This window comes from Vanellus vanellus (assembly GCF_965231255.1).
Source record: "Vanellus vanellus genome assembly, chromosome: Z".
In the NCBI taxonomy this organism is placed as follows: Eukaryota; Metazoa; Chordata; class Aves; order Charadriiformes; family Charadriidae; genus Vanellus; species Vanellus vanellus.
In genome coordinates this window covers 79,410,953-79,699,310 of record NC_138908.1, presented here as the reverse complement: position 1 = coordinate 79,699,310, position 288,358 = coordinate 79,410,953, and the positions used below count along the sequence as shown (strand labels likewise).

Below are 288,358 nucleotides of genomic sequence, written 5' to 3'. Positions count from 1 at the left end.
TTTTTTAGGATCCCAAGGTGATTTGCTCGCAAATGGATGCACTTGTTGACACACACTAGATGTGCACATTTAGTCAGTATGAAGCACACTGCAACAGGACCAGTTACAAAAGTAGAAGTCAAAGCTTACAGGCAAGCTACGTTCTCTATAGACATGATATAAGCAATTATCCAGCTGCATCCCACTCAGCTTTGATATTTGGTAGCTGCATACACATTAGTAAAGTAAACATACCTGGCCATTTCCCCTAGCTCTGGGGCTAGCTGGAACAGAATGGCCCACACCCAAACTGTTAAATTCTCTTACTTTCCAGAACATCATAACCACATCCAAGCTAACTACTGAAAACAGCCTCTGTGCTAATACTTAGACTTTTTCCAGGGATTGATTGGAGTCAGGCACAACCCAAAACTGTGTCAAGGTCCTTTCTAAAAATCCATTGGTATATACGATTGGTTTCCAGTTTCTCTGAACTTCCCTGGCACAGTTTAATTTTACTGTTATAGATGTAGCTGAGGGGTCTTGGACAGGAGTATTAGCAGTCCAGAGGTGATTTTAAAAAGAACTGGCTTTCACTACACCCTGTATTCAAAGACGTGAGGTAACTAGGCAGCAAATTTCATGTTGAAGCTCAAATAAAACATTTCCAAGGGAGCTTCCAGCAGTATTTAAAGACTGAATCAGCTCAGGTGAAATCAGGAGGTGTTTAGTTTATTTCTTTGCTGAGATCAAATCATTGGGCCTTGTTGACTGATAGATTATTTAACTAGTCAAATGTAAACTGGGAACATTACCAGGTGCTTACTGGCTAATAAGCGATTGCAAAAGCAGATCCATTGCCATTGAATAATACACCAGCTCATTACTCACCATACATAACTCTCCAGTTTTCTGTCTAGAGATTGATGACTGCTGTGAGGCTTGAGCAACACTTTTGCACACGTCTTTAGAGCTGCAGTGTTGGTACCTCCTCATCCAGGTGGTTGGTAGGAAAACTGCGTGGACAGCCAGTTACTTGGAGCCTCAGCTTCAAGGGGGGAGGCTGAAGAGGAATGCCTGTTTATTCCATGGCCTCTATCTTAAAAACACAACTGCCACACTCAGTTAACCTGTTGTATCGCTTTGAGGCTAAGACTATAGGTTTTATGACCTCTCATAAACTTATGTTATTAGCGAAGGGCAGGCAGGACAGTTTTAATGCAAGAGCGAGAAGGTATACTTGCACATATGCGCATGTGTGTGCGTGTCTTTTTCAAATACGAGCCACTTTGTGTCATCTGTGAGACTTGTTTTCGAGAAGGAACTAGACCAGGGAGGAGGTGCTGTTGACTGCATTCACAGCATAGCCCAGGGCTGTAAGCCATGCCTGGTGCTGTTGTCAGGAGCAGGTGTATACCTGGCAGCAAACGTTCAGCATTAGCTTTTTGAAGGGCTCTCAAACTGTCTCTTCATTTCAGCCTGTCTGTTGAGACACTAGGTTCCTAGGGTTGATTTGTGCTGCCAGAGCTTTGCAGGAGTGGGAAGACAGATGGCTTTGTCTGGAGTGCAGACTGGCCCAGGCTAGTCGTACCCAGGGTTTGTGCTCAGAAATGTTGTTGGCACAAAGGGACATTTCTGGCAAAGGTAGCAGAGGCAATTCTTATACAGTGTGATGGCCCCCTGCCTCACTAATATCACAGACCCATGGTCACTCCAGCTAAAGTCATATACGGTCTGGGCAAATGAGGCCTTTTCCTGGAGTTAACATTAAAAAAGAGAAAAAAGAAAAAAGGAAAAAGAAAAAAAAAATTAAAAAAAAAAAAAAGAAAAAAGAAAAAAAAAGAAAAGAAAGACAATAAACCCACACCAAAACCCCTCCCCAAAGCTGAATACATTAGATGCATTGCATCCTGCATGGTTCTGACCTATCTTGGCTCTACTGATTCCCAGAGAGCAAGTCTTCCATTGAGACAAAGAATGCCATTTAGGTGGCCTGTAAATACAATATTCAGTCACTATAGGTGCTCCTACTGCTGGATGCGCTGCATGCCTGATTGGATGATTTACTGGCAAGGTATGAAACTACTTATGGAAACCATGTTAGGAAAGCACTAGTGTTCATCTTTCTCAACTGCAGAGTCAACAGAAAGTCTGCAGTAATTGCTAGTTAATAAAGCTCTTCATATGGCTTAAGTGGCCAACAATCAAACTATTCATGCCAATGAATACCATAATGGAGGACTTATTAAATTCACATTTTACTTATATTGCTATCATAAGGAAGCAGCAATAAGTATATCAGGTTCCCTTCTTTGTGAATGTTGGAAAGAAAAGGAAAGGTTATGCTGGTGAGTTGAGGAGGAAGATTTACCCAAGTCATGATGGAGGGAAAAAAAGCAAGACAGAGTGCTTTGAGACAGTGCATCACATCCACTGAGACCCAGCTCAAGGGACCCAAATCTCGTGTGTGGATCCCTCTGCTTCGCATAATCTTGTGTCCAAACTGGCACACAGACCAGGCACTGTGTCCTGGGACACTGATCTGTAACAACCCCTCCTTCCCTTCGTCCCTCATTGGCAACCATCATCTCCTCACTCGCCTGCCTGCCTGCCCACCCTCCTACCTGCTTACTCCTTCCCTTCCACTGCCCTCACCCCCTTCCCCATGTTCATTCTCAGTGGTCGTTGCATGTACGTGCTGTGGCCCGCTTCAGCTCATTAAGCCCCCTGCCTTGCCTCATGTTTTGACAGGTTTTGTGAGTTTTGACAATCCTGCCAGTGCCCAAGCTGCTATCCAGGCTATGAATGGCTTCCAGATTGGCATGAAGAGGCTGAAGGTGCAGCTGAAGAGGCCAAAGGATGCTAATCGTCCCTACTGAGGAGTTGTGGGAACCACTGGATACAAAGCACTAGCACAGGTAACTGCATGGGGAGGGGGGTGTCAGTTGTGGTTGTAGCCTCTCTTTGTGTTGTAGACCCTCAAAAAGATTCAGCTCTGTGACTTTCTAGCTTCTGCATTTTTCACTTAGGCCTCTGGCTAGAGCCACACCACACAGATATGTACCCACACATAAACCAGGAACTGTTTGTGTGTGCGTCTCTTTAGAAAAAGAGGTGGAAGGATGCTTAATGAGGGATGAGCCAAGTTCCCCACCCCAGGGGCATCCTGCATCTCTAGAAAGTCTTTCTGGTCACTAGAGGAGAGCCAACAGCTGTCCTGATTCCCCTTGCTCAGCCAAAGAGAATATTTCTAGTGGCTGAAGAAAATCTGTAATTAAGAGATGGGACCAGGCTGCAGTTTAATCCCGGATGACTGGACTGGGACAGTGTCTGTCTCAATAGGTCTGTGTTGCAAACGTTTCAAAGCATTCTTCATCCTTCATGCAGTATAGTCTGTATCCAGTTTCATCACAGCGTAATAACTTTATGTAAATATGTCTCCCTGACAACTAAATAACCCCTGATTTCTTTCTTCCCAAGCCAAAGAAATGAATAGAAGGATCCATGCTCACTTCTTGTTCAGTTACTGTTAACTTCTATGTGTAGATAAAACCCAACCAAAGCCAAGGAAGCTTTGCTTGAGTGACAAATCTGAACAAGGGTCTCATTGTTAGACTTACATACTTTATGGTGTTGGAGAGGAGCCAGCCTGGTGCTCCAAGGGAACTTCTCGTACATGTAACGGTGTCAAAAGTATCAAGAAGCAGCTTGTTTTGTTGGAAACCCAGCCTATCACCAGTAACAAAAATGGAGATATTTCCAAAAATGGAAATATTTTCCACCACTGGCTGGCTTTTCCATTAGATAATTCTTTGAGAAACAGAAATATAAGACTGTATGTGTTTGTTAGAGAGAGGAAGTCTCCCTGTGTTAAAACTGTTCCACATCGGAGATTCCCCTGCAAACCCAGCACTCAGGGTGGCCCTAAGCTGCAATAAACAGTTTGCACTCCTGAGTTAGTGACAGAGAGACGGGTTAGGTGACCTTTCTAGGCTGTTATAGCTGTAATATCCAAGTTTCAGTGATTTTGATTCAGGCCCTTTTTGACCCTTCTAAGGTACAGGCAGGAAATCCCTATCTTCAACCTTCCCAAAAAACTATGAAGTGTTCTAATTTTTTACTGGTATCTCTAATATCTTTGAAAAACTGGTCTTCAGAGCAGTATCATTTCCATTGAGAATTAAGGAATGGGATCACAACATCTTTGAAAAAGGTGCTGCACTGAAGACAACATAAAGCTGGTTAAGAAACCTTTCAATAAATGTATTAGGTTCACGTGCAAGGTTCAGCCTCCATAGGTTAGACTCTCCTTTATATGTGACTATATGAAGATAACTGTCAACGCATTTTTCCTCTTCAAAAATGTCTTTTCTTTTCCTTGCTTATGACAAGGCCTCTTGGAAGTTTGAAGCCAAAATATGTTTCCATATCCAAATGCTTTTTGCTTCATCACACTGGCTTTTTACAGCAGGTTTTGCTGGGGGAGAGCGGGAGATGCATGCATGCAATTTTGTTAAAGCAGGGACTGTCTTTGTCAGGGAGATTTTCAATAACACCTGCAAAGGGATCACGGAACACCACTGTCTCCTTAGTTTGGCACCAAGCAATAGCTTTATATCGTAGCGTGGCTGTGATGACTGAGGATATACTTGTTTCTTACAGTCATATAAAAAAGTGCAGGGCTGTAGACACCTGTATTGTTAAAGATTGACTGGTATGAGTCTATGGTGTTTTCATTATCATGGATCATTATGAAGTGCTCTGCCTCTACCTTTTCACGATCAGGCCGATGCTGAGGTCTCAGCTTGTTTCCTATAAAAAGAATACTCAATGGTAGGACTAAGATTTGTTGTTTGGGTGTTTGTTTGTTTTTTTTTCCCAGTAAATGATGTAACATGAAATCAGCTGATAAAATGGCAATAAAATTCCATATCTCTCTTTTAGAGCATTTTTTTCTTTCTGCAAAGCAGAACAGTCTTGAATTGTTACCTCTAAAGTCCTTTAGCCTCCCTGCCTTTTCCTTTTATTTTAATGCTCTGCTGCCCAGCAAAATCAGTTCAGTTGTTACCACCAGATCACTTCCATCTTCTGTTTATAGGAGCCTTTATTAGAGGTACAGACAGTCCCTATCAAAATGGAGTAAATGCAGCTCAGAAGTCCTTATTCTCTTGTAGACCCCCACCTTGGTGAGCCCATTGAAGGAGCTGAAGATGTGCCTGTCTTGTAGTAGGAGAGAGTTAGCCACGAAAACGTTTTGTGTGTGTTTTTTTGCACCTAACAAAAGGGATTGGCCAAGTGTATGTGGCCCCATGAGGACACTGAAGGAGCATATCTCAGGGAAGGATCTGATTTAGCACAGGGACTATCGTGCCAGGTTAGACTGGAGAGGACACTTAGTGACAGCAAGTATAACCAGAAGCTCAGAAGGGCTTAGATCCAGCTCTTTCTTCAGTTCATCTGCTTTCCAGTGCTTGAAAGCATCCATACCAGCACCCTAGAAGCAGACAGAAGAATTTTAGTCATGATGGCAACAATTCAGCTTCCCACCAGGGTTGTGTGATAGCAGTCAGCACAGGGCTAAGCTCTCAGCAATAAGCCTTACTTAGGGATAGGTCAGTTGTTCTTGGCTCAGCACGGTGTTATTATACCCCCATGGCTGGTTTGATGTGCAACTTCCAGCCAGCCTCCAAAATACCACTGGAATTCTCTGACTTGCCCACTCAGTAGACAGTGTCATTACTGCTACAAGAAGCTTCCTAAAAACACTAGGACGGAAGCCAGCTAGGCCCATGGGTACAGCACAGACAGCTATTGCAAAGCTTGAGAGCAGGCAGCTCCCTTAACTGGCAGAAATGCAATAACTTCTGTATGTTTTTATCTAGTTTTACTTTGGTCGCAGCTCTTCAGGATCCTTAATTCCAACTTGAAGCATGTGCATAACCATATTGACATGAGGGCAATTACTCATGTGCTTCAAGAGGATGCTCAAGAAACTTTTTAATTGAGATTTTTCTAAGGAAGCGCTTTGTTTTATTGAACTCCTTTCCAAAAAATAAGAAGCTGCCAACAAAAAACACAAGCAGCACCCAGTTTGATGTAATCCACCAGGGTGTTTTTTCTAACCAACAAAGAAAGATCTTCACTCAATTTTAATTCTAGATGCATTTTTTTTTTTTTTTTTAGCTTATAAATCTCCCTTTTGGGACACAAGCAGTCTAGGCCACGGTGATTTGAAGTCCTTTGTTTTCCTTGCAACTGCTCTAAAGTTGCTATCAAACACTGAGAGGGTCTCTGTGATGTGGCAGATAAGCCCACAAGCTGCTGCAGCAAAGCCCTGAAGAATTCAGATGGCAAAACATTTCCAAAATGGCTGCCTCTGTTCTCTTTTTTCTTTATAATTAAAGAGGTGGTTGTAGGAAAAAAATAAAATAGGAGGGGGGGAGGGAGAAGGCAGAACGAGAAATTAAGAGAGGAGGATCATTTGAGGCAACTCTGCCAAAATCAATATATTCTATTACAAATCCCCCCTCAGGACTAGGAAACAAGGATTTGGAGGCAGTTCGTGTGTCTTTCAGGTAGTAAATGCACAAAATAGTGAAGAAAAAAACACCCTGAAATCCATAGCTCCCTTGGGTGGCCTTTCCTAGGAGTCCTTAAGTACCCTGTGATATGGCAAAATTGCAGGTTCAACCTACAGTGCCTGGGGGTGCGTGTGAGCCCTCTGCATGGCCAGTAACATGGAGGACCACTAGGACAGGCAGAAAGACAAGCTCCTCTCATCCTCCCCATAGGACCAGAAGTGATCGCTGTGATTCCAGCCCTCCACACCAGGTCCCAAAGTCAATTCCCTAGTGCCCCATCCATGCTAAGTCAGTAGCAGCCATGATAGGACGATATTGCCTTGAGAACCCCATAATTCACAGCTCTTCTGGTATTAAGGCAGCACAGAAGGCAGCACAGAAACATCTGATAGACCAACAAAAGACATTGCACAGAAGAACAGTGAAAACCCTATCCATTCCACTTCTATGGCTTCATTTTGGTGACTGATCATTAGCAAAGGGTTGCTTACCACCTCAGATAGGTACTCTGCTGATGAAGATTTATTTAAAGCTAAAGATGAAGAGAAGTTTGGGTGGGACTAACCTGGAGCACTGACTGGCATGACACTGAATGAGGCAAAGTGAGTGTGAGTGAGACAAACTGAGTGAGGCGAAAGTGAAGCAGAAAAGTGGAAAAAAAAAATGGTCAACACCAAGATTTTTTTTTTTCAGCTGCGCTCATAAGAGTAATGGCAAAATGTTCAAAGAATTCATTTTCCAGGCAACCTGCTTCTCCAAAATGCCAAGAGAAATAGCAGAGGCCAAAGTTCAAATACAAAAAAAAAGATGTTCAAGTCCTCCTTCACAGCATCTTGAACATGTGCTGATACGTAGTTTATTGTAGGTGTGAGATGCTTGTTTTTGCAGCTGGCTGGAATAGGTGATTTTTTTTTCCCAGAGGAAATGTCTTTTTTTTTTTTTTTTTTTCCATTGGAATGTGTAGGTTACCAAACTGGAAAACTTTACATTTTCCTGTCTTCTGATAAGAAAAAAACACAAAAAAACCCAAAACACCTCATTTTAAAGTAAGAAGACATTATCAGCCAAAAATAAAACAAACCAGCAAAATTCTAAATGCCCATAAACAAAAAAACATGAATGGAAAATTTCTGGACATCTCTTGTAATTTCAGATCTCTTCAATGCAAAGCCTAATGAAAGTGAATTTTTTACTAAATTTTGCATTGCTTACCCCTCTCCGATAGGCTTGTATTACCTCCAGTGAGAGGTTATTTTGCAGTTGCATTGATTTCACTGTTGTCTATTAAGTTGTTCATCTTGTGATTTGCACTAAATATGCGTTATCAGGATCTAATCCCATTTCTTGTAGTTATGCCTCCTACAATCATGCTAACCAGTTCCTCTTCCTCCTGCACAGATTATTGTCATTTCCCTCCTTTAGTCATCACTTAGATCATTTAGGACTTGCTTACATTATGGAAATTTGCACTAGTATAATTACATCAAAACAGTACTCCAGCACAAGCTTTAATATGAGTGAATAAAGTGAGATCAAAATCAGCACAGCTTCATTTGGGAAAGTCTGTTTAGGTACTGAAAAAACATCAGCTCAGCCAATTTATTTTTTTTTTTTCTTTGGATTACTTTTGCTTTTAATTTCCACTGACAACTGGGACTAAATTAAGCGTCCCTCACTGTGTTTGTAACTGAAACTTTGTGCTGTTGTCCTCGTACATGAAAGAATGGAAGTGAATGTTACTGGGGGAGGCTGAAACAGAACCACTGAATGTATTTGCAAACCTGACAAGGAAACCCTTTTGTTTTCTGGCTGATCATCTTTAACCTTTCTGCCCATTTAAATTACTAATAACTTTATTATGGTAAAATTCTCACGTCTGTTCTATAAACCACAGTTTAGATACCAGAGCATGCAAAATCCCATTTGCTAATTATTGTAGTTATTCTAAGATTGGCACACAATATAATGCACTGATGGAAAACGACAATAATTAATTACTGCATTTACTCCAAAATTACAATCAGTAATTACTGCTCTGAGACTGAATTCCATTCAGCAATATTTGGAACTTGTTCTTCCTCAAAGCAGGGCAGCTTTTCAGGAGTATTGCTGTGTTTGCATCTAAATGAGTCCATGTAGGTCACTAACGGATCCGCACTATTTGTCATGGGAGTGATAGAGCAGCACAATGCAATACTATAACACTTTCCTTCAATTTGGAGCATGAATTCTTCATTAAAACCCATGTCCCCATTTTTTTTTTAATGTTAGATAATGCAATTATTTCAGGATTAAATAACAGATGTGAAAGCAGCCTCCCATTTCTCATCCCACTGTGATGTAGTTGGTCCTGATGCTCTAAAGTAAACTTTGGGAGGCTTGTGAGAACTTTTTCCCAATGACTCAGTCAGAAAAGAGCCTGCTGAGTAGTCCCTACCGTGAAAAGACCAGGATCTTGGTATGGTTGTGCCACCTTTGAAGGATTCCAGCAGCAAAACCCCCCGAAGACCTAGAAATGACTGGAGGGTGGTAGTGTTATATTTACCCACTTGACCAACAAGATTACGATGAGATCTTATATGGACCATGTCATGCAAATGAACTGAGTAAGTCAGATTTATCGCCTTTCTAAGCTAACCAGAGTGAGCTTTGATTGCTTCAGTTAATAGGCAGCTGCAGTAATCTGAAGAGAGTAGTCTTTGAAGGAACTTTTATGTTAGGTTCATCCAGCATGGAGATTTGCTGGGCCAGTGCATGAGGGACTGCAACTTGCAGAAAAACTGCAAAATGTAAGAAGAGGAAAGGGTAGATGTTTTAAGCAGCCATGTTTTGAAATGAGAGCCAAAGAGATGGAATAACACCGGAGACACCCATAGCCAAAAAGATTTTTCCAGCAAACACTGACAGAATTCAATACTCTGTTAAATAAAATAGGTACAAAGAGAGAGGAGAAAGACCACAATTAAATAGGCTTGTGAAAGTCTAAGATGAGGTTTAAAAACAAGGGTGGTCTTTTTCCTATAGGACCTTGAAACAAGTGACAAGTCAGCAAAATCTTTTGATGCTAGGCCACTGGGTAGAGCAGTACCCACTAATGAGCAGACAGAAAAGAAGCATGTTATCAATTTGCAAATGCAAGTACCTGGGGAGAGAGCAAAGGGCAAGTTGTTTGAAACTCAGTGTATGAGACCATAAAGGTCTAGGACTTCTGGCAAGAGATGTTCTTGTTAGACGGCCCTTTGCTTCCTATGCTGGAAGACTGATAGATCTGTGTCTGGTGTGTTTAGTCAAAAGAAAATATCAATGTCATGAACATGCTTTTTTGTCCAGATAAAGACAATATGGACAGTACAGGCCAAAGGCAGGGCAGAACCCTCCGGCCCTAGGGAAAGGGGAATTAGCAGAGAAGGTTAATGCAGGAAACTGGAAACTCCCAAGAAAGTCAAAGTTACAAGTGAGCTCCAACACATGGCTCACAGGACTCAGGTCACTTGCGTAGCATTGATCAGTAGGCTGAAAATTATCTGATCTTTCTGCCACTGACCTTTGAGAGCTACTGCAGAACCATGAATTGAAGCAGTATGGGGTAGTGTTTGGCACTTACGCTGTAGGTATAAAGAAAAGGGAGGCTAAAAAACTCCATGAAATTTACTCTGCAGGGGAAAACTGCTACAGGAGTTGGCAAGAATCTTAATAAGGGGTTGCAGAGTGCTCCATCAATGTGAGCACCTTAAATTGATGTCCTTATGGTTTGGAAGGCATATACAATCAGCTGCACTAGAACACTGTTTCTCATTCCCACAGTTATACCCAGTGATATATCAAATGCAATAATTGCATATTTGAATAATTCATGGGTACGGTAACTTTGGCCAGACACAAGTGAATATCAAAACTCTGGTCTCCGAAGTATTTGATTCTGCTGTAGCAGAGAATTGAAGGTTTACGGTGCAAACCCTTTTTCTCAGGTGTCTTTTGTCCTGCCCTGTGACTGCAGTTAGAGAAAAGACAGCTTTTATTTCAAATGTATCATTTTTCCACTTAGCTGAGCTTCATCCAACCTTTTTGAAATATTGGGTAGAAGGCTGTGCTGGAGGGGAAAGGAGAACAGCAGTCAAGTAATTTCCCAACCAAGAAGCAGTGAATGAAAACTCAATGCTCTACTTGGAAAGGTGCTAACCACAACCACGATCAGGTGAAGTTCTCAGGCAGCGTCAATCACCAGCTCCTCTGAAGTCAGTGAAGTGACACTGATTTATGGCAACCAAGGATTCAGGCCCACTATTATTTAACTCTAAATGTTCTCCTAGAAGAGGGGTTTCAATTATTTACGATTCTAGAGGAAGACACCATATCACCACTCTGGGTGCTCTGGTCTTTTTAGAACAGAGAGACAAGGGAATGAACACGCCTTTAGCCACACACAACCATGTGGTTTATTTTAAAAATCTCTTTCCATAACAATGACTTACAAACAGAAAGAATTCTCTTGCAAGCCTGTAAAAGCCACAGTTGCACACCCAAGTGATCCTCTCCAGAAGGCAGATTTCTCCCATTATTGTGAAAGATAGTCTCTCTCTCCATCTCTTCAGATATCCCCTTTTTCCTGTATAGGACAGGTCCAGCAGCTGATCTGTCTGAAGCACCCATTCAATCCAGAGAAGGGCAACTCTTTAAAATCCTCACAGCAATGAGATGCCTGCCTTTGAGATATCTGGCTATATGAGGCCCGGTCCTTGAAGCCAAGAGACATCTTTGAGTTGATTTGGGCATGCTTTGGACCAGGGCCCTGGTTGTCATGGTACAGTGCAGTAATACAATATCTGTCCTATTAAGCAGGTTGCTCTGAAAGAAAGTAGGTTTTCATTACCTACCTAGGTTTACATTACCTACCTTGATTTCTAAGAATTTGGAAATGATTGGACCATCAAACCCACAGGCTGTGCAGTCAGCTATAAATTTGTCTTTGTTGGATAATATTCACTTTCTTTCTCTGCTCTTGAAGCATTTCTACTTATCAGCAGAAGTTGCATCCCATCTCCTGTGACATATGACAAGTGGATGCTTTCCATGCTCTTTATTTTCCTCTGTGCATTCTCCTTGCATGGCAGACGTTGCTCCACCATGGCAGACCGGTTGCTGGGAAAGAGAGCTGGGCAGGCAGCCCAAAAACTGCTTTAGGAAACTAAGGCTCTTACGTGTCAAATCTTAAGAGATTTGTTGCTTTCAGAGGGGATGTATTTGAGGGTTTTCTGTCTTCTGCTCTTAGCTTACAAGGTCATTATTTGGTACAGATCATACAGACCTTGTTAGAAAAAATCCTATCAGGAATTCCTATAGGTCTTTTTCCTGTTCCACATAAAGACCATTGTAACGCAGTTTAGAGAAAGGTGCACAGATCCTGATCAGGAGTAAAGCAACACCTTTCTCCTAGAGAAGCATTCCTGAACTTAGACCTGGGTGTGGGAATTAACTTCTCAGTAGATGTCTTTGTTGAGGAGCGTACTCAGGGGCTGTTAGTAAAGGCATGTGAACTAGCACCATAGTTGGCTTTGGGGTCTTTTCTTCTTCAGCATAGCCCCACTTTCTGACAATCTGGCATCTGGAACCCACCAGTGATTCCTGGAAGTAACTCTGGTGTGTTGCTTAGGATTAAAATGAAAATCATTTCTGCCTTCAGAAATACTCGAGAATAAGTTGGTGTGAGGATCACAGGAAGCTGGAGAAGTGCTGGGCCTGCCCTTCACCTGGGAAAAAAATAGGCTTTAACGGAGCGATGATGATTTGTGCCAGCTAAAGACTTGTTGTGGGATTTGGCCACTTACTCTCAGGGAGCAGAAATCTTCTGCTTTTTCTCTTCTGATCTTTCAAATTGCCTCTGTAATTTCTCCCCAAGTTATGTGTGCTCAGTGTGTTCTGTCGATGTGAGAAGTGGTAATGTCACTCTGCTAGGAGTTTTATGGTTCACAGAAGGTAGGATTTGTATTGAGACAGACAGATAGATGGATGTCTGGTGCCTGAACACAACGTATTACAGAGATTGACCCAAAATTTTCAAGACTAAAATCCCAAACGATAGACTGAGGGGATCTCTGTCTAGGAGATTTCAGATGGATTTTATCTCTTTGTCATGTCTTTATCTGATTAATACAAGCCCTTAAAAACATATCATCCCTGTCCCTTTGCCCAAATAATTGGAGAAGATCAGAGTAAAGAAGGATCAATAGCAAATAAGTAGCCTACATTTTCTCAGGTGTCAATGTAAAGGAGGCCAGGCATGGCACACTGGGAAGGGAAGAATACACAGCTAGGGGGGTCTGTTTTGCATTCAGATAAGAACCGTTCATCATGACAAAGGAGAAGGTGAATCCCATTGCCCATGCGGCTGGTAAACACAGGAAAGGTAGCAGTGATGTTCATGTCCCACCAACAAGCCAGGCTCCGTGCCGCACTGAGATCTGGGCTCTCTCTGTACATGAGAGGGAAATGGAAAGCAGCAGAACCGCCGACTGAGGGGAGCAGTAGGGACACCACCCTGCCAAGCTGCCTGCAGAGCCGGGAGTTGCCTCCTAATGAACGCGAGCGGCTGGTCACAACTGGAGGCGAGCTGTTCCCCATTTGTTTGTGCTCCTCGGAGTGGCGGGGATCCGCTCTCCATCAGAATAATCCAATTGAACAAAATGATTCATATTAGCAGGCACATCTGTCTGAGGCCAGAGCAGAACCCTGGTGTTAGTTTAATAAATGGCGTTCATTAAACTCAGCTGAAAATATAATCTGGAGAGACTGATGGGGTGAACAGAGCAAAGAATAAGCAAAAGGAGTTAGCAATTATCAGATGTCATTTGTTCTACTGGTACCATGGAATTGGGGCTTGTTTGCTGAAATCTTAATTTCATTTTGCTGAGGCAGAATCCATCAGAGAAGCTTATGCTGCAGCTATGATTCCTGTTTGTCAGACTTTGGTAGGGAACAGAGCATTTTTCTTTTCCCCTTTTGTACCTAACAGAGCAACCGTATGCACTGAAGGAGCACAGAGCCCAACAGAGAGCCCAAGGACAGGAAAGATGGAGGGAGCAGCCTTGCCTTTGCCACAAAAACACTGCTGAGTAAAGTTCCCTGTGCTGTAGTGCAGAGAGCGTGGACAGCACCTTAGTACAGGGACCCTCAACATTTCCAATGCAGCACCAGTTGTAGCTATTCCCAGAACCTCTGCCATTTTCCCTCCATACCAAGGGGGTTTATAAACACTCCTCATTGGGCTTCAGGAGCATTTTACACTCTATAGGTGCCAGTGGAAAGGACTCTACAAAGGCTGGGACCTTCTTGGTGGCCAGGTCAGGGAAACTCCTAGAAGCTGTGCACTGATGGCTGTCCAAGATGGCTCAGCAGCATTTCATGGAGAACAGGGGAGGAGGCAGAGGCAATGAGGAGCTCCAGGCAGCCCACACATTCAGAGCTCAACCCCGATCATCCCAAGCTGCCTCCTTCGGGCACAGCTCACACCCCGCTGCCAGCTCTGCCAGTTGCCTGGCATTAGCATTCCTGTCCATAAGTCTTCACATGAAACGCTGAATCCAGAGGGCCCGCTCTTAGGAGGGAGAGCTGTCTTTCCCATTCCACGTTGAGCAGAGACAAGCTTCTTGGACCTGACTTACAGCAATTTGTGGTCAGCACTTGAAGACTGGCTGGACAAGTTGTTTTTTGCAATTTGCTTTGTTTTGGTTTAGTTTTAAGTTCTCCCCACAGGTATTCAAGTGGTCTTTGGTGTGCTCCAGAGGAAGGCAAGAAAGGCTTTTATATTTATAGACTTGCTTGGGCAGCAAGAAGTCTCAGCCAGTCAGAAAAATCAAAAGAATAATGGAGGAGAAGGGAAACCTTGACCTCATAAGCTTTCAGCGTTGATTAGTTTGTTGGTGTCGGGAACCTTTTCTTGTTCGGGGCAGACTAGCTGTGAAATGATTTTTTTCCCCCTTCTCTTTAATCTGTCTCCTGTATTCCCATGGGGAACAGGGAGCCAGTACCTGCCTTCCTGGAGTTCTGCTTCAGAGGAAGCAACTGAATGGACTTACAAACCAGCAGCAAGGGGCTGGGCTTTTTTTTTTTTTTTTTCTGAGACTCATCTTCTCAATGTGCCCTTTGGCAAGAGGCTGAGCACCTTCAATTTCCCTCAAAATTGTGTAAGAAACTGTTGCAGACATGAGCTGCTCTGGAGATGGTCAGAGGTTGTTCTTGCCCTGGAGAGAGCAGGAAAGGGAGAGAGACTGCAGACATGGGCAGCATCTCTCTGACATTTTCCATGGACTCCACCATCACTAGCAAACTTCATTCACAGCCATGGAAGCGGGTGAGACAGGCACTCAATCCCACCTCTACCCCAGCAACATTCCTCACTCAGGCAAATCCCTAGTCCTTAGGTGCAGGATGAGGCTAACATGGGCCTGTCATTTGTATGAGACTGGTGAGAAATTTGCAGAGTTCATTGCAGCACAGAAAGCCTCATCTGACATCTCACTGATGGCCAGTGTGAAATGAGCTCTCGGGTCTCACCTTGATTCCTTCTAAACACATCTCTATAACATGCCAGCCCTGATTGCTACCCAAGCTGTCAAGTGTGTTTGAGAGCTGAGGACCAGAAGCGGGAAGAGAGCTGAGAACCTGTTGCACCTCTGGGGGTAACCTCTCTAGGCACATTGACCAGAGAAAGCTCTCACTGCTGAAGTCTATTTGTGTCACCTTTCACTATGTCTTTGTCACATCGGTACTAGAAATGTAAAACAAGACAAAACAAAACAGATCTAATTTAGATATACAGAGTACAGTCTTAGAAATAGTAAGTGTAAGTATTAATCCTTTCTGCAGTTCTTTTGAGGTCCTTTGACAAAATTTCAGGACCTCAGATGACTGCAGTATTTTTCTAAATCTCAAAACAAAGAGACCATTAATATTAGCATTAAGGAATGAAATTGCAGGGCTAGAGTATGAGGCTGGAACATCAGACACCCCTCTACAGCTTATGGTCATAACCACACTTCCACTTTCAGCTGCAGCAAGATCAGCTGGTGGCGTTTCCATTTCTAGATGCCCAGGGTGTCCCCCACCACCTCACTTCTGCCAGCTGAACAGCTCATGTGATAGCTTCCTGACATGTTTAAAGTCAGCTAGACCAGCAGTGACCTGCTGCCCCAGCCATTTAAGGTGCACAGGTTGACTCAGAATAAAAGGGTTACAAAGCAAACCTCAGCAGCAGAGCTAAGGGGTACAGCTTCGGGGTTCAGCGCTGAGGGATCAGGGGATGATAGCACTCCCAGCCAGCACAGCTGCAGGCACAAGGAAACAGGCTTCATAAGGACAAGACGTCTGAGGTGACAGTAAACCAAAGACGCAAAGGACTGAGACTGATCAGACTCTGCACTGGATGCAAATGGCATTTGGAGTTTATTTTCCATACTTTTTTCAAAGTACATTGAAGTAATCTGATGAACCAGCCGTCATGGGAATGAAGAAATCAGCACATCGGTTTCCAGTCCTTTCAAAAAAAATTGTTTTGTTTTGGATTTCTTTTTAAATTCTCAAACAAAAAGTTTTGATTATTTTTAAGCAATCATAATGTTTGACTGATCACCTGCATTTTCCACCAAGAAAGGCTTTGAGCAAAAATGTAATCCAGCTCTAAATTAGAACCATATAAATACCTCAGCTATAGCAGTGAAATGAGTCACATACATAAGTCACATACATAAGTGTTTTCAGAATCAAATTCTGAGATACTAAAATTTGCCAAGAGCTGTGAATTTTTCAGACAGAAACTGCTCCAACTGTATGGAGGAATTCTTGTCTTATCTTTCTCAAACTCAGAAAGAGTTATCATCACCCTAGTGGAAGTATCTTGTTTCAGAAACGTTGTACAGAATGTGGCCTCAGGAAAGGGGGGTGGTGTTAACAAAAAATTAATAACATTTAATAATTAATAGAAATATGTAAGCTTATTGAGTCATCCTGGGCTTTAATCAATTTGAAATATTTGGGGCACCAATTTCCACCTTACTGCTCCTCGCTGGAGGTACATTAGAGTTTTAGTGCAATTAAAACGAAGCAGGAAATATTTTTAGCTAATTGCACTGTGCACCTTGAAGGTAATTTGAAGCTGCAGGCAAAAAAATAAAATATCAGAAGGAGTAATTGAGTGTTGCAAGCTGGGAGTATGTGTTCCTGGCTGCATTCTGATTTAGAGGGGTACAGAGGCTCGGTGAGATGCTGAACAGACTTGGCAGAAGAAGAGTGAAGTCTCACCCCTGGGGAACAGTCCCATGATATACCACAAAGAAGCAGACCCACAATGAAAGGCTTCACGTGGGAGATGCTGTAAGGTACAAGTCCTGCCATGTAGGGCAGGAATGCATATGGATGAGCATTTGCTGCACTTTGGAAGTCTTACATGATCATGGAGCACAGGGTGCCCCCACTACCCCAACTGTGGGCAGGCCAGGTAGCTCCAGAGTCCATCCCTGCCTTCTGTCACTGGCACAGGACCAGGCATGGGGGAGTCACCGGGGACATCTGCAAGGGATTTCGGCTGGGAGAAAAGCTGGGGTGTCCTCCTTTCCTGCAGCCCCACACAAACACCACCCCAACAAATCTTTCCTGCTCCCAGTGAGCAGTTACAGATCAAAGTCCTCATCCCCAGCCTGGCAGACAGCTGTGGGCTACTGTGTCTCCTGGCAGGCACTTGAGCCCCAGGTAGGGTGTATCAGGCAACCTACTTGGAGGTCACAGGCAACATAACCTTGCTTGCTGACATGCATGAGCTGGGCTTGATTAGGGGTCTTGAGACCATCCTAGGAGATGCCATTGTCTGGTGGGAAAAAGGAAGGGGGGAAAGGTCATAGCATCTCTATCTAACCCTCAGCAACAAGAACAGGAGAGCGAAGCATCGGGTTTATCAGCATTTTGATAAGCTCTAGTCAATCTACAGAGGGGAAAAAGGCAAACCAGCAGAGACCAGGCACAGAGGCTTGCTCACAGCTTCCCAATTAGACTTGGTTCTCAACCATGTACATTTTTTTAATTAAACTGTTGGTACAATGCTCAGGAGATAGCAAACTCCTTGAGGCCCACTTGTAATAAAGAACCTTTCATTATGTGCAGAAAGGTAGCTACCACACAGCTTAATTTCCTCTCCCACCTAATGTTCACCAGCAGCAAAAGCAGGAGAGAGCCCTCTATATAAGGCAGGACAAAAGATCCTCAGGGCACAGGACCCACTAAGATGGGCAGCAGGTGTAGAAGACGCTACAGGCTTTGCTGGAAAAGTGGCCACATGATGTGTATTTGACCTTTACTATCACTATCGCCCTGCTTTCCAAAATGGCCTGAGTTTATTGCACTGACCTTTGCCTTCAAAGCTCCTGGCTGGTACAGCACAGCTGAGAGAGGAATAGGGACCGATGGCTATGTTTGCATAAGTTCTGGACATTGCTGAGGAGTGCAACCAGGGTTGTGACTGCTCGTTTCTCCCTACCCATTGCTCCCTACCGCAACCCAGGTGCTGGGCAGACCCAAGCTCCTTCCTGCACTAGCCCACCCTGCATCCCCTCTCTGTCCCACCCCAGCCCCGCTCATCCTCTCACCGCACACCCACACATCTCCTTCAGGGTTCCTCCACCGCCCTATGATCCTCATCACACTGTGCCCACCTCTCCTGCCACCACTCAGGGACAGGGCGAGAAAAGACAATGCCGCACAGGGGACCAGTGACATTTTCTGACTGTCTGGGCTGGCTTCTCCAGGAGTGGATGCTCCATTGCGGTGCTTTTTCATCCGCTGCTTGAGACTAATGGCTCTAGAAAAATAGATAAATCAGAGGTGACACAGCTATTGCTGCTTGACATTTTTTCATCAAACTGGCTGAGGGAGGAGGGGGTGACCAAAAAGTGACATTTTGACCAAACTGGATGTTTCCTCAGCAAATTTTCATTCTCGTAGATTAAAAAAGAAATGCCAACAGCACAAAAAACAAAACTGTCTTGATTAAAAATGTTGGCCTTCAAAACACTAAATTCCTGTTAAAAATGGACTGGATTTCAGACTGATTAAAAAAAGACAAAAATTAATCTGTTCCTCTGGCCACCTCCTCCAACCCAGATTTGTTTTGTTTTTCCACTAAAATATTCACAGGAAAGAAAGCCAAAATAATGACAATTTTCCCCTGGAAAATAATTGTCATTTTTCAACCAGCTCTTAATGTAACACAGTTAAATGAGAACAATCCTAGTAACAAGTCTGCACAGCAAGTAAGTCATACGATTATTTGAAAGAAGGGCATTACAATTTAAGAGCTAATTTTTATCGTCACCTTTAATTTATAAATGGAAAAAATGAGGCAGGACCATCAAACATCTTAAAAAAAGAACCACAGAAAACATTAGCATTTGAAATGCTGGACTCCCATCTCCCTGTTAGATCACATTAGCTTCTCTGTCTGTATATGTATAGTTGTCTGTTGATATGTATGTATATATAGTACCTCTGTACGTATACATATGTATGATATGTATGTGTGCATATTCATGTATATAAGGATTCATATAAACTATATCTGCCTCCTTTTTAACCTTCGGATGTTAGAACTGAAGCATCTGACAAAAACATTCTTTTTTTCCTTTTCTTTTATTGTTTTTTATTTCCTAAAAATAACACCCCAGGAGTCCAGGTAAATGCATTGATTTCTAGTGTAAATGATCAGGCTTCATTTAATCCCAGCAAAGTCCCCTTCACTGCACTGCCTTTCCCGCCCTAGGATACTTGGGCTCCTAATCTTGGACTCCCCATGACAGCCTTAGCAAAGGTTGTCACAGAATCACAGAATGGTAGGATTTGGAAGGGACCTTCAGAGATCATCTAGTCCAACCACCTTACCAAAGCAGTTTCACCTAAAGCAGGTTGGACAGGAATGCATCCTGGTGGGTTTTGAATATCTCCAGAGAAGGAAACTCCACAGCCTCTCTGGGCAGCCTGTGCCAGTGCTCTGCCACCCTCAAAGTAAGGAAGTTTTTCCTTACGTTCAGATGGAATTTACTGTGTTCCAGTTTGTGCCTGTTACCCCTTGTCCTGTTGCTGGGCACCACTGAGAAGAGTCTGGCCCCACCCTCTTGACACCCGCCCTTTAGACATTGATAAGCATTGACAAGATCCCCTCTCAGTCTTCTCTTCTCCAGGCTAAACTGACCCAGGTCTCTCAGCCTGTCCTCCTATTCCCTTCATCATCTTTGTAGCCCTCCACTGGACTCTCTCCAGTAGTTCCCTGTCTTTCTTGAACTGTTGAGCCCACAACTGGACACAGGACTCCAGATGTGGCCTCACCAGCACAGAGTAGAGGGGGAGGATGACCTCCCTCGACTGGCTGGCCACGCTGTTTTTAGTGCACCCCAGGTTACCATTGGCCCTCTTGGCCACAAGGGCACATTCCTGGCTCATGACCACCTTGTTATGCACCAGGACTCCCAGGTCCCTCTCTGTTGTGCTGCTTTCCAGCAGATTAACCCCTAACCTGTACTGGTGCATGAGGTTATTCCTCCCCAGGTGCATGACCCTACACTTGCCCTTGTTGAATTTCATTAGATTCATCTCTGCCCAACTCTCTAGCCTGTCCAGGTCTTGCTGTACGGTAGCACAGCCTTCTGGTGTGTCTGCCACTCCTCCCAGTTTTGTGTCATCAGCAGGGATGTCGCAGAGATGGAGCCCATTTTGGAGAACCCTGCCTCCTTCCTCCACCTCCACTGGGAGGTCTGGGCAGGAGTCGGGGAAGGGGACATCTGTGTGGGTTGATAGGAGGGTACGGTGAAGAGGAGGGACGAGGCAGGGGGAAAGCAGACCTATCCAGCATTGGAAGAAAGTTGGTGCATAAAGCAGAGAGAGAAATTGCTATAGAAACAGAGAGGAAGGCAAGGGAGAAAAACACGTGTTGAAATTTTAATAATATTGATCATGCTCAGAGGCAATAGCTGTAAAGATCTGTCACCCATAGAAAAAATATCTCCACTGCCTTGCTATAGGTGGGCTCGGGCACAGGCTCCAGCAGATGGAAGGACAATATCCTGACCGCAGTATTGGATGGGCTTGAAAACACATGTGTGTGTGTAAACAGAGACTAACGTGCATTTCATAAAGGTAAAGGAACCTACATATGCAGTGGGCACATGAGCAATGTTCAGCCATGATCAGAGACTTAGGTGTGAGCACAGGAGGTTGCCACTTTGGTGCTGGAAGAAGTGATGGCCTCTGAGTTTCTTCAGGAATATGTTCCTTGCCTCCAAGGCAGCACAGAAAAGGGGACAGAGAAAATGATCCATGGAGACTATGCTAGGAAGAACCAGGGGGAAGGACACAGTAGAAATGAGGAGGAATGGGAGGCAGTAGATTTATGCAGTGGAGGAAGAACTTCAACCTGATAGCCCACATGATGAAAGCAGTGTTGGGCCAATTCTGTTGTCCCGTGAAGACACGGAGCAATCTTGCACCTGTAGCTGGTTGCATTTGTACATACATATAGTATGAAGGTATCAACAGATACATTCATATCCTGGCATCTGGCACATGCCTTGAGAGGTGTGTGCAAGACGCTGCATAAGCTTAACAGTCCCTAGCCTATAGGGTGACTGTCACAGAGCACAGGAGCCATGTACTTTTAAAGATGATCACCTGCGCTTTCTTAGTTCATAAAGCCTTTGGGAAAGGTCTGTCCTTCTCTTGCTTTCAAAAGTTTGTTGTACAGATGGACACAAATCTTGCTCCACGTAACAGGTCAACATTGTTACAGAAATATTAACTAGCAATCCTTCTCCCATTGAAGCTAGGGCAGTTTGCAGTTAACACCAGCAAAAGACAGGGCAGAATCCTTCCTGCTCTGTGCACAGACCTGGAGTCAGGCCATAACTACCCACCAGGTTGGTGGTGTTAATAGGACCAAAACTGCCTTGGCATCTTCTTCTTGGTCCTCTGGTAAATCTATCCTTGGAAAATGATCCAGGTGGTACATCTTAGTCTGTCCCAGAGCCCCGGGTTTATGGCTGTCAGGTCTCAGCAATGACACAGCCATATGTGGAGCAAAAGAAAAGATGAAAAATTAGAACCAGTTGCAGGGGACATCATTGGTCTTTAGCAGGACCATGTGCATAGAAATTAGGGGTGGTAGGTATGAACAGATGGCCCATTAAATGTATCAGCCATCTTCTGTGGTAACCATTCATGCAGTTACTAATCCAGAAACTGAAAGAAAGCAGCCACACAGAAACTTTCCATAGGTTGCCTACTTAGCCGAAGTGGCTTACTGAGTGGCCCTAGATTTCCTTTCTAGTCTTTGCAGAGTAAAAGAGACACCTTCAAGTCCCATTCATACCACAGCTAAGCAGAATCATTGTTCTCTTTACCTCCATGGACTTTGCAGAGTTTGGGGTAAATGGACTCTAAACTGAATCTCCCACAATGCAGAGCTGATAGCTCCAGTCTGGTCAGAAGCTGCTGTTAAAAGCTTTCCTGTGACAGAGGTGTCAGGTCACCTAGGACTACTGTGCTGACAGCATAGGTTGCAAGCATATGAGTAAAGATACGTTTGCTCTAACTGAAGCTTTGACTGAGATTCATTTACCCTCATGTTATAGACCTGCAGTGTAACTATCTCCTTCACACCTAGTTGCTTGAGGCCTTCATTACAACCACCAGAGAGATATAGGCTCCTTCTGGCCATGGTTCACAGTTTCATCTCAAGCAGTCCTTTAGGACAAGTGAATTGGGACCTACAAGCCCTGTCTATCTCCACTAAAACTGGCCTGGAAGGATTTGCTCATATGGAGGTGTCTGCATCTTGAATCTTATCATTAGGACTTTTAGCCATTATCAATGGCTATTCAATGTTCAAGGAGAACAGCCTCAGATTTCACTTAGATGCTTCAAAGAAGAAATTTGGTTGGAGGAATATTGGCATTTACCAGATGTATTTGGCTATGGTCAGTGCAGCAAGTTCTTGGTCAGTGTTACCTGCAGCAAAGATACTTTGCATAGTCTGTCCTTGTGCACAGACCCTATCTGCTCGGGAAGTATGCTCCTTCTTTATCTTCAAGGCACCACTTCTGAACTAGGCTGTATATACTTGTCTTCATAACCTTAACACTTTTACTCACAAATTTACTTCAGCAATACCCAAAGTTTATACCTGTTCCCAGCAAAGTGAATTGCTTTTCCTAAACCGAAGTTTGGCTGGTGCCCAACCTATCTAACACAGATGCCTAACTTGCCTCTCAATTTCAGGCCACTGATGAAGCAGTCCACATAAGATAGGTATCTAACTCCTCTGCCTAGTCAACAGAGAAAGGCATTTGTCTCTGTATCTCCCCAGAGGAAAAGTTAGTCTGCCCAAGTTTCATACCTGAAAAAGGTGCACTTGAAAGCCTGTTTCATCTAACCCTCTCAATCGACCTAAATATATTCCTGCTTATTACAAACCTTGCCTTAAACTCAGGTGCATCAGCTGTGTGGGCAGGATATGACCCTAGAGACCATCAAAGGGTCTCTCCACTGACTAGGTAGGTGCTGTAGACTCCTCCTTTAGAAGGACAGCTTCATTTGGTGCTTGAAATACGGACCCAAGTTAGGCAGACAGGATGACTACGTGTGACTTTCATGTGAAAGTACATTTTCTACAGATTTTTTTTCTATTTTTAGCCTCAGCAAGTGCTAATCCTTCACCTGTACCTGTATATGTTTGTGTGTGTGTGTGTGTGTGTGTGTGTGTGTGTACACATCACATCCACCGTGTCTGAGGGGGTGTGTGGAGGACAGAAAGGGATGGTAGTATCCACTCCAAAGCCAGTGGTCACTGGCAGAATTACCCGGTCCTTCCTCCTCCACCCACAAGGCAAAATGTTTTTCCCAGTCAAGGTTATGCCCAAGAACCTCTCCTCAGCTTCAGGGTTGCCTGGGGCTAGCATACGAAGGCCCGTGGTGCTGCCACCCCTGACCCTGATGAGCTTGTGCCATCCCATACTCCAGGCCCAGACAGGAGATGTGAGTTGCTGCCACTTCCCAGGAATATAGTGGGATATTACTTCTTCCACCAGGTCTCCCCCATTCCCACTGCCTCCTTGCTTCATTCAGAGGAGCAAAGCCTGTTAGCCATTTTCCTTGTAAAGCCTAACCCATGCTGCTGGCATGGCTGAGGAACGGAAAGTGTGAGGTTTCACTATGACGGTGCTGCCAGCTGTCCTTCCTCCCCCACCTGCTCTTTTTCTTGTGGTATGACATAGCTGGAAAGCCCTGAGGGGTAAAAGGGATGCTAGAGGCCTTTTCCTCTTCCTCATGCACAGCCTGAACCTGTACAGCTGATGTTATTTGTCCTTGGGTACCCAGGGACACAAGTGACAACAGGTCTACCCTGGGCCATCTTGAAAAAGACTGTTTTCTCCCTCTTGGTTTGTGAAATAATTGTAGACCCAGATCTTGCATCTGCCCTCAGGGTACCAGTCTTCACTCAAACTCCAGGAAGATCAGGTTGACAATTCCAGCTCATCAAAGGACGGGGCACTGGGGCTTGATGAGCTGGAATTGTCCAACCTGATCTTCCTGGAGTTTGAGTGAAGACTGGACTGAAAGCCAGATGCAAGATCTGGGGCTTAGTTCAGCTTCATCTCTTGTCAGCTGAGCATAACTGTTCTAGCCAGAAAGCCTGTTTCAGTTGAGGAAAAATATAGAAACAGAAAAAAAAAAAAAAAAAAAGGAAAAGCCAGAAAAAGAATTTTCTCTAGCCAGCACGCATGACTTCAGGATGAGAACTGCCAACAATATTCTTGTGACACCTAAACACAAGGTGAAATTTCAGTCATGTGCAGTGACTTTTCAGAAATAGGCTGGGAGGAGAGATATGAGCCCTGCCAATGGATAGAAAGGCAATACCCAAAGAACAGGGTGCAGAGCTGCTGACTGGGACAAGTGTATCATTTTGTGCAGCCATTTTTCGTGTTTACTGAGGCAAAACTCCCTGGGTCGATAAAGGGACATTTTCCTTTGTAGGAAAGGAACAGGGTGTTTCTGGAGATTGTAGCAACCAGCCCCAGCCGGCTTCTTCTTCACTTCTTCTTCTTCTTTTTCTTTTCTTTCCCTTTTTCTTTTTCCTTTTCTTTTTCCTTTTTTCTTTTCCTTTTTCCTTTTTTCTTCCTTTTTTTCTTTTTCTTGTTTTCTTTTTCTTTTTCTTTTTTCTTTTTTTTTACTTTTTTCTTTTTCTTCTTCTTCTTCTTTTTTTCTTTTTCTTTCTTTTTCTTTTCTTTTTCTTTTTCTTTTTCTTTTCCTTTTTCTTTTTCTTTTCCTTTTTCTTTTTCTTTTCCTTTTCCTTTTTCTTTTTCTTTTTCTTTTTCTTTTTCTTTTCTTTTTCTTTTTCTTTTTCTTTTTCTTTTTTCTTTTTCTTTTTCTTTTTCTTTTTCTTTTTCTTTTTCTTTTTCTTTTTCTTTTTCTTTTTCTTTTTCTTTTTCTTTTTCTTTTTCTTTTTCTTTTTTTTCTTTTTCTTTCTTTTTCTTTTTCTTTTTTATATTTTCATTTTATTATTTTTTTCTTTTTCTTCTTCTTCTTTTCTTTTCCTGTTCCCTTTTCCCTTTCCCTTTCCCTTTCCCTTTCCCTTTCCCTTTCCCTTTCCCTTTCCTTTCCCTTTCCCTTTCCCTTTCCCTTTCCCTTTCCCTTTCCCTTTCCCTTTCCCTTTCCCTTTCCCTTTCCCTTCCCCTTCCCCTTCCCCTTCCCCTTTCCCTTTCCCTTTCTCCTTCCCTTTCCTTTTGCCTTTCCCCTTCTCTTTCACTTTCTTTCTCTCCTTCTCCTTCTCCTTCTCCTTCTCCTTCTCCTTCTCCTTCTCCTTCTCCTTCTCCTTCCCCTTCTTCTCTTTTTTTTTTCCATTATTTTTTAAATTCAGGCCAGAGCCAAATGCAAAGGAATAAATGTCCTTCTTTTAATGATGCTGATTTAGGGACCATCGTATCATCTGAGTCCTCCTACAAGTCTGCTTCCCACGCCATACCAGCATTGCTGTGTTTCGGAGCCCGCCATCCTGTGAACCGCTAATTGGACATGCAGCAACCAGCAGTAGTTGCTTTTCTTTTTTTTTTCTTTTCTTTTTTTTTTTCTTTTTATTTTTATTCTCAGTAGCCAAAGCAGCTCTTGGTCTATTACTCCCCGATGATTTTAAACTTGGGATGTAATTGAATTAGAGCGGTATCTGCTCCGGAGCCCATCTGAGGAAACGGAAAGGCTCCTGGAGGACTTTGGCTAGCCATCCAGCGAAGCCCAGGATGCTGGGGGTGGTGCGGGAAAGGCCGGTGCTAACGAAAGCATTCTGGTTGGCAGCAAATGTATTTATTTTCCAGACTTTGCAAACCAATCTGTGTCTGCGCTCATTCATTCAGTGCATGCTCTCCTCAACAGCCACTGCATAACGTTCTGTTACTGTTCACTGTTGACCGTGTGTCTACATTTAAGTGTGTGTTTTACGTGTGTGTCTCTGGCTAGGCCTCCTCCATCCTTTTTTCTTCCTTTCTTTCTTTTCTTCTTCCTTTCTTTCTTTTCTTTCTGTTCAGTTAGTTTGTTTTGCTTTCCTTCTTGTTTCATTTTCAATAGTTTAATGGCAAATATTTCCATTAGATTATTTTGATTGATGCTGTGTTTGTAACTTTTTTTTAATTATTATTTTTATATATATCTTCTTTCCCCACCTTTCCCTTTTTCCACACTATATATAAATATATATATATATAAAAAAAATCTTTTCTTCTTTTGTCATTCAATCAAATTCCAACAAAACCAACCAAGAGCCAGTCAAATCCACCACAGTCTCGCGCTGAGCTAGGAAAAAAGTTCACGTAATGACATGAAAGTGGAGAATACAGTCCCCCAGGCCGTAAGTTCAAATCAACTCGAAGTTGAAAGTGTGACATGATGGCGTCATGTAACAAGCTAAGAATTGGTTGCATGACATGCCGTCAAGTTTCGTGCAGGTGCCGTGATTGAAGCATTTTTCTTGGATGTTGTATCAGTTGATGATTGGCCAGTCATGATCACATGTGCCTTTTTTGACTTTGTGCTGCCACAATTTTTTGCTGTGCTCATTTTCGTTTCGTTTTTGGTGCTTGCAGTGGTTTCTTTATTTGTCGTTTGATTTCTCGTCAGCGTTTTATGCTTCTTTAGATGTCACATAGAAGGAAAAAAAAAAGATGGATTCCTAATTCTTTAGAAAAAATGGGATTGTTATAACTACAGATAATTTGGAAAAAAAAAAAAGAGAGAAAAAAATGTGTGGTTAATTTTTTTGCACTGAAAATCTTGTGATTTTATTTTTTTCTGGAGAATTGGGGGCCTTTTTCAATTGACACCTTTTTTCACCCTTAGGATATTTCAAATCACTCTCTAAAAATTAAAAACAAAACAAAACAAACAAAAAAAAAACCAAAACAAAAAAAAAACAAAAAGAGTAATGATAGTAACAGTAGTTTGAAAACTATAGCAATCCAAAAAAAAAAAAAAACCAACCCCAAGAAAAGCCTCATTGTATGTCTTTTCAAGAATTCCTAATTCTAAGGTTCCGTATTACAGCAACTCCAGCAAAAATTAATTGCTCGGGGGGAGGGAGGGGTTGTTTTGAGTGGGAAAAAAAACCATCCAGATCAAAAAGCAAAATGCATCTTTTTGTTTACAACTGAAAAAGGGTCCTTGACAAGTGTTTTTTATTTTTTTATTCTATTATTATTATTTTTGGTGTTGTAATTGTTTAGACTGCTGTGTACGGTTTGCTGTTTGTTGAACCAACAGTGTGAAAACCTGCCAGCATGGATTGATATTCCGCATGACACTTTTCCACCAGAGTGGACCTTTTGCAGTTTCTAAGTTTCTTGATGTAATAAATCACCGAGTGTATAAGAAGAACCTGCTTGCTAGAAAGAGATAAGAGCTAATCCTTAATGATTAAGCATCCTACTTAAATGTCAAGCCTAGTCGGATCATGATTACATTTTTTTTAAATAACTTTTTTTATTTAAGAAATGTTAGCTTTACATTTTTTTGCAAAAAGTTTATTCTAACAGTCTTTTTTTATTTAACCTCCTTTAAATTGCCTGTTCAAAGTCCTACTTTCTGACATTCACAAAAGAGTAGTTGTTATTGGCAGCTATGTCCCCACAGAAAGCTCATACACTGTCATAGATGGCACCCCGTTAAAATGTAAAACAATTCTTTCTTGATGCCTTTCACACTACAAAAGCCACCAAGCAAGATTGTGATCTGGCATTGTAAAGTGGCACTTAAAAATAATTAAAATGTGGTTATCTGCACATACATAGTGATACAGATTTACATAGACATGCCCTATTATTATTTTGATTTATTATTATTATTATTACAATTAGGAACAATTGTATTTTTCTCTATCATGATCGTGACTACCTTGCTCACTTTGGGTTTGATCCGGTTCTCACTGAAGTCAAGGGGAATCTTTCTGTTGACGTTGAGTGGGAGCAGAATCAGAGCCAATACCTCCAAAAGCAAAACACCAAACCAGAAGCCCCATCCTGCCCAATTGAAGGGAGAAGAAAATAACCATTACTTTCAACAGGAGCAGGATTGGGCCCAAAAGAACAGGCTTATTTTTAATTCCATTTTCATTTTTTAGGTCTGTTCCCCCCCCATCCCAAATACCCCCACCTTCCCTACTTCCCCCTCCCCTTTTTGATTTAATTTGCAATGATCTTCTTCATTTTTTAGGGCAGCAGCTGAATGGGCCACATTTAGAAAAAAAAAAAAAAAAAAGTATATATATATTAAAAAAAAAACGGGAACTGTTGGATTACACCTATGACATATCAGCAAATATCAATCAAGCTGAAGACTTCAGACTTATTCTCTCTTTGATTGTTTAGACTGTAACATTTCTTCAAGAAAAGTATCACATCTGCTGACTTCGAAGGACATGCGCTTGAAAACAAACAAACACATAAGTAAAATCTGAACAGGAACAAGATCAACCAGGATTTCTGAAGAGACACTGATATCACCACAGCGGCTTTTCTTCAAACAGGAGATGCAAACCTGGATACTGACAAAGGAGTGCCTGTTTGCCACCAAGGATGCGGTTACCATGTGTGACCCATGGTAACAGTCACTGAGCATCTTTATCTGTCATTCCTTAGCTATATAGGGACCAAAGGACAAAACTTTTTACCGCAGACTTGTAGCTGTATGTAAATTATGGAAGTTCTTTCCTTTTCTCTGAGCTGTTCCTAAAACAGTTTTTGAGAGCAATTATAAGAAATATATAAAAATTAAAAAAAAAAATAATAATGCTTAAATGCTTTTAAAACGGCAAGATAATAGTTCTTTGATACTTTGGGAGGTTCTTTGGTTATACATTAATTAGAGTCTATGAAGCTTTCATATGGTTTTCTGTATAATACGTAAGGATCATGCTGTTAAAGCAGGTAAGGGGGATATCTATGAAAAGCAAAAAAGTAAATAAATAAATACATAAATAAATACATAAAAAGGCATAGAGAAGAGAAAGGAAAGATGGTTGATATTAAATGGAAAGCAAAGAAGGTTTGTAAATGCTTCTAACTCTCCCCATTTAAAATCCTAATAGTTGTACAGAATTTAAAAAAAGAAAGTTTAAAATACCTATATAATAGAAAAAATTAGACAACATAAAAAACATAAAAAAATAAAAAAAAATACTACATAGAAGTTAGCGTTAATGCTAAAAACAAAGATGTTGTAGAACTGTAACTTTTGTAGAGTTTAGATTGAGCATTAATTCCTACTCTCTGCCAATTGCTGTTGGATGCTGTTATTTATCAAGGAGAAAAAGGAGAGAAATGGCTATTTTGGCAGCTTTTTTAACTGCAAGCATTCCAGCTATTAAAAAAATAAACAAAACAAAACTCGACTCTGTAGACAATGCAAATGGGAAACAAAACAGCTGTCTTTTTATCAGACGTTAGTTCTAACTTGAACAACAAACACAGCTAAACGCTTCATGTCTTCATGATCTGCTGTCCGCAAAATTCCCATCATCCTATGCTTCAGTAGCTTCCATATTTGCTCTAGAAACCTTCAGGGCAAGTGATTAGCCTAGAACCTTAATCTTAAAAAAAAAAAAAAAAAAAAAAAAAAAAATAAAAAATACCAAAAAAATACAAGTTAAACACAATCTCTTTGAAGAACTTCTGAAACTGTTTACAAGGAATTTTGAAAAAAAAAGGGGGATGTTTAAAAAAATAAAAGATGCTGGCTCAGTTTTTCTGTAAATAAATTTGCATATTTTGTAGGACTTTTAATTGTAATGATAGAGAAAAACAAGGAAAACTATTTAATGAAAGCACGATATTTATCTTTGGTAAATGACTTTAGAGCAGTTAAAAAATAAGACATTGCTTTAAAAAATCTGACTCAGAAAAAAACAATGAATTATTTAAGAACACATATATTTTAAAGTATATCATATTTATTATAATTTATTTTCACAGTCTTAAAACTTGATTTACATCATTCTCACACTCGTTTGCATTGACTGAGCAGAGCAGTGTGATAATTGTTTCTGATTCTTTATTTGGTTTTACTCTGTTTTATTGTTCTTGTTTGTTTTTCTTAGTACTTTTTATCTCTATCTTGAACTTTTTTCCTTTCCCTTTTTTCTAAAAAAGAATTATTTTAATGTTAATTCCCTATTGGGCCTGATCTTGCAGTCCTTACTCTATCAGAACTCCCACTGGGATGTAGCGGGTATTTTGCCTGAGTAAGGACAGCCAGACTGAGCCCACAGCTAGGAAGTACAGATGTGTAATGCAGCTGCAGTTCCATACAACTGCTCTTTCACTCTCAATTCCCTAAAACTCCTTGTAATCTTCTGTAATTATTGAATGACGCTTTCCAGCTTAGCCCTAAATAAAGCACAGTTTAAAAAAAAAAAAAAATGCTGTGTTCTTTACTTCTTGATAGCTTTCCTTAATGTGTTTGCTTTGAGAACAAAATGAATCTATTTCGACTCTTTCATTAATATACATTGTTTGAGTATAAGAACAAATCCCTTTGTTATATAAAACGTAACTCATTGGACTGAATTAATGACACTGTTTCATTTAATGTCTGCTTGATATTCCACTGTGGTTTACCTTAAACCTAGTAGGTTAGAAGATCAAATAATGGTACATACAAATTAGAGTCATTGTAGCTCCCATTTGAAGCCTGTTGTTTGATTTCACACTCATGGTTTTTTCATGCTGATAAGTATAGAGGCCAAAGCTCAGGACATTGCTCCTCTTGCTGCTTTGGGACAACCTCGTGAAATTCAGCAGTCTCCAGAGACGAGGTTCAATTTCTTCCCGAGAATCTCTTACATCTTGTCTTTTGAATGATTATACTTTTCCCTCTGAAATGGCTGTATCAGATCGGCTGAGCTGAGGACAGGGCTGAAATCAGGAGCCTCTCCATTTTCTTCCGGGTTCTTGCAGCCACATCTGCATTGGAACAAGTTGCACCAGCTAAATCCATCCCTAAATGGGGGTAGTGGTGCTCGACCATAATTTGAACTCCACATACAGAAGGAGTTCTATTAGTAGACACTCCTGTTATTACTATTATGAGTTACCAATGTCTGTTCAGAGTTATAGAAACAAACAAAATGTAAATTGGGTGATGAATACAAGGAGGGAACATGGTCAGTATTTTCTTTTCATCTGATAGTAAAGGCAAATACAGAAGAGCACATACATCAATCCCGCCTCTGCCTTTGGCAGAGAAGATGCTCTGTAGAGGGCTGAGTGGGCTAAAGATATAGGAATTGGCCTAAAATGTCACTGAGCTAGAAAATGCGGACTAACTCCAGTAAGAAGAGGTTTCTGCTCCCAAAGCCATTCAGCATCCTGCTCTGAGCTGTGGGGATGAAGAGAACAAACAGAGACACATTCTCTGACCTGACCCAGTTTGAAAATTAAGGGGAGACTGGTGAAGATTATCCTTTGAAGAAGAAAAACCTCACGACAAACAGGGAAGGCTCAATTTCCCACAGTGTCACAGCAAAGATAGCACTAAAAGGTTCTCTCCCCATTTCTCAGACTGACTTCCCCCCTCTCCTTTGTGACCCTCAAACCCCCAAAAGCCCTTCCATACCCCTCTTGAGGTAGATACTATGTGCCTGCAGTGGATTTGGGACTGTGAGGGACATCCTGATGTATCTGCAAGGAGATGGACCTATGGTCTGAATAGGATGAGCTACATCCCTGGGGGATCCAGCTGGGGACACCTCTGGCTGCTGAGGAACAGCTGGGGTCTGTTGGCTGATGATTGTGAGACAAGATTTCGGAGCCTTGTTTCAGGTACCCTGCAATACACAAAGGGTAAAATATCCAATGCTGGAGAGCAACCAGGTCCCAACGGGAGGGCAGAAAACGCAATTAAAGCTGCCTCTATAGCCTAGGTCACTACACCTAAAAATACATGACTTTGCAGAGACACTCTTGGGGTTACTGAATTGGGAAATCCGGGTATGAGGACCAGCAGGGACAACAAACAGGAAGGACTGTGCATGGTCCTCACCTTTCTCCCAGCACTTCCCCATTCATTACACTGCAAGCTCAAGGAGTGGACAAATCTCCAAGTCTAATCACCAAGAAGAAGGGAGGCACCACAGCTCTATCAGCCCACTGGAGGTTCATTTATGTCGGTGTGCTGAGGTAGAAAGCACTGCTGTGACCACACTGCTGCCTGAACTAAGTGATATTTACCGGTCGTACTCAGTTCTCGGGTTATGGTAAAGACATGGACTAAAATAGGAAGGGCTGAAGCACAAATGTGGATACGGCCTTATCGTCGGTTTAAGCACCCTTCTCTGTGCTGTACAAACATACCAGCCCTGGTTTAAGATTTAACTGCTTGTCATACAGAGACTCCATACTTCTTTCCAAAGGAAGTTCACCCCTTTAGACTATATGTGCTGTAAAGCAAAACAAATAAAGCTTTGCAGCATGGGCCTGTTTTGGCATGGGACTGTCTTGCTGGCTCTGTCACGTAGCCAAAGAAAAGGCCCAGTCTGAAGCAATGAAAGCAAAGAGAGAAGCCAAGCCAACCTGAAAGCCTGTAGCTGCCTGCTCACGTGCACCAGGATACAGCAGATCAGGAACACTCTAATAGAGGGGTTCACTGGTTGGTTGACGATGGCTCCTCTCTCTTATTTGTAGCTGCTAAATCACATTGTGTGAAACAAAAAGTTTATTAAAGGCCAAACATGCATCCCTTGCCAAGGTGCCCCTTCGCGCCAGTGTGATTACTGTAAACTGTAATCCCACCCCCATGAAGAGCCAGGGGCAAACTTTGGTACAAGTACAAGGCATGGTTTGCAGTCATTCTTTCTGGAGTCCCTTGGAGACACCTCAACCACTAATCACATTTCTGTGTCTCTAAGAAAGCAGTAAATCCCTTCCTGGAGTCACCTTTCCATATCAGCATTTCCTGACATAGCCACAGAGCCACTCTTCCTTTGCACACACAATTCCTCTCCCCACTTCTACCCCATCCCCACTCCAGGCAGATGTCCATGAGACAACTTTCTTTTTTTAAGAGGTGGTCTGGGCTTTGAATGAGGCTACAGAGCTCTACCTGTTGTTCCTTCATATAACTAACATTGTGATACCATTTGAAAACATCCTTGTGAAGCAAGGTGACGACTTTTGCACCTTGAATATTCCAATTTCCAACAACACATTTCCCCTGGTCCCAAATACACCAGGGCAATGACGGCCCCATAGGTGTAGAGGCATGCAAGGTGTTCATGTTTGTGGTCCCAGGAAGAACTCACACATCACAGGGTTTTGGCAGATGGGGAAACACATATCACCACGTGTTTCAATGCGATATACAACCACTGCCCAAGCAGCTTGCGCAAGCTTGTGCACAGCATCACTGGGAGAATGAAGCTACTGATGCTGCTGCGTAATAAGGTCTTTTATCAAACTTAGTTCGAAACTGCCTGGGTTGTAGTGCCACTCCAGAGGCAGTGAAATAAGAATAGGCCACAGTCTCAGGTTAGCCAGCTGTGGGGTCTGAAAATGCCCCTTGGAATAACACAGCTGTCCTACTTGTTGAGGAAATCAGCCCTTAAAACAGGTTTCAATCCCACAGCTTTCCTCTCACTACAGTAAGCACTCACAATAGGGCAAACACTCCAAAAAACATTTGTAAGGCATCAAATTAGAGCCCTTGTTCTCCATTTATTAAGGGAATGAGATCACACTGGTGTCTCACAGAAGTATAGAATAGTTTAGGTCGGAAGGGACCTTTAAAGATCATCTAGTCCAACCCCTCTGCAGTAAGGAGAGACATCTTCAGCAAAATCAGGTCGCTGAGAGTCCCATTTCTTTGCACACTTGCACTCACCACCAGTATTGTACAACCTTTTGTTAGTGCCTTTCCAGCCTTAAACATTCTCATGCTGCTGCTGAGGAACCTGCATAGCACTATTACTGTCAAACACACAATGGGTTCTGGTGGCAAGAAACACCTTAGTAGCAAACATCCTCTCACCGTAGCATCCATAATCCGTCCTGAATTCTGGGTCTCAATCTGGTAACTTTTGAACTTGGCATGGACTACCTCAAGCGAGCACAGACTGGGGAAGCAGGTTCCTTGCACACATACAGGTAAACATGCCCTTTCCCCATAAGGAGCAGCCTCATGGTGGGACGTGCATTCACATAGGATAGGATAAGCACAGGCTCAGACTCTTCGTCTGTCCAGCTGGAAGCTGGGATTTGTCCCCTGAGACTCCCGTGACACAGAAGAAGTCCCTGGTTATACAATCGTGAAGCAGTCCAGGGGAGGTATTCACAACTCCTCTCGTTGATCTGCCTCGTTTTGTTTAAAAAGCGGGAATAGAAATGGAAACAGGGAGCAAATGACTCCATAACCTCTCCTAGGAGACTCAGGCCACTAACACTGCTCCCATGAATGTGATGTACATTGCACAGCACACAGGACACCTCACCAGGAGAAAGGCACGCAGGTCCCCCCCTTGGTACGCCCCAGTCTGCTGCTCAGGGCACTCTCACGGGGCGTATGCATTGCTGGGCTACAGCTACTGCTTTCAGCTCTCAACAAGAAGAGATACGAACACGCAAGTTCGCAGGCAGCTGGTGAGTGGGTGGGTTAACTCTCCCCAGTGGGGAGCCGCAGCATGACATCCCCAAAATGGGCACTTCTCCTCCTCAAAGAGACAGAGGCCCTAAACTTCTCTTCACCTTTGAGGCAGATCAGATCACATGTTTTACTTTTTTCGTATGAGGCACAGAGGATGCAATAGCCGAATTCAGTGTTGTGAGTCCTGCCAGGCAGCAAAGCACCCACAAATTAGGAATCACGACTGCTATGTGTCCTTTGTGAGTCCCTCCTCCAGAGGGTAAGGGAGACGATTCCACTTCAGTGAGCTACGGAACAGCCTACAAAACTGGAAGAGTTGTCGAAAGGCACATAGTACACAGATCCTCCTACCAACTCCTACAAGAAAAGATTACCTTCTTTCAGCTAGAACAAAGAGCTATTAAGTGAGACAATGGGCCTAGCAGTATTGGTGAACCATCTGTCATCAAGTGTTATACATTAGCAATATCCTTTTTTATGCCAAGCCAACGGAAGCCCCCAGCCACTGTTACAACAGCATATAAGCAGATGAAAAGTGTCAGCCCAATTTTTCCTTGGTTTAACTCCTTCTGCTCGGTCTGTTCTGGTTTTGCTGCTTCTGGAGCAACCCCAGAGCACGCCGGACCACCATAGCCATCAGACTAACACTTTGCACCACATTTCACACAAGTGCACTACAGTTGGCTCTGGGGAGCAGCCTGGTTTGGTGTGAGGGCAGGCAACCAGGAGACTGATGACAAAGGGATACTTGCCCCTCTAGGTCCGGCTCCCCCAACCCCAGGGGACAGCTATCCAGAATATCAGCATCAGCATTCCACAGCCCAAATACCAAAGACAAAGGGGGTCCGAGTCTCTGTGCACCCCCTTCTACTAGCTGATAAGCAGCAAGCAGCCAAGTTTAGGATATGAGAAGAAACGTCAGATTAGACTGAGACACACAGCAACCTGAGAAGAGCAGGCTGGCCCTGTGGGTGATACCAGTTATCAGCCCCATCTGCCCAGCCTGAGCACCCCACTCAGGAGGTGGTTTGGCAGGTGAATGTCAAAAGTCCTGTTCTGGTGGTTGCGTTGCCCAGAGCAGTCCAAGCCAAAACAGGATAAAGAACTAGAGAGCTGCCTGGCTCTGTGCATTAAGCGCTGCAGTTTAAGCAGTTGTCCTATGTCTGGCTTATTTATATCTTTCAGTTTCCAGCCCAAAAGCCTGATCTTAAAGCTTTACTAAGTAAATATTTTCTCTCCTTGACTACCAAGCTTTTGCAGTGCTGGGAGAAAGCTGAGTTTGGGTGAAATACTGGACATTTAAGGTGTTTTATTTTCCTAGATGTAGGGAATCCACGTAGAGTAACATACTTGCCTGGAAGACTTACAGTGCAGATCCTGTTTAATCAGAGACTGGGGAATTTTTCCTTCCATGAAGGGGCTGACACCACCAAATGCTGAATTTTAGGAAGGGTTTTCATCCATCAGATTTAAAGGAGCACTCCCTCCCCACTAACTGCAAATGGTGAAGAAAATTGGGTAGAGGTCTGTGCAGCTGGGGACAGCTGGGGTGAGAGGACAAACTTGGCCTGACTGGACCTTACTTTGCCTCTATATGATATGACTGGTGATAGCTACTTGCCATCCAGCTGGTCAGTAAGCCTTCCTATGTGAAATTTTTTGACGGTCCTGGATCAGAGAGGTCTATATCACTGCTCATTAGCCCCGCTGGTACTTTTGTTGCAGATTTAGCAGAGGAGCCAAGAAAAGGATGAGATCTCACTTCTCAAAGATTATTCCCCCAGGGCTTGCACACACAGATTCACCTTGTCTGCACCACAAGTGATGGACGGGTAGTCATGACCATGCATTACACCTGGCTGAATTAGGAAACACTTCACTTCGGTGAGGATGAAAACCACCAAATCCCAGCTGGGAGGTAGTAACCGAGAGAAGCCAAGTGCAGCGGGAAGTAAAACAGATTAGGCATGGTTTGTACGTACCATTTGAAATAGCCTGAGAGAGTGCACAAACAGTCAGGTTCTGCATACTGAAGGGAGGCGCTGGAGTTTCTGTGCACCTCTTCAGTGAGCTGAGAAGTAGCAACATCCAGCCAAGAGGCTTGAGGTGCTTTAAGACAAAGATACCATAGGTTCACAGAAAACAGGTTTCAGCCTGGCTTCTCTCCCTTGTCCAGAAAATTTATTTCAAAGACAAAGACTAATATACACCCGTTCAATAAAACAAAACTGGAATACGAGCCAGAGTGGCAGTTATTGTTCATTCTCACCTGGCAGGAACAGAAATGATATGGAACAGGGACTTTGAGAACTTCAGCCATTTGACTGCATGACTAAACTGTACAGTGTGACTGATGTGGGGAGTGAGCAGGTGTGACGGTGGCATGGATAATTGTGTGTGCAAAATAGATAACGAAGCTCTTATACGGCCTGCCCTGGTCACTGTGAAGTTGCACCATTTTCATGGTAACTAGAAATGCAAATGAAGAAGGCGCTCTGCTCCTGAAATTTTTTCCAGCGGCTGATCCTTTGTGAAGTTCCTTCTGGGCTTTTGCAAGAGACGTTGTCAAAAGCATTCAGCAATGGCCTCTTTCTGTAGCAAAAAAAAAGTTAATAACACCATTTCCAACTGCTTTCAGCTTATACCTCACAAAAGTCAACAAGAAACTGTAATTTCTTTCCAATGTAAAGGTCATTTAGCATTGGTTACAGGCATTTTAGTGTGTCAAAGACGCCAGAATATCCTGTCCCAACATGCCCATCTTTTACCTAAGAAAAACCATGATTGGTGTGACAAGTTGTAATAGACAAACAGCTATGCTCTGCCATTCTTCTGTGAAAAAACCCTTTAGCCCCTTACTTTATCAGGCCTAAAGTTATTCCTTTGGCAATAAGATCAACTGAAACCTTTGCATTTTTCTTCCAACAGTTAAATTATTTATGAGCTTTGAAAATAATCCCACTTTGTCTTCTAACCCTAGTTTTGCATATATACATGTCTTTTTCTATGTCGACCCCTGTGAATTCTTCGGCTAAAATATGCATTCATTAGAAAAACATTTCAGGGTATTTTTTTCTCTCCTCTTTATCTACTTGTTTGAATATGTTGTAAACTTGATTAATGTTGCCTTCTAATCTCTTTTTTTCTAGAGAGAACACCTGGAGCTCTTTTAACCTGCTTCAAATAAAAAATAAAACTCAAAAGCCAAACAACCCAAGTTGCAATGTCACACCTTCACAATCCTTTCCTTCCCCTGGTCATTCATTGCTCCTCTTCTAAGAGGGTGGGCACATGGGCAAAACTTGTGTCAATGAACCTACAGAGTCATGGGTTTCTTCTAAAGCCCTCTTCCTTATGCTCCCAGTAACCTGCTTAATTTTTAGCCTCTCTCTGACTAGAATAGTTTGGGGAGATTTATGACAGCAATTCTTCTGGTTCTTTTCACAATGTGTTTTCCACTATTCTCATCTATTGCTCTGCCAACATGCATCATTTATTTAATACCAGTCAGTAGCCACATTAAACTCTTTTTTTTTTTTTTTTTTTTTGAGGACATTTCCTCCTGTACCTGGGGAAATTGTGCAGGTAAATAAAGTCTGAGCCAACGTTTTTGGACCTACCTTTTCTGCCTCCATCCAAAGATTTCCACAGGCATCAATCATTGTTGAACTAGGATTCTTCTCATTTTAATTATACTAATAACACCATAATTTCATTCTCGTTAACAGCAATTGAGTTTCAGTCTCTGCAGATGGTGGAGCTGGACAATTACCAAGCCACATGCCATCTTGAGAGGAGTGTATGGACCAGTGCTTAGCTTATGGCAGTGTTACTCATCATCGTTTCTGGGTTGCATCACTTCACTTTACCCATTTGTGAAATGACATATGCCTTTGCCTCATATTAGTTTTGAGGTTTATGAAGGAGGTTTCTAAAAATACAAAAAAGAGTCCATTGCCCAACTAGCTTATTCTTGTTAAAATACTACCTCGCCTGCTTTGATAACTTCAGGCAAAGGTTATAGAGGAAATACGTTATTGATTTAAAGTGTGGCTATGAAGAAGATGGAGGCTCTCTCTTCAAAAGGAGTCACAAGGGGAAGATAAGGGACAACAGCTACAAGTTGCACCAGGAGAGGTTTAATCTCAATATAAGAAAGAATTTATTTACAGTGATAACAATCAGTCAGTGGGACAACCTCCCCAGGAATGTGGTAGTCCCCATCACTGGAGGTTTTCAAGATGCAATCAGACAGGGTGCTAGGTAATTTCATCTAGATTCCCTTTCCTATAAAAGGTGATCAGGTGATCTTTTGAGGTCCCTTCCAACCTAGGATGCTCCATGTTTCTATGATTGCTATAAGTGTGCATATGCTACTACTATGGACATCACCCCTCTGAACTTCCCCAACAGAGCAGGTATAGAACCCAAATCACAGCAATGCTGATGGGAAAGGATGATAGAAGATCACAGAATCACAGAATCACAGAATCACAGAATTATCAGAGTTGGAAGGGACCTCTAGAGATCATCTAGTCCAACTCCCCTGCTAAAGCAGGACTGCCCAGAGCACATTACTCAGGACTGTATCCAGGCGCGTCTTCAAAATCTCCAGGGAAGGGGACTCCACAACCTCCCTGGGCAGCCTGTTCCAGTGCTCTGTCACCTGAACCGTAAAGAACTGTTTCCGTGTATTTGAACGGAACTTCCTGTGTTCTAACTTGTGCCCATTGCCCCTCGTCCTGTTACTTGGAACCATTGAAAAGAGCCTGGCTCCATCCTCCTTCAACCCACCCTTTAGATACTTGTACGCCATAATAAGGTCTCCCCTCAGCCTTCTCTTCTCCAGGCTAAAGAGTCCCAGCTCTCTCAGCCTTTCCTCATAAGGGAGATGCTCCAAGCCCTTAATCATCTTAGTTGCCCTTTGCTGGACTTGCTCCAGCAGTTCCCTGTCCCTCTTGAACTGGGGAGCCCAAAACTGGACACAGTATTCCAGTTGTGGCCTCACCAGTGCAGAGTAGAGGGGGAGAATGACCTCCTTCCACCTACTGGCCACACTCTTCCCTATGCAGCCCAGGATTCCATTGGCCTTTTTGGTGACAAGGGCACATTGCTGGGCCATGGATAATTTACTGTCTACCACAACCCCCAGATCCTTCTCCTCCAAGCTACTTCCCAGCAGGTCCGCCCCTGTTGTTCTCATCCAATCTCCTACTTGGATGTTCTCATACAATCTCCTACTCAAAGTACATCTGTGTTCTGGCCATGCCCCTTGTTATTCTCATGAAATAAAACTATCAAAGGCTATACGCGTAGATTTGCACAACCTCAATTATACCTATGTTGTGAGACAGGCACCCAGTGCAGCCTTTTCCTCACCATTGTCCAACTTTATAGATCCACCAGGGTTTACTGAATCTTCTTTCTGGAGAGGGTATCTTTTCAGAAAAACCAACATGGGTAGGGAGAGTGTCGAGCACAACAGCACAAAAGAATTTACTCAAAGAAGCGCTTGGAAGTACAAAGGGACAAGGAGTTCAGTGCACACTGTGGGACACTACTCTGTCCTGCACAGTAGTTCCAGTTCCACCCAGTGGAGAACAGGTGGTTTCCCACATGCACAGTGGATACCTTATCACTGGCTGCCCTCATCAGGCCAAGTCCAGCCCAACTAACTGTGAATTGAAGCCAGGACATGATGCACACACTGCCCTGATACTAGAACTCATCTTCAAGCTGAGAGAACAGTGACTTGAAAATTGGGCTCTACCTCTTGGCTGATATGCAGAGGAAGCTTGAACTCAGACCTGGCTACAGGTCAAAAATCAGTACAGAGTAGACCAAACTGCACCAATCCTGCAGGAAGGGCTTGACATCGTGACTGCAAGCATGAAGAATGATGTTAAACGGATTCACTGTTTTTTTTATGCTGAGTATGAAGTCTGGTACAGCCGATAGAAATTATGATGGACTATTGCAGCCTTCTGGGCTGGAGAACACATTAAAATCTCTTCAGGAGATTATATTTGACCAGCTTCTTGTGCAACTGTTGCCTCTTCCTACTCCGTTTGACAGCTGACCTCCCTGATACTCTGGTAAGCTGCACAGATGAGGCAAGCATTAAATGGTCTCTGACAGCCCAGAAGAACCAGTGTCTTCCTCTCCCTCTATGCTTAGAACACCCTAAATCAAAAGGCAATGTAGGATCACAGCCAGGCCTATCTCCTCCAGGCATTGAAAGTGTGCAAGGAACTAAAAGGCGCAGTAGTTGGAAGAATAGGGAAGTTTCACTCAGATTTTGTATTGCAGCAGGTCTTCTGCAGAAACCTTTAGGATAGGTTTTAATCCATGATTTTCTTTCATAGTTTCATATATTTTGTAAATGAACCATATGCAATGATAGTGAATAAATGATCTGTTAGTGCTCAAAAGCAGGAAAAGGTATAAGATGAAGAGCAGCACAAAACCAAACATCTTTGTCTCAGGTATAAACCAATGGAATGTGTGTCCACACTTTGGGGTAGGTAATTTGGTGGGAGATAAAATAGAACATGAGAGAGAGTCACCTTATAAGGGCAAAAGGCCTTGCATTTTGCTTGCTGATCAGGATGACACCAGTATTTATGCTGATGGCCAATGAGGGCGTTTCTGACTCCAATTTAATTTCCAGAAAACATTAACGTTACCTCACGGTGTGTTATTTGAATCAGCACACGTCGCCAGAGGTTGAATAAGACAGTTTCTCCACACTTTGCGACAGTACCGACACTTACTAAATTATGCTGTTAAATACTGTAGTATGGCTATAAAATACAATGAAGGCCCATGGAAAGATGCCAGCCCTTTTCTGAGAAAGAGAGAGCACTTTTTGGATCCCTGCCTGTGGCCCGTAATTTTCACTTCCTCCCACTACAGTATGAAGTGACATGAAAGGACTTGTAAAGTCAAGTCCAGGAGACTGGTGGGGATTTGATGGAGTAAAGCTAAAGTTAGATCATCAACGGTAACATTTGACATACTTGGAGAAAGACGGAGGGAGCCAAATTTCCCACACATCTCCCTAGCAGACCTCACTGGGAAAAAAAATGAATTCCGGCTTGCAAAACGTACATTCTTCAGCCCAGATGGGGCCAAAATATTAAAAATACAGAAAACCTTACTGGAGTAAACTGTTGATTCACACAGAGTAAAACTTTCCAGAAAAGTTTCCAACTAGCAAGATATGTCAGTATTTCATGAGAAACAGAGTTCAGTGAAGGAGAAAGATCTGTGGCAGAGGATGGAAGCACAGCTTACAAAAAGTCTGGTTCCTGCTACATACTGCAGCAATTCATGTGGACCCTGATACATGCAAACAACAACAAAGTCCTTTAAGTTCAGCAGGCTCAAAATGAATTATTTTTTTCTTATCAGTAATCACCAAGGAGGTGAAGGATGAAGGAGGACTCAAGAGTGACCGTTCTTCATGGAAAATATTTCAGCAGGAAAGATTTGTCTTTCTCCAGTGGCCATAATCTGACTTGTCACACTGTATGGGTGCCTAAAATGCTTCTTTGCAGGAACACAGACTAGATGATGGTGCCTGACCCGCAAAGTTTAAAATCTGAGGAGCAACAACAACAACAAAACCAACAGATGCCAGCTACTTAGGTCAACAGACAAAAACCCTATGATGGTGCCTGACAAACAACAGACACAATATGCTGCCACCTGTTTGCTACCACATTTCTACAGAGGGTGGTTACTTTATTAGAGGAAGGATGAATCAGAGATACAGAATGATGGGGTGGAGATGAGTGAGCAAAATTCCATGGGACTTGTCTTCCTAGGTCCATACGTTATCTTCTTGTATTTCTAATATTCCTGCACCTATAAGTGCACCTATAAATTTATACACATATCCAGCATATAGTCAATCTCTGGAAATAGAACAGCCACTCATCTTAAAATGTGTGTCCTTAGTGGTCTTGGGTGTAGCCTTCTTGCAGATGTTCAAAACTGGGGAGCAGCAGAATTTTCTTAGTGGCAGTGTTTAAACAGGGGAGATCTTGGACTTACCCTAAATGCCCTATATTCATTTGCTGGGACTGCTGTTAGCTGGAGTTGACTTTTCATTAAACTCTGTCTCTAGAGCAGACCAAGCTTGAGGCATGATTTTCAAATCCATTACAAATTCAGAACACCTCTGGTGGCTGCAGGAACTCTTCACAGGATTCCTAGGGATAACTGTCAGCAAAGCTCAGAGCTACCTTATTCCAGCCAACCTACTTCTTAAAACTTTCCAGTCCAGGCACATGTGGACAGTGATTGCCAGAAGTACTTCTTAGGAAGAGGATTTGAAAGGAGTTATTAAGGTTACTGATACACAGCAGCATGGAGACCTCATGTCCAGCCCCTCCTGCCATTACCATGTAGGAAAATAACGCCAGAAAGTGTTTTGCCTTAGAGCCAGGATCCCTGACACATTCACAGCACATGCACTACCATGCAGGGAAACACCACCATCTTCCAGAGAGTGCAGGCTCTGATGGGTGAACCTGAAACGCAGCAAATGACATTCAGGAAGATGTTATACCATGTCACCCAAAATAAAGGTTATACCAAACAAAACCCCCTACGCCAGCGGTGTAGGAGTCACCTTCCTTCTCTCTCTTTAGCTTTTACCTCATCTCCGCTGCACTCATGGAGCAAAATTCCCAGTACAATTGGTCACAACAGTTCAGCTGGGGAGAGAGATGAGTATCAGGAGAAGAACAATGTATGCAGGAGGATCCCTTTTACATTTGAAAAGACACAGACTGTATTTTCCCCTTTCCCTCAGGCTCTGTCACTTCGACTATAAGTTTTACTTGTAGTTGAAACTCCTACAAGTAGCACTTGGAGAGCAAAGACAGTGAGGGAGAGGTGTGAGAAAGCTGAGCTGCACGCTTGGAGGAGAACAGGGAACTGGGTCACTGGCAGATGAGCGCTGCAGACATTGCTATGGTGTCCTCAGGTCCTGCCATGTGCTCCTGCATCCTCAGCCCCTGCCACGGCCTCTCTTGCTCATCCAATGGTGGTGGAGGAGGGTCCTGCAGTGCTGACCAAGGTGAATCGATGAGATGCCAGACTGCCAGAAACAGGCAGAGCTTTCCTCTCTGCTGCAGGAATGAAGGGTTGGTAATAAACCGCTGGGGATAAATGACAGCACCTTCCATCACTGCTGCTGCCTACTCCATGAGCAGCTGTTGGACCGTGACAGTGAGGGCAGGGAGAGGGATTTAGTGAACAGCTATGGCCGCCCTGACGGCATGCATCAAAAACACTGCCCTACACCAGCCATCTGTAGACAGGACCAGTCTTGGTCCGTGGTTCGTCTGGCTGTAGGATGTCATTTATTTCTCTACCTCACACTTCCCAACTTGACAATTTCCTTTTAGCATGAATCTCTTTCCTCTGCCTTCTTCTCCCCATTGTAAATATATGAGTATGTGTGTTTCTTATTTTTTATGTGATCTCTCATAACTGCCAAAAAAAAATAAATCTCTTGACATAAATCCTTTTGGCTTGGGTTTCCTGACAAATATGTGCTAGTTTTTCTTTATCCCTCACACCTCTCTCCTCTCCACAAACTCTCAGCAAGAGTTTCTGCAAACTCTCAGCTCTCAAGTCCTCTTCATGAAGCACCTCAGGAGAAGTCACTGTGCTGAAGCTAGGGCAGGAGAATGCTTCCTCTCTGCCTGTGGAGAGTTCATAGGGCAGGGAGTTCTCACCTGCAGTGTACTCTGTCTCAGTAGGTGTTTTGGTTTACTCCATTGCATACATCCCTCCAAGCACAACTATGGTGAAAATGGTCCCACTTATCTTCCAGTGCCTACCTCTGAGACTGAGGTCTACACCAGCAACTGGGTCAGCAGATCTCTCTGGTTAATGGACCTAGCTGCCTCATCTGATGGCATGATGATGAAACCTATGGGAAAAAGCTGAACCAAGCCCCAGACCCCAAACCTTCACACCCTCCTTGAGTGCTGCAGCCACAAGGCTGCTCTTTTCTGCTCTTCTTGGCTACAGGCTGAGATGCAATGCTGAACTGTCCACCTGAACTGACTCTTTCTCAGAGGAACTGACACCAAATCGGCCCACATAGTGCAAGTCTGCATCCAAGTGCTTCCCTCTGCGTGCTAGACTTGGTAGTAGGGAGGAGGCAGAGCAAGTACAGCACAGAGAGAACAGAAAGGATGTCCTCGCCCCTGGTATCAAGGGCTTAACAGAATTGCTCAGGGTCCAAGTGGATCCAGTCAACAGTTTTAAGTCCCCTGTTGAAATTCAGACTGAACTTACAGACCTCACTGTCACAGAGGAAGGACGCAGAGGAAGAGTTTTGCTGGGACTCCCCTGTGCCTAAGTTCTGGGCAGTGAATGAAGAAAATGCCTAAATTTCCTGTGTAGTCAATAGAGAGGGACAGGTGTTTTTCAAGGCTTCGCAGAAACTTCTGTTACTTAGGCTGGCAGACAGGATCTAGAAAAAACGCCCTCTCAGATGGCTGGCTAGCAAATGTCAATGCCTCCATGAGGGCAATGTCTTCGCTAGCTACCTAAAATACAAGTGCAAGCCTGGTGCCTTAGCCAGGCAGCCCCGTTAATGCTCAGCTTTTGTATTTTAACCTCACCAGAAGCTCCAGTTACGGTGAAATATATGGGGCAGCAGAGCACAGCAGCAGAGCTAAAGCCTATACATCACGGAGTTAAATATCTGACTGTGGGCTAAAAGTGAATGCATACAGTTTCAGCCCATGTGTTGGCTGAAGTTATGAGCATGCGAGAAAAGGGGATTTATAATGAGAATGGCAATTCAACCTCAATTATAGTGCACCACTGTCTGCACACTATAAACTGGGGGTTTAATAATGAGGCAAGTAGGCTGAAGGAGAGAATTTCATTGTGTCTGTTTCAGAGCCTGGAATTCTCACTAAATTCATCAGATCACTTGAGTTCTCCTGACAACTGTAGCAGTATAACTAATTTTAAAGGGGTTTATTGTACATTAAGACTGCAACAAAAGACACAGGCAGAGAAAACCTCATAGCGAATGAGAACTCCAGATTGAGGACTATAACGTATATGAGATTTGAAAGAAGTAAGTGCTAAAAGATGTAGACAGCAGTTTTTCAGGGTCCTTAACCTTGATGAATAAATGAATAAAATCCCTTAAAAAATTGCACTGTTTCTTTCAAGTGATTTCCAGCATGTTAATGATCAAGAGAAGCTGAGAAAATTGCTGGGAAAGGAGATGACTTTCCTCAATATGCTTTTACCACAGCGACTATGAGACAGACCTGAATTGTAAGCAAATAATGTGCATTGCAAAATATGACAGTGGAAGTGAAGAACAGAGGCTCTTTAGCTGTCCATAATGCATTTGCATACAGGTGTGTTGACTGCAGGGCTTTGTGATGTTGGCAAATCAAAGCTTTAATGGAGACTTGGAGCCTTCCAGTTCTTCCATATGCAGGTACTTAGACAGGGCTCTCCTGTATTGTATTTGCTTACCTTTTGACCCAAAAAGAAAGAAAATAGGACCCAAATTGAAAAAGGGCACAGAGAATACACAGAAGCCTTTATCTCCACTCTAAGCATCCCACCCACCATGTACAACCCCCTACCAGCTAATACTGAATGCCAAAGGGACCTGAATTGCCCACCTCCCTCATTTCTATCAGCAAAGTCTCCTAGGTATTGCTGGAAAAGATAAAGACACTCCAATAGAAAGCACAGCATCTCACCCATAAATGCAGTCCATAAAGGAGGCTTCTCACCACCTTCTGCAAGACAGGAAGGAAATGTTTTGTTGGTGTCCTGTCATGGCCTTGCCCCAGGAGACGCCCAGGACTGGAGGAAGGTGCAGCTGAGACAGGGAGCATCAGGTACTGATGAGCAACTTGGCTGCTAAAAATGTGGGTGCTCCCAGATTAAACAAGCTGTCAAAGGAAATGGCAAATGAGAAAGGGGTGCTGAAGACTCAAATTTTGAAGGTATTATCTCCAGCAATGTTTTCACTTCTCAGTTTTACTGGCTGGCAGCATTTGCAGACAATGTTCTTGTCTCTCCCTGTCTTTGAGCCCCCTCCAGCACCCACATCACCCCCACACCCCTTTTCCCTCCTGGCCCCACCAACCTTTAACTAATAATGTAGCTGATTAGATCTTTCATCATTTTTATTGTTATCCACCCGCAGATTAATAAAACAGCTCTCCGGCTGTTTCTGGCTGACCACATTCCCTAATTTATCATAAAGGCTTCGCCTGGAATGCTTCCATGTGACATGCGAGGAGAGTTGCAGTCCCTCCCAGCCAAGCATATCTGCAAGAGAGCACAGCACAATGGTCCTCAGTGATATAGCCCTTATTCTTACCACACAGAGCAGAAGTTAACGCTCCGCAACCAAGCTGCTAAAGCAAAATTACCAGAGATTGGTACCAGAGGCACGGAGGTGGAAAAATGGGGAGTTAACTCCAGCTCACTGGAGCACACTGCTTCATACCTGTACCATCTCTTAATACAAGGGAATCTGCTTTTAAAGCACTCCAAATTTTCTTTTAAAGACAGTAATTACAAGGGTGACTTAACATGGCCTCAGGGACTATCCTGCAAGAATTGGAAGACTTGATCCCTTAAAAGTCAAGAAGCTGCAGGAATCATAAGACAGGCAATGGATATTTTTTCCCTAACTTTCTTATTATTATTCTTCTCCCCTCCCCACCTCATCTTTCCCCTTCCCTTTCCCATTCTCTTTTCCCTTTTCTTTTCCTTCTCTTCCCTGTCCCTTTCATTCCCTGTTTTCAGGGTACTGATTTAAAGAAAAGCAAAACTCAAATGTCTTGCAGTCCAATGGGCTATTTGAGCCAACAAATTCAAAAACATTCCCCTCAAAATCACATAGAACTCTACTGAACTAATAGTGTCATTCATCTACTTTAAGCACATGACATTCACTCGATGAAGATGAGTTCATCTTTGTGTGGCCAGTGTTACACTGGGGGCAACTGAGACCTCTTCACCATGTTCCAACCAAAAGTAAGAAAAAAGTGTAAAACTTCTGTCAGCTAGACATTTTTGTAGTATTTTTCCTGTTTTAAACTGAATGACATAAACCATTTTCAAAATACCAAGAGAGGAAACAAAACCAAAAGGTAAACAACTTTTTATTAAATAAAAATTGAAAATTTCTACAGAACTGATAATGTTTTATAGAAAGATTCCATTTAATGAAAAAGTCCATTTTCTGCTGAGAAATATTTTCAGGGGATACATTTCAGTCAGGACTGTCAGCTGTTACTTGCCTTTCAATCACTGGCTGATGCCCTAACTCACATCCCCTGTGTTAGATGTTGTGCAAAGACACAATAAGCAATCTTTGGCTTATGGAGCTGGGATCGCATTTTGGGAAGAGGTGAGTGTAACAAGAAATGAGGTGGAGGGGCAATAATGAGATCCCAGGGATACAGCAGCCAACATGTGAGAACAACCCAAGGGTAGAACAGTTTGAAAACAATTAGCCTTGCAGACAGTTATGCCTTGGTTGACTCCATGCAGGTAACCTCAAAGATGTCTGGCACAGTCTTCAGTGGGATCTTAAGAAAACACGGAACTGATAAAGGGTCTGTGACCTTTCAAGGCAGTGCAGTGCCAGTGATGTACAGAAGGACGCGCAATGAAGATGGAGCAGGAACTAAAAGACCCTCGAGCCCTGGTAGCAGTCATTGGATTTGCACAGTGGCCAGAGAGAGGAGATGTGAGCTACCTCCTCCTCCCAGACACACGTCCAGTTGACTTGCAGTGCTCCTGGGTAAAGCCAAGCATCCTTATCCTCTATAACACAAGGCCATGGAGAACTGCCATGATTGCTGGTCTCATTAAGAAAAGGTAAATGTGTGAGCTGAGAACAAGCATTTTCTGCTTGTTCTGACAGCACAGAGCTGTCAGGCCCTTCCAAGGAAAAACATTTTTTCCTAATCCTCCAATATCCAAAATATCGACCTCACTTGGATCAGCTTCTGGTGCAGTTACATATTCCTCCCTTCTTTCTTTCATTTTTCCCTATTCCTGTGTCTCCTTCTCATTTTCATTTTCACCTGAACTTTCCAAAATAAGATTTTCTGTGAAATGAAGAACCAAGACCGATTTCCCATGATGTCATGAACCAAGACAAAGTGTGTGTGTGTGCACACGTGCTCTTTTGTCTTACAGGAATTCTGTGCTTACCATGACAGGCTGAGAGAGCTGGCATTGTTCAGCCTGCAGAAGAGGAGGCTCCGGGGAGACCTTATTGTGGCCTTTCAGTACCTAAAGGGGGCCTACAGGAAAGATGCAGGCAGACTTTTTAGCAGGGCCTGTTGCAAAAGGACAAGGGGTAATGGTTTTAAACTAAAAGAAGGAAGATTTATACGAGATACAGGGAAGAGATTTTTACAATGAGGGTGGTGAAATACTGGGACAGGTTGCCCAGAGAGGTGGTAGATGCCACATCCTGTGAAACGTTCAAGGTCAGGTTGGAGGGGGCTCCAAGCAACCAGGTATAGTTGAAGATGTCCCTGCTCCTTGCAGGTGGGTTGGACCAGATGACCTTTAAAGGTCCCTTCCCACCCAAACTGTTCTATGATTCTATGACCCATCCATCAGCAGGAGGAGACAGAGGAGATCATATTTATGAATATCAGTAGCATCTTAGAGGACACCTTTTCACCATGTAGATGTCTATCTTCACAAAACATGCAGGAGCTTAGTATCTTTCAGATTTCTTTCTCCTCTAGCTACAACTTCTTCAAGGGGGTTAAACATGAAAATGAGAGAGGCACCAAGCAGCAGATGGGCATGTGCAGTGCAATTGCATTAACCCTTCCACTCTTAAGAAGCCAGACCTTGGTGACACACATCCTCTCCTCCATCTGCCTGACAGTCAGTTCATGCATCCTGCCTGGCTGCCTCCACACTTGGGATAACTTATATCCTCCAGCAGCCTCACCTCCTCCTCTCTTCCCCCTTTCCCCTCCAAAAGCCACCTGAAACAGAAAACAGCAGTTAAAAAGATCATCAGGAGATGGTTTCTGGAACAGAGACCTAAGCAACAAGTCCCTCATGAACAAATGATACTCTGCCCAACCAAGACCAAAAGAAACCCTGATAAAGTCAGCCTGCAAGGCACAAAATGCAGTTTCTCTTAGCTTCCCCAGGACAGGGAGGACATGGGTCTAATTTGCAGCTCAGCTCTGCAGTGACAGATGCTGCCTGGAACTGAAGGAGAAATGGTGATGCAGGGCCGTTTCCTTCGAGACGCCGTTCTGTCACCATGGAGGCAGACAACACACTCTCAACAAGTTTATCTGCAAAGTAACATGAAAATTCCTCACAGCAGGAGAGATTTGATGGGACGTGCCTAGCACAGCTTTATAAAAAGGTTTCTTCAAATGCCTCCAAATCCCATGCATCTTTTTCTTGTTTTATCATCCTTTTCAACATCCTTCTCTCTCTCACTTTTTCTTTTTTCTAATGCCTCCACAAGGCACGTTTATCAACATCAAAGCACATTCTCACACAGCTCAGTTTTTTCCTCTGAATTCACTCTTGCAAAGTCCAGACCTACTAGTACTCTCCACACTCAGCAACTTCACCAGCAGCAAAAGTTGCCTCTGTGCATGAAATCCCCTTCAAAGTCTGGGCAGTATTGACGTTCTAACGTAGGGACCTTCTTTACACCTAGGTGGATTCCTCTGAGACAGGACATTTGTTTTTGATACTCCCGCAGACTCTGCTGTGCCTGGGCTGAATTTTGATGACTGTCCCCTCCATGCATTTTTCCCCCTTCCCCAACCAAACCAGAGGTGCACACCAGAGTGTATGTGTAGGCTGCATTCAGGAGGCTCAGCCTAGACAAACAAGTGCTCTAGCTTTGTGCTGTTATCATCAGAGAGATGCCTAAAGATTGGTCCTATGGCCACCACACTGCCCTATAAGCCTGAGCTCAGGTAACCTGCAAGTCCCCTGTGCCATAACGGCAAACAATGGTCAAGTCCTTCCAAACCAGTTTCACGACCAAACACAGCACACCAAACACAGCCTATCCACTCACCAGGGCATGGCTGAGTGTGTGCTGAAGGTGTTGCAACCATGTGTTTCCTTCCCATGTGGTCCTCAGGTTTACTCAGGTGACAATTACTCTAGGAATATGTGTCTGCACAGCTGATGTGAAGGCAAACCCAGATCCAAGGACAAGTCTAAGCCTATAGTCCCATGCCCTCAAGGCTGAGAATCTGTTGTTAAAACTACCATTCCTCTCCCTGATTTCTTCCATTTTAAGGAAGAGCTCTGCTGTGCTCCATCAAGCTGTAGAAGCTTGAGTGTGTTTGCATGACGTAGGTAGAAAGATTTTTGATGCCCAGCACTCATCTGTAACTGTGTTCCAGACAAAACTGCCTCGTACAGGTCTGCTTTCCTAGTGTGTTGGTGTTGTTAAAAACACCAAAGCAAGACCTACAGGGTCTTTTCACTGTTGTTAAAATCCAGACCTGGATCCCAGCTGGGTGGTAAGAGAGCCTTCATCCCCAACACCCTCTCCTCTGTCCTGCTTACAGCACATGACTTGGCTTTACCACTCTAGTGTCTTCATCCCCGGAAAACAGGTTTCTCTTCCTACCATGCTCCCCTCGCAGAGCCTTACAACTCCTCTCCTTGGCACTGGCACTGTTGTGGGGAAAGGCTGGACACAGAAGGAGCCTCGGTGCAGCTCTCTCCACCTTTTTGCAAATTCCAGTTGGCAATTGGCCTTGGGAAGATGGAAAATGAGCTAAAGGATATATATTCACTTCCCTCAGTGTCTAAAGGGTTGTGTGTGTTGGGGTGGCAAAGGGAGGATAGAAGGTGAAAGGGGAGTTGGAACTGTGAAGTTTGAAGGTGAAAAAAGTCTTTATATCTGGATTAGTGGAGTCCTGGGGCCTTCAAAAATAGTTAAAATTCCCTTTTTTGAGTAATGGAGAAGTAGTTTGCATTGATCTTAAGAATTTGCTTATAGTTTTCCCTGGAGTTCAATGTACTGGGGAGTGCAAAGCTGACACAGCTCAAAAGTTTTATGAACCTCAGGTAACAGCGTGAAAGGAAATTTTAATAAATATTACATTTATTTAAATTTAATTTTTTTCCTTGTTAATAATAAAAGCCAACCTTGGTCTTCTGGGCTTTTCTCATATGCCTGCTTAATACAGCAGCTGAATTGTGGAATTATTTATATTTTAACTTTGTTTTCAGTAAATCGTCAATCATTCACCTTTCAAAAGCATTAAATTCAGAGACAAACAGCAGGGGAGAGGGAGCCTGAAAAATAAATATTGACTTTCAGGGTTTGTTTGGGGTTTTTTTAAACACAGGGTTAGAAATAGAAGCTGTTGTGGGCAATGAGTAAAAGCACAGAAAAAGGAAAAGACATTTGCGCCTATAGATTTCTCCCCACCATAGACCTGCAGCTCTATTTCTGCTTCATTTGCAGGAAGCCACAGCAGTACCAATAAGTAGTAGCCCTTGCTGGCTTAAAGAGGCACTTGGCTGAAAATCTGGGGTCTGGTTATCATTGGGTGAACAGTCTTCCGTACAGAGGATGCCTGCAACTAGCGATGGATACTGGTATTGTGTACAATAGCTGAGATCCCAAGGAAAACCCAAACAAAAGAGGCATGACAGAGTCAAGAAATCCATCGGGATTGCCATATAGTGACCCTTATGCTATGCGAAGACTCCAAAGATTTTTCCTGTAAAGTTCATCAGCTCAATCAATGCCTAAAGATACTGATGGACTCTTGCTACTGTTATCTCCTGTCCCTTGGGACAGAAGCACCACAGCCAGCCAGCTGCCCCCTTGGGTGCTCTAGAAGCCTTCTGTAGGGTTCTCGCCTTCCTGTGAATGAAGGCACACCTCCAACCCCCAAGTATCAGCTGCGACATCCACCCTCCACACCAATCTCCTCTGTTATTCCACCCTCTGACCTACCTGAAATCCTAGCCCATGCAGCAAGAGAGACTATCCACAGCCTGTCAGCTACGTGGAGAGCAGGCACGTGTCGTACATCCTGTGTTGTGCTCACGACCACTTCAGGGACCACGCTAGTCAGAGCTAAAGACTACATCAAGAGCCCAGCCTGCAGTCTTGGGCGTCACAGGTCACAGCACCACAGTGAGTCACCGACAAGCTGGGTTCAACTAGAGTTGCACAGTCTTGATTCAAAGATATCAGCAGATGAAATCTCTACCAAGATCTTTGGCAATTTGTTCCCAGAGATAATGATCAACAAAAAAGGTGCCTGGATTCCTGCTCACATCTATTTGCGTTCAGCTTGCAGGCACTGGTTTGCCTTTCTTTCTCTTTTAGTTTAAAGAGTCCTTTTATAGCAGGTGCATACACACAGCAAGCCACCACTTCAGCTTGTTGATGAGCTGAACAAATTACTCTCTTGGAAGCATTTTCTCCAGCCCAGATTTGCGTGGGCTTCTGCATCCTCTTCTATTTCTCATTGTCCCTGACAAAGCACATGTCTCTGAACGAGAGATGGGTTTTTGTTATCTGTGACTTCCACTGCACTAAAATTAGTCCTGTCCTTTCACCATTCTCCTTCAAGGTGGCATTAGTTGGTTCCACCACCATAGTGAGAATACAGGTCCAGATGAAGAACCTTCCTTTAGGACCTCTCAATCTTCCTCAGAGCCATTGTCTTCCAGAGGGACATCCACACACCACTGCACACTGTGGGCCAGCCAGCTGGAAAGCAGCTTTGCAGAGAAGAACCTGAGGGTCCTGGTAGACACCAAGTTTACCACAAGCCACCAACATGCCCTTGTCACAAGCAGGACCAACAGCCTCCTGGGCTGCATTAGGCAGGTCATTGTCAGCAGGTGAAGGGCGGTGATCCTTCTTCCCTACTCAGCACTGGTGACACATTTGGAGTGTTGTGTCCAGTTCTGTGCTCCCCAGTACAAGCCCAGATAGAGTTAAATCTGGCTGGGGTGTCAGGGGCAACAAGAAAGACTTCTATAGGTATATCAGTGACAGAAGGGAGACTAGGGAAATTGTGGGCGCACTCAGGAAGGAAACAGGAGACTTGGTCACCCAGGACATGGACAAAGCTGAAGTACTCAATGACTTTTTTGCCTCAGTCTTCACTGGGAAGGGTTCTAACCACACCGCCCAAGTTGCAGAAGGCAAAGGCAGGGACTGGGAGGATGAGATACTGCCCACTGTAGGAGAAGAACAGGTTTGAGACCAGCTGAGGACCCTGAAGGTGCACAAGTCTACGGTACCTGAATAGATTAATCCACGGGTCCTAAGGAAACTGGCAGATGAAGTTGCCAAGCCACTACCCATCATATTTGAGAAGTCATGGCAGTCTGGAGGAGTTCCTACTGACTGGAAAAGGTGAAACTTAACCCCCATTTTTGAAAAGGGAAGAAAAGACCAGTGGAACTACAGGCTGGTCAGTCTCGCCTCTGTGTCTGGCAAGATCATGGAGCAGATCCTCCTGGAAACTATGCTAATGCACATGGAAAATAAGGAGATGATCAGTGGCAGCCAACATGGCTTCACTAAGGGTAAATCGTGCCTAACAAATTTGGTGGCTTTATATGACAGTGTTACAGCATTGGTGGATAAGGGGAGAGCAACAGGCATCGTCTGCCTGGACTCATGCACAGCATTTGACACTGTCCTGCATGACATCCTGGACTCTAAATTGGAGAGACATGGATTTGATGGCTGCACCACTCAGTTGATAAACAACTGGCTGGACAGTCACACTGAAAGAGTTGCAGACAACTACTCAATGTCCAAGTGGAAACCAATGACAAGTGGTGTTCCTCAGAGGTCAGTAATGGGATCAGTCCTATTTAACAGCTTTGTGGGCAACAGGGATGTTGGGATTGAATGCACCCCCAACACATTTGCTGACGAGACCAAGCTGCGTGGTGTAGTCAACACACTGGAGGGAAGGGATGCCATCCAGAGGGACCTGGACAGGCTTGAGACGTGGGACCGTGCGAACCTCATGAAGTTCAACAAGGGCAAGTGCAGCGTCCTGAATGTGGGTTGGGGCAATCCCAAACACAAATCCAGGCTTGGCGGAGAATGGATTGAGAGCAGCCCTGAGGAGAAGGACTTGGGGGTGTTGGTTGATAAGAAGCTCAACATGAGTCAGCAACACGTGTTCGCAGCCCAGAAAACCGACCACATCCTGGGCCGCATCAAAAGAAGCATGGCCAGCAGGCCGAGGGAGGTGATTCCGCCTATCTATTATGCTCTCGTGAGACGCCACTTGCAGTACTGCGTCCAGCTCTGGAGTCCCCATCATAAGAAGGACATGGACCTGTTGGAGAGGGTCCAGAGGAGGCCACAAAGATTATTAGAGGGCTGGAGTATCTCTTCTATGAAGACAGGTTGAGAGAGTTGGGGTTGTTCATCCTGGAGAAAAGAAGGCTCCAGGGATACCTTATAGCAACTTTCCAGTATCTGAAGGGCACCTACAAGAAAGCGGGAGAAGGGCTTTTTACAAGGGCATGCGGTGATAGGATGAGGGGTAATGGTTTCAAACTGGAAGAGGGTAGATTTAGAATAGATATTAGGAAGAAACAGGGAAGTTGTGGAGGCCCCATCCTTGGAAGTGTTCAAGGCCAGGTTGGATGGGTCTTTGAGCAACCTGGTCTAGTGGGATGTGTCCCTGACCATGGCGGGGGGGTTGGAACTAGATGATCTTTAAGGTCCCTTCCAATCTAAACCTTTCCATGATTCTATGATAACACATATTGGAGCAAATCCAGGAAAGGACCACAAAGACAATGAATGAAGTGGAGCATCTGACATATGAGGAAAGACTGAGAGCTGCAACTGGGCAGTGTGTTGAAGGGAAGGCTCAACAGGATCTTGTCAATATGTATAAATATCTGGTGGGGCAAATAAAGAAGGCAGATCCAGACCGGTCTCAGTAATACCAGTGAAAAGACAAGAAGCACAAACTGAAATACAAGAAATTCCACTTAAATGTTAGAAAAAGTTTTTTACTGTGAGGGTTGCTAAAACACTGCAACAAGTTGCCCAGAGAGGTTGTGGAGTCTCCATCCTTGCAAATATTTGAAACACAACTGGACATGTTCCTGGGCAACCTGCTTTGGTTGACCTTATCCTGAGCAGAATGGGTTAGAGTAGATTATCTCCAGAAATCTCTTCCAACTTCAACTGTTCTGTGATTCTGCTGTTTACCACTCTGTAGCTTCAACCTGTCCTCCTGGTTCCTATTCTGTCTCCCAGTTTGATGCTGTGAAAATGTATACTTTATGTGCCTGGACTGCTGATGGACCCAGAGTCCTTTCCACGCATTCTCAAGCCATATTATGCACTCCTCCAAACTTTAGGTTATCTGTACATTTTAGCCGTCAGTGCTGTTTTTATTTATTTCCAGACTATTGATGGAAACATTAAATTGCATCTAAGCTATGACTGCCTTCTCAGGAACACCATAGAAAAGTGCTCATTAAACAGATTTCCTGCTCATAATTTCTGTACAAGATCTGTCAACTACCCATTGCTTAATCTATTGAATATTAGCACGTTAAAAACCCATAGATTTCCAGTCCATATAGTCTCTATGTCCTTTTTCTATCAATTAACTGCAACAGACATCTAGGAAATGACTGCAAGAGCTGCGACACATCCACCCAACCTCACGTATTCTCCCAGCTGGAGGTTTAGGACTTCTTGTAGCAGTGGTAGCAACCAAAACGCTGTGTCCTATGGCCAGCAGTGGACTTGAATCAGTCTACTTTTTAAACTCTTTGCATGATGAATTCTCTAACAGGGTTGAATGCCCTGAGGAAAACTACTTCTCATCATTTGTTTAAACTTGTGTGATAGTTTCACTGGATATCCTCTCCTCTCTGTGGCATGGGAAGCAGGGAGTCATCTTGCCTTCTTCATGTAATGTCTAGCACTCATGATTTCATAGCCTTCCATTCAGGCCACCTTGCTGAGACTTGTCAATCACCTTGTGATAGACTTGTTCCCAGGGAACACAGTCTGTCCTTCCCACTGGTTCCTCAGAGCTGGCGTTGGACATCCACAGGTAGACAAGCACAGCTTTGTCTTTTGCAGCCAAGACCGCTACCCCACCCCACTGCCTTTCCAGCTCCAGCTGGCCTGAAAACACCTCTCTCTGAGTTGCATACTGTTGGGACAACACATTTCCTTTGGAAGCAGGACAAGGAACCTCCCTGGTTCACAAGGAAACAGGGGCTGGAGCCCTTACAAGCTTCCACTCTTTGCAGAAAATGCATTCTCCTTCCCTGCTGCCCTCCCCAGGCAGGCAGGCAGCGGCTCACCATGCGAGCAAGCAAGCAAAAGGGGAAACAAAAGTTAAACAGAGGTTAAAGGAATAGGAGAAGAAAAACAGATGACCCCCCGGAGTCTGGGGCCGAGTGGCACGAACAGTAGGAGCCCCTGGAAGCCAGCTCATCCATGCGCACTGCCCTTGCTGCCTTCCAGTTCCTAGGAGGGGGTCTAATAAATTTTACAAAAGAGCAAACAGCTGAAAAATGCTCATATTTAAAAATATATTGAGAGAATTTGCATGTTGTTCCCTTTTGTGTGGGGATGGCATTTATATACCCAGCGTTTCAGCAGCACCGCATCTCAGAGCACTTTACATAGCAATTAATTACACACTGGTAGTGGAGTGACTGTCTACAGGCAACCTCATCAGCCATTATCCACTCAGCAACATCCAGCATACAGCTGTGAACATTTGCATTAGCAGAAAGTCGTCTGGGCTGCCATTAGCAGGGTGCGGGAATGTCAGGGAGGATGCTAGGGGTTGGCTTACCCCCTGCTCCTTCCTGAAAAGCCTTTAGCAGCTACCATCACAGCTTTCACAGTCAAGCTTGTGACTCTTTCCTCGTTTCACCCCAGCTTTGGACCAGGGAGATGTCATCAGCTTACAGCACGCTGCAGTCCAGATCCCGCACCATAATTCCATCTCTTCCTACAACACAGGAAACACTCTCCGATGGGAGACTTCTGAAACTGCACATAAAAGTGCAAAAAGCAAATCTGTACAAGAGATAGCTTTATGGTATGAGCTTTGTCCATCATCTGTGCAAGTTTCTGTTTCGTATCCTTGGTGTAGCTAGCCACAGTACAGCCCCTGTGCCCAAGGATTACTTTCAGCACTCCCCAGGTCTCTCCCTAAATCATCCTGGAAAGACACTGCACACCCGAATTACCAGCTTCTGACAATTTCCACAGCCTCAACGCTATTGTGAAGTGCTTCGCTATGCCAGATTATCTCCTGAGTCCCTTTTGCCTCTGCTTTGCCCATGCCATGGCAAAACCATATGTGTGACTGCCATCAGGAGATTAGAGGAAGCCGTTTGGCAATGGGAAGAATCCCAGCAGTTCACTGGCCTTCAGAAGGGAGTGAGGACAAAAGACCGATCAGTAGTACTCACAAAGGACCTGGAGGTATTCTAGCTAGAGCTACAACATAAGCTCCCAGACTACATCTTTACCATCAGAGTGAAGAGTTGCAAAAATGTCCCCGGACATTAGAACTTGGTCTTCTGTATTGTAAGTTGTTAAAGCACTACCTGGCATGTTTTTGGCACAATCTAACTAGCATTCTCCCAAACGATGCCTAGACGCAGCCTGGGAATTAGCACAGACTAGTGCCCATTCTCAGTAGGCAATTTGGATGCAAACCCCCTTTTTTGGGAGGGTGAGAGAATTTAATAGTACAGATGCAGGATATCCTGTGCCAGCTGGCCTCTGCACAAGAAAGCAGACCCAGCTACAGTTAATTTACAGGTATAGATGCAGCCTCAGAGCCCTGGATAACATCCAGCCGATGATTGCATCCTCCTCCTTTCAATTCCATCAACCTGAAATGCAAAATAAAGCCACAATGCTTCTAATCTTTAATTGCTGCTGTGTACGGTTGAAACATTTCTGTCTTTTGATCCTGGATAAGGTGATTGAATTTCTGCAAGTTAAGGAGTGTATGAAGTCTTTGGGGTTCCTTTGAAGGGCCACAGGAGACATGATTGCAGCACAAACCACTTGAGTCTCTTTTCTTTCTATCTTGTGGTTTGTTTGTTTGTTTTTTCATGTGTGCTAAAATATTCAAAACAATACTTCATTTTGCAAGACCATCACATCTTTCTTGCTGAGCCCACCAAGCCAGCTCTGGTCAACAGAAGACGATGGGGAATCAACAATCAGAATCACTATTGTCATTTGGCAGATAACAAATCTTATCCAAGCTGGAGATACAAGAACAATCTACAGACCTGTGTCATGGTAGCACAGATCTCTTTCCAGTTTATGATTCATAAGAACATTAATTGGATGGATGGGAGAACAACTAATGGACTCGTGAGGATAAATATGGTCTTCTTACAAGTGTTGTCTTCAGTGTGCAAACTCAGCTCTCCAGCTTTGGGTTTCCTCTCACCAAAAGCCCAATAAACCAGGGTGCTGGCGGCATGGGACCACTGCCTCAACGCGGAACAGGTCTCCCTGCTCAACCTTCCTGTCTATCCAGTCCACAGCTTGCACTGGCTGTCCAGGACTGCAGGACCTGTGGCACTAAAGGTGAGCAGGCTCAAACTCATCCCAGACCCTTTTGCAAAGAGGAGAAGGGAATCAAAGTTTCAGTGACTGGAGAGGGGGAAAATTCTTCCAAGTAGCTGGTTTACAGAAAAAAAAAACCACAAAGTCTTTGGAAATAGAATGTGGTAATCTCGCTCAGGCATTTCCTTTATCTTGTCTTTGTTGCCAGAGGTAACTTCCTGATTTCTAACCCCTCCTTGAGACGTGCACAGACACATTTTAATGAGCTTTTGGTAGATAGGGTGCTTATCCCACTGTTTAGGGCAGGCTGGATCCCATTTTCTGTGCCGGCCTGCTATTAAGTTCATCTGCCTTTAATTACTCCATGGTTTCCTGTGTGACTTCCCAACTTCTTCCCCAAACCCTAAACTCCTTCAGAACCCTGGCAACCCACAAAAATTGCTAACTGCCATTCAAGGTTTCACTGGTGTGTCACTGTTCAGGGACTTCACTGCAAGCAGTGAAACAAGTCAGGAAAGTGAAAAGGATTTTCTTGAAGAGATGGAGAAAATGGGAACAGTAAAGCTCACAGCTATCTGTCCTCAAATCAGATGTCCACACAGACTTCCCCTGAGCAATCGGTTACCAAGCATGGCTTGGCAGCACTCACCTTGTCTTGAGGGGTCCACTTCCCATGGGCTCCTGAAACAGTTTCTACAGCCGAAGTAACATCTTTCACCTTACCACTATAGAAGATGATATTAGACTCATGTATTTTCCTGCCCAAGCATTTATATGAGAACAACTGTAGGGAAGGGTGGCTGATCCCCTGACCCTTACCTGCTGCTGGTAGCCTGTCCTCATTCTGGAGACAGAGTTAATTTTCACAGGGAGATGGGACAGGACAAATAGACAAAGGGGTTGTTACCATGTGAGGTCGTGCTCAGCGTACAGCTGGGGGATCCCCTTAGTTAAGACCAAAGGATCTACCAATCGAGCTGGCCTTGTGCAATCAAAACTGCCACGTACTGCAGAAGGGCATATAAAGTCCCTGTAGTGCACATGCAGAATATGTTAAGGAAGACCATCTGGGTTAGTCCTGCCTCAGGCAAAGGCGTATCCCTCCACAGGATTGCTTTTGCTGAAGGATCTGGGTGCACTTGGTGGGTGATGCGGAAGGACGGGGAGGTCTGACATGTACCCCATGGGGATTTGATTTTGGGTGAGAATAGCCAATAAATCAAATTGTATGATGTTAAATACTGAACAACCCTGTCACTGTATGTCACCTCTACTACAATTGCTATATGCCATATCAACAGTATTACAGTAAGGATCACCCAAACTAATGACCGATGAACTTTGATGAAACCAAGTAAAGTGCAGCAGTGATGAGACCAGAACTGGCTTCAGCAACCGGCGACCAGCAGCTTCCTTGAGATCGTCTTCAACCTGCAGAGCATGGGTTGGATTGCACCAGATACACCAGACACGAACTCTGGATACAGCATGCAACAGTCCAGTACCACACACCATCTCATCTGCTCAGAGAGGCTGTTCTAATAGACAGTGCCCAAAGTCATGGATTAAACAAACTCAATGGACATTTTAGAGGGAAGGACCATAGACTGAGGGAATGGTATCTGGATAGATGATAGATAGATCAAAGACAGGGTAAAGTAGTGGTGATTAATTGGAAAGTGTAAGATTTGGGCATGACATAGATTGTATAGAATAAGGTGTGTGTAATGTCCTGGTTCCAGCAGGGACAGGGTTAATTTTCACAAGGAGCTAGGACAGGACACAGCTGGGACAGCCAACCCAAATTAGCCAAAGGGAGCGACTGATACCGTGTGATTTGCCTTTTTCCTCCAATTCTCCCCCCATCCCACCATGGGAGGTGGTGGGGAGCAAGTGTGCGGCCGCGTGGTTCTTTGTTGCCGGCTGGGGCTAACCACGGCATAGCCCTTTCCACTGTTGTCTTCCAGATGGAGAAGGAGAGCTGAAGGTGCACTTTCTGTGATGCACGGCCACATACTGAGAAGCAGAGCTGAAAACCACCAGGTAATTTCACAGATTCCACTAGAGACCATTTCAGACAAGTCACTGGGTTTGATAATGCTGATTTACATAGCAGTAAAGCTTCCCCCCGCTGCGGGAATTGACGGGTGGCGTTCTCTGTCCTGCGCGGTGCCAGAGGTCAGGCTGCTGATCAGAACAGTCCCACCTGCCCTGAAAATCTATAAATTCAGATTCGGATGAAATTGGGCAATTTTGGATCTGGATAAGCATTTGTGAATTTAAATGAATAAATAATAATATAATAATAAATCATTCATCTCACTGTCTAGCATGCGAGTCCCCTTGAAGACCTGCAGTTCAGATGCAGCCAAAGTTTGAATACCTCTGCAATTAGAGCCCATGAATTTCAAATAAGGGGGAAGGGAGGGGGAAAAAAACGCAAGAAATGAAGTGTTTTGGGGGAACATTTATCCAAAATGACTTCCCCCTCCCTGCAAGCCATACAAGGACTGGATGCTAACAAACTGCTGGCTCAGGGTAGTGGTGCCAGTGAAAGCTTCCATCTCCCACTGTGTACACTCAAGATGAGCAGAACCCATAAACCCAGCTAGTCCCCGATCTGCCACACCAACAGAAAGCTTGCTGTCTTCACAGGTAGCTTCACTGGGCAAGACTCAAGAGTCCCTGATCCAATCCCAGGCAATGATGTTGGGCAAGTACATTTCCTTTTGGTCAGTAAGTGTCAAAAATAGCTTTGGGCAGTATATATGCTGCTGCAGAAGCTGTAACAAAATTCTCTCCTCACCAGGCTACAGCGATGTTATGCACTGCTCAGATTCAGTCTCTTTCCCATGAGCCAGAGGTAAATTTATGGGCAGTCACCACAAAGGAGAGGAGAGGAGAGGAGACAACAGGCTGGGTGATGCTTATCACAAGCAACCTCCACACCTGATCTCTACCAAGAACTGCCTCTTCATTCCTACCGACGGGCCCTCGCCAGCCACTCGCTGCAGTCCAAACGTGGTTTTATCCTCCTTCTCCTCATCCCCTCGACCCTTATATCCCCTTGAACCATCCCCAAAACAAACCTGTCCTGATTCTCCCTAGTGAGTTTCTGCCCTCCCCAAACCTTTGTATTTTATTTTCTCTCTTGCAGCTTTACCCAGTTTAGCCTCCTCCACTCATTTCATTAACATGCTGTTTACTTCTGCTTGTAGATCATTAGCAACAATATTAAACAACTGGCAATTTGCCCAGGAGGCTGCTATCTCTGGGGTTGATGACTTGTTTTATTTTCCCTCCCTGAGAGAGCAGCAAAAGTGTCAGATATGGGTGGACGTGGAAAGGCCTGAGCCACGAGCAGAGATGAGAGAGGTGGCTTGCTTGCCTTTACTGGTAAATCTCCTGCTCTGGTTTGTCTTTAAACTCCCCAGTCAGGTCCTCCTCTCACAGGCATTCTTCTGATATCTTTATGTGGAATTTTTGTTTGAAATAAGACCGTTCCATGCCTTCAGCCCCTTAAAAATCCCTCGTTTGGAGTCAATGAGTCCATATCTAGGACTGAATTTTAGGTCAATTGCTTTCCAAGCTCCTTGTATCACAATTCCCTCTTGCTCTCCAGCTGAAAGCTGATCCAACAAACTTATTGACTAATTTCAGCCCATCATCTAACTACTGCTGGCTCATGGATTTACCCTCCTCCATGACTCAAACTCTAGAGGTTTTCATATCCTTCCCTCTAAGGAACATTGCAGAGGTGCAGGAAAAGCTTAAGTTCAACTCAGGAACTCAGAAAATATTTTTTGTAACCCAGACCAAGTACGGAATGAACCCAAGGCAATCTGTTGAGCGAGGATGAAGCTCAGACAAGGGTGAGGGGGCTTGGTGCCCTGCAACAGCTCTTCTATTGTGAACATAGCAGAGAACTGGTTGCAAATTTTTATTAGTTATTTATCCCTTTTCTTTCTAATATGCCTTTGGCTTTGGGGTTTTTTTTTGGCCAGGAAAAGCTAGTGGGAAGGAGGGGTGAAGACAAATCGACACATTCAAAAATCTTCCAATATCTGGCAAAAATGTCAACAGAAATGTCACCAGAAAATTCTAATTCAGACATTTTAGCCATCTCTGATCATGGTATTTCCATTGCTGCCACACTGGGCCCTTGGGCCAGTGCACTCTGGCACATCTTGTGTGCCTTGCACGCCTAGACTAAAAATACTTTCCACATAGGACTTGCAGGGACCTGCTGTTGAAACCATTCAGCCCCTGTTATCACTGTAATAACTTCCAATGCTAAGGCTGAACTGTCTTCAGACCATGCTCCTTCTTTGCTCCTTCTCTTTTCAAGATGAGGCCATTGCCAGCCATCACCACAAAAGGGTTGGAAAACTACATCTAGGTTCCTCATTCAACTCCAGACCTGTTTACACCAGCTTGTTTCTGCTCTAGCATTGCCATAAACCTCTTCCCCTCTGCCCACAAGGGCACTTATGGGGAACCACTGGATCCCCTCTTGGCCTCCAGTTAGCTAGGTTAAGCAAGCCAAACTCTTTAGACACTCTCTACCTGAACTAACGTGAGTCTTCTAATAGGCAGCATTTGTACAGCAGAACCTGCCACTAGGAACTGACAAGGTGTATTTGAGTGAAATGTCTCCTTTCCCAATTTTGTGCAGCTTCTTTTAAATGTCCTTGTTCCGCTCAAGTAACTCTCCCCCTGATGCACTGCAATTTCAAACATGCTTGGTAGTGTTTTTCACTCAAAGGCCTTCCATCAAAGGCCGTTCATGTGGGGCACAGACCTTTTTTGCAGTGTTTTTGGCAGTACTGATTTTTCTTCTCCTCCACATTGCTGGCAGCCTTCCCAACACCTTCCTGGCCAAAGGCATCACACTCTATTCCAGATGGGCGTTCCTGTGTCCACCACCCTATGGACAGAGACTGCTATGTCCCAACTTTCAGCAGTTTATGGCTGAACTCTATGACAGATAGGAGTTGAATTTACTCTTCAAGTCGACCCTAGGCACCTAAATGTCCTAATGTGGCCTTTTATCTCTGCTTCCCTATCCACTTGTATTCCTTCAAATTATTCCCAAGCCAAACATCAAGCTGTAATTCCCTGCTTGTCTTTCCAGCCTCCCCAAATCCTTTTGCTTTATTTCCTCTGTCCACACCAGCCCCTCTCGCTCCTCCCAGTTTAGCTTCACCCACTCATTTCATTAACACGCTGTTTACTTCCACTTCTAGATGATTAGCGAAGATATCAAATGACTGGCAACCTGCCCAGAGAGGCCATTACCTTTGGGGTTGATGACTTGTTTTATGTTTCTTCTCTCAGAGCGGTGACAGCAGCAGACATCAGCAGGTCTGGAAGCTCCTGGATGGGTGGGGGGAAGAACTACATGTTCATGTTTTCAGTGCAGTGGTGGGTCGGTGCTCTCACCCCACCACTCTGCAAAGTCATCGTGTGCCCTGGGAAAGACCTAAGCAGTGGCTTCTGAACTGGGGGCAAGCGAACATGAAGAAGAGAGACGGAAGATAGCACTAATGTTTCTCAGGGATCTCTCTGCTCCCCAAAATAGGGGAGAAGAAGGGAGGCAGCTAAACAAAAGCACACAGGACATCCTCTGGTGCTGGCACACAGTGCTCTTAGCACCCATAATAGGTGAGGAGCGATGCAAAACCATGACACTTGTAAAACCAGTAAAACTCTACATTTCCTCCTGGATGCACATAAGGGTGGCAGGCTCCTGCAGGCTGCGAGCGAAACACGTGTTTTAACTCTGGCTGAGCTGAAATTGGTACTTTTGACAAAATAACAACAGGGCACCAATGCCTACCTGAGAACCTAGGAGTTGGGTAAAATCCCTTCACGGAGCCTCTCAGCCTTCACAAGTCCAAATTTCAGCAGAAGCAAGAGCTGTCACGTATATAGTGGAGGGGGTGGTTTTACCAAGCTCCCTGGTGGGTCCTAGGACAAACATGGGAGCAGACGACTTGACTCCTTCCAAGCTGCAACCTGGGATCTCCGCTTCCAGGCTACTTCTTCTCCAGAGAGAAAGACACTTTCCTCTGGAAGGGCTCACCTTCCCAAAGCACTGCCCAGCACAGAAAACCTTCCAGAAGGCAACTTACGGCTGGGAAACTTGTTTTCTGATGGTCACCTCACCTGATTAAGTGGTCTTTGGAGCCTCTCAGCCTGCAAGATTAGTCTGGATTGTCACCAGAGTGTCTCAGACCAGTGATTTTGATCAGCAGCTCTTGAGTACAGCAGTGGTTCCAAGCCAGAGCCCTTCCACACATGAGGAGTCACATTTCCACCAGCCAGGCTGCTTCAGTGCAAGGACGATGCTGGTCATCCTTCCAGAGAAGCACTTTTCTTTGGGGACTTTTAGAAATACAGATCTTACCTGCCTTTATACTCCTTTAAAGAACAAGATGCAAAGCGATCTCTTCCCCAATGAATCAAAATCACTGAATTGAGAAAGGAAATGTACCAGGTGGCTCCCACTCTTTCCCACCTTTAAAAAAAAAAAAAAAAGAAAGAAAAAAAAGAAAGAAAGAAAAAAGGCTTTGAGCTGTTCTTCAAAGGCCGTCTGATTTGCTTTGAATAATATAAAATGATGATGGAGGGAAAAAAGAGAATATTAAACTCAAGGCTGTAAGAGCTCTGTGCTCAGCCTCAGCCACTGAAAAAGATTCGCGTACACTTTTCATAAAATAACTACAATGATCCTTTCTTTTCTCCATAACAGCTGGGGGATCAGTGGCGAGGCAGAGCTGGGTCCAAACATGGCATGAATAACAAAAGCCAGGGTGCTCCTTCCCAGGAGACGCTTCCTCTCCTGCTGACATCCAATTGCCCCACACCTGGCTGTGGGTTTCTCCACCAGCCTCCACAGCATGGACCCTTCCTGAGGCAGAGCTCCCAGAGACGGGAGGCCAGATACAGAGAAGAGGGAAAGGAGACACGCACTGAAAGAAGGGAAAAATGAATGAAAAAGTATTTTCTTCTGAGCTCCCCTGAGAAAATTAGTGCAAAGCAGGAAGGAGCTGATTGCTGTCAAGGCCTGCCAGAGCCCAGATAGCCGGCTGCAGTCCCCAGGCACAAATGTGATAATAGCCAACAAGCTAAAATCATTAACAGTAACGATTGCCTCTGAAAAGACCCCAACACCTAGGAGGAAAAACCAGTGACAGGAGAGGAAGAAAAAAAAATAAATCGGGAAGGGAACAGTTGTAATTCCCTCTTAGCATTTCTGCTCTCTGCTTTCCATAACCTTCTGATCCCAATAAATACTGCCTCACCCAGACACGGCTCAGTCCAGCTTTCTGCAGTCGCCACTCCTGTGAGCATTTCTTCTCCCTGTATTTGATGTTGGGAGAGCAGAGGGAATGAGGGTGAGGGAGGAGATATTCGGTGAAAATAGGTATCGCATTTAGCTGGCTCTTAAGGATGATAACTGATTAAAAAGGGATCTTCTAGTTCTTGGCTGGATGATTCCAGCCCACACGATAAACAGCTGTGTTGTCCCCACACCCCATGGCATCTGACACAGAGGGAGGGGAAAAACTAGTTTCCTCAGAAGATCTCTAGGGTTGCTTTGGAGGCCTTGCAGGTGGTCCTGCACAAGCCCAGATCTGCTTCAAAACTCAGTGTATCTCCCCTTATCAACACTGGGCTCCACCAGCCAGAGAGCAGTAGATGCCATTTACATCAATAATCTTGGATCCAAGCTAGGACAGACAATGTGGATGGGTGCACAACCAGATAGGTATGACGGTCGAATGGCTGGGCTTAGAGTGTCACAGCAAAAGAGTCATGCTCTTCATGGAAGCCAGTGGCAAATAGAGTACTGTAGTGGTCTATTCTGGCACCTGTCCTGCTTCACTTCAGAAATGACTGGGAGGCAGCTGACTTTGCAGAAATCAGACTAGGGGGACCAGTCTGAGCTAAGCTGAGAAAACAAAGGTTCAGGCTGGATATAAGGAAAAACTTCTTCCCCATGAAGATAGCCAAGCATTGGAGAAGGCTGCTTAGACAGCCTAAGCATCTCAGAGACTGTCATCTCTGTCCTTGGAGGTTTACAAGACCCAGCTGGATAAAGCCTTGAGTAACCTGGTCCAAACTCACAGCTGACCCTGATTTTAGCAGAAGGTTGGACTAGACACCACCTGAGGTCCCTCCCAGCCTGAGAGATCTGGATTTGGCTCGGATGCTGATGCCTCTCCTCTCAGGTAGCCCCCTGTGTCATGCAGCCAGCTTCACCACCTTTGCTCAGCCAGGGTATCTCTGCTACTCCAACATCCTGATGTCTCTGGGAATGGCTCTTTCCTACTGAGGAATTCTTCTGTGACAACCAAAATTAAGGAGGCCATAATTAGCTTGAATGATCTTCCTGCTCTGTGTCAAAATGAAACATTCATAGAATAACAGAATGGTTTAGGTTGGAAGGGACCTTAAAGATTATCTAGTTCCAATCCTCCTGCCATGGGCAGGGACACTTTGCACTAGACGAGGTTGCTTAAAGACCCGTCCATTCTGGCCTTGAACGCTTCCAGGGATGGGGCCATTCTCAGACTAGCCCCTCATTTGAATAGTCCCTTTAAATCTTTTGCAATGCATGTACCACTCTATGAAAACTCAAAGAATTTCCTCTTGCTTCTCAACTCCTTACCCTCATCCAGGCCTTCTCTTTTTTCATCCTTCTCTGAAAGAAAACTTTACATGAGCAGCCTTTGGTCAATCATCTGCTTCTATGAGGAAAATAAAACAACATTAGTTTTTAAAAGCAAAACCAGCCGACTTTGGCTTCAGTTTAATTTGTGAGAACATTTATCTGGCACTGAGGCATGGGATTTCATGCTTTATCTTGGTACAGTCCCATGTACCAAGCGGTTGAATCCCATCCAGGGGTCGATGTACCGGGTGATGCGAAAAGAGAAAATTATGAGGCTGCTCCTAAAGCATATGGCCCAGAGCACACTCCACACAAGGCAGCACTAATATTAGGGGGAGGGGAGTACAATTACCCTAAAAATCCCCAGTATAATGCAAGGCTACATTTACTATGTTCTTTTTGGACCCAATTGCCTTTTTGCAAACAACAATTCCCCACAAAGCCATGGCCAACATTCAGGAAAGAGCAATGAAGTGGAGAACCACAAGCTTTTTGCACCAGCCACTGAGCCCATTGCTAAGCTGCTTTGTGCAGAAGTTGTAGAAATCTCATCCAGCGCCGATGCTCACCTTCTTGGGGAGCTGGCGAGGAGGATTGGATTCCCTTCCAAAGATTTCAAGGCTCAGAAAAGCTTTTAGCAAAGCCACACTGAACCTGTTTAGATGCAGTCAGAGATTGTAAAATGGGGAACCCTTCTTCCAAAATGAATTCCTGGCTTTGGATTCACCTGTTGTAAAGAGTGTAATTTTCCAGCTCAGAAAACCCTGTGCTGTTCCTCTACTAAAGGGATGGGAAAGGTCCCCAGTCTCCCTGCCCAGGACCAGCAAAACCATCAATTCCCAGGCTGTTTCCTCCTGCAACTCATTTGCCCTGTAGAGCATCTCCAATTGTCCTTCAACACAAAGTCCCAGGCTCAGTCTTGTGCTAGGAGAACATTGTACCAGCACCCACAAGAACAACCAAGTGAGAAGCAGCGATGACCTGCAGATTTGTCTTAGCTCCTCCATGACCTGCTAAATGACGTGTAGCACAATACATTGGGTGACCTCTGTCCTTAGCACCCCCAGCCCTTCACAGGACTTGTCAGTGCAGCACACCCCACTCAGGGCTTTCAGAGACCCTGCATGCCCTCACAATCCACACGGCTCCCTGGTGGCCTTGGTGCAACCCACCTCAGGTGCCCAAGCTCCCTGAAGGACCACAAAGTCTGGCACAGACCTGCTCTTGGCATTTTCCAGGGGCTGCACAAAGGGCTTGGGGAGCTTTTCCGCATGGCACCCCATCTGGTGTCTTGCACTGGCTTCTTGTCTATAGATCAGAAGACATGTGATTGAATTTTGGGATGGCCTAGTGCTTTGTGGAATCTGTCCTTCCCCATCTGGACTTTACATTGAGACCTTGAAGGCCTGCTGGCAGGTTCATGACATAAGTGGAGCTTGAGCTCCAAGCCACAGGATGTTCCTCAGATGCTCCACAGGCACTCAAACTCATGAATTTAATAGCTTTGTTTGGAAATTAGGAAAATCCTATGTGAATATGCATTGGCACACAGCTTGAAGGAACAGTCTCATGAGCTTCCCCTACTCTGAACCCTTCTGCCCCAGAAAGGCAAGTTGGGCAGTTTTCCTTTTAAAAAGAAGTGCCCGTGGATACTTTACAGATTGTGCCCAAGACATTGAGTCACTCATGTCAGATCCTCAGTTTGAAGGTATCTGATTTCCGTGAGAAAACAAAGGGAGAAATAAAAAGATAAAAGTGAACAGAAAACTTCTTTTATCTTGAAATGGGAACCAAAAGGTGGAGAAATCCCACACCACCAACTCCATTCAGAAATCTTGGCAAGGGTTGAGACAGACTTCACAGCCAAGTAACTGATGGCAGGGATAAGAATAAAAATCTGTCAGAAGTGTAGATAGGGCACACATCACCTTGGTATCTAATTAACTAAATGAGTCTGAGCCTTCACTTAAAAGTAAACTTTTCCCAATATTCAAAAAAGCCGATTAAACTTTAAAAAAAAAAAAAACAAAAAAAAAAACAAACAAACAAGTGATCTCAATAAAGGTGATACGGGACAAAACTTGGTCACAACAGCAAACATTTTGGGGCTATTATCTCCATTTTACCTTCTCTATTGAGATTTTCCTTCTCAGGAAAAGATCTGCAATTTTGATTTTTTAAGAGTATGTCTGGGCATTTGCTCAACCACAGCATTGCTGTGGGTCTGTACAGACCAAGACTGACTGTCTCATTTTATTGTGTGTCGTGCTTCTTACACAACTTCTACCCCCTCACAAAACAGCCGGGAAGGCTGATATCCCTGGTACACACACAGCCAGTCTCTACAGTCTCAGGACTTGTCTACATTAGGTCATTGTCTGAACTAAACAAGGTATAAAGTAAAACGGATTAGTCAAACCACACCAGCAGCTTGTTGGACACCCTCATTTGATGTCAAAGAGCTCTCTCATCTCTTTCAGTTCATTCCCTAAAATGCAAATTAAAGGGGTCTTACTTCAATTTATCTTAATTCTGAGTGCTGAAACAGGGTCCTGATGCAGTTTAATTAATCCCCTTTAAAAGTGAATTTGACTTAATTCTCCCATGGGTCTCAAAGTAGACAAGGGCCCAGGCATCACTACATGGCTTAATATTTAGCATGAGATGAAATACTTTCAAGGTGAGCTACTAAACCCTACCTGAAGATTTCATTTTTCTTATTTCTGGATGTTGGAGGAAATGCTTTAATTCAGAGAGCAATTACAGGCAGCACTGTCATGCTCATGGTTTGATTGTAAGCTTTACGATGAAGCGGAAAGGTCACAGCTTTTGGAGTCAAGTGGTAGGATGATATTCCCACCTGCCCCATAAGTTTACAGCTCCAACAAACATTGGAAAAATGTGCTTTGACCTCAATGTATTAGTATTTTTCTAAATCACACTTTTTTTTTCATACTTGTGGTTGGCAATATAACATAAAACAGCATCTGCAAAACGCTAAGTACTAGTTGAATAGACCAAATGCTTAGGAAGGGAGCCAGAAAAATGTTCATAGCAAAATTTACCAGCCCTTAAATTTAATTACAAATCCAGAACTAAAACTGTGTTCAATGCAAATTTCACTGTGGTGGGTATAGCAGAGATGGGCCTGAGCCAAAAGGTAGCAAAGAAGCAAATCCAGACCTCAGAGATGTGTCTCAAGCTGGGAGCCTGGAGGTTGCTCTGAACTTCACAATTGTGCAACAAGACTGAAAAACCTGGACCTGAGCACCTCTTAGTTTGGAGAACTGTGTCAGACCTGAAGGTCCCCAGCTGAAAAAAACCTATCTTGCTTTCGCATTAAGTGGGGCCGCACTATGAGAAAGTCAGATGAGACTCATCAGCTTTGGCTGCATTTCACATCATCTCTCTGCTTTCCAGAAGAATCAGTTAAATAGCAAAAACTATCCTCTCACCCAAATTCACTATACATCACAACCACTAGTCACGTTGGTGGACACGAGTCTGTACCGTTATATATTGACTCACCTCTAACTTTGATGGGAAAAGTGTTAATTTTTTGTATGCCTGATGGAAGCAAAGAGGCATTCCAGTTTTCCCTGTGTTTGGTCATCAAGGGTGGCCAAAGAGCATTTTCAGAGCCCACCGCAAACCCAGGCACGCTGCTGGCACTCCCCTCCCTCCCACAGGTGCCACCCCCTGCTCCAATGGGGACTGCAAATTTGAAATTCGGCAGCTCCACACGCACAGAGTAGGCAGACAAGTGAGATCTGGCACATATCAACAAATGCACACTGACAAACATTTTTGAACCAGTCCTGGCCAACAAAAATCTGACTTTTCCTGGCTCTTTCTTTTTCCATCTCTCCAATACCTGCCCACCTCCCACCCAGTGGCCAAATCCACAACGCCTTCAGTGACTTTAAGGATTTTTCCATTTATTTCTGCCTCTACCAGATCTCATGGGGGTTTGGCTGCCTAGTATCTCTGTTCAGGGGAATTAAAACAAGAAAATGAAAAATCAGAGGCCGGCCCCTTCGCCCACAGCAGCCGGTGAGCCTCTGCTGTAGATAAACGCCGGTCATGCGTGGTGCTGTTGTGCAGCAATTGTCCAGCAGAATAGATGGTCTTGTAGCTCTGTAAGACTGTCTACAATTATTAAGTGAAATCACTGCCTGTTTTCCGCAGCATTAAAAGTGAGCCGGAGTAAAATATATTTATTCATCACTACTAAACACAGCCTGGACCTTCCTCCAGCTCCCCCTCTCCTGTTTATCCAAGCGGAGACCAGGCCGCACATAGACACCTGTATCCCTAGGACGGGCTTTCCCCTGTCCATGGAGCAGGGGACCCAAAACTGCTGCCCAAACCTCTGTGGTTCATCTCTCAGTAGTGGTGGACTTACACAGACAGGACCGTGGAGGTGCAGTCACAAGGCAGGAGAGGGAGAGACAAGCTGGTGACGGGGCCGCTGGGCAGGCGGGACACATCTACTGGGACTGGCAAGGAGGAGGTGACGCGACTTAAAAAGAGAAGCAAAACTGAGGAAGAACCAGCGAGAGGCTGATGGAGGTACAACCACAGCTTTCCTTGGGCTGAGTATGAGGAGCAAGAGTGGGACTGAGACAACAGCAGAAATGGACACCAGAAAGGGCCCTCAGCGTTGCCCACGGTGGAGGGGACACGGCAGAGAAGCCCAGATCCAGGCACAGCCCGTGAGCCCCGGTGAGCCCTGCAGTGACTCCTGTGTTGTTACCACTCCCTGACACCCTGGAGACCTCCGGCAGAGAAACGAGACCCTGGATTTATCCCCCTTTTCCAATTAGCCTCCTTCCCCCTCCTCCTCTCCCTCCGCCCTGCTGGAATCAATCCTCGTCCTGGCATTTTAAAGGGCAATGTGCACGTTTTATGGCCGTCCCCTATAAAACCATTCTACATGATAACACATCCAGCCCTTTATTAGGGACGTTTGGCAAGTTTATTGGCCAGACATTTTTCTGTGCTGACAGATGAGGTCCTGCCATCACTTTTGCAAGCAGGCGGGGCCCTCTCCCGCCCTCTCCTCCCCTCCCCCGAGCCAGCCTCATGGTGCGGGCAGCCCACCGCCATCCTCAGGGCACTGCCAGCCCTGTCCCCGGGGCAGCTGAGGTCCTCGGGTGTCCTACATCCCACCTGCAGCCAGGCAGGGACATCCCCCCTCACTGGAGAACCACCAGCATCCAGTTACCCTCTGCTGCAGACACATCTACTGAAGACTCATTGACTCTTTAGCGCCAGGGAAACGCTCCTGTCTCTGTGCACGGGTGTCTTCGGGGGCAGATTTTCACATCTCGGCAGGATGGCTCTGCACAACGCCTTATTTCTCTACAGCCAGGCTGCACACTGGGGAGCTGGAATGAAGGCTTTTGGGTATCTCAGAGGGGTAATGGCTCTCATTATATACTAGGGAACAAATTGGCCTGTGCTGTTTTGGTCACTGCTATGCTTTGCCCCACTCAACCATGATCCCAAGATCACCACAAACACGAGACTTTGTTCCTGCAGCACTCGGTGAAGAGGTGAAACAGGCTGGGACATAAGTGCTCAGAAGACGTTTACACGGTCCAGAGGGGCTCTGCTTTCCAAGAAAGCCACAACCACGCTGACGCCGCCGAATTGTCTCAGAGCTCGGACACTGGCGTCACCAAGGCTGTCCCTGTGCCCCGCTCCTCCTCCACCTGCCCATAAGGACCCCCATAAAGCCAGGAGGACATGATGTAGAGCCAGCTACGGGTTTTATCATCTAGCATTCACAGCTGTCCACGTGTGTAGAAGCAAGTAACAGAGCCGGTAGAGGTTTAATGAGGGGTCAAGGATTAACAACGGAGACCGAAATTTATCTGAGTCCTTACCTAGCACCTCCTTGCCACTCTTCGGGGATGCTAGTGGCCACTGAAGCATCTGCTGCCCGCACGCATCGTAGCCAGAATGGATGAGGTCCCTGGGAAAAGGCTGCGGGGGGTGCCCGACATCAGGAAGGGGAGGGTGACCCCAGGCTGGGAAGCAAACCTCTGTCTCAGGTCCCACTCCGGCGAGGCAGCGGTTCGGCAGGCACGCAGGTCACAGCAGATGGTCCGCGTCACCTTTCGGGTGTTCGGATTGCACATCGCAGAGGCAGCTGTAAGTCTACACTGCGATTCCCACCCTGCGGGGAGCTTTCCACCCAGCCACCGTTTTTGCTCGCTGATCCTGACCCGTTGTCTCTGGTTTAACTCTTGGCCGTGCCACCGGCAGCAGAGGTGGGTGCCCCGCACTCGCCAGCCCCCTGCCCGGTGTTGGTTCAACATGGCGCATTCCCAGGCTCTGTTATTCTTAAGTACTGTAAATCACCCACTATTATTCTCCCACTTGATATAGTGAGCTGTGTCATTTTGAAAGGAAATACATAACAGTATATTAAAGAAATCATGGATCTCTTCATTCATGTTTAAAACAAATTTATTACAATGTAAGAAACCCTGAATAGCATGAATTTATTATAATGATTTAAGGCTCCTGGCACTTGAGTTAAAAATGTCTCTCAATAAATAACTTTCCCTTGAAAACACAGCAAATTAATATAGTTTACCATTTCCAAAGTTATATAAATCCAAGAGGCTTAAATCAACAGTATGCTGGATAATAGTACTGTTGCTCAGCCAGAGCCTGGTATCGCAGCTCAGAAGGATGGAAAAAGTAGTGAAAAATGAATGGCTTTTTTTTTGGTCACCTTTCTCTCCCTTCCACCACCCTAGGCTATGTCTGTTCAGTGAAAGTCAGACTAATGCGAAATGGATGAAAGTAGCTGTGGCCTTTGCACGCAGGTATCATTAAAACAGAGCGGCCACTCCGCCATCAGACTCAACAAACGCCGCTCTGATATTTCCCCAAAGTGCCTCTAACGTGCGCGGCCCCGTTGCTTTCGGTAGCGGCGTTTTAATTTGACTGCAAAGCCATGAGTGGAGGTGTCTCCAGCTTGGCTGCCTCCAAGTCTGCCGTGGTCTCTCTTGTCCGGAGCAAACCCGGGGCTCTCTCCTCGGCAGCGCTGGGGACCGTGCGAGGCAGCCGTGATCTTAGTCAAGGTTTTAAATAACCCTCACCGCACGGCTGCTGCATAATTATTCAGACAGGCCAGCACGCCACCTTCCCTCTTCTCAGGGGTCTCCAACTCAGGAGAAAAAAAAAAAAAAAAAAAAAAAAAAAAGAAGAATGAAAGCAATGGCTGCTTGTGTTTGGTAGGATATGTGTTAAAATACATATTTAGTGGATTTGTGCAAAACTATAGGGCAACTCTCAGTATGAAAAAACTATATGCATAAACACCCACCCACACCCCGATCCCCATGGATGAGGCAGCGAGTCGGGACATATCAAGGAGAGGGCCTGCCCGTCCCCCGGGGCTGGACCCCCCCTGCGTAGGGGCAGTAGGAAGGGAAGTCAAACCCCATACGTGGCCGGAGCCATCAGTGGGACCAGCAGGGTTTTGGCTGGCACAGAGCTCGCCCCAAGAGCCGTCTGTGGAGCTCAGCAGCTATCGGGGACAACAGCCTGTGCACATCTGTGCGTACGGGGAAGCAGCACCTGCCTTGCACAGACAAAGGCTCACGCTTGCTCCCTCTGCATGGACCTTCCCACTGGGACAGGTGACCATAAAGGCAGCAAGAAGTGCTCAGCGTCACCGGCTGAACAACCCAGGAGCCCTTCCCAATCAGCCCTGCTCGCAGGAAGGTCTTCAACGGCTTTTTATTTTATGAGGGTCTAATTTTTTTCCCTTTACTGTCAGTGTGTCATTTTTTTCCACAACATGGCTGATGACTCTTTTTTTAAACAAAGTACAGTACCAGTGACATTCTGACAGTGTCAATACAGACAGAGTACACCCACCTGAGCTTTTCAACATGGGAAGTTAGGGTTGTTAAGGGTCAGATTGACAGCCTTAGTAAATTCAAGTCCTCCGTACAGCAGACGACGAGAAGTTATTAGATACAGACAACGCTTTCAGGTCATCCAGTCCATCTCCCACCCCACCTTTTAATTGTCTCTCTCACCCAAGCTATAAATATCTGACTCTTCTCATCTTGTTTCCTCATTATGTCAATTCTAGCAGTCCCTGATCATTTTTATTACTCCTTACTGAAATCCCTCCAATCTGCCAGTAAACTCTGGTAATGAGATCCCTGTGCTGAAGGCACTAGTGCAAATAGAGGGGCACCAGACCCACTGACAAGGAGCCATTTCCTCTGCAATTTGGAGATGTCATTGCCTCCTCACCTGCAGCTCAAAAGTCTTCGTCTGTTTTTGTTGCTATCACATATCTTTGCCTCATGCTTTGCTCACTCTTCCACTTCTGAGGGTTTCTGCTGTCTGGGTCTCCCCCACCCCACCAAGCATTTGTCTTCCAGGTTGTTTCCAAGGTGGCTGAGTTCACAAACGCTGCACCCCCAGGTTCATGCTCCACCCCAAATTGAATCCTGCAATCTTTTTTTTTTTTTTTTTTTTGTTTTTGTCTGCTCGGAATGTCTACTTCACATTTTCTTCCTCCTCAGCTCTTCTAAATTTAGCAGGGTCTCCTGCTTTCACTCACAGGCTTTCTGCTTCCAAGAAACAGAGCAATGAGACCAGGTACCCAGCCCAACACCTCCAGACAAGGCTCCTCCAAGTGTCAAAAGGGAAATACCCTGCAGAGGAGGCCACACTGTCATTCACAGCCGCAGCACCTGTTCTAGTGTAAACCCTTCAAGATGCTTAAATGCTGGAGACAGTTCAAAAATGGCCCCCCCCAAATCATTCAGGGGCTGGAAAACGGCCATTAGGACAAAGGTCATAAAAGACTCCCTCTCATCAAAGAGAAGGCTGAACCGGGAGTTTATCACTGTGTGGGGGGTACTCACTTTCTGACAACAGAAGAACTTTGCAGTCTTGCTTTGGAAGGTACAACTAAAGTCCAGCAGCTGGAAATTAAAGTTAGACAAACTCAACCTCACAATGAGGTGGTTTCGTGGCAGCGAGGATAATTAAACACTGGAAGATTTTGAAAAGGTGATTTTAAAATTTCAATGCAACTTCTTTGCACTCAAGTCTTAACCTGAGAAAGAACCAGATTTTGTGTTTGTGAACTCATCTTGTCATTTTCTTCCTTACCAGGTCTAGCAGAGGAGTTCTCACATTGTCCTTAATGCTCACAACACTCAACACAGTGTTTGTACAACGGCTTTAATGAAATCCACACTTCAAGACTTCAAGGTAGTTGCCAGTAAGCAACCAGGAAAGATAATTTTTCCCAATTTTTCACTTTCTTCCTGTCTGCAGACAGGAAACCAGAAAGAATGAGCTTACACTTTAAGACTGATTATTAAATGCTATGAGTGAATAAAGTGGTCTTTTCACATACTCAGAATGACTCCAAAATTAAGGAAACTAGGAATTTATGGCTCTTATTGCAGCTTGTGGATTGGTTTGTCTCCTGAGACCCTCTGGGCTTCTCTAACCTCGTGTACATCAGGGTCTCACCTGTCAGTGACATCTGAGTTTCTCCAGTTTAGTTTCCCAGTGCCTGAAATCACCCCTTCAAGCCTCAAAATACAAGAAGGTTAAGAGCTTTGGCTTCTGTTAGATGGGAATGACTGGCCAATATGATTGTGCTCTAACAGCTTACAGTTCAGACAAACTGCTGGTGGATATGTCCAGCACTTTCTGCAGTGGGCGCTAATATAAGTCACAGCCCCTCTGAGCAGAACCCAAATGATGCTGCAGAGGGAGACAAGTGGTTTCCCCAGAGCTGGGAATCAAATCCAGTTCCCCCATGTCCCCATCCTCTTGCTGCAGTTGGGACACAGTAGCATCCCCTGTGAACAACTGCAGGAGTGGTCAAGCAGCATCACCGACCAGACCGAGTTGGGTTTCTTGATGTTTTTCAGCTGACTTCTGCTTCCCAACACCTTCCCCAAGGATCATGGTGAAAGCTCATGCCCAAGATGCTCAAGGTAGCCTGTTCTCAGACAGCTACACGGAGCCACAATACTGTAAAACATTTAGTGTCATTGTGAGCAGGTAAACCTTCAAGACATGCAGGGAGTAGCTATGGATCAGGAGAGGCAATTTCCAGAGGAGAGCCACCCAGCCAGAGCAGACTTCTCTGCTTCTGCCAGTTTAAATCACCTCATTCAATATTCTGTGTTGTCTTATGTAGCATGCAGTTATGTAAATTTATAAATCATACACTAATTAGCACACAATTTCATACATTTAGTAACACTGAAAATGGAGGTTTCTAACTAAGCAGGCTGTGCTCCCTCCCCCTCAGATGCTACAAATTCAAACACTGCCTGGAGGTCATATTTCAGAAAATCTCTGCTGCAACTTTTAGTTTAACCCCAGGCTCATGTGCGCTTCAAGGGATATATTTTAGATATCTCAGGCTCAATCTCTCTCAAGCAGAGCTAAGCCCCTTCCTCTCCTTCCTTAACACCAAACCTCAACAGCTCATTGGATCACTGCAAATTTTGTTTTGCTTGTTTCTCCTTATTCAGATTCTTGCTATGTCCAGTCTCACATTCTTCTAAGTCTACACCATCCTTCCTTGCTAGCAATTAAATTCAGTCCATGCCTGGGTTATACCTGGGTTCCACCCTATTACCCTCCTTGTGCTCTGGCCTCCTTGTCCAGCTACTCCAAAGGGGAGCAGTTAAAATTAGGACATTTCCTTCTTTCCCTGATTTACCAGGTATCCTTTGGACAGTAGCTCCCCAAATGCAGGAACACGATTTGGAAAAGGAGTGGGCAGTCATAAGCCTCTTCTGGGAACCAGTGCTTGAAGACATTCTTCCCTCTAGGGTATAAGCACAAAATTTGCCTTCATCAACTTACTGTATTTTAGCAACTCGTCTCTACCTTCTGGCTCAGCTCCACTCAACTTTTGGTACAGTCTGTCATCCTTTGGTACAGTTCTCTGCCTTCCATCCTTGTCCTTTCTTGTCTTTACCTCCATCCTTTCTTCCTTACTCTTTAATTCCCCCTTTTTGCCCCAAAGCATGGTGCTGGCTCTCCCCTTCTCTTCTCTTTTGTATTCTGAGACCTCTCTGCCCCTTCATGCTCCAAAAGAGGTCTTGCTCCTTCTCACTACAAAACCTATGTCCTGGAGAGAAAGAGCAGGCTTAAAATGAGTTCCTCATCTATTTTAGCAAACTGGAGATTCACAATATACGTGACATGATGATGTGGAAACTGGAACATATTTCAGTGAGAGAATAGACACCGAGCTGGACAAAACAAACCAGAAGATAAAGCAAATAAAAAATCTGAAAGATTAAACTAGATAATTTATTAGATTAAGACCTCACATACACATATAAATATATGCTCAAAATGGGATTCAACAGTGAGACTGGAGAGGCTAGAAGTGGAAAGGGTGTGATTGCTACAGGTGCAAGGTGCACAAACACAACAACTACCCAAACACTTGGCAAGTGAGCATGTATGAGCCACTTGGGAAGAACACAAAGTGAAGTCATGGGTGGGACCCTTAGTAAAAGTCATGTTACTCCACAAAGCCGCATGTAAAACACAGGCCAATGTGTAGCTGAAGCATATTAACTGGGAACACTCTGGACAAACAATCTATGGCTGGACTAACTCCCCAGCGGCAGCTTCCTAATATAGGAACTTAAACCTGAAAGGACACTGTCAAGTGATTGCTTTTGCTAGTTTAATTTTTGCATTTCCTCTACTGTTTTAGCAGATGGAAAACAATTCCCCTCCCAGACCCAGCTACTGATTTCGTCCTTTCCTATTTGACAATCATTGATTTTTTTTTCTAAGGCTATAAATGTTTTAATAACTTCAACTTTGTAGTGCCTCATGGCAAAATATCTTTGCTTGCACTGACTGCTAAACACTATTCCTAATGTACTGCTGATAACTAGAGCAAGAGCCAGCATTATAAAAAATGATTTTTCACAGGGTCTACCAAATTGATAGCTTTTGTTTCTTCGTCCACATCTCACAGACAGTTAAAACAGGCAGGTCTTCACCCATCAGACATTTCAACCACCTTAATTCTACAATTCTTGGCTTCATAAATGTATGCCTTCCATGTAGCTCTGACTGATGGATACCACCTTGAGCACAGAGACCACAACCCTGACAATGTCCTTTTAAAAAGAGCTACTACCAAAGTGTAGATTCAAGTCAAAAGTCACCATCAGAATTAAAATTGTTAACGAACAAAATGGATCATAAGGACTCCTAAAGCAGTTAAATAGTGGCACCCACAAGAACCAAAGAACAGAATGCTCTCCTGCAGTGTTCTCGACTGGGTACACAAAGGCACCTTTCAAGAGATATACATGTATTTTTTGCTGTTTCAAAAGGTCAGTTAGCACTTATTAGAAAAGGCAATTAAAGTTTCAGTCAACCTGGAAAAAGAGAAGAGAAGCAATTGGACTGAAATCAGAGAACTGTTTCTTTATAAATGCCAAACCTTAACAAAAAAATCTCCCAACAAAACTGAAACACACCAAAACCCAACTCAAAACCCTAAGATCTATGTGATGGTCTTTTTTTCACGGTTTTTCAGTTTTTCTGCTGCTCCTTGTACATTTTTCTCTTCTTTCCCTCCCTCTTCCTGCCCTCTTAAAGAAGCAGAATACTGAGCCAGCAGAATGAGAAAACTTATCTCCCCACCTGCTATACTTGGCTCAGGGCACAGAATGCATCTTTGGGGCTTTAAGCAGGAACCTGTCCCTTTGCAGGCTCAAGGAGTAAAACAAGAGGGACATTCAACAGCGGATGGACACATTGGAAAGAACTATAATACTTCACTGACAGCAGGACAGACCAAGCAGGGCCTTTCCACAGTAGTCATTTTCTGGTCCAGTAATGCTGCCTCACTCCTTTAAACTCCTGCCAGCAGCTTTTAACATTCAGCTGGGACACAAGAGAAGGATACCACCTAATTTGTGATTAAGACCGGGTGTGAATGAAACAGCTCAGAGTAACCTGAGGTTCATCTTCCCCTTCATTCTCCTTTTGTTCCATTGCTATAAGAGCACGGTGCTGCCAGGGGCATGTGCCAGATATCCTGCACCGATGCTCTCACCAGAGATGCACCGCGGGCATCATTGCCGAGTCTGCTCGCTCCTTGCAGAGCACCAAACGTTGCACAGGAGCAAGCATGCGGGAGGCAGGCAGCAGCAATACCCCAAGGATCAGTACAGCAACTTGCTGCCATTAAGATAAGCAGGGTTGCCTAAGGAGACCGTCAGAAAAGCTGTACTGGCCCACGAAGTGGTGTTTGGGAGCAAATGGCCTAGAACTTGCCTGTACTGGCTCAATTCTACCTTTCCCTCGCTGCAATTTTACTGTGCAAAATGAGTATTTTAGCCTCATATTTCTACGAACACATGCCGGTGGCTACTGTTACAATAAAATATGAACACTGCATTGTGGAGAAAATGACCATTAATCCTGTAATCTGCAGTCATTTTTACCAATTCGGCACATTTCTTTAAATAACCAAGTACATGCAGTAGATGGAAGTGCATTTAAATAAACTGAAATAGATACAGCATGAATAATTAAAGTCGGCAGGGAAATGTGCATTGCAAGCCGCTAGTGGAAATAATTACTGATTTGTCTTATTTACAATGGAGCCTGGATACAGGATCAAAATAGTGCAAGTTAGTGAAAATGTCTTAAGACTGTTCTTATACTGCCACTACTATGTATTTCATTTTGAAAAGTACATCAAATAGGTTTTGGATCACTACAATGTCTGACTGTGTTCTGCTATTTCAGGGTTAGGTTACCCAGCACATAAACTCTGTCAAATAGCACTGATTTAAAGAGGAATATATTTCAAATGGATGCCTAGTACATCAACCTGCAACATAGTCTATTAATGTTATAGACACTGTATAGTTGAGCTTACGATATACTCCCTAAAAACCCAGCATGTTAAATATCAGAATGTTGAAGGAAAAAGTAGATCATAAAATCACTGAAAAAAGTAGTAAAGTGCTTGTACCTTTATAATATGCCAGGTTTTAAACAGACCTGTTTAATTAGAAAATAATCTACTTTGAACGTGGTGGTTCTTGACTGCTAGGCAGCTCTTGCAAACTGCTTTAGAGCTAAAAATCGATAATGAAATATACTTCCGATATGAGGCTGGCAAAACTGTGACTTCAATCTATTAGAAAACGTTGTAGATTAAAAAGAAATTCTATTTTAGAATGATTACTTGGCACATGAAAGGTTTAGGATAAAAAAATGGTTAACGCTTTCTGATTGGTCTATCCCAACAATGTTCTTGCGCCATGATTACTAAAACCAAAATGAAACTGGATGCTAATTAGCTATGTTTTAGAAGAGAGAAGACTAGCAGTTGTCACTCAAATAATTTAAAAAAGGTACTTTAACACAAACAAATCAGCAATAGAAAGGTCCTAACAATTCTATAGAAGGGCTGTAGACCAATGAGGCATGTCAAATGAAGAAAATGTCCTCAAGGAGCCGGCTCTCCTCTAGCTCATCTACTCTGCTTCTGGAGCTGCGAGGGGTCTGGTACCAAGATGACGGCCTGTGGCTCGGACGACGAGGAGTGTGCATTTTGTTCTTGTTGTAAGACTCTCTGCAGAGGTGTCCTGGGGCAGATATCGGACTCATAGCTTCAACCAGGTCAAGAAGACAAGCTTCGTACCTACAGAAACACACCAAGAAAACAGAGCTCCATTAAGTATCACAGTGTCACGCAGGAACTGAAACCAGTCTTCCTGCCTTTGTAATTCAGGCTAGACCTAGGTTTGTCTGACGGGGGCCACCAGCACAGAATGAATTTTGGTGTATGGGTTCCTATGAGGAATACCAACAAAGAGGTAGTGAAAAAGAGGTAAGCAAAGCATGGGTGCTCAGGTTCTTTTAAGCTGTTTCATCAGCTTTTCCATCTGAGGTGTGTAATGTCTTAGTCGCACCCCTGAGACTGAGGACAGGCTTCAGCGATATGACAGCCAAATACACCAAACAAGTACAAGGCAGACCCACACAGGTAATGGTAAAGTGACTTACAGACATGCTGCACTTTTTCGAATAGACCTCTACACTTGATTTAGTTTCCCAGGGATTTGAAAACAGCAGGAGACTTTATTATTATTGCCACAAACTACATGTGCTTCCTGTAAATCTCTATGCACTATACGGTCTGTCTGGTGGAAGCACCGAAGGAATATAATCTAAGCAAGGCAATACAAAATCAACACTTGAGGCACCAAGAGAAAAGGCAAAGGTGCCAAACATTACTCAGGCTGTCCTTTAAGTGTGAGTACAGATGTGGGGGAAGGTTGCAAGCCAACGTTAGCTGGTAAAGAACACTGAATAATGGCAGTTACTTCAGACAGAGATTTCCTATTAATATTCACACAAGACAAGACCTGATCTAAATACCAGCACAGGACTGATCATTACAATATATTTTCTGCTGTCCAATTTTAAATGTCTTAAACAATACCATTTCCACTGCTTCCCCAGGGAGGCCGTTCTCCAGTCTAAGAGATATCACTCAAGAGTTTTACCCAAAAGTCCCCTTTGTTCTATCCTGTCATTAGTACCAACCTGCCTGATGTTCCCAACGCTGAAATAATTCACGTATTCAACGACTTACATGCACAGAACATTATTCACAGCACCCAACCTAAGGTATCAGTGTAGTTGGTTTCCATATGGTTCCTCTCTTGTAAGCAGAAAGAGTTCATCCATAATGTGAGGAAACACCTCAAGATATTTCCTGCTTTGAGAAAAGCCTCTGTTTTTCCTTTCAGTACAGCGGGAGCCTAGAAAGACTAAACAACTAAGTCAGACAGCTGGGGTAGGTTCCTTAACTCAGATGGGATGAAAAATCCTTAAGTACAAATATTCACAACAGTTTATTGATGTGAAAGATTAGCAGTGGCCAATGTATCTCCCAGGGGCAGACTACCACTTGTGCTGTCCAGTAGCATCACGCAGCAGCAGGTAAAAAGACTTCCTTCCCTAAACTAGCAATGCCATGCAAAATATCCTTCATTAGCTCCAGCGGTGAGCGTTAGGTCCCAACCACCATCAGAAAACTGACCGTGACAATGTAACTCGTACTTATGTCTGGGACACAGAAATACTGCCTCTGCTCAAAGGAGTTAACTATGGTACTGATGGGTTAGTACTGATGTTAACAGCAACCACTGGAGATATGCTGTGATTGCTTGGAAAAGTCAGCTCTCATTTCCTTCAATTGCTATTGTTTCTTCCAATCTGATGGTCACCATCATTTATAACACAGTCCAACTTGACATTACTGCCTCACGGGGCTCTCTCCTCTATTTGATTATCTATAGATTGTTTTATTTTCCTTCGGATGTACTAGCTTGCATTTCAACCAATCAGAAACCCATTTTTGCAAATTTCTTTTTCACATTTTAAGCTTGTCTACATGTCTTTCTATTATCCGTCTGTTTAAATCAGCCTTAATAGCCAAAAATGACTCAAACCCCCAAAAAAATAGAGCTTTAGTTTTGTTTCAATTGGACTGCGTAAGTGGCTAACCCTAACCAAGAATTTCAGAAGGACATGAGGGTTTGGGGTTAGAGTGGTCTGGTTTTTGTATTAGCATTCAGAAAGTACCCTCTAAAAACTGAGGCTCCTTAAAGATATCTCCAACGTAAGATGGAATAAGCCACGCTGACAGTGAGAACTAGCACATAGCTATATTAGACTTTTCACGTAGAGAAAGTTTTGGACTAGACTCTATATAGATACACACAGATGCTTTGAACCCCAGAGAAACCCAGTTAACACATACACTGGTTTCATTAGCCATACCTAAAACTTCTTTTTAGATTAATCTAGTCTAGCACACAAATGCTTATCTCCTCTGACTGTAGTGCTATCATAAAATTTCAATTTCTCCAGCAGCCACATTCAATCACAGATTAGGTTGGGGGAAACCAAACCAGTCAGTGCATTTATAGCAAACGTGCAGGCCCTAGATTTCAGCAGTACCTTCGAGTTCATTTCTTCTGCAAGTTTATCTAAGTTTTACAGCATTTCTGCTATCAGGAAGGCTAAATGATTTGGCAGATTACAAGCACAGCAAATAGCAAAGATTATGTAAAAGACCAGGTGTTGTAAATCAGTCTATTTGACACCGCAGTTATATATGCAATAAAGTGAATGAACTCTGCTAACAGAGCGCTATCTGATAAAGAGAATGCTCCTTGCAGGTATTTAGTGTTTAATCCCATGATAATGGTTTGCCCTGGTTTGTCTAGGCAACATCAGACAGCATCTGGCTGGAGGCAAAAGAGTAGACCTAGAATGGTTTGAAGCTCAGAAAGACAATTTTCTCAACATTTATTTGTATCCGAATATTTAAAGAGACACAGTCAGAATGCTCAAATTCTGACATACAACTTTTTCTAAAACCAGGATATGTATTCCTTGCACTATCTGAATAAATGCATAAGTAAAAAACAGGCTTCATTATTACTATTATTATTATTATTATTAATACAACAGTTAATGGCTTCAGAGAAGTCAAAGCTGCAGGATCAGGCACCCAAGAGTCAGAACAGTTCAAACAGGAAACTGATCTGGCAAACTTGGCTTGTGAATACTGAACGCTCTTTTAATGCAAATTAACAACCAAGGGTGCCCTTGCATTGTTCATGCTTCCCAAGGAGAAAAAATTCCCAAATGTTCTGTGGAAGTATCAGCACTGTACATTAAGCCACATACAGAAATTCCTCACGTATAGATGTTCAACCAAGCAACCAAATGTCCCATCAGTGCAAGATGCTTACACACATTTCCTTTGATGGGTTTTGCCCTCTCAACAGAAGGAAAATGAGGTGGACAACTGTCCCTTTAAGGATAGTGATAATTCAGTCTATCTTCACCTTTTTTGGTACATTTGCCAGTGGGCTGGAAAGTCAATGAGCACCTCTGCAACAGACTGGAAAACAATCTCTTTTCTAAGCCTCGTTTTGACACTTCCCCCATGTATATTTTTTCATCTAACTTTTCTAGCTTGAAAGTCTGCATGTTTCATCACGGGAGAAGAAAAATTACAAATTTATAGATTCTACGAGTTTGGATTAGAAGTCTAACTATTTAGACAGCTGGAGTTTGGTGAAAGTAATCTGATCATAAAATCCCCAAAAATTCCATCAGGAGAGGAAACACAATTATTGCACAAGGCATGAGGAAGGCAGGGCCACACGCAAGAGGACAGAGATGACAGCAGAGAGAACAGACCAAGGTAAGCTTTGAAACTCTTCTTTCAATGACAAAATTTGACCTTTGCTTTTAATATAGAAGGTAAAATTTCAAATACAGCTCAGAGAGAAGCATGGAGGTGCCCAAATTATCCAAGAGGTAGGTACCACCAGGATCAAGCCAGAACAGCTGGGCCAGTGCAGAACTGTGACCTGCGTGGCTAAATCCATTCTGGTCAGGCATTGCACAGTACCGGGACAGTATTCCCTTAATCTCCTCTGTACAATTAACACAGGTTGCTGGAAATTTGGCTCCTCAGCCACTAAAGTGCTTTTTGAAATTTTATTAGAAGCTTTCAGCATTGCCTCCTAATTAAATAAATATCTAGCAGAATTTATAAACTTAATGTAAAAGTTTTGTAGTCCATAACTAAAGTAAGAGGGAACATCAAGTATTACAACTCAGAATAGCTCATCTACCATTCATATTTTAAAGAGGAAACCAGCACAAAAATAAACACAGTTTGGCACAGAGACGAATCCTTCCTTCCACAGTATTTCTGTTTCACTGCCTGTACGGCAGGAATATAACTCTCTGAACATATACAGGTGAATCTTACTTTGCACTGTGTTTCCAAACTGAATGGGAAGGAAGGCACTCGCATTTTTGTGACAAACAGGCAAATGTGGCTGTTGCTCCAGTACCCATAAGACCACTTATTCCCAGGATGGTTGCTGAGAAATCACCTGAAACCACTTGGTATTCTGTCTCATAAAAATTACTAGGCAATCGGAGTTCAGACAGTCCCACAATGTACAGTACCTAAAAAATGGTCAGATTATGCAAAAGTGATGCAGAGAACTCATTACTGCACAGGATATTAGAGAAAATGGTGCTCTTGAAGGTATGCACAGAGCATCCTTGCATCAACTGGCTGAACAGTGATGTTTGTTTATTTATTTAGACATTTGGGATATGTCATTGAATTTTTAATGTTTGTCTATTTCCCATTGCTGGTAAAATACATTATATTTCTTACACGCTGTTCAATTTTTAAACTATGCTATTGTATTTTCATATTGCACAGTCCCATTTAACTAATAATATCATTTGTTCCTTCCTGAAAAAACAGCACAACCCCAAACAAGTTTGATATTTGGAGGAACAGGAATTTCCCCATGAGGCAAAATAACTAAACTTATTAGAGTCATAAATACTCTGGCAGTGAGATATATGTATATTTCTTTAAACAAGCAGCGTCAGATATTATTTGATCACAATGTTCAGAGATATCTTTTCATTTACAGTCTCTGAAAATTTATTCTTTAACCGTAAATGTGTACAAAACACACAGAATGTCTCTTCTGCAAGGTGATGGCATTTCAACAAAGCATACTGGCAATACGGATTTGGAGATTAGTAGCTGTATAGGCTTACTTTATTTAACTGTATATACCAGAGGAAATAAAAAGGTTTATTTTTATACTACTGCTTATATTTTCAACATAAAGTTCAAAGTGATTTACTAATGTTACATGAATTGCCTTTGAATTACGGTACAGTATTGTGCCAAAGTACAAAGCCTAATGCTATTTTGTATTCATATAACACCGCCTGCCTCCAAGCACTTTACAAATGCTGAACACAGCTGAACACACATTCAAGGGGCAGGGAACAGACCCATTTTACAGAAAATGAAACCGAGCTTACTGTTATTATAAAGCAAATATCAAATCCCTATTTGACTGGAACTAACAGAGCTAACCAAAGCAGGCAAAAACCAGATACAGATAAGAAGTGGCCTCAGCACCCAAACTATGCCAAACCTGAAGATGCCACACTAGTGATACAACCTGAGGTTATCTGGAAAAACGGTCTGTGATGACTGATCACCCACCCCCAAGTTAACCCAGGCTCTATGGGCGAAGGGCAGAACTCTACCCAAATTAAACAGTCCTAGACACTTTCTGCCATCTTTATTCTTTCATCCACAATCCATCTTGCATCAGGGATGCTAGAGGTATGTCCCTGGCTTGTCCTTCCAACATCCATGTAGCATTCTGCTGTCCACAAATTTGCCTAATTCCTCGTTCAACCTGCTGCTTCCACAATGTCCTGTGACAGCAAGCTCAGGAAGTTCATTGTTATTGAAAGACATACTTTTGTTTATTTGTTTTCATCTGATATCCAGCTAGTGTCATCAAGTGCTTTTTAAGGATTAGCTGCAGCTAGCCTCTCTCATGTGGTGGGATCTGCTGAACAACCACTGCACTTTCAGCTTATCCACCAACCTCACAACTTTGCAAACCCTGGTCATTTTCTTATTCAGTTTTTCTCCATCTAAAGGCATAGCTTTCTGGTCTCTCCTTCTGTGGCAGCTCCTTCATTCCCTTGATCATTTTAATTGTCCTGTGCACCTTTTCTAACTTCCACTATGTTTCTCTTGAGAGGCAGAGACCAAAAGTACACAAAGGAATCAAAATGTGGGTACACCAAGGCTTGTGTATCCACTAGCTTTTAGGAAACTTTTGACTTCACAAATTGTCACCACCTGCTCCAAATTCAGTATCATGTAGGCATGGTGTTGATGACTTTCCCTAGGTAAATTAATGTTTTCTTCACTCATTTTTGATGCCTATTTGGAGTTTCTTGCTATTGACATGGCATTTGACTATCTGAAGGAACTTAGTATCATCCACAAACTTATTAGGTTATCCAGATTTTGCTGTTCACTTCTTGCTCCAGGTCACTAATGAAGAACCAGCCCAGTGGGTTCCTGGGGGACCCCAATGCTTATTATCTGCATTATGAAAAATGATCATTAAGTCCCTTTGCCTGCTATCATTTAATCAGCAGCAAATCCATAAAAGGACTTTTCCTCCAATTCTGCAGAAACTTGATTTCTTTAACAACCTTTGGTGTGGAACCTTGGCAAAAGCCTTTTGAAAATTCAAATGCATTATGTCCACTGGATCCTCTTTGTGTCACCAGACTTCCGAGTTCAGGATCCATACCTCTGAGATGATGTCTCAGATTCTTTCTTCTCTCCCTCCCTGCTGTATAAGTCAGGTTTAAACCAGCACGCTATTTGTCCCAGCAAGCCTGAGATGAACATGCCAGTGAACATTACTGACTGGTTGGATAGGAAATGAAAGCTGAGAAAGAGAAGCTGACTTTGCAGTCATTCCCTGAAAGGCCACAGGTCAGGATAGGGGACCTTGCCTTTCATATGTGAACTGCACCTCCAGTGACCAAAATACACCCTCAGGTGGTATTCCTATGTATTAACTCTCAAGACGCTAAAAAAAAAAAAAAAAAAAAAAGAGGAACACAGAGAAGTGCAACTGTTGAGGCTGAAACATCAAGAGAACGAATAAGATTAAATTGAGAATCAGAGACAAATGGACTGTGCCAGTTAGTCTGAGATTACCGTTTTACTTTCATGCAGGTTGGGACTCAGAGTAGACACCTCACAGTGGGATACAGGGGGAGGAGGCAAATTCAACATGGATATATATATATATATATATATATATGATTTAAACCAACTTCAGGTTGGGACATATTTCTTGCCTGTAATAGGTCTGTATTTTCCAAAGGCATCTCAAAGTTTCTTAATTCTTAAAGAAAAAGATCAGACTGCAGAATATTTCAAAGCAATTAAAAAAAGATCTGAGCCTTTTATTTAAAATACATCACACAATGTAAAACAGAATATATTTACACAATGTCCTCAGCAAAAGCCTCCTGGAGTACTGTAAAACCCACACCCACATAATAGAGAGCTTATGGTATCAGAGACTTTTAGAGAACTCTCCGAGGCGGTATTCACAGAATCATAACCTAGAGTAGGAAAAGACTTATTAGATCATCCAGCCATCTCCCTGCTGACGGAGAACCGCTCCCTACAGTGTGCTTTCTCACATTTGTTGCTAACAATCAGCCTCTCGCTATTCTCCTTGGGAAGTCATTCCACAGCCAAATATATCTCATGCTATCATTACCATTATTACTTATTTATATGCTACAGTATAACCTAAAGGGCCTTGATCAGGATCAGGGGGACTCGCTCTACAACCACTTGTAAGAGTGATCCTCTCTCCAAAGAGAGCACACAGTCTAAATAGATAAGTCAAAGTCCAGGGGGAAAGGTATGACATACAATTAAGGAGATCAGAATAGCACGGGAAGTGCCACAAATGTTCCATGAATTTTCGCTTTGGAGTATGGTAGGAGGAAAAGGTATGTGCCACAAACAAGAACATGTTTCTGATAGTCAGCTAGAGATAAACAAAAAGGATTTTCTTCCTCCCAGCTTCACACAATTATTTATAGCTAAAGATCTGGCCCGGTACTGAGAAATCCATCTCCTCTTTTGGAGCAAATACTTCTCCCTACTACGTTTCTCCCTTCTGCTCCAGTCTCAGTCAACATTTATCCGAGCCACACATATTTTAATCTTCTCTCATAAATCAATACCTCCAGCACAGCAACAGATTTTGCCACTCTCCTCGCACCTTTGACAGTATCTTTCCAGTAAGCGATCACCCAGAAATGAGCACCACATTCCCCTGGTGGGGTTACACAGAAGCAGAGAGGAGATCAGCTCCCTCCAGCAATGCTCCTCTGTGCGGACCCAGATGACAACGGCCTTTTTGCTGCCGCTTCATCGCACCGACGGTCCCTCTCTCATGTGTATGTATTGATACACTGCACTGCAACAGACTACTGTGTGCTGCAAGACCTACACCACCAGTGAACTCAATGTTTCATTTTGTATGGTTACTAGCGATTATCACTGCATCTTGTTGCAAATGGAACCAGAGATTACAGCCTTTGCACAGGAGAATTTGGAGAGAAGCAGCAGAATTGAGAAACAACATTACACCTTTGCTAACCGAAATGAGCTGCGATTGGCAGTGTTATGGGACAACCCTGTCTTCCTGGTGTCATAAACAGTAGGAGAGAGCTAAAGAGGACCCGGCCTTGAAATGGGCTGAGCAGTGCTGGTTTGCCCCTGGCCTTTTGCACACCGAGCACAGCCAGTGCGCTAAAGGACAGCAGACCCAGCAACAGCATCTCAAAAAACTTGTCCCTAAGGCAGGGCTGATACGAGATTTTTCCTCCTCAGTTTCCACCCTGGCTTCACCTGTGATGGCATCCAACTGGCTGTCATTACTGAAATAAGAATTACTGATGCTCTCATTCCTCCCTGTTACACAATTTTCACTCACCCAGTAGTCAGAGACCAACACCTGCGTTCCTCACCTTTCCGCACTCCCATCTCAATGCTCCCAGGCCACAGTTATCCAACATCTTCGCTCCTGGCAACTCAACCTTTTCTATTATTTCATCATCAGACTTTCGCTCAGGCCCTCCTGCCATGTTGCCAACCTGTCAAATACAACTGAAATCGCATCTTCATTGGTTCTGTTTCTTTGTGCTTTTGGTAGCTAAAAAGCAACAGAAACCCCCCCGATTGTTTCTTTTAAGGTATGGCTGCAGGCAGCTGAATTGGCATAACTGAGATTGTAATAATCCTGGATGGGGGAGAGTGAACAAAGACATGAGTGCTGGGAAGTAAAGAAGCCTTTTAAATCAGATCTGCCAGAAAGAGAAGAAAAATTTAGAATGAAGTTTTAGTATAAAAGAAATTACAGAACCATAGAACTGCCATGGAGTTTAACAACCACCTCTGCAATCACTCTGTTTGTATTGTCCTTCTCTCCCCTCCCACACACCCGTTCCTGTCTCATCAAGACTGAAAGCTCTTCAGATCAGCAAATGAACCTCGGTGTTTGTACAGCACCTGGGGCCCTGATTCTGCTGTGATATTACATAATAACTTTGCACTTCAGAGCATGCTAAGCTTTTATTCCCTTTAAGCACTCTGTCATCACAGCATACCTTCAGCAAGATCTTCACCCGTTATTGTTCTGGGCCAAAACTAAGCTGTCATCATCTTTTCTGCCGTACCTCATACCCCTACTTCTGCCTTAACAGCCTCTCTTCTCAATTTTTTGCTCTTACAAGTTTGTCCCCAAGCATCTTTCCCCTCAAAGCGATCTCTAATTCAATGAATCATCTTTAAAACTGTGCTTTTTCTTTTATAACGTACTAAAGCCTCTGACAAAGGGTTGCATATGTAAGTCACAGTACAATTCTGCACCTTGTCTCTGCTATTCTCAGTGTTGCCCCTTAAGTTTGATTTCTTTTCCATGTTTCATCTCTTCTTCCTAGTGTGCTTTTGGCAATGCTGGGACTGTCTTACACCCTGCACTTTGTGGGTACTAAATAAGTACAAAACAATTTTAAGGGGCATGGCTTGGGGGGGGGTGGGGGACCTCAGTACATACAACTTGCAAAGTCCACCACCATTTACATGGATTAGCAATCTGTCTTTTTTCATAAACTCAGTCCAAATTCCCAGCCTGCCAGATAATAAATCAACTTTTTGCTTCAATTCTACAGTCACTGGGAGATCTGCATAGTTTTAGGTCAAGCACTTATAACCATTTTATGATTCCAAATTTTTTTACCTTGTCATTTAGTTACTGAACTGTGAGCTTTCATTGACTTTCTAACCATTGTGGCAAGAAGTGCTACTAGCTGTGCAAGATTTAAAACCTCATTGAGCAGAGGAGCAAAATCGGACTGCGATAGTTTTAAGTATATATTGGGGTGGAATCGTGACCCTATGGAAGCCAATGCCACCAGTTTGCTGGGGCTGGGTTTCTTCCCCGCCTGCTGCAATTTGTTGTGTTGGGCTGAATAAGTATTGCAAGCTCTCTATTTTACACCCTGGAAATGAGATGCCTCAGTGAATGCTTGGAAATTATTTATTTTATCTTTTTGTTTTCTTTCTTTTTCTATCCTGGTGAAATATTTTACATACAGCCAATTGCTGTACCTAAACACCAACTCTTCCCGTGGATCTGCATGATCTTTCCTTTCCTCCTTGTCAGCTTCATTTCTTCTGCTGTGGCATGGAGTGTTTAATAGCAAAATCCAATACTCAAATTCTTCTGTTTCTTAATTATAGCTGCCCTGTCAGCTATATCAGTGAAAGCAAGTTACCATTAGACAATTCAGATACCAGTAAACACCAAACTGTGATAATATAGAGTCCTGTATTACTGTCATTAAGGAAAAAGCTGTTTCAGGAAGCTTTAAAAAATTTAAATAAGCCCAGCACTTCTAAATGGCCAAAAATCTAAAGATATCTTAATTATTCTTCAATATCTTAATCATTCTGTAGAATCATGATCTCGTGTAATGGCTATTTTAAATGAAAGGTTTGCTGCTCTGCATAGTTGCCACTTCCTTCTAATTGTGAATTAAAGCATAATTTAGCGTGGCTCTATGCCAGCATGACTAGAAAAATTTACAGACACCAACTCTGCCTGAAATAGGGGAGAAAAAGTAGTTAGATTTCTTTAAGTAATAGAAAATCACTCACCAAGTTGTACTTTAAAACAAAACACTAGAGCTTTAAGTTGACAAACTGACTTGAATTAAACCACATAAAAAAATGCTTGCACTGTAAATCTTACAGGGCAAAAGTGATGGTAGGTTATCATTCTGTTTATTAGCATGCACTTTGGAGAGTTCAGGGCAAGTATGGATATGCATTCATTCCATTTTATGCTGCACATTACTGAAAACATATTCCCCATAAATAATTCATAAATGCATTGTCTGAAATTTCAGATTCCAAAAATACAACACAGTTTTCAACTTTATGGTTGCTTGGTCTTCAAAACAGAAATAGACAATTGGATGGATGGACTTGGCAAAACTGATAAGAACCCATCAGTCAGAATTACACTCCAGAGGTAAATGCAAACATCTCCAAGCTCCTGATCCCTGGAACAGCAAGGCCATGACGATAGCCCCTGCGCTAGCCATCCCTGGGTAGCAAACAGGGAGAAAAAGAGAAAGGGAAGAAGTAACCAAGTAGTGAGGGGAAAGTGTTCAGTCAGATGCTTGACTTTAAAAAGAACATTTATTAGGAAAAAAATAATGCCTTGCTGTTCTCTATTCATGAGCTGGGTGCACAGCAGGAGAGTTTGGAGAGAAAAGAACTTTATACAGGATGGTGTGGTGGGGAGCTAATAGGTTGAAACTCCTTAGAAATCCAGAGGAATTAAAATTTAAGGTATAGTAACAGTCAAAATACAGAGAATGGACACATTTTGCCTTGCAAAAAGCCCATTTTTCTGCCCAGACTGCAGAACAAACTTGAGCTCTGCTTGTTGCTCTCAACTTTTACTTGGTATCACTTCATTAAGGCTAATGACATAGTAACTGGCATCATCTTTTATGCCAGCTATGCCAGCATAAGAGAGGTGAATAGGACCTTGCAGTTCATCTAAAGTCTAATTTCTTCAGGGAGCAGAGGGACCACAACACCCAACGAAGAACCTGAAGTATGCTTCATAAGCTAGAGCGCTTAAGCTTTATATGCCTTGTGATTCTGTATCTTGCTGACGTTAATGTAGTTTATGCTCAGTTGCTTTTTTCCTTCATAACATAGTCAGAAGCCTCACATCAGATACCAACTGCTTTTCAGCCAGATTTGCACTTACTCTGTTCTACTCACCTCCAAGTGACAGGCACACACAATTTCGGGTACCCTATCTAGTGAAACCCTCGGTGCCCAGCCCTAACAGAACAGCCCACGATCTCCCTATTCGCCAGCTCTTTATTTGAACTCACTCACTTCAATTTACCCGAGAACAAAAATTGCACCTGAGGTCAAATACTTGGCATCCCAACATATTGATTTCTTGGTGCAGACCACACGTGAAGAAACAACCCTACCATAAAATTTGTGTTCTGGTACCCAACTGCTGTAAAACTTTCTGTTCGGCACTCAGTGTGGAAGGGTTGGGACTATCTGCCGCTCCACTCATTTCCAGGTGTGCTGAACTCTCTGGGGTAATCTTTAAATCAGCTGAGATTTCATACATCAAAGATGAGGATACATAATTCAAGAGAAGCCACTGAGATAAAACAGTAGCTGTAAAAAATACAGCGTGTTGGCAGTGCCTGGTTCAGCATGTCAAAGAGAGGCGACTGCTGGCGAGGAGTCGGCACAAGAGCGTGCCACGTGGCGAAGCAGGTAGAGTCACTGTAAGCTTCATAGGGACACAGGCACTGAATAGGCTTGACACTGTGCAAGTACCAAGTTAGAAGGCACCCTACAGAAAAAAACAGCAGTAAAGCACAGAGTACAAAGCGCTCAGGCCTGGTGTCCCTTGGCTGTAGTCAGCACACACTAACAACCTCTTTTAAAAACTTTACACAGGTGATAGGTGCCCCACCGAGATAAATTACCTGCTTTCGGTTGCTGAACAGATGGGCAGGGAAGTGAAATTTTAGTTTGTTCATTCCCAGCAGTAACTAGCAAAGATGATCTCGGGCTCTGCAGGATTACTTTTCGATAACCATACACCTGCGGACAGCTCGCGTTTCTGTCAGAAACTACATAAGGTCATTGATACGCTGCAAAATACGGCACGGCAGTTAACAGCTCAAGAGACTGATGCTAAGTCTCTCATTCTCATACTCTTCTGAATATATTCCAGGCTGAGAGGGGCCAGAAAGTGTACTAAGAGGGACCACAACAGGCAAGAGAAAAGAGAAACGGCCCCACAAGAATCTCACAACATTCAACAATGGGAAACGTGAAGTCCTGCACTTGGGGAGGAATAACCCCAGGTACCACCACATGCCAGGTTTGACTGGCTGGAAAGCAGCTTTGCAGAGAAGGACCTGGACACTCGCTGTCCTGGCAGACAAAAAACAACATAAACCAGGAAAGGCCAGCACTGCCAGCAGGTCTAGGGAGGTGATCCTTCCTCTTGACTCAGCACTGGTGGGATGCAGCTGGAGTGCTGTGTCCAGTGCTGGACTCTCCAGCACAACAGACATGGACACACTTGAGCGAGTCCACTGAAGGGCAACGAAGACAATTAAGGAACTGAAGTATCTGACATGAAAGAAAAATCTGAAAGAGCTAGGATTGTTTGGCATGCAGCAAAGGCAACTCGGGGTGATCTTATCAATGCGTGTAAATACTTGATTAGGGGAGGAAAGAAGATGGGTCAGTCTCTTCTGGGTGGTGCCCAGTGAAGACAAGAGGTAATGGGCACAAACTGAAATACAAGCAATTCCATTCAAGTGGAAGTAAAGAAGTGTTCTTACTATGAAGGTGGTTGAAGACTGGCACAGGTTGCCCAGAGAGGTTGTGGAGTCTCCATCCTTGGAGATATCCAAAATCTGATAGACACAGTCCTGAGTAGCCTGCTCTAAGCAGGAGTTTGGAGCAGATGACCTCCAGAGGTTCCTTCCAACCTCAGCTATTCTGTGACCTCATAGCAGCGTATTTCTCTTCATAAACACATTAAACCTCACAGACGGCGTATGACAAAAGGGCAAGGACTGACTAACAAGGACCAGACTCAGATTTACCCAAACAGTACAGGCATGGTGCAACCAGGGAAGCTTAAAATGCCCATGCCTGCAAACCAGGAAGCCCCATAAATCAATCTAAACATTAGCCAAGGGCTTCTGCCCAGAAAGGTTTGCAACTCACTAAAACTAGATTGGATGTATGGGACACCTGATGACTTATTTAAACAACGGTTTTCCTCCCTTCCCCACATACTTTACCAAATCACTTGCATCTATTCATGTACAAATACATCACAGTGTGGCACACAACCCCACAGACATTTTTTCGTTTTGAATAAGAAGGTCATAAGAACACTTTAAGAAACTTAGTAAAAATACTTTTAGTATCCTCACTTTAAGATTGCAAATATTTTTCTGGCAGAAATCCCCAGCTAACTTTACAGAAAGATCTCTCAAAGGAAACAAAACTCTTACTTAAAAAAAACCCAAAAACCAAAACCAAAAAACCCCCCCACACACTACAAAATGAATGTGACCCAGGGACTTACCCTTCTATGCAGCAACACGAGCAGAGAGCACAGAGACAGTGAAGTCCGCAGGGCGTGAAATTAAAATTTTCACACAGATACAATGAAGTAATGATACAATGTTACAACCTTGGCACAAAAATCTTCTGGTTTGAGTAAAGTCGATGTCATGTGATGTTACGGTTTGTGCACTGCTAGAAATGGTCTGCTGCTAAAAAGTTCATAACAAAACAAAGGAGTGAAAGCAACAAAATTGTACTGATAATTATAATAGGCCTGTACATTCTAGTGATCTACACGTTGCTTAAGATGCTCATCACAGTAGTATCTAGCTGTCACTGCAGGCTGAGTTAAGAAAGTACACTTTTCTTTCATAGCTAGAAATCTAGGAGCTGAGATGCCATTAGGAGATAGGAAAAAGAAGACTGGAAGAGATTTGAACTCGTCAAAGAAGGAGGAGGGAGAGAGGACATATCTCTTATTAGGTCGGTTTGTTGCCTATGAACACGGTGGATATGCATGTTCCAAATTCCAAGCATATGGATAAGAACAGGGATGCACAGAGCAATTAACAGAGTCAAGCAGAAGCTGGGATGAGCAGCAGCTGGAGCACTGTTAAAGTCCTTCTAGGAATTGCTTCACCTGTTACAGTAAAAAGGGAAGGCAGTGCTGGAACAAGGCAGGCTCCTCAGCAAGGGCAAGGTCATTGGAACAAAAGCAGAGCTTGAAAAATTGCCGGCAGATCCACGTACAGGGCACAGACACAATTACAAGAACATGCCACCTCAGATTCAAGACTTGCAAAGTGAGTTACAAACTGCATCCTTTATACCACAAACATACCTACACAGTGTAACACTGAATTAGCAGAAAACCTGCAGAGGCATTTTATTTCTGAGAGTATGAAAAACCCTGCAAACCCATAAATCATAAAGCTGCTTGTACATTATGATGTTTCACAGATACCTGATAGAATGACAGACTGTAAAAAATATATTTATAGGTCTGGACAATGGGGGAGAAAAAGTCTGAATTCAGTACTACTGCTCATCTCAAACCACAGTTTCGTGATCACAGGCACAGAAGTTACATACACGAGTACTATTGGTAACACGTTTCCAGTAGCCCTTGTGGAAATGTAACAGAAAAAGTCACTCAGTGCAAAGGTCATTCCTTACAAGGCATGTTTCTCACCCTGCTGATCCAAGACAGTACACACAGAGAAACATACAGCCAAATGTGACTTAATAAAATCCTCAAGTCTTCAGCTTACTAATTTTTTTAAAATTTTTGTCATTTCATTCCAGTGATTTCATTAGGTTAGACTTCTTCATCTTTATTAAAAAATAATCAGAACTGAAATGTTTCAATAAACCCAATTTCTGTTTTAAGTAGTAAAAGATGATTCAATGCAGATGAAGCAAAAATGGAAGTTAGAAGTACAATAGCATTAGAGGCTTTGAGAATCTCCTTTAAAAGATTTTAAATACATAAATTATATATTAGTACTCTGGAATGTCTTTGTTTTTTACAGAAAAAAGAACTTTAAAAGCCTTTTTTTTTTAACTATGTTCTTCAGCTGTATATCAAAACAAAATCCTTTAAAACTTATGGGTGGGAAGAACCAAAGGAGAAAACCAACACTTATGGCACCTCTATTAAAGCAGAAAGCGCTAACTTTATATGGGGGGGAAGGAGGGGAAGACAGAACATTTTATTTTTTTTTCTTCTTCAATAAAAGGCTTAATTTTCCATTATGTTTTCAAATTACTTCCCTCCCAATACACTCAGACTAAAATAAATATTTTAGCTTACTTAGTCTTTTTTTGCCCCTCCAGGAGGGCCATAAATGAAGTCCACCTCATAGACAATACAAAATGGATCAAAGTATTTGACCCCAAATTACCTGGGAGCTAGAAGCACATTGCACTGAGAAATTTAAATGTTAAATATAATCAGTATCTACAACTAAATAAATAGTGAAAAAACCTCTAAGATACTGTTTTCCTTTAAGATCATTTAAATGTTGAGGAGACAATTTTAGTGTTCTAGTCACAGCCCATCACAAAGTCAAACTTAACAATGTTCAATAACGTGTTTTTGAGGAGGAAATCTGATGTAGGAAGAGAAACAAGTGACACCCACAGTAAAAATTGGTGCACTCTGCTTGAACAAAGATCTGTAACCAGGGACTGCACTAACAACTCCTTGTTTCTCTCAAATCTGTATCAAAAAACTAGAAGGTATGTTACATGATTCAGGGTTCTCCAAAAGTAATGTTGGACAGCCTACAAAACAAAAATATATTTAACAGTTCAATAGTCTTTACACTGAAACACTGCCATGACTTTCCCTACCCAAATGTGGAAGATACCTTGGTTATTTCAGGAAAAAATCAGAGCCTGAATCTTCTGTTATTATGTCCTATTGAACTAATTCCAGACATGTAATATTATGAGGTTGAGATTTATACTCGGATATTGTGTTTCTCCACATGAGAAATGTCTCAACAAGAACATTAAGAAATGAATATGTAGTTATTTAAAAATCATTATTATAATCCATATATTATGGCTGACTTTATCTAAAAAGCTGGCTAAATTAGAGAAAACCACAATGACAATCTTGGAGTACATGGACTTAACACAATAACAGCAAGAAGTCAGGATACGAGCTAACTGGACCTCTGGTCTCTGTCTAAATGTTGCACGCTGTGAATGTGCCATCTCACAGTTCTGTCTGATGGCCACCAGTTTCTCCAGTAGATACGACAATGAAGAATTGTTCCCTATTAATTTTCTGCGTGTCACTTTTGATTTTACGAACTTTTAATAGTATCGTAAACTTAGCCACCTCTTTTCCAAGCTGAAGAGTCCTAGTCTGTTGTGTTGTTCATTCCACAAAATCCCTCTCACGTTTGGGAGCAGTCCAGCTCAGACGCGACAACCAACATCACTGTGTGTAACAACACACATTATGTACTTAAATTCAACATGTCTATGGAGCAAAAATACTCTATAGCAGTCTTTCACTTCAGAAGTGTAAACAATATAAAAATGAGAAAATTTCTTAAAAAGAAATTAATAGGGGCAGTTAAAAGGGTAAAAATATTTGCAAATAGCATACATTTGTCTAGTACTTACACTAGGGCTCCAAAAAAGGACACACAACCTATGGAGAAAGACTGCAGAAAGATTAGTCATACCAGTTAAGTGGAACAGTAAAGGAGACAGTTATGTCCAGTTAGGTCCAAATAAAGAAAATAGCAAACAACAAATGGATAAATCAAGAAAAAAAACCAACAACAACAACAAAAAAACAACAAACAAACCAACAGTAAAAACAAAACCCCCCACCAAAACCAAAACTCACAATAAATCACAGCCAAAGATTAAGGGTCATCCTGCTAAAAGCATAAGGTCTCATAACAAATAACACTTCAAATATATCAAAAGTAGGAAGTTTGAGTATCTGTGAAAGCCAAGAGGAGATAAAGTCAAAAAGGAGTACCTAAGTTTGATAAGGCCACAGCAGAAAAGCTCAATGAGCTGATACATAAGCACTATGCAGGAACTTAGGTAGTTTCTGAAGCCACAGAGGACACAGTGGAATACCTGTCTGAAGTTGAAGTGTCATATAAACACATTACAGAACAAATCAACAGAATGAACAATAATAACTTGCTGGGATCAGTTGGTACTTGCTCAGACTTCTGAAGGAGTTCACGTATGAGATAGCTGAACTATGAACTATAGTGTGCAACTAACTGCCTGAAACCGCCTCAGTTCTGGAACACTGAAAGTTGACAAATGTAGGGGTTTTTTAAAGGGATCTGCAATGATGTAGAAATCTACAAATGAGGAGGTCTGATGTTTAGAACAAGCAGATTGATAAGAATTATAACAAAGAATCAATAAACTTGACCTAGTGGTGAAGAGCCTTTATATTAAGTAGTAATTCATGGGGGGCCCTTTACTAGATTTGTAGAGTTGTTATGCATATGAAAAAAGGAAAATACAGTTTATATAGTCTATCTGAAGTTCCAAAAGCTTTCCAGCAAATCTATCACCAAGGACTTAAAAGTTGCCATAAACTAAGACGAAAGTCCATTAATGGAGAGATAACTGGTTAAAAGACAGGAAGTAAAGAGAAAATATTAGAATTGTCCTGCTACAAAGTGGCCAGGGAGGTCACCAGTGGAGCCTCAGAGAAATCTGTTAGGGCCTGAACTCTTTAATGCATTCAGAAGTGGCCCAGAGTAAGGACAAATAATGAGATGGCATTTGCTGCTTATACTGTGCTATTCACAGTAGTTTAAAAAAAAAAAAAAACAGCTGGATGTCTTCATTGAGGCAGAGAATTAGAATATCATGAAGGAAAAAAAGTAGATATATAACTGGAAATGGGGCAGATAGTATAAAGTGCTGGTTAGTGTCCTTAAATGACAGAGAGGCAAGGATTTCTTTTGTAAGTAGGCAATTCATCAGCTGGAAATAATTGAGAAGACAGAGATGTGTCTGCCTGCTGATACCATCTCCCAATGCACATCATATTTGACCAGCAGAGGTGGGAAGTGACGGCCCTGCTCAGACCTCAGAAACACTGCAGTATCCTGGTCACCTATGTTCAAGCTACGGGGCGTCATCACTTCATCTCACTTCCAAAAAGGATTCTCCAAAGCAGTGACAACTTCCATCCTCCCCAGCTTTTCATCACCACAATTTTTATTAAACACATTACCATATCTCAAGCTCACATTCCACCGAGGAAGATGCTGTACATTCACAATCATAAATACCCACTCCGCCCCCCAGACCATTTGGTACCTACCCCTTTGACTTACAATGCGAGCATTAAAACTGTGTTAATTATCAAGGCACTGACCATGCAGCACGTAGGTTAACCCTGCATTTGCCTCCAATCCATAATCAAAATATGAATGACAAACAACTTATTTTTAGTTCCACACATTCAGTTACAAGAGGGATAAGATGCCAGTGCGCGCTGGGCTTATTTTACAGTCCAGGAGAAGACAGGTATCACCGAAAGGTGATTTAGCTGATCCTAAAATAAGTCATCGATGATAAAAGGAGCTGAGGGTAACTAGCTCGGTTGTCTCAAGATAAGCAAGATGAATTCCACCCTAACTATAGTAGCATCGCAGTTAATCAGCGTTATTACAAGGACCAACCAAGCACAGAGATGCACTGTGCCAGGATCCTGCCCTGGAGAGTTTACAGCCTGAAAAGCCCAGGCAGGTGAAGGAGACAGAAAAAGGGGAATACGTTAACGCATAGGCAATGTGATGGAAGTATGACAGAGACACATTTTGGCAGAATGGCTTTTTAAAGTAAGATGTGACTATTCTGGATGTACACTCAATTCCTCCCACCTCTTAAAACTAAACAAAAAAAAAAAAATCCACAAAAAAAACCCACAAAAACAAAAAACAAGACGCAACTCCTCTGAAGGAGATGAAGCAGAGAAGCAGCTACAGTGCTAGGAAGAGAACCACACAGAATGGTTTCTTAGAGAACCATGACAAAAGGACCAAGACTGGTCTTGATTTGCCAAGCTCTGTAGAAATTGCCATCACAGTAATCAAGAAAAAGCTACAATGCAGAGCATTGAGAGATCAGTGGATGAAGAAAAGAGAGTCAAATCAGTTTTTTTGACAAAGGAGTAAAGCAAAGCACAGATGGAACCTGAAAATACTTTTTAAAAAAATATTTTTTCAGAAAAATATTTTGAGACTAATTTTTCATTGCTGTGAATACAAGTGAAAGCAGAAAATCATACCCAGTGAACTAAAGTTCACAAGATTTAACATGGTATTTCAGAACCTGCAAAAGCACTTGGGGGCAAAAAAATGTAAAAAACCTAATTAAGATAACAATGAAAATGATAATAAGAAGCAGACTTAAAGAGTTAAATCAGCTTCATAATATGATTTGTACTCTATTTTCCTTTGGTTATTATTACTTTCAAACTACAATCAAGTTATTGTCATACCACTGAATGATGGAAACCTTGCCAACTACTTCAAAACTGACACATTTTCTGTTGCACTGAACATTCCCAGAAGACATTTCCCCTCATTTTAATACAAAATCCTGTCAGACCCCAGAGCTGGGAAAAAAAAAAAAAAAAGTGTAAAGGATATGTAGCTGTAATAGACCTCCCCCAACTAGTCAACTTTGGAATAAAAGACGATCAAAAAAGACTCAAAGATCCAGTGCTAGATTAATGCAAATATCTGCCTGTTTGCAAGTGTACTTTTTGATTAAACTGGCATACATCAAGTACAATTAGAAAGGTTATTTATAACTAAGAAATACATAATTCTGCATTTTAATGAGGGTGACAATTACAGCCAACAGTTGCTAATTAACATTAATCCTTTCACACTGCAAGTCAGAATTTCCTGATATGATTTTCATTGTCAGCAATGGACACACCAAAACTGTTATGACAAAGCAGCTATTAGGTTGGCTGCTTTGACACAAATAGGTGTTTCAGTTACACACAGTAAAGAAGCAGAAGCTGATGACGTGTTAAATTTGATAACCTCAGATGTAAATACAGAATGCCATTTCAGAATTTACTTTATGTCTACAACATGAAATATAATCAAGGCTTATCATTTTCATGGCTGAACCCAATTCCAAGTTTCCCAAGAGCCAGGCTTCACAGGTGAAATCTGATTTCAACATAGGCTTGAAAATTCCCATTGTTAAATTTGGTTTTGATCCCAGTCCTGGGTTCACATCTGCTTTTCACCCCTGAGATTTCAAAGCTTTTAGTGGTCGTAACTGAACGGCATAGAAAAGGAGTAGCGTTTGCCCAGCCTGAGCCAGTTTCTGAAGCAAAACTCTGGAGCAAATACTGAAGACAGTCAAGATTATTACTGGTGGATTTGCTACCGTAGCAGAGCCTTATTGCAAATTTTTTTTCTTACGTAGACCATCAAGACAATTTTGGTTCTCAAACCCATTGAATTTTAAATCCTAATCTTCCAAAATTGCTCTAATATATTAGTATTCATTGATTAAAAGTTCCTCTGTAAAATGAACGCCAAGTCTATAATAACAACTGTTGACCTAATTAAAGACTTCTATTTCTGATAGCCACAATCCTCTAAAAGAGAGATGATTCAGATTTGCTATGCATGCCTTTCCAAAAGAGAAGTGATCTCTGTTTTAGCCTCTCAGCCATCATCTTTTCTGACAGAAGCACTAGAAAACTATCCAACAGTCTCCTTTCACAGGGGTCTTTAACAGGAAGAGAGACCTGGTCCAAACACCATCAGAGGCACAAGATCATAATGCAGCCAGTAAATAAAGTCTCTACAGGAGTGCTGAGGTGCTCACCATCTGGGTCAGGCAATTACAGTGGGATCAATGTCATATGTAAGTAAATGAGAAGGCAGAAAAGGAGAATTGTGAGCACTAAGCAAAGAAACCTATAATGCACTTCTTACAAAGCATTGTAAAATTCACATTTATTTTGTAAGTATGAGATAGATGGGTTATTTCTACATACAGAGGTGCCCAACTAAAATCAAGATAAGTGATATTAATGTCCTATGGTCAGTATTATTGAACCTCGAAAGCAATAAACTATGAGTCGATAAATATTACATTTGCAACATAGTTAACATTCTTCTACTGTCTCTGGCACTTATTACACATTGTAACCGCAAGTCTACAATACATTATTCATATTTGGGGTGTCACTGAGTGATGGATTGCTGTAAGAGAGCCTGTCCTTTAAATAAATCAACAAATAAAAATGCAAATGTTAACATTTTCAGCCACAACTTTTTCCATCTTGAATGGGGAATGAAAATTTCACATTAAATCGACAGCCAGCAGAGAGAACAATTAACAACCTACACTGTGAATAAGAGAGATTAATTTGCCAACGTCTGGTTTTATCACTTGCATATGGAACTATATTGGACTTTTTGCGCTGCTGGCTTTCTCTGGGAGTAGGCAAAACTTGCATCTCCTACCACGTTCAGTACCTAACTCACCACCCTACTCAAAAAACACTTTAAATACCTTTAAATGTTCCTAAGTTAGAAATGGAATGGAAACTTTCACCTCCTCGCTCTCCTTTTGAAACTTGAATGGTGTCTGATCCTAAGGGTGGAGGTGGGGGGGGAATGTATTTTTTTGGCAGTGCTTGCTTAGACTCTACAGGAGAAGGAACGACATAGTATTGTCTTAAGAGCAGAACCATATTTAAGCCTCCAACATGCACAGATCTGAAAGGCAACTACTGCGCAAGTAAGGCAAAAGCTTAAATCTCATCACTGTCGTATTTCCTAACACTCAGCATAACAGACCTACTCTAGACTATTCCAGTGTGCATTATTAAGTATACAACTCTGCACATTATATTTTACATCAGATATTAATTTGCTTAAAAGTCCCTGAATACACATTCACCTGAGATGTGCTGGGCAATTGGGTAAATAGTTTCATTTTTAAAACGTCCCTAAACACAAATTTACACAATACAATCTGTTTATAAAAACTCCAACAGGCCACTGCAGTCTAACAGATAGTAATATAGCTCAAATATGGTATTCATATTGCAAGAACTTCTAAATCACTTATTTTAATGGCTACAAGAAACTTCACTCCAAGACAATGCATTCAGCTAGGATTAAAGCTTTGATTTTACTGCAACAAGAAAACACAGGCTTAATGCTGAAATCCCAGGCTATCACTCAATCCCTTAATTTACCTAACTGTTCTTAAATTCACTTCTTAGATGCCCAAAGTGAAAAATGTTATAGGAGAATTATCTGTTTCCATGGTGAGCAGAACAACCTTTGCCTGTGTCTTTTTAAGTGCTTGATTATCTGCAGTGTTATAGGACTTACTGTGCCAAACTCGACACTGCAACTGTTTCTGCGTGGGGAGAGCCTGACAATTGCACCAGGGCTGTAATCAAATTAAATGGTCTTTCAGAAGGCACAATTTACAACATTTTTTTTTTTTACAAAAAAAAAAAAAAAAAGAATATCTTAATACTTTGATTTAGAGCAGTTTCATTTCTGTTCTGCAACACAACACCTGTTTTGCTGAAATCGGTACCTGATTATACCTGAGGTAAGATCTAGTTTATGTAAAAACTTCTTCATTACCAAATGAAAGCAAACAAATGCCACTACCTCCCCTTTCCAGCTCCCTTCCAGCTCACAGCTGAGCACCAGCGTTTTTCTTCTAGGCTAACAGTCATGAAAAAGATGTCCCTGGTCACTAAAAAAGCAATGTTTAAGATCATCAGAGGAACTATGCTTTAGGGGTAAGGAACAAACTTACTCTTCCACATTTGCCCAGCCTCAACCTTGCCTGTGATTTTTTTTTTTTCCTCCAAGGACATCAGTTTTGGTCTAGATAAATAAGCACACGGAGCAGAAAATCTGAGAAGATAATTTCAAGGAGCTCAGGCAGGTGTAGACACTTGGCTTAGGAACACTGGATAACCAAACATGCAACGCTTGGCTGTATTATGAAAAGCAGCGACAGGCATGCATAGAAGCATGATGGGCAAACAAATCCACCATTAGCCCAACTCAGGATGGCAGATAAAGAAATGCCATTTTTCCTTCAAAGATATCACTTAAACCACCTTGTGCACATTCGTTCTGCAAGCCTGGTCCTTCTACAGGTCTAGCACTAAGGCTCTCGAAGCACACATCTTTACCTTCTAGGGACACGTTTCTTGTCCCAGACATCATTCATTCCGAGAGAGAGAAGAAAGTAGGACTGCAGCAATCCCTCCCTCAAGCAGGAGGCAGCTGTAGCACACTGAAACCTCCAGCTGAGCCCTGCCAAGACAGACTATCAAGCCAACGCATCTTCTACCTGCCATGCCTGCTTATCCAGCCAGCCCTCCCCAGAAGCCGCGCGAGCACCCCGATGCCTCGCGCTGGCAGGGAGCTTCTGTCGCTTTCCAACACCTTCTCCCTGGCAGGCTTTCCGCTGCTGCTACTGCCGGGTGCCAGGGTTTGTGCTAGTTAAAGCTGGCACAAACATGAGTTGAATCTAGTCCTATAAATTTAAAAAGTCAGAAGTAATTAGGTTTACACGTACTGCCGAATAAATAAATTTGCTCTTAGGCTAGGGCTTTGTGCTGCAAGTTTCAGGCAAGTGCCAACTGTTGTGGTTAAGCTGTTAAACCCCCACCCCCCTCAAATCACAGATTATAACGAACATGCTGACAAACCCTAACTTTAGTGGCACAAAAGCAGCAATAATTCTCAATATTGATTAATTTAGTTAGTTAAACCTGCAATCTAAGCTTATAACCATTCAGTGATAAATTGAGACTGACCTGCTGCCCAAGCAGGTTTTTTGATGAAGGATAGGAACAGCTTTGGGTCCCCACAGAAATACTTGTCCATTTACCATTTTCAATTAGAGAAGGCCATGAGTAAGGGAAAGCACAACATGGCTGCTTAACCTGGTCAATTATACTTATAGCACCAACAAAGAGAAAGAAAGTGAAGAACCGTGGGAGAGGGCACCCCAGCAACACAGAATTTTTCAAAATTTGGCATCAACTGGTAAAATAAACCTTTAAGGATGACACTGATCACTTTATGTGATATGATTTCTAATAGCATATTTCAACAAATATTTTACTCCCCATTGTGGAGAAGAATGGACCATCAATCCTCTTGAATAACATTCCTTTTTCTGAGCAGTTGTTGTATGATGTGAATAATTACACTTACTCCTCAGTACTTGAATGGAATCTCAGCTTATCACTATTAGACAGTATCAAGCAGTATCTTCACACACTCTTTATCTGATATTACCGGCTTGCAAAAGTAACCCTTGCTTCTAAGAGAAATGCTTATGCAATCTTGTGGTTTCTGCTTGTTTAAACATATAGTTACTTGTGGGAAACAGAGTCCAATCTATCTCAGTTCTTAAATCCTCCTAGAATTATGATCTCTTCCTTCAGAAGAAGAAAAAAAAGTGTTTCCATAGCAAGTAAGTACAAATTTGTCAATATTGATAGTGGTTTTTCACCTATTATATATCGCAAGTTCTCTCAGAAGATAGAAATAAACTGCCAGCTGCTGCCAAGAATACAGGGATGATATCAAGCATACATTTTCCTAGTCCACTGGGCCAAGAGAAGATTAAATCTGACTCAAGCCCTCTCCTTCTCCAAGAAACATTTAACTCTTCTTGTGAACGGTCGTACATTCTTGTCATCCCACTGCACAAAGTCATCTAATGTGTTGTAAAATACAGCAAATTCATACTTCAATCTGCATCTACCTTGTTACTTAACTAGAGATTTTATTATGAGAAAATTTGGGATATCATAGGGAAAAGCAAGGACTGTATACTGTTTTCCTAGGTACTTACTGCTAGAATTGTAATACTGCCTAAAGAAGGCGAGTTGTTTTTAGACTCGTAAGTGTAACAACGATGCTGCTTTCTGTTTCTTCATTGGAGCAGAAGTGATAATGCTCCTTTTCCAGTGCATTTAGTACAGATATATGGTATAATCAGGACTTGCTGACTTAATGTGATTTTGTTGCTTGTCATTAAACATAAAATAACCCTGGTACAAAACATTTTAAAAGAAATGCCATTTGATAAAGTATGGGGGTGCGGGCAAATAACAGGGGGATTAAAATCTTCAAGTGGACTTAAAACCTAACAGGGGTTAACACCATCCATTCAAATTATTTACAAATGTATTTAATGTGTCAGGTCTTGGAACATAAAATGCTTTCTGTTCAAAATCTAAGTAACATTAAAACGTTAGAACTTGGCATATTCCCGCTTTTCTTATTCTAACAAGCAATTTAAGGCTTACTATAAATGTCAAAAGGATATGGCACTTTTTGGTTTATGTTATACAGCTCATGCTAACATGAAATACCATAGAAATTCAGCTACTTCCCTGCATCTAGGAGAATTTGACGGTTGTGTTTGCAGAATCTTAAACCAGAGATTACCTAGCATCTTACCGTGAAGTGTCATGCTGGATTGGTGATGTGGTCGCGGTTGCAGGCTTATTGCTACTGCCTACCAGCACAGGAGATGTGGCTGCATCCTTCCTAGGTCCTGAATTTGTCCCTGTGGAATAAAGTGAAGACAAGCCAGACATCAGGGGCTAGTAAGTTTTGGACAGATGTTTTGTGATTCTGCATCATTATAGAACACTGGGACTAAAGACTGCAACACTTTTGGAGTGCAATATATACAGTGAAATGGCAATCAAAGAACTCAGCAGTTGACAGTACTGTGCACAGCATGCATTACAGGATCACAGAGAATCAAATCTGTAGAATAAGTCACACTCTACAGCCTCCATCTTACTGCCCAAAGTTTGACAGACTTGCACTGTTATCATTTCTTACAGTGGTCCACAGGATTCAGCTTGTTTCACAGATGCAGTTCTCATGACATGCTACAAGGTGCTAGTTTTCCAAGTGTAAATATCACTGTAACAGTATTATGCTTTCAAGAAAATAGAGTTGTTAATCCATTCCTTCTTCCCCCCTCCCAATAACTCTTGAATTACAAAATAGGTTGAAAGGTGAAGTCTCGAGGTCATGTAGTCCAATCCCCCATTCAAAGCAGGGCCAACAAGATCACGGAATTTTCAGAGTTGGAAGGGACCTCTAGAGATCATCTAGTCCAACTCCCCTGCTAAAGCAGGATTGCCCAGAGCACATTACTCAGGACTGCATCCAGGCGCGTCTTCAAAATCTCCAGAGAAGGGGACTCCACAGCCTCCCTGGGCAGCCTGTGCCAGTGCTCTCTCACCTGAACCGTAAAGAAGTTTTTCCGTGTATTTGAACGGAACTTCCTATGTTCTAACTTGTGCCCATTGCCCCTCGTCCTGTCACTGGGAACCATTGAAAAGAGCCTGGCTCCATCCTCCTTCAACCCACCCTTTAGGTACTTGTAAGTATTAATAAGGTCTTCCCTCAGCCTTCTCTTCTCCAGGCTAAAGAGTCCCAGCTCTCTCGGCCTTTCCTCATAAGGGAGATGCTCCAGTCCCTTAATCATCTTAGTTGCTCTTCGCTGGACTCGCTCCAACAGTTCCCTGTCCCTCTTGAACTGGGGAGCCCAAAACTGGACACAGTATTCCAGCTGTGGCCTCACCAGTGCAGAGTAGAGGGGGAGAATGACCTCCCTCGACCTACTGGCCACACTCTTCCCTATGCAGCCCAGGATTCCATTGGCCTTTTTGGCAACAAGGGCACATTGCTGGGCCATGGAAAAATTTACAGCTGTCCAAGGGATTAAGATTATTTAAAATATTGCATTGACTCAAGATGTATACAAATATATACAACATAGTAAACCCACATGTTTTAAGGTGTATTCTAGGGAGGCTAGCAAAAAAAAAAAAAAGGGTACTTATCGCTCTGCAATAAAGCATTGTGTTTCAGTACCATGCAGTGAAAAAAAATCTCACCTAACAAAGAGTTAATTATCAGTGAAAGAACGCTTAGAAATATCATAGGGCTATATGTTGATTGTGTGTCCCTGGTAACTTGATAGTAAGCCAATCTATGATGAGAAGAGTGGGTATGCATGCAGAAGACTAGAAGCTTCTTGCTTAGACTTTTGTCTTTATGATGGAATATGGGATATTTAGAAATCATTTCATCTGATAGTGGAATGAGCCTGCTAGATTTTAAGAAACTAATACTGAAGTAATAAAAACCTGGTAAGCATGGGAGAATACATTCAATTCCTAATATGAGAAAAGGCTGGCACACTGTCAACATACTACATTCACAGCAAAGTAGATGTATTTCTCAGAAAAAGAAAATATATGGACTCAGAAGTGGCCAACACAGCCTCAAGCATGTTGTTCAAAGACTGTTCAAAGACCTAAGTTTCAAAATATTACCAGGGCTAGAAATGGAAAACAAGAAAAGGAACTAAGTAGGAAGATACTGAGGCTGTTAGGCTACACAGACATAAAGCAGGGATAGCAAGAAATCCTGTATAAGTGCCTATATAAACAAAAAAATATTTAAAAATACATCTTGAAAAAGGCGTGCAAGTCAATCGAAGGAAAACACCAAAGACCAAGAAGGTTTATGAATATACAAACAAGATTAAATTAATAGTGATCCTAAAATGGCCAAGCCGCTAATAATTTTAAAATATACTATGAGAAAAAAAAATAAAGAAAAGGAATATTAGCAAGTAGGAGATAATGAAGACCATGTTGATGTATAATACCTGCCTATATAAAGCTGATGAAAAGAAATTATCAGGGAAAAAAAAGGTAAAAATTCTTTAGTCTGAAGGATATATATTTCAGGGCTAAAGGGAATTAGTTAATGAATTTATGAAGTGACTGGTAATTATTTATGAAAAGTCATAGAGAACTGGGGTGATACAAATGACAGCAAATTAATTAGATTTGCAGGTGTTGGAAGTCATTATGAGACTGGAGACCTTGCAGATGATCGAGAGAAGCAAGAAACATGGAAAAAGAATAGACACATCCACCCTTGGAAAAAAAAAAAAAGGCTCAGATATGGTGAGCTAATGTAAATCCTGACACCAATGGAGAGAACCTGGAGTGGCAAACATTATCAAAAACCAAACTAGATTCAAGCTTGCAAGACAAGCTACCCCCAAAGCAATTATAAATATCTTCTAAATGGTAATGTTAAGAATACTATTTTCAATTTGGTTAACTTGGTTTAAGAACGATTCAAAGTAGATTAAAGACTCATTCGTTTGAGAAAATTCAAATAGCCGTATATTTCTGCTTGAGAAACAGACAACTAAAACATGGAGAAAGTGTGGAAATACAGCAGACTACATTTTGAAAGTGTAAACACGAAGAATGAAGAAATACAGTTGAGGCTGGTTCAAGCAGTAACGGGATGAAAGTAAGCAAAGGGAAATCTAGGTTGATAATCATGAAAGAAATCTTTATGAATTGAATAATACTAATACTCATAATACTTAACATTTATATAGTACTTCACATCTTCAAAGTGCTTCACTAATATTAACTAATTGCTCTATTCGATTGTAGGGAAGAGTCTTCCCTCAAGGGAAGAAGTTCTGGATCCTGAATCCCTAAGAAGCTACATTAGAAAATCTACTGAAAAACAAACACTATATAGAAAAATCAGCCCCTGGAAAAGTACAGATTCTATGAGCTAAAATAATTTATCTTCTCTGGCTTTTTCTTTTACACATGGAAAGAAAAGCTAGGCAAACTATATAATATCATGCAGATGGTTCTGTCCCCCAAAGACATACAAAGGGAAAACTAGTTCCTTCTTTGTTTCAATGGAGAGATATTTCAGGAAGGGTGGAAAGAGGAAGAAAACAGAAATGTAGAGAAGTAAAGTTCCCAAAATTGCAAAATGCAAAGGATAGAATCTAGTTTGGTTTCCCAGCCCAAAAGCAGAATTTTCCAGGGCAGAAAGGAAGAGAAACACATTTCTGTACTCCAGTGCTTTTTAACTAGACAAGTTGTTAGATTTTAGTACAAATTGACATAGCTGCTGGTGACACCAATAAAAACAATTTACTGCTGAAAAGATCTAGGAGCTGAGGATTGCTTCGTCTGCTTAAAGTTTTGCTGGTAAAACTAAAAAAGTTTGGCTACGAGACACAAACACCTGCTAAAGCACAGGAATAAAAAATAAGGAGCAAACAGAAATAGGAGACAAAAAAGCAACAGTGAGAGAATAAAAGCTGATTGCCTAAGCTGATCCAGTAAGCTTCTACTCCAAAAAAAAGAGCAGTAGTGCCTCTTTCATTCCACAAGGTGATGGGACCAGGTTAACAATGCTCTTCTCCCCATTACTAAACATCTGCAGGGAGAAAGGAAACGTGGGTTTACTAGGAAATCACCCTTTCAAAACTCACTGCACTTACAGTAAGTGCCCAGTCCCATGCACCGTAAAGCCTTCCACCATTTCAGCATGGGAATAGTTTCCTTATTAATCATTTTACCTTTAAAAAAAAAATAAAAAAATCTAACACGACAAAGGTAGTTGAACAAGAGAACATCAAAATCTGGCACAACTGCCTGTGTTGCTGTGGAGAGACACTATCATGATACACCCACCATTCCCAGTTCAGGGAGATTATACTGTGAGCCCAAAGGCCCACATCTGCACTGGCACTGCTCTAAGGTGTGTTTGGAGAGAGTCTCCATCCTGAAGAATATACAATTTAAATAGACAAGACAGACCAAGGCATGAGGAAAACAAACCTCTGTAGCAACAGGTTAACATCTGACTGAAGAAGTTTTTAGTGGACATGTTTCTGTACACAGTATTTAGCTCTGTGGTTTTCTGACCAAAAGGCCACCTTAAGGCATGTGGCTAAATAACATCATTTCATGCCTTAAGATGTCATTTTGTTGACTTCATTCCCCTTTCCCACATTGCATGGCTTAGCCAGATCTCAGGTAAATGCACTGTAGTAGAGGGTTCAATTCGTATTGACACAACAGGTACTGAGCCCTGTCCGAGACAGAGTGCTGGCTCAGCACTCTGAAGCAGTAAAGCAAACACCGTATTTTCATAAATTTCACCACAGAAAACAATGTTAGCATCCCTCATTTACTTTTGTGAGAGGCTACAAAATTGCTTCCTAATAAAAAAATGAATTCTGAAGCAGAAATCCCAGGACAGCAACAGATGGGAAGATCCAGGAGAAGCAAGGAGAGAGACACCTAGGTCCAGAGCTAACTAGAATTCAGAAACTTGACACTGTACCCTGGTGATAGTCAAAGATGGGAAAAACACTTTGCAAGTACGTGTGTATGCTTGTTAAAGGAGTCCAAACATATAACAGAGGGAAGCCAATTAAAAAGGTACTAAATACAGAAGACTTCAACTTCAGTGATTAGTGCTAGGTAATTTGCCTCGTGATAAACAAGCCATTCAAATCAGTAATAGACCCGAGGTTGTTCCACAGCTTGAAAGCATTTCTCTGAACTTTATCTGGTATCACAGCAAGTGCCAATGTTTATAAGTTAAATTTTGCCATGCAGCTCTACATCTTCAAAGCTAGCAATCCCAGTAAGTGTTTGCGAAAGATAACCACCATCTTCAGACATTATGCTGACCACTACAATCACTGTATCAGCATAGGTGCAGCTCATTTGCTATGTGTAACAGCCAAGTGCAGCTTGTAACTTCTCCTAAGTACTACAAAATGAAATGAATGAACGAAAGAGAGGTCAGGTTGGATTTTTTTCCCCCGAATCTATGGAAAATAAATTACTTTTTGGGGACTATCCCTATCCAAGGAACAAAACCCATCATCCAACTGTGAAAAATCTCAATTTCATCACTACAGTATTGAGAAGGAGGGGGGAGAAGGAAGAGGAAAAGAGAAGAAAAAAATAATGATAGCTGAAAAAAACATAAAAGAACACCATCAGTGAAAATTGCCCCTGAAACTTTGCAGAATTGTAACGGCTTTCTCTTGCTTAAATTGATTGGTGTAGCAATGTTATAAAATGACTATTAGGATTCATTGTGCACAACAGAAAGTGTGAAATGTCAGCAGACTATACAGCAAAAGTAATGGGTCCTGAACCCCTGTTAGTCAAAAATGATTTTGTTTCAAATTAGAAATTGATTTTTTTGGACACAAGCCCTTTACAGGCTTCCAACTTTTGTAGCTGTGCCTTGGAAGAGATTAACCTCAGCCACTGTTTGGGTCCAGGCTGATGATACCCTTTTGAAAGTTTTTTCACAGGGACTGCTTTTTAATGTTGGTACGGTCTTAACCAATAACACAAGTTATTTGTTCCTTTGAGAACTGTACCACATTTCTTCTCATTTTGCCATTTTCTTTATTTTTATGCTGACATATACGGCAAACTGGCTGACAAGTTAAAATAAAAAAAAAAGCTAGCTCATAATTGAACCAAGGATTATGTTCAAGGCTCGGCCAGCGAAACATCCAACCCGCTTTTGTTCCCAACCCTTCCTCTACCTAAGAAAGACAGCTTCTCTGCCCCTTAAGTGGAGGTACTAAGAGCAGGATAGATTCTAGCTCTACAAACATCCCTGCGCAGCAAAATATCAGGTTGTAATGGTGGAGCCATTATTTGGGAAGGAAAAGAAGGTGAAGAAGATTGCATTCCGAGAGCAAGCCCCACTGCACTTATTATCTGCTTGCTGGGAAAGGAAAAAGAATTGTTGAAGTAGCTTTTTGAGATTAAAGGGCTATTTTTTTCCCTTCCATCAGGAAAACCAAGAAGATCACTTTTTATTTACAGGGATTTCTATGTTTTTTATGACTTTAAATGTAGCTACCTTCTCTTGGCTTGTTTTAAGCAAATTGCAATCCTCTCCCATGAATTCCGCATTTTATTGATAATCTCTTGAACATTTATATACAATTTCTAAATGCCATCAGCACACTCATGTCCCTGCAATACAGTATACTACCCCTTACCTTTCCTTGACTTGGTGCCTTCCCTTTTGGTCTGCATCAGAAGGGCTCGCCCATTTTCCATGTTTGCACCAAAACCAACCATTTTCTTCCCTGAACTGCTCCCACCACTGCTCCCTGGTGCTCTGGAGATTTTGTTCACTGGTGTCCTCAGAAAATAATCTTCGTATTTCAACACCGGTACACTGGGAGGAAAGAAAGGTCACACTATTACATGATGCATTCAGCCCTTTAACACTGCACTCAGCCCTCTCACCCAGCTCACCCTCCAGAAGCGTAACCGCCATGCTGCTGGTTGAGCTCTTGCTTTTGCATTTACAATATCTGAGAGCAGAAAGCTTAAGGATCGAAGAGTTACCCACGTACTCCAGCAGGAATCTTCGGTTATCAGCAGCTGGCAGCTCTCTGACAATTATACTTGGGGTTTTGTGGCATTTCACGCATTCCCTAAAGCATTAGGTCCTGGATTTCCTGAGTGGTTAGGACAGGACAAGTGTGAAGATACAGAAGGTACTTCGCCCAGCACAGTGGGGCAAGGTGGGAAGAAACCGTAATTAAAAAAAATGCTTGCTTGGCTAGGATAAAGGGGAAACAGGGAAGAATATGTGAAGACAGAACTGGAGTTGTGGTTTGCAAAAGAGGAGCAGATGATACATTGATTCAAGAAGAAAAGGGATGAGAGGAGACGAGACAAAAAGAGGTGAGATGAATGAACAGAGGTACTTGTAAGCAGGATAGAAAATATATGAGCAAACTGGTGGGAAAGTATCCAGTGCAACAAGTGCAGCAGTTGTGAGTAGAGTTAGAAAAGAGAAAGCTAACCAGAACCAGTATGGTTCAAGATCAACTTCTGCAGAAGATCGCAAACACTGCACAGATTGAGCCAGGATGCAAATTTGGTGATGTGGAGCAAGCATGACTTCAGTCTCTGCAGACACAGGCAATCACAAGACATTTTGGGAAGACAGGAGGATATGGAAAGCCATTTTTCTCTGAGTAAAGACAACCTACTGCTTTCGAATTCTGCTCTCTGGGTAACAGCTACTGCTTTAAATGAGGGTTCTCAACATGTATACGTCATTAGCCACACCACCATTACAAAAAGCAATTAAAAGCATAAAAAAATCTTTGGATTAGCCACATAAAGGAATACAATTCATCCCAAGATTATACTGCTCTACTTGCAAGCACGGGAGTGACACGCAGCTTTCCTAAATTAACAGATTATACAAATCTTTTTCCTGTTTAAGCAGCAGTTTTAAACAGGCAACCCAAAGACTGCCATCAAGTTTGTATTATTTGGGATACACCTTTGCGGAAGTTGATTCACAAGAATCTTTTAGGTGAAAGCTTACGCTACTGAAGTTACTGTACACCTGAGGAAAAAGCAGGTATCTGATGTTCCCAGCAGAAAATGATAGCTAAATTAAAAGTTTCAAATCAATGTGCTCTATAAGCCATTGTTTAATAGGGCCCATTGTGCCTGTTGGACAATTAGTATTACTCCTGTATTATTAATGCAGAACATTATATAATGGCTTATGACCTGTAATAACTGGCTGAAGTGTTGGATAAAACTTCTCTGAATGACCTCCGTTTACTTTAGGTCTTCAAACTGCATGGCCACTAATAATATTGCAAAGCATTATTAAAATTTATGGCAGATTAAATTAGTATCTTATTTGAATTATATGAAATTATGAACCTACTAATTCCTGCAACCCAGAGTACAGCATGAGGTGCATTTGGACCCTAATAACTGTTTAAAGAGGCTTAAAGGTGTAATACTTGACCAGACTTCTCTGATAATACAGGACTTCATATTCCATTTGCCTGTACTTGGATGATTAACAGCATTTAAAAACATTGAGATTGTCATTATTTGGATGCTTTCTGAGTTTTTAAAGTACATTTAATTACAACCTACAGATTTTCTGTGAAGATGGTGACCTTTGGCTTGTAGATGAGCAGGTGATTACTCGACTGGTTCACTGTGATACCTTTTACATGGTGCGGTTACCTCTAGAATCCCGAGTTCTGGTTTAAATAACACTATGGCAGAGGCAATTCAAACAGAAACACGAAGTTACAGAAGTTAATTTATGAGGAAACCACACAAGCAAGTGTATTTGCATTTATAGGTCACTAAACAATTAGAGCCTGGCTCTTTAGTACTTAAGAAAAGAAAGCTCACGCTAAAGTTTTGCACAAGTAAGGATAGAGAGACCAAACTTCAAATGACAAACGTTAATCTGACAGGTATGCAGACTAAGGAGGGAAAGGGATAATGCAGAGATACAAAAATCCAATAATTGACAACGTACCAAAATTAAACAAATAAAACGTAAGGGAAAAAAATAAATCTATTTCAGAACATAGTTACTCATTCACCTATGAAATAATTAGTAAAATGAATGATGTGACTATTGCAACCTGGAAAATCTGAAACTAGCATATGGTCCAAATGGATCAGTTTTGTATAGCTAGAGAGATTAAATGACAAAACAGGTCCTTCTCTAATTTCAAATGCAGCAATCCATTGTATCACTCAAAGGCAGCGTGGTTAGTAGAACTTCCTTCAGGGAACCACGTTATCTGATGAATTTTCATGCTATTCCCTGGAACTACACAACAGAGAGGACTGCCTAAATAAAGACCTTATTAACCTACCTAGCATACATACTAAGGCAGGAGTTGTACAGTAGCGTCACCAGAAAAGAAAGGAGTCTCAGCACTGCTGCCTCCTCATGAATATCGAAGCACATCACCAACAAAGGAAAGCACACCTTGAACGTTTTTTCCATTTTGTTTGAGCCTCATATCGCGATATCCCTGCTGAGCATGAATGGCAAATTTTAAATGTCATTCAGGACCCATTGAATATTGCTAGTATTTGCATTCCTTAAAAAGTAGAAAAACATTAACCTTTTGTTTTATTGAATTAAAATGCCATGGAAATGCTGATGTAGTCTTCAGAGACTGAAATACTTTTACAAAGAAGAATAGCTGTCATTTATTAGACACAAAGAACAATTACTTGATAGGATGCTTTCTGACAAAAAGCAGATTGGTATTCTCATCATAGAAAAGGCATTGTAAAAAAACCCAGCACAGACCTCTGAGACTTGAATAATTTAAAGCTGCATTTGGTGCAATTTGAATTTTTCTTTAGGGAGGCAAAGTTAAATACCTTTAATTTGTTCTAATTATTTCAAATTTGCAAGTTAATTATGGCTGATCATTAAATAACAAAAAGGACTATCGTCTCCATAGAGTTTTACCTCCTACCCTCTGCATTACTTAAGCTAGATTTTAGTATGCATGAATTAACTTTCTAAATAATCACACGGTTTGACTAAATGGCTCAGTAAAATGAGCTCTGATCCTCAGAATAAGCATTAATGGACATTAGAAAGGCTATTGGGACCCATGTTACTTACATTATAAGTATTTTTAATGGGGTCTTATTTACTAATCTTTATGTACTGTTCAAGTTAGGGCACCATATAGATACATTATTCTGCTTTAATAGAGGAAAGTCAGTTCTTCAAGATACTAAAACAAATGTCCATTTAGAGCCATCTAAATTCATTTTTAAATGAATGCAGGAAAACTCTGATAGAATTTAATTTGTTTTAGCTGCTCATCCTGATGAATCAATCCAACATAATGGTAGCCCTGGTCTGCAAATGGAGTTTTACAGATCTATCGAATCGCTAAGCAGCTCAAGCAGCTAAGACTCTAGCCACAGGGTAGCGTTGACTATCAGCGTGTGTACACTCAGGAGGTTTCACCTCTTCCCTCACGCTCATCTGACAGGTTCCCAGTCATTGCTCCCAAATTCCGATGCTCAACTTGCACTGAAGTCTGATCTCTCCATGCATTTTTCAGTGCAGATCAGTGGCATCCAGAGGTCACGACTACATTATAACTAGTCAGAAACCTAAAACGCGCGGCAGTTCATTCCTCCAGTATATGTTCAACAGATGGCTGCCTTAATGGTACCCTACTGCACCCTGTTGAGGCAAGGGCTTGTGAGTTTAACCATTATCCAACTAACAGATTGCCATGGTAGGTAAGCTCCAAAAGCAAACATGTTGGAATGTTATTTTCCTGTTCTGCAATTTCTGTTTTAAAAATAAAATAATTAACAGTTCATGTGTACAATCTGCTGCAATTATATCAGGCCAAGAATGCATAACACTTAATGATGCAAAACTGGTGATAAGAAGACAACACAAGCAATACGTTTTTGTAGCTGGAATCTGTATTGCTATTTCAGATGCAGTTTGACAAACAGGCTGAAAATCAGTGGCCCCTCAACTTTGGCTGGGAAAGTTTTCAGCCAGATCAGTTTCCAGAGTCAGCTCGGTATAAAGCAGCAGTATCACAAGTGCCGGGACAAAGAAGAAGATGTCAATATACCACAGGGTCTTCTTTTCAGCAGGGGTCCAAATTTAGATCCGTTTAAATCAAGTTATCGAACCACATCTTTGAAAACCATCTGTTCCAAAGTGGAACTGTTTGGGAAGTTGGTTGTCTGCATGGCAAATAAAAAAAATATTTGCAGGGAGAAAAGAAGGACTGTAGACTTTGGATGACTGGATCTAAAAAGCAACGACAGTGGTCTCCTGAACAACCACAACTTTTCAGCCCTCTCAAGTGTACTGCGTTATTCTTTGTAAGCCACTACTTACAGAACTACCAAGTGCCTCAGATTTTTTAAGTGTTTTTTTCCCCACGTGTCAGGTAGGGCAGTGTGATTACTCTAATCCACAAGGCAAAGAAGATCAGAAACTGACACAGTAAAGATGCTGGGCCCCTGGACAGCAAGCAGGTCAGCAGAGGTGGAAGAGAACTGGAACCACCTCCCAAACACTTGACTCACTGAAAAAAGGAGACACCTGAAATTAGTGCATATGCCGTGTGTGTCTGCTTAGAGTTAATCATGGGGAAAACCCTGACAACAGAGGTAGAGCTTACAGCCCTCCTTAGCACATCTCCATCTCAACCCAGAGTCCTCTTCTGAGAGGACACATCCCACCCCTTCTTTCCAGCAGAGCTGCGGGGAAACACATTAAGATGAACAACCTAGCAGAGCAGCATATAGGAAAGAGGAGGGAGATTGGTCCACTCAGTTCTGCTTTGTGTCAGGTGTGCAAATCTACAGGATGGCTGAGTAGAGCTGGAAAAGAGGTACAAGTGCTGCAGGCAAGGAGGAGAAGCACAGTGTGAACTTCTGGGCAATCTCTCATCCCTGAACACCATCACCCTTACGTTCCATGACACAAAACCAATCTGCTCATGTCAGCAGATCAACAACCCTAAAAACACATTGTTAAAAATCTAAAGCCAACACGGAGTGCTTGAAAAAAAAAGTAAGCTTAACATTTTCCCCCTCCTTCAAAAAGCAGGAAAAATTTCCTATTCTAATGTGGACCTTGAAGGCCATATTCAAGCCTAGAGTGAGATTTCATGGCCCAATTATGAAACCTGGCATTTTGAGGCTTATGTTAGATGCATCAGCATGTTAATGACACTGCTGGGATCCAGCGCATGTTAATAAGAAACAGATGCTTTCCTTTCTAGAGAGCATGTTCATTTATAGTTTTGAGAATACACTCAGAATAGATTGGAAGGGACCTTGGGAGGTCATCTGGTGCAACGGCCCAGCGATGAGCAGGGACCTCTTCAAGTGGGTGCGGTTGCTGCGAGTGCAGGGCACCCTGACCTGGAATGTTTGCGGGGCCGGGGCACCTCGCAGCTCTGCGGGCACCCCGTTGCGGTGTTTCAGCACCCTCGTGGCAAAAACTGTCAGGCTTGCATCTGGTGGGAATCTCGCCTCTCTTGGTTTAAAGGCGCTACCCCTTGTCCTATCGCTCCAGGCCCTACTGAGAAGTGTGCCCGCTAAGTCTGTCTTAGGAGCCCCCTTGAAGTCCTGCAAGGGCGCACTAAGGCCTGCCCGGAGCCTTCTCTTCTGGGGGCTGAGCAGCGGCGGCTCTCTCAGCCTGTCCGCGTAGGAGAGGCGTTTGGTGCCTCTGAGGATGGTGTTTGTGGCCCTGGTGTGGAGCCACTCCGACAGGTCCATGATCTTTGGGACTCAGTCCACGTCCTTACCCACATATTTTTCTAAGCCAAAGGCAGGAGGGCAGAAACAGGTAGGGGAACATCTCAGCAGCCAGCAAGAGTTCTGGAACTGAAGTATAAATATTATCAAACCTGCTCATAATTAAAGTATTTTTTGTCACGGAAAATAGACAGTGATTACCTACAATCTACATGTGACTATGCACAAAACATACTGCTGGGGAGTAATGCAGAGCTTTCATCTCCTACAGTCCTCTTCAGGTGTCCCCAAATCCAGTAATGGCTGTGGCTGTATGAGGTTTCTCTGCTGTTTTATTTTTCTGTTGAACTGCCTCTCTTGGACCTACTGTGTTTGGTTTACTTTTGGTTTACATCTTGGAGAAGTTATACTGGCCACTAAGCTAAAAACTTTTCCCTATATCAAGCTGTACCAGGGTACAGTAAGCCATAGCACGGCTTCTCTGGACCACTCTTTCAGAGACCAGTTTCTTCCCCATTCCTTCAGTGACTGGTGCTCAGATATTTGATTCCACTAGCGAGAACTGAGGCCAAATATACTCTTAATTAGCAGTGACCTGTTAGATCATACCAGCCATAGGTGAAACTCTGGCCTCATTGAATCAATCAGAATACTGCCTTTATCTTCAATGAAGTCAAGACTTCACTTAATATACACAGTTAGAGGTCCATTTGTAGCAAGTACTAAGCTAAATTCCACCTAAAATTATATTCATGCCTTTCCTTTGAAGTTGTGTCCCCTGCTTTAAGTTAGCTACATTGCAACTCCCCACCAGCACCTTTCCTACATATCTTAGTTTTCCTAATAAACAGCAAAATGAGATCCAATTACTTTTCTCTCTTCTCTTCTGAATCCAAAGAAAATTCCAACACAAAGGGTTTCAGACAGTCATAGAGAAATGGCCACAGAAAACAAACTGGCAAGGCTTTAGCAGGACAAAATGCTGTGATTGTGCGTTTGGCCTTTCTTACAGAGCAGAGCAGAGCAGCTGTCGTTCCAGCAAGCAGTGCTGTCAGCCTTCACAAAAGAAAGTCATGTAAATGTCAAGTCATAGGTATAAAAACAATCCTTCAAAACAGCGTCTGTGTATCTCAAAAGCCTGCCTAGCTGTCACCCGTGAAAGTACCATAAGGAATGATGCAAAAGCCTGTTTAGGACAAACAAAGTTTTTGAACTAAATCCAAACTTCTCCAGTAGATCAAGCTGCATCACTCTCTCCTTCAGAAGGAGAATCGCATCCTCTTCAGCAAAACGAATGCCTGTCTCGGTGCCTTATCCAGAATCACTACTGTTTGGCTGAGAGCCAGCCCCATTCACAAGGTACCCATGGAAATGCCATATGCAAGCTATCTCCTGAACAAACATCTCCCAAATTAGACTGTAATTTGGTTGTGATAAAGGCATAGCAGAACAATGTATCATCCCTTTTCAACTTGGCTCACCCAGAACAAAAAAAATTTACAGTAGACGGGCTGCACTGCAAAACAGGCTGTCGCTAAAACATTGCTGCAGAGATCTGTCTGAGTGTGCAGGTAACCACCTGCTTGGTGCAAGAGTCCTTCTGTTTTCCTTCGCTAAGACTATTGGTACATAAGCATTCTCTCCTCCAAAAGAGTTTCCAGGCAGGCTGATAGGTGTTGATAACAGAAGCTTTCAGTAAATGAGCAGCAATTGCAAAAGCCCTTTTTCTGATCATGGATCACATCATGGAGCTATCGTTTGCTAAAGGTAAGTGACAATACAGCAAAGGACGCAATAAGAGTTGGGAAGTAGGAATTCACAAGGTTTCCAGTGTGCCCTACTAACAAGGCATTTTGAAGAGATGCTTAATTAGAGCAACAGATATTTAAGACTGCACTCTTGTGTGCAGGTAGTATGCGCAGAAAATCAGAGTTTTGGAGGATCCTATAGTGCCTATATGGGGACATAAGGGTTATAAAAGACATAACATCTACAGCTGCTTCTGTTCATTGCCAAAGTTGCACTTGATAGACGCTAGCTTTCAATACTTGGGATACTGGCATTATAAGTTATCATCCCTGGTTTCTAAGTGAAGAAATAAAGGAACATAAAGTTACAAACTTCTCACACTGATGGCAATGAAAATTAATAACCACTAAACTGTGCGTATACATGTACTTCTAAGAGTCCTGAGGTGACCTTCCGGGTCACTGGCAGCTCCCATGATATCAGGGAACATGTTGCAGGGAAAGGCTTTCATAAATGCATCAGGTTCCATAATAAACACAATTAGAGGTTTTATCTTTCCACTTCTTCTGAGGCTGCTGTCCTTGAATCTGATTTATCTAATGATTAGGAAACCATTATCACCGAAACCAACATGGGAGCACTCTTCCAGGACCCGTCTTTTTCCATGAAAATCCCGTGCTCTTATTCTAGTCATCTTTATCCGTATCACATGATGATTGAATCAAGCATTTTGTCATGGTTTCGGCTAAACACAGATTACTATTGTTTTTTAGGGTTATACAGGTCTGTTAGTGTCGAAGTCTTCCAAATCTTGGGACAAGTGAATCTGGAGACTGTAATGCTTTTCTTATTCCAAAAAGCCATCAGAGGCTCAGTGTATTGGCACAGGCTCAGTCCAGGTACAAGGCACAGTTCTAACATGATGCCAACAGGTGTCCTCACACCACACTGGCTCCCCAGACAAATACAAACCTGACAGGGTTTTTGATTCATGTTTTATAGTGATCAAAACCATTGACATGTTAGAATATAGCCATGTCTGCAACTATAAATGTACATGGCATCCTAAATGCTGTCATACGAGGATCTTTTAAAATGGTGTCATATACTATCCCACTTCTGATGCATCTTTACACTTCATCGGCCTTTTTCCCAATGATTAAATCACATCTGCGGGACATGGTCACTCTATGATTAAGGAGTGTATTAATGATTTACTACTACACTAGTACTCATCTATATTGTATTGCTTAGGAAAATGAAAATAGTGTGATTGTTTATTGATCTGCTTTTAAAAAAAATCTTATAGCCCAAGAAGAAGTAAATAGAGAAGTTAGACTTTGGACTTTACTCAGATTAGTGGATTACCATACCCAACAAATGTAGATTTGACAAGGTAGCTCTTGGTAAAGATTTAAAATATCACTTCTTGACACTTCAATTGCCTTTAATCCACTGAAGTTACATATCTCACAGAGCATGTTTGATGGCCAATCACTAAAAAATCAGGTATTTATTGCAAGTGCAATACAGACTTAGACGCCTAACTGATGGCACACAACTCTAAAACCCACGGCCTGGGCCCCATAAAAAACAAGACACTAAAGATTTCCTTTCAGTGCATGGATTTTATGTGACTGTGACAGCACCACCTAATATTGACTCAACCAAGATGTTTACGGAACAGATTTAACGCTTTTTGAACTCTTATATTCAGGAAATAAAGAGAATAATAGAATTGAAACTGGACAGAAACCATGGCCTCGCTAAGAGGCACGTATCAGTGAGATACATATTGGCACGCTCTGATGTCCAGTATCAAGGGAAGGGATGAAGGAAAGAGGTTGTGTGCAGCAGTGCTGTGGGCTCTGCCCGGGCTCTGGGCTGCTGCCTCCCTGCTGCTAGACAGTGAACGTGACAAATACATCATGCACTTCTGTCAGTCCAGATAGAAGTGATTCGTGCCATCTTACAGCTGCCACTATTGATCTGAGGTCTTGGAAGTCCACCTTTGAACAAGTTTGTTTTAACCTGTTTGGAAATGTTCATCCAGAGCTGTTGCCACCAGTGCTGCTCTGGCACGGTGATGTGGGCTTAGAGGCTTGCATTATTTGTGCTGCCGAACCACCTCAGCCCTACTGAGTCTACAGCCAGTATATAAATTCAGCCCATCTCTCAGAGACATAATTTTCTCAAAAAGCAAGCAAGTTGCAGATGGAGATTAAGGAAGCACATAGTTAAAAAGAAGAAAGGATTAAGTACACATTGATCACACAGAAGGGCGTGTGGTTACACAAAGGGCTGAAGCCTGGCACTATTGACAGAAGAATGAAGATACTTGCATATAGTTTTGTTTCAAACTCTTGTGTATGTAAACTTGCCCCCACAAAAGAGCTGATGATTTGTCGCCACATTTAAGTTACAACACCTCTCTCTCTCTCTAGGTCTTTCATGGTATCTTTTGAGTATGATTTAGATTTTAGGTGGACTTACCAGGCAGAGACCACCCTTGTGGTCAGTGGAATGAGATGTATTAATTTGAAACTCATCAAATTACGATTGAGTTAAGGTTGGGGAGGAAAAAAGCACTCAAACTCTGAAAAATCTCTGGGAAAAAAAAAAAGGGGGGTGGGGGGGCTCGAAGAGGTAAGATGTGAAACAGGACAGACGTAGTCAGAACAGAGACAGACAAGACTCACCATGACATGACTCAGTTGTTCCAAAAGCCAGAAAGAATTAGGGAAGGTGGTAGGAGCACATGGCCGAAAGTTCATGCAACACCCAGCAAAACGTTGAGTCCCACATAACTGAGGGAGTAAAGAAGAGAAGGTGGAAGAGAAAATAAAATAAGAAACAGCTTTGCGACTTTCTGCAGAGCCCTACAGACTGATACGGTGGATAACCAGCCTTCGAAGGAGGGTTTCAGAGCAATGCTGACAAGATCTCAATAAGCAGCCAGTATACCCATTTGGAAAACTTATTTTGAAGGAGGAGAATGAATATTGAGCAAAGAAGTGTTTACAGTAGTCACGGTGCGTGTTTTTGCTGCAAAGGAGAAGGAAGCTGCAATAGCTGTCAGCAGCCCAGATGCGTATGGAGGAGAGTGACCCAAAGGTTACAAGCCTGAGTGACGGGGAGGATGTGGTGTTATCAAAATCAGAAGTGAAGAGAGATTCGGAAGAAAAAATAAGGAGTTCTGTTTTGGCCAGATTAGGAATGATCTGAAGGCAAAACAACCAGGATTATGTGTCAGGGAGGCAGTCAGATATGCAAGACTAGACAGAACAGAGCAGAGGGTTTAAGAGTTATTGGCAGAAAGATGATAGCCAAATCCGTGTAACTGGATGTTGTCACCCAGGGACATGGGTACAGAAATCTCCAGGCAAATCAACGAGCGACTAAATCCCTTCCCTGCCACCTCACAGAGGTTCCTACCTTCTTCCAAAAGAAATTATTTAAAATAGTGCTGCAAAAACATGCATAAAAAAACCTGTCTCTCTATAAAATCTAAAGATCATACTGTTTCTAAAATTAGGGCAACCACTAAATGAAAGTTAACCTGAACAATAACTTTAGCTAAACTTCAGGTCACATGCATTTAATATAATGAGATGAAGAATATGAAAAGGCCATTCATAATGGAATTCATCGAGTTAGGAATGCCATGCTTAGCTGCCTTATAACATATAATTAATGATCCTATAAAAATCCAGCAGTACGAACTCTCCCGGCTGCCCGTAGAACTGTTCTTTATGCTGGGTAGGGCAAGCAAGCATCTGCTTCCACAAATACTGCCCTTTGAGAAGCTGAAAAGCTTTTTTTCCCCTGCTCCATCAGGGACCACGCTGCCATTTCCATGACACGCTGAGCTTTGAACCATTACCCAAATCAGACTACAGCATTTGGCAACCCAGTACACATCTGTCATGATAGACTGGTTATTGGTGAAATGTTTGAGAAAAAGTCATTAACTCTTTTCCATTGCTTCTAATACCCCACCTTCCTCTAGATTATTTATAATCCCCACTAAACCCACCCTCTGTTTATAGTCTTTTAACACAACAGAGAAGCGTATACTGTCTGGAGATCTGTCTTGCCTTATACCACTCCCAACCATTTGGTACAACAAAAAGACGTTCTGTCTCCATCAAAAGGCCTGATCCCTCCTGAAGCCCTGATGCTCAGATTCAAGGTTAAAGGATTAAGGCCTGAAGCACTGAGTACCAGAGGAAAGGAAGCCAAATATCAAAAGAAACACAAAAATCAATCCTCTTCACTGCAGGAGCAGTGTGAAGAACAAATCAGCTGGGCTGAATCTAAAATTTTCTCTGCGTGGCTCTCAAAAATTAGCACTGTTATGAACGTAATGGGTAGTTCTGCAAACCCTCAGCACCCATGCAAAGCCACAGAGTTCAGCTCAACACACCAGTACAGTCTGGAAAGTTTTATGTCAGAATAATTCAGTGGCAAATACACAAAGTCCACTTCAGAGAAAGTGAGAGCTGGAGAGCAAGCAAGAGCATGCATGCCGTTATCTTTACACGTAGTCTGTATATCTGCAAGTGGCAGAATCTAATATTTACTAGAGTTTGCCTTTTGCTTCAATTCTCTGTGTGCTGAAGCGCAGCCAAGGTCACAGGAGGGGTGGGGGAGTGGGTTTAGCTTAGTGCAGCTGTAATCATGGCCGGAACAGCAGGGTACAGAGGATTTCTTGCTTAACTTTGTAATACCAATAGCTTTTGTTCTTAGTCCTGCCCCATCAGTTCTGATATAAGCTTTTAAATAGCATGAAAGTTGTGCGGGTGGGTTTGAAATCTTCTAATTTAAAACTACCTTCCAGAACATTTTGTTTTATAAGATTTTTCTTAACTTTTCCAACTGACAAATTTCTGGGACATATGAATATCTAGATTAAACATAATTTTCTGTTTCTCCAAGATTACATATAAAAATAAAAAGTAACAAAATGATTATGTCTGAGAAAGTAATTGACTCCAATTTATAAAAATAGAATTCAGGTTTTCAAAATTTAATTCAGGCAGTAAACTAACAGTGTCTACATTTTCCTGTAAAAGAGGCATCTGCAAATGACTTGCAAAAATGTCTCTCACTGTCTGCAAGCGTTGGCAAGGAACAAACTTCAGGAGATGCATGAATTTTAAATATTTCAACCCAAAGAAAAAAAAAAAATCTCAGCATTTTCAATTCTGATAAATGATATTACAGAAGCATACCCATGCAGAAGACTGGCAGGAAATGCAAGTTTGGTGAAAATACCAAAGCACTCAAGTTTTAGCAAGTCTGTTTTCACTGATCGCCATCCTGTGCTTAGCAGTGTTTCTAACACCAGAGTTCCTGTGCTTTTTGAAGACCTCACCTACAGGTTGCCTCCCTCTGCCCAAGGAAACTACTTACTAAGGTAACTCCGTAGTAGATACTAAAGTACCTTGCACTTACATCTTATACCTCAAGGCTTCCTGTTCAAGGTTACTTTGGACTGTAATGGAAATGATGTCATACTGCTGTGTGCAGCATACATGATCATGAGAACAGAATCAGCATAATTCAGGTAAATGTAAGACAGGCAGCTTCAAAACCCTGTTGCAGTTGAAAGTAAACCTGAAAATTAGATTAGTGAAGCAACCAGGTCAGCAGAAATGAACTCCTTGCTCCCCAGTCTGATAAGAATCACTGCCTGTCTTAACAAAAAAAAAAAACCCGTATGCATAGATAGTATGTAAAAAATTGCCACTCCCCCACTTCTATTCAGCAGTAAGCTTTTAGTAACCACATAGGAACAAAAGCCTTCACCCTGCACAAGAAAACCTACTACCTTTGGAGTCGGCATGTGGCACTAGTGAAGCAAAAATGTGTATCTAACCCCGACTATACTCTGCCGTTACATCACAACAGACTCCAGGCAGCCATCTGTTGAAGGGATGCTGGGCCTATATATAACCAGACAACGCCATGAGAGAAAGAAAAACTCGTATCTGCACCTAATTCAGCATTTGCACTATTGGCAGATCTGCAAGCACTTTTTTTTTGTCAAACAAGTGTTCGCTCCTCAAATATCCTATCTAAAAATGACACAAACTTTACCGTAAAATTATCTGGAACAAGAAAGTAACTTGGGTGTTAAAGGAGCACTAACACGTGGGTAAGCAGCTTCCAGATACACAGATTTTATGGGCCATTTGCAAGCACAGTTGATTTCAGCCCGATTTAATGTGCCAGTCTGCCAAAACAGCAAACAGATGAAAAAATATCCCAGCAAACTGTATTCAATACATTCCTAAAAGTTGGCCAAGTACTATATAGATGCACCTCAAGAGACCAAGGACAACTCATAGACAACTTGAAGCCTGGGAGGTCTTGGACAACCAGCCGGTTATGACACTGGTGAGGGTTTCTCCTCCAGAGGTTCAGGACAAGAGTAACAGGAGGTGACACACGCCAGCATGAACGATAACTGACAAGAAAACTCCAAATAGGAAATAAAATGGGTGCTACCATTGCCACCAGTTTTTAAATATCAGTTCCCTTCCAAAACGGGAGTAATTGGGCCAGCACAAGGTAGGTCAGAGGCGGCAGAGCTGTGTGATTGCATGTGATTTTTATTTATTTTTAAATTAGTTGGAAGGGGGGATTGTGTGAACAAACCTGGATATGCCTGGGACAGCAGGGGGAGCTGCGAGTCTGCGTTCCTCTGCACATCTACTTAATTGCGCTGAATATTTGGACAAAAAGACAGAAGTATGCTTGCACATCACCACAGAAAGATGCCTGCATGTCTAATAAGCCGCAAAAAAATCAAGTTCATAACAAAGCATTAAACAAGGAGCAAGATATGATTGTCACCTTCTCTCACAAGATAATAAAAATAGTTACAACATAAACATAAAAATCTTTTAAAAGACCCCTGACAGCATTCCCTCCTGGAACTATCACCATAGTAATAAGCATTCAAATATGGGGAAAGTACTGGTGAAATCTGTGTTTGATATTTTCAACTAACTAAAAATACCAACTCGAAAAAATACACACGGGTGATATAGAAAGAAGCACACAAACATGAAAAGCCTTCAACAAAATTAAAGGTGGCAAATTCCACCTGCAAATCTTTAATGCTCCAGGAAAGAAATCCTTTAACCAGGTAGCATACATTGAAAGAACACTGCAGATAACTGTAAACCCATCCGATAGCGGCTGTATCCAACAATTCCTATTTATAACATTTTGCACAGGTCACTGTAGAGGTGCAGTGGTAGTACTGTGTGAAATTTGAGGAAAAGATGCATGTTAGAGAGAAGGCAGTAGAAAGCTGTACTGGCAGAGCCATATAGGAAACCTAAGAATCAGAAAAGCAGGGTACCTCGTATGGTAAGATTTAGGCACACAGCAGAACTCTGGAGAGGGGGGCTTGCAAAGTAGCAAACGGTATCTACTCTAGTTGGTGCTATTAAATAGGAATTATTTCCATGACATTCAGATCCAAAGCTAAGATTAAATAAAGGAGAGAAGAGTGGATTGTTTTAAAATTCCTCTCCCAGATGCAGACGTCAGGAGCACACACAAAAGCAGGTGCCGGGTGTATTGATCCTACTGAATACGCATGGAGTGGGTACTTGAGCATGTACCAAGCATCTGCGTCTGGGAGATGGAAAGCGCTTCATAAAAGGCTGTTTCATGCTAAACAAATGCATCAGGTTATGTTTTTATTTTGAATATTTTAAAGCATCTTGCACACTGGGGCAGACTTGAAAAGGAATTATACCAACAACCAGACAACTTGCCATTAATTGTTCAAGTTACTATCTCCATTGCTGAAAATTGGCTGTGGGCTCACTTAGGAGCACTCCAAGCTACTGAAAACCATCCTCAATAAAACCTGCTTTGACTGCTGCACCTTAGAGAACTGGAGATTCTGCATCTGAAGACTCTTCAGGTCCCACGTGCCGGCCCAGCTGCTGGCAGGCAAAGGATGGACACATTTCTTCCCAACAGCTCCTCAACGTACCCAGCAGGGAAGAGACAAATTCAACACTGCAAATTCATAGCGGGACCATCCAAAGAGGCTGCAATGGACAATGCTTACTGACTTTGATAATGAGAAAACCATAACGGCACATTTAGCAGAGAAAAGAAAATAGGCATCCATTAGCAAATTTGGCTATAGTTTGTAGTAGTCCCCAAGATAAGTTTTGCTTTTCACAGACACACTATGACCAAAATCTGTATTAAAAATCAAACTCTGTACTGTATTTGCTCATGGAATCTTTTTACTTTTTCAAGGAGGGAAAAAATTAATCCCTACAGGAGACGACAAGATGCCTTTTAAAGTACATATCTCATTTCTGACTACAATTACCTTTCAATAGCCTGGCACAGCTGCACGGTCCTATTTGCTTTCTGTTTTTCATTAAGGGCTCCTCTATTATTTGTACCCATCCTATAGCATGTACGCCTGGCAGTGATGCATATTCCCTTGCCTACGATTCTTCCCACAGATAGTAGAGAATAAATTGCAATTAGATTTTCGTAATTGTAGATAATTAACTCAAAATGAGCTGTTAATTATAAAAAAAAACTATGTTTTTCAGTTCTTGATTATATTATTTATTTTACTTATAAACTCCAATATCTCACTTCAGCAAGTTTAGTATTTTAAAGGACTTTCACCAGTTCCTTTAAAATACCAGGATATTTTTAAGTTTTACTTATTTGACGACTGAAATCAAGTTTCATGCTGTGAGGTTTGCTAGAGGAGCTCTCATGTATGAACTGAAGTCAGAGAGGTGTGGTTTTCCATTAGGGTTCGGATAACATTTGCTATAACAAGAGTAGGTCAATTAAAAACCAAACAACAACAACAACAAAAACACAGAAAAGGGGCTGTTAAAAAAAAAGTAGTATTCCTAGCAGCTCTTCCTCCTTTCTAAGCTATAGCCACACACTTGCACGTTCTCTCTTGATACTGAAGAAAACAACACTTACATATTCAAATGCATAAAAGAGACAAATGGACTTGTCTTCTGTAGCCTCTTTCAGCCTTACATTAGAGTAAATTATTTAGGGAGCATTCATCTGGTAACCTTTGCAAAACTGAAGGTAGCACATAGGAAGAAAAACTTCCAAGTGTTTTGCTGCCAAACTTTGGAACCAGCTGGCAGGGCAACTTGAGACTGCACGAACACATACTAACTTTGAAAAATTACAGTAAATTAAACCAGAGATTGAAGAGAGGGTGGGGAACCTTTTGAAATCTGGAACTCTCATTTTGTTAACGGCACTGTTTTTTCTCATTTTCCTGCTAGGCTATGCAGATTTTTGCAGGTTTTTGGTAAACTGTTGCCAAGAAGCTCTACAGATGTTCTAGGTTACATTTTTCCTCCAAGGAGCTTAATGCTACTCCATCTTAAACATATCATGACTCTCCATCTTCTTTGCTACAGTGATCAGACTTCGATGACTTCAGTCTGTGTGAAAATGAAACAAAAAAGCATCAGAGTACGAGGATATGCCAGTAACTCACAGCAGCCAAACACCTGGTTAAGCAGTGAAGTATTCCAAGGAAACTAACAACTCCTGTTGTTCTGGAGAAAGAAGTCTTATCCCTTCTTTCAGTGAACAGGGATATAAAAAAAAAAAAATTAAATCAGTATTGCTTAATGCTAAAAAAAATAAGAAAAAATGGAAGTATTGGACCCTTAGTTTATAAATAAATTTACAGTTCTTCCAGTATTCGCACAGTGGAGAGAAAAGCTTATTAAAGTCTTCTCTTGTCACTAAAAAAGAAGCCATTTGAAGGACAGCTACTCATCTTGCCCACCAGACATGGGATACTTTAGTCAAACAAACATCTATAGCTAAAGCATAGAACAAGAAGCTGTTCCTTTTTGAGAGGAGAGAAATCCTATCAAATCCACAGGTTTTATTTGTTGCTTTTTCAATAAGCCTGAATCTTCTTCCAGTGGTAACAGGAAATGTGACAGGGTGGGAGAGAAAGAAAATAGAATAGAGTAGTTTTAAATAGCATGCAAAATTGAGATAAAGAGCTAAATACTGGCTTCACTCCACTTTCAGTTATTTCAGTGGTACTTTGCTCTCATCGCACTGAAGCAGAGGTGCAACACTATTGTTCAAAAAAACAAGTAACTGTCACCAATTGTAAAAGATCATTTCTATCCAAGAGTTAAAGGATAACGTACATTTTACATCAGGTCAAATCAAGACTAAAGAGATGTTCTGATTCTACTTGAAAAACTAACAAGCAGTACCTAGAACAAAGAACAAAAACTAAGATTTTGTGAAAACTCCATTTTGCACTGTGTTAGGTTAGTGTCCTTAAGAAATGACATGCAAAACCCGAGACCTCTACAGGAAGTCAACTCCTCAACCTTGAGTAAAAACAGGTCAGCATAACTGTTGAGTTGACTCAAAATGCAACAGCCAATGAATTTTGCCTTTACTGCAGAAAAAAGCTCTTAATCTGAAACAAACACAGGAACAAATACACTTGGCAGCCAGCAGCACACTGTCAAGAAGATATACCGACGCTGTGAAGTACTTAGAAGTGAAGAGAGAAATTACCTTAGCCCCATGCTGTTGCCGTTCATCATCAGAGCAAGTCCTCCAGGTGCTTCATCAATGGGCACATCTTCTGAAACAGGTATGTGGCCTCTAAACCTGAAAAAGCGGAGTTAGCTGGTTGTGCAGCTGGTCAAATCATCACACCAGGAATTCACCACAAAAAGCTGAGCTGTGTGTCTACAAACAGGGCACTTAATCACGTTAAATGCAGAAGTTTCATGACTGTTTTCACACTTTCAAATACACTTTTGTATTGGAAGGCTCACTTACGTCCAGTGCCTTTGCTTCTAAGGGTTTTCATTGGGAAAAAGATGAGAAAAATTTCAGTTACTGATTTGCAAGGACCTGCTCCCTTAAGAAAATGGACACAGTATCCAATAACAAATATCCCTGTTTGGCTCTGATTACAGCTCCAGCAGCACCAGAGCTCGAAGGCGTCCTGGGTCAGCTGCATAAAATGTAGAATTTGTTTGAGAAGGTTGTGTCTCCTGAAACTGTGGGCCCACAGATGAGGCTCCACTTTTAATATATTACCCCACCGTTTTCCTTCTCTCCAGTGAAGACAGAAAAGTCAACAATAGAGGTACTTCTCCCATTTTATTTGAATAAAATTCCTGTTTCCAGGCTTTACTCATATTTGTGTCTCTGGTGTGGCTGGCACCAGGAGTCACTGAACTGCCCCCTTCCCTTCACACACACCATTAATGACAGCCAAGCAACTATTACACATGGAGAGAAACTGCAAACCGAAAGTACTCTATGCACGGTTGAGGCTAAATAGGGAAATGTGGGAAATTAAAATGCAGTTATGGTGCAGTGTGGCCAAAAAAAGGATCAATTCATACTTTTGCTAAAAGTGCAGCGGAGTTAATAGCCAATAATTACAAATGGTCAGACCTTTTACTTGTCATTGAATGACAATACTTTCAGCAGCTCAGAACGGACATTAACCAGCACTCCACCCATGCCATAAGGACAGACAAAAATAAACACTATCTGGAAATGGGTTTTTGTTGTATTGTTTTTTAAACTGTCATGATGTTAAGAGATGAAATAGGTTAGAGCCTCCTGACAATGAAGCAAAGGGTATTTGAGCTTAGCTAAACAAATTTTTATTGTTTGTAGTATATAAAATTACCCTGTTATCAAGTGCAGAAGTGAATTATATACCCAGAACTGAAACAGAACTGTGATAGCTAAGAGATTTACCTGTAAATATCAAACATTTAATTCTAAAGAGACTGAATATTTTTTTGAGAGAAGCACAGTATGTTTTAGTTGTCTTTCTTAAAGAGAATATGGGAAATGTGCTTTCACCTGCACCTCTGAAAAGAGATAGCAAAAAAACCCGAGTCCTCAGATTCATCATGTATGATTTTCTTTCACAGAATTCCTTTAGGTAACGAGAGCCCTGTAAACCATGAAGGCTTTTTTTAGAAAAAATAATGGCTAAAATAGGCATAATGGCATTAACAAGCACATGATTATAGATATATTTAAGGTTAATTTTTCTCTGGGCTTATGATGGCTCAAATGCTGAAAAGTATCCATTAGAAACAAAAACACCAAAAAACTCATTCTGTATGTCCTTCATATTCTACTTGTTTTTCATTAGAGGTGGGATGATGCATAGAATTAAGGTATTTGATGATTAAGAATCCATCTGTTCCTACTTAATTCTCACCTGAAGTCATAATCCTTTGTTTGTGACCTCAGTCGTTTTCAACACACACAATTGTGATTGCCTGTAAGGCAGGCATTTTTAAAGCCATATAAACACATTATTTTCAATGTAAGCCACAATCCAAGACAACAAACAAAAGACCACCTAAATTACAGTATTCTCTTTCAGAGTTTGAAAAGCAACCAGAGGGCTGGGATTAAGAAGAGAAAGTGATGTATTCCTCCATGGTGGTTATAATACGTGAATTTAGGAAGTGGGTCACGTAATGCAGACTCTCATGGGAAGCAGTTGCCATATTAAAAAAGTATCGAAATAAGCATCCTTGTGAAATCCTCCTACTGCTTCTTCTAAAAGGCTACTACATTTTTCCCTATTGCTTTCCCTTACTAATGATGAAAAACTAGTACTCAACCGAGTTACACTGGCTAATTCAACTTGCTTTAACCCACTCCCTTTTACTGTTCCTCTCCACTCTGGTAACATGATATCAATAAACCACCAGTTTCTCCCTCTTTCCCAGAGATCCCGTTTACATTGCCAGGAAGGCATTACCTCACCTTCTGCAACCAGCTCACAGGGCTTTCAAGCCACATCCCATATTTCTATGGTTGTTGCCTTTCCCTTCTCCTAGCTTTAAGCATGTATTGTGGCTCAGTTTTGGCATTCTCCCTTCTACAAACACCATTGGAAAGAAAATGTCCTTGCTACAGGGGAGCTCACTTCCTTTTCTATATATATATGAAAAGAAAAGGATATATTCCATATATACATAAAGTGATCTCCATCTTTTCTGTAAAACACACTTCTTTCACTCCCTACCTAGGAAGGGACAATGCTTCAAAACTGACCTTTCCATGAAAAGGGGGAATGCTGCATCTATGTCATCCACGCTCACTGCTCTCTTGCCAAATATCTGCATTCCTTCAAGTGCCTCCACTAAGATCCACCTCTCCTTTTCTTCTGCTGCTCCTCTTTTCCTACCTAGTCTTTTAGCTCTGCTTTTCTTGTGCCTTTCTTTCTACCACATACTGTTTCCCTCTGCTGCTTTCTACAGCTGTCATGCTGTTTCCCAACAGTATATGCTGATATACTAAAAAGTCTCCTCTCCTCTAAATCACTGTTAGACTGAATTTGTACCACAGGTCTTGCCTGTCTTATTTTACCAGTTCCATTATCCCACTGCAATTAACTATTGCGCATGTGTTCAACAGAAAATTTAAAAATCTTTTAAAAGTTGTAACTCTCAAAATCACCTGTTGTAATCCATACGGGATTGGTGTAGTTGCTGTTGTTTTAGGAGCAGTTTTGCTTCTTGCTTAGCCAATAAATGCTGGAGTCGTTCCTTTTCAATTTCCAGCTCCATTTTCTGCAGAAGCAGCTTCTGCCTTCTTTCTTCATACAACCTTTTAGCCTGCTCTGTTTCTTTAGGCCCTGAGTCCATACTGTCATTCAGACCAGAAACTCGAGGGCACCTAGGATAATCACAGGTTTTGTGAACTGGCCCAGAGTGTCTCCTAAGTGTCTGGCTGACATGGTGGCTCTCTTGCATGCCCCCTGAGCTCCCTACATGCCTGCAGGCACAACCGTGACTCACTTGCTGGGGGCATGTGTTCTGAAATTCATTTGCTTTCCCGTCCATCTCCTGGGCTGGTTTTACACAGTGAGGGCTCCTCTGCTTGGCTGGAGAAATCATATTGTTACACTTTCTGTGCAAGTCATTTTCTACCGGATACTCCTTCAGACGCTCCTGATGGTTGTAATGGATTTCAGTCCCGTAACCGTGATTATTCCTGCACTGCTGAGACGACGCAACACGGGCTGGGCTTCCAGCCTTTGATGCTCTGCTGTTCTTATAAAAAGTTTGAGGTCGCCCAACAACCAAGTAGGAACCACCTAGCTCCAAAGATGGCTGTTGGCATAAGCTCTTCTTACTGGATACCTGCAATAAGAGAAACAATTTCCTGTGAATTACCAAAATTTATCTTTGCTTATTAATTTCACTTGGTAAATATGTTTTCTCAGAAATAGACTTGCTGCATCATGCTGATGAACATACAGCCAAACCTGAGGAAATGTTTATCAGAAGACAGACCCAAATCTGCTGTCAAATCTACATTTCATTCCATCTACACAAGTATAATAAATGTAAAACTACTGCCTGCAGGATCCTCAGCATAAAATGAGTCGCTTCAGAGTATTGAGTAGTTGTGAGCATCTAGGGTTACATAAAATCAACTTGAAGAGTGGCAAAAAAACATTAAATGTTAATGTTTGAAAATGTTTAATTTTGAATACTGAGCCAAAATATCCATTCAGCCACTATAAATACTCGTTGATTGGCCATTACACAGCAGGAGATTTGATGTAAAACATTTCACCTTGCACTGAATGGGATATTACTTACCGCTGGAAATTTGATGAGAGTTTTTGAAATATCTTTACAGAAACACAGATAAAAACCAACTACTTTCTGTAAAAAATGGTTGTACATCAAAAGCTGTCATTTAAATACAAAACATGTTTAAATTCACCTATAAAAGTAAGTGATTTTTCAATTAAGCTGGGCAAGTGATTATACTCTGATAAAACTCTGAAGAAAGCAAGCAACTGTAATTCACATTTGTCAACCCAGTACAAGCAAATTCTAGTGGTTTTGTTATACTTGTGGATATTATGCAACAGACATCAAAATCCTACTTACATCCTGGAGTATCTTTGCACTGTGGTTCATCTAGGCAGTCAAGCATTTGAGATTTTATGCACATCAGAACAGCAGTGAATCAGGCACTCGCATTTCTGTTGCTAGACCTGTGCATTAACTTCAATAACATACTGAATTTAAACTCCTCCACCCTTTGGGACCTTTCACAAAGATCTAATTTTTTTTTAATTACAGAAGCCAGGTTTGTTAAAGATAACAAAACCACTGCAGTGGAAGTGGTTTTGCAGGGTAATTTAGTATCCACCAATGGAAAGTATTATTTGCGCTCTGGCAACGTTTGCAATAGATAGGCATTGTCCACATAGAGTGGAAGACAGTCAGCAAGCCCCAAAATACTAGTACTTAGGAACTTAGGAATGCAAGCAAGCATCCCGTGATGATTAGAAGAGAGATATAATCCAAATCTATGCAGTGTTTATATGTATAATTTAAATTCCTTTTTATAAATAAACAAAATACCAAATATACTCTGCTGCCCTTCAAGACAACCAATTACAAGTTTTTGTAGACTTCACAGAATGTAAATTAATGTGGATTAGCACCTGAATACTGATATTTTATTATTTCCAGTTTTGTGGATACAAATATATCCTCTCTGCCATGTGATTGAAAGCCAAGGATGTCATGTTTTGCCCCAAAGGGCCCAATGAGTTGGAGGCATTTGCATTAATGTCAGTGCTAAATGTCTGAGGAAAGTCTGGTGCTTGGACTGGGTGAAAAGTGCAGGACATTAAAATATTTTAAAGTCAGAGGGGCTGGCAGGGCAACTGAGCAGAAATGCAACATGCTGCCAAAAAGACAGAGTTTTGTTATTTATTATTTGTAGCATGCCATCCTTGTCTGCAGTATTTTCTAGACAAATAAAGGCTACAAAGCCCTTTTAATCTAAATTAGACAATACATAAAGGGATGACAAGCAACAGCAAGAAATATAATAGAAAAGGGAAAGTAAGAGAATACTGCGTTTACACTCTGTCTCTCATTTCCCACCCCACCTGCTTCTACTAATGAAGCATTTAGGGCACTAACGAAAAAAGCTTTCATGGTGGCCAGTTTCCCAGCCCCTTAAGACAGCAGAAGGTGGCAGACCTGAAGGTATTCTTAGAAAATCCTATCAGAGCTAGCAGCTTAGGGTGGTCTACTGAAAGGATACACCTACCCTTCTGCAGCCCATAAACAGAAGGAAAAAGGAACAAAAAAAGAAGACTCATAAGGTAAAATAACTGAGAATTTATTATTTATTTTAGCAGTTTGTTATATTGACTGAAGAGACAAAAGAATGTTAAGAAATCTAAGCACACGAACAAAGATGGTACAAAATAATCATCAGGAGCAGGTTTAAGAATAAAGGCCCACATCGCAAATTAACTTCATGGCTGAGACTCTATTAAGAGTCCCTGAAGGCCCTAAAAGAGAGGTACCAGTTAGCATTTGTTGACCTTGGCCGCCATTAAATCTGCCCTGATGGTCTCAGAAATGGCATTGACATTTAAAGACTTCATAACAAGGCAGAGAAACTTTAATGTTATTTCACAGTTACAATATGTTTGCAGGGGGAAAAATTCTCATTAATGTCATTGAATGCGAGTGGAGTTTTTTTTATTCCTTTAGAAGAAGGAAGTCATGTTAGGCAGAAGACTGAGCTCAAACATGCTTTTGACAGCTACTCAGTACTTTGCAGGGTCTAACCCCAAAGAAAAATTAATTACTGGGAGTCAGAAGCTAGTCAACAACTATTTTAGCCATTTCTGGTTTTCTGTTAATGCTTTTATTGAAAACTACAGCTGGATAGTAGAGACTGCAGGGAAAATGGACTGACATTTACACTTATGAGGGATCAGATGAGACCAGAGCATGCCATGACAGATTTCTAAGATGCAGGCCAGGTAAAAGGGAAAAGCGAAAAAAAAAAAAAAATTCCAAAGACCCACCTACTACCTTGAGTCCAAAGATGCACAAGCATAAGGGACTGTGTAATTTTACAAGATGAGTTTAAGAAAGATATTGCCTACGGGACACATGGAAACCATGACAGACCATGATGGAACAGCTGTGCTTTCCCCTCCATGGAGCTCTTCCAGGCTTGCTTGACGGTATTTAAAGACAGAACTTCCTTTAACTGAGGCTTAAACAAACAAACTCAGACTGCTCCTTGCAACATATGGAGTTAATAAGACTTGATCAAATGTGAAATTCTTGCATGTAAACAAGGAGATATTAAAAAAAAAAAAAGTTCAAATAATCTTTAGAAGAGTTTAAAGAGGAAGACGTGGGGAGCTCTATGAAATCTTTACTGCAATCCCAGTAATTTTTGCTCAGGGATTCAGAGCAGAGCTTAAACAAACATCCAGTCCTTAAAACTTCCTACAAACAGACAAACAGCACACTAGTTTTATGCACACAGCATTATGATCTCTGCAAATTCTTCTTAATTGCTACTTGTGTGCTCTGCAGTGTTAATTCACAGCATTGGCAGATGAGACACATTTACAGACCAACAGCAGCACACAGGGCTTTGTACTGCAACGGACGAACCACTAACTGATCAGATCTTACAAACTGAACACAGGCAAGGTCCTGACAGATTTCACTGGTAGCTCTGCACGTACAAAACATTTAAAAAGCAGCCCAAAATCATCATGCAAGGTCCTGCACGTGGGTCAGGGCAATCCCAAGCACAAATCCAGGCTGGGTGGAGAATGGATCAAGAGCAGCCCTGAGGAGAGGGACTTGGGGGTGTTGGTTGATGAGAAGCTCAACATGACCTGACAATGTGCCTTCGTAGCCCAGAAAGCCAACTGCATCCTGGGCTGCAACAAAAGAAGCATGGCCAGCAGGATGAGGGAGGTGATTCTGCCCCTCTACTATGCTCTCGTGAGACCCCACCTGGAGTACTGCATTCAGCTCTGGGGCCCCCAATATAAGAAGGACATGGACCTGTTGGAGTGGGTCCAGAGGAGGGCCATGAAGAGGATCAGAGGGCTGAAGCACCTCTCCTATGAAGACAGGCTGAGAGAGTTGGGGTTGTTCAAGCCTGGAGAAGAGAAAGCTCCAGGGAGACCTTCTAGCAGCCTTCCAGAACTTAAAGGGGGCCTACAAGAAAGATGGGGAGGGACTCTTTAGTCCCACTAGTCCTATCACTACACTCTTTAGATATTAGGAAGAATTTATTTCCTGTGAGAGGGTGGTGAGATACTGGAGCAGGTTGCCCAGAGAAGCTGTGGCTGCCCCATCCCTGGAGGTGCTCAAGGCCAGGTTGGATGGGGCTTTGAGCAACCTGGTCTAGTTGAAGGTGTCCCTGCCCATGGCAGGGGGGTTGGAATAAGATGATCTTTAAGGTTTATTCCAACCCAAACCATACTATGGTTCTACGATTACCTTGAGAAGTCTTGCACTCTGAGGACAAAAGCTAGAGTTCCTAGCAAAATACAGTGCTGTTACAGTGAACAGCAAAATTCCTATAGATGTTAACAGTGTTAGAGTTTAACCCATAGCACCTGGGTTTGTAGTTTATAGCTGAAATATATTTGAATACAAAACTAAAGGTCTTCCTATTGTATCTTGAGAACATTTCTCTAACCTGGATTTTCAACTCTGGGGTTTCTTTTGGAGGGGTAGAAACAGATGGAGAAACATGCAGGTTCAGAACTGCTGATCTGAGTGTGGACCCTGGAAGAAGCCAAGAAGAACAAACAGAAGTCACAACCAGAGGAGAAATACAGAGATTTAAAGATACTTAAAGATGAAGGAAAAATTTCTAAATGGACAAATGAGAGGCTACCATACACAGGGAAACGTTAAAGAGTGTCAAGGGCATGTATTAGTGACCTAGCTGATGCGCTCTCTCAGGTATACATCCTAAACCTAGAACTCAGCACTGTGCATTGTTGATGCATGGTTCTCATCTGAATAAATAAAGCTTGCCTTTGGGTTTGCAGGTCTTCCTACAGTACAAGCACTTACTCTTGTCAGGAGAACGAAGACAATATATTATAAATAAGCTCAGGTAGGATATCAGGGCAACAGAAATGCCGTTTTAAGAACAATTATTTCAAATGATAGGACAATTTGAAGTGCATTACTAGTGATTAAGGAGCTATTCCTTCCAGAGTCTGTAAGAATTTATCAAGGAGAATGTAAAAAGGTAAAGATTTTAAAGTAAATTAGTAGGATCTACTGAAGTCTATCAATTTTTTTTTTCTTTAACTCATATAATCCTTTATTAAACCTCTACCATAAGTAACCTAGTATCAGTCATTACAAAGTGCCCACATAATACTTCAGCAACTGTCTCTGTCAGTACCTAAGATAAATACAGTAGATAACTCGGAAGGTAACCTGACCATTTTTCAAGTAAGAAATAAAGCACCATTTTCTGTAGAAATTATGTGTAGCTATGATTGCCATATTCCACTGCATAAAACAAGTGGTCTCAAATCAACGCAACTATATGAATGACAGTCACAAGCCTGTATTTTTCCTGTAAAAAATGTACTGAATTCAATATACTGAACAGGTGTAGCAAAAAAAAAAAAAAAAAAAGGATCACATCACAAAAAGGTGAATCTATAGCTGCTAGCTGACAGCAGAGGAACACCTCCTATGTTTGTGTTGCCTTCATTATTTTTTTTCTCCTCTTTGTTAAGAGGCTTTGAGCTAGGATGCCAGGTGCACAAAAAACCTGCATTCAAAGTGGCATGTGAGCATTTGCTGGCACTCAGCTTTAAGTGTATATTTTGCATTCATAAACATGCCACCCTTCTTCTCCAGCTACACAAATATTGTAGATAATCTCTAACAAATGCTTTCATTTCAGATCAGCAAACTGGTTTCACGTTGGCTGATAAGGCAGTTAATAATACAAGTGCTCCAGGAAAACTGAAGCGAGGCGCCTGTACGTTGAGTCTGGGAAGTCACTGTGAGCAGAATGCCCATTAAGCCCAAACAGTACCTACATATGGCAATGCAATACCTGACCACTAAAATTAAGCAAACATGTTTGCTTTCTGAAACAAAAATGTATCGTTCCTGTTTGCACTATAGAAAAATGCCACTATACTAAACTTGACAGCACCAGGTCTAACTATTAACATTCAATGTGCTGCCAACATTATAAAAATGAAAAACCACAATCTTATGACTTCAATTTTTTACTTCTGCCCTTTATTTTACTGAAGAATCAGTAGTTCAAGACCTAGATAAATATTTCAAAAACTATACTATTTGTGAGCAGAGCAGGTCACTACCATTTCCCAGTGCATTTGGAGTTCATGTGAAATAAGGGCAGAAGAGTGATGAGCTGCATTTTTAACATGGGCATACACAGAATAGTTGTCTAGCTGATAGAGAATGCGTAATGCAACATCTGCACGGTACACCTTGCCAAAGCCCATCCCAAATAAATGTAGTGCATTCTCCCTAGTGCAATTAACTCTCGTACTCTGGCAGGTTTTGCTAGAAGATCATCAAGGTAGATTACCTTCCAGCATATGAACTAAATACTTACAGGTGTTATATCATCAGTTATTACTTACAAACTTCTGCATTTAACAAGACATCCAGGCAAATGAATGATCTAATTTATGAATTATTTATAAGAATTTCACAGCATGCTCCTGGCGTCATCCATGGCCTTTTCCAGGTCATATGACACCAATTAGAGCTGAATTTTAAATTATTCAATAACCTGAACTCTCTTGTCATTTAACATATAGATATCAATGCAGTAAACAAGTTAAGTCTAATGGGCCCTGGAGGTTTGCGTTCCTCCGCCCATCAGCAGCAGACGCTGTATGCTACCACCGGAATAGAAAATAATAGAATGCAGCAGTCAAAAACATTTGCAAGGTTTTAATAAGTTATTTTGGCTCCCTTAGGGATTTTAGTATAACTTACAAGCACTGAATCTAAAGCATATTAAAGTCCTTAGCTATGTGCTTTTAAAACAAAATTAGGACATAGCAAAAGAGCAAGTCTGACACTAACCCTAATTTAGGCCCTTAATTTGAAATGTAGTGGAAATTATGGAGTAAGCAAGATTTACTATGCACAACTCATTACCTTCAGGCTCTCCTACAGTATAGCCAAAAATAGCCCCTCTCCCAACACATATACACCTGTCTGTAAAGATAAGACTACACACAGGGAAATGGAAATGTTAATTTAACAGCTATCAGTTGACAGGCGTACCTCCACTCCTTAGCAGTTGGGTGGAGAAGGGACCTCCACCATTCTTCTGTTCTAACAGGACTGGGGAGATCTGCTCAGGAAACCCATCCAGATTTGGGTATCGGCTTCAAGACATACAATTTCATAGGATAGGGTTAAGGATCTTTGCAGCCCATTCTAAAAAAATGACAGGGAATCTAACCGCCACTGAAGCACAGATGCAATAAAAACCATCTTAAAATCATTGTCTTCCATGATGACGACAAGAAGAACAAGAAGATATAAACAGCAAAGGTAACTGAGATGAACAGCACAATTAGACGCCTGATTCTGTCCCAGTGTAAAGTGTACAAGAAATGCACATCAAGCATGCCCCATCCTGGCTCCGAATCAGTTGCCCTGACATCTCACGAACTTGTGAGCACAGCTTCACAACTGAAGGGAGGCATACAGGCGCCCCTATCTACTGCTGATCTAGCCGAAGATGTCCAAGACACATAGTGGAAAACTTTTGAGATTGGGTGCAGCTCAGTGCAAGCCTAAACTGTGTGTAGCACCGACTGACTTATGTTTATAGCACCTGTGCCTCAACTTTCTGAATGCTGCTACAATAAATCCCAGACCAACTCCCACAGATGGTCTCTTGCAGACCCCTGTCTTGGGGGACTCAGTGACCCCAATCAACCACGCACACGTTTCCTTTGCACTCTCACTGCTTTGCAAGGATAAAAAAAAATTTCCTGAGCTCTATCCAACACCAAGGGGAAGAGATGGAAAGGGAGATGTTCAGTTTATCCTTTCAAACACTAGCAAGTTCTCTAGCTACTATTGTCAAGATGAATGCCAAAAAACCAACGATGTTGAGAAAACATCATGCCAAATAAGCAAAACCACACCTATCCAAAATGTCTAGCCATATTAGGAAGAGTAAGGATTTAGATAAAAGAACGTAACATTGGCTTTTCTGCCCCACAATCTTATAATAGGAGGGGGCTGCAAAAGAGCATTTTTTTTAGTTTAAACTTTTAAAGAAAAATAGCAGAGAGGGGAAAAAAAGACAACTGCCTAATCTCACAGCACACATTTTAAGAACATACAAAAATAGCTGTAAGGGATTTTATTTTGGTTACCAGCCAGATTTAGTTTCATTCCTACACTGGGTGGCATTTGATTATTTCACATTAAGGGTAGTAACATGTTGGATGATAAGAGGGAAGTTCATACTGGTTTTCATTAAAGAGTAATATCCACCATGTATTTGGTCCTTCAAGGTAACTTTTTCAAAGTTATTTTAAAAAGCAAACGGTTTTCTATTTGGAATCACAAGTTTAGCATATCAGGGGCTACACATGTTCCCAGCTACTGCTAGTCTCTTTAGAATTCAATAAACATCTGCTCCAAAGTCATGCTTTCATAGCTCTAGACACAAGACAAAAGGGTAAATATACCGTGACCCTTCTCAAAAGCCCTGATTACTGTGATCAAACAGAAGCCAGATACTTATGTGGATAAGAACGTGGAGAGTTGGATGTGTGAAGATTACCACAGGAGTAGACACTGAATCAGCATTTGCCAACATGCAATTCACCATGACAGCCAATATCACCTTTCCCCTGTATTTACAGTAGGGATAACTGTAGTACTCATTGGCCAGCGATGCATTTTAAGTAACAGCCACTGCTCACTCAGAAAGATTACCAGAAAGTTTTACTTCCCTCAGAAGCTAAGGGTCTTCAGCAGAGTTCCTGTGGTATGGACGTAGGCTTTGAAATACCTTTGCTGCACAAACAAAGAAATGGACAACATCTAAGAATTAAAAGCATGTTGAGAAGTCGGGACGGTATTTTGGGGAAAAACAAGTAGAAAGTTATTTAAATAATACAGAAAACCCACAAAAGCAAAACCAGAAAATATTTTGACTTTAAAAGTGGAAAGGTATGCCCAAGCGAGCATGTTCTGTCAGGAGTGTCCTTGCATTAAGAGCCAGCCGGCATTTAGATTCTGCTAATGATGCCATCTCTGGGAAATAATTCATAAAAAGTAAACAGTAATTTTCATGTGCCTGCCCTTTTGATCTTACATTTGTAGGGAGTATCCTGAGGCTAGCTGTGGGCACCCCTGTGGCTCTGCCTGATTGACCTCTAATCTGCCCCTCAAGTAACGATCATGCCAAGGAATGACAACAAGAGTTGCATGTAAGCAGACATTTCAATGCAATCCCATTAAAGACAGGCTGACTCACTTCATCTTGTCAAAGAAGAAGTTTCACGTAAGAAATAAAAGCTTTCTAGCAAGACTCTTTTATTTTGTAGTGATGCTGTTCTTGAGAACAAAGACTGGAACCAGACTAACGCACCAACATCTGACTGGTACGTAGCTTTGCATTAACTGGCCAAATGCTAGTGCAAGATAGAGCAACAGGCAGCCCCACAATTAATTGTTAAATAGTCTTGGTAGCAGAAAATTAAGAAAATCCTCTAGAAGAATCAAGTCAGAACCATGATATTTGACCTCTCCACATTTCAAGAAAGTATATATACCATTTATCAGAAAGCAGTTGTCTAAAGGCTTAGACGCTGACTGCTCATGGTCTCATCAGCTTTGAGATCACAGCTTGCATGCTTTTACCCCACACTAGCCCAAATAAAACACAAGATGGTATGTATGGGGTAACTTATGTCTCTGTCACTAGGAATGAAGCCAGCAGATAAGAGGGCCAGTCCAGAGCAGATGACATGCTGAAACTTGCCATCATGCCAAGGTGACCGAATTACCTGAAACAACTTCTTTAAATGAGGCAGTGAGGAAACTACAAATTAACCCACTAGACTACGTAGAAATGGGAACACAGACTATTTCTGTTTCACAGTAATACTAAAAAAACATATATACTGCTAATGCACTGAACGGTAAAATGCAACTTATAGATGGATGAACTGGTAGACAGGTAGCACTGGAGTTGCTACCAAGGTGCTTGAAATGCTGAGTCTTCTCTGAATGGTCACAGAACTGCCCCATAGGCAGATATTACAGACATATTATGCTTCCAGTTCCTGCTTCAGTCTTTCCACAGTTACTTCATATACTTCTTTAACAAGACTACTGTCAGATTCTCTTGCATCAGCAAGCACTCCATTTCTTACCAGAAGTCAACATCATAGTCTGCAGTTACACAGGAAGTCCATGAAAGTTCAAATGGCACTCCACAAATGGAGAGGATGTGAACTTATTTGACTAATAACACATCTAGCTGGAAGCTTTGTGCAAAATACAACCCTCGGAGAAGTTCCACCTAAGCAGATTCACAGCATGAATCTCATCGTGTGTTACCTAACCGGACAGTCTCTGCATTGGACAAGAGTCCCCTGAGCAGAGGCAAACTGGAAGGCTCAGGTCCCTCAACATAAAAATTCAAGGTCGTTTTGGCATACAGGCTGTGATTTCAGTGAGAAAGGAAATGTTTTCTAATTGGCAGGCTTGCAGTATCTCAAACAGGTAGATAAATTAACTAATGAAAGATTGCAGGAAAAGATGAATCAAGGAATAGGAGCAGGCATGGAGCAAATAGCAATCTCTCATTCCCTGGGGGTAAGACAGCTGTTTCCTTTTGAAGCTCACCACGAAGATGCTGATTTCACCATACATGAAATGCCACTGAGGATGTCCCAGCAGACCTTCCACCTATGGCTGAGATTCCTTAAGAGCTGAGGTCATTCTGCAGTGGGTTTCGTACTGTTGAAGGTAGCAACAGCTGACAGAGAGAAATGACCTCTGATATATCAAGCTACAAAGGTCAACTTCCTCTTGACCCATAGAAATGATCTTTTACAGTCCTGCTTGACACCATAAAGTATAGCAATGGTATCACAGCTATTATTTGCATAAAATGGTCCTAGATATGGTGTAGAGCAGTTTGACAGCCCATCCTGATGGGTCTCAGCTGCAGAACATTGATATAAAGGCTCTTCTATAGTTACCATAGGCCATTAGGTTGTCTGAATGGACATCCATCACTACCAGCTTGTGTGAAGGAGAACATTAAGTTAAAAGGGCATGACCAAGCATAAATTGAAAGGCCCTCCACTACTCCAGGGCAGCAGTGACCTTGTGAGGCAATCGCCTTCGCTCTGAGACACTGCAGTCTGGACAGACCAGGGAAAACCCACCCACAGGTTTATTAAAGCGAGTTCAGTTCAGAAGAGCTCCCAAGTGTCAGCATTTGCAATGGCCTGAAAGGAAAGCCTTGCACAAAGATGGGCCTTTGTCACAAGCACACAAAAATATGCAAAAGAATTAAATATATGCTTTTAGTCTTAAATTAATAGTTAGCAAAACACTATGCCCTTCTTATAGGCTGAAGGACACGGAGGAACATTTTCCAACTATGAATCCCTGCAGTACAGTCTCTCCAAGTTAGAATGGAGATGTAGACCTTCCTTTCAATAGAGAACCATTACTTTATTGTGCTGTGACAATTTAAGAGCACTGGCTCTATAGCTATGAGCACGCGTTACATACCTCTTCTGTGCTCTTTCCAACCAGTACCCTAAGCGCTGTCCATTTAAAAAAATAAATCTGTTCCCTACATGATAGCAATTAATGTAGCAGATATATGATATCCAAAATTTGACATTAATTATTCTCAAGTAGGGACCCAATTTTAGAAGGGATTTTTTTTTTCCCAAGGAAAACTGTAGAAGTTTGTATTTTTATATTTCACCTTTGCTCTGATTTATCATTCCCCAATTTGTGAAGTCAATCTGTGCAATAAGTCTGCACAAATACAGAAAGCAGAAACAGCCCATAATGCAGAAAGCAGAGAGAGGCTATGATGCCAAAAAGTATGAATTTTTGAAGTTCTGACAAAATTCTAATGCAGAGTGGAAGGTGCCTCTATCTGGGTTCCCAGGCCACTTCTTTGGATAGAGTTAGTTAATAAATGTATTCCGAGTACCAGGCTTAAGCCTTCCTTATTCCATCTGAAAGAGCTGCACTTCAGCATTCCTTCTTAAACTCTGGATTCAACAAAGAATAGTAATGCTTTGAGGCTGAAAATCTCTAAAACCACTCAGTGCCAACTTTAACAGGCGCAGAATTAGGTCAACAGTAAAATTCACTCCTCCAGGAACAGAATTGAACCATGCAGTTGAACACACAAGAAATTCTCACCACCTATTTCCATATCTGTAAAGTACCTTGGGATTTATAAACAGTAAAACAAAATAAATAAAAAAATATTTCCAAATATTGTTGTAGAGCTGAAAGCTCTATCCTACTACAGAAGCAAAAAAGAGATTGAGCCTCCCTCACAGTTACATATTAAATTAATGCATCTTTTCAAGTACCACAAACTTGATGGGAGAGAAGATATGAAGTTGCAAGTATTCAGAAGAACTGAATGGAAAAAAAAAAAAAAAACAAACCAAAAACCAAACAAAAACTAAAAAAGGAAGAAGGGCCAACAGCAAAGAAAAGAAGAAAGCCAAATCACATTGGTTCGGTCAGGTATTTAAAATGGTTTTCTTTAATTAGCGTAACTGTAATACAAATTAAAACTGAATTTCTTGTTCACAATATATTCATTGGAGGGGAGGGGATGCAGCTGGCTATCTCCAGAGCAGTTCAAGCTAAAACAGACTCAGTTCTGCAGGACTGAACAGGAGCCAGTTTCCATCCTTCTCAAAAGACCGAAAAGCAACTTGGCAGCAGAGAGTCTGACTGCAAGCTGCATCTCAGAAATACTTATGAAGCACGACAAACCTGTGACGATTGTGACTGAACTCATTAAAATCACTACAGATTATTTAAAGCCCTCATGCCTGACATTCAGGTTCTTTATTATGCTTTAAATGACTAGGAAAAGAAGCTGTAGACATAGGGCAAAAATGAGGGCTTTAATACTGCACCTGATCGCTGAGTGGCCAGTAAAAGGAGTTTGGTGCCACACAGTATTTTTGGCATGAAACGTTAAACAGGATTGATTGTAGAATTTCGCTTTGTTTGTGAGATCTTTTGCTTTCTGATGACAGAACTGTTGATGATACAAATGCCCAAGCCCAGCTTTCAGTATGGATAATGACCAGAAGCAAAGTAATCAGATCTCTTGGATCAGTGTCTGTTTCATGATACGAGATAAGATTAATAGTTTCATGCTGATTTGCCATTTCCTAGAGTGGTGTTAAATTACAAATTTACAGGGGGGTGGAGGGGAAATGTATACTGTATGAAACTCTTAGAAAAGGGCAAAACGAAAGCACAGTTATCATAAGATAAAACCATAAAACAATCACAGCCCTTGGGGGCCCACAAGCTCTGTGCAGCCCCTCATGTGTCAGATCATCATAGGGTGCCTGGTTATTTTATGATAAGATTATCTAATGTTAATCTCACCACTAGAATTGCCTGCAATAAAAATGTTACCAACTTTCTAATTTTAATTACTGGGTTCCTGAAGATAACTACTTTAATTCTGTTTAAAAAAAAAAAAAAAAAAAAAACAAAAAAACAACACTCCCCATGGTTTCTGTGAAGCTTGGAGTACTTCAAATATCAAACTTGTGGATTGGATGACTTTCAATGTCTTTAATTCTCTGATTAACTCCTCTCTTCCCTCCTATTTTTACCAATTCATCCTGACACAGGACAGTATTCTATGCATATAGGATAACACAATTTCTTCCACTTCATTTCACAAACTACACCAAAAAAATGCCGAATACCGCAAAAGAGACCCATAATTCATCTATAAGTAAGCTTTCCTGAAATAATGCAGAAGGGGAAAAATTATTTCCTAACCCAAAACTGTCAACGTGATGACCTTAGGATTAGCCAGCGGAAGTGGCAACCACCACTGTAACAACTTGAACAGCAGAAGCCTACAAACTGATTCCCTGGATGAGGTTTCTATTAAGGAGTCTCTTTAGAACTCACCATTAACTTACCAAAGAGGTAATCTCAGGTGTTAGTTACATCAGCCGGAGTTATAACACAACTCCCTTCCTTTGCATTCTCATACCTGTAATGCTTTTTTAGCAAATATCTTTCTGCCACTATTCCATGCACAGTAGCAAATGACTGTAGAGCCATACAAGCTCTTTATTGTCGTAGGACTCCAACCGCAGACAAGAAATTTCAAAAGGAGATATCGTGAAAAAAACCTTTAGGGAAACAGTTTTCAAGGGCAGCAGGGGGTGAGGTTCCTCAGGAACAGAAAGCAAGTGCAACATTAAATAGGAGGAAAAAAATCCAAGCAGGAGAACTCGGGGGTTTTCAAGAACCTCCCACTGTATCACAAAGCAGCTTGATCTGGTCCAAAACCACACTCTCACCAGGGACCCAAGTTAACTCACTGATAGTCTGCAGTTTGGGTCTGACTCTGTGCTTTTAATCAAACCTTATTATAATCAAACTAAGGACTTCGCGTTACAATAGAGGGATACAGAACAAGTCTACTACAAGAGCTGTAACATGGTAAAAAACAAGTAACTATGTCCTAATCACACTGTCATTGGATATTATCATATATTGTAATTTTCTGTAGATGAAACTAGAGAATAAGAACAGTTGAAGACAATTTAAAGAATAGATTTGTCACGTTACTCACTAGTACGATACAATTTGCTTATACATCAGTTATTTTATATATGCATACATAATCTATTGCCTACATTTCTCTTGTGCTTTTAGCATAAAAATGGTTAGAGAAAAATCTAGATGTGTATTTCTCCTGAGTTCACCAGTTCCTGCTGTTTGTTTCTCACCTGAAGTCATAATCCTGTCTTTGACATCATAATCATTTGCACAGCCACCAATTGAGATGTCACAAATGGAGGATTATGGCCAGGTGGGGAATAAGCAGCAGGAGCAGATGAACTCTTCAGAAACAAAAATCTTGTTTTCATGCAAATGTCCTTCATAATAGAGAACAAAAGAACAAAGGAAGAAAAACACAATGGAGAGAAAATACTAGAAGCTGGATTGTTTCTAAATACATGATCTCCCTGAAGTTTCCTCTGAGGAGTCAGCTGCTGATTAACAACTGCATAAACCGTTACAAAAATAAAACAAAACTTGACATCTGATGATTGAACCCTCCCCACCGCCACCACCACACATACACACAATTTTCTACTTAACATGAAATCCGCAGAACTAGGAGGCATTTTGAGAGAACTTGTAACCTTTAGAGGTATTTATGCACATTATGCCTGAATATTCCTGGCAGTAGCTAAGCACTGTTATCCTTGTTCTATAGACAAAGACAATGAGGTCAAGGAATACACAGGACCTCCCTGTATTTTAGTCACAATAAGAATTCAAAGCTGAAGTGGCCCAAATTTTGGAGAAACACAAAATCCACAGCTCTGGTTACAGTCCTATGGGGGGCTGTTACAGATAGCTGCTCTTGGTTAACAGTTCCAAAGAGTTAAGAGAATTATGAACAATTTTTATATTTAAAAAAATCATTCATAAATTAATCTGTCTTAAATTGATTCTAGCTATCAATCTGAATGCCAATATGCAGTCACTAAAAAAATAAATAAAAAAAATCAAAACTGCCATCCAGATCCAAAACAACAGAATCTTTATATGTAAAGAGAAATCCAATCAGCTACACTGGTATCACTCACACTGCAATGTTGCTGCAAAAACCATCTACCAGAAATTCTTCTGGTTCCATTTCTAGTCTCTTCTCTTATTCAGCTTTGGGTAAGCAGTGCTAAATTGTAAATTGGTTAAATTGCCATGTTCTTGGCACTGCTACTATACCCATATCAGCAAAAAATCAGTGTTTCTGCAGCAGTCTAATTAATAAATATAAGAAATTCATATTTGGAAAGAGTAAAAAACCGTGCTGCTTCACATGCTTGTGTTCTGCCTCACTATTGCCTGTGACGATGATGAACGTATGCCATTAAATGTGACAGTATAGACAGCCTACAGCTCAAACAATTCCATCATCTGCCTGTGTTCTAGTTCCCATACAGTCTTCTGGACATATCCTATCCAGATCTTGTCCCAGAACAGCAGATGTGGCAGCTCATTTCCTCAGCAGTAAAGCAGGGGAGGAACTTTAGCATAAAAATTATGCCCTCTGTCCTCTTATTTTTTTCCCTTCTCTGATTTATGGTGCTGAAGTATCAGGACTATTTCAAGTTCATTTGAATTGCCCAAATAGCCTCCCTGTAAAAATATGTGCCATCTGACAAAGGAGTTTATTCAGTAGAAAAAACTTCTTGGCTTTGCCAATAATTACCCTGTATTGGGGGAGCAAACCCCCCTTTCCAAATCTGAAATAAATACAGGCATAGTTATAAGCAGCATTCTAGCTTTTAAACACTAACAGGCATGAGAACAGGCTGCTAACACCACATAATAGCCTGGATATCTGTACAACACAATTACACTTGAAAAAAACCCAAGCACTATGTATGACATTATGCCTCCAAGTAAATGAGTTGCAGAATAACTCGAGGCTAACCTAGGATTTTACGCTCGATGGACAAACACCTACATATCCTAACTAGATATTAACCAAACTGTAACTGCTCTCAAGTTGTATTTAGCTTTGACATCTGCTGTTTCCATTTCAGACCTCAAAAAAAGTTTGGCTGCCCAGAACCTTACTAATTTCCCCCCCCATACCAGCCCAGTTTAATAAAAGATATTATGTCTACCTAGAAATCTTGTCCCCCGTTCACTTTTATACCAATGCTGTATTTTTTTAACTAGAAGCCTTATTCATCCACAAAGTGTTTCTAAGCATCTTCTCTAAACCTGTCGCTTTTAGAGTCCAGCTGGTAAAACAATGCTTTGCTCTTGCACAAATTTATGTATTATAGATTAATAAGGCTGAAATTCCATATCCAGAAAGCAGATATGGATATTTATGAATAACCTAAAGAAAATTGCTTTACAGAAAATACATTTATGTTCCTCCCTCCGTTTTTTATAAAGGATGACAGGCAGTTTGTTATGCTTGTAAACACTCTGAACGTGCAAACTGATATTTAACTGTGTTCATGTCTCTTATTGGTGGCAGTTACCACACTCACAAAACTTTTTCTATTCATACCAAAAGCGACAGACATACAAGACCGTGGTCAAGTTAACAGCAGGTTGCAAGCAGTGTCAAAGTCATAGTTTTATCTCACCTGTACTGAAGCTTCTCATATAATGGGAACACACTGATACTGCTAACTTTCATTTCTCTAAAAATTTACAAGTCTGTAATGAAAGCAAAAGTTTTATCACTTTGGAAAGAGCAACATTTTGTTGGTATTAAATCTTTACTTTTAGGTGGAGGGAACACAGGGTGGAATCAATTGTACACTAAATATACATCTAAAACCTGTATTTCCTCAACACCTTTGTAAGGTGAGCAGCACCCGTGCTGAGAATTACACACTGAGAATTCCAAGACACTGCCTCAAGATAACACACGGCAGACATGGATAACGGATACTCCAGGAAAAGGCTGACAGAAAGATGCCAGTTGAAATATTTCAACACCAAGGAGACAGTAAACCTTTAAGAATGAAAAAATGTCCTGTTAGAAACATAAGTGACCAACTACATTTTACTTCGCTGGAGGTAAAAAGAACAGAGTATGCAAAACCATACTTGTGAAACCAAGGACAGAAGGCCAGTCCAACCACACCTGTACGTAGTCTGAAGTAGCAGCGTGTCATTCCTCGAGGCCATCGGCATCTGCTGTTCAAGGGAAAAAGTCTGCTAGGTAACAGTATAACCAATGTGCCTCCCAGCCAAAAATCCTTACTATTATAAAACTGATTGCTAAGCAGAGCTTTAAATAAAGTTTGGAAGCGAAATGCTCTCAAAAGTTAGCCTGTGATTTTTTAAATTAGAGGTCAACTCTATTACCCCTTGATGCTTGACTTCTGAAATTCCTTAAAATATGGCGCTTGCTTCCCATTTTCAGGAACGCACCTCCTGCAGCCAAGCATATGGAGTCAATAAAGGTGTCTCTTCATCTGCCATCCGAAGCTTTATTCTTCTCACTTACAAATTACAACTGGTTTTAGTAATGGCAATCCCTGCACACATTTGAAATGCACTTCTATTTTCTATGTTGCAGAGCTATATGGCTTAGTAAATACATGCAATTTAGGTTCAAAACCATAGCTCCAGGCACTACATATCAAGAATTTTATATTACTGAAAATTAATGCCTTTTTTTGCATATGCTTCAGCAATAAATTAAAAAGCTATGTCTTATATGTATCAATTGGGATTTTCTTAGCCTTCATTTTAAAAAAGAATCATGCATACAGAGTTGAATTTCAGTTTCTTCTCTGGGCTTTTAATAAGAGAGTATGAATTTATTTCAATTAATCAAAAGCAACTAACTAGACTCTAAGAGTCTCGTGTTTTGTACTGAAATTTGTACGTGTACAACTGCATCAATATCAACCTCTGAATTCAATTCTCCAACTGAAAAAAATTGGCACCTGCGTGTACTTTATTCATGGCAGTACCTAAGTAGAATAACCAAAGTAATAGTCAGAATTTCTTTTAGCTCAGAAAACTACAGTCCCCATATCGGAGTTGGGTGGAAAATAAATGAGGTTATAATAATTGCTGGAAGAGAGGCACAAGGGCTAAACAATACTTGGAAGCTGTTCACTCTTGGAGAGCTCTGTTTCATCCCAAAATCTCCATTATCCCATGTACCTGGAATGGAAATACTTCTCTCCTGGCACTGCCTGCTCAAGGCAGCAGGAGACTAAAGAGGTATGCAGGATTTTCTTAGGCCACAGGAAAAGGAAACTTGGAACAGATAACTGGAATTGAGCTTTTCCTTCAAATTTTACCTTTCAGGCCCCTTGACTACCCTTGCCTCACCTCAGCTTGCTATCAGAATTATTCCTCCAGTTACTTTTACCCCGGTGGTGATAAACAGCAAAATAGCATAAAATGGGCAAGTTTTGTCTAAGCTTCAACCACAGAGCCTGTTTAACAGCTAGATTTTAGCACCTGCTTGACAGACTGTACATAGGATCTTATGCAAGTCATTTAATCTCATCTGGTCAATTTTTTTTTATTTTCTTTTTTAGACAAAACTGTGGCTATTACTGAAAGCTTCTTGAAGGTGCATAAGAAATGGGGCAAGAGTTTTGCTCTCTGCTTGCTAACATAACCTCACAGCTTCTGTAGCTTTCTCTTTCCCACCCCAGGCTGATGAGTTACAGAGGTTTGAATGCTGCAGTAAGACATAGCTTAGGGACCCCTGGAAATTAAGGCTACAGCGGAAATGGCCCAACAGATGGCCAAGAAAAGAGCTGTGAAACTGTTGGTTCTTACGCTCCCATCCCCTCAGGCATCACATACAGTGCCCCCCCCAATACAGAAGGGAGAGCCTAGAGCCAATTTAACCTAGCTCGCTAGGATGCCAGGCCAGGACACGGAAGGCTCAAGGACAGAAAGGCTTTATCTTTATCCTGAGAATCAGCAAGCTGTCTCAAAGACCAAATTTGGGAGATACCTTTAATCTTTGCCATACATTAACCATAAAGGTTAATGAATTGGAATGAATTCCAGAATTGGAAACTAAGCTTTTCCTTCTTCAGTAGCTTACTTGCTGCACTCAGAATATGCCTCTGCTCTAAACTCAGATTTAAACCTGGGGACGTTGTGCTTCAGAAAGTAAAACTAATGTGGAAAATTTCAAAAGGAACTTTCAACATGCTATCCAATACAACAGTTTTTGTCTCGCAAGTAGAGACAAAAGAGGTGATTCAATAAGCCAATGGTGAGGGGACTCCAAGTAGCTCATTTTCCTGTGAATTTTAGGAGTTCAACTGCATTATTAGGAATTATATCATGTGATTTCAAGGAATTCCACTTAAAGTGTATTATTTCATAAAAGCTATAAAAATAATTACATAAACGGGAAGAATTTGACAACTAGGACCATCTTCCACTTTATAAGGGCAATGAGTGAGCCAGGCTGACTGCTTATAAAAGAGAGACCTAAAATATTAGTAACATTTTTAGAAAGAAAGTTCAAATTAAAGTTTTTGGTTTGGGTTGTGGGTTTTTTTGGTGGGTTTTGTTTTGTTTTGTTTTTTTAACCTTCAGATTACAAAACACATAGAGAGGTATTTTGCTTGTGTTTTTCCAGCAGTGGAAACTCTCTGTAACTGGAGCAGTGCCAAAACCCTCCATTCCCACAAGACTTGGTCTCAGCAATGGAAGCCTTCCTGCAGTCGTATTTTGAAGGTAACTTTCAAAGTCCTTCATACATTACAGATATACTAAATGCACCAAAATATAATTTTCGCTAAATAAAACTATATTCATCAAATCTTCAACTTATTATCCCACATTCTCTTTTGGAACAGACATGTTAACAGAGCAACATCGTCAATCAAGCCGATAGATTTTGAGTGTATCCACAATGAATCTACCCTGCAATAAATTGGCTTGAGTCATTTAAAAACTCATATCTTAATATTAGAAGAAAAACTATTATTTTGATCTATTCCTCCTCCCCTTAAAGCACCTTGGGCAAGGGCTAAGCATTAAAAAGAAAAATAACCAATAGCTGTGTTACAGCAATCAAACCTAAATAAAAATGACTGATCAATCCAGATGAGAAAATATAAAGGACATCATTCCATATAAAATAGACACAAAGATTTTAACTCAAAAATTTTCAACTATGTCAAATGTGTTGCAGTAATTAAACAAGCAGACAGCGAGCCAAAACAGTAGGTAGTTAGAACACCCACATTTTCCCTCTTTTCAGTCTTTCTTTCTAGATTACCAAAGCATTTAAAATTGTATCCTTTTACAAACACTGTACTATTAGGGTACTTAGCAGGAGTACCATAGGAAATGATGACCCAGACACTGACTGGGATGTGGATTTCTCTGCTGGTGTCTACAACACCACAAGAAGAGAACTCAGGATCCTCACCGCCTTCCTTTCATTAGGCAGGAATTTGCAATTCCTTTTCAGAAACTATTCCCATTACACTTCCTCCTCAACGCATGTTGAGGATGAATGTTGTACTGCATCTCAGACTCCTATCAGCTCATTTTAAAAGCTTTTTTCCCTTCATGAAATGGTTGTGCCTGAAAATGCAGTTGCCATTTAAAAATATCATAATTCACAACAATTTGATCAAATGGCACTGAGCAATTGCTTAGCTCAAATTATAAACAGAGGAGAAGGTTCACCAAGAGACAGTTTCTGCCGGCCATATAAAACACGTCTGGCATTAAAGCAACTTAGCACTTTTGAAAGGCACTGAGGAGATGAGTGCTCTCAGCTTTCGCCAATTTCAAAGAGGCAAGAACGCTCAGCATCAGCAGTATTAGTTGAAGCCCATGTCAAATCACTTTGTCAGAATATGTATTTAAACATGTAAAGTAAGCTACAAATATAACTGAAAACAGCAATGCGCATAGAACAGAATTAAAAGGGTGAGTTTCCTAAGGCAGAGGATCACCTGCAAAGGAATAGTAAATCACCCTTCCAAGGGCTAACCAAGAAGTCCTTCAGAAGAATTCCAAGCCAGTATTCCCTTACACATGAAGGCACACAAACCTGTCTCTAACCCTTCTGATACTGTAAGATCACCCTAAGAAGTTTTCTCAAAGTAACTTTTAGACTATATCTATCATTCTGTTCAAATCAATTCTCTTCAATGCACTGCACTAAGGAAGACTGGCTGAGATGCGGCTGGCATCAATGACAGCACCATGAAAAGTGAAAAATTACCTCTAAAAGGCTTTGAGAAGAAAATGCTCAACACTGTATTTCATATCACTGAGCCTGAAAGAGAGCATGCTGCTTTATAATGCTCTTTCAAAGTCCTACCATTGAAAAAAATTAAGATGTATCAATGATAGACAGTAATTTAACCAGCTCACTGATGTTGTAAAAGACAAACACTTCAGAAAAGAAACATCATAGTATGCACTAACAGGTTAACCCTAAATAATAGGCAACAGTTATACAGGATACTAAAAATGAGTGTAATATGATGAAACAGGAAATAAGGACTATAAAAATGTTGTCTGATAGCAAACAACAAAAAATTCTTCCATGGGAAGCAATGGAAGCCAAATTTCATGTTGTTTAGGCTGGACAAAAAAGTTTAAAAAAATTACCTGGAAGAAGAAAAGTCCTGCAGTGGGAGCAAGGAGGGGAAGATTAAAAGGTTTGGTCACACACATAGATTAAGAATGCAAGGATTAGATGAATTACCAAAAGTAAAACTGGAAATCTGGGAATAGCCCAGAAAATTGGGAGTGGGGACAGTGAAGGAAAAAACGTCTCTAACTTTTCTGATTTTTATATTATTTCTCCAATTCGATGAAAGAAAGCAACCACCTCCAAGTAGAATTAGCAACCGCACACAGAGGAAATAAATATGGATTCGAAGTGGAACATCTAATAAGAAAAGAAAGTCTTTCTCTTCCCTGCAAATGGAGGATGATGACGATTCAAATGAAAAAAAAAAACATAGCAAACAATATTTATAATATATGGTTTCTGCAGGCTACAGAAATCATTGCGAGGTGCTGTATACTGCGGAGTTTTATGACATTTTTTGGCTGAGTTCATGATTAGGAGATTACATAAGCTGTTTATTACTTGCTGCAGCCTATGGAGCGCAAAAAATGAACCGGTCATTTAATTTACACTAAATTTGTACCAGATAGCAGAAAAAAGCAAAGCAACTCACTGAAGACAGAGCAAGCATTAAACTGCTGCGACTGAGAAAACAGCACCATTTTCCAATATTGTGTTGTACAGAGAAAAGAAATAGTTTGATAAAAAACAATCAGTATAAAGAAGCTCTTGAACTCTGCCTGGACCCATGGATTAATGCCTAGCAACAGAAATGTCCGCGTGTGTATTCACACGCACACATGCATAAGCATAACAGTTCTGGATGGACAAGGGAAGAGCTTGAGAACAACATGGACAAAGGGAGGAAAAGAATGGCAATTCAGTTTTCATGTTTCCCCAAAGTCTCAACTAGAACTAATCAAAATGAATTCATCTGAATGTCTGTGATGGCCAAAAATTTAGTCACACACAGTCTGGCTGTCCAAATGAATGGTGAGGAAAGGGCTCACATCAATCAGCTTCATCTAAGAAGATTGGCACAACTTCAATAGGGATTGACAGAGTTCAGTGCCTGCCAGACTGATGAGCCAAGCACCAAGCTGAAAATGTTCTGACTATTCATAATGACATTGCAGTCTAGGGCCTTTGATTAATTAATTCAGGAACTAAAGTTTTCAGTCACTGTACGAAGAATATTTGAGGTAGCTGTCTCTCACCCCTTACAGTATATGAAATCCACATCGCACTGCTCCTCACTCAAGCCTACACTGGTACCATCGCTGGAAAGCCTTTGACTGCTGCTACGCAGAGTCTAACATATACTCCAGTCCCTTCCCTCCCTCAATTCACTTTCCTACAAAATAAATAAAACTATGCAAATGTTCAGTGCCTTGCCTTTGAGAGATTTTGCTAAATGAGCCTTCTTCAAGCCACAAAAGAAACATTTGTCTTAATTGTTACTAATAATGTTATCTTTCAGCGCTCTCCAAAAGTCTCTGACCAGCAGCAGGGCCCTCGCACAGCACTGCTAGAAATGTTGCTAGGTAGCATTACACATGCAGATAATTAACAGCTTAAAAAAAGAAGGTTGATCATTTTATTGCATTATTGTTCAGACAGAAGAAAATTCATTTTCATTAAGATAAGACCTTTCCACTCATTCTCAGCCCTAAATCTGGTTAGAGGAAGGCAAGGTGTCTGTTGTATTAATGTATTCCAATTAAACAAAATTGGGTAACACAAATAGGAAACTTGAACAAGTTGCACTGAAGTTAGGGGGCTGCTGCTACACTTTCTTGGGCATGCAGTCAGTCGCATCGACTGTGTTTAACAGAAAATTTGAAGGATGCAAGACATTATACAGAGGTCAGACTGAAAAAATTCCCTGTTCTAAGCTCTCCCCACCCTAAGTTATCTCACCAATGTTGGCCATGTATTTGAACAGAGTACCCGACACAGACTCAGTCACAAAGCAGTTGCCATTTCTTTCTTCCAGTGTATGTCATGTTTCTGTTTAGTAATACTGTTTCCTGTAGCATGATACTCTACTGCAGCTGCACAGAAAAGCATTTTAAAGGGAAGCAACAAGCTTGACATAAACAGCAGAAGTGAAATCCCAATAAACAGCAGCAAGGAAAAAAACACAATTAAAGTTGGGAGAGGTTATTAAATTACCTTACTTCTCCGGTATTCACTTTGCACCCTGTGTGCATTTATTTTTTGAAATGCCACTTGTTCAAAAATAAAGACTCGCATGCTTCTTGCTGGAACAAAGTCAATCATCAACAAGACTGTGGCCCGTGTAAAAGGAGAAATTTAGCTGGAGTCATAACTGTGTTGCTTTGATATGAAAGTGAAAAGCCATTTCCTTTCTTTTCATGGCCTCTTAAACAGTCTTTTTGCTTTAGAGTAAGTCTCACCTGGGAGAAGACCATTAAGCCCCAAAGCACAGAGGATTCACAATGCAGTGGGATGCAGGGCCCCCCCGCGCCACGCAGAATGAACGCCTAATGGAAATACACCTGGCAACAGAGGATGCAACACACTCACTGCATTCACAAATTACACGGTTCTCAGAATTACAATTTATCTGTAAGGGACACACAAAGACTACAAGGCCTATTATAAACCAAAAGGCATATATATGGGCTTGCGGCTATTCACAGCTTTCAATTTAGATTTAGAAAGTTTCAGTTTCGCTTCTGTTGTGAATAAAATATTCTATATAGAGACTATTTTCTTCTCCTTAACGCTGAGAAGTATGACCTTTAGGACATTCTGACTTAGTTCAAGTGATTTGGCTGCATTTCTCCCTTCCCTCGTTCCTTCCCAATTGAAGGTTAGATAATTCATCTTCATCTGGAAAGCCTAGGGAAGCCTACAGGTAGAAAACAGCATATTAATCTATTACAAAGCAACAACAGGTAAAGACCTACTTATTTCCTCTTAAATACATACTTTCTAAACAAGTGGTCTGCAGTAGGTTCTTGCAGGAAATAAGAGGCTCTGCAATGCCCGTACCTAATTCTGAAAATCAACTTTAAAAAAAAAATAGTAAATCAGAGCAACTGTTACTCCAAAGCAGAAGGACATGCACAAGACACTCAAGAAAACAAAAAGACTGCTAATTTAAACTGAGTTATTGAGATCGAGCAAGTCTGGAGGCAAATGAGACCATCAATGACTGAAGAAAAGTTGTCCCATCAAAAATGTCTATACACAAACATGTATTAGTTTCATTTTGACCATACACAGGGTGACACCTTCTATTAAACTGCTAACAGTTGACATAGAGAGGAGACTGAAAATCTTTACTCCCTTCTTCTGCACTGCTGTCACTGATGTGCACTTCAGCCTCCCTGGCTCTTGGCACAGTCACCTCTACGAAAGCTACAGAGGTATTGCAAATTGACTAACAAGATTAGCAAATCTGCGCTTGACTTGTTCAATAAGGTGTTGATGCATGCAGATATATTTGCTGAAATTACTTCATCCAAGAGGCATAGAATGTCACTGGAGACCCTTCTATTTTCAGTCCCTAATCCCTAAACCTTTCTAACCTGCATATAACAAAAAAAAAGGAGCTGAAAAGGAAGGAGAGGAGATAATGATGCCCGCCGCGAAGGCAGCCGATCAGGCAGTGCCTCCCCCAGCCCCTGCACACACAATCAGCGCCAGCTGTAGGCCAATTAAACCCAGCCGCTCACAGGTGTTCGCAGAAATGATGAACACAAAAGAAATTCGCACTTCAGAACTGCAATATTTAAAAGCTTTGAGGTGGAACCAAGAAAGATAAAAGCCCGAATTAAGTTTATTGCCACCTTGTGCTTCACTCTAATGCAGGTTTTGAACAGGGCCTCCCATTGGTATTAAAAGTTGGATGAACATCTGCATTTAAAATACAGGAAACCAAGCACGTGAAGTGCTTTTAAAATGCCAGTTGCCATAGTAGACAGGGGGCTTTAGTATATGTTCATTTATTATTATAGTTGTATGGCAATATGGTAAAATATATTTGCCAAGTGGGCAATACAAGATCGACTCTAAGTCAACATAATATGCTAGATTGCTTAGATTTTCATAAATATTTTTGATGCTTATTTTCTCTAAACGTAACTCTCATTTCCCAAAATAACAATTTCTTTAATTTTTAATGAGAACAAAACCATGGTAAGATCTTATCATGCTCTCTTACGTTCAGATTAAAAACCACAAGACGGGAGAAAAAGGAAAAGAGAGGCAGCCCTGTGAAAACTCTCCATGTTCTCTTAAGTGGTCAAATGACAGGAACTATCCAGTAAGTGAATTCTTTCCTTCTCTCCACAGAGCAGCAAACCAAGTCTCTGTAAAATGAATTTCTCTTTATGGTCCTATACCAAAAATATGTATACAAATTAACATCCAAATGTCTTTAATTCCCATGATATGTCTATTAAGCAGCAATTCTCCATAAGGCTGTTTAGCTATCCAAACAGCAGCCTAAAATTATTATCTCTATAAGCTTTCCATAACTTATCACTCAGTTCCTATGAAAAGCCATTAATTTTGGCCTCTCTGTATCTTGGTCTCACAGGAAATATTCTGCAAAGGGATGTAATAAAAATGTGATTTCTGCCATCATTTCATTAAAATTCCCTGTTAAATTTCTATCTGAACAGTGTACATAATATAAAAAAACTCAGGGCTCTTATTAATGGTGCTGTTCCTTATGATACAGACTTTAAAAAATAATGAAGACCATTTCTTACTTGTAAGAATATTGTTCATTTTTCATTCCTATTAAAATTTAATCTGGAAGTTGTTTAAAAATGTTTAAGTTTCATTACATTTCAACATCTTAAGAAGGGGAAAGAGCTAGCGAGTTCATGAGCAGGAATGCTGCCACTCATCTGCCCTTCCACAGATATCTCAACAGTAAATCACTCAACCTATCTACGATTCAAGATATCCATTTGCAACGTTTTAATACTTACCCATCTTATGGAAGTGCTGTGAGACAATGTTTTCTGAAGAGCTGAACCTCAAAGGTTAGAGGATGATAGAGAACAGAGGAGCAAATCACCCCCTCTGCTTAACAGTATCTTTGAAGTTTTGGGAGAGGGTTTTTGGAGGTTTTGGTTGGAGTTGGGGATTTTAGTGTGGGGTTTTCTGTTTTGATTTGGGTTGGGGGGGAGGGGGCAGCAGGTATATTTGCAAGATTTAAGCAAGCTGAAATCAATGCAGAAAATTGTGGTCAATACACCATAAAAAACACATTAAAATGCCACTGAGTCTTCAATATGAGAGCATTGTTAGCAACCACCCTACTGAGATGCAAAGCGGAACTGCCTTTCAGAAGCTGGAGACCCAAGTTGTGTAGAAGCATAGCCTGGTTCTCAAATGTGGAAACCAGGCAGCTCCCCCCACATCCTTTCATAGCAACAGCAAGTTACTTCACATTTTAAGAGCTTTTTAGATGGTACTAGTGGTCTCACTTCAAAACGACCTTCTCTCTGCTTCCTTACCCCTAAATTCTCAGTGGTGAGACAAAGGTCCACACACGTACCATGGAGTCCCACCCACTTCGCTGCAAGGGCACATCGTGCAGGGCACATTCCTGAACTCCCTTCAGTAGCGCTCAACACACTGAAGTCAAGAGAATTAGACATTTTGTGGCAACACTGAGTTAAACAAACTGACAGTAACCCACCAAGAAAACTAAAATTAAACTATCAGAACTAGGACATGCCTCGTCTACAAACATTGTGCTTAAGCACTTTCTACAATCAGGTCTTTTATTCAGGGGTCTAATTTTAGACATCTAAGTATAAAAATTCTGGCCCATACGTTTAATGGAAGCGCGCGACTGCCAAGCTGAGAATGTTAAATCTAATTTTAGTTTTTCTTTGCGTACTTGTTTTTTTCATACAATTTCTGCAACTGAATAGAAAAATATCTGTGATATTTTCTGGACCATATTCACAATATTCATTTTAGTCGTTGCATTTTGAGTGGTTATAAAGCCTACTCCAATGAACTGGAGCTTTTTTTTTATTCCCGGTGAGACCAAAATTTCATTCTCTACAATCAAAGTACTTTCTGGTAAATTTTTTTTAGTCCTGAAAATATTTCTATTAAAATTAATGTTAATACATTGCGACCTGCACACATCCTAAATTAGAAACTTAAACTTCCCTGAAAGACTTCCTTTTAGATCTTTTCATGCAATTATCATCCGGCTATTGTGCTACAGGCACATTTTTGAATTTTCTTCCTCACGTAGACGGTTTCATAACAGGGATATATTGATTTAAACTAGTTTCATTACTACTAATGCTCTGCTAAATTTTAAAGACAACGCAATATTGAATAGAATAATGTGTTCTATTAATAAGCATACTATTGAAATGCTGAGCAGATTTATTGCATTTGGATGTTCAAATAAACAAGAAGATCATTTTCTATAAATCATCTCCTGCCTAAAAGATGACTGAAATGGGATTTGATTTTTTTTTAAAAAGTAATACAAACAATGAAAACTAGTTTGAAAAATTAACCAATGGATTTTAATCAAAAAAAGTATTCTCTAATCAGACATGTTTGGGGCTTGTTTAAAGCAGTACTTATTATCAGAGGTACAAAGGACCTTTAAAGGCACTGGTTGTACCAACACTTGGAGGAAACAAGTTTAAAAAGAGATTCAAGCTCTGTTTTGTAAATGAAATAAAGCAGTGATGGCAAAACTTTAAGTCCACGCTGCACAGCACTTGGCTCTTGCACGCATACTTAAGCTGGCTCGGGAACTAGGAGCTAAGTATCCATGTCAGCGCGGTATCTGCTTGAGCCTGCTAATTAAGCTTGCTGAGAAGAACTAATTACTGATGCAGCTCTACTGCTTCTGGGAGCCGAGCTAATACCACCATGCGGTACAACGTATCAGCCCATTTGGAGCAGGCCCAGATACCTGACCAAAGCAGGGCATAAGCATGCCCTTAAGTAAATCATTCCTGATATCAAACAGCAAATAAAGATTCTGTTTCTTCAGCAGTGACCCCCGCATGTGGTCTCCCACAGGCCCCCTCCTCCGTGCCTCATCTGCCACATACGGAAAACACTCTCGCAAGAGTGCCTGAGCGGGGAAGGACTTACTGGAAGACGGGAAAATAAGCACCTTCTGATTGCTAGCGTAACTGCGAACGAGGGTTTGCACACACTGAAATCTTCTTCATTAACTCTGCAACAAAGCATCCTCATTTCCCCAGTTTTTGATTGCCGCAAATATCGTACTAAGTGCTCAGGTTAAAAAAGAATGCTTTAAGCCATTTTCCAGTACAGATTTCAGCTGCTGTAAAACATTCGCTTCCTATCTTACTCTAACAGTTCTCCATAAGAATACTGCTAAAATTACATGGGAATCCAAGCCGAGGGAAAAAAGCAAGATTGTAATCAGAATAGCAAGCCCTGCTAGGGCTAACAACAACCGCTGGTTACTACCGCTAGAAGATAACAGCGAGGCAGGCACAGCGCGCTGCTGTGCGCTCAGCAAGCACATATGGCAATATGCTTCTGTTGTCACCCTGTCTTTCCATCTCTGCTATCATCACTACATATTTTCTTCCCTTTCTCTGCTGCCTGTATCCCAAACTGTAAGCTTTACAGGACAGGAACTGTGTTTTATTTACATGTGCAGCATCTGCCTAAGTGACTCCAAAATTGACAATTGTGGTCCTTCCATTTCCCAGCATCTCTGCAGGGACACAAACTAGAAAATCTCTGAATTTTGTTCCTAGTTTATTACAGCAGTTCACAAACCCTGGCAGTTTGCTCAGTAGTTTGTACATATTTCCAGGCTCAGGACTCTGTCACCTAGAACGGCACCATGCTTAGCAGCAGAACGCCACCGGCACCTTTGCCAGAAGTGCTAGATGTCACTGCCTGACTGCCTACTACAGAGCCTATATGCTCCGTGCAAGCATCAAGCTGTGCTTCTGCAAAATCGCAGCATGGGCCAGAAGTCTCTATCTGCCTTTAATATTCATGCTATACCTGAAAGAATGGAGCTTGGGTTTCTAAGCACTACCACAATACAAACAACTACAATAATTTTTTTACAACCTGCCATTTCTGCTTGCACACGCTGTATGGCCTACAAAAGGTTATGCATATAAAATTGTTAGGTTACGGTTATTATCTTGTTAGAAAAGCATTTTAAGAGTGTTTGAGGAATGAGAGGACTTCTTTTTATTAATATTTCAATAAAACTATGAGTGTGTAGTACTTGCTTCTGATGTAGGAAAAACTCATTTCAACTCAGTAATCCAGCATAACTACATCCTCAAACCCCAACATGCCTCCAAAATATTAAAGACATAAAAATGGGCCATGGTCAAACTCTAATCCGAACTTCGCTACTTCAGCAGAGATCTACCACTGCCTAAACACGCTCTCCAATTACGGCTACGTGGAAATCTCTGCCTGTCAGGTATTAAATCTTTATAATCCCAATACTGATTAAGTGTATTTTAAAATGTTCCTAACAATTATTGCCATTATGGAGGACCTCTCACTGATCTGTGCTGCAAACTTTCTACTGTTCTTCCAATCATTTTACTCCCTAACCACATCCCCTCTACAGTCTACCACAAAAGCATAAAAGCCTTTTTTCTATTAAACACCCTCATCTTCGATGGGTAGCTGAACTTGGCAAACTCATGACACCCACTGTGTAGGAAAGGTGAAGGGCCTAGCAGACAAATCATATGAAGAGCGGTTGAAGGAGCTGGGACTGTTTAGTTTGAGGAGGAGGAGGCTGAGGGGAGACCTCATCACTCTCTACAACTATTTGAAAGGACACTGTAGAGAGGTTGGTGCTGGTCTCTTCTCACAGGTAATTAATGACAGAACAAGAGGGAATGGCTTCAAGCTCCAACAGGGTAGGTTTAGACTGAACATTAGGAAAGAATTTTTCACAGAAAGAGTGGTCGGGCATTGGAATAGACCGTCCAGGGAAGTGGTTGAGTCACCATCCCTGGATGTGTTTAAGAGACATTTAGATGTGGTGTTGGGGGATATGGTGTAGGGGAGAACTTTGTAGAGTAGGGTAGATGGTTGGACTCGATGATCCCAAGGGTCTCTTCCAACCTAGACAATTCTATGATTCTATGAAAGGCATATACTCACCCTTACTTACAAAGTAAACATCAGAGTTTCTTCCAAGTTTGAGAGAAATATCGACTCTGGATCTCCACAAAGCCCTCTTACCAACATTACAAGCACTTATATATAATCTTCATGATGCTTATCAGAGAAGATTACCCTCTCAAGAAACAATAAACTGGATGAGTTCTTCTCCTGTGAGTTTCTACAAAGATACCATTATCATAGTCCACAAGTATCATGAACAGAGCATGGCTACATCATGTCCCTGTTCCTCTGCTTGAACACATCTCCTGTTTCCACTCTTTTGTCTTTTCCTCATTCTGGTCTTATATTCCCATTTTCCCAATTTACTGTTAATCTCCAGATAATGACTTCTGTAACAAACAAGTAAGGAGTGCTCTAGGTAAACATTATGTAAATGTCAAATGTCTTCTGCTTATCTTCAATCATTCTCTATCTATATTGGCTTATTGAGTAAATTATTTGCCAACTACTATTAGCCCTCCTTTCACTTAGGTACTAAAACAAGCTTTAAAAATTAAGTTAATAAAAGAAATGAGGATTAAGCACACCAGGTCTCACTATACTGAGTCTTTAGCAAGTCACCCAAAATTATTCCATGCACTCTTCTTTAAGGAGAACACCCCTCTCAGCCGGCATGCTTCAGGATTACTTCCCCTGTTCCTACCCTCTCTAAACAACTGATTGGAACAATGGTGGAGTGGACCCGACCAGTACTCACTGGTCATTAGCTCACCACCTAGCCAGCACCACTACCTGCTGCTAATATTTTGATTTCCCTGAACAGGCACAATAGGGCACAATCAGTTTGTTGAGATGTGAAAACTCGAGTTCTCACTTGAGGTTCTGGGGCTTATTTCTGACCAAAAAGGAAAACCAGCGTTCAAAAGCAGCAGTCTGCAGTCTGGGGAGACTAACAACCCCGCTGGCATTTAAATGGTTTGCCATTTTGCACAAGCATTTCTTATGGCTATTTTATTTCTCATAAGTAGAAAAAAAATAACTGACTTGATTCACCACTCTTAGTCCAGCACAACTGTGCTTATTTCAATAGAGGGCTTTGGTGCAAAGGAGTAATGCCATTATCAATCATGACAATGCTTTTTTTGTTTTGTTTTGTTTTCATGCACAGAACTCGTAAAGCGTTACAAGCTTTGGCGGGAAGCACTGTTAACCTCACTGCACAAATCGTGAACTTAGGCACAGAACACTGAAGTAATTATCCAGAGGTCACAGAGTGAGTCAGTAGTAGATGTGGGACAAGAAGCCACTTACATTCACTCCCAAATTCTCTAATGGAGCATCCCCCCCTTACTGCAATGAAGTTCTAAGTGTAAATCAATAATTGAGGTCACTGAAAACCTTCTGCATGCAGACTGTAGTGAAGTCACCCTTCTAGGAAAGCACTGACAAAAAGGAAGGTGCTTAATGATTTTTTCAGTGGTCCTTACGTAAGGATGCAGCATTCCAGGAGGGGGAGAGAGGAAAGGATGTTTGCTCAGGAAGCCCTGTAACAGGGCTGCAGTGACAAATCATTACTCCCAGAACACTGCTCAAGGAAATGTAATGCTGCCATTTTCCAAATGCTGGGTTATAAAACCTTTCACACATACAATATTTAAAACCATGAATTACCTTCAAGAATGTATCCAAACATCTAGCAGTATCAAGTCATGCTAACGGTTATCTGTTTATAGGTCAGAAGGGCAGTAAATTATTGCAATGGAAAGTAGTAAAGCCTGCATTGTATCTGGTTGTGCTGCTTAACAGGTGATAGTGAAAAGCAGGTGATGCATGGAAACTTCAAGTTTTTATAGCTTCTGCCTCAATCTGTATTCACTTATATAAAGATGTCACATTTTTAAACATTTAAAAGTCAAATTGTCTGGAGAATAGATTCATATAAAATTTATTTTCAGAAACAGATATTTAGCCTACTCCTATCAGAGTTGATTGCTCTTATGTGTAAGCTTTATTCAACTTTCCACAGGTTTGAAAATACAAAGAATGACATTTCAGATCCCATACTCAAGTGTGTCATTAACCAGAAATTGAAATGGGAACATTTCCACTTTCTCAGAAATACTCAGTTTGTTAGGGTGATAACTGCACTAACTGCTTTTGAGTTTTTGTGAAGCTACTAAATATGACTCTACTTCAACACAGACAAGAAGGAGGAGTCACAATGGCAAAAGAAAAATCCTGAATTGGTGCCTTACCCAGCACAATACGCCTCGAGAATTGAATAGTTTCAAAGCTCTGCCAAAATAGCTATTTGTAAGTGGCTAATGGCAAAAATGTTTTATTCTGTTTATGTCAAAGACATGTTTGTCAGGCGCTGGACAGCCAGACAAATCAGGGTCTAATTAGTTCAGTCAATTCCCTCAGTTTTATTCTTTCAGTCTACACTGAGTTATTAAAGCATCAGAAATAAAACGCTACGGAGACAGCAATAAGGGAAATAAGATGTCAGAACTCTATTAACAATGGCATTTTCAGGAAGCAATGTAAATAGAAAACCAAATTTATGCAAGAAATATATATCAGTAAGTAATACTCAATATAATCATCCTACATTTATCTTTAAAGGAGCTTTCATCTCCAACCGATTAAAAAAAAAAAAATAATAAATGCTTCAACACATCGACATCTTGACTTCTTTGGAACAGTGACCATTATCCAGATTCAGATGCCTACTTAGTACAAGAGTTGGTCCCCAACCCAAATAGTACAGTTGTACAAATAACAGTATGTGAGTAATTATTTATTCCACCCTTGACATTTAGCCAGCTCAGAGAGAGCGTGTGACAGTTAAGCAGTTGCAAGATAAAAAGAACCGGAAAATGCCACATTCAACTGAAATGACAGGAAATATTTAGGTAGACAGAATGTAATAAATTTGGCAGACTTATGGGAATTTAATTGCCTCTTTGTGAAAAGGGATAAATACATGTAAAAACCATAACTGTGAGGACCAGTTTCTGAGAGGAACAGCTTTCTGTTAAGGGTGTCTAAATCTTCATTACTTGAATATGACCATCACAGAGAGGAAATGCTTTCGTCCCACGGCAGTGATGGTCATGCTGGTGGCAGCAGCTCCCAGCTCTGTGCCAGCCTGCATGCAGGCACCAAGAGGACAGAGGCCTCTGGCCCCAGAGGGGCTGTCACACACATCAGCAACTTTCTGATCTTACACTGGCTCACAGTTGCCAGCACAGATAGTGAGATGTTGGCTACTTCAGGCAGCATCTGCCACCCAAATAACTGAACCTCATTTGCTCCCAGAAGGCAGTAACATGTACTTTTATTTTTCTCGCCCCTACCACTGTGAAATAGCTCATCTACCACGATGGCTGACAAGTACCACTTTAGTTCTCACTCAAGTGTCTCAAGTCACCTTGTCTGCCGAACCATGATACAGAACGATTCCTTCACTAATGCAGAGGAAAAAAAATTTGGTTACTTCACCAGCACCTTCACTGGATAAGGTGAGATTTTTCCTGAGCATTGGTTTAAAAAATGTCCAGCTCCCCATTTTACAGTGCTTCTGGCATTTCAAAATATTTCCATAATATCCTTAAACTCTTTCTTACTAGTTTATTGTAACAGAAGTATTTATCTCTTGTTTCAATCTATTAACTTTCTCCTATTAGGAAAAAAAGTTAAAAGGGCATAATGAACATCCCCATTTTTGACAGGTCTGTTTAGCAGCCTGCACCTGGAATATAGTTTAGACTCATGGGTCCAAAAGGTTGAAGACAAATTAAAAGGAATACTTACAGTATTTACTAATATTAACACAAGGGATTAGTTCAGCATGTAAATAGCACTAATGATATGTCTGAAAATCAACAAGCCACACCAAGAAAAACATGACCTTACTTATTGCTTAGGATTGTACACTTTGTGTTTAGTGTTAATCATCTTAGTGATGACGCCATCTAATCATTCATGAAAAAGTAAAAGGAGTATCTTGGTATTTGATAAAATAATGAGGAATTCAGAAAAAATATGCCCAGATTCTTCTAAATTGAATCACCAGCTGGATTTGAGTCACCTTCTGAGATGCCTCGCACTTTCACTCTTGCTTTCTACAGAGGGACCCAAGGGTGACTGAGGGTCCTACCATACATGTCATTACGAAGAAGGAATCAGAAATTAACTTTCTAATATGCTAGTGTTCACTGAGTTACATAGGCTGACTAATAAAGCACTAAAAAAACAAAATCTACAAGTTTTGAAATACTTTTTACAGAGAAAATCTGTAGTCCTCTACATTTATTTCTATAGCTATAAATAAGTATGTTGTTACAATAAAAGTACTTTGGATAAACTATCATAATACCGTTACAATGCTTAAAGAAACAGGTAATAAGAATACATAGGTGTGTGCAGTGTTTCCTTCTTTTGTCTTACTTACATAAGTGCAGACTCTTCATTTCAGATGACATGATCCTTTTTACCTCTGATGAAGAAACACACCCGTGAAATGACTCACATAAGATGTGTATCTGCCTTGTGTCATACAGCATCGGAGGTTTTTTCCTCCCCATGTTGAGTACTTGTTCTTTGTAACCCAGCACAGTCAAAAAGACTACCTTTTTATACAAGAATTAACTTGTGCACAGAGAAATCCCAGAGGAACTGAGCTCTCCTTTCAGTACCTTATAACTAGACCAACAATTCATCTTTGCATTTACACAGCATTTTAAATTCACTAAGCTTACATGCTCCAACAAACAGTGGGCATCATCTCCTATTTAAAGAGCAGGAAACTAAGCCAGAAAGCAATTAAATAACTTGATGGCAAGACAGTAACAGAACAGAATTAGATCCCAATTCATCTGCTTGCCAGCCCTCACCTACTTGGTAAACCACAGCAGCAGTCCCAGAAGCACACTTGTATGCAGAATTCTCAGGGTCAGCACAAGCAATGAAAAATATTAACCAAAACTTCTCGTGTCCCTTTAATGACATTCCCATGGATAAAATGAAAAACAAAGGTCTAAATATTTAAAGACCTTTATGCATGTGTGGCTGAGCTCTAATTTCCTCAAGTAAAAAGGAATTCCTCCAGACATACCACTAGCTCTGGTTTTACCTGAACCTTCAGGATCTATGCAAAAGACCTAAGATAATGTGTCAAAAGGCTGACGCCTGTTGATTAAATACAATGTTCAGGTGAAAAATAAATAAATTAAATTAAAAAAATAAAATTGGCACTTATTTCTGTGTTAAGATTTAGAAAAAGTAGAAAATAATAGTTTCACAGCCAGAGACAGTATTATATTCAAAGCTTGCTTGTCTGTCTACACATGCACATGATGGTTGCACATGCTCCCAGGCACACAGAACAGGAGGATTTTCGCATTAGCAGTGTTGGTCAGATACACAAGCAAGTCCTTCCCACATATAGACATGCACGCTGCTACCTGAGCAGTACTGTGCATCCCAGGTCCTCTGCTCCTCACAGCCTCAAAATCTCCAGGGACTCCGAGGCAGTGTACCCACACCTAATGCAAAAGTTACAGATCGAAATATCTCTTCTGTCTCCATCAACCCCGTGCCTGAATGTACACACTCATCACAAGGGATACTATCGAACACTCCAAAACCACAAATCATGAGGAGTCCCAGAGTGCCTAACTGAATGAGCACTGAAGAATAAGTATCCAAAAAGGAAGAGTTGCGCTAAGAAGCTGTATTTACAGTGCAGTGTTGTGCTTTATGTGATGAATCCGGAAAAGAAGAGGTCTCCACAGCTGTCACTTGAAATCCAGAAGAGTGACCACAGTTGCCCACAGGCTGTTCCACCCGTGCAGTCTCATGAGCTCATTTAATGAGACAAGTTCTCTATTAAAATTTTCAGTCTCATTTTCTGTAACCATGAACATAAATGGTTCTTGACTTGAATGATGTTCTTGATATGACTGTAAAACCTTTGCTGCTAAGGTTTAAAAGTGACATTAGCCTGCAAGAGTGGGTCCTTCACCTAGCGGTAGAAGGCACCAAGGTCCTTACTTCTTTGTGAAAAGTCCTCTGTCTGAACTTTTAAAGCAGAGATATTCATCAGATGTACTGTAAACTGACAATCTTGAACTTAGGTACTGACATTCATGACCAAGGTCCAGAGAGTAAGAGAAGTTTTTGAAGTTACACACCAGAAAACAGAAGACATTTTGAAAATTTTTTGGCCTGCTCCAGCCAACAGGATTGCTTCTGCTTACGGAGGGGGAAATAGATGGAGTAAGATGTAACATGGAATTAAATACATCTATGACAGATTGACTAGAAATGACTATTTCAAGGCAGAGACCAACCTCAAGGTAATCCAGACTTCCAAGACAGGTTAGAGGATATAATTTTCTTTCCCCTACTGTAAATCTTAGGAAGTAGCTCAGCCAGCCTGAGAAACCACATGGTTAGGTTTGGGTACTTTGGTTTCAGATCAACAGTTTTCTAGCGTAGACCAGAAAAACTCACATATCCTTGTTTGTGTTGATGGTACTATGAATCATCATTGGCACATGACAGTCCTGAATGTTTGCATGGTCTGTTTCTACCCCACGTCCCAAGCTCTGAAATCATAAGAGCAAATTTCCAAAATGAAGAAAAGTGTGTATTACCGTACATCTGAAAGTGGGACATTTCGGTCATTTTCTGGCATCTGTCATGAATAGATGCCAACAAAAAAATGTTATGCAATGATATTTAATGCGTTCACTGGATCAGAGACAGGTAACCAGGCTGTTCTAAACCATAATCACATGCAATGTGTATACAGTCTTGTAATAAATGCCATAGATGCACAATCTGTGCTGATGTCACCTCACCAGATATGTTCTGCTTATATAGGGAAATTAGTCCAGCACTCTGAAGAACTTTACAAATTTGTCCTATGGTAAAAAAAATTCCAGAAGGAGAGTCCTTATAAACTTCAAATGGCAAACTGTGCATCAGAAAAACTTTAAGTTCGAACTCTTTGCAGCTCAAAATGAAAAACTCAAGCTAAATCTTATGGTATTCAGAACTAGCTCAGGGAGATATTTCTACAGGCAATCATCCTGGTACAGACAGATAACGAATTCCCACCTTCTTAGCTGAAAGAAAATTACAGCCCTGGCTCTCATGAAAAATCTTTCTGCCATACAAAGACCAACCTATAGTGCCCTGAACTGATAATCACCTGGCTTCCATTAAATAAAGACACTTCTAATTAAACAAACTGAACAACACACAAAAAATGTTTGCTTTGCAGGCAAGAGATGGTAAGCAATTTATCTTTCAATATAATAATCCCTAATATCAGGCTATCTAGAATTTAAAGTGATGAATAAAGGTATTTAGGTTATGAAGTCCTAGATTACTCTACAGCCTCTATTCATTTCAATAGCAAGAAATAGCAACTCTAATTGTTTTCACTTTAAGAAATAAGGGTCCAGTTATTGGACTATTGCTACTGGCCTAGAAGCATTTTCACTTTTTACCAAAACAGGTTCTTACAGGATGATATCTCTCTTTAATAGGGCTGGCGAAGATGTAATACGGAATAGAGCCACAGAAAAAAATCAGGTTGGAACATAACTCTGCTAGTTATCTGGTCCAAGCTTCAAATTACATTAGGTTGCTTGTCCAGTTAGACTTTGAAAGTCTCCAGCACTGGTTTCCAACAAGTCAGGAACTTCAGTAATCTAGATCACAACATACAGGACCTGCCACACTTAGAGGAATCCAAGAAATATATTACCAGGACAGAGTGAATCAAGGAGGCTGGAAGTACACGAGAAGCTCAACTTTTGAAAAAGGCCACAGACAGCAGCAAAGGGCTTATGCATAGGTCAAATGGACTATACAACTAAAAGTGCCAGCATATGGGTAGGCAGGTGGGGTGTTTGCACTCCTAACAGCTGTCAGATAAACAGGTAACTCCACAAAGTGAAGGATAGAACAGGTTTTCTTAGAATCATAGAATAGTTTGGGTTGGAAGGGACCTTTAAAGTTCATCTAGTCCATTCTCCCTTGAGCAGGGACATCTTCAACTAGATCAGATTGCTCAGAGCCCCCTCCAACCTGACCTTGAATGTTTCCAGGGATGGGGCATCTCTACCACCTCTCTGGGCAACCTGCTGCAGTGTTTCACCACCCTCATGGTAAAAAAATTCTTCCTTATATCAGTATCACATCTTTCTCAAGGACTGTAGCTTAATACAAAATCTTTGCCTGCAAGCACAGTCATGTGAAGCCTTGCGTTTGTTGAAGAAGCCTTACTCTCGCTTCAAAAGAGACTGAGAGTATGCTGGTGAGCATTGGTCTCTCCCAAGAGCCACTGTGAGGGTTACACTGAAGAAATTGCAAAATCTGATCTAGGAATTTGTAAAGTGCTTCTCACGGACAGGCAGTCCTGCTATGAATTTCTTAAATTTTCATAAAGATGCAGACATACCATTTCACAAAAGTAACAGTATCATCAGAAGTCTGGAAGGCCAAGAGAATGTTTTGCTGGAAAGGAAGACAGTGTCCAGATTTATACCCCAACAGAAAAATACATACCAGAGACGGGAGTCCACTGAAGGAAAAGATTTCCACTGGAGGGACAGTTTTTAAAGCCAAGTGGATGAAAACCGAAAGAGGCATTTTCAAAGAAAAGAAAAAGAAAATCAAAAGACCCTAAGGAGACTACAGACAAGGCTGATTAAAGACAATAGAACAAAGAGATGGTGAACTGGCATAGATCTCAGTTAAGCAGTGACCTGCTCAAACCTCGCTTAAGCGGTAAGCTGAGAGTGAAGCGCTTATCACCACGAATACAGCATCACTCACAGCATGCAAGTAGACGGGGCTTTTATGCGAGCCAAACGGTTCCACTACAGCACACATTTCCAGGGGACTGAGTGCAGGTGGAGTTCTACTGTGAATGTTAGCAATACATGGATATTTCAATACTGATGTTTCCTTTTTGTTGAAATATTTATGTCCATCTGCATTACTATTTGCTGTTAGCATTTTTTGGAAAAGACAGGTAAATTAACTGTGACAGTAATCTAGAGGTGAAAGGAAAAAACATGATTTTTCTTCATCCTAGTACAAGGTAGTCTATTCCAGACCAACCTAAGGTTGAAATATCATCTCTAATCACTTTGAACACACATGAAGAAGCACCCAAAGCCTGACATTCTCAGTAAAACAGAAAGAATGAGGACAAAAACTTTATCTCCCTTTTACAGATAAGAGAGGCACAGAGAGAGAGATCAGAGGATTTGACAAAAGTAACACAGGTAAGGCAAGGCTATTCCCAATATTTACTCAGGCTAAAACTCTGTCTCTGTATGGCCTTGTAAAATTATTCCAATACCCTTGGGTCTACAGTCAAATTAGTTCTTTATTTATTATACCAGTTCTCGAGTATCTTTCATATGGGCTCTTCCATTGTTCCCGTACAGCTGGGTAAACAGACAAAGTCAATTCTATCACGGATAGCATTCAAAACCCTTTGCATGTGTGGCTTTTTTTTTTTTTTCCTTTAGGCAAGCTAAGAATGTATTTAAAGGTGACCTGTGTTGAAAAAAAAAAAAAAGGAACAGGTAAGTTTGGGGACAATCAGAAAGTAAGGGCTTCTGAAGATTGACTTGTTTCAATATCCTTCTCAGTGGAAAAAAATAATAAATCAAATAACCAATGTTTGAGACTTTAGTATGTAATCACCCTTATTAAGGCAAAAATTGACAATGATATGGACAAGAATTTTAGTCACTGATATTAAAAGAAAACAAGGCTTTATAGTCCTTGCAAGAAAAGGCTTCCTTTGGACTTTACTGGGAAATGACACCATAACTGTGTCAACAATTTTTAAGATGAACAAGTGATTCAAGAGAAGTAGTAACATTAAAAAAAAAGTAAAAATATTATCCTCCCCACAAAACTTAATCTTCTTAAGATTTTACAATCTTCTCAAAGCAGACCACGTCTTTCAGTATGCTTGCGCAGTGCTTTAGTACACAACAGTTCCCTGATCCTGATGAGGGCCTCTGGCATTACTGAAATATAAACACCAGACAGGAGGCAGGCAATGTAATACACAAGAAAGGGGAAGAGCAGATATCCCATTGAAAATAAATTCTTGATATTCCTCTCTGTCTACAGTCCCACCCCATACCTTAGCCATTTCTACACAGCAGGCAAGAAACGAAGCTTAAAACACATACACAACAAGAATCTATGTAAATCAAGGGAATTAGCAGATGTGGTGATAATCTTCCACAAATAAGAAACAGAAGCTGCCAGCTGTATGTGCAAATACAAAGATCAACATTAATAGGCAATGCTGAGAATACAGGTATTATTTTTCTTTTAGGTGAAGTAGCTCAAGAATCCCAGTCCTGCAGAAACTCGGCCACCTGTGCAACCATTGTGACTCAAGTCCTGCCCTACACTGCAGAACATCTACAGATTCATCAGCCATAGACTTGCCAAAGTAAACTGGATTCTTGCCACTGTTTGAGATGGTAGTGAAGCAGTGACTATATAACTGGGTCAGATGTGATTACCTAGAACAAGGGCAACTTTCTTTACATCTTTGTGTAAAGCTTATGAAATGGCAGACTGAACGTTTGAGAGCTGCAGAAAGAACATCCGAAAATAATTTTTGATAGAATAAGTTTAACTACATTTTAATATGGATGATATTTTCTATTAACATCAGCGCAGCAGCCTATTGTTCAGTAGAGCTCTTCACTTCCTTTACACAAGAGCTATCTCTTGGAATCTGCCTGAGTCAACTTTAGTGAGCACTTTAATATTCACTTTACAATTAATGCTTCTTTTTATGGGTTGGTAGAAGGTAAACCAATTTCAGTTCAGCTTCTAGGTATTGAATTTATTATAAAAAGTTATGTACTTAAAACTCCTATAATGAAACCAGAGGCATCATGAGATATTAACCTAGAGTTAACGCTGAGAAGGCCAGTTTGAATAATTCAATTCATGTCACCTTAAGTATCTTTTCAAATGGAATTAACTTTATCTTACAAAAAAGGAAGCTCCATGTTCCAGTTACTGATTATTGACTCCACGACAGTTCTGTCTTAAATCATCTCGCCACCATCTTTCCAGCAATTTTATTTCACTACTACCAGAATGCTTCTTTAAATTTTGAGGGCTGACTTTTGTTATAAAGAAGCAATATTAGGCAAGAGGAAAACGTGATTTCAGAATTATTGCTACCGTTAGGTGATGCTAAAACAGACAGAAATAAAAGTTAAGACCAAAGTAGCTGCATTAGTTCAATATAGCTGCAAGCCAGGGCTGCATTTCGGCCACATGCACACAGCCACTGCAGCCGTTTGCCTTCCATACAACTCCACCTCTTTTTGCAACAATGCCATAGATGTTTGGTAACGCTGCAGTTCTCTTGACCTGTTAATTGTCTCATTCTAACACAAAGCCCAGCACTTAAAGACTGAAAGGAGATGCTTTCAAATACCTGTCTCAGCCCAGGGGAAAGTGACAGCTCATGGTCAGCGTTATTGTACACTAAGAATGAGGGAGCCTGCAAAAAGCAGGTGATGTTAAGATATAGGTATAGCATTAGAAATGAATCAAAACAAACAAGTAGGAAAAAGATGGGAAAATGAACAGAAACAAGAAAGAACAGCTCATAACAGGCAGAACAAAGAAGTGCCTCGGTACAGAGTATAACTATGTTTCTGGACAACACAGGGAAAAAAAAACAACAGAAAGACACCTTACATTGAAGCACAAATGCCCTGGTAACATCAGCAGTCACCTGAAATAGGAAACACTGATTACCTCTCCTAGACAGTTCAAAGAAGTGAAAACTAGGTAGCAAGCTAGTATCTATTGATTTAAAGTCAGACATATCCAGGACTTTCTTAGCCCAGTCAAAAACAAACAATAGGGAAAAGACGCCCAATGATCAGAATTCAAACAAAACTCAGGAAGACTTCCTTTATCCTAGTATTTAAACAGGGTGGCTTTTTTCAAAGTCCAGCTTAAAACAAAAAGAGGGAGAGCATAAAAGCTCCGGCAGGGCAGAGAAAGCTGGCATGGGCAGCACTCAGAGTAGCAGGAAAGTTTTCTGGGCCTGTCTCCCTCCCAGTTTTTACCTCCCCAAAATCCCTCCCTGCTGTGTTCCCCTGCAGCATTCCCCATCGAGGCAGACACCAGAATGCAAGCCCTATGCCTGCCTGAACTACTGTGTTAGGACAACACTCCAAATAGACTAAAAAGAGACCAACTACAACCCTAAGATCTCGCAGTTCAGGTATCAAGCCAAGAGAAAAAAAGACAGTAACAAAAAACATGTGTGAAGGTAACAATATAGCCCAACAAGAAGCAGTCCAGTGACTTTTCTTCAGTTTGGATAGCTATCATATGAAGGAGTGTGTTCGGGAAAGAACCAATACAATGAGACAGTCCAGCAAATCCCCCCACAGTTTCTGAGCTGTGAGGAGAAACACAGCATGAAGTGCTTGTTTGGAAAATAAATAACAATTTATAAAGCCAAATGCATTCAAGATATAAACAGTTCTATGCCTACCAGGACAGCATAGAAAAAGAAAATTGAAGAGGAAGGCTAGAAACATTAGAAATATTTTGCAAGCTATAAGAAAAACAGTTGAAACATGCTTTGAGACGTTTTTAGCTATGCCTACAAAACTCTGCACAGTGCAAGAGGGCTAGGGTAATTTCAGACCTGCTAGGCTGGAGCTGTAGACTAGGTAACCATAAATGAAATGTTAAGGCAAACCTCGATATAATACCTGAATTTGCAGTTGTGGATGAACGTACCTCTAAGTACAGACAAAAGAAATAATGGGATCACAGATAAGCTTCATAGAACTTTGCACATGGAATCAGAAAACAAGTTCAGAGAAGTCTCTGTCTACACATTGACAGTGATTAGGAAGGCAGAAGAACAAGAGGAGATGAAGGTGGACTGCTGCACCATTAGATGCTGATTTGACAGTTAATGGGCTGAAGGTTTCATATTATCTGCATCTATACTTTAGCACTGTAGACGTGATTACACCGGATACCTTTATACTAGGTGCTAACCTAGTACAAGATATGTCTATTTAAAGTTGAAAGGCATAAGGTGGAAGCTTAAGCACCACAAAACCTGAGAGAAGTATTGGCATCATCCCAAACACAGCTGCCACAGGCTACATGGTGGGCTACATGGGCTCCTCCAGACTGCTTTCCACAGAAATCCCCAGCAAATTGAGTAACACAGGCAAGAACATAGGCATCATACATTCTCAGAGCAAAAGGTTCTTCTATTGAACTCAATGCCATCACAAAATGGATGGCAGATAAAGTACGAAAGAAGAGAAATAAAATGTTTATAAAGGCTAAAAACCTGACAAACACCTCAATGTCCAACAACATGTTCTACAAAAAAAAAAACAACACACCAAAAAAACCCTAAAACAAACAAAAAAAAACATTAGCAGGATGAAAAACAATTCTTGAAGATGATGAAGTCAGAGAAGTATTGCTACCTGCTTCCTGAACAGCATTAAAAATGCACCCCTTCCTCCACAGCCTCCTGAGATGAAGGATCTGAGAAGCCAGAATCAGGCCACCTTCTGCATACTCAGTGCTGATGACTTTACGTCTAGCCCTATTATAAGCCTTTAAGACTCCTCCAGTAAAACAAAGAATTAAGGGCTCAACGTATAAAGAAAGGCATAGTCTTAGCTAGGGTAGACTCTGGAGATCTGCAGATGGAAGCTGCTCAAAGAGAACAGCAGGTAAGAACATTAGGTAGAGCACTTGCATAAGCAGTCTTCATTTCCAGGATATAATCCGCTATCAGCGGAAACACAAATCAAGACTATTTAGCTATCACAGTAAACTCTCAAGCAACCTTTTCAAGTCTTTGGGCGCACACATCTGAGAAACATTTTACCACTTAATTTATATAATCAACATTTTCTGGTTTTCAACTGCATATATAATTATAGGTGGCTCAAATCAGATGGGCTGCCTTACAGACTCAAGAAAGCACTTATTGACCAAATACATCATCTGTAATGTCCTTTTCAATCATCAAAAGGGAAAAATTGAAAGGCTGTATCTATAGAGACTGCAATTATTTTGCTGTTTAAGAAACAGGACAGAAGATTATCTTAACTTTTTCCTTAGCAAAGCCATGGGTTCCTACGATTCCTACACCACTACAACATTGTCAATAACTTCACCCATTTTATTGACCCAAAACTTGAGGAGTTTTTTTTGTTTTCTTGCAACCCATGGAAGACTTAATGGGAAGCCAATCACAAGACAGTATTCAACATGGCATAGTGCAACACAACACACTTGAAGTTGCAGTTCTAGTAAAAGAGAAAAGATGTTTCAAAGACACCATTACAAAAAAAAGGAGATGGGAGAAAAAAAGCTTACCTTCTGCTCCTTTTCCTTGGCAGCACTGAGTTCAGAAAGGGAGAGTGATAGTTTCTCCTGCTGCTCAGCAAGGTACTTCTGATAAAGGCTCAAAAGTTCCTGGCATTCTCTGTACTGCTGCTGCAGAGGTGAGACACCAAAAGTTAAGGGAAAAATACTCTTTACCAAATAGTTAAGAGTCAAATACATACCAACTTACTCTGCGTAAATCTGATTTAGATCCATAACAGTTCAATTTAAAAAAAACAGATACTGTGTGTTTGAGTACTGCCTAATGATGATAAATCGGCCTAGCGATGAATGTTCAAGTACAACCTTCTTTCTACTCAGAGAGCGCAAAAAGAAGGATTGCACCAAATTCTTTTATCATTGGGAAAGGGACAGCAGCAGGCGGCAGGTGATGACATTGTTTCAGCTGGAACAATTACAACCCCGTGATTTGTATTCAGGAAAGCCAGACACTACCAGTGCTTATTTATAAATAAATAAATAGCCAGCCAAGTAAGTAAATAGTCCATTTTTAAGCACAGACATGGATTCACCAGCCCACATACCCAAATCCAATCTCTTTTCTCGAGCACCAATGGCTCCAAAACCCACAGCCGCAGATGCAGCGCTGCAGGCCTTTCAGAGACCAGCAATGATTTTTGGACAGTAATCTGGAGAAGCAGCAACTGTGGTGTTTGCAAGGATATTAGCAAGCAACAGTGTCCTGCCTTGCTTGCAGCATTGAAATTCCAACAGGAGATAAATCTGCTCTTCACCTGTCATTGTGTAATTCCCTCCCTTGCTCATGTAGCATGGTAAACCATTTATGCTCCCCTCTCTCCCCCCTCACTTTTAATTATGCATGCAGATGGGATAAGGGCTCGCTGTCCAAAGAGATTACTCTGAATAAATACTTTAATAACAAGTCACCGCAATTAAGGTAGGGAACAAAAACTTCTTCAATCTATAAAATGGTGTTGAGTTACAGATTTCCTTAACATTTTTATGATCTAATCATTGCTTCTGGGCAAATTCATGTTGCAATCATTTTTGCCAATCATGGCTGCATAAATAACTCACTGCTTTGTTATTCCCTGTTATGACCCTGAGTTTTTTCTTTTTTTCTTCTCCTCATTCTTTGGGAGGAGAATGGGGGGGGTTTGCCAGGGTGGGGTTTTTTTGTTGTTTGTCTGTTTTTCTTTCCTTTAAATGAAAGGCTACACAGAGAACAAGTAAAACATTTTAGGAATGAATGGGAGGTTATTAAACCCCAATGTTTAAATCAATCAGGAGAGCTCCTAGAATATCTTTGCTCAGCACCTGGAAATACAGGAGGGTACAAACAATGGTCTAAGCAAGCTAACTGCTTTCCAGAGCCAGCATGCCTGAAGCTTGAGCTGCTTTACATTTCAGTTCATTTCGTCAGAGAGCACCAAAATGCTGAAGTGATTTGTGGTGGTCTCAGGAGTATCTGCCAGCTATGATGTATATAAAAGGAATTTTTTATTCCGGTTGTAACCATAGGCAGTAATGTTTATAGTAGGTGAACATATTAGCCTGGACGCAGGGTGTGAATTTTACTCTAGAAAAAGCCAGTTCATTTATACAGCCTAAGAGTTAAATGTTGGTATTTGAAGACAAATTATAGGGAAATTCATTTAAACCCATGTTATGTGGCAGAATATAAAAACAGACAGTCCTATCTTTATCAATTTTTTACGGCCCTCTTAATTCACTTTGCTTTCAGCTACCCCTTCCCCACAAAACAGATTTTACCCTCTTCTCCCTCCAGCTAGCACACTGCTGGCACAAGGAATGAGTACCCTGAACAGCCTTGGGGCACACAACTGATGGCCAAGCGCCTTCCCTCAACTCTTGCCACGGGGTTAATATCAGTCCTGCTGGAAAACTAGGAAGGATTGCCCTTGCTCCCCTGCTTAGCACATACCTGGTGCAAGTGTACCATAAAAGAGATGCCCAAATTGTGTTTTACAGACTGCAGAGTCCTTGCTGCGCGCATGATGCCACCATCTCCAGTTTGCAGCTGTCAGATTTATTTAAAATACAGCTTAAAACATGACATGTAAAATTAACATTAAGAAAGCATGCAAGCAAATCCTGATTGTCCAAAGGTCAGTTACGTGATTATGAGTGGGAAGGGCAATAGTTAACATGAGTTTGAACGTCAGCTGAGATATCCCTGAAATTCTTCTAAGATTTGGTCAACAATGTGACTGTTAAAACTTCCTGTATTGGAAGATTAAAACCTTGTTCATTCACACAATCACTCTACATTAAGCAAAGTATTTTTACAGCCCCCATAGTCTAAGAGTCCAAAGCCCTGCTTTGCTTACTAAGTAAGTAAACATGAAGCTTCAAACAGGAAAAGAATAAAATGTTCATTTGTTTAAGACACAGGCAGAATAGCTCTAGGTATGATAATTCTCCATAACATGCTGGTACATTTACTGCAGAATATGATCTTAAGAAAGAAAAAAGCCTTGATATTAGATCTTACTATTCTGTTCTATTGAATTTTTTGCTAAAAGCAGCAAGATGATCTCTTTATCCTGTACAAATTAGCCAGGCAATATACAACACTGCCACAAAAATACTGAAGTCATTCAGGTGTAACAAGGGCATACGTGTACTATGGCAATACAGTCTCTAGGCAAATACATAGGTAATGACAAATATTTTCATAATCTCTTTTAAAAAAAAAAAAAAACGTGAAAGGGGTGAAAAAAAACATATAGAACAAGTCCTACAGATTTGCATTCCACAGAAAAAGCAATGTGCCTAAATGCTCACATCAAATATTTCTTCATGTGTTCAGGAGCACAAATATTGGATTTACAAGATCTTAGTTACCTGAGAGAAGTGCTACTTGGCATTTCACTAAACTGCAATTTTATGTCCAAGAAATATGCATTTGAATGTATCTCAGCAATACATTTTATGTAGTTTGTTAGGAAAGTATTAAGGTTGTACATGGGGGAGGAAACAAACAAAAAAAAAAATCAGAAATGTAATGGTTAAGATTTCAACAGCCACATTTACATGTCATACTGCAAATACGATATATTTTATAGAATAAATTAGTTAATTTCATCATTGAATGTAAGACACATTTATGGCTCTTACAAGATACCAGCCTCAGTGGAGACAGAGTTGGCTTTGGGAAGAGGGACTGCTAGCATGCAGTGGTGACATGCTTACAGAGGCCAGGAACAGATTTCCAGGGAGAAGGATGTTAGGCAGGGAACAAAGAGCTTTTTCTTACAGGTGAGGTTTCATGAGAAGGCACAGCCAACCTAATGCTCAACTGCTGCCAAAGACATGTTCCGTCTCACCCCGCAGAGTCCACTGCTTCCATCTGCACCAGCTCTGCAGCTCTCCCAAACCCCTTATGCACTCCGAGGGTTCAGCAAACTGACCCAGAAATGGGTCAGTTAAGCACAAGAGCTGGCATGAAGAAGGGTGAAGGAATCAGCTGGTGGGAGAGTGTGGGTTAGATGAATGGACAATGCGGTGGATCGAACAGTGGCTGGCAGATAGAGCTCAGAGGGTTGTGGTTAGTGGTGCAGAGTCTAGTTGGAGGTCAGTAACAAGTGGTGTCCCTCAGGGGTCAGTACTGGGTCCAGTCCTGTTCAATATATTCATCAATGACCTGGATGAAGAGTGTACCATCAGCAAGTTTGCTGATTACACAGAACTGGGAGGAGTGGCTGACGCGCCGGAAGGCTGTGCCTGCCATCAGTGTGACCTGGACAGGCTGGAGAGTTGGGCAGAGAGAAACCTAATGAAATTCAACAAGGGCAAGTGTAGGGTACTGCACCTGGGGAGGAATAACCCCATGCAGCAGTACAGGTTGGGGGCTGACCTCCTGGACAGCAGCTCTGTGGAAAGGGACCTGGGAGTCCTGGTGGACAACAGGATGACCAGGAGCCAGCAATGTGCCCTGGTGGCCAAGAAGGTGAATGGCATCCTGGGGTGCATCACGAAGAGTGTGGCCAGCAGGTCATGGGAGGTCATCCTTCCCCTCTACTCTGCACTGGTGAGGCCACATCTGGTGTACTGTGTCCAGTTCCGGGCTCCCCAGTTCAAGGACAGGGAACTGCTGGAGAGGGTCCAGCAAAGGGCTACAAAGGTGATTAGGGGATTAGAACATCTCTCTTATGAGGAAAGGCTGAGGCACTTGGGTCTTTTTAGTCTAGAGAAAAGACGACTATGGGGGGATCTCATTAATGCTTATAAATACTTAAAGGGAGGGTGCCAGGGGGATGGGAACAGTCTTTTTTCAGTGGTGCCCAGTGATAGGACAAGAGGTAACGGGCACAAACTTGCATATAGGAAGTTCCATCTTAACATGAGGAACTTCTTTACTTTGAGGGTGGCAGAGCACTGGCACAGGCTGCCCAGAGAGGTTGTGGAGTCTCCTACTCTGGAGACATTCAAAACCCACCTGGACGCCATCCTGTGCAACGTGCTGTAGGTGATCCTGCTTGGGCAGGGGCGTTGGACTGGGTGATCTCCAGAGGACCCTGCCAACCCTGACCATTCGGTGATTCTGTGAGAGGGGTACACCTTTTCCAGCAGTGGCAACCTGTCTGGTAGGGTCCATTCACCTTACAAAGTCTCAACCCTACTCTCTCCAGCTCCATTCCTAAGCCTCAGACTTTTAAGTCTACACCAACTACTTCCAGTTTACTCATTGCTGAAATATTTTTAGCCCTCTCAAGCTGAAGTAGGACAGACAGCTACAGTTCCTTGCTTCCCCAGAATTGGGGTTGGGGGTGGAGGGGTGGGGGGGTGAGAGGGTGGGGTGGGTAGTAGGAAAAAGTTCCAATCTCTGGCATACCCAGTGACCTCCTGTACTGTTCCCAGTACACTGTTTCCACTGTCTCTGACTGTAAGCGAAGCCCATCTTAAAATCTGAAGTGTTTTGGTTTAGAGCATACAGCTATTTCCTAGAAAGCTTTTGAGTTCTACAAATCAGCCTCCACATCCTTCTGTGAGCAACGTTTGCGCTACAGCAGTTCAAACACCCACTGGTCTCTTCACCTAGAGCTGAGGTTTTAAAAATGTTGTCAACGCCAGGCAACTCTGCAAGGACTATTTTCTGAAGTTTTGCCTTTCTCAAATCAATTCTTGTAAGAGGGGAAAAAAAAGGGAAAAAAAAAAAAAAAAAAAGGTAGAGGACTTTTTGTTTAGAGAGAAGTTTTTCTAGCCTATGTTGTTCAAGAAGAATTGTTTGGTTTTACCTTCCTTTATTTTAAAGAAGCAAAAAAATTAAAGCAGTCTCCAATCACATGAACTTGAGGCTGGAAATTTTTTTTCTAGAAACTCCTCAAGTGAGGGGAACACAACTAACAAGATTTTTTTGGCAATCAAAGTAATAACAACAGCCCTGTTGTGTTTTCAGAATGGTTGTGAGAACTCCTCACGTAGTGACTCGTTCCTCAATGGTTTGCCACAAACATTTCTGGGACAGGCATAAGCTCTAGTATTGCCTTTTTAGACACAGAAAAGCTGTGGCACAGGGAGTCTTCAGGCATGTCTATGCACACACATGCAGCCCAGCAGTCCCACACTCCACAAGCCAGCTCCAGTACACAAGTCTCACAGCTATAGGGAAAGTTAGCACAGCTCAGGCACAGCACTGACAGACCAGGTTCATCTTGCACCTGATTAGCTTACAGTGCAAGTTTGCTTGCATTCACCTATGCAGGCAAGCCTTAAGAGACTTCCCAAGCATCAAATAAGATGCCCAGGGATGACTCATTCCTATAGTCCCTGACTGTAGCTCTGACTTGGACCGTCCCTTCTCTCAAGGCTGCATACTCTGATCCATGTCCAGAAGAGAACACAAGAGGTAAATCTCCATCTTCGGCAACAAGATGCTCCAGTCCCATCAGCCCCTATATCCAACGGGTAGATTCTCTAGAGAGTCAGAGCTATTACAGAGATATGCAAAGATGAATAAAGCAAGCAAACGAAGGAAAAAGTCAAACAGGCAGAAGTCGGATTTAAATTTAAATAAGATGGCAATAACTTACACTTTGCGGTAGAGATACAAGAAACCTTCAGGGATATGATTTCAGCACGTGATGAAGAAAGCTTTTTGACATCTGCAATCATGACGTAGTAGACACAAAGCACTTTTTTTAATCCCTGCTTAAGGACATGCATCTAGAAACCTGACTAGTTATCATCATATTGGCAGTTTCAGCAAAGACCAAACTTCTCCACTGCCTCAGGTAGTCCCTTCAACACAAAAGCTGGGAAAAAGATAGACTAAGAAGGAGACAGTGAGGAAGTACCGCTAACACTATGTTGCTGAATCTAGGCTGAACGCTGAAAGAGAGGTCTTCATCTCCAAAGAAAAATCTATTCAGATAAGTTGCAGGCTGACCTGAGCTTGTCTGCCTGCCCTCCAACTAGCTGTGCATAAGGCAGACCTATTGAAAGAGCTGTGCACAGCCACAGTAGCCAGCATCAAGCACTTCATGCCCAGTAAAATTTACCTTGCTCTGATCTTTTTTTTTTAGTTTGGCTGCAACAACACTACTATACCATTTCTACAATGTGGCTGGACTGTGGCTGGCAACTTGAACAATGCTCAAAGCAACCTCACATCTGTTTAATAGACACACCTCTGCATCTATAACTTTGCCACCTTGTACTACTATGGCATCCCACTGCAGTGTTACTCAGTAGCCCAAAAACATCTTAAAATGCTGCTGCCAGAGTGAGAAAGCGTATCACCAACCTCAAGAAAAGGCTAAGAGCCAACATAGCTGGGTGTCCAAATAATACTATACCTGTATCTACAGCTAAGGTTCGGGCTACATTTAAACACTCATAATACAAGAGAACAGAATTTGTAGAGTCTGCAGAGCCCCAAAGGCCCACGACAGCCTCATGGCAAACTCCACTACAAGTGTGCTCAGTTTGAAGCGGGCCCACATTTTTCCATGCATCACCCAAGCATATATTTTTCAGTATTTTAACACATGAGGCAATGAAGTTTATTTTCTACCTTAATATTTTGCATATCAATAACAGCAAGATACCGCGCCTTTTGGGAAAGAAGCAATATGTATGTCATTCTGATTTCCACCTGCAGGCTCTCTTCTTCCTAACCAAAGAAAGGATTAAAATAATGCAGCTTCAACTACTTACATATGAATGTAAGTCATATGAATAAAAATAAACTGCTGATATTAATGAATTAACATCTAAAAGGAACATTTTAAAATATAAACTAAGATATTCTAAGCTCTTTCCTTTAGCATTAAACAATTACTTACTTCATTGGAAGCTGACCCACATTTAATTTTAAAATACAACTTGCGTTTAATACATATACAGTCTTGCGCTTTGACAATGTCGTCTCAGAAAAGCAACAAGAGGACTGTGTTTTGGAAATCAAACTATCCAGGCACAGATCAAAGTCAACCCTAACACGTTTCTTCTGCCTTTAAAATTAAAAGAAATAAAATAAGTGGCTTGAACCTATGTGAATCATTGTTCTGTGAAAGGGTAAAGACTAGTAACTCCTATGAAGGTTTATTATCTAAACTCTGAAGATGCTGCAAAGACTGAAGGTAATAAAATGTTTTATGAACAACTTCACTTCTCTCGTTCTTATATAACTGAGTTTATGTGGACTCCTTGGCACGGTGATGCTAAGAACCTGTAGGGAACTTTCTGCACATCCACTTTTCAATGTATCAAAGAAATCTGGTGCGGGTCCGAACCTTATGAGCCTTCTATTGAAAACACAATTTCTTTCTGCTCCAAAATCCTCAGGAAGCACATTTCTGAAAACACTATAAAGAAGCAAGTCACATACAATAAGATGGAACGATCTCCAATCTAAAGCCCAACAGTTACATTTTAATTTATACTTGAATATTTTAATGTTGTTATCCAGGCAGTAAATTAACTCAAGATACAAGAATAAAACGGGAAGATGCATAGGGAAAAAGGTCACAAGGTCCACAAAAGTTAAGAACTTCACTTCTCTTTGAAGCATCAGCATTATGTTGTTGAATGCCACAGCTCTCATATAAAGGAATTGCTTAATACATTCCCATTCTGTTTGAAGGGAAATTAAATTTACATTCTTTGGGAATATGGTATTGTAATTAGTTCATGACTTGATTACACTTTGAAGAGAGCCAAGACTGCATATGGCGCATACAAATTAGTTAAGTTATGGTTACCTACCTAAAGAAAAGCTACAGATTTAAGAACAAAGTTAGGGACAAAGCCAGGGCAGTCCTTTGGAGCTTACAGGAAGCATATGTAAAACATCAAATTCAAATCTAATCTCTGGACTTACTGATGTCAGGTGGGAGCAGAGATTAAAAAAAATGCAGCTTCCTAAACAATTGAATGAGTTCTTTTCAAAAAATAATCTTTCCATCTCCACCCATAGCACCTGTAGGGCAACTGTTAAAATTGATCATAAAAAAAAAAAAAAAAAAGGCAGTAAAAGCTACAAGATTTCTTACCCTGGTTTGCCTGTATGATTTCTTCCTATTTCTTGTAATTTTTTAAATTTCTTTTACACATAGCCTTAGTTTTATATCATCTACCAAGGTGCTCTGTACCACCCAGATGATGAAATTCCCCAAGTTCACTTTAAAGATACTGAAAACTATTGAAATGCACTAGATAAATACAGTGCATTTAAGTCTGGCCAAACAAAAAGATAGCCAGTATGATTTAAAGACAGCAAAGAAAGCATCTAAACCTAAAACTAATGTCCAACACAGCACAGGAACTCAGAGAAGTTTCTATCATACTTTCAAAATGCAAAAGAAGTTTAGGGTACCGGATTTGATCCTATGTATTGAAAATCCTTTCCACAGGATATGCCAATCAAACTGGACAGCTTATCTACCACGTTCTCTGGTTCAAAGGGGGGTAAGGACAAAAATACCACACACCATCATATGCCAGCAGATGTGCCTGGATCAATAAATGCAAATACCATTTTAGAGCTTGCACTTTCCATTCCAAGTGGAAAACACTTCTCCAGCCTTATCTTCATTAATACAAACAAAAGGATATTTACAAGCAAAGAAAAAAAAGAAAATAAAGGTTTACTCTGCAGCCTGGCTGTGCTAACAACTTTCTTCTAGTGAAAAGTAGGGAAAAATGCCACACAAAAGGCAAGTTATGCCACTACACACACTAGTGAAAACATTCATTTTAATAGTAAAGAACATAAGGGAACTGATAACAGAAAAAATGAGAACCTGTATACACAAAATATAGACCCCACAGATCATCGTAACAGGCTACTGGTCTTGGCATGGGCCACCAATTTTTTACTTTTGGCTTAAGACCTGAGACAACAGGAGATTTTCCTTCACTGGCAAGAAGGACTTTGTTAAGAACACACTCGCTCCTTTCAGGGGAGCTCTGCCAACGTCTATAGTGACTTTCAGCACTTAAACATTTCCTTTGGCATTTGTTCAGACAGCACAGCTACCCAGCCTCTTCCACTGGAAACTGGTAAGGAACTTGTTACTTATGTATTTGTCTATCAGCCAGTAAATGTATGATCCTTTTTTATGGAAAAAGGGAGGCTGGAGATTCACCCATATACAATTTCTGTTGAAAACAGTCCCAGCACCTGAAAACAACACCACACATTTCATCATGTACGACAGAAAATAATCTCGACCTGTGCTGTGTGAGAATATGAAGCCAAAAAAAGGTAATGCACCTATCACCATCCACACACAAAGAGTGCTATTTTTTTCCTTTTACATATTTAGAGTGCAAAATTAAACAAATAAAAGGAACACTGCATAATTTAGCTTTCATTTTCTATCAAATTGCTCATAATTGTAACCATAAAATGATAATATTCTACCATATGTGCATCTGCAAAGCCGACAAAAGCACTGGTCAGCCCCTGCGACAAAAAAAAATGGACCTGTCGCTCCACCTACTGACCTTGCTGGATATTACCACTTGCCTAACAACTTGCACAGAGCACTTGTCAAATTTTGAGGTTAATTTTGTTACAGAGAGGGATCTAATACATCACTTTGAAACATGAAAATCCACCGTGCAATCCTCCTGCCACCGTCCTTCCTCAAATTACACTCCCCTCCATCCACACAGGCAGTCACCGCTTCACATAAACTACCCACCACTGGAAATACTCGCTGCTTTAGTTGCAGGCCTTTGTGAGAATTAAAAAATCTTTCACAGTAGCCTCCTTTACTGTTTACACAAAGGCATTTATCATATCAGTACCACTTGATATTAAAACAGCCATGTTCTTTACTCTAATTTGACAACAGAGCTCCTGGCAGAAGCCCGAGGAGAGATAAGGTGCTTTTAGCCTATATGGGAATTGAGGTATCTGAGAAAGGATGCTCAGCCTGTTATGTTTAGACACAGTAAGAGGAGTTATTTAACAGGATAAATGTGAGCTTGGAGTCAGATGCATGCAGGAAAGGGGATGAAGAGGCAAAAGAGAAATGGAATGTAAAACCTGAACTTAAGGAGAGCAGAGCTACAGCACCTCCATCTCAATTAAAGAACATGCATAGTAAATCAAAAAGGTGTCTGCGTTGCAGGGAATGAGAATGTAAGATCACAAAACATCAACTCCTTTTATAACAAAGCTAATCAGATTTGGTCTCCGGTACTATCAGAATGGGGGTCACCTGAGAATACACAGTGGTGTCTGTCTTGTTGTTTCCTTGCAGGAAACAATCAATCATCACTCTTAATTTTATATACTTGATGTGTCTCACTGAACCTTTTCCTTACAGCCCTCAACTGGGAATAATGCTGATGGAGAAAAGCAGACCCTCCTTCAGCCAAGCTCCCACCGCTCTCAGAACACGAGATTCCTTGCTCAGGTCCATACAGGAAAGGAAACCTGGCTGCTATGGCGAATTCTTTTGTCTGCCACTTCCTCAGGAGGTTGCCTCTCTGCATCAGGCTTGGGTATTTCAACTTTCTTTTTTCACCCTTTTAAACTAGAACATACTCACACAGAAGCACATAGATTTTAATCTGACTATCCGCAAGTGGTGCAAGTGGCGAGATGAAAAATCTGTAAATGTTGCTGGACTGAAATAGAAAAAAAATAAATATCAGCGAGCCAAGAAATCTTGCCCTTCTTATGGAACTGCCTTCAGTGCTATAGCTAGAACAGCACGGTATGTAAAAATCTCAGATCATTCTAGAATTTTTTTTCTTTTAAAACTATTGCTATTTTAACAGTCTTTCTAACCTTGTTAGAACACAATCTGTTTGCACGCTGTTGATGAGAGAAATGCAATGCTCCTTTTCCTAAAAGGCAGCTGAGGTCAAATCAAACTCCATAAAAGCACACTAACACTAATTTTAAAGGAGGTGTCCCCAAACCCAAAAAAGGAAAGTATGCCATGTCAGAGTGCCCCAAAGATTTCCTTTTCCTTCACGTGCTATACACATCTCTAACTAGGTAAGTATTTCAGAATGACATCAAAGGCCTCAGAAAGTTGGTCCATTCTTGTAAAAACTGTCCTTAATCATGCCAAAGTGAAAAGCACTGGTTTGACTGAACTGAAGCCAGTGAAGAAAAGATTTAATAACAGCCTCATTATAAGGTTCATTGTTGTAGGGCTATTTAATATACAAGATTAACACATCTTATCTCCCACTTTGACTGAAACCTATTATCCCCCTCATTAATACATGCACATTTCTACATCATTTACAGCACTAAGGTCCCAAATAGTATTGTCTGAAACAGGGTGTGTTCTGCTGTTCTTCCTGGTGTTAGGCTGTCTTTGCAGTAACAGTACTCAAAATAAGCCTCATAGCTCAAAATGGAAGACATGGCTAGGTAAAGTAAACAGGGTTGTTTAAAATGAGAGAAATTAAAAATAGAAATCATTTTTTGTACTAACACTGCAGGTTTCATTTCTTGACTTCAGTTCCCTCACACCCAGACCAAAATGTGACACATCCACCTATCGTAAGACAGGAGACTTCTACCTTTCCAACCTAATGAATAATAATACTTTCTTCCTGACAATCTGAGATTTAGAAGGCGATAAAGTGAACTACAGCTCCTCAAATTAACAGGCATTTTAAAATTCTTCAGAGCTGGATCATCAGAAAAAAGGAAGCTGTATGATACAAACAGTAAAACCCTGTCCCAGCTTATATACATTTGTGTCATATATACATGTAGATATACCAGGACAGATCAGAGCAATGTACCTTAGTATTATATGAAGGGAAGGGAATCAGATTAAGAAAAATACACATTTTTATGTTCTCAGTAGAGCAAAGGGGCCAGGTTGGCCCTCATTCTTCCACTAACAGGAGAGCTGTTATGAGCCTGATAAATACAGGACTCGGCAAGACAGAAAATTTCTATTGGAAGCATTTCAGGACAGAGAATATGCATTTGTCCAGCAACTGAACAAATAGATTCAGGTGTTTACAAGCTCTCGTGTACTTCTACCAACCAGGTTCCAGACAAGGAACTGGAGAAGATTTTTCACAGAGTTCCCCTAAACTATGGAACTGCTCTCTGCAGAAGGCTGTAAACATTTAAAGTTTACATGGACTCAGCTAGACAAATTGACAACAAAAAAACATAATCTATCCAGTGCTATCAAACACAGCAAAATATTCTGACTGCACTTTTTAATTACAGGTTTCTGGACACTGGGAGACTTTTGGGGACAAGTATTACTATTTGCTTATCCTGTCCTTGTGCTTTGCCACATGCTTGTGGCTGCTGTCAGCATTAAAACACCAAACTTGGGCGTTTGACATGGCACAGACATTTTATGTTCTCATCATGCTACAATTAACAGGTTAAATATTTCAAAACTTGCTAAGTGTACTGAAGACACCTCTTCTCCAACCATCTGAAGAGGATTGTTACCACTCAAATTGTTAGAAAGCATGTTAAGAAAATTCCCTTTCCCTCACACCTGATTTTCTGAAGCTACCCTATGCCAACAAAAAGATTTCCAAATCAAATAATTAATATTTATTGAAGAGGAAGAAAACAAATGATGTGGAATGATTCTACTGGGAATTATTGATAGCGAAGACTTAAATTCCAGGCATCAAACCTACAGATCCTGGGATATTTCTACTATTCTTGGACAGCTTACTCTGGCTGATTAGTTTTGTACTAGAAAAAAATGGTCTTTCCAGGAGAGGCCTATTCCAAGAGTGACACTGACTCATCCACATTTACTTTTGTCCTTTTGGAAGTTTACATGCCTTCATGTAAAAACAAGTGCTATCTCCTACAAGAAAAAAACTTATCTCGTTGCCATATCCTCACATTTATTACCACAAATGAATAGCTGGCATTCTGGATGTCTTCTTGGCTTCTTACATGGAGTTTCTGACATATCCATCTGGATAGGTACAAACCAAGGAAGCCTCATGCACTGGCAGGGAAGGGAGAGAACCTCTTCTCCATAGCTATGACTTTTTTCCCCATTATAGTTCTCTGTGCCTCTTAGGGAAACACTGGTGTGTGTTAGCCTTCAGGATATCAGTGCTGGAGGGCCGTTACTGCAGAAGATGGGAAATCTGAAATCTAAAGTCAGAAATGTTCATCAGAAGAAAAAATAACTAAAAAGAGTTTGCATAAAGACAGTTACTGGCAGCAAGAAAATGATACTTTCAGATATCCTCTTCTCACAAGATTAATATTTGAGTAAGGAAATAGCTCTTTAGTAAGTTCTTTACTTACTGGAATACAGTCACAATCACCATCAGATGCCTCCACGCATACAGCCACTCTCCATGAAAACATAACCAGAAAAATCTGTAATCCAGTGAGTCTGCAGATAATGCAAGGCTCACCATGGATGCTTGGACGAACTTAGTCGAGCCAGGTACTGAAAAGGCCTTCTTGTAAAATGCATTCCCATGATTATAATAAATTTATGTGCCATCAAACCAAAGACACCATACAGAAATGGGGAAGAATATTCAACACTAAAAGATTCTATACAATAGGGGCCTATAAAAATCAGAGAAATTAGGGGTATTTTCCAGACCAACAGGTCATCAAAGTAACCTGCACATCAAGCTATATGGGAAAACCTCTGTCTTGCCAACAAGTAGAGACAGAAAATTACTGTATGTGAACACCTTCCAAGGGGCCTAGACTAGAAGTGACTGGCTTTCAGAAAGAGGACCACAAATAAAAATAAATCAATCAATCCATGGAGCTACTTTCCCTGCAGAAGTTCAAAACACAAGACAGGAAAAACTTCAGTAAACGCTTTAGTGAACGGAATACAAGATCCTACAGGTCTCAAGTGATAATTCTGCCAAGCCCAAGGCACAAAGGCAAGAACATTTAGTGAGGTGTTCTCATTGATAAACATCATGGAGACCATGGAGGGAGTGATAGTCCCCAAAGAATTAACTTTCAAAGTGCAGGACTAATTTAGAAGTCAAGACTGCAGCAGAGCTGCTCAGTATCTCTCCTTAATTTCAACAGATCAAGGAAATACCCATACTTTTTCCATCTCAAATGGAAACTTACTCCTGTGCTAATAGCTAGGAAGCTTCATCATTGCAGTATCTGAATAGGTTACAGGTATCAGTGTCATCATCCTTGTATGCTCACTATACAAGGAAGGTCACACTTCATAAAGGGGAAGGCGAGCTACAGGGAAGGTACATGATTTACCTAACTTCCCAGAAGTCTGCACAGTGCAAGTAAGAGAATTCATGTGTTTTGGACCTCAGAGAGCTTCCACAACAGCTTGCAATGCTATTATTTCAGGACGATTTTCTGGACTGTTGTGCCCTGTACTGGCAATGTAGCTTTGCAGTCAGTCTCCCTACAGTCTGATCTCTAGCTAAACCAGAAAAAAAAAAAGGAACCTGTGCTTTCCTCTTTTTTTGACAGTTTTCACCAGTAAGACATTTCATAAATTCATGCCTTCCCCTTCTAAGGATTAAGGTGAGAGAGAACTGAAGCAAGATAGGGGCAAAAATTAAAGCAGTAACTGTACCATAACACATCTGCCTCTGAAGTGAGAAGGAACAGACAGCACCAAAACATCTTCAGATCTGACAGGTTGCTCTGCTACCAATCTGCACTAACAGGTGAGACATGTCACTCCATGACAAGTATCAGAAACAAAGGAGCTTAATGCAACTGCAAGTGTGTTAAATGATTTCTCTCTATCATGCAACAGGAGACAAGCAGTTCTAACAAAACGTGGAGATTTTTCTCCTCTGAGCTGCAAAGCTTTAAAATTAGCACTTCGTGTGTGCTTGTTCTTTTAATGTCTGCATTTATTAAGGAGCAAAACAACCATGCATCTGAAATGCCAGAGAAATATGGATCCATAAATAATGCCACATTCCTACTGCACCTAATCTAAATATTTATGTAGTAATTTACCAGCAAAAGATGCAAACTATTCTTTAAATGTTACATTGTATTAAAGGTTAACCACATGACATGTTTTATTCTCAGGCTCTGATTTATGTTTAAGACAAGTTTTTATTTTCAGTGGAAGTTCTGGTGCTGAATTGGATGGACAGAGGCAAGGAAGTCTAGTCACCTCTCAAAGATGAACGCTGAAGCTCAGACTTATTCAATATTTTTTCAGTCTTCATAGCCATAGGCCATGCAACTCAGCAGCATACTGATTGAGAGAGGAAGGGCCACCTTCTTCACAACTAGAAAAGCTAAAAACAGATCTATTAGTGAGGCTTGGTTCTCATAGCAAGACTGATGATGCCGAGTTTCACTTAGAAAAGCAGCCTCTACTGAAATCAGCACCAAATCAAAAAGGCTGTGTACACACCCCTCAAAGAAACATTAAACATAACAGCAGAACTGCCGCCAGTAGAAATACATGCCCCCGGATTTCATACGTGCTAGATGTAGCTAGATGTAGCAGTGATGTAATGCTGCTCTGCCCAGTATCTTACACAGAAATTCATGATTCACTCCTCACTCAGTCCTACAAAATCCAGCTTCTTTTTTACTTCATATCCTGCTGCAGTCATCATCTTATATTTATGGTCTTAACTGTTCTTTTTGGTTCCTCCTTCAGCTCTCACCTTCATGCCTTCTGTTCCTAAAACCTTTAATATTAGACATAGTTTCCAACTTATCTTCTATTTTCCCTCTTATACAAGGCTTTCTTTAGAAATATTACTTTGCTGACTTCGTTTCCAATTCTCTTGATCTCTACATGATCTTCCACACTGAATACTTTCTTCATGTCATCGCTTTCCTCAGATGCAAGACCTTTGAAGCTCACTACAGAGTCAGCCATGTAAGAATGGATACAAAGATTTTTTTGTGCTTTGCTTTTTCACTAACCGAGTCCCTTCCATTTACACTACACTGAGTAAGATGCACTCTTGTGTGACTGTTTTGAGCCTAGCAGTCTGCCAGAATTTCCAAGGTTGTAAAATGGAGGAGGGAAAAAAACCACACTTAAACTTAAGTGGTGTTCTAGGAGGTAAATATTTTCTAGTTTGGAGGGCAAGAACAAATTGAGCACTATTGCCGATATTACAACTTCCTACCCTGGAACACTTGTGAGAAGAGAAATTCCCCAGCTCTAAGCACAAGGTATTCACAAATAAACATTACGACCCTTTTAAAATGTACTCAAATAAGCATATAAACAATAGGAATGGTTAGAAAACACTGCTAAACTTCACATTTTCTTTGTGACTTTTAAAGCACATACCTCTAACTTGTCAGTGGCAAAGGCTCACGTTTTCCAGACATAGCTAATCAGACAGAGTAACATGAGATCTATTAACGTTCCCTGCTTCAGGGAGACATGAAGTGCAGACGTATTGATGGAATCTGCATTTTTGGTTCTCATTTGTTCTGCTTGAATAAGCTTACCAATCTGAGGCAACGTTTTCAGACACTGGTATTTTGAACACCATTCGTCCCTGGGACTATCCTTTTTCTCCACCTCACCATATCTAGATCAAAGAAACCTCAGAAAAAAATGTGAGAAGCTGGAAGCATAAACGCTCATTCTTAAGATGCAGTAAAATCTTTCATTTCAATGATATACAGAAGTACTCAGAATGTACTACAGCTGATCAATGCGGAAAAGGGGTATAGAATACTACTGAAAATAGAACTTATTTGTATGCACGCCATACAAATATGTTAAAATACGTAGTTAAATATCTTGTTGGAGTTAAGTAGCTTTCATAGAAGAGAATCATTACAATTATCTGTGGTAATAGCTAATCCTCTCCAATACAGATGTTTACTTCCTCTTCCAAGAGCTACAGCAGGAAACACCCGTTAAAAATATTTGTCTAGCACCAGCCATAGTGTTCCTATTCGTTACCCTTAAGAGTACAACCTGTAACAAAAATAGGTAGTTTTTTTCCTCCCCCCAGCATAACTCAATGTATTTAAAATATTTAGTCAGGCAAATGCCTGCTCTCATATTTTGTTACAACCCTTCTCTGACTACAGTCCAATCTCCTCGGTTTACAACTGGAACACAGAATTAGTCATCTCTAGGAAACAGATAGCATTAGCTTTTCATCACAAAAAGCTCAATTAAAACCCATTTGAGAGAAGCTGAGCCACTACTTTACTGTATTTTTTCCTTCCCCTGCCTCTTGATAGCTAGGCTGAACCTAAGTATCATTAAGCACTGTGAACACTAATATGCACAGCCTATGTACAGACCTATCCACAGCAAGTGCATCTATCAGTTTTGTTGCATGGAGAAAAAAAAAAGGGGGGGGTGGGGGGAAGAAAAAGGCATCGACATACGTACACACAGTTTTTCTCCAATGCCCACACATTTACTTCCTGCCGATTTCTTTTGGAAAATGGTATAGGTGGAACTGTCTATTCAATTTCTTAGATTTCACTGTGCACCTTCTATTTCTTAGAACATGGCAAATACTGTCTCTACACAATATCCCTAGTACTTATAATGCAAAACACTTTATGACACTTCTAGCTCTGGGAGAAGAGAAAATGAAGCATGAAATAAGAAATATACTAGCAGAACAATATTCATTGACACTAGTAAGTCCGTATACTGCTGCACTGGGAAAGTATTAGTATTTGGGGTTTTAGGCTTTTTTTTAATATAAGTTTGCCCAGCTTTTCTGATGTCAATGGTATGTCAGTCCTTGCAGCTTTTCTCATGTAACATGCAACCCAGAAGCCAAATTCATTAAAATCATGCTCAAATCCAGCAGATTTATATGTTCTCATTTAAATGACATGATTTTTTTTGGCTATCTAGAGTATGAAATTCTCCTCACAGTTCTTCATAAATCCCCCACCCTTGCAAAAAGATGATCACATTTTTAGAAGAGTCTGAGCCCAAGCACAGAACTAACAATAATCTTTTCTCTCCTAGCAAGAGTCAAGAACTAGCAATAATATTTTCTTTCCTAGCAAGAGTCAAGATAACAGATTCACAAACAATAAAGCCATAAACGCAGAACAAAACCCATAAAAGAATATCTTGACTGACTAAAGACTGACCTTAGTTGAAAAAGTTTTTAAAAATTATTCTTTGTCTTTTGTAGCCTATACTGAAATTGAAAGAAAATGTAGCAAAAAAATCATATTCTTAAAAGTCCAGTATATACAAGCAATACACAACTGAACCTGTGCTAATTTGGTCAATCTTACACCAATCTTGGATAATATAGTCTTGCACTGGTTTTAATGTACAAATGCTAAAAATCCTGCAGAAACACATACAGGCAATGACAGAACTCTGAAAATGGCTACATCTAACTCTTGGGCAACTACAACTAACAGAAAATGCATTGCAGACACAAAATAAATGCTATCCAGGACAGACTTCTGAACCTCAGTCCCAAACAGGGAGTGATCCAAATCAGCAGGTTACAGCACATCCTGATCTGGCATTTGGCAGGAAAGTTACGGGGGACTCCACGTGCCAGAGAAAATGTATGGAGGCTGGCAGTTCTGCGGCAGGTATCCAAAGCAGAAGCAGATTTACTTATATATCAGGCTATCAAGAGTGGAATGGATCATAGATGGCCACCTAGTGCCCCACACCACAAATTCAAAGTAGTCTGAAAGCCAAATCTTGCTTTCCTTTTGGACTAAAATAATCAGTACAAGCCCCTTCAGAATCCACTTGTACTGCTGCCACCTTCCTAACAGCTCGCAGAAGATATTCCTCCTCTTTTCTTTTTCATGGGAAAACCCTTCCATATATTAGAGGAAGGGACATGACAGATCAGCACGTCACTGGGTGAACCACAGTGAGAAATTTGGCTAGAAGTCATTACAGCTAACTGACAAAGGTTTAAATCTTTTATTACTGATTTGCTTGAATAATACATCAGACTTACACTAATGTAATAGACAACTTGGAATACGCAGCCCTGATTTACCAAGGATTCTCTCATCAGGAATTATTTAAAGTAAAGAAAAAGATACAAAATAAGTGACAAAAAAGCAAAGATAAATGTTACAACATTCATTCCCACCAGGCCCAGTACAATATTGACAGTGTCATACCTACAGCGTTGGGAATTTACACTGTGAAGAAGTAATAAACATTTAAAAAAAACCACAGAATCACAGAATGGTCAGGGTTGGAAGGGACCTCTGGAGATCACCTAGTCCAACCCCCCTGCTTGAGCAGGGTCGCACTCAGTTTATCTCCGTTTTTTTGTTTTCTTTCACTTCAAATCTACCTGGGCTTTCTTTGAAGGGAAAAGCTGATATTTCACAGCTTCTAAACTATTTTCAAAGCCTACTGTTTTGGTCCTGACGTATTTCCAAAGTACAAAAAGGAATTACCCCAACTACCCTTTAAATGCTAAAAAAAAAAAATACATAACTACACAATTTAGGACATAAGAATTTTCTCATACTTTGCAGCAACCTTATTTATAGACTGCCACAAATGGACAACAGTATTTTATTAAGTTTCCGTAAAGCGGGCAGGATTGGATACTACCAGGGGACATAGCAACAACAAAAGACGACTTTTAACATCTAGTGTAGGTAATGCTGCAGAGGTGCATTTTTCATTTTGTTCCCCAAAAAATTATGGGGTCTTACTCATAAGAAGCAGTACTGAAAAAAGGGGCTTAATGCATTCTTTGCATTAAGGATAGCATACATTTGGTACAAGTGTCTTGCATTTCTCACTACATTAATGAAGACATTGACTAACCACCCTAAAATAATCTCATGCCACAAACACTATGGACCGCTCATCACAGCGAGATGCTGACATTTGCTGCGGGGATAGTACTGCTGCACTGAACTTCAGCACATAATCCACCTCTTTTCTAATTTAACTAGAATCTATTCTAGTCCGTTAAGAACTACAATCTTAACACCACAATATATATATTTTTCCCTTGATTGCGCCTACTTGTTCTTTCAAGGGCATTCCCATTAGGAACAAACACTTCTCTATCCTCTCTCCCCCTTAAAGCAGAGTGAAAATAATCATATCAAGGGAAACTTATTACTGTTTCCAAATTGCGTCTGGCTCTCAGCAGGCACACTCTCCAGGCAACAGTTTTGCCACTACATTATGACTAATTTTTTCTTTTTTCCAGATGACATTTTGTACTGTAAGTAGGTAGAGGAAGGACAGATATATGTGATTTGGGATAAAACAGAACCTCCTGAGTCCAGCCAAAAAGCAGTGTCTCCCCTCACTCTGCACCCTCCTGCAAAGAAATTTCATTTTTCACTCTCAGAAAATGATTTCTTAGCATATTGCACCATACACAAACATAGATCCTTTCACAAACTAATTTTTTAACAGAAGGATGAAACCTGTAGTTTGTTCAAATTTGGAGTTCCGGTTACTTTGTATAACAAATAAATAAAAGAAAAAAGGGAAAGGGGGAGAACAAAAGAAAGCCAAAAAGCAATCATTTGATTTCTGGCTACCTGAATAAGAATTGTCTAATGCTGCCATCTGCTGTCTATATAGAAAGGCAATGCAGCTCTGGCTGTTAAAAAAAAAAAACACACAACAGTTTTCAGGAGTATTATCCAGCCTGTTCTTTTCCACAACTAGTATCTCCTGGATCAGCATTTTGAAAAAAACAAACCAAAACCTCTCATGTTCTTTTTCAATTTATATTTATGGCTTTCCACAATCCTTACAAACAGATGTACCATATTGTTTTAAATAAACTGTTTCTACTAAGAAAAAACAAAACAAAACACAACTAAGCCATATTCAACAGAACAAAGTACTTGCATACGTGATTTTTAGGGAGTAGATAAAGAGCAATTTTAAAATTAATTCAAACTAAAGTTACTGAGCCTGCTTCAAGATCAATTAATAAAAATGCCTCAAAGTCACAGGCAATACCGCTGAACAAAGAGAAGCTTATCCAAATACATACCAAGGAATTTAGGTATAATTTATAGCTATTTAAAGAGAACGTATGCGAACACACAAGCCTTACCTACAGTGCCACATGAAATTTAGCAAGATGAAACAACCATTTGAATGAACAGAAAGGGCTTCATAGCTTAACAAATTCTTCTGAATAAAATAAGCAGGGGAAATAGATGCAGCTTTTTGGACAGGACCGAGGGAACCCAAGAACTGTACAGTAAGAACAAAGAGCTGTGTACATCAGAATGGCGTTCAAAAGCGGATCAAAGATAGGTTGGTAGCCAGGTTACAGCCTTTAATCTGTAAATCTAAGAACAGCAACTCTCAACCTACCTATAAGAAAGGTTATACATTGTCATTGTCTCTACTGTTAACCCTGATAGCCCAGCTCCTACGTGGAAGAGCCTTAGCTTAAGGGCAGGTTCAGAGGTACTATTTAGCCACATCACGCTTAACTGAAAGTTACACTATTCTGCATTTCATCAGCCTCCCAACGGAATTTAACTAGCCACATCTGTGTCCTTTCCCACACATACTCTTGTGTTCCTAATCTGAATAACGTATGTGCTCCTCAACACAACTCCCCAGGCACCAGCAGGATCCCCTTCCCCATGCAGAGGTGTTTCTGAAAAGCTAGAGCAATCCTTTGGACTCCACAACTCAGGCACACAACCCTCCCAGATTCACAGCATCCATACCCTTCCTGCTCACGGAAAGGAGAAACAAAAGCCTACAAAGTCTACTTACTGCTTGTTAAAGTTTTAGGAAAATGTACAACAGGCTTGAAATGAAATAAGGACTTAGTTAAAAGACAGCTAAGCAGCATCCCAGGCCTATTCTCTAGATGATGCTTAGATCCAACTTCCCACTTTCTGCACAGTGCCTTTTCATGTCAAATACAACACAGTTGTAAAATAGTTGCTTAAAAATCCCTTTGGCCAACAGAGAGTAACACTTTAGAACAAAAGTCAGAAAAAGAAAGTAGTAAGAATTATACCACAGCTGAAGTATCAAATTAAAAAAAATTACTGATGCAGTCAGTTTTACAGCAGTGGTGCCACAAAATTTGTCAGGAATGACAAAGCTTTGAAGCCACAAAATCCTCTTCGAAGCTTGGCTCCAAGCAACTATCACTTTTAAGTTTCAACCATTCTGTACTGCAATTTTAAGTGAAAGGGCCTGGCAAGCCTGAAGCACTTTGAACAAAAAAATAAATAAAAAATAATAGAAATGGAGATCCTGTGATTTAGCACCAGCTTCAAAAAATACAAATAAAATTACTTATGCCAGGCTTATTTCTTTAACTGTATGGAGGGAAGGACTTTGTAAAGCACACGCAGATTTTTCTAAGTAATTTAAATACTGCAGATATGAAAGGCCATACTGGTGCAATACAGGCCTTTCTAATTCTGATTTCTGTTTCTTATGACTAGCAAGTATAAGTATCATTGAGCAGATTTAGTTATTTCTTCTTCTACTTGTCCAAAAATAGGTTGACCTTGGTCACTAAAATCCTTATTTTGATTAAGTGAAATAGAACACTTTTTCCTTATGAATTCAATGCATCCTTCAATACAACACACAGTCCCTGTTATCCTCATTCTGGCGCCCCTTCGTTTCCAAAAATGTCACAAGTCAGGAGGACAATCAAAATCGAATCGCTTTTCCCGCAGCAGGTCTCCATAGCACATTCAGCTTGCTGTGTTTTCCATTGTTTTAAATCTGTAATGCCCTCTTCAATTTGTAAGTTTTTAATTGGAACCACATGACAAGCAATTGTTCTCCCATTTCTGTAACTCTTGGGGACCCTGTAGCGCTATCTTCTTGTTATTGAGCAGTTTACTCCATAGGGTGTGCCAGCTTGAAGCAACTGTTTTCACCACCTTTTTTTTTTTTGTCACAATCACTAAACCCAGATTTCTACCATCCTATACACTCTTTTACTAGAGAGTCAGACTCAAGTAAACTGTTCACTGCTTGTACCACTCTGCCTAAATATCTCCTGCCTTCGAAATTCAGACACAAAGTGGAAAGATGGTACTTGCTCCAAATTAATTTACACTAGAATGTAAGTTTTGCAGTAAACTCTCCCCCTTGTTTCTCTCCTCATAACAATCATAAAGACAACTGCTGAAGTTTGTATCTTCTCTGAACAAGATTCCCCAACTCTATCCTGAATTAAGTCATCTGAAGATATCCATTACCTTAGTTCGATCTAATGCTCAATCTTGATTGTGTCTGTGTCTCAGCTGTCACTTCTTGGCTTCTCCACCTCTTCCTATCACTTCAGTGCTTTGCTTCTCTACCTTGCTATCCACATCGTTTTCAACCTTTACCCCCAGTGCTCTTTGGACTTGAAAGAGAACCTCCATCTGCTTCCGAAGATGTTCTGCATAGGAATTAACATCAGCTTGCCCTCTGCATTAACGGTTACTCTACAATCTCATCTATTAAGTTGCCATTTTTAATTATCTTGATTTGCAAGATCCTGGGATGGAAAATGTACTTGTAGAACACTATAAATACACAATTAACACAAAAGCAGAAATACAGTTCCAAGCAAGTCACATTTGAACCAGAAAATATAAGGCTGCAGAAGTAAGCACCAGTAGTTTGAATTAAATTTCAGATAAAACAAGGCAGTAGATCAGAGATCTCCAGTGTGCCATGCTCAATATAGCTCACATTGCTACAATAAGCAGCAAGCAGTGCTCTAGCAGAATATTCCAATTGGCTTTCAAAATAAATCTCAAGTAGGGGGTGTAATAATCAAGTTGGTAAACTCAATTTGAACATGAAACGTATTGATTTCTTCTGTGGCTAATCACCATCATGATTCTAAATTATAAAGATCAGAAATTCTCTTCTCCCTCAATGCATACCGTAAATTGCAAACCAACAACAGCCCATAGAGCTGTAATTGCTATCCTGACAGGATAAAAACGCCTACTTGTCCTATTGTTTTTGTCAGTCCATCTCCTCTCTACCCTTTTCCTCTGCTTGTTTATTTTAGCTGTTTGTTCCCCACAAATGTGAACTTCAGGGCTATAAAAAAGAAGAGCCTTTTCCAGATGTTGCCACAGAGCAACAGAAAGGACCACCTTCTCACTCCACAAACAGGATACATCCTTGGATGCCCCAAGAATCTGCTCTTCCCTGCAGTAACGCATTGCACATACTCAGCTTAGTCAATAACCAAGATTAATGACTAATGTGTCCCACATATTCCAGTATTACTTCCTTATAACTTGCACTCCATTTCAACTCATTATCTTCTGCATTCTGTCAAGCACGTCCCTCCTATTTTTTTTTTTTTTTTTAAGCACAGTCATCCCATTTCAAGTTACTCCTAAAATACAGATTTCCCCCAAAAGTCCTGCAACACTTAACTTAGACAGGAAGATAAGCATCACCAGAGGTATTCATTCAAACTTAGAACTAACAAGATCTGTCATAAACATCATTACCCAGTTTGGGGTATTTTGTCACATTTCAGCCCCCAAATTTCACCTCCAGTATCTATTTAAATTCTAAGCCCTTCAGGGTTATTACCAGTCTGAAATGTCTGACAATTGATACCATTAATACATACCTACTATGCAACTTGGATTATTTTCCTCAACTGTATTGTCTGTTGTTTTTTGCAAATCTAATACTACCATATTATTACCTACTTCTACTCTCTTGGTTCTTAAAAGAGGAACTCAGTTTCATAAAGGTAATGTTTCATGGAGGTAACTTTTGTATTATTTGCCATCGAAAGACATGAGTAATCGTAACTAAGTGTGGCTGATAAGACACCCATGAAAGAAAGCCTTACACATCCTTGTTGGGATTACTGCCATTGAAACCTAAACCCTGTCTGAAGACAGTATCTTTGAGTGAAGTAAACACAGGACCCAACTTTGGGGCAGGAAGAATGGCAGAGCTTCATTTTTGCTTCTCTAAAAGATATCATCATCCAAAGCAATAACATTGAAGCTGTTCATCCTGCAAAGAATCTGCCACATTCAGAGATCAGGACACACAATATGGGAAATTAGTCTTCAATAAATAACCAAGATTTGGCTTAAAGTAAGCATGGAATGCAAATGAAAGTATGACAGGCTTGGAGTTTACTAGAAGGTCATGGACTATGACTGTCATCTTTAATCACTAGACAAAGAATGATAAAGATAATTCTCTGGTAAAGAACTGTCTTGAAAATTACAGGAGGAACAAGCGTTAAGAAAATAAGTGAAGGTAGGATATTTAAAAGCCACCTGCAAAAGGAAAGCAAGTTTGGAAAGTATCAAATGTCTTTTTTAAGAGGGATAAGTTACCCTTCAGGTGGTGCTTACTCTCAACATCTACTACAATATAGGTTACATCTTCCTGTATTAACCTCAAAACTAATATTTCAGCATAACTGACTGCTTTAAACAAAACTAAAAAAAAAAGCAGCTCCTTTGAACAGAACATCCTGCCTCTAGCATACAACACAGCATTCTTGTTCAACCAGTGTAGCTGATACTTTTGGGGAAAGAACTGTACTTTTAACCAGGGCAACAGGAGCACTTCCCCCCGCAAGTAATCTCTCATTTCTGGTGCTTTACAGTTTCTACATGAATAACCTACACAGAAAGGCTGAGGGCACAGTGACTGTCTACTCTTCTGCATCTCTCACTGTTCAGAGAATACCCTTTCATCCTCACCATTTTCACTCTATCGATATTCAGGTGTCACTCCCGCTTCCAAAACAAGGCTGGTTGCGACTTTAGCAATTCCAAAGTCTTCAGCAGCTGGATAAAGCTTTGGCATTAAAAAACACAGGGATGCCATTACTTGAAAGGAGTCTGTTGGATGTCATTGTCCCCAGCACTTGTACAGATGAACTGCTAGCAAAAGAATTCAAACATATTTTCATTTGAACTCTAATGCACCTCTAAAAGCTCCAATGCCATGCCAGAAATTTCATCCTCATAGGCTTAAGCAAATGAAAATAGGAATTCGTTTGCATTCTCCATACAAACAAGCTTTAACAACTGGAAGAAAAGGCAGCCCTTTCCTCGTGTTAAGGAAAGAGGAATATTGTTCAGATTACTTTTTATCCTCCAACTGGCTCCTTGCTCACAAGTGCTATGCCAACTTAATCATTCTTAAGTTTTGATATTGTGAAATCCTGCTGAGAATTTGTTTGCAATTTTAAAAGAGAATTCAAATTTTCATGCCTTTCACTGTCCATGTTACACCAAAACCACTATACCTCTCCATCTCCTAAACTGGGACTCTTGCATTTTAGAAGTGCTCCATTAGATCCCTACAATTTAGGTCTTCTGTTAGGACTGGATCTCACCCAAATCTGCCTGCCAATGGTAGCTCCCCTCTGAGAGCTAAGTAAGGAAAAGTGCCCTAGCTTTGTCCACTTGGTCAATTCTCCCACTACATAATTACAGCTCGGACAGAAACCTGTGCACCTCTCACCAACCAAGCAGAGTGGCTCATAAACCCCTCCCTGCTGCTACATAAGTCTTTTCTTTCCTTCCCTTGGCAGAAGAGAAGGAAGCAATGCTTCTTAATCATGGCAAGAATACAAAATTGTATATACACAAAGAAAAATTACAAAAGCATACTCCAAACATTTGGAAGATGGAGGGGCAACTCAATAGAGCAGCCGTAATCATTAGCAACAAGCCAACCATTTTACATAGATAATTTTCCTACAGAGTTAGAAATACCATCTTTCTAAAAGAAAAAAAAAAAAAAAAAAAAAAAAAACACACACACCACCACCACCACACCAACAACAGAAAAACAGCAAGAGAAAACTAGGGTTTTTCTTAATCGATCAAAATTTTAAAGACAATCGTTCCAAGAAAGTCTTTGGACACAGTTTGTATGCAGCTTCATAATACAGACTGCAACCAATCCAACATCCTGGAAAGGAAATTTCAACATACAGGTATTAAGACACTTTCTCTGATGTAAATTCCTACACCTATTCAGAAATGCCACATCGCCAAAGGTGACAGATACCATATTGCACTTACTGCATCTCAGCTGTATAACAAATCAAGTTTGCAATATAAAGTTGTTCAAGAACAAGATAAAATATCAGCATCCACATATCCAAACAGATACTTAGCATGGAAATGGCAAGAGAGACTGCTTCAGTTTTCTCCATTTGATTTTGTAGAAACCCTAAAGCTGTTTAAGGAATTAATGTCCATGTGCAGACAAACAGAAAATGCCTACTAAATGTTCCACAAGGATATTAAGGCCAAGTCTGAAATGAAAATATAGGAAGACAAAAGCAGCAGTAACTTGCAAGAACCATTGTCAGACGGGTTCTTGCAAGTAGCAAAAAGATACAGTTTGACACAAGCAGGTTTAATACAACTAAAGCATCTTTAGAACTTAGGGACTTGAAAAAAATACAGAGAATGGGGAATCTGAAGTTCATTCTTTTTGTAAGCAAAAGGTGGGTTTTCTTGTTTTGTTTGTTTGTTTTTTTCCAGACTACTGCAGGTTGTCCCAACTGGTAATAAAACTCACCTTCCAATGTTTTTAAATGAAGTCCTAGCCTTTTTGACTTCAGTAAAGGCAGTTTTCACCCACAGTCCTAATTGTGCAAGCTCAGAAAATAGACAAAAAACAAAGGAAAACAAGTTCCAGAATACAGATATCTGAGTTTTAAACATAGCTCTGCTACAGCCTTCCTTTAATATGTTGAACAAATTCTTAAATTTCTAGTTCATTTTCTTCATTTTTATAAAGATGAGATGGCAGCAATACATTTTAACTTACAGGATGAGGAAAGAATTATGAGCATTTGCAAACTACGCTGATCTCCTTGAACGAAAAGACCTAGATTGGCACAACACATTATATCAGTCCTTAAAATGAGCTGATTTTAATTGAGCAGCAGCATTATGTAAATTAGTTACAAGAAAGTAGAAATTAGAAGGAAGTGATTCAAATATAGTCAAAAGGTTGAGTAAAGACTGTATATAGGGTTTAGTACAGATACATACCCACTGGCTCCATACGCACATTTTCTGTTTGCACACATAAAATGGAAGTTACTGCATCTCCTAATTATATTTCAAAAGAAGCTGACCATTCAATGAAGTTTCAACTACATTATTTTAATTCAGTAACCCTGTATGTTCTCATAAAGCATGAAACACTTATATAGACACACACGTACATACTGCCATCCTAATTTTATAATCACTGAAGGGAAAAAACACGATGTATACAAATCAAAGTTTCATACTGTTTTTTTCATCAATTGCAAACCACTAAAAAACCCCTGAGATTTCCCATCTCCTCAACAACACTCCCCTTCTTCCTCAAAAAAATTAAGTGTAATTTTGCATTTAACAACACACACAATTTCCTAGTTCATGTAGAGTTCTATACAACATTATTACAACCTGCCTAATTCTTAGAATTACCAAAGTTTCTATACTTGCTATCTAAATTGCATAGTGCTGACAATGTCCAGAAAGTAAAGTTATGCATCAGGTTGTTTTTACGGTTCATACTCTGAAAAAGGCAGAACTTGCATAGGAAAGAACATAAAATGCTAGGTACAGTTTAATATCCATGATTTCATGTTTATGTATGCTTATCCAGATCACAAAAAAAAAAGTGATAGCAAAAAATAAATCAATTTGACCTGCATAACCAGGATATAACTGAGAAAAGGTCTATTTTCAGGATGGTCCCAGGGAAATTATTAAAACTAGTTACAGAAATTAAAGACCTGTGAAGGTGCCCTTCTATGATGACAAGCCCAGAATTATTGCCTAGACAAGCAATAATGACAAGCCTAGAATTATAGTTTTAAAATATAAATTCTTGTATATTCTCAAGCATTTCAGTGAGATACACTAAAGTGGTCTCTTTCAAGACATTCAATACTTTTTCTGTGGCTCTTACAGCAATAATGTAAGGGTTGTCAACTTCACTGAAATACATTAAAGCCTAAGGCAAAATAAATGCAAAAAACTTAATCCGCTGCTAAGGTTCACAATAAGAAAGTAACAAGCAGTGAGGCACGCAAAAATTCAGATGTCAGTACAAACATTACTCCAATCGTGCCACATATTCTCTATGTTTTACAACATATAGTTCACTAAAAACAATAAAATAAATTTAGGTATAACTTAAAAAGGAAACATATAAAAAATATACAATAAACACATGAACACTGCAAACAAAAAAATCCTCCACTGTTAACAGGTGTAAAATTCCTAGAATGGTTTCACTAACAAAACCCCTGACTTGGGGCATTTAGGTTCATGTTACTGCATATTAAACAACCAACTGCTCATGCTCCATCTTGCATCTCTCATTAGCTGTAGTTAACATCTCCGTACTTCATGTATCCTGGCCCAAACTTTCAAATGTTGTCTTAAAGCGAATCGAGCATCTCAACTCCTACGGCCTCTAACAAAAGTCATGGCAACCTGGGAAACTTTAACCACAATTCTTCTGCCACCCTCTACACCTTTATAATCAGGAGATTTGCTGAATTCTTAGATTGGGAACCTGAACTTAAGCAAGGAGATACATGCAGTGAAGCAGTATAAATCAAGGCCTGTACATATGCCATAGCCATAAATTAACACAGCACACTTTCAAAGAGCACAGAAACCTTTTGAAAGCCATTGGAAACGATACAAGTCAAACCTTTGCACTATTCAACAGAATCAGTTGCAAATATGCTTCAGCCTAGTATTTAAGGGCAAACTTAAAATGACAAGTTAAAATATGGCTTTTCTTTTTCCCTAACCAAAGTTTTTAGAAAAACTCCAGCAATTTTAGCTTTTAAGACAGAATATGCGTGCCCATCTTGACATACTCGCTCCCACTTACCAACCTCTACAGTTTGCTCCTTACCCCTGCAAAACCCAAACAACTATTTGTGATCCATAGCAATTCACACTTGGGAATTCATGAGGCTGACTACCTGCCCAGAGAACAGATGTCTTCAAAGAACGATAACATTGTGCTAAGCCCATGACTGTTGGTTTCACCTTACTATCATGAATTGATAATACAATGCAAATAAAGATACACACACACTGCAACCTGACAATATTCGGTTCACACATGCACACAATTGAACAGAAACAGCACAGTTACTAGAACATGAGCTTCTGTCACGAGATTGATGTTATTATTTTAGAAGACAATCCCCAACTTTTATTATACCAGTAGTCTGTAATATGACTTGAAACAGATCCTTATATGCCTATTAACAAGTGAATGGAAGTTTCTTCTATCCCGATTATACTTATTAAAGGATCTCAGTTCTGTTCAAACAAAAGCTTTAGACTGAATTTTTTGCCTAATTAGGAAAAGATAAAGCTACTTTGCTTATGAAGGATAGATTTGCCATTTGGATACATTTTTGTAAGACAGGAATGGAAGCTACAGAAATATAAAATAGTATGAGAACTGCATTACCTTCACATAAAGGGTAGTTTAATAATTCAAGGTTTATTTGGAGGCTTGTTTGCAACTGTAGAAAAGGTCAGACCTTATAAGAATAAGGTATTAAAGTTTGCACATAAAGTCTAAGGTAAAGATAAGTAACAAGGCTTGTTTACCATCCAGTTGCTCAGAGCGTGCAGAGAGTTAAGATTTTTAAATCAATGCAATGATAACAATATGGATTACTGAAAAGATTTTGCATAGAGGTCAGCACACATGCATTAAGAGTTCAACTGGAAATCACAATATCCAATAACACACAGATTGTGTGAGGGAAGTTTTATTGTTTTAAGAGATGTGTGGCTTTGAATTACACTTAGCATCCTTATCTTAGATTTCTCATTGCTCTTCCTTGCGCTTCTTGGATTTAACGTTTTACCAGGCAGACTCCCATGCTTTTGCATTAAACATTTCCCACACTGTTTAGTGGCAGTCAGGTACAACCAATCAGTAAATTTTGACCTGGCCAGTGCTGTTCAGAAAAATTCTTATTACACCAACATGCATCTACTTTGGGCATCCGTAACCAGATTCAGAGAGATAGATATATATATCCAAGAGGATGCAGAGATACGTACATCCTGCTGCTCTGGGACTGGTAGCAAAGTATTCGAACACGTACCTGTGCATCTTCAAACATGTGCACATTTTCAAGTCTAGCTAGGCTCCAACAAACTCTTATGAAAACACTGCCTCAAACAGTGGAAGACTAAAAACAGACTCAGAGTCTGGTATAAGCAGGAACTCAGACATCACTTATTAGTAGCCAACAGAAAACAAAAATATTCCACAGCTGCAGAAAACACAAAAAGCATGTTTCAGGAAAAGCAAACTTTAGGCTCATTCAGAAATGCTTCCACATCATCTACTCTACCTTGGAAGGAAAGCAAACATGGAAATTTCTAAGCCTTAAGGAAGAATTACTTCTGTTCTCTAACCTAAGCTCCACTGATCAAATTCACAGAAGTCTTAGTAGGAGAAATTTAATTTCATTAAACCCTTTTTGCCTCTTGATCTAACAAACAGAAGTGACTGCTTCTGCAAACCCCTACAATCTATCCATATCGTCCTCTCAAGTGTCTTCTGGTAGGAAAGATCATACACTAACAGAAGCGGCCACAGCACTAAACTGCACCTAGGGAGTTCCCCTGCTGGTAGGGTACTTTGACCATTCCCAGTACCTCTGGCTCTCTTTTGGGTCTGAAGCAAGAGCAGAGGACCCTACACGCTGGCTCAGCTAACTGCCAAGCTGCTGACCAGATGCATACAGAACATCGAGCCACCAAGCCCGAGCTTCACGAGGTAAATGCAGTGCAAATACAAAAGGCACCTTTAACTGTGGGGAAGCGTATGGTAGGCATCATCTGTGCAAGCCTCACATTCACCATGAAAGATTTAACTAGTCTGCGCCTACTTTAACCAAGAATCTGCAATTATTTTATGTTATGGCTTCCTTTACTTACTTGCACTTTCATATCAACATGATTTTGTTCTGCGGTTTACACATGATTTATACCCTCAATGTAACTTTGATTCATAGTTTCTAATAACATCAGTCCATTGTCCAAACACTGCAAGGGGATATTAAACAAGTTTAAATGGTCTGGGGAATTTGCCCACCAACATTAAACACAGAATAAGTGGTTACCATAATCTTGTTTTAGATAACTGTTTCAGATAAGCAAAGTATAACTGTAATATGCTTGTTCTGAACTAAAAAAAAAAAAAAAAAAACCAAAAAACTGTAAGACAATATTGCAAAAACTTGCGTTATTAAAACACATAAGAGGTTATAGGTTATTCTAAAGAACTGTTACCCAATTTCAAATTATGTAAGAGCAGAAAAAGAATCACAAATAAAAGTTTTAAGTTTTACAAGTAGCTACTGTCCACAGCTCAATGTGAAACTCTATTGTCTTTGTCAAGACTCTAGCGTGCTTACTAGCTGCGAAATGTCACCCTCAGGAAATTGTTAGTGTTTTGAAAATTCAGGCAGCTGGTAATACATATATACACACATATATATAAAAAAAAATAAAATTAACACCAAGACTAATAGGTACACAAATTGGTTTTGAACCTTTGTTATTAACGGGTACGCTTCGCTGTAGAATAAAGAACGCCTTAAAAATGAAGCGTTGAACAGATGGCTTTTTTAAAGTGCGATTTAAATATGTGGCACATGCACGACATGTGCCTTTCCTTGATTTTCTAAACTCTAATTGTTAAATAAGACTTCTGATGTACTCATAAATGCATGGAATTCAATAATCAGTCAAGTATTTAGACACAAAAGAGAAGTCAGCAGAATTTTATGGATAAACAAAAATCAACTTACCAAAACTAGAATAATCTTCTGTACTAAATACATAGTCAGCACTATGAAAAAAGGTTAGAATAATATAAATGCTTGTGCACATACACAGATATATAAAGGAAATTGTTTCCATTTCACACCTAAAACCATAAATATCTTTTAGAATTGCACTATTTCCTTTATAAAATCTAAACATTAATAAGCAAATTGTTTATGAGAAATCTGTTATTTTTTCCACTTAATAGGGGAACACTACTTTGTCCCAGCAGCCTGATACTTTTTTTTTTTTTTTTAAACCTTCCCTATTGAATATTCAGTTGCCTTTCATCCATCTCCGTATTTTGGGTTTGCCATTCAGTTCTCCTTTTCTTTGCAGTGCTCCTTTATTCCAAGCACTCTCCCCAGCATAGTGTCATCAATATTTTGTGACTATACACTTGTGCACACACTGATTCCAAATACAGCAAGCATACATACTCCATACTTCCACATATATCGTTAGGAGACTTTTAGGACGTTATCATGTCAAACCATATTAAAGTGACATTTTTAAGGCTGACATTCCATTTTCTCTAAGCTTGTTTTGAGCAGACATTTAGTAGAAACCTCACACCATTCAGGATTTTAATCAAGAGAGAAAATTAAGAAAAAGTTAACTCTGCTATCTAGGAAAAAGATCTATTAGGTCTTGTCAGGACTAAAGAAATGTATTCTTCTAAGAATCAATTTAGTCTTTGCAATGCACTTGTAAAATGTCACACGTTCACACACAGAAAGCATTGCAGATACTGTTAAAACTAGTTTCATTAACTCTAAATGCTATTTCAGTCAAGCTGCATTAATGCCAGCTAAGTTAAAGGTTTACTGGCATTGTAGTTCATGCTGATCAAACAGTGTACCCATCACTTTCCCCACACAGTATACTCACAGCCCTTTGAAATCTGCCCAACTTCACTATTTCTGAGAACTCTGCCAGAAATCTGTGGGATGGGTACCCAAACTATAATACCTTACACAAAGCACAAGTGAGGACAGAGCAAACCTGTGAGAGCTTGGAAGGCTTATCAGCAGTGGACACTGCAGAGCTTAATTTGCTGAGTGAGAAACAATTCAAATTCCCAGCCTAGATAAAAGCTTACAGCTATGGCAAAAACACCACACTGGAATGAAAATCTAAACTTCAAATTCAGGTTATCTGGGCAAAGAACTAGAAGCCAGGGTGAAAGGCAGTCTGCACCTTTAGGCATACTGTTCTTTCCCAACAGAGGATGCATCACAATCCTCTGTTGGGAAAGAACAGTATTCCTAAAGGTGTCTTTCAGGTCTGTTTTTCTAATGTATGCTTCTAACATAACACCAACCTTTTGCCAAAACCACTTTTCTACCAGAAAAGGAAAAAAAAACACAACCTGCTGAAACTTAAGAAAATCAAAGAGGAGGATACTTTCATTTTGCATCAGGTGTTCGGTTGCTTGCTGAGACTTTGCATCATCAAATATAGTAATTGTCATGGTTCGCTCATTATAAAAAAAGTCATGATATGGCAGTATCACAGTATCACAGTATGCTAGGGATTGGAAGGGACCTCAAAAGATCATCTAGTCCAATCCCCCTGTCGGAGCAGGAACACCTAGATGAGGTTGCACAGGAAGGCGTCCAGGCGAGTTTTGAATGTCTCCAGAGAAGGAGACTCCACAACCTCCCTGGGCAGCCTGTTCCAGTGCTCTGTCACCCTCACTGAGAAGAAGTTTCTTCTCAAATTTAAGTGGAACCTCTTGTGTTCCAGCTTGAATCCATTACCCCTTGTCCTATCATTGGTTGCTGCTGAGAAGAGCCTGGCTCCATCCTCATGACATTCCCCCTTTATATATTTATAAACGCTAATAAGATCACCCCTCAGTCTCCTCTTCTCCAAACTAAAGAGACCCAGCTCCCTCAGTCTTTCCTCATAAGGGAGATGCTCCACTCCCTTAATCATCTTAGTTGCCCAGTAGCTTGAAAGTCTAAAAGGATGACAGACATTCAGTATTGACATACCATTTATGTTGCAATGAAAGACTGACACACTTTTAAAAAAAAATAAAATCACTTCCATTATGTCAGCGCACAATCATCAGGCTAGCAGGATCACAACATGCATCTCTTACTATGTCATGAAAGAACATAAAACCAAAACATGGCATCACGAAAAGTCTTTGAATTTGTTTGAAATACATTTTAGTGGTACAAAATTTAATTCCAAAGTACTAACAACCCCTGCAAAACAGAAATTTAAATTTTTTATCAGCTCTAAATGAAAAAATAGTTGCTTTCTTTTATTTTATTTTCACTGGCTGCTCAAGAAGTAATATTATATATGCAAAAAGGCTAACAACAGTTTTCTACTCAAGATGCATCATAATACAACGTTAGGATCAATTAACAACAGTTTCCTAGCACTGCATCAAGACTGTCTAACACCTATAAATTCTGTTGTTATTTTTGCATATAACAGTTTATTTCACCAAAACATTGCTGGTTCAAGACCATAAAAACTGTGGGAAATGCCTTCTGTAAATGATTCTCAATCAGAATTTGTTTTCTAGCATTGCTGAGTTTTTGAAGACTCCCAATGCATCCTTTTTCACAGAGCAAGGCATACAGCATTCAACATTCCGCATGATAAAACTATAGCAAAATTGACATTGCGGCAATGGAGACTACATCTCTATTAAACTCACAGAACAAGGAGCCAACTGAGTTTTAAATAAAAGATAAAGCAGCACATGGTTATACTAGGAGTCTCATGTCTGTCAGCAAGTCTGTTCCCAGCTGACCAGGGTTCTGACAGATGATTTGGTATGCAAGTTCATTACATAGTCTGTCCACACTCTACCTTTCCTACTGGAGTTCTGTCAGGCCAATGAAAACAACCAGACAAACATCTTGCAGAGTGACACCATCCTCTCTATGTATCTGTTTTATTAATGTGCATACAGTGCAGCTTAATGTATGAAAATGTTAGAGCGAATTACTCTCCTGTTTTCATAGACTTATCTTGGCACTAGGACTTGGCACTCTAGTTCCCTTCATGTGATCTAACAGCATAACTGCGGTCCACAAGGGAAACGACTGCTTCTCCTCACTCATGCAGTTGCCCAGAGAAACTCCAGGAGGAGTTCTGCACAAGACTTCCTATAGGCTTCACTAAAAGAGGTGACAAGAAAAGCTTACATTGCTTCAAAAAACTCTCTTGAAATTTCCTGCCCCCTCCTACATCCGTATTTTTCCTGACTAAAAGCCTTCTTCATTCCAATGACAAGAAGCCAACTTTAACAAACTAGATGTTAAATTCCAAAATATAGAAAATATAAGTAAGTGACACAAATATAGTGATTTGCACATTTGCCTTACTGAATCAACCTGTAGCAAATACAGAACACAGCCCTTTCAAACAGAGAGCTAGCATTGAAATATAGATCCACATTAGGAAACACACTTCAAAGATGGTTAGACTAATTATCTTCCAGGAAAAGTCAGAGAATATGCCTACCATACTGTCTTCCTGAGTAGAAAACCCATTTCCCAAGGAATGAAGTTTCACATCATCTAGCAAGTAGATCCAAAGAGCAAAGAAGAGTTTTAACTTTATGTCTAATCTCTTCTTCATGACTCTTATAAACTTCTGGCAGATTTACTAATCTTCCATAAGTCTCCAGATTTCACAAGTCCTATTAAAATAAAATTCTTGACATTGAAAGAAAAAGAAAGTAGAAGAACACCTTAAGCAATGCAGTATTATAAAAAGAGAATTAACCACCCTTTATTACAGCTCACAAAAACACATTTTGGGTTGCTCTTGAGGCCAAAAGATTTACGAGACAAAATACCACTGATTCAGCATGCCCACAATAATTTTACATCAAAACCATGAACTACAAAGCAAAGCTTCTGCAATGCAAGAGCTACCCATACTTTATCTATTTTGAAGCAGCAGCAGAAAATAATGACTTGCTCAATAAGACATAAATTGCACAACTTTCCTTTCATATGTTTTTTATGAAATATTAGCTAAGAATCTATTTTAGCATCTACAAAGAGAAACAGATATGTCAATGGAAGAGGGCTGCAAATCATCCTCAAGGGGGACAGACGTAGACAAAGACCAAGCCCAACTAAGCACCCAAGGACAGCACTTAGCAAGTCTGAATCAATAATCAGTTTTCCTGTATTTTCTTTCAGAACGGTTTCAGCCACATTTATTTCCTCATGCACAGTGAAGAAAATTCACAACATGAAAAGCAAATATGTGATTCACTAGATGCATTACATGAAATACAAGTCTGTTGCAGATCAAGATTCCAAACTTCTGACTACTTTATTAATGACATTTAAAAGCAAAAAATCATGATGCTGAGGACTAAACATTGACTTTGTTGTGGGCAGCACTATTAACAGATGTGAGACACCAGAAGCGACAGCTCATGCAGATCCAGCTACATGATGCTTTTTCTCTCCAAATTTAAACCATTCACAACAGCTCCTGGAACAATTACCAAAAGAACACCCACAGTGGTGTCCCACACCATCCCTGGCTGATGATAACGCAAGACTGAATAGGATTCCTAACAAGAAAAATTGACAAGACACCTTTGCCATGGTGGAAGTCGAGAGGCCCATTTGAAGTCACACCATAATTCGTCCACTAAGTCATCTCAGTTACTTAAACGCACCAAACTTTAATTGTAGCATATGCGTGCATTTAAGTTTGACATTTGAGGACTTTGAGTAAAATCAACCAGAAGTTTCGCTATGTAGCTCTGCAAAGATGAACTTTATCAAGACAACTTCTATATGCAAGAAAAAAAACAAACAAATCCCAATTAGTACACATTCCTGTTCTGACTTTGCTAAGCTCCCTGACCTGTCAGTCATATAATTCTTAACTTTGTACCATTTCACCAAGATTCCAAGCCTATTCAAATCCAGAAGTCCAACAGTTCCCCATCATCACACAACATGCATAAAAATGACAAAGTCCTCTCATCTTGTCCTCTCTTCTCCCTTTGAGATGGGGAATGTCTATTGCTCTAATCCCTTCTCCATAAACACTAAATAGAAGGAAGATCCTTTTAAGCAAAACATTGGCACAAGAACAAGCATGGTTAAGCTAGCTGTGACTGTGTTTAGCTTGGAAATTAAATGGTGTTGAAAAAAATATTAGAAGATCTTTTAAAACAATAATTCTTAAAAAAAAATGGCACAGGGGAGAGAAGTAACAAGTCCACCAAGATAAATATTTACAGCTTTATGAACAGAAATATGTTACAAGGCTTCTTCGAGTGGGCCAGAAGGTTCCTGATGCTCATCTGTTGCCTGCAAATGAGCCAGGAGAACCTCTGATGCATTCACTGTTCAGTCAGAACAATACAATTACATAGTAGATAAATTCTTTGGACTGTCCTGTGGCTGTTTCCAGAAAGAGGAGTGTAATACACAACATGAACCTTGCCAACATGAGACAAGTTCAATATAAATAGTTAATTAAAACCAACTAGGATTGATGGGCTGTGCACAGATCCCCAGACTTCACAGCAGATGTACCTAAGGCAGTGTACCAAGATGGCTTTCTGGGGAAACCAAGAGACTTTTCAGGGTAACAAAAACTAGTCTCACTACCAGAGAGAATACCACACGATCCTTTCCACAATCAAACTCTGTTCTGAAGGCAAGTTTATATTACTGGCTCCCATAACTTCTCTCTGCAGATAATTAGAAACTTATTTCTGATTTTTAATTTCCCTCTATTCATTGGACAAATTTATTTAGTAGATTTATTGGCAGATTAAAGGAAAGAGCACTGGCAAGTTAAATATGGATATTCCCATTGAAACAGAGCAGGAAGGCTTCACAGAACTTGTGCAGTTACCCAAAGTGAGAGCAGGACCTTAGGAGCTGTGCTCACTTGAGACTTATTTTGCACCATTAAGAGATGATGAGTAACATCTTTAAAAGCATCTGATGTTTTATCAATGTGGCTAACAATACTTACAGAAACCAAGAAAGTTCTCCCTGAAAATAACTGAAATATGAAGAAATCACACAAGCACCTGAGCAGTGTAACTGGAAGATTTCACATATGGAGGCTGTTAAGTGCTTTGCTCTCATTTTTACATAATTACTAAAGTTCTGCTCTCTGAAGAAACTACATGAAAGCAACACCCTCCTACTTCAGTATCCTGTTCCCTGGATGTAAACAAAATTAGACCTGCCAATTATTGTGACCACAGTACATTTTATTTACCACTTCTTTTATTTTTGCATTTTGGAACATGAGCCACATTCCACTCCTCCTCTTGATGCTTCATAAAGAACTTCAAGGCGTCATAGCTTAATGTGCACAAACCTGCCGAAAACAACATCTACAAGAGAATTACTAAATGACCAAATTGTACTCAAAAACTTCATTTACAGGACTTCATAAGACAGCAAGATGCCATTTTACTGTCAAATTCCAAGCTGAGTTTACAAAACTACTATGTGGGGGGAAAAAATCATTTTTACTAACAAGGACTTAAAATATGCATAAGTCAAATGACAAACCTTCACAATGGCATTTTCAGATTTCCAAACAGTAACACTAAGTAGTTCAGACAGTAAATATGGGGTTTCATTTATCAAAACATGTGCCAATCTGCCAGAAATGAAACTGTACAGGGATAATAAGAAGCCTGGCTGACTGAAAACTGCTGAAAGAAAAGACACTTTGCTAGATCAATCATATTTGAACCTTGTTGGTAGATGGATCCAGAAGCAATAGTCTTGGCCTGGCAATTAAATTTAAGCATAATCATCATCTGGAAGGCGTAAAATCATAGTTTAGGATGCTGTCACAGCATGCAGAGTATTCCCTCGCTGCACCTGCACTGCTACCAGGCAAGACACGGTCACTGTAAACAAAGCTACTTTTTGATTTCCTGGTTCCTTCAGCCAGGAGGGTTTGAGAAAGTTTTGATAGCCACAATTGTTTTATTTCATTTTATTCTTGATACTTGGGATATACATCCTTCAGCTGGATCATTTTTAAATCACTTCAGTACTTAAACTGTCACACTTGATGCATAATCTGACACCACAGAGTCATAGTTTGAATATTTTGGTTCTATTACTTTTAATTCTGTACCAGTTAATCATATTTTATTTAAAGGTAAAATGTTAATCTTCTGATGTTAAAAATCATCATACTTTAACTTTTTATGGCCACATATTAAAATAAGGATACTTGCCAATTACCTAGAGCCTTCTTTTCAGTATTCAAATGAGAAGTTGACAAGAGGTCAGCTCAGAATCTCTGCATGGCAGAGGTGCTCTCTTTAAATTTCCCACTACTTACCAGCTGAAATTAGTGCACCTCACCAATGGCTACCCGACTTAGAAGCATCTTATTTTAACCCTGAGTAAAAGGTTTACCTAAAAGCATCTTGCTCCAAATTGTTTCCTATAAACTGGTTGCCCGCAGTATTGCAAGTTCAAAACTGTAATACAAATACTTCAAAAAGCCAACGGTTCTCTGAGATAATGAAAGCAAATTTTTTTATGTTGTTTTAATATTGCTACTTCTCGTGACTTAAAATATAGCTCTACACACACACCACCAGAATGAGGTCTTAGACTGCAAGCATTTCCCAGCAGGGATTTTTGTCTGTATACTTGTCTGCAAAGCAACTACCAAATTGTTAATCATCTATAATTAAAGACACATAAGCCCAGAACCCATCAGAGTATATCTCCAGTTTGCTCACATGGCCCTTTATGCATAAGATATGCCATTTCAGTCCAAGTACCCTTTTCCATTTGGGTGCCTTCTTCGTATCTTTATGACACGCCAAAGACAACAGGCATTTTTACATTTATTTTTAAGTACAAAACACATGAAAATGATAAATCTGTGTGACACGCTTCTCTCAGTCTTTTGCTTGATGTTAACATTTTGGGGTTTATTTAAGATTTTCAGAGATACACAATGTTTGTATTGGTCAAGGCTGAGTATGTCCATGAAATGCCGTAACAAAGCAACACGCATACGTTTAACCTTTCATGGCACACAAAGGCCAGCAAGCAGTACCCCAAGTTTTCAAACAGGTAAGCAGCAGAGAAGGCAGCAGAGTTGCCCAGCGCCACGCATAGTAAGTCAATAAAAGCACAGAACTGAGTTGGAGATTAACTGGTTTTCCATGCTCAATCATGTGGGCCACATCTGACTCATAAGCAACATACTATACATCTTGATATTCACATTTTCCTGTGACCACAGCTGTATACTGCAGGTTGCACTCATCTGCTCTACCTTTCACACTCTACTTACAACTGTAGCAAGTCATCCTAAGATAAAGTTCATACAGGACAAGATGCAACATATTAATTTCATTTTTAAATGGAAGAAAAGCAGTGTGGTTTTGGTGGTGGTGTTGATTACTTATTTATATTTATTCCATCATTTCCACATTCAGAACTGCAATTACTGGCCCTATCTCTTAGGTTTTTGATGCTCTGCTTCTACTATTAACTTCTGTACAAGTATCAAAGCTCTTACATACATATGAAGAATCAAAGCGACACTGATCATACAACAACCACCACCCCCACTTAACAAGGGCTCATATACCTCTGCCTGTCTGGAAAATTACAAAAAAAAAAAAAGTAATTTAAATGTAAAACTAAAAACGTGGAAATGTACAATTCCAAATGCACTTCTGTTGAGAAGTACCAAGTCTAGCAGCTGACACTGCTCCCTTCCTGAACCTTCTCTACAGCGATGGTCTGCTGTCAGGAAAGCCTGACAGTGCAGTGGACCACTGCCTAGATAGGCAACTTGCTATATAAGGCTCCATGCTGTATACATGAGGCAATCTCAAGGTTACAATCTTTATTTTAACACATCATTAACTTGAATTTTAGAAGACGCTTACTCCTTCATGTGGAGGATTGTCTCCCATCCTTTATAAAGAAGGTATCTGTTACAACATTTGGAAGTGACTAGTAGGGGTGAAAGCTAAGTTTAATTTCTTACAGATTCTTTACAATGAAACAAACTATATCTAAAAAGTGCAGATATGCTTTTTTATTTCTTTTGCAGTTCAGGGGAGGGGGGAGGGAAAAGCATCTCTGATTTGTATATTAAAGCGCAAGCATCTGTCCTACTGATGATATTCTAGGGAAGCACATTAGCATAAAATTTAACGATGTCAAATAAGTGGATGTGAAATAGGGACTGCGTAAAGACACTATTTCCAAGCCTGACAGAAACATCACTGTTTAGAAATGCAAATGAAACCATTATGTTCAATAATTATATGAAAATATGAACAGTTCAGCATGTTTTCCAGCCCTGATGGCGGTTAATGGGATGTACGCTTATGTAAATAACTACTATTAAAGCTAATGCTGAAAAAAACTAATAAATTCATACTAAAGCAACTGATTTAGTACGCTTTTAAACCCCAGCAGTGCTCACTTATTAGAAAGGAGTGCATTCTTATGTTTAGAACTCATTACTGTTACAAGTCACTGCAACTCCATCAATTACCATGCATTAATGAAAATGGGACACATACAAAAAAATTATTGGCTCTCAGCAGTTTTCTTTAAAGACAAAATATAGGGGTATTACCATCATGGGGCCTTGAGGGGAACTTATCAGCAACATAATCTTTATTACTACAACTGTACTCCCTGTGCTATAACCCTGGGGTATTTTTTGTCCCAAGAAGGGGATAACCCTATGTAGAACTCTTGACATATATGCAATGAAAGTGACCATACTGCCATCAGTAAAAACTTACCATTTTCACAATTAAAAATACATTTAAATAAACATATACCCACTAGTACATGAACTGAAAGATGTAGATGTGAAATGAAAAAATCACAATTCCTGACACTAGAGCAAGGAGGTGTAATACGAATAGAATTAAGGATAAAAGGTACATATGGAAGTCTTCTATGAAGTTGTTGATAAATTCCATCCAGTTTTACACTTACACTTTTAATGACCTCTTACAGAGCCATGGAATTAAGACTTCAAGGATGCTGTTCATTCCTCTTTGGATGTTTTCTCCAATTCCTCTGCATTACTTGAGAAATTCTTAGCCCTGTTTAAACATTACACTTGATAGAGGTAACAAAACCAACACAGTGCTGTTATAGCAATGAATCCCTACAGAAATTAAATGCTGAGATTTATGGAATGTCTATAACTCTACAACTAATGCGCTTTCATTTTCTAAAGCAGTCTCTGAAAATGAGATATTAAGGTAACATCCACTAGATTCTAAGAAGTTCAGCAAGGCTGAAAATGCTTTTATAGTCATTTGCATTGACTGGCAGTCTAAAATTAAGGATGGGTTTGAACAACCTTACACGGGAATATGAACAAAGAACTGATGCCAAACGGGAAGATTCACATAGGACAGTTATCTGTCCAGTCTCTGGTGCTATAAAACTTAAGTCCAAGATGGCATACTGCTACTAAAAGTCACAGCAAAGGCAGGCAACTCATTGGACTACAAAAGCGTTGTCAGCAGGAACTATGAAACCTCACAACAATAGAAAGAAGGAAAGAAATAGTTTAAGTTTTCATCATGCATGAACAGTGACAAAGTTCATATAGCCCAATGTCCAGTATAATAGCCAATGCTAAATTAATGCTAAGTTTAATGCTCTCTGTAGCATAAGGCAAAAATAAAGGCTACACCAACCTGAAAAAAATACAATCTAAAAGCAGGTAGCAAAACTAGGCTTTCAGAGGGCCAGCAGCTGACAGCATACAACAGCAACCACACACATGATCACAGTCACTGTGACAAATGTTTAATGGGCAGGCAGTGGAAGAAAAAAATACAAAACTGTCTGATTGCTTTCACTAAATCTCCGTTGAAAGAAAGGTATGAAGTGTTTTGCTATCTAGACCATTAAAACTATTTCATGAGCGAAGGCCACCCTAAGGTTAAAAACAGTAAGACAAATTTACTACTGATTAATAATAAAGCCATTCATTTTATTCTTCAAATCTAAAGTAATTACAAGCCAGAGCATGGCAAATGGATTTAGCAGAACCCATTACGTCAGAAGAATCCTTTAAAGAAGAACAGTAATTTAAAAGACTAAACTGAATAATGAACTCTCCTGAACAACAATTATTATGAGATTGATTTATTGAAAGTGTATTTAATCATGCAAGAAATGTTTAAACTTTCCAAAATAGTTCAGTAAGACAGAGAAACCAATAGCAGAGTCAGCCCAACGTCCTCATTATAGTTGAGAAGCTGAAGCAGATGGAGAATTCATTTAGTCTGGAAGGATAAAGTACATCAATTTCTCTGAATCCACACTTCTAGTCAATTTGTTACAGTACCAGCTTCAGCAATTAATGATCTCATTTTCCCATTTGTGCCTCCTTTTAAGAGATCTCAGTCTTTGTTTTCGAATAAGCCAAATGTCATAAAGGAAAATTTAACTCAAAAACACATCACTTTGAAAGCTCACATGCCTAAAGCCGAATGTTTCAGCTATAGCCACAAAAGAAGGGGCTAAATTCAGTCAGGTAAGCAGCCTGGTCAGTTTAAGTGCCTGAAAAAATAAAGATCTGCCTTTCACCTGAGACACAGCCCTTCTCACCAGCCTGACTTCTACAGAGAAATATCTTTTACCTGACCTACTTCAGGTTTTTTCATTATGGTAACTAATGTTGATGTACAAGATTGCCATGGCTGAAGATGCACCTCTAATGACAGGTCTCTCCCTTTAAGTTCTGACAGGGGCAGCTCATGATCATACCCAGTTCTGAGATCCACACCACACAGTTAGTACAGATAATATCATGTCTGTGCTTAAGATACCAGTCATCCTCCAGAGCTAGATGACAGGCTGTCTGTGAAGCATATACCTACAAGCAGCTATCAACAACCTGGCAGAGCAGAACTCCAGCTCTTCAGCCAGTAAGACTGCAGCTGGCAAACACCAAGTCTCTAGTACCAGAAACAGATCACCACAGTATAAAAATATCATGAAACAGAGGAGATGGCGAGAATGCTACTAGCCCTCAGCACTCACCTCAGTGAGCCTCCAAAATTCTACGCCAGAGCTGCTGGGTAGGAGAGTCTTCTAGTCAGTCAGGTACACACAGAACAATGTTGTTCCACACTTTACAGTATAAATTACAAAGCAACTCTGCTCCTCTTATCCCACAGCTATACTTCTGTATTGACAGTGCCATCACACAAATAATCCTGCACCACTGAGTGAGAAGTTTTAGGGCAAAAAGCCTATCTAGCTCTCTACAGAGGCTCATGTTCACTGTTTAGATGCTGCCTGTTGATTCCAAATCATTTCATAGCATGCACAATGTGGCTAGCTTGTGCTCTAAGGCACTAGCTAGGATTAAACACAGAAAGCTGAGCTTTAAATGAATCTCCAGTCATTGATCCATTTGAACGCTCAACATTACAATACGTTTCACCTTGTTTTAGTTTAAAAGTTCATGAAAAATTCAAAATATCTTATTTACCAGATAGTCCTTGACTGATTCTTCTACATTTAAGAAGTTCTTGAATACATACATTATTTAGCCAATACTGCTGTTACAGAATAGCATATAAATATTCAGGGACTTTTTAATAAGTTCAGCTTTTATTCAATAGACCATAATGGTTGCTTAGAAACATTTACTAGTAGAAGACCTATAATAACAGTAAGGGAAACACCTTGGATAAAACGGAAGAAAGGAGCAAAATACTACTTTTTCATTCTCCTCACATGCCTTCAAACAAATGATGATGCACAAAAAGATACATAGTATGCATTCACATACAACAAAAAAAAATAGGAAGGGAAAAATTTAAAATAATAAGGTGAGGGAGACAAGTTGAGAAATAAAAGAAAAACTATGATAGTCATTTCAAACCCTCAGTTCATAACTTGTCAGCAACTATACTGTCAGGAACTGTACTGCAGAAACTATAACAAAAGCAAAAATCACCCTTACACTTAGCTAAAGTTAAACTCTAAAATTTTTACTGAGTTTTACATAAGTAGCCTGACTTTCAAATGTAGTAGGGACAAGTTTCCTGAAAACAGCAAATATTTCTCTATATAGAAATTTTCTTCTTGACTTTTATTAGTTTTTGAGGGGGCGAGAGCGGCAGGCAATAAGGCAGGGATCCAACTTTCATATATACATGCTTAACTATACTGTTAATTTCCAAATACCATTTCTCTATGACACTCTGTTGTCATTGTGAGTTCAGACTAACTGTCCTTCTGCAAACAGCAGCCCTGGGGAGGCACACACACATACATCTTAAGCAGGACATGAGGACCACACGTTCAACAATATACTTTGCCAAAGGCTTTCTATGCAAGACCTTGCGTTTGTTTCTTTATTTGTGATGACAACTTTGTGGGTCAGATTAAAAAAGGAAAGGAAACAGAAGTGCCTATTTCTCTCCCCATTTTCAGAAAAGAAGTTCAACACTATAGAGAAAAGTAAATATGACAGAATAAACAAGTAAATTGTAAATTCTCTACCCTGATACCTGCTTTTCTATCGTCTTGTTCTTTGGCCTTAAGAAAGTCAGCAACTATTTTTCTCCTGAAAAATAATACTAATTCTACATTAGCACAGAAAGATAGGAAAAGGAGAAAATATGTAAACAGCACTAATTTATGAATATATGCAAGAGTAATGTAATGATGAGTACTATGGCAAAACTAAAAGCATTTTATTGAAGACTCTAGATAATGCTTATAAGAGGCCCATTATTCTTCCAGCAAATTAATATTCTATGTCTCACTAACAATAGCAGCAAATGAACTGTTTACATTAAGTTAATATTCATGTTAACTGAATGCAAAATCAACTAATTAAGTAGTCCTAAGTTACAATATTAAGGACATATGTAAACAGAGCCTGTCATCATTTTTAAGACTGGCAAAGTAAATCCTATGGGATTTGTTGGCTGGGTCTTCAAATCAACAGAACATTTTCAGTCAGGAAATAATTCCCACAAAAAGCTTAAGTAACCCAGGTACATTCTAAATATAAACCACTACAGCAGTTTAGTAGGGCTGATAAGTTTAAATTTACAAAAAGAAAAAAAATGCTTGTAATAATCAGAATCTCTTCTTCCCTTTACCTCCCTATTCTTTGTCTCCAAAATTATAATTTCAGCATTCAATAGAATTCAATAACCAATTTTTTTTTTTTTTAAGAAGTTCTCTCTTCTCCAATTAATAAATCTTCACAGAAATGTTAAGGCTGTTTTGCTTCTTCATTTATGCAACACCATCAAATTTAGATGAAAAAAATCCTTAATGGTGATAACAAGAAAAGCTAAAGACCATAACATAATTTCTTTGGGCTCTGAAATAACAGTAGTATTTGTTTCTTAATAATCTCATTATCATCATTTTTTTCCTCAGACATCTATCATGACAGTACTGGGGCATCTTACAAAAGATATTTTCCTGTTTCTTAAATTAAATCATATTTGGGACCTAAATAAATAATAGGTCCTTGAAAATATGCCAGAAACAAAAGGAAAGCCAGAAGCTTTTCTCTTTAACAGCTCCCAGCAGAAGTGGAAGAAGGGGCAATGCAAGTAACCTAAGACCATAACATGGTGTACACTGCTCATCCCTTATTCTGAAAATGCAAATGAAACAACAAAAATAAGGACATTGAACTTGCAAGTCAAACACTCCAAACGCAACACCAGAGTTTAGATAGCCACTAGAAGCACAGTTCAGTCACCTGGTATGTATCCATCATGATCTGGGAATACAGAAGCAAAGAGAAGACAAATACTAAGAGTAGATGCTGAGAAAGCCACGAAGGTCAGTTATACATAGAATCATAGAATAGTTTAGGTTGGAAAGGAGCTTGAAGATCATCGAGTTCCAACCCCCCTGCCATAGACAGGGACACCTCCCACTAGCCAGGTTGCCCAAGGCCACATCCAGCCTGGCCTTGAACACCTCCAGGGATGGGGCCTCAACAACCTCTCTGGGCAACCTGTTCCAGTGCCTCACCACCCTCAAAGTGAAAAATTTCTTCTTAATGTGTAATCTAAACCTACCCTCATCCAGTTTAAAGCCATTCCCCCTCATCCTATCACTACACGCCCGAGTAAAAAGTCCTTCCCCAGCTCTCCTGTAGGCCCCCTTGAGGTACTGGAAGGCCACAATAAAATCTCCCCGGAGCCTTCTCTTCTCCAGGCTGAACAGCCCCAACTCTTTCAGCCTCTCCTCATAGGAGAGGTGCTCCAGCCCTCAGATAATGCTCGTGGCCCTCCTCTGGACACGCTCCAGCAGGACATGGTGAGCCTTGTCACATAAGCTTAGTCCCAAATTCTCTTTCAAAGTTTGGAGGGTGCTAGAATACACTGAACAGACACATCCCTGCTTTCAGCAGCTGTCTCACAATCATATGACTGATCCTAGGCCACTTGCCTTCATCCTGACTCTTCCTTAACCCTGAGTGCTTATCCCAAACACTTTTGAATTCATCAGTCACAGGCTTTACTTTCGCATCAGCCATACCCAGCCCAACTTCCTTTTCAAAGTCCTTACTTCCAGCCAGGTTCTAGTTCTCACTTCCCCAATATAGACTCCACTTACGTTTTCCCCTCTACCTCCTGCTTGGTCTTCCCTTTGAGAAGATTAATTTTTCCACCACTTTCCTCATCCTTATAGCTGTAAGATGCTCTCATTGTGGACGGCATCAAAAGAATGGGAGCACCTGTTACTGGACTGTCCAGTTCAGCCCAACTGGGTGGATTTTAGTAAGAACAGCAAAAGATGTTGTCGCAGCATGCATACCTTACACCACTAAGCATCACATCTCCAAAGAACAGCAGCACTAGAACTTCTTAGAAAAAAGGCTACAAGAGTTAATTATAGATAAAATAAAGGTTTGATTCTATTTTGATTCTAGAACTGGTTGAAACACCTTAGATCAAGTTTCTTTTGAAAGAAGTCAGTTTCAAGTGGGAATACCCTGTGAAAAACTAAGCCAAAATATCTGCTTTTGAGCAAATTATAAGATAATATGACAGGTCTAATGATACCACTTTAGGGAAAGTGAGCAGACCAGAAGACTACTCGAAATCCCTAATCTTCCTTAAAGCTCTGATCATAAGTATTTGGCAACCCTGACAACAGGCTGGCCTATTTATGATTCACAGCGTGCTTAAAGTTGTCCTCCATTAACTGCATGCCCTAGTAAGAACTACTCAAATTTCACAGTTTCAACTGCAATGGAAGGATAGAATGTATTTGCAAGTTTGCATGAAATTTTAGTTGTTGTTCCCTACCCAGACAACGCTGACCAATTCCAAAGCAAATGTAAGACTAGGCTACAGACAGATACTTTTTTTTCAATACTGGTAAGTTACTCAAAGTTTTGCCATGAGATCACTGCATGCCACCTACCGCCCTACCTACCAAAGCTTTTGTCATAGTTCATCAGCAATGAATTCAAATGGATGGATCCACATAGCTTCTCAAAAAAAAAAAAAAACCAAAACAAAAAACACCACACATGTTGCTGAAACCACACTCCCTGTGCTATTCAAATTAAACCTTTATCAAGTTGAAATTACACTTAACTGGATATTCTGTTATATCAGAAGCACCAATTTATTGATGTAGGGTAATTTTAAATACTGGGCTAGATAAAGTAATTTTATAGAGAATAAGCCAGCTTTGGGTGAGGACAAAAAAATGTAAGTAAAATTGATTTTACCAGACTTGAAGTCTTTTTTCTTATGGTATTATATCCCTGATATCTTATTTGCAACTGAAGTCTGCACATTTCAGAAGAATTTGAAGAATTTCAAGTTGCTGTTCTTGAAAATAACCAGAATCTTTATTCAACTTTGGCAAGGCATTTCTACCATTTCTTGTCTCTGCAACAAGCTTAAAGATAAAAAAATTAACTGATCAGAAGTAGGTTGAGGATCTTGAATCATTCATGTACAATAGGCAAGTAGTGCAGTAGTTAAAATTATATTGGTTTAAACTATAACCTTGTTTTATATTTCTAGATTTTACAGAGTTTTATGAAGTGTAAAATTGCATGCATTAACCTTCTGCCACGTCTACCAGACTTCAGAAAAAGTATTCATGCTTGTTCAATCTATTTGTAGTAAAAGAAAAAAAAAAAAACAACCCCAAAAAAACAAGCAAGCATGCCTACTTCCCAGTAGCCAAATAACCTTAGATGAATTAGTGAAAGCTTTATGTGCATAAGTTAAAAAATATTAATCAGGAACATACATCCCACCCACATTCATGAGCTAACTGAAAACACAAGACGTAATATACAACAAAATACTGACTTCAGTGAAATCAATGTAAAAGAGTTATAGTCACATCCAATGGCTCTTAAATACATCAGATTTAATATTTTCCAGAACTGTTCCATGCCCGGCCAAGCTTATCAATGTGTATATTATTTAGTACCAACAGACCAAATTCTTTCTATCAATGCAAGTGCTACAAGGGATGTTCTGGGTCATCAAGGGCAAAACCCTGCTGAAAAAGAACACATATAACTGAATTCCTTTGAATTCCTTTTGTAAGCCAACCAAGCTCCATCATAAAAAAGCTTTTATTTGTTAAACCTTCCAGTCCTAAACTGTGAAATATCATTGCTCAATTTTCAAGAGCCCTCCTCTAACTTCATGTTTAAGTTTGTGGATTGTTTATCTCCATTTATTTTTGTTCCAACACTGACCTATAGCTTGAACACAGCTTTTTGTCTCAGCATTGTGTCTCCCCTCCTATTCAGCTTACCACCATCTCGACCTACTTCTATATGGCCAGTCACTATCCATAAGCATATGCACACACACTTCAGTCTCTTCTCTGAAAATAGCTTCTCCAGGCTCCCCATCATCTTAAGTAGCCCTTCTCCAAAACTTTTTCACTAACTTCATTTTTTTACTTGCACAAGGGATGACTCGGGACTGAAAACAGTACTGTGCACTAGTTTTCATCAGTGCTTTTTAAATAGTATTAGCATCCTCGCTACATGAAATACAGCTCCTGACAAATCACATTCTATTTGCTTTTGCTGTAGTTGCAGCACTGTCTCTTCCATATCCCACTGTAGTCAACCATTAGCCTTCTGAGGAATTAAACGGGAAAGCATCAATATCAAAGATTTGGAAGACAAATGAACAAGAGAGTTTTGTAAAGGTCTATCACACCACATTAAGGGAAATTGTAATTCCTGCAACATCAACTTTTCATGTGATATTCCAGGACTGGAACTAAGCATACACAGCTTAACAAAAATGGAAGTCACAGCCTGAAAGAAAAGAGAATAAGCTAACCTCAAACTAAAAACAAATAAAAGCTACACCAAAAAAAGGCTGAACTATCTAAACCTCTTGGTACATACATACAGTTTATACGCCTTCAGTGTAAGTTGTCTTTCTCTGGATATGGAGAGCACTGGAATACCATGCAAGTTTTAGAACTCAATTACAACAACCTAACAGGATTAAGTAAAGAAAAAAAATATAATCTATAACCATATTTTAATGCATAAATTCCTTATTGTCATTTTCAGTTGACAAATATCTATTTCATAGCAAAACAACATCATAGGAACAGCTGGATGGCAGTTTTAAGCTCAAATGAACCAGCATCACATGCTGACAAGTCATCTCTGTGATTGCTTTTGAATGGCAGCACATGCAGATTTATTCTCTGCCATAAATTAGAACAATTATTTCTCTGTAGTTCACTTTTTATTTCAGACAGTGAGCCCCTGCACACATTTTTAAAGGATATCTTCCCTTTCCTTGATGATAAGTTCATTCTGTTCTTCTAGCTGTCTGATCTTCTTCTCAAATGACTCCTGTTCAGCTTTCAGCCGTTCTTCTGTCACCTCCTTTTCTTCACTTACCCTGAAAAGAATTTGAGAGAGATAAAATATATGTCCATAACAACAGTGCCTGACTTCCAACCCTTCTGCTTTCCAGGTAAATGGATATTACCCCCTCCACCCTTAAACAGGTTAGCTCCTCAGAACATTTATTTTATTATATTACATCAGAAGATGCATATGACTGTATGCAATACATTATTTTTTCAAAGACACTGGTGTCAGTAGAGTACATGCACATTAATGGGCAGCATAGAACAACACAGTAAGGACCTGAACCCACAATTAGATTTGTGCAGTCTGACTCCCTGCAGTCATAATGAAGACACACTGGGATCCGTACAAGCCTAGGGCATGTAGACCGAAAACTCAAATCAGAGATCTTAACTGCTGAGACAGGAAGGAAATTGAAAAACTTTTCTGTTTCTTAATCTATAAACTAATCCTTCTTTCACATTTACTGGTCAAATAGAAGTCCAGGAAAGGAATCATTTTTCTTGTTAGTTTCCTCCAAACAAAACAGATTGACCTCTTCTGGGGATTTTAAAGTATCAAGCCAGAGGAGTAAATTTTCCTTTCTGTCTGGGCCCTGGCACCCTGTATCTTGCTGCTCAGTGTAAATAATTGGATCAAGATTAAAATATGACAATGTGAGAAAGGTTTAGCAATGATCATTTATTCTTCACCTCAAGAGCAGACTGTAAAAACAATTATTCTGGTATCATGTAGGTAAGACCACCATTATGCACAGATGATCCTGTAACTGCTAAAAAACATGGCCTAGAAACCATGGTTCCATAAAAGCTCTACAAAATTATTAAGTGATGAGCTTAGACTAATAAATATTATTGCTCTGCACTTAGGCAATTTCTGTTGCTGAAGGCTCTTAAAGTTCAGTCTTTTATGATGATGAAACAGCTACCACAACACAGGTGACAGGAGACCAAAGCAATACAACGTTTAGAAAACTTCATTTTTATCTTCCTTTAAGTTGAACAATCCTGCTGGAAGAGGAAAGGAGAAATATTTTATATATATACATACATATATATATAGTAATTGGACTAAGCCTTCTGCTCCTTCCATCAGGCTCACTGACATTCTTAATAGAGAACTCCATTCAGCGACTGAGCCATCCATTTGACATCATGACATTTCCCTTAAGAGGGCACAGATTTGATTTGATATTCCAGTGGAAAACCCATAAATACCACAATTGGGTCACCCCCTAGGTTGAACTATAGACAGACAGTATTCCCCAACTCTACGATCAGCCCACAGGCCCTCCCACAACAGCTCACGCAGACTGCATGAAGTTGGAAATAATTAATAATACTGAAACTTACACCTTTTCTCTGGAGGGAGAAAAATAACATATAGCATATAATCAAATTCTGTAAATTAGGGCAGTTTTAAAGCTTGGAACAAACTATTAATTGGAAAGTTTATAAATTACACAAAAAAGACATGGATTTAGCATAAAAAAAGTTCCACTATTCATATGCCCATAGTCTCATCTACAATCCCGTCCCTGGCAGTATTCATCAACTCATTCCTAGGCCCCTTTCCCTCCACTTAAAGGCTGTCAGAAGGGGTGGGAAAAAACATCAGAAAATAAACAATGAAAAGGGAATCAGCTGTATTAACTCTGGATCCATCCCAACACCTAGGTACTCCTTAGTTAATCAGACAACTAACATTTGAAAACTACCTACCACATATCCTTGCTTCGGTTACAGCTACGGTACACATGCCACAGGCTGCAGACATCTAAACATAACCAGTTAGTTTCCTCCGAATCTACTGCAATCAGATAAGTGACTACAGCATATACAACCCTCCTTCATGCAATCCATATATGACCTTCCTTCACATAACCAGAGAAAGACACAAGAATGCTTCCTGTTTCTTAGGGTTAAAAAAAAAAAAAAAAAAAAACACCACAATAAATTAGAGAACAGGGAATAAAACCCATCAATTAGAAAAAGATACCGAAGACAGCAATGATCATGTAGATGAAAGACGGGATAGAAACAAGAACAGGGAAAAAATAAAAGACGTCAGAAGGGAAAGAAAGGACAAGTATCATCTCCAGGCCACTATATAAGGATGGATGCTTGCTTACTAACTTCAGGAGTTAGAAACTGCATTAGAAAAAGTTTTGGGACAACTCTAGGTCATGCTGGCACCTAAGAATACTAAAATCAAACAACAGCATAAGAAAATAAGATAAGGTAAGAAAGAACAGAGAACTAGAGAAAATAGACTAAACCCAGCAGGTTTCACCATCAGTAGCTTCTGTGATTTGCTGCTTGTATCAGTCAGCATCACATTCACGTGCTGTGTTTGTATTTAACACAGATCACAGCAAGCTGTCATACTCCCAGACATATGAATATATTGTGCCACATATCTTATGCAGTAAATGACTGAGAACAGTAAGTGATCTTAGAAGAAATGTGGCAGTATGTGTTTATGTATCAGAAAGCAGGAGACAGCCCGTAAAGGGCAGGCAAGATATAGAAGACAGTTACTCACAGGAGGTGGCAAAAGGAAGTTAGAGAAAAGGAATACAAGAATGTCATCAGATTATACTGGATTTATGTCACATCCTATATATAGCTCAGTGAGATTTTTTTATATACTTATTCTTTGCCTTCTGGCAGTTAAGAACAGATGATTTTTAGCAGAACTAGGAAGGACTTCGCTAATGCCAAACAGAAACATTACAAGGTTCATAATGCTTCTCCAAAGGATTTTCACCTGGTTTTCATCTGCTTGAGGTCAGAAAAGAATGAAGTGAAAGAATGAAGGCACCACAACTACAAAAGGCACAACGGCTCCATTGGGCAACACGCTGGTGTCCGGCTCCATTATTGTTGTTACCAGGAACAAATAAGAGGACTGACAGCTGAGATCGAAGATGGCAAATCAGTAGAACTACTCCTGCTGTTCAGTATCTGCAACATTTTCTTGCATTCAATTTGTATTCACCTATCTTGTGTCATAGGATAGGCACCATCTTTGTTCAAGTTTTGTTTTAAATTCAACAGTTCAAAGCTTATGTAATTTTAGATACATCTAAACAAAGATTTTAATTTTACTTTACAGGGGCCTCTGTAGGAAAAGAAAAATTCATAATGTAGATATATTGACAAAAAACACTCCTAGGACATCAGCCTTAGGGCTAAAATTAATTCCTAATTCACCAGTTCCAATTATTGTGGTGCGCTCTCAAGTCCACTGCTGATACTAGCAGTTCTGAATGTCTGATCTAAAGAAGGAATTGATCAACAAGTTTGCTGATGACACTGACTCATTCCACTAAGTAAGCTCTCCAGGTAGAATTTTTGAAGCACTGCACAGGACAACAGCACTTCAAGTTTTATTTGTCTAATGAAAAACTGGCGTGCGATGATAATACACCAACACTACACTAGGGACAAAACTCAGAAGAACTCTTCCAGATTGAAGGCACTTAGTCTTTACAAAAGAAAAGAAGAGCTGAAAGAGCAAATTAGAATTACTGTTTTCTATTTTTTAAAAATGTTAGAAAAAAAAAAAGCTTTTACCACAAGAAATCTGAATGCGTTAAGAGCCATGGCTGAGCAAGTTAAGACAGAAGACAAAATAAACAAAAAGCAGCGGCACAGACACTGGAAACTTCACTGATCAGTCCTATACTTGTTGGGAATTTTATCTTTTAGGGAATGTCACCTGGTATTAGTCTGCCAACTAACTAGCAAAGACAAAGTATTTTGGTGATCATTCTCAAAACCCATAAGCTTAAATTACAAGCAAAGAACAGTATTTGGAACAGGCAAGACCATAGCAGGAGGAATAAATGGAGCAAGGACCAAGATAAGTGCATCACACAGAGCCCAGCACACACAGAAATCATGGAATGAAATCAGGTATTCCAAGTAAAAGAGGCACTCCAAAAAGATGAAACAAGAAGTTTTCACACCAGAGTTAAACGCAACATGCCTCCAGCAGAACTGAGCAACAAAGTGACTTTTAATACCAGCACTGCAGGAAGAGAGAATGGTAGCGTTTTTCATCTAAGGGCACTGTTCACAAATCTAATATATTTTACTCAAGTATCATGGGCAGTTTGTATAAATTAAACAAAATAACAAAAAAACCCAATGATACCAAAACATAATTGAAATTGCTGCACAATGGATAAATTTTACGATACACAACTTGCAAAATACAAAACTAGATCTCACAGCATGAATTTATAGCTACAAATGACTTTTTAATCACAAAAGGTAAGTGTGATTGGTGATACAATAATCCTAGGCATGCTTTACCTATCAAAAAGAAGTAATTTCATGACAAGCTTAGGGATATCTCATTTGCAGTCTCACTGCCTGACCAATTAAGAGAACTGCAGCACAATATTGCTCCTAAAGTAGCACAAACAAAAAAAAAGAAGAAAAGATAGAATCATAGAATTGCTGAGGTTGGAAGGGACCTTTAAGATCAGCAACTCCAACCATTAACCTAACCTGATAAAAATCACTTCTAAACCACATCCCCAAGTACCACATCTACCCTTTATTTGAACACCTCCAGGGATGGCAAATCCACCACCTCCCTGGGCAGCCTATTCCAATGTTTAATAACCCTTTCAGTGAAAAAGTGTTTCCTAATATTCAGTCTAACCTCCCCTGACATAACTTAAACCCATTTCCTCTCATGCTATCACTTGTCACCAGGGAGAAGAGGTCAGCCCCCACCTCTCTACACCTCCTTTCAGGTAGTTGTAGAGGGTGATAAGGTCTCCCCTCAGCCTCCTCTTCTCCAGGATAAACAACCCCAGTTCCCTCAGTCGTTCCTCATAAGATTTGTCCTCCAGATCCCTCACCAGCTTTGTTGCCCTTCTCTGGATGCGCTCCAACACCTCAATGTCCTTCTTGTAGTGAGGGGCCCAAAACTGAACACAGTGTTGAGGTGGGGCCTCACTAGTGCTGAGTACAGGGGAACGATCACTTCCCTAGTCCTGCTCACCACACTATTCCTGATATAGACCAGGATGCCATTGGCCTTCTTGGCCACCTGGGCACACTGCCAGCTCATATTCAGCCGTCTGTCAACCAACACCCCCAGGGCCTTTTCTGCCAGGCAGCTTTCAAGCCACTCCACCCCAGTCCTGTAGCGCTGCATGGGCCTGTTGTGACCCAAGTGAAGGACCCGACACTTGGCCTTGTTGAACCTCATACCATTGGCCTCAGCCCATCAGTCCAGCCTGTCCAGATCCCTCTGCATAGCCATCCTACTCTCAAGCAGATCAACACGCTTGCCTAGTTTAGTGTCATCTGCGAACTTACTGAGGGTGCATTCGATCCCCTCATCCGGGTCATTGATAAAGATATTAAAGAGAACTGGCCCCAGCACCAAGCCCTGGGGGACACCACTTGTGACTGGACACCAACTGGATTTAATTCCATTCACCACCACTCTCTGGGCACGGCCATCCAGCCAGTTTTTTACCCAGCGAAGAGTACACCTGTCGAGGCCATGAGCAGCCAGATCTTGACACTGCATTTAAAGCCAGGTAATAATTTGGTTAACTATGAGGTAGCATAATCCAGGAGAGAAGGCAAGCCCAGAGGCCAAACACTGCAGATGTGTAATATGGGCTTCCACAGGCAAGTTGTCCTTCAAAGATCCTAAGCGCTGGAAGAAAAACACTTAAACAGAAAATAAATGCTACAACAGTTTTACCGCCCTCATTTGTAATGGTTTCTAGTTCTGTAACCAAATTAACCTTCTGTTTTGATTCCATTTTCATCTTTTGTTGGAAAACTTCAATTTTAGTTGGTCAATTTCATCTTCTTATCAGGATAAGAAGTCCACATAGAGCAATGCCAGTAGAAAAGATTAGCATCCCAGACTGGCAGCACCCCACAAAGGGTTTAGGAATCTAAGGTCTTGGGAAGGAGGAAGCATTTTCTCAATGAGGGACAAAAGGCTGAATGCTATTTTACTAGCTGCTGGGTACAAGTCATCCCGGGCATGTCAGCAGTCTTTGCCAGAAAGAGACTAATCTCATAGCAAAAACCATCTTCTATCTCATTTGAAAAAGGCAATCACTCCTTCCCTTGGGTGCATAAGGGCATTATGATACCTTTCTACCTAAACAGATTTCACAGATTTGTTTGCAAAGACTACAGGGAGTCAGCTTTCTCCATGCTTATCTTATCTGAAGAAACAAAATATACAAGTAGTTAGATACCAATTCTCACCACTAAAAAAAAATACTAAGTTTTCATGAACCATTCTACGTCATGTAGTCAATGCCTTTGTTCATTCAAAAGCAAATTGCATATGTGAGCTGTACAGGCATATATGAACCGTGCAGGCAGGGAAGAAGTATTTACAATGTACACAGTACTATGGCTATATATCAGTTAGGAGCGAGGTGAATGGTTGCAAGCACACACACACACGCACTCTCTCTGAAAGGAAGTTATGACCCTCTCCATACCGCCAAATGCCAAGACAGAGAGAGCTTTCAAAATCTGCATATCACTTAAAATATTTCCCTCTAGAATACTTTGTAACCATTCCTGGTACAGTGTCTAGCAAGTCCTTAATGCTCAGCAGCCAACCGGTTAGGTCCCAGGGGACCCTGTGCTGCTCCCCCTTGGAAGAGGCTAATGTGTCCTGACATTGCTGCAGCGCACGAGGGTAGGAATCTTTCAGCGTCTTCACCATGTCACTGCTCATTTCGTTACAAAAGCCGATGACTGCTTCAGGAGTAGGCTGCAGTAATAAAAGCTCTGAGAAAGTCCTTTGTGCCTCTTACAAGGGCTCTGCTTGTAGGGAGAGCTAAAATTTGCTCTTACTCTGCCTGCCACTCTCACCACACCAGCAGCACCCTGCTGAAAACATAAAGGTACCATGCTGGCTGTTTTCAAAAATAACGGCTGACCACGCTCAAGAATTTCCCATTTACTCACAAAACACTTTGGCATCCATGGGCAAGATTCATTCTACTCAGAAATTCCCCTACAAAAACAATTTGAAATTAACCTGCTAACACAACCAAAAAAACCCTTCAAATTTACAACATTTGAGTCTTTTAAGCTTTGGATCCAGTTTGCATCTCTTTTCATCTTAAGAGGGAAGACAGATTGGATATATTCAAAGAAAGGCAAAATAATGGTTGGCTTTACAGGTGGCAACACAGAGTAAAAACTAAGATTATTTAGCCTAGAAAGGAGGATTAGAAAGGATACAGCTGAGTCCTTTCTTTCAACCCTGTCTCAAAACTCAATTTCATAAAGTCCCCAACATCTAACGTGATGTCAGCCACTGGAATCCCCAGCAGCAGAGCATTACAGCCCAGTAACTGATATTTTTTCAAAGGAAAGAATAATAATATAGCCAGCATTGGAATTCACTCACACCAAGACTAAGTCAGCTACTGCAGCATATTAGCTAATGCATAGGCACACACCTTCCCAATGTTCAAAAGTGAATTGGGAATAAGAGTTGGAGAAAGAGAAGAAAAAATAGGAAGAGAAAGAAAAGTACATTCACTCTCCTTCAGCAGTCACAGAAGTCAGGGGAAAGACCAATATCCTGAACTGCTCAAGCAAGACTTGGTTGAAATTCAAGCCCCAGGAGTTAATCATATTTTGCTACTGGTTTCCACACAGACATAATTTTACCACTCTACAATTGCCTTCATGCGGACGGTTATTGACCAATCTATTTCTGTCCACCATCCTGCAATAAACGTGCAGGCATTAGTCTCAGCTACCATCATTTTCATTCATAAATAGTAGCAAAATAAGGAACAGTGAAGTATAACTCTGGTCAAGTGAGATCTTTATTATTCCAAGTATTTACTGCAGGACAGTCTTCCCGGAAAACTTTCAGCATTCTGCTAGTTCTTTTTCTTCTCTGTAACAGCAAAGAATGTTCTACTGCATGTAAAAAACGTCATCATCATTGCACAACTAGGGATGAAAATTATGGGGAGTTTTAAAAAAGTGACGAGGTGAGCGGAATTAAAGTTCAACTTCCCTATTACTCTGCAAAGGACTTTTAATTATATCCAATAAAAATATGATTAGGTTTAAAAATAAAAGAGAACTAAGTATAAAATAATAGTGTTCCACTAATTTTACTTTCCAAAATTAATGTTGCTGCACCTTCTATTTTTCTTCGAAGAAATGTCAGGCAGAAATATCAAACTGTCCTCAGGGAAAAATCACAGCATCTGAGATTTAAGAAGAATCCCATGCTCAAATGAGTTAGTGTACTACTATTCACTAGGGAGCAGTGTATTATGAGGAACAATGTAATAAAAGGCTTTTTTTAATATTAGAATATACCTCTATATATCAATAGTGGCAACAGTGTCCGAATAGCTCCAACATCTGACAATTTGTAACCAGGCTTCCCAGCAATCTACTCTTTATGACAGCCTTAACTAGACATTTTCTAACACGTGAGGTAGGATAAAATAGAGTTGCAAGCATGAAGAACTTCAGAAATTACTAAAATACTGTATAGCAAAAAATCCTATATTGGTACAAATTATTAGCAGGCAAAATGGTCCACTGGATGAGAATAATCAAAGAGGAAATATTCTTAGCTGCACCAGAGACTTACTGCATGACCTTGAGCAAGTTAACTTAATGTCTCTGCCCAAATTCTCCTACGGAAAAAGAAAAAAGGACAGTAATGCTTGCCGATTATTGCACAGACATATGATATCTATGGCAAAAAGCGTTTCATTAATACCTGAGAACCTGCATTTTGTTCTAGAAAACCTTTGCCTTTATAAATTCTTAGTATGGACACTGGCTTTTAGCCCAAAGGACCCAATATCATCTGACAAGACTTTCCCCTCTGATGTGCAAACGCCCGTCAGTCCCATGTGCTCCTTCTCAATTTTCCAATGACTATGTAAGAAACAGATTTCCAGAGATTCTGAAGTGTTAGGGACACAGGGGGAGAAAAATATCCTCCCTCAAATTCAACTTATTTTTCACATCATTTACCTTCGTGAATGCAGCTAGCACTAGAATGAAACTTAGAAAAAAAACTTTTGTTAAAGCTGAAAAACTTGCACTATTTCTGCTTCTCCTTTCAAAGAACAGAGGGAACCTGAATAAATGAATCAAAGCAAAAGAAAGTTTGGCTAGGTAGGTTAAAATTACACTGGACTCTTTATTGCTCTACATGTGCAAACACACGCAGATACTGATGAACATGTTTCAGCCAGAAGATCACCAATCCACGGTTAACGTGGCATTCCACCTAAAAGCCTACCCCTGACAAATAAGCACTACAAGTTTCACATCAACAAAGTTTGTCATTTCGAAGACATCATGTGTTTATTTAAAGCACATGATACAAGCAGCAAATAAAACCCTAGCCCTGTGACTAGGTTTATATGGATGAACTACTGCAGGTCACAAAACTTCAGTTCATGTTTTCGATACGTTTAGGGGATTTTGGGTCAGGAAGCAAGGGAAAAGCTATCAGGCTGCTTCATTGTTCATACCTCTTCCAGTAAGAAAAAATACCTTATGCAAATATTCAGTTTCTTAATGCAGTTCTACATTGCTTGATGTTAATTAGAGGAATGACTCTCCTTAAACATAATGCATTTTCAGGTGATGCTTATTCTTACCTGGCAAGTTCTTTAATTAAGTTTGCAATGCGTCTCTTGTCCTCAGGACACAAATCCTTTAAAGAAGCACTCTTCATTCCTCCTTCATTAGTGACCTGAAAATGGAAAGTAACATTTTAGAAAGTACTCTCTAAAGGAGAACAAATATTTCATAAGACATTAAAAGCATTTCAAGACCTAGTAATTAGAAGCTGGAAGTAGACAAATTCCAACTAGGAAGGAAAATCCCTTTTTTTTTTTTTTAAATCTAAGTACAGTTCAGTGAAATAAATTACCAAATTGCGGAGAATTCTTTTACGAGACTTGTAATTCAAATGTAAGCTGCTAGCTTCAATACTAAACATGTTGGGTAAAGTTTTAAAACATACAGTATTCATTGATTCACAGTAGATAAAGGGCAGTAGGTTCTCATGACTTGGAGATCTAGTGCAATGATATCCAAATCCAAGTTCAAACGTTATTATATTAGGATCCTAAAATAAAGACTAAGAAAAAAAACATTCTGCCTTAGTGTTTATGACCAAAGTATACACAACAGAAAAAAAGGTATGCAATTTATTGTTAGTATATGGTAAGTCCTTATTTCAAAAGGCTTTTTTAATACACAGAAAACTACACACCCTTTCACAAGTCACTATTGCTTGTTTTTAATTATTTCCTTGCTACCTTCATGCTTGCTATTCCTTCTCAAAACAAACCTTTAACATACTCCACTACTTCACTTCTAATGCATTCCTTTATCCTACTGAGAACTGCAGTATTTGTTATCAATGTCCACCAGAGGGCATATTGCTGTTGGTGTTTGCAACAGTTCCTTTTATTATTGAGGTTACCGGCACTACCCATTTCGGGTGTTTCCAAGCAGGAAACAGTTTGAGTTCTAAATTGTTTTTATTTATCAAAAATTTCTGTCATCGGTGACTCAGTTCTCCAGTGCTAGTGCTAAGCACAAAATAAGAATCCCAAGATGCAAGCAGCAATAAGAGCTATGCTATTCTGTCCAAGATTTTGGCAAGTTTAGATATTTACCCTTAATGACTTAATTATTTTCAGTCTAGACTTTTACAAACCTACAAATATTACAAATCTCTCCAAGCGCGTACAGTGCTCAACATGAGATACAAGAGTGCTACCAAATGCCTTGCAGCTTGGCCAAGTTAACACAATGAAGCACAGAACAACCTCTGATCATACAAAGCAAACACTGGGCTTGTCTCCCCTCATTAGCACTAATGGCAGCTGATCACACATCAGAAAGGAAGTGTCCCCTTCCATTTTTAGCTAATTGCTTCTTGAACAGTGTTTTGAAACAATTAAAGGACTATGTTGCTTTTGAGAGAGGTAATGATTTTATACAGACTCATGTTACACCTACCTGACCCTTCAGTACACTCCTATTTTAACTTCAATGTATTTTCATAAAAAAAAAAAAAAAAAAAACACAAATAAATATATAAATGGAGCTTCTCAATGGAAATTAGACTTAGGGGCTTTTCAAGGGGACATTTGATTTCACAGTTTCCTTCCCAAACATATGCTATTTACAGTCATACAAATGAAGAGAAAATGTCTTTAACTTAACTGAATTTAACTTCAACTAAACATATGGTTCGAGGATTTCCATTTCCCATGCTAAAAACACCTACAAATGATTTTTTTAGCAACTAGATGATGGAACTTCTTTAAGAAAAATAAGAAGTTACAGGACATTTTTCACTCAAAAAAGAGGCAGAAGCTTGATCACAGCAGTGAAGGAGATGTTAACAAAGGGTACCTCAAGTTTTTACCCAAACCCATGTAAATACTGTCAGGCAAACATTTGTGGAATGAAGAAAAAAATCTGAAAAGTTAGTCTGTGCTTTTTTGTATCACTCACAGGTACGGATAGATGGCACACTGTCATGGTTTAGGCCGAACTGGCCATCAGGTGAGCAACAGATGCTCCCCCCCACCTCTCTTCAAAGAGAGAGGCAGAGGAGGGAAAAAGAGACTTATGAGTTTAGAAGCAACTAAACTATTTTAATGAAATATTAATAACAAAAGGAAAATAATGAAATATATATAAAACCGTATCAAGCTCCCAGGATGACGTCACCGGCTGGCACTGGGGAAGTCCAAGACTGGACTCAGTGACGGATGGGAACTGGTTTCTGGATCTGCATTCAGGATCAGGATCAAAGGCAGACAGAGTCCTCCTCAGACATCGGCCATTGAAGAAAGAGCACTGACCCTTTGATCCGTCAGCTTTTATACTAAGCATAAGGCAGATGGGATGGAATACCCTGTTGGTCAGTTTTGGGTCACCTGTCCTGTTGGCTCCTCCCTGCAGGTTCAACCCCACTACACTTTTCCACTTCCAACCCTCCAACGGGGCAAATAACAGTCAGCTGCCTTTGGGTGGTATTGCAATAGATATAAGCAAGAGCCCTCTGCATACCACTCCTTGCTGTCAACTATAAACATCACTCTCAGAGGAAGCAGCGTCTGCACAATATTCTGCCAATTTTTGTTTAGAAGAGGCCCAGCTAAGAAGCAAAGCTACTGAACAAAATTGGCCCTGTTCTACCTCAAATCAGGACACATACAAAAAATTCTCAAAGGCAGACTTGCACCACAACACATGTCAAAATGAAGCTGTGGAATTATGCACAGCAACAGCTCCACCATTCAAAACAAGATGACAAATGAGATAGAAATCTGGAAAAATAAGATGATACAGTCTTGGCTTCTATCCTTTCTACCCATCTCAGTGTAAAACACAGTTTTATAACTCAGTATTTTCTGGATGAAATGTACTAAATAAATGGAATATTCTCTCACTTTATGAACCACACCTTAGAAGATGACAATTTGCGTGACAGAAGCTGACAATTTCTGTCAAATGGAAAGTAGGAAGATGGGAAATTTTGGTCAAGACCAGTATAGCAAACCACAGATTTATTAAAAGTACCAGAAAAGCTCCAGGGCTAACAAGACCTTTTTGAAGTCTTTTCCAAAACTCTCATCCTCCTTTGTGGCACTCAAGCCTATCTGAATGAAGAAAAGGTAAATCAGTTGTGCCAAGGTTCATATTACAGCAAAACTCAATCCATTCTCTTCAAAAGAGGATTCTGGTAAATAGTAATGGTACAACAGTGTGAAGTATGTTAAAGTAAAGCAATCGACTCCCTAAACACGCACACAATAGCTTGAAGAAAATGAGTTGTGTTGATGATGAAAACTCCTTGCAAGAAACTTTGGGAAACCTTCTTCTTCTGTAACAAGTAAAATGTATTTATTCTGTTCATTTCAAGTAATTCAGAGCTTATCTTCAAAGTTAGAGTACAAAGTTTCCATGAGGATTTAGCAAGGTGAGAGAAAAACAGAAGGTTAAAAAAGACAGAAAAGAGAAAGAGCTTTGAACACATTTTATTGTCAATATTATAAAAGCATATCTGAGTCTCTAATCAATATTTCACATTTTAGGCATTACATAAAAAGAACAAAGACCATTTCTACCCCAACAGCTCTCAGAAAAAAAAGGAGTAAAAATTCTCTAAATAAGGAATGCAAACAACACACCATACAACAAAACAGATTTTAATGTGACATAGGACGGCATCTATGAGACAGCGGGCTTGTAGATACTTATGAAGAGATGCTTCTAGATAAAGATTCTGCATAATGGGGGCTACCTGTGAAATTTCTCTGCATGTCACCTAACACACCATTTGCAAAGTGGAAGTACAAACCAGCCTCCTAAAAGCAAGTACTGATAAACATAGAAATGGAAAGGGACGAGTCCAGGAAGAGCCCTAAAAATGAATACTAGTTATCAGAGTGTCATGCTGAAAGATTCAAAGGACGATGACACTGTCAAAGCAATGGGAACTGAGCAATCTGTCTCCACATCAGAGTTCTGAATGTACATGTGAGGCACACAGAAGACAGAGAAGGGCATCTTAGCCCAGATGAAGAACAAGATTTAACTGCATGATAATACCACAGCGATTCAGAAGTAGTCAAAAGTTTTAGAGCCTGCCTGTAAGCAAGAGGATACCAAACCAAAGTGACTTACAGACTTGCCTAAGATTACTACCAGGCAAGAGACTTCACAGTACTCAAATGACGTAGTCACTGTACTATACAAATCATGTTAGAAAAATGACATCTCTCAACAGATTTCTGAATAACACAATACCTATCACAATAGAGAATAACCTTCCAAAGGAAACCCTACTGGTTTGAAATTTCTAATGCTTTAACTGTAAGAAAAGGCTCACCTATTGCCACAGAAGTAAACCAGACAATTCAAAGAAGAGGCAAAAATAATGTCAACTCACAAAGCTATCCCTACTACTCAGATGCATTTTTAACTTTTACTATTAAAAACAGAAAGTGATTTTACCCTACTAACATGAGCAGCCACAGCAAAAAGTTCTCTAAAAAGAATTTTAGAAGTCTTGTTTGTAAGTGATGTGACAAAAGCAATGAAACTGAATAGACTGAAATACAACTTCTTGTGCGATTGGCTAGTAACATATAGATTAGGGGCTGCTCAAAGCTACACTCTCTCTCTCTGTGCATATACACACACAGAAATATATATAATCTGTTTTACATAGCCCCACCTAGATACTACTTACACAAATCAGCATATTCATCCTTTGTTCTCTTTAGGTGGGCAAGCCATCTCAGTGGAAAAGTAACTTTTGCCAGCAAGCCACCACGTAAGCAGGCAAAGTGTAAGAGAATGCAAAAATAATAGTACTCTAAAACTGTTTAAAAGTTTTCAATCTAAATATTTTCTGCCATTTTTCTCCTACGTGCACTCATAAGAGCAAGAAAAATTTGCCTTTACTGACCTGTTGCCCTGCCAGTTCTCCTGTGCTTCTGACAGGATCCATGGAAACAGAACCAACAGCTATAGGCACCTTTAGCTCAGTTTTACTTTTCTGATATTTTGGCAAATACCTTGTTCTTAAATTTCCTTTTGTAGACACTCCTGTAGATGAAAGACAAGCAGAAAACACAGATTATAAAGTCAAAAGGGACCCTTCTCTTGTCTCCTACAACAACAGGACTTCCACAAAGGCATCCTTGCCTTCGCAGCTCTTTTTGAAAAAAAATGAGCATTTCAGGTATATGTTTGCAGTTCCCCCCAGCCTCTCACTCCATACAAAATTTTATTAAGATGATCATATCAGCAGAAAAAAAGGTGCACGGCACTGAAGTGCACCCACCACAATGAACATCGAAGTAAATTTTGAAATGCGCATGTTGTCTTCTGACTGAGGTTTAATGCAAAAAACTGTATTTAAGATGCAAAAGCATAAAATTTAGCTTCTGCTTTGACGCTTAAAGGTAACAAGGAGCCAAGCACCAGTAATGCTGTTAAAACTACCACTCGTGATATAATGTAACTTTTTTCTGTTATACAGCCAACCTCCTGATTGCTCAGGCTAATTGTTTGTTCTTTCCAGGACCAGGTATACAAGTAACCTAACACTGCAGTGCACACTGCACGGATCATCTGTAAAAACCTTTCTGCCATAATTAGAATTAGTTCATCACTACCAACATGAAAGAACTGAAAATCCTAGTACTGCAATTATAGAGACAACACTTAGACTAAGACTAAAACATCCCAGGGCCAGATGAAAGCCAATAGCTCCTTGGTACTGCCCCAAGGTTTGAGATTTGACTGTTCAGAACTGCAAAAAGTTTTGAACAAAAAATATTGATTTTGTACTAACAGGTATTACATTTATTTGGGTAATGAGTTTCAGAAGTGTACCAGCAATTCAAGTGAAAAGACTAAATTATAAGCTTTAACATTTCCACGCTCGTACACAAGGGAAAACAATGTTTCTGAAACTCTCTTCCAGAGACATAGAATATTTCCCAGAGTGAATTCATTTCCATCACTTAGGATCTCCGCTTTCTTTCCAGAGCACAGAGTATAATTACCTGACATTGGCTAGCTTGAACTATGATAACTACAAAAGAGCACGCAGAGATTTTTAATAGAGCTGTTTGGCCAGTAGTTTTGTAGGGTAAACATGCTACACCAAACCTAGAGTAGGATTCCTCAAAATTTATAACTGCTGGACATAAAAGAATTTTACTAGTTAATCATCCCCAGATATGTTTTCAGGACCTGGTGTCACTGTAAAAACTGTGTTTGAAAACAATTAGAAAATTCTGAAGTGGGCCTAAGAACAACCAACTTTTCCGCAGGGATATACACAAGTATGCACTCAGTAAATCAAGGTCAAGAGAACTCATAAAAAAATATGTCTTTTTCTTTACACAATGAATCTTCATTTTAATTGTTCTCTTCAAAATTTACAAAAGACCTAAACTTCTCTAATGCTTCAACATTCTTTTGAGACCACATTAAAAATTCAACTTACCTTATAGATTGGATAAAACTATGCTCCAACTGAAATAGAAACAACTCCCCTGAAACTGTTCATCTTACACCATAAGCTTATCTAAGCAGCAGAGCATAACCCTGTATGTCCCATTACAACTTGTGATGACTCTGTATACCTTACACACTTAAGTACACAAACCACGTACCTGAAAAGACATTGCAAAGTTTAGCATTCACAGGAAAAACCTTTGTTTACAGCTGTTAGAAGGTCATACCTGAAACAGATACCATTGGCTGTTCTTCATCAGAAACTGCATGTGGCTTTATTAAAGGCAATAAACAAAAAGAGAGCAAGCTTAGCCCTTAAACAGAACTATAAAAATAAATGTTGGCTCTTAATTTTAAAAGACTGTTGATAAGAAAACAAACTGGCAACACTTTTGGAGCACCAAAAGTAAGTAAAACTTGACCAGAAAAAACAACCACCACACAGATTGCTATAACAAAAAGAACTACCCCCTCGCTGTGCATTAACTTCCAGCCTGTAAAGACTATCTTAGAGGTCACCTTCACAAAAGATCCCAGGGACCTGCCCCAGTTACAACTGCAATTACTAAGATAATGAAGTAACAATATTTATTTAAATTAGAGCAGGTTATCACTATATAAGGAACATCCTCTTGATATGTATGGAAGATAAATACTGAAATAGTGTATAGTCATACTGCAATGAAATACTTTTTGTACAGTACATTCTAAGAAACATAAATGAGGATAAATGCAAAAGGTTTCAAAGGAAGTTGGTCAGTCTCATCTGATCATCACATGATGAGTAACAGATGAAAGCCTGAGGACTGATTTTCTTTAAGAAGTTTCAAGAACATTCAAATAACCCAGAGCTTTAACAATTAAATTACTTGACTACAGAAAATGCTTAAAAATCATAAAGGACTGGGCACCATATTATTCGTGCTGTGTTGGCAGTCACTGAACTTTAATTCTTGCCTCCTAGAAGTCACTAAAAATGGGACTCAACACAATTCAGGGAAGGGTGTAAACTATAGTGTGTTCCTTAAAGCTACAGCTTCATTTAGCTGAACTTAAAGATTTTTATTCCCACATAAGTAACTGGCATTATACTAAAGTGAAAAACAAAAGCACAGGGCACAAAATTCCACTCCACTATCTTTTATTTATACCCCTTTATTTTCCTCAGCCTTCTAAGGCTGGACAATTAACTCAATTACATAATTTCTGTGCTGTTTACAGATAAATGCATTTAAGGTTTCGCAGCTGTCTTCATACAATAAAGTCAAATTGTGAAAAAAATTTAGTTAACCTATACAAACTCTTGCCTTAACTAAAATTTTATTTTGATAGTACCATCTCAAAAACTTAATTTAATCAATTACCACATGGTAGAGAAAATTAACAACAGCCTAGAATCTTCCCCCTGTGGGCAGCAACTTCAAATTCAATCAATACCCACTCTCTATCACACAACTGGTACTTGCCACACTGGAAGGGCTTGATCGCAGGCTCACTTGTGATCTTGTTGATCCACTTTACCACTTGTAAGCAGTTATCACTCATCAGTCTCATACCAGTTCGAGAATATGTTCACTTAGTACTACTGTCAAAGCCACCTCTCTCTACAAACACTGAAAGCACTTTCGTTCTCACCAGTAAACTGCAGCCTGCTATCTCCAGCTGTCACAACTCATTGTGGGGACATGCCATGAACCAGGTGAGGAAGCTGAATAAACTCTGAAACTAAAGCACTGTGTCCCCTCTTTCCAAAAAGCACCAAGACAGATCAAAAGTCCAAGCCTGGATCACAGCCCAGCCCAAACAGTTGCCTCAGCACAACTGCAACAGCAATCTGCAGGACCCTGAGGACAGTACCTTCAACTCATACTACTACAGGAAACAATGAACTTCAGCACAAGTGATTGCTTTCTCAACTGACATATGGTTGGTTAATTTGTGTGTCAACACATGGCTATAGGAAATAAAACCAGGTTTGCCTAAACAACATTTGGCTTTTGAAGTTTGCCTCCAGTATTGACACTGTTGTGGATAGATACCTAGTAGCAGGATGAAAAAATTAGTCAAAGCTGTTGCAGTTACTTCCCCCAGCTAGCAGGGCCACTCTCTTGTGAAGGTTTGCAGCCTACTGTATTAGAATAAACCAAAGCCAGATCAGGTTACCTTAATCAGCTGGACTGAAAACTGCAGTGACTCAGGAGCTGATTCATAAACAGGTCCAACATCCTTGTCTCAGAGTGAAAGACTGGGGACAGCACGAGCATCTACCATTTAACATTAATCCACTGCCACGTACCTCTCAAGACTCCCAATAAGGTGACCACACACATTACAAACCTTGTACCACCACAGCCAATGTTCAAGCAATTATAGAGAGAAGTTCAGTTTTCCAAAGCTATTAAACCAACATTACCAAGTCTCCCAAATTTCCTGTCCCCACCTCCTTTTATTGAAAGCATCCACTATTATTTGCTCTTATGCCATATGCATTTCCAGGTATTTAAACTTTTCCAAGATCAGAGGCAATACAACCTACTTGCAAAAACATGTAAAATAGAAATGGTTGTCAGGTAAAGCCTCATTCCTTGGAATATCATGATGCATGAGACTACTGCTGTTTATTCAGGGAAAACAAGTTGTCAATTGATAAAAATATACCGTCATTGTAACTGCATCAGCACTCCCACAGCTGAACAGAGTAGTGACAGTGTGACAACAAATCTGATATGTGACTACCAACCTTCACATGTGACTACCAACCTTCACCCTATCACGTCACAGAGAAAGTTGCAAGCAATTTTTTTCTCTTTTTTTTTTTTTTTAACACAAACAGGAAATCATAACATGCTCCCTAAACAGTCCATTGGATGGTTGGCCCATTTCATTTGTACATTGTTTTCCAGCGGGTGTGCAATCAAACCTAAATACAAGAGAACATACTCATACTCTTCAATTACTTGTAGCTGATGCTGGAATCCCACTCTCAGTGCAATCAACAGTGATACCTCAAGTCCCTCATACTTACAGATAAATTGTCAGTTCCTAAATTTCCACCAGGCCAGACTGCCAGTTCCACCCTAATGTCTTCAAGTAGCTGAGCCTCTAACTCAGCTATGGGAAACCAAACATCAACGCCAACTCCTTCTGGTTCTCTAAGCCATGCAAGCACATCTCTCTCTAGCCAGGCTTTTCCATGCTGAATCCCCAACACCACAACCATCACCTACCCCATCTATGTATCCAGCCCCATGAAGTCTCCCTCAACCGGGGCTTGCATGTCTTCTGCAGACAAAGCCATCACAGCCTCCTACTTGCCCCTCACAGATAAGAGCCCTCCCTGACTCCAGGTCCACCACAGGCTCACCCTAAACGTTATGCTTGTCGTCAAGCTTAGTCACCAGTCACAAAAGCCACATCTTTTTCTTGCTGCCTGTTTCTCTGTTGATTCCCTTGCAAGTTTCCATAAGCTGAACTCAGCTCCCCCATTTCCTTACATATTTACCTCCTCCCCCACGACTTCACAGCTAGGTTACGCAGAAGGCGGACTCCCTCCTCTTGCGGGCCACCATTGCTTTTAAATCCCGCATAACTCTCCACTCCCTGTACACAAGCATATACCAAACCTCTCCCCCCGGGCCGAGCTCCCACACACAGGCGATGAGAGCCCTCAGACCCCCCGTGCCGCCGCCACAAAACCCCACCCGCACCGCCCTCAGCCTTCTCCGCACCAAATGCCCAACGCAGACGTCCCTCCCGCCGCCAGCCCTGACAGGCCGCCCCCCTCTGACCCCCAGCTCACAGCCTTCCCCTCCGGCACGGCACACCTCCCCCACACACACCCCCCACACCACCCTGCCCCTCTCTTCTCTTCTCCCCTCCCCTCCCCTCCCCTCCACACCCCCGCCACGGCACGGCACGCCCCCCCCCCCCCTCCACACCCCAAGCTACCCCAACTCAACAGAAGGATACTGTCCCGACTCCAGTAAACACCTCCGCCCGGCCCGACGGCCACCTCCGCCATCTTGAAACAACCGCCACTCCCAGAGTGCCCCCCGCCGCCCCCCCAGCGCTCGCCGCCCATTGGCTGCCTGCGCCGCCGGCAGGCGGAAGAGAGGTGCATGCCGGGAGTTGTAGTTCCCTGGGCGCGGGCGGGGCAGGGGGCTGCGCTCCCGCGGAACTACCGCTGCCCTCGGGGCCGCCCGGCGCCGCCCTCCCGCCGTAGGCTGACCGAGGCGTGGGCCGGCTGAACTACCAGTCCCGGCGCACCTCGCGGCGCAGCTGCGGCTACAGGGTGGCAGAAAGGACAAAAAAGATTATTAAACCCCCGTACCTCCCTCTCCCCCCCCCCGGGCGTTCACGCACACGCCCCCGTCGGTCTCGCCTGCGTGCCGGGGCGTCGACGGTGAGTGGAGCCGGGTGGGGGCCTGCGGAGGATGGAGGAGAAGCCCTCCGCCAGCATCAAGCCCTACCTGGACAAGCTCACCCTGGGCGTCACACGGATATTGGGTGAGTGGGGCTGTGGGAGAGCCCCTTGGGGCCTGGGCGAGGGGGTGCCACTCGGTTGTCATGGAAACCGCCGGGTGGCGGGAAGGGCGGCTCCCCCCCGCAGCCCTCGGGATGGGGCGGGGGGGGCGGCCCGGAGGCCACGGCCTGGTCCTCGCCCCGAGGTGGCGGCGGCAGCGGTGGTGCTGGGCCGGGCCGGGCTGTGTCTGCCTGTGCCGGCCCCGCCGCCGAGAAGCCGTGGGGGCGCCGCGCTGGTGGCTGAACCCCAGTCACACGCGGTCTGGTGAATTTTGTCAAGGTCTCCCCTCTGGCATCGCATAGCTGTGCTGCTGACATGCACAAACACACACACACAAAAAAAAAAAACCGCCACGTTTCTAACGTTTGAGTCAGCAGCAAAAACCCTGAATCTCTCCGCTTAAGACAGCCCTAAAAATAAATAAATAAATAAAAGTCAAAGAAAGAGAAGGTGGTGTTTTGTTCAAGGCTATGCATAATTCATAGCCTCTGTTGTAATTTAGGGTCAGCAGGTAGCGTGCCCAGTGGAAGGGGTTCAGTGTGGTGCAGCACTGTGGCAGAAAACTAATCTGTGAATCTGCTCAGAATCAGCTCCCCATAAATAGTCACCTTGCAGCTTATTCCCATACCCTGGGACTGTTTTCCACAACGTACCCTGCTTGCCATCTCCATTTCTTGCTCAGGTCTTGAGCCTTCTTGCAGCTCTGCAGTTCCCTTTGAAGTTCCGATGGAGTGCAAGGCATTCGACTTCTAAAATTAAGGCTTCTTGGACAGAATTTTACTCATGGTAGTAGAATCACAAGAGTTTGTGAAAGTATTTGCACATAGAAAGGATTTTAGCATCAGACTTTTCATCTCTCGGCAGCTTGGGGCGCAGAACTGTCATATTTGTATGGCTGGAAAGCAATACATCTATCCCAAGTCTTGTGTACAACAGCCCTACAAATTGCAGTTCCAGAATTTCTTCCTATGAATTTTAAAGCTTAAAATTGACCACTGTAATTACCTCACCCAGCCGCTGTATTGCACAACAGTGAGTTTCATCTGGTAACCTAAGTGTATCGCTAATTGCACATGTTTTTAGATAGCTGCTCAGACAGAAGAGATTAAAAGATCGGGTCAAAATTCTTACGGTGGGTTTCAGTGAGGACAGGATTTCACCCTCAACCTCTGTTCAGCATTCTGTTACTGACTTGTTATTCAACTTCTTGGAGTTTTTGGTTTTGTTTTTGTTTTTTCTGTTTTCCAGTTCTGAGGATAACATTATCATTCTACTCAGTGAGAGTGTTAAACACCTTTTTAAAACTACTGATGATCAACTATCATGGCAAATGCTTCTTTGATTTAGTTCTTTGTAAAAAATTACTAGCGCTGCCCACATTTTTACCGCCAAGGCTCAGATGTATGAGATCTGCATGATGTTAACTATGTCCTAAATTAATGTTGCCATATAAACTGTTTTGAGTAGGTGTGTTATTTACACTATCAAGACATAGCAATGCGAGCTTGGCTGTGAAAGTCCTGTAGCATCCCTTTCAGATGGCAGGTGTTTCCTGGTTTGTGTTTGGGTGTTTTTGTTTTACTGCCTGTATCTCTGATTACTTGCATTGCACAATATAGCAGTGTGAACCCCAGTCCATTGCTGTGATGTTTTACTCTGGTTCTTTTCTCCATTTCTCCACTCCTTATGTGAATTTCGTGCATTTTTCTCAGTAAAGAAGTCCAAAGCATGTAAATTGTGCCACCATATTAATTAGAATTGCTGAAATAATTGGGAAACATTGCCAATCTGTTCAGTGTTTGGTTCTTTCAAATAACAAAGGGTATCTCATTCAGAAAGATGCCTTACTTGGTACTTTGCAGCACTAGAATCTATCTTATTTTAAGTCTTATTTTAGGAAGTCTCATGAAACCAGTAGATACTTTTCTGCCTACCATAACATAAAAGCATTAATAGGTATTTAGCTCTGTTGAGTTTGTGAAACAGTTTTTTCAGGAGACAGAAATGATCCTGTAATGAAACTCAACATACTCCTTTTAAGCAAGAAAATTTTGCCCATACGGTATAAGAGAGCTTGAGGCCCAATTTTCCAATGCTGTATGAACAAATGTGCATGGCACCATTTCCAAAATCCTCCTTTAAATGAAGTTTATGTGTGAGGTTGGGGGGAGGGGGTTGTTTTGTTGTTTTGGTTTTTTTTACCTTTTAGCCTGCGGAAGTCCCTACAAGGTGGGAGATTTCTCACAAGCATTATGGAGGTTATAATTTGAGGAAAAAAGAGACTCATCTTTCCCATTGCCAGTGTGATTCGTTTTGCTGGAGTTCTATGACTAACTGCAAATTCCAGAAAGGTTGATTGCTCACAACTAAATCTGCATGGGAGGTGTTAGCTGTTCTGGACTGCCCAAAGCAGAACTATACTTCACTATTTACAGTCTTTATTAGATAAGAATTTAACTATTTAGACATTTCAAAAGATGCTGAGCGTTTACCCAACTTATAGGCAGTATTAGAAGTACAGTAAGGACTGATAATGCTGTGATTTCCTGCTTCAGCTTTCTGTCAGACCATTACATCGACTCTTTCTGATTAATCTGCATTTTTGGAAGCTTTCAGATTAAATGTCCTAAAAATAGGACAGAGTTTACTGCGATCTTGATTCAGAATAGTTAATAGGGAGGGGTCTCCTGAACTAATTAAGCTTTATCCTATACCTTTTGTCTAACCTAGGTGGCTTCTTTATTCCATCAGGAAGAAAAAGCAATCCATGGCAGACTTCCTCTTTTCCTCATTAATGTTTAATGGAGCTGCTGTCCATTCCTATGCGCGTCTGTTAAACATGGCCTTCAGTTTACCCACAGGATATTTTTACTATAACATTCAGGCTTTTAAGATGGAATTTCTCTTTCTTTTGATCTTGGATTTGGTTCAGACCTCGTTAGAAGTTGCAGTTCTCTCGTTCCTAGGCATCTTCTTTGACTGATACAATATTTAATCTTCTGTCATCCCAGATGAGCCATTGTGCATGATGAATTAAACATCCCTGCTGTTTCCTTTGATCACAGAAATAACAATTACTCTGTTATTATAATCTCTTAACTTGTCATAAGGCTTGTATAGCTTAGATGGAAAAGACTGGTTAGATCGTTGATTCCGCACACTCCTTTAGGAGCAGAATACACATGGACAGCTTATATTTGAGCAAGAGACAGGTCCCTCCACCTTGCACCCACCTGTTTGAAATAAGGCTTGGCAAGAGATCAGTCTTCTGTGTGTTGGGGCCCTGCATTGGCCAGAAGGATTACTTAGGTGACCTACTATTATTTTTTTTTTCCTTTTTTCTGTCTTTTAAGTTTGGTTTTCTGGTGCTATGTTTTGCCTTTTAAATTATCTGACAATGTAGCAATGCATACTTCCAATTAAAGTGAAACTTAGACTTCCTGAAACTGAGTGCTGCTCTTCCACCAGCAGAACAGACAAGGACAACACCAAAGCTAGAACGAAAAGCCCAACACCAAAGATAAAAACCAAACCAAAGCTCTCTGGTGCCTGCCTTTCCTGTCTGGTGCACTGTGTATGTTTTACCAGAAAGCAATTACAATATGTGTGACTGCTTTGGGAGCCAATACTTTTACAGCAGAGCCAGTCTTGAAAGCCCTGCATAGCGATCACTTCTACTCAACAGCCCTGTGTGCTGGGCTTGCAGTTCCTACAACAAGAAGTTGGTAGTCTTTCTGGACCTGATCCAAAGTGAATAAAGTCAGTGGGAACTATTTCAGTTGGCTGTAGATGAAGTAAAGCATTATAAAATAAGTGCAAGGGAGGCTTTTCTGCCATCATACACCTGCAAGAATAGCACCGTGTAGATTAGTATCTCACATTTATATAGCATTCTTTCCCATAAAATATTCAGGTGATTTTTATAAATTATGAGCTCGGTGCTTATAGCAGATTTGCATGTGTCCAGCTGGGATTCCAGAGAACTGCTGTTTGCTCGTTCGGGTCCCTTCAGCAGGATCAGATTTCATGTCTGGTCAAACCCACTGAATCCAGCGCTGAAGCGTGCCCATCTTTGTGGAATACAGCAGTTAGCAATTTACAGCAACGCTGCACAACATCTTGTGTCAAGCTGAGAATATCCTACCCGACTGAAACCACAGGGCATGCTTAGAAAGACTTGGTTTGTCTATCTTTTAGAGTTTGCCCATTGATTTTTCTATGAATCCTCTGCAAAAGATCACATACAAAATGTGTGTGCGTATATCTATAAAAACCACCAAAGGATGGCATCATGTGCAGCACTAGGTATCCTCATGCCAAGACATGCTAAGTACAGTTACACACCAAAAAGAAAGCAACTGCTCAGTCACCAGCACAATCCTTGAGGTCATTAATGCCTTTTCCTCAGCTGTCAGTCAGGTTAACTTGCAAAATTGTCTGTCTCACAGTGCTTGGTGTCACCAGTGCCAGCTGCAAACATGTTCCTCTTTCCCTTTTAGAGAATTCTCCAGGAGTTGCTGAGGTGACATTTGTGGAAAAAGAGCCGGCCGAACGCCACACAATCATTTCATGGGAGCAAGTGAGTATTTTCATGCAAACACTGCAGTGACGTCAGTCTAAATGTACAGTAGCCCATGGAGAATGTCAAATGCCGTGAATACCTTGTGTTTGTTTGTGACACAGCCTGCTACCATGCTTAATGCACCATGGAGCCTAAACAGATTATTTTTTTAATTTTTTCACTCAGGTATTACTCTGTGTTTTAGGGTGTTGTATGCACCTGATGTATTAGAGAAACTTGATCAGTGCGGGTATATTCAGAATGACAACTCTTAAGAAGAAATCACATAACTGTAGTAGGCATCAACAGTGGTGACTTAGAGAACAAACATTGTTCTGACTCAGGTCTAAAACCATTTTACAATACCATTTGAGACAAAATGAAGAAGCTCTTTATTATTTATGGGCATTAAAGGTAAAGGCCTCAAGCTGGAAAGTACTACTGAGACACCCAGTTCATTGCAGTTATCTGTTTCTTTTTTCAGTCTCGGCTATTCACTTCCATTTCTCATAGCCCTTCCTTCCACCTCCCCTTTGGCTAACTGATCCAGTCTTTTGGCCAGGGCATGTCCCATTGCCTGTTCTAGAAGACTATACTACCTTGACTCCACTGACCTCGCTGCATCAGCATGTGTGACCAGAGAGCTCCCAAATACTGTTGTGTGACTCTGGTGGGCAGAGGTGGCATTTTTGGTCTCCTTTTTGAATATACATGTGTTTGTCAATCCCATGACCATGGGGGAATACGTGCTTTCTAAGTATCGCTCATACTACGGAAAGGACAGTAGAAGCTGACTGGCCTTTGGAAAGGGGCACAGCTGAGGATGGAGTCCTCCCTCTGCTCCAACCCTAGCTGTACCCTAGCGCATATGCTCCCAGAGATGCCTTGCCACTTACAGTTTTTCCTTAACAGTAGAGAAGAATCTTGCACTAGTTTTGGTGACGCCCCATCCCAATTAATGGTATTAATCGAGACTTTATAAATCCAGGTCAGAATGTATGTGATGTAAAACCTGCATTATTTATTGAATGTTGTACAGTAGCTAGCAACTGTGGTCAGGCAGAAATGTCCGGTTTTTCAGGTTCATGTGAACTGATCCCTGATATCCTGTAGCTGTTGTTCAAGTGTCAGATTAACTGTGCTGGGAAGTCTGAGGCACTGTGACTGTGAGCCAGCTCAGGTCTGGGAGCAGCAGAGCGACAGTCGCACATTCTTCTATTGAATGAAAAGGACTGCTTCTCCTGAACACTCTATTGCTCTCATTTCCAGGTGCTGCTACTCCTCTGAACTAAATTGGGTTCGTTTCAAAATTGAGCTATTCTTGTAAAGCTAAACTTTTAAGTGCTGTAGCCAATGCACATCACTCCAAAGATGCCAAAACAAAACTCCAGCTCCCCCCATTCCCGCCCAGTGATGGACAAAGTAAATTGTGAAAGTAAATGGTGAAAATTAAGTAGATATAGTTGAGCTGGACTGCTAATGGTGAAGGTCTTTGCTGTATATTTCTTTGGATTTGGTTCCAGTTACATTGACAAAACGTGAAATCTCCCTTCTCAAATTGAAAGATAACTGTTTTCTTTTTCCTTTTTTTTTTATTTGAGCTTTGGGGATGAAGTTTGATATCTAACACAGTGCACACAATTGCATATGTCTTGCAGTGATGATCAAGTGAAAGCACTCAGCACCTCACGTGACCCTTCCAGGATGAACTTGTACCTCACTTTTCCTCAAACTCATCCTGCTTGAATTTGAATACAAGTTTGTGTACCCAGTGTTCACTTTTATCACTTTTTTTCTTAACCACTAGGTGGCAATATTTATGCACATAATCATTTCTCCAGCGTGGCGATCTTAGCAAGACCTTGTCATAGTCTATCTTTTTAACTTCCCTCTACATCTTTGGTTATGAAAGTATTTGCAGGGCTTTTTGTGTTATGTGGGGAAAACTGGTCAAACTATTCCCAAACTCACATTCTTTTTCCCCCAAAAAAAACTCTCTTCATTGAGCCTTACCAAATAAAAGCTCCGTTCTTAAGGTATTTTTTTTTTACATTTTTTTCTTGAACCATTTTTTCCAGTCCTATTTCAGTTTTACAATGGAAGGCTATTTCTTCTGAGAGAAAATCTGTGGTATTTAGAAACTCTTAAAACAACTTTTTTTTTTAATTATGAATGGTTAAAATTATATTCTTATAATGCCCGTAGTATGCATTTTTTTGTCTCCATCAGCTGTGTTTCTTAAATTGGCCCATGCCAGTTTTGTGTTAGTATTTAACTGGACGCTACAATGGAAGTTTTAAAATCTTAGATCAGCTTGTTGGATGTCTATTATTTGCTATGAGGCTTTGTAAGGGAAGGCAAGCTCCATGGCAGGAGGCAGTGCAGTAAGACAGTAGGAAAGCATAAGAGATTTTTTTCCAAGAGCTTCTGTAGAGGCAGAAAGAGCTGTTAAGTCCTTAGGCTTCAGGAGATCAAACCTGAAATCAATCCTGAATATTTTATTGGAAGTCAGCACACTTGTGAAAGTATTTAAGGCATATGATTGTCAAGTGTTTACATGGGTAGCATGGCTTCCTCAAAACTTTCAAGGAGTTCAAAAATGTTTTAATAAAAAAAAATACTTTCTTCACCTTTCCTGATGTTTAGACCTACCAAGATGTTATCTTTTCCCCAAGAAAGTAAGACCAGCAATAGAAGGGGGAGTACAGACAGAGGTACCAAGTCACTAGAATACTGGTGCTAATCACTGTATATCATCCTATGAACTCCTATGCCCACTCCTAAAATTAGGCTGGCAACTGCCTTCCTCCCCTTCAGATGCAGTTATTAAAAGTAGGCGTTATATTCAAATATTGCTAGGAGGCACTCTGTTCTCTGCAGTGGCAGTGTCTGAAACACATTTTCTTTTTGCGTCAACCAGAAGGGAAATAAGTCACTCACATTGTTTTGGTTTGCAAAAAGTAGGAAATTGCGTTCTTTTACTAGGAGCTAGACATCCCAGAGCTCAGCAACCCAGCAGGCAAAACAAAATGAAGGGGGTCATTTTGCCTGTTCTCTAATTGGCTTGTTAGCAGTGTCTGAACTGCCCCTGGCTGACTGTAAGCAATCCCTGCCCACCATGCTGCTGCAGCATTGGTGTTCTGCAACCTTTATTTCTCTGTAATAAAATCATAAAAAAGCCCTCAAGCGGTCTGGTGCTTTCCTGTTGTGGACTGTCTTAGGCTGCCAGACAATTTAGAAACTCTCTCTGCACGTAAATCTCACTGGGAACTGCAGTGGTGGTTTCTGGCTATTCTAGAAGTCTTCCTGTTGCTTCTACCGTACCAAAAGTATGCATGCAGGCATGCACATCCACAACAGTCCTTCTTGCCATCCACCTCGTTATGTCCTCCCTCAGCATTAGGTAAGCACGCCATCCCTGATCCCCAGGAGCACGGGATCGGCCCATCTTGAACCTGCCTCGTGGCCCTGACCACAGGAGAGGCGGGGAAGTGGATTCAGCAGAACCAGTGCATGAGGAAAGGTACATTTTTTCAAGCTGCATAATGGGGGAGAGGCTGGAGGACTTTTGGGAGGTCGATAGTGTTTCTCACACATTGTTCCCCTCCTGTGGGGCCTAGTAATATGCTCATTAAAAACTTGGCTACAGAACCCTGTCCTGAAGAGAATTGCCAATCCTTTTTTTTTGTCGCAGGGGACAGGTCTACCCGAGCCCTGTATCTTTTGGGGCAGGAAATCCAAGCAACATGATCTCCTGGGAGCTCCCCCCTTCCCCCCCTCCCCCCTGGCCAGATCAGATTTATAAAAGGTGCAGTGAGAATGTCTCAGTATCTTACGTAAATTAACATCATCTGCATTTGCTTACAGCTAGGGCAGACCAGTCACAAAACAGCATGACACAGGGAGAGAGAAAGGTAGCTGCTGATTTGCTCTGCTATGTGGAAGCCCTGAGAAGTGACATAAATCCCTTCCTTCTGTCCCCAGAAGTTGGATAAAACTCATTCAGTTTTTTAGAGAAGTCCCTCTAGAGCAATAAGCTTTGATTGCTGACCATTTCTTTACTATATTTGTTTGGGAGGCATTGTTAGAACAGTGCTTTAAGTGAATAGACATATGTCAGTATTTTAGCTCTGGATCCAGCGTTGGTCAGGTCTTGGCAGTAAGGCTACCCTGGTTCTAATATTCTTCTCTTTCCTCAATGGACTGTGCTTTCTTGGGAGACTATTTGGGGATATTATGGGCAATAAGCAAAAGAAATAGAACCCACACACCATATTGGGCACTTGGGATATTTTGTTTTATGAGCTGATGAGTGTAACCAGATGCCTGGAGTGAAAACAGCTGCTTGCTAGGGCTGTGGTTAAGCCACTTCTGGCGCGTTACTAGGAATACTGTATTTTATGGGGCTGGAAATCACAACCCTGCAAACTACCAGTTGAGCAGGGGGAGTACAGAGATTGAGAAGGCATTTTTAAGATGTGGTAGTGGGTTGTTTCTCTGACTCTGCTGTCAGAAAACCACTGTTTTGAAGTCACAGGATCGTGTCTCTAAGCATAATCTGACAGATTAGTCAAATCCTTTCAGTCAGATGGGAAAGATGGATATTAGTGAAGTTTTCTATATAGTTGTTTTTTCCTATAGAGCCCAGATTTGCTCTGGTACAGTGTTTTTCACCCATTGTATTTTGTACCATCGTTTGGAAAGTCATGCAAAGAGACATGGTTAGAAGAATCCAAAAATAAAATGGAGAGGGCACACCTTTGGAGAAACGTGCGCATGTTCATCTTTCCATCTAGAAAAAGAGTATTCAGAGCAGAAAATCTATCCAGATGTGATTTTTCCCTTGTCTTAATCGGCTATGTTTGTTAAACTGGGCTGTGCCTGGTTTGTGGTAGTATTTAGCTGAATATTACGGTCAAAGTTTTAAAATCTTAGGTTTTGTCATCCCAGTGGATCTGGTTCTCGTGCTTAGAGGAGAACACCCACTGAAGTCAAGAGAGCTGTTCCCACATGTATTTTTACTGCTGGGGTAGATTAGTTAAAACTGGAGAGGTTGAAATGGGCTGAAAGTGCTATGTAAACATTTGTACTCTTCTAAGACTTTGTCCAAGTCTGTCATATTTTCTTTCTCCATAGTTTTAAACCTAGTCACTGTGCTTACAGCTACAGCTTGAAATTGGAAATGCTGAAAGCACAGCATGAAATTATAAATATTTAGGACTGAGAAGAACCCACAGAAGAAGGTGTGTTTGTTAAAGGTATTTGAAGAACTTCAGATATGTCTGTGTGGTTTAGTGATCTCCTGAAACTTACCACCAGGGCCTTAGCCATCAGCAGTCTCTTATCAAAGGATGATAAGTTCTTCCTAAAGCGAAGTTTCTACAGTATCAGATTCTCTGCTTTAATACCTGTTGCCTCTGAAAATCTGGGTTAGAAAAGCACTGTGCTAGTGACCAGGCTGCTGATGGGGCATGTCAAGTGACCTGCCCTATCACAAGCTGCAAAGCCATTAGTATCTGGGACTCCTCGGCAGCAGTCGGTCAGGATAAATGAATATGCTTAGGAAGTAAGTTAACACACAGGAGTGAAGGTTGTGGGCGTTAGAGGGTCCTGCACAGCATATACACCACAGTTTAGGGGACAGGGACTGTAAGAACCCAAAGAAAGTGACTACAAATAAGGCTTTAACAGGCAGAAGGGCTGCCCTGGTCCTAGGAGAGGGAGAGGATGTGGACAGGAGGAGGCCAGTGCCTTCCCTTGCTGGTTCCAGTCACTGATGACCAGAGGCCAGTGTTGCAGCTGGATGCACAGCTGGCAGGTAGCTCCTGCTGGATAGATGCATTGAGGCAACGTTAGGGCAGATAACTGGGTATGCACAAGTTGCAGACATGGGGAAGAATCTGATCAGCATCTCTTGAGATGTTACAAATTTGTGCCCTAAGTAAACCAGAGCTATATGAACTGCATGTGCATGTTTCTTTTCCTTAACTACCGGTTACCCGAATATTCTTCCTTTATTTTATGAGACTTTGAATGTTACATTTTCTAGTAGCTGTAGGGAAATAGTCCCAGCAGAGGCACAATATTGGAAACCTGTTAACATTGGACTCCTCTGCTTTCTCCAAAGCAATTTCATAACTGCTCCAAAACCCACCCAGGCCTCTGAGGCCAAGCTGTGAATTCCTACCTGAATAATATCTTGATCTGTGGCAGGTTAAGCCTGCATGAGGGACAGCAATACTGATCTATAAATATTCTTAAATTTTGTAATTCTACCTTTTCTTGCTTTGAGTGTCAAACTCACTGCACAAAGAGCAGGCTGTGTCCAATAGCATGTCTTTAAAACTGACTGCATAAAAGAAATACATATTTTTTAGAAAAGGATAAAAATCCTGTCACAAAAGTACTTGAATTATCAGACATGCTATGTTGCAAATCTCACGTTATTTGTCCATTTTTCCTGTGAAATGTAGCGCCCAGAGTCCTGTGATTATCAACAGGTCTCAGATCAACATTTTAAAGAAGTTTTCTCTCCTCCTGGTTTAATGACAAAGCTTGACCCTCAGGGGGCTCATTTGTGTCTTTGTTCATGAGCAGATTTAAAAGCACATGGGACTGAAAAAGGCAAATGACCACAAGTTGCAACTTGGAGGTTCAGACTGCAGTTAGGAAAACTTTTTCACAAGGAGGGTGGTGCAGCCTTGGGCAAGTCAACACAGCGATTGTGGAACATGCATCATTGGAGAGTATCCTGAGTCTGATTCTTTGGGATTCTTGAGTTTGAAGATTTTAAATGTGAACTCACTTCAATATTTCTCGATCTGTTTTTTCTCTAAAACAATTACAAACAAAACAACAGATAACTCCTTTAGTCATGCATATTGTGTGGTTTCTTAAAACTGACAGGCTTCCATACTGTTTCATTTTGTGTTCTTGACCCATCAACAGGAATGGAGGGTCACTGGTCTGCAGCCAGTCCTGTCACTAGGAGCAGTGCCTGCAATTGCCTATAGCTCTTTGGGCTTCCTGTTGCTCTGAGGATTAAGCCTTTATCCTCCCTTCCACATATTTGTTGCTTAGCTGAAGACTCTTCTGTTAAGAAAGGCTCCTTCCACAACCAAGACATGTATAGGAGAAGGGTTCTGGTTCTTCAGAGCACTCTCACCAGCTCACTGGAGTTGCTTCTTTCACTGTTGGCTCAGAAGGAAGCAGGCTTAGGAGCCCCAGCCAACTGCTGAAGTTTAGTGGGATGAAGCCAGACCATCAGGTTTGTGAGACTGACTCTGTGTGTATTTGTACACATACTGTTTGTTAAGTGAAATATCCAATCTGCTTGATTATATGAAACTTTTGAGTCTGTGCTTCTCTCACTTGGAACTGAAATCCCTCAGAAAAAGAGAGTCCTTATGCTAATATTATACGTGCTTTAGTGGAACAGGTGAGTTTAGTCTGATTTCACATAAAGCAAAACTCTACTCATGTAAGCCATATATATGAAAAAGCTGATTGTTCTTATATATGTGATCTTGGAGTGGCTCTTAATGTCAAAGGATGATAATGTCATTTCAGTTGGGGAGCAATCCTGTAATAATCATCTGATGACTGCTCATTGTGAAATTTTCCCAAGTCACCTTTGTTAATACAGTAGCACAGATCCAAGAAACATGCGGTTTTCTAACATGCGGTTTTAGGAAGAGATATCTGAGCTGATTTGAGTCATCTTGGATTTCCTTCGTGTTTCTAATGACGATTAATACCTTTGGTGGCAAATACTTCTATACCAATATTCAGTTGGTTTTTGGGTTTGGGGCACATTCTGCATTTTCCCATAACACTTTGATTGTGATTTGCAGAAAAACTCCTGCATACTGCCAGAGGATTTAAAGAATTTCTATCTGATGACCGATGGCTTCCAGATGACCTGGAGTGTGAAGACTGATGGTAAGTCCATGTATTCCTCTCCACTGATACCCTCTTTTTATTGCAGCCAGTCTTTCCTTTGCAGAATCTCTTAAATTTCAAACTTACTTTCTGCACAGTCCATACACAGCTTTCAGCATGCTGCATTAGTCTGAGCAAAAGCACATGCACCAAGTGAAAAATTAGCACCATTCCTTAACTTGCAAAAAAAAATGAAGTAGTTTGTTTCTGCTAGGCAGCTTGATCAGTGACTAAAGAAAACTGACCTCTGAATTAATAAGTGAGTGCAACTCTGCATGGGATCGTAGACTGTGTTACAAATGTCCTGGTGAGGAAAAAAACATGACTGCACATAGAGGTCTCTTCCTGATGCAACAAGGCAAAGCCTATTGCTTGCATGTGCTGAAGTTCCACAGAACAGATATGTACACTGAACACTGGCTAGAAACCAAACAAGTCTTCATGACATAAATAGCATTCTGTAACACACTGACCATCTGTTGACACTCAGATTGAGGTATGTAGTTTAAATCTCGTACCTAGACTCCCTCTGTAGTCCATGGAGAGAGCAGCTCTAATACGTTATCCTATTGTAAAGCAGTAGGAAGAGTCACCCTCTCATAATGACTCTACTCATTAAAAGGTGTATGTACGTGCTGGAGCCTGATTCTGCTTTCCACCAGCTAAAGTCCATTCACTGGAGTTATTTCTGGAGTCAGTGGTGTAAATGAGAGCTTTATTTTTCATCTTTGTTTGGCAAGAATGAGGCGGTTTGTTCACTCTGCAATGGAGCCCTGCAACTATTATCCTGGCTCTTGTTGCCTTCAAGTGAGGTTGTCAAATTGTGCTGTGGACACTGCTCACTTCTGGAGATGGGTGTCAAATACAGGGGTTTCCTCAGGAAGTTGAATTTCATTTCAGAGATGGTTGACATCAGGATTCTAACACATGCACTAAGTCCCATTGTGTTCCAAGTGGGATTTAGTGTATTGTGACCTCTGAAGAGTCTTGTTTTCAGGGCATACAAGAGCACAGAGACCAAGGCAGCTCACATAACTGTCTTGTTTGAGCAAGCATCCAGTAGTGCCTTCTGAGGCCCTTCACACTGGCACATGGCTGAACAGGGTCCTTGTTGACTTGTTGTCTGGTAACAGTACTAGTCCTCAGAAGGAGAGACAAGTGACAAGTCCTCAAGTGTTCATTCAGGAGTACCCACATGTTGACACACTGATAAAATTCTGTGTTGGAGTGGAATCCAAGAGGATGCACCATGAGCAGATACATGGAGTGGAAGAGGACGAGCTTCCCAATAAGCTGTGAATGGGTGGGTTGGTTTCTGGTAGGAAAGACAGCAGCAGGGAAAAGAGTTTTGAGGAGGTGGCTGTAGGTAGCTGGGATTTTTAATAGCCAGTTTCACAGGGCTGGGCTAACAGCTGCAGCACAGGCTTAGTCAGCAGTGTAATTCTCATACCTGCACGACTCTGAGATGGTGTTGCATCACCTGTAAGTATGATTCTGTGTTTGAAAAAGCCTAATATTTGCTCCTGTAGACCCTGACTTGGTTAATTGTCCAGCTCTGCTGGGTATACCCATCTTTTCTCACGCTCTGTGTTTTGGAAGATGTTAAGTTGATGTGTGGAGGAAAAGAAATACCTCCTATGCTTTCCTGACAGTGGGTGTGATTAATGATCAGTCTTATTGCAGATACCCCGATGCCCCTGGGCTCCATGGTGATTAATAGTGTCTCAAAGCTATGTCGGCTTGGGGGTTCCTCTATGTACACTCTTCCTAATGCACCAACTCTTGCTGACCTGGAAGATGACACGGATGAGGAAGGTAAGGTCCTGTTAGCAGGCTAGAAAACATGCTCTGTCTCATCTCTTTTGCTCTGTTAGGGTAATGTTAGGATATAGCATATGGATATAGCAACAGAAAAGGTCATTCCAAGTAGATGGGGTTTTCTTTGTCTCCTGGGCCAGATCTATTTTATGTCCTATTAGTCCCCTACAGTCTTGAAAAGTGGACCTGTATGCTCTAAATCTCATGGGGATTGTTAATGCTGCCAGTCACTAGTATTGTTTGCATACTCTTTAACAGCCTGGAAGCCCTCCTGATGTGTCTTTTCCCTCTTTAAATTTTTAAGTGAGGCTTCCTCCAGTGATTCAACTTCTAGTCTTTGTGTGCTTATGGGTTTACATGAACAAAAGATAACAGGTTTTGTGTTGGTAGTGAAAAGACAGCTGGATATGCTCTTTGGAATTGGAGAAATAACTCTGGTAAATGTGTGAGGTGACACTGGAAAATATGCATTTCCAGACTGCCTAAAAATGCTGGGAATCCTGTACTTTGGAGAGAAAAACAAGAAAAAAAGTCCACTGTTCTCAGAGCTCTTCCGATCTAACAAGACTATTTGATTTAAGTCTTGTCTCTGAATCTCTATAGCTCCTGTAGCTTCTAAATGTGGCTTATAGTTTCTTTTTGCACATTCCAGCTTGGCTGCAGTCCTAATCTTCTAGCCATTGTAATGAAATTGGTCAAATTCTGCTTCCGTTTAGCCACTCAGACCTGCACTGATGCACTTATAAGGTACAATGAGAAAAAGTTACATCGCCACCAGTGTTCTCATCCTGACTTCCATGGAAAGCTCTTCTGAGGAGTACAGCTCTTGTGGCCCCCTTTTTCCTCATCAGCATTAGAATTCAAAACTGTATTCTGCAAGAACTTGCAGCTGCACAATCCCAAAATGGTCCTGTAGAAAGTCTATGTGGTGGTTGTGGGTCAAAAGTTGGATATGAGTCAGAACGTGTGGCTTTTGAGAAGGATGCTGATGTCACACTGGAGTATATAAAAAAAATGTATATGTCTCCAAGTTCATAAGTCTTCTGTCAAGAGAAAAAGAATAAACTGTTCTCCCTGTCCTCCCTAGAAAAAAGAAAGTAGGGCAAGAAAGAAATGATGGCTAGAACAGAAGTAATGGGCTTCAATTGCAGCAAGGAAGATTCAGGATCCACATGAGGAAAAGTTCTAAGTGATAACAATGGATATGGATTGACTGCCTGGAGCTTGTGGCGTCTCCAATACTAGAGGACTTTAAGAAAAGGTTAAACACCTCTCAGGAGTGGCATCTATAAAGCTGATCTTGCTTTATGCCAGGAAAGGACTAGAGGGCAGCTTGATGTCTTTTTTCAGCCATCAGATTTTTACTCTTTTGTTGAAGATTAAAATTTTTCTCAACTTATCTTTTTTTTTTTTTTTTTTTTTTAACACAGGGAGCTAAATCCTCTCCAAGAAGTATAAATATAGTAGTTTGATTTAGTTCTTCCTCAGCTGATTTATTAATAAGTATCAAATAGATTAATTGTTTGCAACTGAGTCACAAGTCAGTTTTCCAAATATGTTTAATGAAGATTTTTTTCTGTTTTCAGGTAATGGAGACAAACCAGAGAGGCCACACTTTGATTCTCGTAGTCTTATCTTTGAATTAGACCCATGCAATGGGAATGGCAAAGTTTGTCTTGTTTATAAGCACGCTATACCAGGTAAGACTGAAAAGAGCAAAGTTGTTAATCATCTCTTGTTGTGGATTGTATCTTGATGCCACATGTGTAGAATCATCTTAAATTTCTGATCTTTGCAATTTGTAGGTGAACATTTGCTGGGACACCCTGTTCTCCACTGAATTCAGGGGCTAAACATTACAGAGACTTAACTGTGGCTAACACTTTCCCTCCCTTTAATGTTTGAGTCTGAGTTATGATTTCCGCATGCATAGCATACTTGCATACTGAAACAAGAAAGCATTCATGTATGACCTACAGACAATCATGTTGAAATAATGCAGAAAGCTAGAGCTCAGCCACTAACGTATCTCTGGTTACGTGCATGTCTTGGAACAATTCCCTCACATTTTGATGAGAAAGGGTGTAATCCTGCTTAGAAGCAAAAGGAATATGGTAAAAAAGGTCCTTAGCTGATTGAGACAGACTTAGACTGGTTCTTTCACCTTGTGCATGGATGTAGAGCCTCCAGGTGCTAACTAGGCTAAAATCTGGCAGGAAGAGTTGAACAGGAGAGAAAAGATGTGAGCTGAGCTGTTGCTTCTGACAGATACACAGAAAGCTGCTATCAGTCAGGGGTTGGTGAAATATCCAAGTCACTTGTACAGTATTTGTCATCTGATACAGTGCACAGGTCACTACGTGTATGTGTATACCTGTATGTTCGCTGTGTGGGGGTGTGCAATTGTGATATACCTATTCTTAAGAAAATCCTTTGGTTGTTATCTTGTGTCCTTCATTGGGTGTGACTGCAACACCCAAGGCACTTCTTACTTGTCCTCTTGCCTTCCAGTCTTGGCAATTTCGCAATACGCAGTGGGTAACCAGAGCAAGGGGAGGGAGCATTGTTTACAGATGTTGATGTCAGTACAGGGGGTAGTGTGTTTAATTGACAATGTTCAGCATCTCAGTTTCCCAAGTAAAATCACTTTTTTTATGCTCCAAAGGATGTCACCACCAGAGAAATATTTGATCACTGTGGAAGGATTTTGCAAAATGTGTTTTTGTTGGCAGCATGCACTGCCGTGACTTCCAGACTCTGGACTCAATTCAGTAATCCAGATGACTGACAATTGAGTTAGTTGCTTTTTACTTTGTGGGGTAGATAAATGTTTGCCATAATTGTACTTTGAACTTACTCTACAAAGCTGTTGATGTCCAAGTCTGTTCCATGTAGAACATCAGTCCCAGGTTGGGAAGGAATAGCATTGCATCCATTTTATGGTGGAGACAATGAATATAATGGCCATTGCACAAGTATTTTTAGTAAAGCTGGGAGCAGAACTAAGTCCTTTTTATTCCCCACGTCTAACCATTAAACCATGTTGCCTCTGGATAATCATCTATGTTAGTTGGGGATGCTGCATTTTAGAAGCTGCAGCCTTTTTGATAAGTGTGTTGTGTCTCCCACCTGACAATGGCCAGGGGTTGGTCTTATCACTAGAAAGCAACAGTATAATTTGTGTTTGTTTTCTTCTAGTTGTCTCCCAAGACACAGAGATATGGTTCCTGGACAGAGCTCTGTATTGGCATTTCCTCACCAAAACCTTCACAGCCTACTACCGCCTGCTCATTACCCACCTGGGTCTCCCACAGTGGCAGTACGCCTTCACCAGCTATGGGGTCAGCCCCCAGGCCAAGGTAGGACAGCAGGATCCAGCTCAACGGTATCTTGCATAAGCATAGACTGGTAAAACATCTTCACACCTTTTGACAAGCAGTCTGTAGGCTCAGGTGGGCCTCCATAGTGAGCCATGGAAGGGGCCATGAGTCTTTCCCCTATAGTGTGTTAACAGTCATTTGTTTATGTTAATGAATTCACTAACATTGTGTTAGCCCTGCTTTTCTCACCCAAGTTGGGCTCTACCTTTAAGCTCTAATAGCAGCTAGTGGAACCTCAATTATTTCTTTGCTGTCTTGACTCTGAAGCTAACCTCACTTCCGTGCTTCCTGGGGAGTGAGGAGATGTAAAGCCGTTCATCCCCACACCCATGTAAGATTTGTCCAGATCAGTTTTCTGGGCATAGCACTGAGCAAGAACCTACTACTCTCTGGGTGGAGAGGAAAGTCCAGGTACACATTAGGCAGAAGCCCAGAGGAAGACTATAAGCTTGACCCTTGCCAAGAATATTAATTCCTTTGCATCCTTCTCAGTTATGAAGGGATATCTTCATAAAGTGATGCCCAAAAAGGGGCAATTTATATGCCAGCAGTTCTCTAAGTAGTTACAGGAGAGCTACAGGTACATCCCCATGACAATTCCAGCCCCTTATTATTATTAAAGCTGCTATTCTGCTCTGCCAGAGCCCTGCTATTAGAGGCTCCTGCCATTCCTCTGTGCTGTGCTTGGCTTGGCTTGCCTTTCTGTAATTTTCCTGCTAGAATATTTTATTATGTCCAGTATATTCACAAAACTTAGTGAAATCATTTATGTATTCCCTAATTATTTGCAACCTCTGTTAGTTAAAATCCTCCGAGTATGTTAACCATTTTCATTTTTAAAGGTCTTCAAGGATGGTATATTAGAACTGTTTTCCATTAAGCAGTACATGAAAAGATTGCCATCTACATTTTGGTTTTGATCTTTTGTTTATCTTGTTCAACACTTTGCTGATGGTTTCAGTGGGATTTGTAATACCATAACCCCTACAGCTTTATTTGCTGGCTTCGTCAATGGATAACTGATAGGAAAAACACTAAGAGGTGAGAACTGCAGGGCATGACGTTGTGGTGGCATCTGGGAACAACAAAAAAAAATGATTGTTGTCACTTCTAGATGTAAAATCAGGGTGAAGAGAAACAAACACAAAATCCTTCGTGTAAAGAGTTAAAAAATGGTATTATTGCATGTGTGAAGAGAGGGAGGCTATATTTTGAGAAGTTCAACTAGTTTGGTTCCATTTTATAAGCACTTTTAAATTCCAAGGTTTTTTAATCTTTTCTGCTTCTCTGAATCTAAATAAATGTAGTTTAGTGTCATCCCCTCCCTTTGCTTTTCCTCCTGTGGTTTAAATCAGGAGTTGCTCCTGATAGGAGTTACACTGCAGGAAAGGTAGTGTTAGGTTTGTGTCTGTTTCTCCTCTTTGCTGTCTGGAATGTGGGGCAGTTCCAGGGCTGTAGCTGTGCCTTGTGTATCCTTATCACAAGGCACTCCATGCAGTCCTGTAAACTGCGAACTGATAAGTGGTGTATGATTAAAATCAGATCTCAGGTGTGAGGGGGAACAGGGTGGAAATGTCTAGTTGCAGTTTGATTTTAACCTCTTCCTTCCCCACCATCCTTCCTTTCAGCAATGGTTTAACATGTATAAACCCATAACCATCAACACAGCTCTCCTCTCTGAAGAAGCTGATTCCTTTGTGAACAAGCTGGACCCCAATAAGGTATTTAAAAGCAAGAACAAAACTCCAGTGATCAAAAAGAAACCACCCTCCCAGCCAGCAGGCTCCCAAAAGAGTCACACAAGCATGACCTCCTCCAAGACATCCTCACTAGCTGGGAATTCTTCAAGGAAGTGAGACCCCCAGATCTGACCCTGGACAGCATTTGCAATAAGCTTTGATGTTCTCTGATGGAGAGTCTCAGCAGTTCAAACCAAGTTCCTTGTGCATGAATAGATGCGCCCATGGAAAACACATTGCAGCATTTGCATGAAATATACCCACGATATACTTTGACAAAGGAAAGATGTAGTTCCCAGAGACTGAGGAAAAAAACTTGAGATGTTCATTTTATTCCCTTCTGCTACTTGCAGCATGTACTTTTCAGAGGGCATGAAGAAGCCCTTGATGTCACTGCTCCATAGGAAAGCTTTTGTTCCTGTGCAACTACAGCAATGAAATGAAAGCAAATGTAAGTCACTGTTACTTTAATAGACCCATGCTGAAACACAGTACATGAAGATATTTCTGCCATCTCCTTTGAAAGAAACCTCTCCTGACCTTGCATGGTATGGGAGCAGGATGGAACCCACTGAACAAAGAAATATCTTCCGCTTCAGACAGAATCAAATTCCACACTTCCCTTTGCTCCTTCCAACTTCTGCTCTGAGATTCATGGTACAAAGGGACTTGGGGCTTCCATGTCTCTGCATTGCCCTAGTCACTTGTTCTGCAGCCCAGACCACTTTTTGGCCTCTGTGCCATGTCTTTTCAGGTAGTGTCATTTGTGTGCTGTCCTTCCCAATAAGCCTGAAGGCAGCCAGAAGCTGCAGGATCTCTCATTGCCTCTGCTCTCCCCTCTTGTGGGAACTGCTGAGCCAGGGCAGGTCAGTGGTGTTAAAAGTAGGAGTTCCATAAGCCAGGAAGACCCCTTGGTTTGTCATACATTTGTTTGCAAAGTTGACCATTCGAACAGCCTTTGTCACTTTTCAATTGGGCAGGATCTGACCAGGGGCCACAGAGATCCTACAGCCTTAGAAGCCCCTGATGCTGTTTTCTGTACTGTAAGTTTTCAGGTTAGAACTGCACTTTAACCCATTCACTGCTGGTTTTCAGTTACATCTGGTTGTTTCCATTACCTGTCTATGCCATTCTGTCTTCTTAGGTGTGCTGGAAACATGGTAGCAACCCACACATTTTATGCCTAAGCAGGGAAATCAAAGTCACCATCTTCAAATAAGCATTGATTATTTAAACATCATCACCTTTTATTTATGAAACAGTCACATAATTACACAAGAGAAACCTACCTCACAGGGATGTTGTGAGGTTTTCACAAGTATTTGTATGGCCTTCAGAAAGATGAAGCCACCCTGTAAGTGCTCGATACTATTTTAATAAAGATTTCCATATTTTCCTCCAGAGTGATTGGCTATTTGAAGATGCTTTTGGGAGCACACGCACAAGGATGTGTGGTAAGAGCAGGGTGCAGGCTGGATTGTGTGGGGATTTTTTTTTAATGCAGTGGAGAATCTCTGACTGAGAAGAGATGGGTCACAGCGCCTTCTAGCTAATCCATCTTGAGCTACTCTGAAGTTCCCATTCCCAGTTTAGTTCACACAGACAAAAAGTCTCAGCTGTGTGACAGCTGTTCCACTTCTGTCCTGCACTCACTGTTGAAAAATCTCTGCAGCCATCAGCCCTGGCTCTGACATGCTTTGCTGGCTCCCAGCACTGCTCAGGGCCCACCTGCAGGTGCAGTTGCTGCATTACCTGGCAGCTGCCCTCTGCCACCCCCAAATGTGAGAAAATCCTTTAATGCTCTTCAGCACTCTTAAGCCGATGAGAGTCTTGTGCTGGGTGAAGATCTGCTGTAGCTGCTTTGCTAATATAAGGTCAGCTCTAATGAAGAAGCAGAGATGTCAGTACCTGCCACCCCGTGCCACAGGAATACATTAGTAATCCTTTTAATAGTCAGATGTGAATGATCATTAAAGACAGTAAATGCCATTTTCTGGAATTCTGTGCAGTAGTGACGTTCTGCAGTTACTACTTTTGGAGACCTCTGTTGTATGTTCATGGTACCCAGTCCCAGGACTGCAGTCACATGCTTGACATACGTAAGATACTTGCTTAAGCACTTTCTAGAAAAGTTAAGACTTGTCACCCCCTGGGAACAGGCAGCTTCTGATACTGTTTTACTTTTAATCCAAAGATACCTGAAACTTGTAAGGCTGTTGCAGCCCCACTTCCTCAGATGGAGGTAGCAGAATTCCTGCAGGAGCAGGACAGCCTCTTCCCACATTTCTCATGCATTCAGCATGGAGAAAAGGTTTGATATATTTTTTGTTTGACCATTTGGGGATGCTGCCACAGAAGTTGTCTGAACCTTTCGTATGGTGGTAGTTAAAGTCTAGCCTGTTAGTAGCATGCATGGTTCCATAATGCCAACATGTTCCAGCAGAGCTGTGCCAGGATTCAGGAGACCCTGTAGTTTAGTTTACTAATTTTTTGGTGCTTCCTGAATGTTCAGATCAAAAACCAAAAAACAAAAACAGGCATGGAAAAACAAAACCACAATCAGATTCAGGTTTCTATTTCAGGCTGTCCTTGTTCTTCTGTTCTCTGTGCTCTGCCAAACTGGGTCTTTGTTAGAGTGGCAGATTAGCAAAAAGAAGCAAGCCTGGACCTCTGATCCATCAGTGTAGTATCTACTTCTTACCGAAGAATACTCCAGATCAAAATTTCTCTAAAAGTTTAGTTGTTTCTGCCACTGTTGGATCCTGTATTTTGATTTCTGTGAACATACAGGTATCTGGAGTCCTGCAGCTCTGCTTTGCTTTTCTTCAGAATGTGATGATTTTTTTTTTTTGGTAGAATTTTACACAGATTGAATCATTTTTTTCAGGTCACAGACAGGTCTAGCTTTACCTGGGTCTGCCCAGTGCCTCAGAGACCCAGTTTGTCTGGTTAAGCAGAGCAGGTTTATTGAAGACTAGTCCCTCATTTCTCCACCTGCAGGGTGGAGAAACGGTGTGCTCCAGCAGCACAATTGCCCATGCTCTTACCCGCTTGGTTACCCTTTGGCTGCTAGTCCATACATCCACCTAGGCTTTGCTGTCACACCCTTTCCTCAGGACATGTGGCCATCACAGTGTAGAAGTCTCCACCACTGGCTGTCCTTTCTCGTTTTCACTTTTTGGGACAGGTTGGTTGTGAAAATCAATGAAGAGTTTGTGGATTAGAACACCAGCAAGACTTCCCAGAATTGGAGCTGTGACGGGGACCCACCACCAGTTATGTCCAGCCCTAAAATAAAACACAGAAGAGGCAGTCAGTGAGCCCGACTGGAACTGCTGCCCTGCCACGTCATGGCACAGGGTGAGGTGAGCAGAGTCTGCTGGGGCAGGAGCAAGATGAGCAGAGGTGTCTACTCCCACTTCACATACTGCACACTACAACTGGCTTAGACACATTCTCTATCCACTAGCATAATTGCTGGAGGGAGTGTCATTCTCCCCATGGGCCTAGGAAGGGGGCTCCGCACTGTGTGCAGGTCTCATGTTCTACTGAAAAGGAAGATCCTGATGTGTGATCCTGGTGATTTTGACTGTCAGACAGACACACACACCCTGACCTTTTTCCACCACATTTCCAATAACTTCTGCACCTCCTTTACCAAAATCTCAAAGATATATTCTGGAAATTTAATGAAAATGGGCAGCCAGGATTGAAGACTGTGCTAATACCCTCACCATGGGAAAAGCTGTAGCATGGCACCATCTTACTAGATAGGGCAAGGCAGGATTTCATCTCCAGATTCAGACATCTAAATCTAGGAGGGCTATTCAGCAATCCAGCTGTAAGTGCCTGCTTTCAAGTGAGCAGAACCACTCTCCAGCTGCAATAACCAGCTAGATCTCCAGCTAACAGGTAACCTATTTGGTGCCCAAATTGAGGTATCTGAAGGTCAAGATGAATCCCCACACTGGAGAATTAGTGTACCCCAAATTGTGCGTACGTAATGCATGGGGCTGCTGTCTGCACAACCCTTGCTCTCTGAGAATGAAGAACACACTCTGCAGCGATACCATCACTTGGTCCAAAGAAAAAGGCTTCATGACCATTTTATCTTGGGCTTATCTCCTCTCCTTGTGAGCTGAGTGGTGTAAAAGTGAAGCGTGTCACTCACCTGAAGACATCCATTCCCCAGCCAGCAATTGCGGTGAAGATCCTGGGGGGCAGGTCCCGGGAGGGGTTTATGGCATAGCCTGTGTTCATCCCCATCCCCAGGCCGATGCCCAGGACCAGGATACCCGTGAGCAGGGCCTGTGTGCCTTTCAGGGCTCCATTGTTTTTCTCGTCGTGGATGATCAGAATGCCCAGGAGCAGCATCACCGTTGCCGTAAACTGCAGGAGGAAAGGGACAACTGGTCAGGAGAGAGAATGAGGAAGGCAGGTGGATCCCAGCCAGCGGAGAGGAAGAGACTTCCCAGAATGGAAGGGCAGGTGGGATTCATGGTCTGATGAAGTCAGGGAGGACCCCAATGTTATTCCCTCCTCACAGGTGGACTTTATAAAACTCTTGACTCATTTTCTAGCAAAAACATCTCCACCTCATCACCAAAGATGCTCTATGGCTGATACGAACTTCCCAGCACTGTCCTCTCCCTCCACCTTTCAAGTTAGGGACATGGGTTATTTTAAGTACATTTCGTCGAACAGAGGCAGAGCAACAAGAAATTGCTAATGAGACAAATCTGATCCTCCCTAGAGGGAGTGATGTTTTATATAGCCTGTTACATTAGCCCTTTCTGGACTAAAAGCAGATGCCAGATTCTCATCTGGGAAGCTGAATCTCCTGTCTGTGACAGTACGTAGTTGGCATTTGTAGGTCTGCAGTGGCCCAAGACGTCAGGAACTGTGGTTTGAATAGAGGTGATGACTCCTGTTTCTTTCTGCTTCAGAAAATGAAGCTGGAGAGCCTTGGACTGCTTGCAGAGATACCAGCAAAAGCAGAAACTCTGCAGCTCTTTGACAAAGCACTGTCACTGTCATTTGGTTTCTTGTGCAGCAAGGACACTGCATGCCCCACAGGAGACTGAGTGATCAGGTCCCCCCCTCCCTGTAAGCTCTCCAGCTCCCACCGTCCTCCTCATCATGCCCAGGCAAGAGTTTTGTCAGCTTGGAGACAAAAGCACAGACTTCTGCAGATTTGAATTGGAAGTGAATCTTCTTTCTCCAGTGTCCCAGTGCTCCGTGCCCCCTGAAGCATCCCCTTCCTATTTCTGGGCATCTGGACATTGTGTTGTATGCTGGGAATCAACTGTACGCAGTCTAAATTGGACTGTTCAAATCCCAGAGGTTCAATCCAGACAGGCTGTGTTCGTGTGAAGACAGTCCCAGGCCCTCTGTGCCGGTGAGAGGCAGCCAGCAGAGCTGCCTGGGAGCGTGGAGCAGGTGTAGGATCCAAAAAGGGGAAGAGCAGCTCTGGGAACTGCCCAGAGGAGAATCAGAGTTCCTGATGAAGCTCAGCTTCTCACTTCCCATTGCTTGGGCTGCATGCAGGGAAGGTGTTTGGAGGGCACTTGGACCACGCTGTAGACAGCCTGCAGATGTTATCCTTTAGGCTTGGCCACCAAGGTGCCTTGGGTCCTACCTGTCAGGCACCTGCCCAGATGGTGGGCTCCTTGCAGTTGACGTTGTGACTGTGTCTGCATAGGGAGCACTGTGAGTCCCCTGTTGCAGACCTGCAGTAGCACCTGTTACCACCCACCTGTTGCTCACACACCACAGCGGTCCCCACTAACCTCTGTGAAGAAGCCCCCCAGCAAGGATACATAGGGAGCAGGGTAGGTGGAGAAGATCGACGCTGTGGCAGTTGGTCCTGTCACTGTAAAGTTCCCCTTGGTGTAGTCATACAGAGCATCTAGGGAAAATGGGAATTATGGGAGTTAGCACAGAGTTCATCCCACATTGCACGTATGCAAGGCCACCTGTTGCAGACAGCACAGACACCAAGAGGAAGAGAGGCAATGGGAGATATGATGGAGGTGACACACCCCTCACAGCGCATGATCTCACTGATATCTGTTACGTGCAGACTTCGACCTGCAGTTGCTTCCTTACACCTACCAGCTTGAGGCAGGCTGGATACTCTGCATGCACTGGAGGCCTCCATTGCTCTGCCCCTCGGAGTCTGAGACATGCTGGAGCCAATGGGTGGTGGGTCTTCTGCTCACAACTCAAAACTGCAGATGACTGCTGTCCTGTTTTCCACAGACCAGCAGAGTCCCCCAGAGCTCCAGCTGTACCTAATACATGGTAGTCCACCTAAGTGAAGCCCTTGCAGACCCTGGAAGCAAATTGTTGACAAAATGCAGCTACTGGCCTTGAGTTGAGGACAGGTTTTGGCAGTGGGAATGCCCTGAGCTAAAAGGAACTATGTTCTTCAGCAACTGCACATCCTTCCCAGAGATATCTCGGCCCTGCTCTGGCCTTGAGCTATGAAGGTCTGTCCCACAAGCCAGGAGCTCGCCCTCCTCACCCAGACATCATGCTGAGTACTGTAAAAGGAAATATTTTTGACAAATGGTGAGTTAAGACTGAAATGGTGCTCACAGCAACCCCTGTGATAAAGACACAACCATACCATAGTAGAGGCCAAAGACTGTAGCTGCTGCTGTAAAGGAGCCCAGGAACTGGCCGATCAGATAAGCTGGGAGCTTTCTCCAGGGGAGGTTTCCTAAAATGCAGTGTGTGAGGGTGATGGCAGCATTCAGATGAGCTCCTGCAAAATCACAGCAAAAGAGAGTGTCCTTGGTGCTGATGCAGCTGTTTCGGAGCATGTCCCACACCCCGCAGTAACCACCCAGACCTTGCTCCAGAATACCAAGACTCTCCCAGGACAAACTCAAAACTGACCCGTTTTCCCTGGGCAGCTGAACAATTCAGGGCAGAGACCTCCCAGTTTTAGTCCTCTAAAAATCAGACAACCTCTACTTTACTGTGTAGATCACAGGCTGCCTCAGTCATCTCACCTGTCAGAGACACCTCTCTTGGCACGGCATGAATTTCTCTATGACTTTCTAATTCAGCTTAAAGGGAGCCCAGAATTTAGACTCATCACCCACCTTTTATACGGCTACAGGTAGATAAGGCAAATCATGTCCCAAACAATCTCAAGGCCTTCCGAAAACATCTGATAGACAAGGATCCTGGCAGAGCTGAGCACCCCAGCTGACAGGAGCTGCAGTCCCTTAGCACATCTAGCAGGCAAGGCACGAGACGCCGGGGAAACAAACAGCAAAATCAACCACTGATGCCCCATATCTTCATGTCTGCAAAGCAAATCCTACACAGGGCTATTGGCAGGGACTCAGATTAGCTCTTAGATGTCACTGCATTGAGAAGGGGTTACCAGGATGGTCAATCCTGGCCAGGTCATGGTTGCTCCCACTAGTGTGGAGCAGACCCTGTCCCTCCCTTGTGGAGTTTGTAATCTTGGACTGCATTTCCTTACATCTTTTAGTACGTGGCTTTCATGCAGTGCAAGACCAGTTTTCCCTGTTTTGAGGGGATGCTTTCTGTGGAGGAAGTTGGTATCACAGTGGTGGTTTTGGAGAAAGACTAAGTGAATCCAGGTTTAGTGCCCTCGGTGCAAACCATGTTTGTTCTCCAGGCCTCATCTCCCCATGAGTCCAACGGAAATACATGCTTTCTCTTGCCTGGTAAGTATAAACTTTGGGGGTTAGTAAGTACTCCAACCATAGTGGCCTTTTCCTACTCCAGAATCATAAAGGGGTAAAAGTCAAACAGATGTCATCTTGTCAAAGTGTAGGACAGAGTGAAGTGAAAGTGCATGTACCGCCCGCTACAGTCCTACAACCACAACTGAAATGAAGGGATACCCCTTTTTCTTCTATCCTCTGATCCTTTGCAGGCATGACCAGCTGTTTCAGAGATCACAGGAAACATCTTGTGACACAAATGGAGCCAAATCACAATGCCACAAAGCCCACAGGCAGGCTCCAGAGCCAACCTGTTGCTCGCTGAGCTGAGACCCTTCCTCCCACCTTCCAGCCCTCAGCAGATCAGCTCCATCTCAAATGTCACCTGGACTGCAGAGACCTACTTTTCCTTAGCCCACTTTCCCCAGGATGTCTCCACCAGCTCCAAAAGGACAGGGAGACCCAAGACAGGACTGCTCCATGGAAAATATTTCCTTTCCAAGCCATCCCCAGCCTTGGACATCTCTCTACTCCAACAGTTCAAGAGCAAGGACTTGCCTTAATTTTCTGACCACTGCAGCCCTTAATCTCTTCTCTTGGTGCAAATGAATGCAGAAATTGCACAAGGCTGTAATGGTCTGTCATGTGAGAGGTACAACCCCATTGCCCTGAAACACTACCTCCTGCGTTCGTGTGGGGCGTGTGCGCATGGGTGTGCATGATAAGGAGAAAATTTTCATACCATTCCTTGTTGCAACATCAGCAGTATGCTCTCCTTTGCAATAAATGATTTACTTACCCATGGGTCAGATTGGCAGCATGTTTTCAGAGGTCCTTATCTCCTTGGGCCATGATGGCATATCCCAAGTGCCTAACGGGGGCACTGCTGAAACCTGGCTCCACTGACCGCAACAGGAAGGGATGGCCAAACCTCTACCGCTCTCCCTGTCCAGCTTGCCCCTATCTCAGCTCAGGACACACACTTGGGGTCAGCATACTGCAGGTATGATGTGCCCGTCTTCTCCCCTGCTGCTCCTGACCTTGCGGTGCCATCACAACTCCCTGGCTTGACCTTACACCTGCCACCCCCTGCAGACTTGGCTGTGGACACTGGGTCACAAGGCTGCCCCTCGTTACAGTCACCAGACCTGCTTTGCTCTTCTTGCCTGAGGACCCTAGCACTGCTTTTTTTTCTGGTGAGGGCACTGCCATGCCATCACCCGCCCCCTCCGCAGCCCAGTTCTGCTGCCCCCGACACACGTGGCCTTTATGGGCCATAGAGATGTCCTATGCTCAAGTGTCCCACTCACCAGAGATTCCTCCTGCCGCATGGATGCCCAAGGTAACACCAATGCCAAATCCCAAATTGATGCTCAGATGCTGTCCAAAGTCTCCTTTTCCTAATACCACTTGTGCCACAGAAGACAAGCCAAAGACCTAGTGCATGGAAAAATAAAGAGAGAAAGGGATATTAAAAATAATGTTGTTGCTGTGGTGGGCTGAGCTTCTTTGCTACTTTTTCTACAGTACTAACAACAAACTCCCAAAGACAGGAAGACTCTTAAGCCCATGGTCAGGAGATGAAATGAGAATGACCTTCCTCTGCAAAAAAATGGGCAGATAACTGTATTATTCCTCATTGGTGACCATCACGCCAAACCAGACACTCTGCTCTGGGGTCGGTACAAGGGAGACAAACCCCAGCCACCAACACCAAGGTCCTGGGCTCGACTGGGATCACTCACACGGCCGTGGTGAGGGCGTCTGCACCTGAAGTGGGGGACATGATCCAGGGGAGCACCACTGCAGACCACCCAGAGGCAGTGCCCAAGCCCAGTGGAAAGATGGTGGGCAAATTCTTGTTGTCTTTCTTTTCCTGGTGTGAAATTTATTGGCTAAAATTGTAGTGTGGGGAGCACATAGCTATTTGCCAAACTCTACTCTAATTTTGGTAACTTATTCTAGCAAAACACAAGGAAGGAAATTCCGGTTTTACTTTTCCTTTCAACACATATACTTTCAGTTTGAAAACAGCAAAAGTATCAATATTTTTTTAGTGACTAAAGGGAAACCAGGAAAAAAACATTTAAAAAAGTAAACACACTCCAGCAGGAAAAGACATTTAAGAAATTGCTCTGGCCTGAAAGTAAATTCTATTTCACTTTTTTAATGTGGTCAGAGGGTGGAAAAATCAGTTCTTTGCACAGCTCTTCCACTGAAATCTGGAGAAGGACAAAGCTGCTCTTGAAGTCTCTGCCTCACAAACCACTGAGGCCTCGGAGAGCGTGTCCTGTTCCTTGGACTGCACTGATATTTATCCAGGGTGACATGTCCCTCCAAGACAAAAAGAGTCTGTATGCATCTAAGCTTCTGTTCTGGCCTGTTCTGTTTTGACTCGGATCTTTACTGGCTGCTCTGCCTGGATCCAAATTTTATCTTGTGCGTCTGCTCTCCCTCTTCCCTTTCAGGCAGCGCCAAAATCCCCTGTTCCCCAGAGACACTGTTCTTATCTTGTTTGTGTACACAGACCACCCTCTGTGCTCTGCACGGGGCTACAGCCTGCATGGTGTGAGCCCTTCTCTCAGTCTGCCTCAGCAAAAGCCCCAAAAAGCAGTGTCTGGGATGTCCCCCAGCATCTGCAGCGCCCTTACAAAAACTTTGCCTACTCATCTCTCAGCTTTTCCAAGGCCGCATCCAAGAGAAGCCAAATGCATAAGGCACAGGTTTTGCAGGACGGCGTGCAAGTGCAGAGAGGAGAAATGGCTGGTGCAGCTGAAGAGCACTATCCTTCAAAAAAACCACAGGACAGGCCAGAGATTCTGTTTTTCAGCACAGATCAAAACCTCTGGTCTCTTCCTCTATTCTCGCTGTCCCAAAATAGCCTTTTTTTTCCTACCTCCCTACTCCTTGTGCTGTTTACTCCCGCTGCCTGGCTCCCTCCTTTACGAACGTTGCCTGTCTGTTAAAGCAAGAGGCCCTGGCTGAGCGCTGCCATCCAACTAACAGCCAGCCAGGCATCCCGGAGAGGCATCCATGCGTTCCCAGTTGCAGTAAGGGTGTGGGGGCTGCTAGAGAGTTGGATGGTGGATGCTACGTTCAGATGCTGGGTGCTGTTTACAGCCAGCCGTTGATGGGGGTCCATGTGCAGTGTTCTGCCTCCCACTCTATTCCCTTTTGGGGATCCAACATGGCCTGCAGGCTCCAAAATCTGCCTTGGACTGTCACAGTGCAGAGAAAAGTATCCATCTCATGCTGCTTCCCAGAGACAGCCCTGGTAGGACTCCCCTAAACTTGATCTTTATCATCTGGAAACTGCCACCACCAAAAACCAAAGGGGATGGAAAGGAAAATGGTTTGTTCAGCTCCTGCTGAGAAATCACAGATGTCTGTACTCTGACTTCCAGTGCGTGCAAAACTACCTGTGTAGTAAGGAGTGAACTTCGAGGAGGTGGGTGTGCAGTAAGATGTCATAAAAAGCAAGCATCCTTTGCACATGCATCGTTGCCCTTGAAAATAAGCACCTTTATCTGTACAGACAGCAGTGTCAAAAGGTCCCCATGCTTACACAAATCTTATCTTCCTCCTGTGCAAATCTCCAAGTACGAATTATTTGGATTATCCCCAGCCCTTCCATGCCAGCCTCCACCCAGTCTGAAGTGTCCTCTCTCAGCCCAGCGGCACTTGCAAACTACATCCAGGTGTAGTAAGCTGGCACAGGCACTTGATGGACCTTTTCAGAGGGAGGATCTCATTTTGTTATGTTGGTCCAACACACAAAGGCTCTGGTTCTGGTGGGCACCTGACCTCCACCAGGGATCAATTCTGACTGCAAAACCTTCCTCAACCTCTCTCCAAACATCTCTGAAGCCGCCCGAGAGCTCAAAACCACTTTGCTTTTTCTGCGTGAAACAGATCCCTCAGGCAAGTGGGGAGTTTCTGTACAATTTGGGTAAGCACAATTCATTTGCCAGCGTAAGAAAACCAAAAGCGAAATCCTGGCATGCTTTACACCTGGTAATTATGTTTCCTAATGGTGGGTTGTGGCTCCAGAGAGTTTCACAGGCGTTCATTACCCTGGCAACCCCAAGAGGAAGGTGGATGAATGCTATTCTTATTTCTCAGAGGCTGTCAGTGATAGAGGAGTCAGGGTCTGCTTCCCAAACCCGTGCAGGACCCCCCAGCCACACCACTGCCTCTGGCACAGCAGGAAGAAAAGCCTCAATTCACTGCATGGGATCTTTCAGGGGGGTTTGGCAGAAGCATTGTGTTGGCCCATCTGACCAACCATGGCTCTTTGGTTTCATTACCAGACTCTTCCTCATTTTTTTCTTAGAAGAGAACTGAAACAGCGGCTGATCCCCACCTGCTTCACCCTCTCCCAGCACCCACCTCCCACCCTCCACATTGCTTTTTTCCTCCAGAAGGGTTTTGACAGATGGCCTACCCGACAGGAAGCTGCCGCCCCACCAGAGCAGAGGGCTGAGCAGCAGCAACCAGCTGCTAATCAACCCTGAGGATGTGGTAGGAAACTGCTGACCTTACAAATTGCTGCTGCAAATGATTACCGTCTCACTCACCCTGCCACGCGCACACACATGCTCATGTGCACAGACACACACTTCCTGGGCCCATCTCCTCCTTACCATGAGGATGAACATCCCCAGCGCTTCTGCCAGAAGCTCCCTCATGGTGCCACTACGAATCGTGAGCGCCTTCTGAATCTTCTCCAGCATTTTGCTCTCCGTCTCCAGCCTGCAGTCACGGGAGCTCCTGTTGTGACAGCACACTTCATTGCGCTGAGCTAAGTTACCCTTTGAAACTTGGCACCCTCCCTTCACCCCCAGACACCTTCATTCATTTGGTTAACGATGAACAAGCCAATAAAGTAGCAGCTAGCTTCAGAGTCTTTCCACATATGTGTACCATCCTTTTAAAACTCTATGGTAAAGGATGCAGTATTTTTGCTACTGGAGCACAGCAAACTCTGCGCCTCCACCCAGGAGCAGCCTATCGCCAGAGTGGTGGAGCTATAAATAGCCTTGGTGTGCTCCTAATACCTCTGTCTTTCTCCACAACTTTTTCCACAGGTTCTG

The 288,358-nt window shown here is 41.3% G+C and overlaps 4 protein-coding genes across 17 annotated transcripts in view; 2 read left to right on the top strand and 2 right to left on the bottom strand.

Moving 5' to 3' along the window:
* Positions 1-2,858, top strand: part of CELF4 (CUGBP Elav-like family member 4) — a gene marked incomplete at both ends in the record, with an annotated part of 693,394 nt that extends 690,536 nt beyond the window's left edge. For all 14 annotated transcript variants that reach the window (XM_082496991.1, XM_082496998.1, XM_082496993.1 and 11 more), the window contains one exon: positions 2,731-2,858. In XM_082496991.1, coding sequence (XP_082353117.1) covers positions 2,731-2,858 — 128 coding nt within the window. The remainder of the gene's footprint in view (positions 1-2,730) is intronic.
* Positions 2,859-82,557: 79,699 nt separating this feature from the next.
* KIAA1328 lies at positions 82,558-255,616 on the bottom strand (the record flags this gene model as incomplete). Its single annotated transcript, XM_082498031.1, has 11 exons — positions 82,558-82,784; positions 109,286-109,394; positions 115,734-115,915; positions 134,140-134,235; positions 137,077-137,762; positions 183,403-183,522; positions 235,427-235,550; positions 245,190-245,284; positions 250,034-250,173; positions 251,823-251,858; positions 255,565-255,616. The coding sequence occupies 11 exons, from the start codon at positions 255,614-255,616 to the stop codon at positions 82,571-82,573; spliced, it is 1,854 nt and encodes a 617-aa protein (XP_082354157.1). The 3' UTR covers positions 82,558-82,570.
* Positions 255,617-255,968: 352 nt separating this feature from the next.
* On the top strand, positions 255,969-276,949 carry TPGS2 (tubulin polyglutamylase complex subunit 2). The gene is made up of 7 exons (XM_082497000.1): positions 255,969-256,101; positions 260,617-260,696; positions 268,532-268,619; positions 270,303-270,434; positions 272,024-272,137; positions 273,636-273,796; positions 275,446-276,949. Exons 1-7 carry the CDS (start codon positions 256,029-256,031, stop codon positions 275,671-275,673), a joined length of 876 nt encoding a protein of 291 aa, XP_082353126.1. The 5' UTR covers positions 255,969-256,028; the 3' UTR covers positions 275,674-276,949.
* Positions 276,950-278,684: 1,735 nt separating this feature from the next.
* Positions 278,685-287,998, bottom strand: LOC309683384 (aquaporin-7-like; the record flags this gene model as incomplete). Its single annotated transcript, XM_082497661.1, has 6 exons — positions 278,685-278,844; positions 279,728-279,945; positions 281,346-281,464; positions 282,188-282,325; positions 284,576-284,702; positions 287,909-287,998. The coding sequence occupies 6 exons, from the start codon at positions 287,996-287,998 to the stop codon at positions 278,685-278,687; spliced, it is 852 nt and encodes a 283-aa protein (XP_082353787.1).
* Between the last annotated feature and the right edge of the window lie 360 nt (positions 287,999-288,358).

What these genes read in the sequence shown, in the direction of transcription:
- TPGS2 (XM_082497000.1), top strand. Translation starts at nt 256,029, where the DNA reads ATGGAGGAGAAGCCCTCCGCCAGCATCAAGCCCTACCTGGACAAGCTC. An exon ending in CAATCATTTCATGGGAGCAA is followed by an intron (nt 260,697 to 268,531) that starts GTGAGTATTTTC and finishes TGTGATTTGCAG; the next exon opens with AAAAACTCCTGCATACTGCC. An exon ending in GGGTCAGCCCCCAGGCCAAG is followed by an intron (nt 273,797 to 275,445) that starts GTAGGACAGCAG and finishes CCTTCCTTTCAG; the next exon opens with CAATGGTTTAACATGTATAA.